This window comes from Eublepharis macularius, chromosome 6, assembly GCF_028583425.1.
Source record: "Eublepharis macularius isolate TG4126 chromosome 6, MPM_Emac_v1.0, whole genome shotgun sequence".
Lineage (NCBI taxonomy): Eukaryota > Metazoa > Chordata > Lepidosauria > Squamata > Eublepharidae > Eublepharis > Eublepharis macularius.
Window position 1 is genome coordinate 36,163,893 of NC_072795.1, and position 239,150 is coordinate 36,403,042.

A 239,150-nucleotide genomic window follows, 5' to 3' on the forward strand; every position below is an offset into this window, starting at 1 on the left:
CATCATAGCAATGTGAAATCCAATATAATAAATAAAACCCTCATTCAGATCACTAGTTATTTAGTAATTAGAACATTCTATTAAAATAAAATTTAACCAGTTTGCTTGCTTTCTGGGAAACTTTAATAGTGGTTTTAATATAACCTGTTATACTTGGGAAACATGTTATTGTATTCTTTTTAGCACCTCCTGTCTCAATTGCTTGGTGTCATGGACCAACCTGGCCCAGCGGAGCAGAGAGACTCAGAGGACTCTTCTGAGGAAGAGGCAGCTGGTGAACCTGACCCAGATCCACAGCCAGTGGCAGAGGCACTGCAGGAGGAGGCAGGCTCTGAAGGCTCAGATACTGATCCACAGCCAGGTCCCAGCACATCGGTTCCTCAGCTTCCCAGCCCTGGGCTGGCAACAGAAAGCCAGGTGCAGGCCAGCTCTCCCCCTTCATCACCAGAGCCTCGGGAGCGCTGCCAGAGGAGGGCTAGAAGAGCCCTCCAAGCCAGAAGGCACAGTGCCAGGCTAGCAGCGCAGCACCGGCCCAGCATCATTAGTGATGATGAGTGCTCGCAGGAGCAGGACTGAGACAGCCGGCAGGTGCGTGCTATAGCACAAGCAGCTGAGCACTGTGAGGCTTAAAAGCAGCCGAAGAGGGAGTGGCTGCGTGGAAGCAACGAATCCGCTCACTACTGACCTTGCTGCTGTTTGGAACTGATTCTCTTGTCCCTGACCTTGGCCTGTTCCTGTGGATGTGTTTTTGGAATCCCCCTTTGGACTTGAAGCCGTGAGTGTGCCCAGTTGGTGCCTGAACCTTGGAACTGGGTGCTGCCCTGCTCGGACAACTTGGGAGTTATCCCTTATCTGCTGCTAGCGTGAGTCTGCATCGGGACACTTGGATTGTTTTCAGTTATTGCATCCTGAGGATGCTGACCGTCTTTTGAGAAGTAAAGGTCTTTGGTCAAAATGGCTTTTTAACATCTAACTGAAAGGCAGTAGATGGTTGAGTCCTGGAAGAATAGAACATCTTATCAAGAGAGACAGGTGGCCTTGAAAGAGGAAGTTGTGCGGTGACTTGTATGGAACATCGCACCTGCATTTGTGGATTACCTACAGTGGAGAACCTTTCCCACTACCTACTTTATTGTCCATTATATAGTGTAGCCAGAGCTAAATTCTTGGCCAGAATTCTGTCAGTCACAAACACATACTCTGAAATCGAGAAGATTGTGTTTTTGTTATCTGACACTGATAATCATGTGTCCTATAGAGTCTCTCAGTTTGCACTCATAGCCAAAAAGATAAGATCTAAGGTGGTACTGAATGAGGCTGTTTCGTGATTCCTGGGATAGTTTGGCATACTGTACTGTTTTAATTAATTTTAAGTAACTTTTACAAACTGTGATAATGGAACTAACTGTTTATTAGTCGATGTTGGGTAAATTGTGGTGGCCTATGGCTATAGACAATAAACTCTTTGGACTTGTAAAAAAACAAAAAAAGCCCTTTCCTGAATCCTGTGTTATGGCATAGTCCTCGAGAAGATAGTGGCAGTGTAACTTCAGATTTTCCTGGCTGATGCTGATTATCTACACCCATTTGAATTGGGCTTCTGGCCCCATTTTGGGACTAAACCTTCTTTGGACTTATTTTGGAACTAAAACTTTTTTGGTCTCAAATTGATTTTGAGTTTTTTTTCTTGTGCATAATGTTTCTTTTGGTTTTGTTTGTCCCACCCATTCCAACTCATTTTTCTATGATTTAATGTTCATCTTCTTTGAACTACTCCACCTTCCTTCTCTCCCCAGTTCTTTCTATCTTTTTTATCATCAATTTATCGCTCTACCAACCTTTCATGGTAATAATAGATGCAGCAAATTCTCTATATTCGCAGCTTTCATTTTTATCAAGGCTGCCCAGCCCCACCATCTCTACCCAGCTGAGGGGAAGAGTCCACACAGTGCCTGGCAGTCTTGTTACAAAACTTACAAAACTGGCAATGAGAGAAAAGCCTCACAGTTGCCCTAGTATGCTGCCACCATTCCCTTTGTCTATCCCCAAGCATAGGAGAAAAGGTACAAATCTCCAAGCTTATCAGGGAACTAAAACAGTAGTCTACCTTGCAAAGTTGGTTTGCAAGCAGGGTTCACAAAACAAAATGTTAATTCAGTAGGTGGTCCAGGAGGTACACAGTGTGGGTTCAACAAGAGATTATAACTTTGAAGTCTCAGAGTCAACAATCACAACTGAAGTAAAAATATAATTATTTATTGACTCCGGAATGGCATGGTGCTGTCTTGGCAGCTGAGTTACGAGCTCAGTGCCGTGATCTTCCTGACTCCTTGGGACTCGAGGATTCGAGCTCCCAAGACCCCCCCCCCCACGGAGAGTGGGGGCAGGCCAGAGCAAGGTGGAGGAGCTAAAGGGGACTGACAACCCCCTGTGAAGCCCCCACACTGGCTCAAGGCAAGGACCGAGGAAGAAGCCAATATGGCTCCCAAGCTGCGAAATCCGAAGCTCTGAAACAAGAGAAAATAAAACGAAGATTCCTTGACAAGATAGAAACAAAGACGACTGAAAGACCGAACAAAGTGATCCTATTTGACATCTCTCCAAGTAAGAACATTGTTTATGACTTTACGAGGGCTAACCAGCTTGATAAGGAGGGTTTTATTACCCTCTGGCAAGGCGGCCGCTTTTACGAGCCAGGAGACTGACACAGAATAGTGATTGCAAAGAGGAGTCTCCTGGGAGAGAGCTGGAAAGCAATTAAACTCAAGAACAACAAACAGTAAGAGCGGAAAGCTTTTTACCACTTTGATGAGATCTTTGATAGAACATTTATAAGTAATTGAATAAAATGGCACTTTAGGAAAAGATACTTTCAAAGCTGCAAGAAATTGCTAAACTGATGAGTGAAATACTAAGAAAAGCAGATGAGACATTTGGATTGGAAACAGATAAAGATACTGTGCAAGAAGCCAAGTCAGCAGAAAACTTTGATGGGAAAGACTTATTTGAAAGAAAACCAGAGCGGAATGATGAAAAGTTCTGTCAACAAAATGGAGGAATATACCAGTTCCTTTCTGTGAAAGTACAAGAAGCAGAGAAGAAAGGGGAGGAGCGTGAAGGGAAAGCTGTGAGGAAGAGACTTAGCGTATTGCCTCTGAATGAAGAAAAAAGCATTCAATGCACTACAAAAAAGAAAGATAAACAGAGACGTCACAACATAGTCACCATCAGCTTGCAGAAATGGTTAGAAGACAAAAAGAGTCACTTTTGGCTGATCACTGGAAAGAAAGAGTTGCAATACCATTTCAGAGGGAGAAATAAGATGAAATTCAGATTATGATCCAACAGCACAGGCTTAATGCAATGTTGTATGTTCCTTTTTTTTCTTACCTCTAATTTGTCAGGTACTGTTTATGTGTTGTAAATGGATTGGAGAGAGGGGGTAAATGGGTCTTTAGAATCTTCTGTTCTCACTCTTACCCCTTAAGAGAGAGAGAGAAGAAATAAAATGAAACTCAGATTATGATCCAGGGGCTTGGTGAATAAAAGATATATGAGATATATTGTGATATCTTTGTAAATATTTAGGTTTTGAAAATAAAAAGTCAAAGAATAGGGAAAGAAACTGGGGGGCACAAATAAAGCGAGTGCTTTCGCTTTTTCAGCGACAGCACTCGTAAAAACCCGCAATTTCCCGTCCCGGCTTACCTGCGGTCCACAGCGCTCGGTTGCGCTCTATAAGCGGATGGTGTGAACGTGGTATTGCGGGTTTGCACACTTCTGGACGCTTCGTCGCCGCGGAGAGGCCCTCCCCTTTCCCTTCTTCATTGGCCGGCCGGCCGGCAACAATATTCCCTTAATTTTTTTTTTAAAACCGGGCGCCATTTGCACAGTCGCACGTTTGCGCACATCAAACTGCACAAATGCGCACAAATGCACAAATGCACAAAAGCACACAAACATTGACGCTGCGTATTCGCATACCTGCGCATTTGCGCATTTGCGCAAAACACGTAAAAAAATTTTTTAAAAAACCAAATGCGAACCAATGAAGGCCCCCAGCGTCAACTGTGACGGGGAGGAAACAACCAATCCCGAGTACCTCAGTTGGCCGTGCGAACATCCGGAAGCGGGACGGCACGGCACGCTGCAAGACAAAGCGGATGGAGACGAAAGTGAACGCGTGGCCGGTAAGCGATTATTTCCGCAGAAAAACCGCAATTTCTGGCCATCTGGAATCGGCCTAGGTCTCATATGCCTCTTTATGCTTAATGAAGCTCAACACAGACTTAATGCAATTTTAGATTTTTTTTTAATGTTCTATAACATGTTAGACACTGTGCATGTACTGTTAATGGGCTAGAGAGAATGTGGTAAATGGGTCTTTAGAATCTTCTACTCTCATTCCTACCTTTTAGTCTCTTTCTTTTTTAGATCTCTTGTCTTCTCCTTAATTAAAAGGTAAGATAACTTTGAGTTAAACAGGAGAAATTCCAGAGAGATAGAGGGAGCCTTATAAATCTCTTAATGTATTAATTAGTCCTTAAGCTAAATCTACTTATATACTTATTTCTTTTCTCCTGCCCCATTACAACAAAAATACAAATAAAAATTTTTAGATGGCCTGGATCTAGACAGATGAAAGATTGAGGGTAGGCTGGTACAAAAATTTCTTTTCATATTTCTCTTCCTTAAGAAAATATTTAGTTCATGATATACAGCAATGTCTATCTATATTTCTGCTCCTTTGCTTTGTCCATTTTCTTTGTTCTGTCCCTGGAATAATTAAAGGATTAATACCCTTGGCTTAAAACTCAAAGGATTGGAAATTTGTCTTAAGAGGATGTATATCTAAAATATAAATAATTGTAAGAAATAAGGTAAGAAACGGAATATGTGGGTAAAAAAAATGCAAGGAAATTAAAAATTGCCTGGAGAGATTTAAATAGACAGCTGAAGGTATAAAGGGAAAAAAGAAAAAGAAAAGGGGGGGGGGTATTCAGTTATTCAGTCACTTTCTTATGGATGGATGGCTATATTGTAAAACTCGAAATAATGACTACACAATGACTATCTTGTACATGAAGCTGATACGGAAAAGTGTTTCTCTTTTCTTTTTATAAAAATCTAATAAAAAGAATTATATATATATATATATTTAAGGTGCAAAGTTATTTAAAATAGACAAAACAAGACTGAGGATAAAACAACCAAACCTAGAGCATATAAGCACTATCTAATACATGCCATGGTTTTCCAGAAGGCACATTTAATTTTATTGAAGATGCAGAAGTCAATCTCTTTCCTAGAGGCACACAGGCGTCACAGCAAAACAGAGGGATGGTTGCTTGAGCGTCTATCTGCAGAATCTGAGCCAGAATTGAAGCCATAGGTTACAGCCAGAGGCTGTATGTGGGGGGGGGGGGCAGGGGGCGGCCGCCCTGGGCACAAAATTTTGAGGCGGCACCATGTCCATGCCCTCCCTCAGGAGCGCCCCTTCAGCGCTGCTGCCTGCCTTGGTGCCCAGCGAGATGAGCACCCTGGTGGCGTGGCAGACAGCCTGCCACCCCGCCCCTTTGCTGGTGCTGACACCTGCCTCGGTACCCAGTGAGATGGGCACTCAAGTAGTGCAGCAGGCAGGGATCCTCCCCACTCGCCTCCCCACCCCTTCACCACTGCCACCTGCCTTAGTGCCCAGTGAGCCTCTCAGCTCACCTTCCTACCCCTTACCTCTTTGCTGCAGCCACCCACACTGCTGTTGTCAGCTCGGTACCCAGTGGCGGCGCGGGCAGCTGCAGCAAAGCGGTAAGGGACAGGGAGCATCCTGAACCGTGGGAGTGCTCCCAGGTGATGGGGGGCACTCCTGTGCAATGATGTCACAAAGTGACATCATCACATAGGGCCGGAGCGCACGCGCATGAGGCGAGGGTCGCCACCACCTGCTCAGACACCCATGGACCACGCTACCCCGCCGGTTACAGCTAAGCTGCTGAATACCAACTAACAGCCTAAGAACTACATGATGGTAAACTATTTTCATGCCATTTGGGAACCTAGGTGGCTCAGGCCTGTTAGCCAGTCAAATATACAAATGCTGATGTCACCAAAGGTAGGTGCATATGTGAGGAAAGGAGGAACGAGACCAAATCTGCAGTTTTTGGTACCACCCACCAAATCCTCGCAGGTACAAATTGTTTAATTGGCTCAGAGGAAACTGTACCATGGACGCTCTCCACCAAGCAGAGCATGTTATCTAATCTCCAAGGTCATGATGATGAGCTGAGAACTTCTGAAGCCCAGTTACTTTCTCAAGGGGGTTTCTCAGCAAAGGGGGGGGGGTTGCAACAAAGAGGAATTTTCCTAGCAAGAGGTTTTTAGCACAAGGCCTCTTGACCAAAGTTTCAAAACACATGGCTCCTGATTGAGTTAGAAAAGGAGCATTTTCTTCACAAAGTCTCTAGCCCCTTCCATTGTGAACATAGGCCTTTTTCTTTGTATCTCCACAAGGGAAGGGGTAGGGCGTTACTTCTTTTTTTAACGAAAGCTGTGTGTTCAGAGAACCTGCTGCACCTATTATTACAATGGTAAGTTGGTATAGATATAGTAATATGGAATTGATGATTTTTCTTTTTTTAAAAAAACCTGAATATGCCCTAGTGGCTCAGGGTTGGGAAGGTGGCCACTTCTGGCACCAGAAAAAGCAGTGCAGTCTGAAAAGTACATATCCACTGCTGATTTGGGCTCTATCTAAGCAGTGGTTGGTTTCCCCTGCTGGCCTCTACCTCCGGCTCTGAATCAGACAGAGTGAGGCTCTCCAGTATGGACCATAGGAGCGGGACTTAGCTATGGGTGGTGGAATTGCTCCTCTTTTGGGCTTCCCCATGCAAACACTGGCAGGGTGTTCATTTTCAATCTTTTAATAAAAAATTTAGCCTCTGTATCAAAACAGCAATATAAGCATGCACATTTTTTTAAAAAAAGGATTCTTCTCATATCACTGACGTCACCAATGACAACACGCCCTGGCTTGAAAATCTTTATTATTTAAGGCAAGTGAGAAAGAAAATAAACTGGCTGTACAACTGCAAATTGCAAACAGAGGGCAGACATGCAGAAGAACTGTACCCAAACTGATTTCAATGCTTTGGATCAACTACTAAGAACATCAGGAAGCACGTGGGAAAGCCCTGTTGTCAGGGGCAGGCTACAGAGATCACATCACCCCAGATCTAAAAGATCTACACTGCCTGCCTGTTTTTTTCCAGGCACAGTTCACCATGCCTATTCTAACCCTGAAAACCCTAAATGGCTTGGGGCCAGGATTCTTGAAGGACTGCCTTCTGGCATGTTGTCCGACCTGCACCTCCACTTCAGAGAAGAGACAGGTGGCAAGTTCAACCAGAGACAAGGCTTCTTTAGCTGGGGCACCTTGTTTATGGAATGTCCTTCCGCTTGAGGACTGTCTAGTGCCTACATTGTTCTCGTCTGGGTACCAAGCTTTTAATTAGGGAGTTGATATTTTAACACTATTTTAGCCTGTCGTTGGTCCTTTTTTGTCTCTGTTTTTATGCTGAATTGGGTTTTTAATGCTGGATTTAACATCTTTTAATGTTTTGTTTTTATTATTTTAATTCTGTAATCTACCTCAGGAAAGTTCCTGGAGAGTCAGCAGAAACTTTTTTCTACATAGATAAATAAATAACCTCTAAAGAAACCCCTTCTGCCATCACAGGCCTTTCCCTGGGTGCTCCTGCCTCTTTGAAGGTCAGGCAGGCAGTTAGTGGTTTTATATGATTTTACTTCAAGTAAGGAATGCCTTCCTTAGATGTGTTTCCTGGTACCACCTTGGTTGTTTTTTTGGTGCCAGTTGAAGTCTTGTTCTCCTGATCGTTTGGTTGTTAGCTTGTTTGTTGTGTTACCATTTCTGCCTGTTTTGAACTGTTTTATTTTTAAATAGCTTTTTACAGATTCATATTTGTAATAAATAATTAGAGGTTAACTGTGATTTGCTGCTTCTTTATTTATTTTGTTAATTGTAATTCAGTTGCCTTATCATTTTTTTCTAAGTTATTATTTTAATAACTCATCCCAAATATCCTCTGGTAGAAAAGCAGAGTACACATTTTTAATCAATACAAAAAATAAATATCTGCTATGACCCGTTACTTCCTCGCTTTGTTACTGAGATGATGAGTAGGACAGAGACTGTATATCTCTTAATGCATATGCATAAATCTGTCCTCCTAAATGCAAAGGCTTGGATCTGAGCCAAGTGTTTCCACAGACCGGAGGTATTCCACCTGAGCAGCAGCATGATTTTCTCACCTGTCCCCTCCTACAAACCAAAATGTGCCCTGAAATGTTGTTCCCAGAGGAAACGATCAGCTGGAGCTAAGCTAGCAGTGCAGTATTTACTTATTTTTCATTTATTTATGTCATTTATAGTCTGCCTTTCTCACTGAGACTCAAGGCGGATTATATAGAATGAGATTAATACAATCAGTATCGAGGACATTTCCATAACAATGTCATAGGATTTTACAAAGACGCAGCATTAGCAAAGATCCAATACAGAGTTGAAGAATTGCTGGAACAGAACATAATCAATTCTAGGACTGGCATTAGATAACATGAAGCACAGGTAGTATAGGAGAACATATTCGAGCAACAGCTAATATACAAGGCAATGTAGTGGTGAAATCTATGGTCCCAAACTCATTAGCGAAGCATTTGAGACCCCTTTCCTACAATACTTCCCTCCTATCTGAGTAAAAAGCCTTTTTGAATAATTCAGTTTTACATCGTTTGCGGAAAGCCAGGAGAGTGGGGGCTCTCCTGACCTCCTCAGGCAGACCATTCTATAGGGTAGGGGCCACCACAGAGAAAGCCCATGTATGGGCTGCTGTTGATTTCGCCCATGTACAGGCTGGCACCTGCAAGCGACTCTGTTCAGATGAGCAAAGCTGCCATGAAGGGACATAAGGAGTGAGGCGCTCTCGTAGGTATGCTGGGCCAAGGCTGTGAAGAGCTTTATATGTAATAACCAATACCTTGAATTGAGCACGGTAACTGATAGGTAGACATGGGCATGGACCGGGAAAAAACCCGAACATGGTGTTCGTTGTTCATTGCCATCCAGAAACAACGAACATTGATAAACATGACCTGTTCACGAACATGTTCATTGTTCATGGGGGCCAACAGGCTCTCCTCCAGCCATCGAGATCCCCACCACACCACTCCCAGAAACCCTACCTGAGCAGGCAGCAGGAAATGTACCAATAATAAATAATAGCTTGGCCCCAGAGCCTGGCAGCAGCCCTGGAACCTGAAGAGGTAGATCCCTATCCCACCACCACAAAGAAAATTCAAGCTCCAATGCACTCTCCCTGTCTCTCTCTCAAAACGCCAACAGCAACTGTCTCTCCCTCACTGTCTGCAAAACCAGAGCTGGGAGCCCCCCTCCCCCCTGCTCTTTGGTTCCTTGTAACAAATTTGGAGCTCCACACTTGAAAGGAAGACCTGCCTATCAAGCTAAATTGGGGTTTCCAGGGCAACAGCAGGATTTCAGACAGAGTTCAGGCAGTCCCTGCCTCCGGTTGCCAAGGGAATTGATTGCAGGTGCCAGATTGTCTGGCTTGTCGAACAGCAACAAACAGCAATGAACGAGACTTGCAACGAACAGTCGTTTAGAATGGGGCCTCACTAACAGCTTGTTTGTGAACAGCTGATTGGGCTGTTTGTGGCTTTTTAAAGTTCATATTGCTGTTCGTGCCCATCTCTACTGATAAGTAGCCAATGGAGTGACTGTAGGATGGGAGTGATGTTCATGCTCCTGCTCGCTCCTGCTAACAGTCAAGCCGCAGCATTTTGTACCAATTGGAGCCACCTAGTTAACTTAGATGGGAAACTATGTATAGTGCATTACAATAGTCAAGTTTTGATGTTACCATAGCATAGATCCCAGTGGCCAGGTCGGAGTTGTCGAGGTAAGCCATCTTTCAGGCTAGAGTGAGATTTTATTAAGCATTTTTTGCAGCCACCTTAACTTGTTTTTCTAGTAGTAGCACTGGATCCAGTATAACCCCTAGGCTCTTAACCTAGTCTGCAAGGGTCAGACGAACTCCATCGAAAGTGGGGAGTACAATGGCTTTCAAGATCTCTGACTTCCCAACAACCATCACTTCAGTCTTGTCTGGGTTCAATTTCAATTTATTTTTCAGCCATTTCACCATGGCTATCAGGCAACGATCTAAGATTTCTACTGCATCCTGTGGGGACCTGGATAGCGAGATATAGAGTTGCGAGTCATCTGTATATTAATGACATCCTACTCCATAGCTGCGAATAAGTTCTCCTAAAGGTTTTACATAGAGGTTGAATAACATGGGAGATAAGACTGCGCCCTGCGGAACCCCACAAGTTAGTTCCCATTCTGGAAATAGCTGATCTCTGACGGCAACCCTTTGAGTCTGTTCCATGAGAAACGATTTAAACCAGTCCAGGGCACATCCTTTGACACCCACATCTGTTTCTAAACACCTCAACAGGATGGCATGGTCTAAACATATTGGGCTGCATATGCAATATAAGAAGTGTCAGGCACAAATGTAGTGTTCATCTCGTTTTACTTCTCTGTAACTGTACTTTCGTTCTGTTTTGCATGTTTATTTCCCCCCTTTATTTATTTACTTTATGCCTTTCCTTCAGTGGGGACCCAAAGCAGCATACATTGTTCTCCTCCATATTATCCTCCCAACAACCCTCTGGGGTGGGTTAGGCTGAGAGTGTGTGACTGGCCCAAGGTCACCCAGCAAGTTTCCATAGCAGAGCAGGGATTCAAACCTGGGCCTCTCAGATCCTAGTCCAGCACTCTAACCACTACACCACACTGGTTACCTTTTACATCCTGTCACAGGAACAATAGGATGGATGAATAGACATATCGAAATGGCAAAAAAAATTAATGAATTTTTTTATGAAAATGGCAACAAATGTAAATCAGGGATTTAGCATACTGCTGAAAAAACTACAACAGTTCATTCACTCTACAAGGACATTCATTTTCCAGGCTCCAGCTAGCTTCCTGTTTCAGTAGTGGTGGATAGCAAGCATATTTTAAGACACAACTCAACTCTCTATACCTTAACCGAGAGAAAGTGTATGTTAAATGTCATGGTGATATTAAATGGCTGTGGGAACCCATTATATCCACTTCTCATTATCTTGCTTATTCAAGTTACTGGCCTTCTGTTTTTTGTCCAAAAAAAAAAAGAACAGTTGGCTGCTAATCTAAAGTGACAGGGCCACTGTTAACAGGCTTATACAGTTGTTATGGTAACATGAGCACAGAGACTAGATTTATTCAGAGAAAGTTTGAAGAATGCCATAAGCAATAAAATAAACAATGGCTCTCATTTATGCAGTGATGCTCGATGGTTTGCTAAGTGCTAGTTGAGCAAATAAAACTGGTATGGTTAGCTGGAAACATGTATGTACATGTTGAAAGCTTGTTCCTGCTTGCCTTGATCAATACGTGGTTTACTAGTTTAATTACGCTTGTGGTTTGGGAGAGGGGACATTTCCCTATTCATCTCAACTTGGCGAAGTCAGCTCACTGCTTCTCAGACTCTCTGCTGCTTTGGAAAGTTGGGCCTTTCCTAGCTGTGTTTTGCTTTGAAGAAAAATGAACACATTTATCGTGGATATTTACATCCTCCTAAGAACTGGTTTTCAGTCACAGCCATTGTGGATATAGGATTGGTGTAGCTTGTGGTTTGAGTAGAAAGAGCATCAAGGAGTTTTTAAACAGCATTTTGCAAAATGAGGATTTTTGTAGCTTTTGAGGGACTTTGTGAATCTTTTGACATTTCTTCGGAGGATACAGTAAAAGATGTAAAGCTGATGATAAAGGTAAGAATTTAGACAGCAGCCAAAGTGCTTTTTTCTCTCTATAATGTTGATATGGTTGTCTTAGCATTTGACTGCATGTGAAAATCTGAATTGGATCATATCTTCTGTCCAATGATGAATTGCTACAGAAAAGCTTCACATTTGTTGTAAAATAAGGAGCTCTGTTGTACCTAAGTCTTTGTCACTGTACTTCACTGTAAACATTTTGTTAAAATTCTAACCAGTTCTAACCAAACAAGAGTTGTCAGCAGGATTGTTTTTATCAAGTGTCGTTTCCCCTATCTAGATTATTTTAACAAAATGCCTGAACTGGTGTTTCAAATCTGCATATATTTCAATGTGAGAAGGGCTAGTTGCTGTCTGCATGTGGCAAAATAACTGGAACTTTCACTGTGTTTGAGGTTCAGCTGAACTCTGATTCCAGCATAAAAAAGAGGAATTGGTACAAACTTTGTTCTTTTTTAAACATTGCTACCGAACTCATAACCAGAAACTTTGTGGCATCATAAGCCAATGTTTAAATAGTGAATGCCTAAGCATAAACAGATCAGTATGTTTGAAGTTATTTAAGTTGTTAAATGGCTTGGGGCCAGGATATTTGAAAGACCTTCTTCTTCTACAATGTTCAGCTCGCCCGTTAAGAACTGCCTCTCAAGCCCTGCTTTCTGGACACCCCAGCCTTCAGAGGTGAGACAAGCAGTGACTAGAAGAAGAAGAATATGCCATCAAATCAGCCCATTCATGGCAACCGCAGTCATGGCAACCGCAGTCATGGGGTGTTTGAGGCAAGAGATGAGCAGAGGTGGTTTGCCATTGCCTTCTTCTGCTTAGCAGCTCCAGTCTACCCTGGTGGTCTCCCATCCAAATACTATCAAAGCTCAAACTAAGCTGGGGTATTCAGACTGCTGTGATGACTAGAGACAGGGCGTTTTCTGTGAAGGCATCTCACCTTAGGAACAATCTGCCCCTTCAGTTTGGTGTAGTGGTTAAGAGCGCAGGACTCTAATCTGGAGAACCCGGTATGATTCCCCACTCCTCCACTTGTAGCCAGCTGGGTGACGTTGGGTCAGTCACAGCTTCTAGGAGCTCTCTTAGCTCCACCCACCTCACGGGGTATTTTGTTGTGGGGATAATAATAACATACTTTGTAAACCGCTCTGAGTGGGTGTTAAGTCATCCTGAAGGGCGGTATATAAATCGAATGTTGTTGTTGTTGCTGTACTGTTTTTTAGGCATCAGGCAGAAACTCCTTTTTACCCAGGCATTAAATTAAGGGTTTCATCTTCCCAGAGTTTTAATGGTCTGCTTTTGGTCTGAGGTCTGTTTTATAGATAATCTTATGCTGTTTATGTCCTTGGGCTTGTTTTAATTACTTTTTGTTTTTATACTAATAATTTATTTTAAATGTAAGCTGCCTCAAGCAGGACTCTGAGGAGGCAGTAAAGAAATATCCAAAATATCCAAAAACAAAATATTAGTAAAATTGAAAGGGAAGTGCACAATCGCCAGTCATTCCCCCTCAGTAACCAGAATCCTGACAATCAGAGGCAGGTTTACTTTTTAATGAAGCAATTTCAAAACTCCAATCACCACCCCCGACAGAAAAGAGGCATAATGAAAACATTAGTGGATCGTGCAAGACGGATATGTGAGCCACACTTTCTCAATGAGGAAATTAATCATCTAAACCACGCACTTCAGGCAAATGGCTACTCCAGAAATGAAATCTGAAGAGCGATCAAACCCAGGATGAATCAAACAACCAAGGAAAAACAGTCTTCTGCAGGAAAAGTGTTTTTGCCATATATCAAAGGAATTACTGATCAGATGGGAAAGCTTATGAAAAAGCATAACCTTCAAGCAGTATTCAGACCCACCCGAAAAATACGACAGATGCTACGATCAGCAAAAGACAGTAGAGACCCCCTCACCTCTGCAGGAGTATACCGTATACCCTGCAGCTGTGGACAAGTTTACACCGGGACCACAAAGCGTAGCATCCAGACAAGAATAAAAGAACATGAAAGACACTGCAGACTTGGACAACCTGAAAAATCAGCAGTGGCTGAACATAGCCTAACTCAAACAGGGCACAGTATCTTATTCCAGGACACCAAAATACTGGACAACACTTCCAACTACTTTGTCAGACTGCACAGGGGAGCCATTGAAATTCACAAGCATAAGCAAAACTTCAACAGGAAAAAAGAAATCTTAAGAATGAACAGAGCATGGTTTCCAGTTCTGAAAAACACCAGGCTAACAAAGCACTCTACACCCGACAATAACCCTGCAGAGAAGATTAGCACATCAAGTACCAATCCATATGCAAAAGAACCTCCTCAGGATACAGTGAAGACTCCCGCCATTAGCATTCCACACCCTGGGAAACTCTGACAGGATGACTCAGCTCAACCCCACCCCTCCTGAGTAGATACAAATGACCTGCCAACATCTTTTCCACACTGTGACACTGAGAGATCTCTGTCTTTTGGTGCTACACCTCTGAAGATGCCAGCCACAGCTGCTGGCGAAACGTCAGGAACTACAATGCCAAGACCACGGCAATACAGCGCAGAAAACCCACAACAACCATCAATTTCATAACATCCAAAGTTTCCCCTTATACTGCTGAAATTCAGATTTTTTTCACACAGGGCTATTCTTCTGGTTTTAGTGCCGACCTGCAGCAATTTTTCTCTCTCCTTTTTCAAATCCTCATTTTCCATTTGTTGTCCTTCCATGGTTTCTTTGCTGTTTCTCTGTGCTTTCCCAAATTGCCTTGTGATCTGATTTGGTAAACAACAACGGGCGGCCCCGGTACCAATATGAAACAAAAACAACCAAACCGGGACTCAACAATCTTTGGAGCCGAAATATATTCAAATTTTTGTGTTATAAAGTGCGAACAGTGCAATAAATACAAACATAAATACAAAATACGTTATACAAAATTTTGAAGTGCCAAGATACAAAGTCCAAGCATATATACATATATCACAATGTTTCTGTTGTCCGGAATCGTCAGAAAAATTTTTTGGAAAAATTTTTTATAAAGTGCTAGTTGCCAGTTGCCAGTACATCAAAAGGAGCCGGTAGGTAGGGAGTTGTGCACCGTACTTATATATTCACAGTCCATAGATATAAATGTAATTAGACGAACGCCGACGGGGGTTTGCTTGCAAATATCATTAACCCGTTTCGTGAGTACTGAGACTCACTTCCTCTTGGGCTTAAGGCGATTCGGACTGGTCATACTGTAAGAAAAAATTAATTATAAATGTCTAGCAACAATTACAATAAAATGAAAAATAAAAAGGCAATATCACTTACAGTATGTTACAAGCACAAGGCATACTCTCCTACCACTCCATACATTCCACGGACATGTGATAGATGAAATGCACCATGAGTTAAAATAATCAAAAAGAGGAGGGGCCAATCGTAACAAGAGGAAGGTTTTTACAGAATTCTCAAAAACTTACAGTAACTTACCTATCCGTGAATGGGGAAACTATAGAAAGCAGGAAAAGTTAATTTCTGAGTTCAGACCATGAGGTGACAGGGTGTTTAGTCGGAAGATCCATTTAGATTCTAATTGGAGCAGCAATTTAACCATGTCTGTAGCAAAGGGGCGATCAAGTTGCTCTATTACAGAAACCTTAAAATCATTATGTGAGTGTTTCTCTACATGAAAGTGGTTAACAAGGGGAGCCTCCCAGACCTGATTTCTGATCCTAGATTGATGTTCTTGGATCCTTATCCTTAAAGGGCGAGTTGTGCTCCCTATATATAATAGGGGGCACGGGCACTGAATACCATATATCACATTTATGGACTTGCAGTTAGAAAATCCATGTGAAAAATGATTAGGTAGTATTTGCTGTATTTTAACCATAAGGTTGCACACACTACACGAGCCGCATGTAAAATGGCCATTTGGCAAAGTGCCACCTGGTGGATTGTTAGAAAACTCTGATCTCATGACTATGTCCCCAATGGACCGTGTGCGTCTGTAGCCTACCGCTAGCCCTGCTTCACAGCCACGGACACCACTAATAATGTGCCAGTGTTGCTTAATAATTGATATTATATTTGGGGCTAAAGTAGTGTATTCAAGACCCCATTTTATTTTATCATCCATCCTTGGTGGCTTAGACACTAATAAATCTGCCCTATTAGTAGTGTCAGCACGTTGTATAGCTCGTTCAATCGTGTGCTGGGGATATCCCCTCGCTCTAAAATTTTATTTCAGTTTACGGCCACTAGATTCATAAAAACAAGGGTTGGTAGAATTCCGCTTCAGCCGTAAAAATTGACCCAGGGGGATATTGTCCCTTAAACCCCTTGGATGGAAAGACTGATAATGCAAATAGGAGCACCGGTCCGTCTGCTTCCTGAAGGGGCGCACTGCCAGTTTGTTATCTCTTTCCCGATAAATAGTAACATCTAAATAGTGTAGGCTACTGGTGCTACGAGTCCATGTGAATTCAATATCAGGGTGGAGGGAGTTAAACCACCTCCCTAAATCTTCAGCAACGTCCCTTTTCAGTAGGACTATGATGTCATCTATGTATCGCCTGTACAATATAATTAGATCTTTAAAGGGGTTCTTCTTATCATCAAACACCCATTTACTCTCTAAGGCGGACATAAAGATATTCACGATGCTAGGCGCAGCCGCGCATCCCATAGCCACCCCCTTTAGCTGGAAATAATACTGCTCATTGAATTTAAAGTAATTCTTCTCCAGAATAATATCTAAGATGTTCAGAAGAAAGGGGGTGGAGGGCTGTTGTGTCTCGCGTAGTAGAAGAGCATCCTGGCATGGCGGATTTAGCGGAGTGCTTTGCATTTTCTATTGAGGAGAGGGAGGCAATTCTGTCTAATAATCCATCCCTTTTGGGGAATGATTCCTGTATTCCTTTAGAAGATTGGTCGGCGCTAGAACAGCTACAACTAAAGAGATGCCGCCTCCAACTTAATGCGGCTTCTTTAACTGACTATTCACTTCATAAGTTCATACCGCGTGGTCTGCGTATCCACAAACCACCCGGGATGTTTAAGGAGGATGAAGAGTTTAAAACTAAATGGGCAGCCATATTAAATAAATGTGCTTTTGACCTGATGCTTCTCTTGATTAAAACCTCGAATGCTCAGGCTGAAGTTTTGACCATGGATATCGATAGGGCTGAAACGGAACTAAAATCCAAAGTTTCTCAGGCGGAATTTGACCTGCGTAGTCAGGACATTGAACGCCGTATTAATGAAAGCAAAGAGAAACTAAAAGAACTTAAGGTCAGGAAATTTGAACGTGACAGGAGAGACTATACTTCTGGTAGAATTTACCAGTGGAAGGAGGATGGGTACCAGAAGCCACGCAAAAGAGTTTCTTGGGCTACAAATATTGCTTCGAACCCTGAGCTGGAGACCACAGAGCCCTCAGAAACAGATACGTCTGGAGACGAGGGCTCCAGCACACGTAGTCTTAGATCGCGTAACATCCCTCCCAAGACTTTTTTAGGCAGGGGCTCTTTTCGGCAGAGACGCCCGTACAAGAAAACATAGTATTTAATCTTTCATCACGGACCTTAACTGGCGTTGAATTATCTGCTTTGAATAAAGGTATGGGCTTTGTTCCAACCCCTAGCTATAATGCTTTTCAAACCAGGATTGATCTTTTCAAGTTGGTCCGCTTGATTAAGCTCAGGAACCTTTTCGGACCGGGAAATCCTCCTCCCGCTTCTGGTATTATTTATAAGTCATCCTTCTGTCCTGTAGTGTCTGATCCCATGATTGAGAGTTTTGAAAAAGTTGTATTACGTGATGTGACCAACTTGGAGGCTGCATGCCACCACAAAAGGTATAACCTTTCGAAACAGGAATGGAAGGCTTTGCAGGATCTCAAAAACGATAGAGAGATTGTTATCAAAAGGGCCGATAAAGGTGGGGGCATAGTTGTCCAGGATACTTTAGACTATTTACAGGAATGCAATAGACAGCTGGAGAATGAGATGGAATACAAACGAATATCTTATAATCCAACAGTGCATATCCAACGCATTATTAAAGTTGTTTTGGACGAGGGATTGGGGGATAATGAGATAGATAAGAAGACTAGGGACGCGTTAATTAACCCCTGTCCAAGAATACCTGTCTTCTACACACTCCCGAAAATTCATAAATCGGGACATCCTCCCCCCGGCCGGCCAATTATCTCCGGCTCTAATTCTATTTTGGAACCCCTTTCGCGTTTCCTGGATTTTTTTCTGCAGCCCCTAGTAGCCAACACGCCAGCTTATTTAAAGGACACTACTACCTTAATCTCACTTGTAGAGTCCATAGATATTCCGCCCTCTATATATCTCATGTCTTTAGATGTGAGATCACTGTATACCTCCATTCCTCACGATGAGGCGAGAGTGGTAGTGCAGGATGCTCTTCTACTACGCGAGACACAACAGCCCTCCACCCCCTTTCTTCTGAACATCTTAGATATTATTCTGGAGAAGAATTACTTTAAATTCAATGAGCAGTATTATTTCCAGCTAAAGGGGGTGGCTATGGGATGCGCGGCTGCACCTAGCATCGCGAATATCTTTATGTCCGCCTTAGAGAGTAAATGGGTGTTTGATGATAAGAAGAACCCCTTTAAAGATCTAATTATATTGTACAGGCGATACATAGATGACATCATAGTCCTACTGAAAAGGGACGTTGCTGAAGATTAGGGAGGTGGTTTAACTCCCTCCACCCTGATATTGAATTCACATGGACTCGTAGCACCAGTAGCCTACACTATTTAGATGTTACTATTTATCGGGAAAGAGATAACAAACTGGCAGTGCGCCCCTTCAGGAAGCAGACGGACCGGTGCTCCTATTTGCATTATCAGTCTTTCCATCCAAGGGGTTTAAGGGACAATATCCCCCTGGGTCAATTTTTACGGCTGAAGCGGAATTCTACCAACCCTTGTTTTTATGAATCTAGTGGCCATAAACTGAAATAAAATTTTAGAGCGAGGGGATATCCCCAGCACACGATTGAACGAGCTATACAACGTGCTGACACTACTAATAGGGCAGATTTATTAGTGTCTAAGCCACCAAGGATGGATGATAAAATAAAATGGGGTCTTGAATACACTACTTTAGCCCCAAATATAATATCAATTATTAAGCAACACTGGCACATTATTAGTGGTGTCCGTGGCTGTGAAGCAGGGCTAGCGGTAGGCTACAGACGCACACGGTCCATTGGGGACATAGTCATGAGATCAGAGTTTTCTAACAATCCACCAGGTGGCACTTTGCCAAATGGCCATTTTACATGCGGCTCGTGTAGTGTGTGCAACCTTATGGTTAAAATACAGCAAATACTACCTAATCATTTTTCACATGGATTTTCTAACTGCAAGTCCATAAATGTGATATATGGTATTCAGTGCCCGTGCCCCCTATTATATATAGGGAGCACAACTCGCCCTTTAAGGATAAGGATCCAAGAACATCAATCTAGGATCAGAAATCAGGTCTGGGAGGCTCCCCTTGTTAACCACTTTCATGTAGAGAAACACTCACATAATGATTTTAAGGTTTCTGTAATAGAGCAACTTGATCGCCCCTTTGCTACAGACATGGTTAAATTGCTGCTCCAATTAGAATCTAAATGGATCTTCCGACTAAACACCCTGTCACCTCATGGTCTGAACTCAGAAATTAACTTTTCCTGCTTTCTATAGTTTCCCCATTCACGGATAGGTAAGTTACTGTAAGTTTTTGAGAATTCTGTAAAAACCTTCCTCTTGTTACGATTGGCCCCTCCTCTTTTTGATTATTTTAACTCATGGTGCATTTCATCTATCACATGTCCGTGGAATGTATGGAGTGGTAGGAGAGTATGCCTTGTGCTTGTAACATACTGTAAGTGATATTGCCTTTTTATTTTTCATTTTATTGTAATTGTTGCTAGACATTTATAATTAATTTTTTCTTACAGTATGACCAGTCCGAATCGCCTTAAGCCCAAGAGGAAGTGAGTCTCAGTACTCACGAAACGGGTTAATGATATTTGCAAGCAAACCCCCGTCGGCGTTCGTCTAATTACATTTATATCTATGGACTGTGAATATATAAGTACGGTGCACAACTCCCTACCTACCGGCTCCTTTTGATGTACTGGCAACTGGCAACTAGCACTTTATAAAAAATTTTTCCAAAAAATTTTTCTGACGATTCCGGACAACAGAAACATTGTGATATATGTATATATGCTTGGACTTTGTATCTTGGCACTTCAAAATTTTGTATAACGTATTTTGTATTTATGTTTGTATTTATTGCACTGTTCGCACTTTATAACACAAAAATTTGAATATATTTCGGCTCCAAAGATTGTTGAGTCCCGGTTTGGTTGTTTTTGTTGTGATCTGATTTGACAAACCATGGGGAAGTGACAAAGAAACTGCAAAAGAACAACAAATCAAGAATGAGTACATGAGAGGCTCAGAGAGAAACCTAAACTTCCTGAATTCATTTGGGGTAGTGAAAATCAGAACCATTTTACATAATACAAAAAGAGGCTGAACCACAACCTAACCATCCATGCAGCCGACTTTGCTTGAAATATTTATGGAAAGAGATGGGCTTTAACCACTCTAGGAAAGTGCTACAGTCCCTCACATCTAAATAAATCAAGCCCAATTCTGTGCCGTCTTTTGATCATGCTTTTTAGTGAGGTAATGGTTATGGACTTGAATTCTAATTGGTTATTTCCCCTGAATGCTAGCTTATTATTTCAGAAGAACCATCTATTACATTTTGTTTTCTTAAGGATTACTTTCATGTCCCTCTCTCCGAAGACAAACAAGGCAGGAGATATTTGCAGCTGATGTACGCAGGAGCAGTACTGAAGGACAGCTGGATTCTTGCTGACGTAGGGATATCAGTTTCTTCCACAATTAAATGTGTTATTAAGGTATTGTACAGTTTTTTTAAAATGAAAAAACCTCCATGCTGCCTAATTAGCAGAGAAATTTTCTGTACATGCTGTTTTCTGTCTCTAAATTATAGCCTTTGTGGGAGCAATACTCAGCAGTAATCAAAGGCACCTGACCTTAGTATCAGACAGGGTAACCTTCAGATAATGACTGCAGGAAGGTGTGAAGACAGTATTAATGAATTCTTAATCTCACCTTTGTCAGAAACTTCTAAAGTTTTTTTTTTAAAAAAAATGTCATTTAAAGGATAACATAGTAATTCTCTATCGAAATTCCAGAAGGAAAGATTTCTATAAAAGTGAGACACATCCCATTAGCAAGCTTATTTAAAGGCAAGTCGTGGCCTTTGGGTTGTATCTACGATTGAAGCCAGTTCCTTTCTCACTCTCCTTTGCTGCCTGCCGTGGCCATTGAGCTGTTAATTTGGGGGAGGAGCTGTGACTCGGTGGTCGAGCATCTGATCTGCATCAGATGCTGGATTTAAATCTAGTTGACCTTTAAGGGGACCTGAATCTTGATTTGCCTGTAGAAAGTCCCAGGTACAATTCTTGGCATCCCCAGGTAAAAAGATCAGGATGCAGGTAAAGTAAAAGAACTTTACCTGGGGCCATAGAAAGCCTTTGCCACTCTGAGTAGACATTATAGGGTTGCCAGCCACTGGCAACTGGTAGGAGAGGGAAGGGGGTACCGATGAGGCAAATGATTTCATGCCAAAGCCCTGATGTCACAGTTAAGTTCCCCCAAAGGACCTCCTGGCTAATCCAAGAGTTCTGCTTGCAGTTCCGAGCTGAGGTTGATCAGACCCCAGCCTGGGAGTGGAGGTGGTATTCTGTTCTATGGCAAGACCCAGGGATCACCACACCCATACTCTTGCCAAGGTAAATGAAAGGTTTATTGAACCGCTAAGACAGAGTTCGATAACCTGGATTTTACTCAGGTATCCACACATACATACAAATTACCTAGGGCTAGCCCAAATGCTTTGGAGTCAGGAGAGAAGCTATGAAGTGCCTCAAGCTGGGTGTCTGGGGAAGGGCGACCTTGAACAAAGGGTATACTTACTATTATGCCCCCTTTCCTGTGCTTCTGGCCCTTCTTCCCTTCAATCAGCCTGCCTCACCTGGGGGCTAGGATCTGTCTCTGTTTCTACAGAAGATTCTTGCTAAATGCAGTGCATAGTGATAATTTTGACACTTACTGAAAAGAAAATCAAGGATCCCTTGTTCTTCCCTTTATCTCCAGATGTCTGGAAGACTCGCTGGGGCCTGGGAAGCTATAAACTGCGTTAAGGTCCCTGAGCTATAATTCTGGCACAGTTGTGTCCCAGGTGTAATAGATAAACATCCAATTGATAAACACTTTGTAAGTCCACATTCTAATCCTTCCCTCTTCTAGAGGTGTCTCTTGCTAACACCAGAGAAGCATCTGAGAGGGCCAAGCTAGAAGTGACGAGTTACACTTGAATGGCAAGTGAACAGACTCACATGTATTCCTCCCTGTTCACTTGCGCTCCACTCGATCACTATGCGACTTCTGGCTTGGCCCAGAGAGTGGAAGTGGGTGCTGTTTGTTTCTAGCCTATGGGGCTGAATTCAGGGTGTGAGAGTTCCCTCTAACATCAAGTGCAAACCCAGAAGTGATGTCACAAATTCTATGGTTTCACCATTGGCATGAGGACTCCTTCCCTACTGGCGCCATTGACAGGCCTAGTCTTTGCCTCTCATTCTTCCCTCACCTTGTTGAACGGTAGCATGGACAGTGGGTGGACAGTGGGTGGTAAGCCTAGTACACAATTCTGATCTTGACTAATGCTCTGACTCAGGTTTGGGGTTTCCAACTCTGGGTTGAGAAATTCCTGGATATTTGGAGGTAAAGCCTGGAAGGGGCAGGGTTTGAGAAGAGGAGGGACATCAGCAGGGTGCTTCCCCCACTCTCCCCCTTTCCTACTGGGCTTACATAAAAGCGCAGATGAGAAGGCAATCATGTCAGGCTCATAGCAAGGGTTGTCAGCTTCAGGTTAGGACATTTCTGGGGATTTGGGGCAGGGAATCTCGTGAGGGCAGGATTTATGGGGAGGAGTGACTTTAGAGGATGACTCTATGGCAGTATACCCCACTGAAGCAGTAGGGTTGCCAGGCCCCCTCGATCTCCCAGCGGGAGATTGGGGCCTGGCTCTTACCTGGGGTGTGTGTGGGTGTGTGCGCGTGCACTCCTGCAAGCGGGCACCACGCAGCCCGTTTGGGCACAGATCGGGCCCGTTGTGGGCCCCTGCAGAGCGCAGGCCCAATCCGCGCCCAAACAGGCCCAATCCGTGCCCATTTTGGCACGGATCGGGTCCGTTTTGGTGCGGATTTGGCCCGTTTAAGGCCCCTGTGGAGCATGGGAGCGTTCTTGTGCTCCGCAGGGGCCCACAATGGGCCCAATCCGCGCCCAAACAGGTCCAATCCGCACCCATTTTGGCACGGATCGGGTCCGTTTTGGTGCGGATTGGGCCCGTATAAGGCCCCTGTGGAGCATGGGAGCGTTCTTCTGCTCCGCAGGGGCCCACAATGGGCCCAATCCACGCCAAAATGGGACCAATCCGTTCCCGTTTTGGCGTGGATCGGGCCCGTTTTGACGTGGATCGGGTCTGTTGTGGGCCCCTGCAGAGCGCAGGAACGCTCCCGTCCGCCACAGGGCCCCCCAATCCAGGCCAAAACAGGGCTGATCCTGGCGGCTGCTGTGCGCGGGGGCGCGCAGCTCCGCAGGGTGGCGCGCATTGTACGTACGCACCCCCCCCCCCGCTGGCCAGGTAGGTGGGGGCGGGGGTGGGAGGGTGGGGGCGGGGGATCCCCTGCCCCTACCGGGGGTCTGGCAGCCCTATGAAGCAGCCATTTTCTCCAGGGGAACTGATCTCTGTCAGCTGGAGATGAGTTGTAATTCTGGAAGATCTCCAGGCCCTACTTGGAAGTTGGCAATCATACTGATAGCCCAGACCATACCCTTTCTCCTCAGTTTCTCCTTCCTTGCTGAGAGGGGCTGAAAGTAGGAATTACCACTGATCTCCTGACTACAAAGATCAGATCCCCTGGAGAAAATGGCTGCTCTGGAGGGTGGCCTCTATGGTGTCAGCTCTACTGAGGTCCCTCCCCTCCCCTCCCCAAAAGCTGACCTTCCTAGGCTCCACCTCCAAATTTCCAGGCATTTCCCAATCTGGAGTTGGCAAGCCTAAAACTGAGTCAGGCCATTAGATCAGTATTGTATACTAGGCTTACCTCCCACCTCCCACTGTCTCTGCTGCCACTCAGCATGCCGGCAAGGGTTGCCTGGAGTTGGCAATCCTAGTTGTAACGCAACAGTAAAGTTTAGAGGCTCCTCTGGCATTTACTACCTAAGTTGAGTAGCGCAGTGCTGTTATTTTAGTTGGGAACTAGTCTGACCAACTTTGCTGGGCAGTCTGATCCTCTGCTACCATAAGCAAAGACATGCTCCAAATATCCCAAAATAGCATCCCATGCCTGACACCTGGGACTAAATTTTATTAGCTCCTTCTCACTTACCTTTAAAACATGCTTTTTCTGCTCCATTTGCAGATTGTAAACAAACAGAAAATTTCCCCATTAATTTTGAAACTTTCACCCCGATATATGGGACCCGAGTAACTTTCATTTAAGAACAAAACTGGTGATCTCTATCCCTAGGTTGCAATCTGTATTATTGGACCACGTTTCACAGAAAGGCAATAGATGTCCAAACGCACAGCAGTATTCTGCATAGCTTACAGGAACAATTTTACAAGGTGATATATTTGACTACTGTTATCCATATGCTAATTTCATTCAAGTTAGATTACTGCAATGCAGTGTTCATGGGGCTGTCCTTGAAGACTGCTTTTAGTTGGGTATAGACTCCACCCCCGATTACCCTGTTGTTGTTATTCTTTCTTGATCCTGGTTTTTAATGTTAGATGTTAAAGATTGTTCTGCTCTATCTTATTGGGATAATGCTGTGTTCTTCTTATATGCTGCTGTTTAAAGTGCTTCAAGGTTTTATTTGTTTATAGGCTTTTTAAAAAGGTATTTTTAAAGATTTGTTGTGAGCTGTCTTGTACTTTTTCAGTATGGTGGGAGTGAGATAGTATTTTTTAAAATTAATAAGAAGCATATTATTGCTTGGGTTTCCCTCCAGGAAGAAGACAAGCCGGCTTTCTATGTGTATAATACTGTCACCCACGAAAAAGTGCCAATTATGGGAAAGATTTGTCTTCTTTCAGCAAAGGTTTCCCAGCTGAAAACCCTGGTGACCCTGAAGTGCGGCTTCCCAAACAGTATTTATTGTCTCAGGACTCCAGAGGGCAGGGAAATGTATGACTGCAATACCTTGAGTGATTATCAGTTAGATATAGGTATGACTATTTATGTATTTTGTATATCTGTTCCCAAGATATGCCTGATGTGCTATTTGTTCCCAGAACCATCTGAAATTAAGAAATTGTTACAGGGTTGGATCCAAAGCGCTGTTTCACCAATGTAATGACAGTTCCATTGGCTGAGGAGGGGAGGGCAGACCAACATTTCACCACCCATACTGTTCTTGAAGGTCCATTAACCACCAAAAGTAGAATTGGGGTGGGGGTAGTGAGCCACAGCAGGAAGGGGGCGAAGAGGAGGTCCTACTGGCAGTGCTTGAACTCTAACCCATAATTTTTACTTAGGGAAAATTCCAGCATGGATTTTGGAACCAAAAATCCCAACTTTATGCATATGCTAATGGGGTCTGAACTTGCTGAGATGGACAGTCTGCTGGGGGAGATGGGGGGTCATAGTAGATAGCGCAATGAAAATGTCAACCCAGTGCGCCACAACAATGAAAAAGGCAAACCCTATGCGGGGGCTTATTAGGAAAGGTGTTTAAAATAAAACAGCCATTATTATCATGGCCCTGTATATGGCGCAGCCTCATTTGGAATACTGTGTGCAGTTCTGGCTACCGTATTTCAAAAATGACATTGCAGAGCTGGAAAAAGTACAGAAGAGGGCAATGATTAAGAGATGTAAGCATTTCTCCTAAGAGGAAAGACTGAAGAGTCTGAGACTTTTCAGTTTAGAAAAGAGATAACTAAGGAGGGCCATGACAGAGATTTATAAAATTACAAGCAGGGACTTGAAAAGACTTGAGGGGGCATCTCATTTCCCCCTCTCCCATTATTTCCTCTTTCCCTTCCCTGAAAGCCTCCGTAGCCTAGGGTTTCTATTCCCCCGGTGGGGAGAGGGAATCCCCTGCTCCCCCCTTGCCACCACTCACCTGGCCCTCAGGGAAGAAAGGCAGGGCACACTCCCAAGACAGCATGATGATCTTACTCCTGGGAGTGACGCCCTCATGCTGCACCAGGATCACTCCTGCGCTTTGCATGGGGCCGATTTGGGCCCCAAACGGGCTGATCAGGCTAATTTGAGGCCCAAATAGGCCCAGTGCGAAGTGCACACAAGCTCCCTGGGCCTGCGCAATGATCTCATTTCCTGGAAGTGATATCATTGCACAGGCTTGGGAGTGCGTGTGCACAAAGAGGGACAGAAAGGTAAGTGCTAGGTCCCCCCCTCCCACCAGGGGGCAACCCTACCATAGCCTCTCCTCTTTTCCTGCTTCTTTCTCTCCTTCCCACCCATCAGTCAATCTACCTTTATGCCCCCCACCCCCGTCTTCTGTTTTCCCTTCTTCTCTCCCCCAGCAGCCTCTGTCTGGGAAAACTATGGCTGAGTTATGCAGTGCTGGCCACCCAGCCAGTTGTGCAGTGGCAAACCTGCAAGGGCTTGCAGGGGGTACCTCATGTTCCTGTGTCAGATCTGAACAAGTGAGCTGTGACTCACGAAAGCTCTTATTCTACCACAAATTTTGTTAGTCTTATAGGTCCTACTGGACTCTTGCTCTTTTCTACTGATGGGCCACTGTGCGAGATAGGATGCCCAACTAATGGACTACTGTCTGATCCATCAGGGCTCTTCTTATGTAACATACAAAAAGGTTTTCATCTTGGATAGATGGCACTATATCTTGCTATATCATTGGACTGAGTTGTTCACAATTGTACAGATGTTAGACCTAACAAAGTTAGAAACTGAGCCAAATGACTGTAACTCTGTTGGCAGGTACTTTACTTCATCTGGATGTTTGGGATGGATGGAAAGAATTCCTCACTGGATGTCTCTTAGGAAACAAACACAAGGTCCAGCGCTATCTATCAAAGGAAAAGCCAGTACTCAAGTATGGTGACTCATAGTCTGACACTTGAAAATGTATTTTTCCCCTTTTAGACTCAGCGCTTCTGTTCCAAAATGCCTTATGAAAGCCTGTTCCTGCTTGGCCTATGTATACAAATGGCTTTGACCCCTTGTGTAAAGTGTTGCTCAAGCAAATGAAAATGTCCCCTACAGAGGATTACTAAACCCCCAAACTAAAACCAACCTTATGTACTGAAGAGCACAGTGGTTAAGTGGTTTGGCCGCAAATCAGCATTCTCCTGGTTCGAATCCCACTACTGCCATGAGCTCAGTAGGTGGCCTTGGGTAAGCCACTCCTCTCAGCCCCAGCTGTATTGTGAGGATAATTATAACACTAACTTGTTCACAGCTCTAGGAGAGCTGCTAATCTGTCTAGAAGAGCAGTATATAAGTGCAGTTATTATTATTATTATTATTATTAGTAGTAGTAGTAGTAGTAGTAGTAGTAACAGTGACTGTTAAGTTGTACAGCCAGAAGTAAACTATTGAGTGCTTTCTTACACCATCAAATATCTATCTAATAGTGAAGGGCTGACCTCAGTATGTATAGGTAAATCTCCAGTGGGGTTAGTCCTGGCTGTAATATTGAATTCTGTAATCTTGGGGAACGCCCAGTTTTACAGAAATATCTTAGTTGAAAAAACCCCTAATATGGGGATTATTCCCCCCAATTTAATAGCATGTACACCACCACCCCAATAACCCAAAGTTCAAGCAGCAAATACAGCCAGGAACAGATGAGGAAGGAAAGCTATAGCCTGCTCAGACTTGATCTCCACGGGGAGGGGGGCAGGCAGGGAACATGAGGAAGTGGGCAAATGAGCAGGGATAGAGAAGCCCACAGAAGTAGCAGTGAACCAGAATGGTGAGGAGGCAGGGTAGACAAGCCAGGGCAGGGGAACACATGGTGAGAGGAAAGCAGGAGTCTTTTATGGGGCTGGAGGAGACAGTGAGGAGGGGGAAATGGGATTTCTTCTGCAGTCTGCGCAGGTTTCCCTCTGTGTCCACTAGCTATTAATTATGAAAAACCTCTTTCCTATGCTTGGTTGAAGCGTATGTCCAGCTGTTCTGTGAGATGCTACATTTACAATCATGAATCAACGTAGTGCTTGTACATAGCATTGCCACCACTTTGCCCGATAGTGTCTGGCTCGAAAAATGCACGCAGGCTCTCCCATGTTTCCAGGAGACAGCCATCAATGTGTCCGCAAACCCATTTTTTCACTACTTCCCATTTCCATTACCATGTGCATCTTTTGTGGTGGCAAGTCATCACCACAATGTTATCCACTTCGTTTTTATTTAATGCAGGAAGAGATGCAGCTTTGAGTATTGTTGCACTTTTCATTTTCCTGACTGAATAGATCACTGCCAGTGGAGGGGATTTACCTGGTATATGACTCATGATGACACCTGGCTTCAGTTCTCCACAGAATGTCTTAACAAGTCTTTGGATCTCATCAGCTGTCCAAACCAGTCTCCATCTCCCATGTATCTATGTTGCCTTTGCAAAGAGAGCTTTCCCTGATGTGAACTTCATATTATCCAAATGCCTCAGGGCAGGGCTTTTTTTCTGGGAAAAGAGGTGGTGGAACTCAGTGGGTTGCCCTCGGCTGAGCGGCGCGGAGGGCAATCTAAACTCCCCTCTGTCTGGAGATCGGGGGCGGGGCCACCAGCCTTGTGATCATTTTCAAGAGGTTCTGGAAATCTGTTCCCCCACGTTCCCCCTGAAAAAAAGCCCTGCCTCAGGGGCCATTTGGAAAAGCAGGGACAACACTGTACTTTTTTTTTTTAAAGCTGACTTATTTTTCATGTATCTTCTCTCTTTCAGTTATCAAAAGAAAGTAGCCCTTTATATGTCAGCCTTTTTTGGACACCTTCAGCTTTCAGCATGGCTCCTGAAACAGGGTGCAAGACCTACAGAAGCAGTTGGTGTGCATCCTTACCGTGAATGGTGTCAAGGCAACAACCATCCAGATGTAGCTAAGTGTCCAGTCCATGCAGCTGCAGAAGCCGGCCAGCTCATGATGCTAAAAGCTTTTGTTAATTATAGCATCTTATGTCTTGAGTGCCAAAACTCGGCAGGGCAGACTCCACTGCAATTATGTATCCAGTATAAACATAAGGATTGTGTATTATACTTAGTCACCAAGATGTGGTCAGTGGTTTCTTACCCCAGTTTTTCCCTGCCTATGAAAATCTACATTAAGTTAAAACAGTGGCTTCTTAAGACTCAAAATAACATCCGTAGGATAAAGCGACGCAACCAGACAGCCATCTTCAGGACACGAGTTGGGGATGTTGTCCTTGTGGATGGTTTTACAAAGCCAAAAATGACTTCAAAAGGCTTTTATCAAGCCACACTGAAGGATGCAAGCAGCAAACAGCTAAATTTGAACAATCCATTCCAACAGAGGGGTACCAACAAGTTTTCAGAAGGGTACCAACAAGGGATGAATCTCAAATTACCTCCACTGGGAGATGCAAACAAGAGCACAGAGAGACCTCATCCAAAAAAAAGGAGCAGAAAGAATGTGCTTATTTGCAATGAGGAAAATATGGACCAGAATATGTGCTTAGCAAGAGTTCCTCTGCCCCCCATTTCTATCCTCAAGCCTCCTCCGTATTATTCCATCCCTGATGTAAAGTTTCTGCTAAACCCATCTTTGGAGTCATTTTCAGAACACAGTGGAAGAACTCCCAGGGAGAATGCAATCTACTACTTAGCTCTTGCCAGGTATTTCCTTATCTTTACCAAGGGTTGGTAATTTGTTTTGAAGTACAGCCTGAATTAGAAAGCAGCAACCAATACAGTGGTGCAGCTCATAATGAGCCACATTCTCACTTACCATCAGCCTAAACAAGTCACATTTACTTCCATCACTGGCATGCGGCCTATACCTCAGGGAGGCTCGCGGCTTCCCTGTTCCTCTGGCATGTCAATATAAAATGCAGGTAAGGTATTTACAGAGTAAGAAATAGCTCTGAGAGAAATGTATTGGTAAGAGACAGGGACTGTAAGCTATTCTACTGAGTACTGTCTGCTGATGCAGATATGCTTCTACTGGGTAGTTTTCGTGTTGTTAATTATGTCATATTTAATTACTTATGCTCTGTTTCACAAATGTTTCATCTCTATATTTGGATGTATGCTTGTTTTCTGATTTCTGCAACCCATAGCCTATTGAATTTGTTCACTGAATATCCTAGCTGTTGATCATGTTGTATTTTTGTTCATGAATGTTCTAGATGTTCATTATACTGACTTGCACTGTGTAAAATCCGCCTTGGGTCTCAGTGAGCAAGGGAAATTATAAATAAACAAATACATTTCTCACTGAGACGCAAGGTGGATTACACAATGTAAGGCAATGCAATAAATAGGACGAAACATCTGATAGGCAATTTAATAGGACTAGGATTACAGCAATCGGAAACAAAGCATAGAGTATTAGAGTTGATATGTTAAACAATGCAGGAAATGGTAAAACATAAACATAAAAATAAAGCCGTGAAAGTACAATAATACATACAGCGAACGGATAATACATAGTATACACAGAGGTACAGTTCACATTCCTGTTCCTTTCATAAAAGTGCCTTCCTGAACCATTTTTAAAGAAGAATACAGCCCTATTACCATTATAAAAATGCTCTCCTCCTAGCTTCTAGCCTAGGATCTTTTTGTTCTCCACCCAGGAGGGCTAGAAGCTTTTCTTAACAAAATAAAAACAGGATTTTTTAAGATTCCAACAAGCCTGCACATGAAAGGATGCATATGTCTCATGAGCTGTATAATTTATGCCAGACTTTCTGTCTTTTTAGTGATGCTGCTATTTTATTGAGCCGGGGGGGATGACAACCTGTCTCCCTGTTTATTTCAAATTTTTAAAAAATTGTCTGTGAGCGAGAGAAGTACAAACACAATAACTGAATCTTCTTCAGTAATTATAGGTTTACGAATTCCAATTCACATTTGGAGACAGTCCTATAAATAAGTGGTGGGAATATGAAGACTGTCACTGATGAGGTGATACTGCCACCACATGGTAGTGATGGTTTAAGATTTAAAACAAAAGCTTAATCCAACCCATGGTGTTTCTTCAACTGTAGTTGAAGAAAATGATTGAATAAAGGTACTATGGCGTCCAGCCACCATTTTCACACCCTGCCACTCACCCTAAACCTCCCTTCACAGGTTTAGAGATTTCCCAGTCAGTGAGAGGCAGTCATCATAGGCCACCTGTCTAAACATACAATTATAAAAATTAGATATACCCTTCTAAAGAAAGAAGTCTTAATTGATTAATCCTATGAGTGTTTCAGCCCTCAGATGCATGTATAACTGCGAAGGAGGTCCCAACAGATTCAAGGGGCCGTCCTACCCAGTAAGCATGATAGCACTGCGACCTATAAGACTAACAAAATTTGTGGTAGGGCATGAGCTTTCATGAGTCACACAGCTCACTTCTTCTTTATAAGCTGTTCCACCCATCTGTGCTGTGGCCACTCCTCCAACAGAACAGCTTTTCTGCAGAGAAGGGGAGAGAGATTTTTGTCGACTCCCCTCTCTTTTTGTAGACTCTCAATTTGCATGTCCCCACAATACTGACCTGCAGGAAAGAGGGTGACAGAAATTTTATTTTCCGCTCTAGACTCCGTTCATGCTGCTTTGGATCCAAGCCCAAGAACCTGAGTATTTTTAACCAATACCTGCAGGCTTTTCAACTTTAAACATTTTGCAGCTTGAATTTCTTATTTCGATTCTTCTCACATTTCCAGTGCCTCCATTTTAAGAAGAGAGGTGGCTGGGTCGAAGCCTGCTTAAAAGTCCCAATGCTGGAGTGCCTTCAAATGCTGTGCTTTTTAAAAAAATCCTAAACAAAGCTAAAAAGTAGACCTCCTACATAGATGGTCCTTTGTAAAAAGTAATCTGTATTCTCATGCTTAAGACTTTGTTAGAATCTTGAAATAAAAATAATTTTCAAAAAAAAAAAGACTTTGTCAGAATCTAAGGCATGGGCAGAGCCTGTGCGTCTTGACCACTGTGCTTCCCGAGTTTTCAGGAGGGTAGGCATGTGAGGCTGAGAAGACTGCCATTAAAATGTGGGAAGACTTTTAAAAAAAATACTAAAATACCCCTATTTATTCTATGCCAGAATTCTGTGTTGACTAGGCAATAAATCCCACTGGTTCCAATGGGATGTCCTTTCAAATCACTGTGCCAGCATTAAAGTGTTAGATATTCAGCATTTTTTCAATAGTAAGGGATGCTGGTGAAGGTTATTCAAAAGCTAGCTCTGGTAGATAGATTTCTTTTATACAAGTTGTATACTGTGGTCTTAATCTGTCTGCTGTTGATCAGTACTGGCTTTCCTAAAATCTACTCCCAGCAGTGATGGATTTCCCCCCTAGCAACAAACAGATCCCCAATAATAGGCATAGGGCTGGAATGCATGGTATGGTTTAGATGGGAATGTTATCCAAAACAGCTTTCCCTGCAGTCTGCAATCTCCCCATTCAGCCCAATCAAGGCTAACAGTTCATCACCTGGTAAAACTTTCTGGACCAACGCATTTCAAATAGCAGGTGAAGGGTTATATGTTTAAATGCTTTGCCAGGAAAAAGAAATTCTACATGTAGCTTGACAGGCTAAAGCTGTTTTTCTGGACATCTAGTTTGTTGTTGTTGTTCAGAATGGTCCTTTTATATGAAAGAACATCCAAGAGGCCCAACATGGTGTAGTGGTTAAACTGTTGTATTAGAATCTGGGAGATCCGGGTTCGAATCCTCACTCTGACATGGAAGCTTGCTGGGTGACTTTGGCCAGTCACACACTCTCAGTCTAACCTACCTCACAGGGGGGTTTGGGGAATAAAAAGGAGGAGAGGAGAAATATATAAACCACGCTGGGTCCCCAATGGGGAGAAAGGTAGGGTATAAATAAATGTAAATACATTATATATATATATATATATATATATATATAAAAAAAAACTTGGACCTTCTCCCTGCAGCCTGGCATGGCACTGTTCAGGAACAATGTGATGAACTGTGTTTGCAAGTATATTCCACATTGCGCTTGAAAACTCCATGCCTAGTATACTTAGAATGAGGAATTTTTAATTACTTTTTTAACTTCATTTTATGCTCCACCATACTCCCGAGTGGGGAACCAAAGCAGCTTACGTTGTTCTCCTCACCTCCATATTATCCTTACAACAACCCTGTGAGGTAGAGGTTATGCTGAGAGTGTGTGACTGGCCCAAGGTAACACAACTCTTCCATGGCAGAGGGGATTTGAACCTGGGTCTCCCGGATCCTAGTCCAACGTGCTAACCACTACACCCAACTGGCTCTCCTGTGGGGTATAAACAATGTGGGCGTAAGCAAGCCGCATGGTCTGCGCTGTCTGTCGAAATAAAAGCATTTACAAATGCATTCTAAAAATACTACCATTCCAAGTATATTGTGAATAACAGTTCCCATGCAATCATTCTCAAGGTTTATAAAACCATTTGGAAGAATCATTGGACAACTGCCATACACTTTGATATGCTGTCAAAACTGCAAGTGTTGTTAATTACCCTAACAACAGCTGGAGCTTTGAAGCTGGATCATTCTTCTTTTGGCAGCAGAACTAAAAACTTTTGTAGCCACGTGAGGCAACAGCCAGTGCGTGCTGAGGAACTCATAAAGACTTCGGCAAAAAGAAGTTGCGGGCATTCTTCCCACCCCACCCCCCCTGCTGTTGCACTGCAAGATCATAAGCAAAGCAAGTAGGAATTTGAGGACTTGGGCTTTAAGGACTGCTATTTCTGTCATCTGGGGATTTAGGGTAGTTTAAAATTTGCATCACTGCAATGGATTTCCTTATTGTCACAAACTGACAAAAAGTGTGCACAACCAAACACAGCACTTACACAGAAAAATCAGCTTGCAGGTGACCTTGGGCCAGTCACATTCTTCCAGCCTAACCTACCTCACAGGGATGTTGTGTGGATAAAATAGAGGGGAGGAGAACAATATAAGTCGCTTTGGGTCCTCACTGGCAAGAAAGGCAGGCTATAAACAAAGTAAACAGATAAATGTTAATACGTTTTTCAAAAGAAAAAAATGGTGATTTGGGCCCTGACTGTAACTAAAATAGTTTTGCATTTGTGACTTTGCTTTCTACATAAGCTAAGAATTAGCTACTTATAAACATTATTGCATGATGCTTTCTCAAGAGAAGCTGGTTCAGTAAGAGCCAGTAAAGCAACAACTGTCTACACCTCAGTTTAGTTCCTCACAAGTCAATGACAGCATGATTGCAGTGAATTATCCACTCACTTATTACATCATTCACAGGCCAATCCATTCCTTTCTCAGTTTCAGTTTTTCATTCGTGTTTTTCTTGGTTGCTGCAGAATTGAAATGTCTCTCTGCCCATGTTGATGCAATTGTACTGTTATTATTCCATCATTTCTGTGAGAAAAACAACACAGAAAAAAACACCACACGGAGCCAGATCTACGTGCCATCCATGATTGTTTCCCTTCCAGTTTAGTTCTGTTTCCTTGCCAGTTGGCTTTTGATTCTCCACAGTATGGTTTGTCTCTGAGCTCCCCATTTGTATTTAATATTTTAAAACTTTTATCCTGCCTTTCTCCCAGTAGAGATTCAAAGCATGTGATCTTGGTTTGGGTTCTCCCGAAACCCAACAGTTGTGCAACAACAATGCCTTTGCTGCCTGGTATTTTATGACCTATCTTTACATTTCATTTCTGCTCTTTGGTTCTGTTTAAATTTATGGCCCACAACAACAACTGGACAGGCAACAAAAATGAATGTGGTGTGTCATGGAGACACCAGACTTCCACAAGTGGGCAGAGTCAAGAAACTTTCGACCCAAAATAGGGCCCCCAAGGTGGCAAGATCCATCATCTGGTCTTGTTTAAAAACAGTTATGGGTAGGATGCCAACTGTGGCTTGGGAAATACCTGAAGATTTGGGGGCTGTTCCTGGGGACAGCAGAGTTTGGGGAAGGGAGCGAGTTCAGTGAGGATACGATGCCACAGAATCTGTCCTATGAAGTTCCCATTTCCTCCCGAAAAGCTTATCTCTGTAGTCTGGAGAGCAGCTGTAATTCTGGGATAATTCTGGTCCCCACCTGGAGGTTGGTAACTGCAGCTATGGGTGTAGGGGGAAAACTGTATTGGGAATGTGGAGCTGGGTGAAGAGGGTTAACCATCCTCCTCCTGTGCTGTTTTCCCAGTGTGAATTGCTGCTGCTTTTTATCCTAATAGGGAACATATATCGATTACTTAGATTCTCCTCCTAATTCTACCTGCCTAAAGGCTTCTTACTCTTCCAAGAGCTTTGACCATCTTATGTCTGGATTCTGGAATACTTTCTTACTACATCTACATGATACCACCTCTCTGTTCCTTCATGTTCCCACTCAAAACAACGCCCAGCTCTGCCATGAAAGCTTTGATTTAACCTCTTAGCTTTTCTCCCCAGCTAAAATGAAGCCCAAATGCATGTCATTACCTTGGTTCGTGTTCATGCATTGTCACCTTTGCCTTCCTCCCTCCCCTCTCATTCTCCCCCTTCCCTTAAATTCCAGTTGGAAGATCCCAGGGGCAAGGACCTGACCTTTCTTTGTGTTATTCTGCACTGTTCTATATATGCTGGTGGCACTTTAGAAATACGTTATTGTATTGAAACTGCTGGCGGCTTCTCTGTCTGCCTGTCATTTGCACACATTGCTGCCTATATATTAGTTTTTAAATTGATTGCATCTCAGCCACGGGAAATGTAGTACAATGGGATTCAAACATTTTAATCATAAATAAATAATACTAATTACCATGTTATTTACCGAGAAGGCATCATCTTGCTAAAGCATTATTACATGCTTACATTGCCAGTAGTTTTAAAACTATATTTTATAGGCATAAGGGACCGACAGTGCTGTCCTAACCACGTTACACCCTAAGCCCATTGATTTCAGTGGAATTATACCCTTCTGTAACTCTGCTTAGGAGGATAGCGCTGATAATCTCTGCTCAATGACTGGGAAAAGTAACAAATATTGTATTGTATCTGTGTCTTGTCTTGTAGTGCATTTAAGGAGAAACCTTGGCTTCAGCAACTGAGCATCGCAAGAACCCTAGCTAAAAAAAGCATCTGCAAACCAGTGTGCTGAATAAAACCAGGTTTAAACGAGCACATCCACCAGATGATCTCTCTATAACGAAAATGCGGAGCTGCAATCCTAAGAATACTTTCCTGCGAGTAAACCCCATTGCATAAAATTTGGAGATAATTCTGAGTAGACCTGCTTAAGTGTCTCCCCCCCCTACCCCATCCCCAGGAATCTATTTTCTTTTCCTCCCTGAAACAGTGTTCAGAGAGGGTTAACAAACGTTATTAATAAAGTCACGTTTTCAGCAGCTAATATATAATGCATAGTTGTATATCTGGGGCTTTATTATTCAGATGTTTGTGACCATTATGGCTCTGAAGCAAGCTGATATTAGTTTACAATGCTACTGAAAATAAATTTTGAATACCAGAATTTTATCTGAACACAGGAGAGCTGTTTTTATTACATTAGTACAGAAAGAAAATTGGTTGCACAGCATGAAGAGACTAGTTGTCCTGAAAAACTAGGCTTGAGCAAAGCCTGGAGATAAAAACAAGCCTCTACTGTATTTGTAACCCAAAGGACAGGATAGGAGTAGTTTAGCTAAGCAGGGGAGGAGTCGGCAAACAGAAGTTAGCAGAGTGTATTTTGCTGGAGAACTGGATGAACTTTTCTGAGCTTGTTTAAAGTAATTGGAAAATTAGGTGTCTAAAAAGTTACTTAGTAAAGGGGAGGAATTAAATTTTATATAACTGGTATTACTATTGTAATTATATTATTACTTAAGGACGATCACTGCAATCCTATGCAGAGTTAGCCCAGTCTAATCCCATTGAGATCAATTGCCTTTAGACTGGAGTAACTTTACATAGGATTGCATTGGTACATGTCTTTCAAGCTGCAGACTGCAGCCTGGTTTCTGTGTTGCCCAATTTGTTGGGAACTGAAATTCCTTTTGAAAGAGGAGAGCATCGGAAGGATCCAGCACTTTTGCTGGACTGGAAAAGTTAGACTTGTCTCACCACAATTTTTTTGCAAGCAAGAACCAGTTAATTGAACTTGGAAAGCCCATCCGCTGCAAATTTCTGCTCACTGTTGTATCTAAGTGCTTAACTATATGACTCTTTGTTGTATTGCTCTGTGTAGTGGAGGGTTATGGGTTAAGGAAATTGTTTAATTTGTCTTGCAAGTGCTGTTCTTGATTTATTGCTCCAGAACACATGCAGACATAAGTTATATATGCAAATAAATATTAAATTCCAACATTTTCTAATGCTAATAAAGTATCATTCCCTTTATTGGAACAGCTTTTCTCATGCCTTTTTTGCCTTGCAGATTTTTGTGGTCTTTTACCAGTGTCTTTTTAAACAGTGTTTTGCATTGAATATATTGCTTATTATACATCTAGACCAGACCGGCACAACTTGTTATCCCCTAAGCTTGAACACACGACTCTCTGGCCCTGTAGGTGGCACATCAGGGGATTGATAACATTCCTGTTGCTGGAGCTTACTTGAAACTCCTAAAATTGGGGGAGCTGTCTGTGGGTTCATTGTCCCAGCAAAGGCGCTAATTTGCTGTACCTAAAAATATTTTGAAAAATATGTTTTTTTTTTACATTTCATGACATTACTGCTTCCAGCTTGTAATATTCAGTGATCCACTTCAGGTTTTATATTAATTCCAAGGCACTGGAATCTGGACTAGCTCCAGCTTAGATGTTCCTCATGTCTCTGGGCAAGCTGGCTAGAGAAACTGCTATGCAGGTTTCTGTTAGGCTTGTGTTCCTTTTTTCATTTTTCCTAAATAAAGTTACTCTATGTTTATTTAAAAAGACCCTCAGCATCTTCCTGGATGATCACAGCATCTTGCTTTCGAGAACCACAGCTCTTTTTGTCAGCTGACAAAGAGAACCGTGGTTCTCAAAAGCTTATGCTACAATAAAGTTGGTTAGTCTTAAAGGTACTACTGGACTCTTTACTATTTTGCACAGTTAAAGAATTAGAACTTGGTTTTAGCACAGCAACTTTTAAAATCCCTTTTGAAGTCCTACAGGCAACGTGAGATGCTTTCAAAGTGGCAAGGAAAACAATTTCATTCACTTCAAACTTTCTTGGACAATCATATTTCCCTCCTAGGAGAAATCAGTATTCTTTTGAGAGCTTTAAGGCATCTGTTTTCATCCCACTAGTAAGATAAGGTTTGCTTCAGAATTTGCTTGGAAATCTTATACCCTTTTGGCCTCTGCTAACTAAATAATAAAGGATATGATAAAGCTTCTGCACTTAAAAATAGCAGTTCTTATTCAGTGTTTCTGACAATTCAAATACACACAGACTCTTTGGTCACGACAAAGTAATTTTAAAAGTTCTTGTTGACTAAGAAAGAAATAATTGATTTCCTGCTTATTTCCTTGAAGCACCATATGAAATGGTAATCTCATCTTGCAAGGAATGTTAACTGCAGTCTTGGGGACTGATTTGGCACGGCGTACAAGAAAGATCTAGCATAGTTTTTGATTCCACACAGCACCCATCCACATACTCAATAGTTCTGACTGGCTCTCTTTTCAGTCCCTTCACACAGACTTCCATGAAGGAATCTGAGAGACACTCAAAAGTAAATCAGTGCACACTGTTCATATGAAAAAATGCTGATATTAAGCATGGCTTGGACCCTACTTAGAATTTCTCCAAGACTGTTTGCGGGGGAGGATTTTTGTCAGTTTCCCTATGGCAGCTCCAAATGTTGTCCACAATTCAGCCTCTCCCAGGAAGAGTAGGAGGAGGAATCAGAGAGGGGGAAATTGGCAAAGCTCCCTTCCTTGGACCTGAGGAAATTCTAGGCAGGATCCAAGCCCATATCCAAAGAATTTCCTGTGAGAATATTGCTGAGTCTCAGTAAAGCATGCAGTCACCTGTGAAAGCCATATCAGCACGCAGCATCAAGATATAACTAGATTTTTGTTTTAATTTTTTCATGTTACAAAGACCTCGGCCTAACATCCATTTTAGGAACACAGCAAAAGCATCATGCTCGTTCTCTTTTGCTAAAGAAATGAATGTGCCTCTTAGCCACTAAATACAAGATATAATCAACTTAACTGTCGTGGTTCCTTCCAAGGATTTTAATGAACATCAGTGGGAGTTGTGGGGAGGAGAGCAAAGGAAGCAGTTGTTTAATTCCTGCTTTATGTGGCTATTGAACAGGATTGTAGTCTACTTATATGTGAAATGGTGCAACTCACTGTGTTCACAAGTTACAGTGAATGCATGTACAAACTTTTTCTTTTTACATGTGTTGAGTAATTCTCATGTTACATTCAATGCATGTGCAGTTGAGTGTGTGATTCAAACTCGGTATTTATCAAGATACTGTTCTTCATTAGCTCTTTCTTACAAATAGATGTACACAAGTACCAGTAGAATGTACATGCATTCACTGTAATGCGTGAACAGAGCTTCTCTTTGTTCCCTTTTTGTACATGGTAACTTTCAAGTTATATTCAGTTCTTATACCAGGCCCAAGCTGGATTCAGCTCCTGCATCTACCCCTGGTCCTCTTCTGGGCTCCGCCTCTTGATCCGGGGAGCGCCATCATAATTTTTGAAGAACTGGGGACCCGGCTGTTCACACGGATCCATTTGTCAGTTGAAAGCTCTCTCCCCCTCCCTGTTGTGGGCTGGGCTAGCCCAAACAGAGTAGTCAAAAGTCCAGTCGAGGGTCAGGGCATGAATCCAAAATCCAAAGTCCGAGAGCCAAATCCGGGGGTTCGCAGGTCAGTACCAGTAAAATCAGGTGCAGATGCGGGCAGAGACAGGGCACGGTCCAAAGGCTACAGGAGCAAGGCAAGGATCAAGGGAGTGGCCGCAGCAGTAGCAGGAATTCAACTCACTGCTTCCACACCTGGCAGTTCCTCTAGACTGGCTTTTATAGCCAGGTGTGGTTTGCAGCTAGCTCCTTGGGCTCTATCCTGATGCTACTCATTGTCACTATCCACAAGCAGCTGCCGTTGTCCCAGGAGGCGAGCACTGCGCCTTCTCTCCTGCAGCTCCACTCTCTGCCTTTGTCTGCGGCATTCTTTGGGTGTGGGCGAACCTGGGGGGGGGGGGAGCCTCTGGCTGGGCTTCCCCTGTGGTGCTAGACATCCCTGGCTGGGCTTCACCTGGGGTGTAGGAGCTGGAGGGTGCTGGTGGCTCTACCTCAGCTGCTGGCTGTGGACTGTGATTAGCCAGCAGCTGTTCTTCCTGATCACCGGTGGTAGCTGAGTCAGGGCTGGTTATACGAAGTTTCTCTTCTCCTGAGGAGCCAGGGTTGGCTCCACGAGGCTCCACTCCTCCTGAGGAGTCCTCACTTTCACTGAGCCCAGACTGGAACCATGACACTCCCTCTCTCTCACACACACAAAACAGTGTACATGTTAATCCAATTTGAAGGGCCAACAACTGCTTTTGTCTGAAAATTAACTATATTTTTAGGTCAAATCACAGACAGTGCAATCCAGGCAGAAGGAAAAATCACACCATAATGTTGATCGGCCCTTAACCTGTTCTCAAATGCTGAAAGGATTATAAGGCAAATCAGTATGTCTTATGAGCCTTATGTGAATAGGGGTGTTGGGTTAGGATAGGAATGCTAAGACCTTGGTTTGAATCGCTACTTAGACATGAAGCTCATTAAGTCAGTCATTCGCAGTCTAACCACCTCACAGGGGTGTTGCGAAGGTACAATGATGGAAAAGCAAACCATATATGTTGCCCAGGGAAATGAAGGATAAAAATGTGATAATTAATGAAACTGACTATACTAATCTCATACTGTGTAATCCACTTTGAGTCTCAGTGAGAAAGGTGGACTATAAATGACATAAATAAAAAATAATATGCCTGTATAAATATTAGTAATAGTGTTACAAAACAACTTCCATGTGTTGCAGAGACAGTCCCAACCAGCACAGTATTTCAGGCTGGATACTGAGATGAAGCTACAGTTATAAGAAGAGTGTTTCTTTATAAATCTTTGGAAAACAGAATGTGGGTGGAGCTTCCATGAACAATAAATGGCAGCGCAATCCCATTGACTTCAACGGATTTTTAGAAGGGTGTTAACTATACTTACGATGGCACTATCAGTTTCCTTCAGGCTGTTCTTTTAGACACCCACTGGACTGCTTTCAACATGAAACCAACCCAGCCAGACTGAACGTAGTTTCCCAGCACTCAAAGTAAGAATACGTTAAATCTAACAAACATATATATTTTAAAATAAGAAGCAATCAAACTACAGCTTTGTCGCTTTCTAAGAAGTAATTAGAAGCAAAATATTCATATTTATGTTGCTGACCTCTAATCTTCCCACCTAGACCTTTGTCTCAACACGATCTTCTTTAAAGAACCATATATTCGCCTGGGATTCCTGGCAGACAAGAGAAAGGAATGACAAAGCGTTATTTATTTAGATTATTTCTTGCCATTTCTCCAGAGAATTGCTTAAAGAAACAGACATTCACAGCCAGGTGCAAAAGAGAAGCATATAAGTGGAACATTCTGGCAATAATCAAGGCTTTCTGACATGCAAAAAGTCCAGTTATGGCACTGGTATCCTTACTGCCACAAGGGTGTCAGGCTTCAAAACTAATGTTTTGCCTACATGGGAACAGGAAAAATCCACTCCCATAGAATGCATAAATTACATGCAAATTAGACAAGAGATGCAGAGGTTAAAGTGTCAGATTAGGATCTGAGAGACTCAGGCTTGAATCTCCACTCTATCATAGAAACTTGCTAAGCGACCTTGGGCCACTCACACACAGCCTAGCCTACCTCACAGGGTTGCTGTAAATGGAAGAGGGGAGAACAATAAAAATTTTTCAAAAAAAAAAGGAAGAGGGGAGAACAATGATGCAAGCCTTTTGAGTTTCCATAGAGGAGAAAAGTGAGGTATAAATAATTGCATAAATAATAAGTATTTCAAAGTTGCAGTCTTTGGAGTGAGAAGAGTTTAATTTAAGTGCCTACTATAAGAAATAGTTTTTTAAAAAATTATCAGCTTCAAACTTTTGTTGTCTGTCCTATACATTTGTGGGTATGCAGCAAATATGATGAGTACCACATCCTCTTTTTAAAAAAGCAATAACCCTAAAACCGTTGCCTAGGCTTGCCAACTCCGTTTTGGGAAATTCCTGGAGATTTGGGGGGGAAGGAGCCTGGAAAGAGCGGGGTTAGGGGAGGAGAGGGACCTTAGTGCAGTATAATGCTATAGAGTCCACCTTCTAAAGCAGCCATTTTTTCCAGGGAACTGATCTCTGTAGACTGGAAATCAATTGTAATTCTGGGAGATCTCCAGGCCCCACCTGGAGGTTGGCAACCTTACCACAGACTTCATTTATTTCGTTTAGGATTGCACTGCTAGGCAACAATTCTCCAACCCATCCCCTGTAGCTGTTACGAAAGAACAAACCCACCACGACACTTGACCGTTGTGTCACCAACTCGCAAGCCAGCTAGATCCAAGAGTGGGAGTTTGGGTGTCGTCTCGAAGACTGAACCACAGCCGGATCCTTCGGTGCAAGCATTGCTTCTCCACCGGAACGGCCATCGCTGTGACTCCAATTGGTTCAGGGGGAATTTTATTTATGCTGCACACCACAATCAGGAAGCCGCGAGTTTGGACGGCGAGAGGTGCTTAGTCGGGAAGATGTTGCTGGTGCTTTCGGAGGAGCACAAGGAGCACCTGGGCTTCCTTACCCAGGTGGAGAGCTCAGGTACTTTTCACCGCCCTTTTCGCCTCGCGGCTCGGAGTCCTCTTGCGCCAGAGAACTGCGCCTGTGCACAGTCCAAAGGCACAGTTGTATCCTGTGATACGCTCGAGCCCCCTGAGAACAGATATGAAATGATTCGGCTGAACATTTCCTAGTTTGCAGGGAAACTGTGCTGATATAACCTTCCTCCAAAATTGGGAAAGGCTCCTTTTGAACTTCTGCCTGATACGTAGGTGTTTAAAACAGGAGAATGGCAAGCTTAGCTCTGGTTCACACGTGCAGCAGGATAAAGTGACAGAATAACAGTGACGTGGTAGAATGCACTTCAGACTGAGGTGGCCGATTCCATCTTGAGTTTTTCCTTCACAAAAGGCGGCGTGGGGGGGGGGGAAACCTATGCAACTGGAGAAATACCACAGCTGCCTGAGAAGTTCTACTTCCTCTTCTTGCTTGCTGTGGTTTTCTGTTTGCAGGATGCTGTTAATATAAAAGAGCAGGCAGGTGTGCCTTAGTACAGAACGAAATAAGCCTCTTTTGAAAAAAGAAAATGAAATCTGTAAGTTAAACTACCTTGGAGATCTTGGTTGTATGGTAGAATGTGAAGGGAATAGGTTTTTTGAGGCTAAAGTGCTGCCTTACAGAAAAGGAAATGACACAGGTGAAGTTGCCAGTAATCCAAGTATTTTATGCTACTGCACTAAAACAACTGCGCAGGGTGCTCCTGCATACAGTTATTGCTTACTGTGAAACCTTATGTGTGTCACTTCCTAATAAAGGAGGATTCACAAAAACCAATGTTTGGGCTTTGGAAACATTATGGATTATTATTATTTTAAATCTGTATTTAAATGCTTGTTCTGAGCCTCGATGTGGGGAGGGCGGGATATAAATCTAATAATAAACATAAACATAATCAGCATGACAACTATCAGTAATATTAAGTTGTGTGTTAGTGGTAGTGAACACTTGAGTGTGTTGTGGCTTTCTGGTAGTCATTTGCTGCAGTGGAATATATGCATTGCTGAAATGCCCATACAATTATCCTGGAATTCTAAGCTTCGTGCTAAATGTTTGGGTGCTCCATGTGAGATGTCTAAGCAAGGCTGCGACCAAACCATAATTTAGCTGCTGAGATCTGCCAATGATTTCCCCTCCTTGTTTTATTTTGTTTTTCAGTTGTCAGTGAATTTGGGCGGATTGCAATGGAGTTCTTAAGGAAAGGCACAAACCCGAAAATCTATGAAGGAGCAGCAAGTAAGAATAAGGGGAATGGTGCCAAAATGACTTGTGGCACTTAAAAGCAATTATGACATTAGTTGACTCAGTACCTTGGTACAGACATGCTCTGTATTTTATGGAACAGGAAAATTATTTAAATTTTTTTGGAGCAATCAATAGAGATGGGACATCCAATATAATAAGATTAGGATGGGCCATCCAGTCCATGGCGTAGAGTGGTAAGCTGCAGTACTGCAGCCCAAGCTCTGCTCACAACCTGAGTTCGATCCTGGCGGAAGGCAGGTTCAGGTAGCCGGCTCAAGGTTGACTCAGCCTTCCATCCTTCCGATGTCGGTAAAATGAGTACCCAGTTTCCTGGGGGTAAAGTATAGACGACTGGGGAAGGCAATGGCAAACCACCCCGTAAAAAGTCTGCCAAGAAAACGTCGTGATGCGATGTCCCCTCATGGGTCAGTAATGACTCGGTGCTTGCATAGGGGACTACCTTTACCTTTATCCAGTATAATAAGATAAGGATGCAGAAATCAAAAGCAAATAAAAGCTCTGGAAACAAAGCGGAAACAAAGCATAAATTTTAGCATGGCATATTAAACAATGCAGGAATTACGTAACAGAATAATACATACATATACTGTGGTATTCTGTGGTATGTGCCACAGTCTGTTTCCCTTTCTTAAAGCATTTTTCCTGAATCATCTTTTAAAATAAAGCCCTATTGCCTTTGCAGAAATGCCTTCCTGAATAGTTCAGTTTTTCATAGTTTGCAAAATGCCAGGAAAGTGGAGATTTCCTGACTTCATCTGGAAGGCCGCTCCATAAGTTGGGGGCCGCAACAGAGAATGTACATGTATGGGCAGTTGTTGCAGGGTAGCACCTGCAAAAGGCTCTGCTCATATCAACAAAGCTCTTGGGATGTTACAGTGCAGTCCTACACAGAGTTACACCCCTCTAAGTCATTGAAATATATGGTCTTTGAACTGCACTGGTAGTCTCTTATATTGTAGCAACAAGCAACTTTCTTCCCAGGGCTTAAGCTACCGCACTAGTGCAAATTACACTGACATGAATGGAGCTTTCACTGATGTTGATGCATCCCATTTAAAGATTATCATCTAGTCTAAACGTTCAAAAAAAGTGCATGATACATATCTCCTAGCACAGCACAAGATCAAAATGCAGATGATAGACTGTCTGTTTGATTCCTAAATTAAAAATATGCAAAAGCTGTGCACTTTTAAATGGCAAAGTGCTAGTAGGACCACACCCCTTGCTTCTCTAAACATAAAAATGGGTCCTTGAGCCATTCTGACAATTATTTGTCAAGATGGTGCCTGTTAAAATTTTATTTTTCTGGGTCCAAAGATTTGGCAAGTTATCAAATGGATCTTTGCAGAGTTGTGTTTAAGAAATAAAACACTGTTTATTATGGCTCCATCCTCCAGTTGTCTCTGCACCAAACTCTGAATTATGTGGGGGACCTGTGTAAGGCTGTAATGCTCCCCCAGCCTTGATATAGCCTGTGGACCATACTGAATTTTGAGAACAGGTAGGGAGTGTTGCTGCAGAATGGATGCTGGGGCAGGGGGCACAGCCATCCGCAAAATAGCTCCCATTGAGGTAGGGGCCAATCACAAATGTAGGAGGTTCCAAGCCAAGTATCTCATATGAGAAGGCAGCTGTCCCTAAATGGGTGCTCCCTACAGACACAGCGGTGATGCTTTGTGGGCTCTTCTGAAGTACTTCCTGTTCCAATGAGGTAGGGAAAAGGTCAGGATGTTTTTGCTTTGGGGAAGAAGTATGGGCCACGGGGACACATCAGGGTGCCTGTGGATGATCACTGCTACGAGCAGCAGTGCTGATCAGAACATCAGTGTTCAACACTTTCTCCTATGAAGCCATTTTCACCTTCAAAATTTCCCATCTCCCAGTTGCTCTTTCTTCCTTAGAGAGAGAATTTTTCTAAAAGAGCAATCCAAAGGCTAGGGATGAGAAGCAGTTCTGATCAGGAAAACTGTGTAGGGGGTAAGTCTTAAAGGTCCCTTCCTCCACCTCCACACCACCACCTTCTTCCTTCTACATAAAATGGTTTGGCTCTTTGTGTGCAGTTAAGTATAATATGGTCATATGGAAGTCTGAATCATCTCTGTGTCTAGGCCTCATTCTGCCTCTGTTTTCCGTTATGTATACCCATCTACACTTGCTTAAGTATATGCTAACAGTACAATCCTGTGCTGAGTTCAATGGGATTTGCTCTTAGTAAGTGTGTCCAGGTTTGCAGCGGAAGCAGTTTTTATTAGTTATTTCTCCTTCTGTATATCATAATGGCTCAGTCCTTTCTGCAGCTTATTCAAGTGTTGTATCTTTTCTGGGTTTTTTTCCAGGAAAACTTAATGTTAGTAGTGACACAATTCAGCATGGAGTAGAGGGATTAACATATCTTCTCACTGAGAGCTCGAAACTCATGGTAAGAGTCATTCACATTGTATGGTTTAGCAAAATGATCAAGGTTTTGCTTCATAGAATCATAGAGTTGGAAGGGGCCATACAGACCATCTAGTCCACCCCCCTGCCCAGTGCAGGATCAGCCTAAAGCATCTCTGACAAGTATTCATCCAGCCTCTTCTTGAAAACTGCCAGTGAGGGGGAGCTCACCACCTCCCGAGGCAGCTGATTCCACTTTTGAACTACTCTGACTGTGAAAAAGTTTTTCCTAATATTTGTGCATGTAATTTAAGCCCATTGCTTCGGGTCCTATCCTTTGCTGCCAGCTGGAACAGCTCCTTGCCCTCCTCCAAATGACAGCCTTTCAAATATTTAAAGATACTTAAACTGTCATGGTGGAACAAGGAGAGGTGATCATGTGGATATGAGGGTCCAAGGCCATGGAGGAATTTGTATGGGATAGATAGTACCTTGAATTGAACTTGGTGGCTGATGAGCAGCCAATGGAGTGATTACAGAATGCATGTAACTTCTACTAATTGAAAAAAAAAAGTTAGATTACAAATTTCCATATTTTGCTGCAACCCCCATGTAGTTGCTCACTTTTTCCTAGCCTGTATTCTGTGCCTTTAACAGCCTTTTAATTAAAATAATGTTGTGAAAAGTGTCACTGGTGACTTGTGCAGATTAAACTTGTTCAGTGATCTTGGACTAGTCTCACACACATCCAGCCTGACCTATCTCACAGAGTTGTTGTGGACATAAAATGGGGGAGCAGAGAATGATGTAAACTACTTTGGCTCCGAACTGGTGAGAAGGATGGGCTATAAATGAAATAAATAAGCTGTTCTTAAAAGGCACAGAAGCATTTATTTATTTTATATAATTTAGCAGCTTTACGGGGATTACTATTACTCTCTTGGTCTTCAGTGCTGTAGTCTAGGCATATGGTTAAATAGCTGAGAGAGTGCCTTTGATTATGTATTTATTTACTATATTTATAGTCTGCCTTTCTCACTGAGACTCAAAACTCGTTTACGCAATATAAGTCAATACAATCAACATGAAGGGACCTTTGATAAGCATGTACTAGGATCACGGAAATCTGAGTGAGCATAGTATATTTGACATGATACAGAGCGCAGCTATAATGAAGAATTGCCTCAATAGAAACTGTGCAGTGACTACATAATATGGTTTGCAAACTGATAATATATCCTTTACACAATAGTATAGTCTGCAGTTCTTTTCCCTTTATAAAGCACCTTCCTGAACTATTTTGTTAAGAGTATAGCCCTATTAACTTTATGGAAAAGCCCTCCTGAACAACTCCATTTTACATAGTTTGTGGAGTGACCGAAGTGTGGGTGTCTTCCACATCTCCGGCAGGCCATGCCACAAGGTGGGGAACACAACAGAGAAAGCATGTGTAGGGATGGTTGCTGATCTTGCCTGTTTGTAGGGTGGCATGTGCAGAAAGCCCTGAACAGATAAGCAAAACTGTCATGGCGGAACAAGGAGAGGCGATCATTTGGATATGAGGGTCCAAGGCCATGGAGGGCTTTGTATGGGATAGATAGTACCTTGAATTGAACTTGGTGGCTGATGAGCAGCCAATGGAGTGATTACAGAATGTATGTAACGTGCATACTTTATCTAACTCCTGATAATAACTGAGCTGAGGCTTTCCATACAAACTGGAGTCTCCAAGTTAACTTCAAAAGCAGGCCCATGTAGAGTGTATTACAACAGTCTTGTCTTGATGTTACTGTGCCATGGGTTCAGGTGGCCAGATTGGTTGAGTTAAGGTATGAGGCCATCTTTCTAGGCTTGGTGGAAGAAAGCATTTTTTTGCAGCTGCATTTACTTGACCCTCTGGCAGTAACGCTGGAGTGGGAAGGAGACCTCTAAGCTCTTAACCAAGTCAGCATGGGTCATCTGAACTCCATTAAAGATGTACAATGACCTTCAAAGCCTCAACCTTGCTAGCTAGCATTATTTCCATCTTGTCCGGGATCAGTTTGTTCACTCTTGGCCATTTAAGCACAGTAATCAGGCAGTAGTTCAAGCTCCTGTATCGCCAGGAGATTTGGGTAGAGGAGGTTGTCATCAGCATATTGATGACACCCAATCCCAAAGTTATGAATAATTTCTCCTTTACACAGATGTTGAATAGTAAGCGAGATTGTGCCCTATGGAACCCACAAGATGAGGCCCACACTGGTGACAACTGGTTTCCATTAGCAAATCTTTGAAACTGGTCTATAAGTAACGGTTTCAACCAGTTCAGAGCACATCCCATGATACCTTCTTCAGCCTCTAAATGTCTCAACAAGATGGTATGATCCACTGTGCTCAAAGGCTGCAGATAAATGTAGTAGAAGCGACAAGGGAGCAACAAAGAGGCCTTTGTTTATTCAGAGAGAGATTATCAGCTACCACAAGATTGTGACTAAACCTAAAAAGACCATCTCTTGGACTGCAATCCTGAAACTGCTTTACCATTTTAAACTTTGTTAGTTTCAGTGAGCATACACTAGTGTGAAACTAGTGGGAACTACATATTCAGGGGCCAAACCATACAATATTTATAGTGAAAAGAAACTGGGGGTTGGATCCTACCACCTTCTGCTTGATCTTGTCCAATTCTGTTCCTCACTGCAATTCCTGTCTGACATGACTTTGGTCCATGCTGCTCCCATAACCCATGTCATAGCTTTTTTGAAGGAGAAGAAGGGTGCCACCTCCATCTCTCACCAGTGGAAATGCTGGTAGGATCTAACATGTGTCTTGAATTGTACTCAGAACAATATGAAAAGCCACTCTTTGTGGGCAGGTGATTGAACACACATTGAGCGCCACTCTGATAGGAAACTTATTTGATAACCTTCAATCCATCACTCTTTCAGTGTAGCCTACTTGAGAGGGTTTCTGTAAGGGTAGTATGGGAAAGGAAGAACAATGTACACCTCTCTGAGCTCCTTGGAGGAAGAGTAGAATAAAAAATGTGCTAGACAGACAGATAACTGTAGATGTAGGGCTGCGCCTCCCTTACCTGTAGTTAGGAGATGGGGAATGGGTTGCAGGATTATGTACTCTGTCCCCCACTTTCACACTTGAACCCCTATCTTAGAAGTGGACTTGGGTTAGCATCAACATGACTGATTTTGGGGGGGTGGAGTAACATGGTTAAACTCTTAAATGGAAAAAAGGGAAGGGGAAAGAAGATGAAGCATACAGTTCCATGGCCTGCTCTTTATCACTTTACCATACTTAAGACAGAGGCAGGGTTCCCTTTGCATTAACTTTAAGTGCTAAGGGCTGGGAAGCTGACATGGAACTCAAACTAAAAAAGAAAAAGAAATAAAAAGTTGTCCTGAGTCTGTATCATGACAGCTCAAACATGTTGCCCATTTATTAGTTTAATTTCTCAGTAAAATTATTGCAGAATAAGTGCAGTATATTTGTCATGGGAAGCCAGTAAGGGGCTTTAGCTATTTTTTTTCACCTCCCTTTTGGCTTCATATATAAAAGGAAACCAAAATGTTCATTAAATAGCATCACTGTTAAAGCGATTTCATACAACCGCAGGCACATTAAAAGGTTTAAATCTGAACGATTCAGCACTTTGTATATTTATTTTATATGGCAACCTGGGACTTCTTTTGCCATGTAGTGTTTGCCATTTAGTGTTAGTATCGTGCAGCTATTGGGCTGGATCCAGTCAACTTTTTGGCTGGTGGAGAAGGAAGCCCCTTCTGACTACTAAAAAAAAGGCTATGGTGGGGATCCTGGGAACTGCATGGACAAAGACATTTGGGGATGTGGGCTGTAGGAGGGATGGGGAATTGGGTGAACTTGAGCAAAAAAGCTGGCTGGGTCGAACCCCGTAACTGAATGTTTCCTGTCCTTCAAGCATTTTTTTATAGTAAGTCAGGGCAAGTAATGCAAAGACTCTAAGTAAAATAGAATTCATGCAACTGAGAACTCTTTCTTAAATAATTCTGCTTGTCATTACTTTCTAGATTTCTGAGATAGATTTCCAAGACACTGTACTTATACTGGGATTCTCCGAGGGACTGAACGCCTTACTACTTCAGCTGTACCTTGACAACAGAAAAGAGATTAGAAGTATTCTGAGTGAGCTGGAACCAAAGCTCCCTAGTTATCACAGTCTTGAATGGCGCCTAGATGTACAGGTAACAGTCCACCTCTTTACTAAATTCACAGGCTTCTTTTAGGTAAATCTATCACAGTAGAACATATGTTAAATGTTGCAGCTTCAAGGTGATTGAGGCAGCTGTACTGTTGTTCACAAAATGTTAAATATGATTAACAATAAAAGAGCACTTACAAACAGAAACATTAAGCTGGAAACTACCCCCAAAGGTCATCTTTTAGAATTCTCTCAGCCCCACCCACCACACAAGCTGATTGTTGTGAGGATAATAATACACACTTTGTAAACCGCTCTGAGTGGGTGTTAAGTTGTCTGGAAGGGCGGTACATTGTTGTTGTTATTTAATTTTAACCTGTTGGTTCCAGCCTGACCCTCTGGGACAACAGCAAACAACTCCGCTCCATCCTCTGACAGCCCTTCACATACTTGAAGGAGGGCTATTGTATCACCTCTCAGTCACCTCCTTTCCAGACAAAGCATACCCAGCTCTTTCAACATTTCCTCATAGGACTTGGTCTCCAGACCCCTCATCATCTTTGTAGCCCTCCTTTGTATACATTTCATCTTGTCAACATCCTTCTTAAATTGCGGTACCCAAAACTAAATGCAGTACTCCAAGTGAGGTCTAAGCAGAGCAGAGTACAGTGATACCATCACTTTACCTGATCTGGATACTATATTTCTGTTAATACAGCTCAAAATCACATTTGCCTTTTTAGCTACCACATCACACTGCTAACTCCTGTTAAGTGTCATGGTCTACTCAAACCGTTAAATCCTTTTCACACTACTGCCAAGACAAGTCTCCTCTCTCATATAATTCTGCCTTTGATTTTTTTTCCCTATCTAGATGCAGAACTTTATATTTATCTCTGTTGAAATTCATTTTGTTAGTTTAGCCCAGTTTTCCAATCTGTCAAGATCATCTTGGATCTTGATTCTGTCTTCTATTGTATTTGTTGCAAATATAATGAACATCCCTTCTATTCCTTCATCCATGCTAAACAGCACAGGACCCAGGATAGATCCCTGAGGCACTCCATTTGTCACTCCTTTCCAAGAGGATGAGGAATCATTTACAAGCGCTCTGTGGGTGTAATCTGTCAGCTAGTTACAAACCCATTTAACACTTTCAGAAAGAATTTAATAGCATCTGATAATCTACTGCTGAAAACAGTACTTAATGAATAATAAATGTTCAAGAACCAAATTAAGAAATTAGATTGATTGTAACAAGATCAAACAAAATGGCTAGCTTATAATTCAACCAGGAAAAAGAAGGGACTGATGACTGATTAGTATGCTATTCAGAGCCAAGCGTATATGTATACCTCACCCATAAACGTACATGCTTGTGTGCTGGGAGAAAACCCTCTCCCAAGAGCTACGGCCTCCTGTGCTACAAGTAGTTCTATGCCAGCGTGAGTTTTTTTTTCTAAATAAGGGTGATTTCCTTCCAGTCTTCTTCCCATTCTGTTTCCTCTAATAGGTATCATACTAGCATGAAGCTATGGTGTCACTAATGGAGAAACAGTGAGCTATGGGTGACAAGAGCAAGTCCCTTTTTAATCAATAGGTCATCTTATAGTCTTCCTTAGGGTGGAGTCATAAATAGAGAGGCCAACAAACTGTGTATGCCTGTGGCTTAGAGTTCAAGCTTCAGCAGTTCAGCATGTCCATCTTCAAAATGAGATGAGCCACTAAATTCCTCTCTGGCCTGAATGGTAAATCTCAACCAGAGAAGAATTCCCTCTTCCCCTCCTTTCTTTTTCTGCCCCACCCATGTATATGCCCTGCTGATGGGTAGTGACTGAAGATGGCAGAAGGCAGTCAATGGGAGGAAAAAATTGGTACCCCTCTGTTTTCTTTTGTGCTTCTTGTTTCCAATTCATCCCAGGTATCTAGTACCTGTTACCATCTGGAAATTAATGTTCCAATATCAGGAATTCTGGCATGTCTGGTGTTATGGGAACATAAATTTCCAGAGATCACTAACTACTGTTTACTTTATTCAACCCAACTAGAAGAGGGAGAGAAAAGGAAGAGAGAAGAAAATTGCAGTGATACTTAAGGATTTTCATTCTCCTTGACTGCTTCTGTTGCCGCAGCTCCTTGTCAGGAGGCAGAGTGGAAAAGGAGATAGGGAATTCTGGAAAAGAGACACCTATAACCCATTAAGTGCCCCATAGTGTTCTGAGCTTGGATTTTAGATAGAATAAAACAAGGTTTTTGATGATTTATCCTCAAAGTTCAGTTTTACTGAGCTGGAATCCAAGGTGATGAGCAAAAAGCTTATCCATTTCTAGTTGTAAGCCACCACCAAACAATAGCATAGAAGGTTTTGTACTGTTTTTCCATCTTATTATGCTCCTCCTCTACCAGAAGAGGCCTACAAAAGAACATTTCAAGTGCCTGGTTAGTTAAGCCTCAAGAGCAAAAGAAGACACCTGGAAATATGTATTTATATAAGGGAAATTACAGCGATGAAAAGGATGATGAGATTTGGTTTTTATTTAGAGTGTTTTTAGTCAACTTTTCACCCACAATGAACTCATGGCAGATTACAATATGTTAAAACACATACATAAATTTATATACTACCATAAACTATCAACAATAGCTAAAATGCGAATCCACAGCCTCTTAAAATCTGGTTCCTTAATCTGTTTGAATTATGGATTCAGTGTTTAGTGGATGGTGCCTTAATTGTTATCTGTGGTTTTAAATTCTGTGTTTAATTTTGGAACAATAATATAAAATGGTTTAAATGAATGGTGTATACTGTAAATTAATTAAAATGGAGAAACAGGTGGCTATTAGGCTATAAATACTGTTGAATTGTGTATTCTTTGAATTGTATATATGATCGTTAGGCATTCCTTTTACGTATTTTCTCTTAATTCCACAACGCTTTTTTCTATCTTCAAACAGCTTGCCAGCAGAAGTCTGAGACAACAGATTAAGCCAGCTGTGACTTTAAAACTACACCTTAACCAGAATGGAAGCCAAACAACCAGAATATTACAAACTGACCCTGCTACATTGCTCCACCTGATTCAGCAACTGGAACAAGCTTTGGGGGAAATGAAAACAAATCATTGTAGGCGAATAGTTCGTAACATCAAATAGTGTTTGTCACCTCAGTAAACGTAATGGAATTATGGACAACAGTGTTCGCAAAACAGGAAAGCAGCTTGATCAGTCAGAACTCTTTCCTGTGCCAGGATCCTGAGGCAATGTTTACAGGCTCAACTCGCTTGGGTGTTCTCCCTATAATGCCGTCTAATGCCAGTTAGTGTAATTGTCATATACTTTAGCCAGATGTAAATTAATTAGCTGAACGCGTGAGTTTTTCTAATTACACAGAGCTGCCTTTTGCATAACACTTATTTATTGGCACAGTGACCAAATTTTTCCCTTCCTTTTTTTCTGATCCACCAGAATCAAGAAACACTTAAGCAGTAATATGATTTCCTGCCATTTCTATTTAATCCTTGTGCAATCTGTTACTCCATTATACTGACGAAACATTCCTTGTGCCATAATTGCTGGTTGGTGCTGACGTTTATAAGTAAATAACAGCAGCCTCTGGTGAAAATTGCTATGTTATAATAAGGGACATGATTTTCTGGTTCACACAACCTGTCTCCTGCACTCGAACTGTCTTCAGTGGATGTCCTAGGATAACATGACATTCAAACAGGTAACCTGAAAAAAATGCCTCTGTGATGGTAGGACTTATTGCTAGCTTTCTATCTGAATGTACAGTATATATGCTACATTGCTCATGCAAGTGCATGGCTAAGGCCATGGGACTGCTCATGTTGAAGAAAATACGTTGCATGGTTCAGTTTTTGTAGTAGGTAATAAAAAAATTCTTAATAATTATGTGTAATCTGTCTACATTGAATTGGTGTAAATGAGGTAAGTGAATGAACTCTATTATGGATTTGTATGTAATCCTCTACCTTGTATAGTACTGTATGCTGCAGATGAATCTATTCCAGTCCCTTACATAGAGAATCACATCTGAAATATTAATGTTGGAATTCACACCATTATTTGGCTGGTCAAAGCCATGTATACCTTGTATTCTCCTCCTGCCCCCTTAAAAAAACCATCCAGCCTGATGAAGAATTCTGGACAACTTGTAAGTTTGCACACAATTTTGTACTATTTGGAGTTAGATTTGATAGTTTGGGGGGTTTGCTTTGGACCAGCATGGCTACCTGTGACCTCTATAAATTAGATGATTTTTGCAAAAACCATCATGGGGTCTGTCGGTGGTATATCCAGTTAAAATTAATCTTAGATAGCAGAATGGTCAAAAGAGACTGTCTCCTAAAACTTTGGGACGCTGCTGTTGGTCAGAGTAAATATAATGTTGTTTCCCGCAGATGCTTCTTTGGCCCTCCTCACCTAAAGATCCCAATGTGTCTAATAGTTGATGTCAAATACAAGCTCTGGTGGATGAGGTTAAATGTATTTTGTGGAGTAGAGATTGTTTTCTAAGTAAAGTACTTGCACAAAGTCTAAGACTAAATGAGTAATTTTATTAAATTAGTATTTACCGAAGTGAAATATGTTCTTAGGACTTCAATGGATTTGCAGGGTTTTTTCCATATGCTGCAATAGCTGAGGTTCATTACACTTCTTTTTTTCTGCACCCTATGAGCCCTGACCTGGATGGTCCTGGCTATTCTGGTCTCATCAGATCTGGGAAGCTAAGCAGCATTACCCCTGGTTAATACTTAGATGGGAGACCAACAAGGGAGTCCAGGGTTACAAGGCAGGCACTGACAAACCACTTACATTGGTCTCTTGGTGCAACTTAATAGCACTTTCCACCACCGTGAGAGAAACCTGGAACCTCTGATCATTCTCATTATGTGTAACAACCTAATTTGTTCCAGTACCTTACATGGAGAATCATACCTTAAGACTGCATTCACACCAAGTCTGTCTCCATTTCTTTGCTTCCATCCCCACCTGTAATTTTCCTTACAGAAGTTCAGAAAATTACATCTTCAAGGTGTCTGAAGAAGAGAGCTCTGACTCACAAAAACTTATGCTGGAATACATATTACTTTTTAAGATGCCACTGGACTTCTGTTTTATTTTGCATTGCAGTGCACATTGTTAAGGAAAGGAGGGGGAAAGAGCTCGATAATGTCTAGCTGGAATCCCTCTTACACCATTAGAGAGGATGGATTGTGTAAATAATGCCAGGAAGGGCCTGCTACTTCTTCTCGAGTACAACCTTGAGGTAGTTTTGCTCTTTTCTATTTGATTGGATGCTGAGTGTTCACCAGAGGTGCAGAATCAACTGGGAAGGATTTGTCCTGTGGACTGTCACACTGTTCTCTCACCCATGATTTTTAATAATACAGCTGTGGATGTCATCAATAGGCAGATGAAACCCAGCTCTGTATTTCATTGTCCAAGCCTCCAGATGCATCTATCCGAGTTCTGAATGGGTGTTTTGAGACAGTAGTCAGGTGCCTGGGGCAGAACAAGCTGAAGATAAATCTAGACAAGACAGAGGTAATGCAGGCCAGAAGGGCTAATTTTCCAGAGGGGTTGGAGCCACTTGTGTTAGATGGATTTGGCTTTTGGAGAACAAATTAAGAGCTCGATGGGTACTCGTAGATCCATCTTTCTTTGAAAAGCTGGTTATCACAGTGGCCTGTCAACTATGCTCAGTTCACCAGCTCTCTCTGTTTAGACTAAGCCAATCTGGCCACACTGATCCATAATTCTGTAACCTCACAGTTGTGTTACTGTAACATGCTTTGTATGAAGCTTCCCTTGAAGACAACCTGGAAACTGAAGCTGGGCCAGAGTGCGGCAGCCTGATTGTTGTCAGGATCTAGGCAATGGGAGCATATGCTGCCTGTTTTGAAACAACTACACAGGCTGCCAGTTTGTTTCCAAGGTGTTTTAAAGCCCTTCATGGCATTGGACTCACATAGCTGAATGACAGAGTTCCTGCAAACCAACTATGGTCTTCAGGCTGCCATCTGATGGCTGTTCCCCCACTTAAGAGTGGTCTGCCTGGCATCAGCCAGAGCCCAGGCCGTTTCCACCTTGGCTCCCGCTCTGTGGAATAGTCTCCCTAGAGAAGTGATGGGGGAGCACCCTCATTGGAGATCTTTAGGCAACTTGGCTGCTGGGTGGGGGAGGTATTTGTGGTTTTATTTTGGCTTTGTGTTGTTTACACATCACAGTAAGCCAAGTGAGGTGCAGTATGAATATTTTAACAGATTCATACAGAATCTTATAAAGATACCCACCACCACACATCTGGATTGTGTACCAAATGCCTTATCCTCACCAAAAGAAAAATAGCTTATGTATTTGCTCACCAAGGAGTCGTGTAACTTTAAGCAGCAACTAGCAAATTTGAGATTAGTGGAAATATTTTTGGGGCAAAGTGTAATAGACAGGAAAGGGTCTGTGTACAAAATTTAGGGTGCAAACTGGTTTCACCTCCTAGACCTTCCTTTCCCAGTCTCACCATCTCATGCCTGCAAGTCAGAACTTCCAAGCCAGATTTTGTGAAATGCAAGACTGCGCATTCCCCTGGGAGCCCATTTCTTCTCACTACTGAGTCATGTCTAAAAGAGTAACAGTTTATTTGCCATGATGTGTGTGGGTGGCTGGGGAATTGAACCTAGAAGTGTCCTCATTCTCTTTATAAATCATGTGTATCTATCAACACTGATTTTGGAGAAGGGTTTTCTAAATGGGTACAGGGTGTGTGATGGTGACGATGCAGCTTTAAAATGGATGCCTTAAAGTTGTGCCAAAATGCCACTTCTGGGGGTACAAGACAGATGCTATTCCAGGGTTGGCTCCAACATTGATTTATTGCTGAGATTATTTAAATATAAGACAAACGCTAAGAAACAGAAATTAAAAGCAAGGAGATAAAAATCGGTTTGAATCTGAAACAGCTCCCTCCATTCCCTGGAACGCCACTCACTTTTAGCATAGGTGGGTAGCCGTGTTGCTCTGCACTACAACAGGATTTGAGTCCAGTGGCACCTTAGAGACCAACTAGATTTCTAGAGTGGAAGCTTTCAAGAGCCAGGGCTCCCTTCTTCAGACACTTTTAGCAGTCTTTCATGGTGACTTGCAGCCATACAAATTGTCGACAGAATGTACCAGTACTCTAGCAATGGGAGTGGGGGCACCATACCTAACCAAAGCAGAGCTACCATTCCACACAGGGTCTCTTCTAAGCTCTTGTAGAGGGTTGCATGATGTTGATTGACAGATGAGAATATTCCTTTTAGGAAGGAGACAAAGTTTCCTATATGTACACAATAATGACGGAGCCCTCTGACTGCCCCACAACCTGCAGTGGAGCCAGTCCGGATATCAGTGGGAGGGATATCAGTGGGTAATAATGCCACAGAGTCCGCCCTCCAAAGTCGCCATTTTTTCCAGGGGAACTGATGCCTGGAGATCGGTAATTCTGGGAGATCGCTAGGCCTCAGCTGAAGGCTGGCAACCCGATGCTCAAACTACCTTTTGCATTCGAAAGTCCCATTAAAACGCCTTTTTTTTTATAACTAAGAAATGTTTTGGCTTTAGGGAGTTTGGTAGCTGCAGCGAATCTGAAAATTCCCTTAATTGGAACTGAAGTCGAGCGATAGGTACCCAGCTAGTATTCCTTGTAGCAGCAGGCCCGAGGGAGCCGTGGAGGAATGCCGGAGCGCTCGCCCGGCCCGAGCCGATTTCCTCCTGAGATTCCCGAGAAAGACAAACAAACTCCCTTCACCCACCCCCAGGAGGCTCCGGCGGCCCAGTTGACGATCCAGGAGGTCTGGCTCTCTCCACTGAGCCGTGGGAGGACTATGAGTGGGCGTAGCGCGTAACTGGGCTGGTCCCAGACACGGAGCTCATGAATAATGCAGCTGCCAAACTTTTCCGCGCCGCCCCAACTCTGAGAGTTTTGGGTAACTTTGTTTGGGATAGTCGGCGAGCAGTCGGTGCTGGCGCAGCCTCCGTGGAAAGTAGTTAGCGCTGCAAGAGCCCGAAGATGGGTATGTAAAAAGGGGAAGACCATATAACCACCCCCTCCCGCAGTCTCTTATTCCCCACCTTTTAAGAAAGGCTGACAGATTCACCACTTTCGAGCGTGATCGCTCTCTGCGCAACCCCAGCGGGAGGAACAGGAGGTCAGGCCTGGAATTGAACGCTGCAGTCGCCGAGGAAGCCGGAACGTTCTAAATCAGAACGCTCGCCGACCCTCCCGCGTTCTAAATCAGAACGTTCGGCCGCCCGGATCCTCGCTCGCGCCCCCGGCCCCTTTGGAATTCCGGCAGCGAGTGAGCCCTCCCTCCCGTGACAGCAGCGGCTGGAGAACTTTTCCTACGTCCTTTAAAGGAACTGCCTTCTTAGGGTTTAATTGGAATAAGTCTCAAGAGTTGCGGGAGGGGGGGGATTGCATAACTTTCCGTCGGGGCCTGACTTGGACGGGTTTCCTCTGCTTTCAGAGACCCCTTAAAATAAAGATCAAGATCCGGGCCCAACAGCACCTTAAAGACCAACTAGATAAAGATAACTTGGGGGTGAGGAAGAGGCGGACGTCGTGGGTTTGCTGGTGGGGGCCTTTGGAAAAGTGGCCTGAAGAGTTGTTGGTTGTTGCTGACTGCCTTGTCTCTCGATTGGGGGCTGCCTGGTATCTTTTGGCCCTCCTGTCGAGTTGCGGGAGGACGAGCGGGAGAGAGGTTAGCACTTGGCAAGGCGTTTGAAGGTGAGATCCTGACCCTCCTGCTTTGATTCTCTGCCGGACTTCTTGCAAGGAAGTCCTGCCAGCGCGAGGTGGGAAAATGAACCCTGCTCCCGTCCCTCCCCCGCCGGGACAGCAGGTGATCCATGTTACCCAAGACCTGGACACAGACCTTGAGGCTCTCTTTAACTCGGTGATGAACCCGAAGCCTAGCTCGTGGAGGAAGAAGATCCTGCCCGAATCCTTTTTTAAGGAGCCGGACTCGGGCTCTCACTCCAGGCAGTCCAGCACCGACTCGGGCAGCCACCCGCCCCGGCTGAGCAGCGCCGCGGTCGGCGTCCACCACGTCCGCTCGCACTCCTCGCCCGCCTCTCTGCAGTTAGGCGCTGGGGCTGGAGCCACCCCCAACTCGGCTCAGCAGCACGCTCACCTCCGCCAGCAGTCCTACGACGTGACCGATGAGTTGCCTCTGCCTCCTGGCTGGGAGATGGCGCTCACGCACACGGGCCAGAGATACTTCCTCAAGTAAGTATAGAGGGGGCAGGATAGCTGCGGGATTGGGAGTGGGGACAACTCTGGGCTGAGAGGTTGTCTGTATGTGGCAGATACTGGAACACTGCAGCGCTCAGCTTCTGAAATTAGGGCTCCCTGCTTGCAGGGCATGCCCTGGGCACTTGAAACTGTGAGTGTAGTTGTTACTCAGTGCTGCTTCACACCAGATGAATTCTCTACATGGAAATGGCCTTTGTCAGGGAGACCAGTTGCTGAATGCATGTGTGTATCTCGCTACAGGGCAAAAACAGGGCCACGTGCCACATGAGCAAATCCTCTGCTCCAGAGAACATTCTCACTTCCTACCTGAAAGTAATTATTGTGGAATGGATTTTCACTTGTATGAAGCGGCTCTTATTATAGGGAGGAGAGGCAAGTCTGTACATGCTCAGAGGTGTTTCTTTAGTGCTTCAGTTTTTTGCAACCCAGGGACTAACATCAGCCTTGGCACAAGAAGTAGGCTCTGGGAATAAGCCCTGACTCAACTGATCACTGTTTTCCCTTTTAGTACTGCATACGCACTCTTTCGTAAAATGAGAGGTTCTAGAGCAGGTATGATCTGCCTGTAAACCGTACCTTCTCATTTGGAAGCCCCTTTTCCTAAGATTCCCAGATATGTGAATAGTACTAGTTGAGGTTATGTGGTGCTCTGTGTATGCTCAGAGGCACTCTTGCTTGCAATAACTTCTTGTGAGGGCAAGGCCTGAGGATTAGCTAGGGACATATTAACTGTTGCTTCTACAGAATACTCTTCAAAGTTATATTAGAACTTAACCTCTTTGGAAGAAGTTCGTAGTGGTATGACAATAGTGAGTGTACTTGAATATATTTTATTCATTTATTTGATTTGTTTATATCCCTTTAGTTATTAACATTAAATGTGTCCTCTGATCTCTAAATTTGATAAAATTTAGGATTATTTTCTTATATATTCCTGTTTTGTTTTACATATAATCAGGTAAATGAAAACACTAAGAGTTGTATATTTTTATGTATGGAGTATCTTATACTGAATACATTATAAGATACAGTATTATTCTGAACATGTGTGCAGTGGTTATCATGAATGAATGAACACACACACGAAGAACCCTCATTCATTCCAGATGAATTTAAGTAGAATAAAGGTGGGTTCTTAAATGAGCATGCCCAGAGATACTGGAGAAAAGAAGTGAGTTAACTCGGTGGACTGCTGTATGGTGGATATAAGGGATTTTCAGAAATTAATGAGGACGGAGAAATGAAAATTGAAAAGAAGACAAAATCTGCACTGCCAGAGATCTGTATAGACAAAGAAGTAATTAGGTGTATGAACAAGTTAATGGAAGCTCGGAGCCTGCAGCAAATTGTGGGAGGGAGAAACAAGTAGGAAACCCCACCCCAGTACCCAAAAACTCCTCTTCCTGGATTCTGTGAACTTTCAAGGACTCAAGCAGATTGATTTCTACTCTCCTATTTTCCCCTTTAACTGATGCTCAGCTGCCTTCAATATTCTGTTCCTTCTGGAGTATATTTCACCCTCAGGCTAATCTTAAGTTTTTTAAACTTATGATTAATTTACAGTCTCATGTTTTTTCTCTGTAAATACCCAAGGAGTCAGTCACCTGGATAGGTAGAGAGATCTGTGGGTGGCCTGGATTTGCTGATTTCATTGTCCAGCTAGAGGCCAATCAGTTTACTATTGGATATAGCAATGGGATATATACAGAACATCATTTTGCTAAGTTGAGGGATAGGTGCCTAGAGAGGATTTGGGCAAGACAGGAAAGACATTAGAGTCACTTAAGTGTGAATGGCACCCCAGTCCTAACACATTGCTTAGAAGTAAGTCCAGTGATTTCAGATGAATTTACTCCCACTTTAGTGCCTGGGGGCATTATTACCTAAAGAATGTTGAAGGGTCATCGCAAACAGATTAGTCGAGTGATGGATGTGTGCAACTGTTATCCCATATGTTTTGCACTGCTATATGCCAGCCATGATCAGGAATGAGGTAAATCTTTGCTGTATGCGGAGCAAGAGAGCTTGCAAATGCAAGGTACTTCTAATCAATTTAGCCAGTGTAGATAATAGAGATTTTCACTCTTGGATCCCTTGACTTTTTGAAAAAAATGGAAGAGAGAACTATGGTGCAAGTGACTTAACGGGCGGAATAGGAGGAACTGTGGTGATCCTGAACAGTTGAAAGAGGATTTGGGTTGCTGTAACCATGTTTTTAATGGGTTAAGTCAGGGAGCCAGAAGGATTCTGCTTGCCTGGGATGGAGATGTTTGCCAAACTGCTGTCACAAATGAGCATTGAAAGCTGGATGATATTTTATTAAAAACCGCAAAGAGAATTGAAGTTTAGGACCCCGGTTGAACCCCAGAGACTTCAGAAGACGTGGACAAACCAAGCACTACTCCTTAACTCGACTGCTCTGCCTACACCATTCCATTCCCCTGCCTGGCAACCTAGAGAAACTCTGCCTGAGGGCATGGATTACATGGGGCTAGATGGGCCAATGAGGCAACTTCTGTCTACATGCATGTTATTTGCTTATTTGTTTGTTGCATTTTTATCCTGCCCTTCTTTCAAGAAGTTCAGGGCAGCTTACGTGGTTCTCCCTTTCTCCATTTTTATCCTCCCGACAACCTAATGTGGTAGGCTAGGCTGAAAGAGAATGACTGGCCCAAGGTCAACTGGTATAAACATGCATTGTCCTCCTCCCCTTTTGGGGGCACATGAGGTTGGTGTTCTTAGAAATTGCAGACAATCATTATTTCTCATCATAAATGAGATGGTCCAAAACTTCAGAGTGGAAGGTTGTCAGTATGTTGGTGCAGAATGCTGCAGCCCATCTGTTATCAGGGGCTAGCCATTGAAATGGTGTTACTCCCAAGTTGAAGTCCTTTCACTGGCTGCCTATTCATTTCTGGGTCCATTTCAAGGTACTTGTGCTCACCTTTAAAGCTCTTCATGACCTTTGGATAAAGTTGCCAGCTCTAGTTTGAGAGGTTCCTGGACATTTGGGAGTAGAGTTTGGGGAGAGGGGGGTTTGGGGAGGGGAAGAACCTCAACGAGGTATAACACCATAGAGTCCACCCTCCAAAGCAGTCGTTTTCTCCAGGGGAACTTCTCTCTGTAGCCTGAAGATCAGTAGTAATTCTAGGAGATCTCCAGTACCCACCTGGAGGTAGGCAACTGTACCTGTGACCTACCTGCATGAAGGGTCACATCTTCCTGTATATTCCTATGCAGCATTGTAGCTGGTAATCTTATTGCTATGTTGTGTTTTCATGAACTGAGAATTATTCTCAAGAATTTATCTTCAAGGACTTTTGCAGTTTGAGACACCCCCCCCCCCCACACACCTTTGCATTCCCGGTTCGTAGGTGCTTCAGAGACACAGCAGACCCTGTTTGTGCACCTGGGAAGTGCTCTTCCACTGCCACCAGTCTCATGGCTTGGCAGTGCTTTTGCAAAGGTTCTGATGCTCGCAAACAGCGCATCCATGTCATTGGTGATGTTAGGGCCACTGATTGTCTGAAACTGCCAGAATCTTGACTGTTGCCAACAGATACTGCCTTTCTGTTTCCTACTCAGTTTCACTGCTTTCTCTTGAATTCTTATGGCACAGTTCTTCACAGAAGAACTTGGAATGACTTTGGACAGGCATGTGTGTGTGCTGTATCAATAGTGAATGTGTTTCCTTAACTGTGTCTGCTCCAGTTGCATCTAAAGTGGGCTGGGATTGGAATTTAAGTTAAAAACAAAGGGAATGTGTGGATGGGGATTGCTGTTAGATAGAAAGAACCTCCGTCCCTTTCCCCAAGCACTCTTCTGTCAATAATAATAATAACAACATTAATAACATTTGATGTATATACCGCTCTTCAGGACAACTTAATGTGCACTCAGAGTGATTTACAAAGTGTGTTATTATTATCCCCACAACATATTATTATCCCTGTGAGGTGGGCGGGACTGAGAGAGCTCTGGAAGAGCTGTGACTGACCCAGGGTCACCCAGCTGGCTTCAAGCAGAGGAGTGAGGAATCAAACCCAGTTCTCCAGATTAGAATCTTGCCATTCTTAACCAGGGCTTTTTTTCTGGGAAAAGAGGTGGTGGAACTCAAGACGGCACAATGATGTCACTTTGGGTCGGCTGGAACAAAGGGGGAGTTTTTAAAAGTTTAAATTGCCCTCTTCAAAAATGGTCACATGGCTGGTGGCCCCGCCTCCTGATCTCCAGACCGAGGGGAGTTTAGATTGCCCTCCATACCGCTCCCCTCTGTCTGGAGATCAGGGGGTGGGGCCACCGGCCATGTGACCATTTTTAAGAGGTGCCGGAACTCTGTTCCACCACATTCCTGCTGAAAAAAAGCCGTGCTCTTAACCATTACATCAAACTGATCTCACTTCAGTTATTTGTGCCTGGTGGAGTCAAAAGTGATGTTGGAGGATATACTTTATACTTTGTGAGGAGAATTCATTGTACTTTGCCTGCACACTTCTTTGGCTCTTTAGATTGGATTGTCCACTTTATGTGGGATGGGAGTGAGATCTACATTGAAATCAGACGTCAGAACCTGTAAGCAATTGCAAGTGTGCAAGCACAGAAAGGGCAGTGCCACCTTTGCACTGGGTTTGGTTCTAGTTTTAAAAGGAAACCACTTTAAACTAGAGTACAGCCCTGACCTTGAACCTCAGAGACTAAACCACATCTGGCCCAGTTCCCATAGAAGTGGATAAATTTAGGAGTAGTCTCTGTCAGTCACACCTTCCTTAATCTCTGTTGGCCTACATTGGGGAGAATGGAGGGTGTTCCAAACAGAATATCGAAAGCCTGTGACCGAGCGCTGACTGCTGCTTCACTGGACAGAGGAAACTTTAATTATTCAACACTACGTGGATTCTGAAAAGAACTGTGACTCAGCTACAGGAGGGAGTGGCTGATGGCACATATTTAATCCTAAATGACGAAACGTGCTGTGACACCTGAGATACCAGCTGCTTTATTGTGGTGTGAGCTTTCACCAGCATGGACCCTGAGAGCGCTGTCTGTGCAGCGATAGGCCATGCCCATGCTGTGGTGCACACTGATCAGTGGGCGTGCGACTGCCCGAAGTTTGCTCCTGTTAATTTTGAGAGCTCTAGTCATTTGTTCAGTGCTGCCTGTGCCGTCCTAATCCTGTGCTGGGAACTGCAATTCTGTAGTTCCAAGCGAGATTCAATATTCGACAAAATGTTTCTGTGCATGCAGTTCCTTAGACGTCAAACCATGTCCATAGGGAAAGCCCACTTCCAGCTGTACGTTGGTCTTGCTAGATGGATGCATTTGTATTAACCTAGTCATATTTATCTGCATTCTGCTAACTGATTTAAAATCATATTTGCTAAATCCCAGATGGAAGTCGCATTTGTAGCATGATGTCTCATGCAATAGCAACTCTTCCTCTTGGGCTTTGTCCCCTTTGCATGAAAGAGAGTTTGGTGCAACTGCTACTGTTCTAAGAGAAATAGTTGGCTAAAACGGCAAACCTTTGCCTCTCTTGGGAGTAAGCCCCCTTGAACAAACTGGGATTCTTTTCTCAGTAAACCATAATAGGATCCATGTATAAGTGTCTATTGAAAGACAACATTTTTCAGATTTAATGCAAAGGAGTGTAGCTGCTCCTTTACTCAATTTGTGGGGTTTATAAGCACAACGGGGGACCTTTCCCCATGAAGCAGCTGTAGGAACAATCCTGAACCCTGTGGCTTGATTGCTGTCTTTAATGAGGGAGTAGCCTAACATTGTTGTAAAAGGTAGGCGCAAATGCAGTGGCCTTCTTGCTACTTTTCTTTGAGAGACTTAACAACATTGGACCACTGGCTACTCTCAAACAGCATGCATTTCCATCTGCCAACAAATGAAAGTGGGCCTGGAAATCTGAATTAACCATTCGTTTTACTCAGGTTTGTTTACCAAGAATCAACTGCGATTTATAGACATCACCATTTGGCATGTCTGTTCCTGTGTGGAATTTTCATAATGACTTTAAGAAACTCAGGCAGCCCCAGGATCACCCCACACTGTAATGAAATACCATGTCACAAAAGTGTAGAATGGGAAACGGACTAATAATGTAACCAGGCCTGTTTATCTGCAATACTTCTCTGTTGGTTGCGCTTTTCTCCCAACATTTATGTATTTTAAAATAGTCTGGTCACTGGAAATTTAAAGCAATATTTGGGTGTTAAACGTTTGTAGGAAAACAAGGATTCTTGTAACCTTTGGTTACATCTTGCATACCTCCAAAATGTGCACATTTATTTCATTTGGAGGGCTGGTAGGTTGATATCACAACTGGCTTCATTTGATCAGCTGAAGATAAATTCAGAAAGGGGAAGAGCAAAAGCTGGAGTAAAAAAAAACACTAAAGAAGCAAGAACTGTGATGAATTCTTCCCTCATATAGGATGAACTATTCAAAACAAGAACTGGAGGGAGATTTCCTTTTGCAAGGCCAGATAATTTTGCATAAAGACCGTTCATTAAGGAAGAACCATTGACAGAGCTAGGTGTATTTTGTGCATTAACCCCCCCCCCCATAAAATTCTGTACCCATATGACCTCTAAATATTGTGGCCTGCATAAATTATGCACATTGAAAAATGCCTATATTTTTTCTTCTTTTTAAAAACAATGTGATGTGTTTTTATTTTGGTTTTGCTAGCTATGGAAAGGAGAAGGGAAGGGAGTTCTGGAGACTAATGAAGTGTTGCCTCCAACCACTGGAAATGTTGATGAGGTATTTCTGTGGCTTCTGAGATTTCAGTGGGCATTGCTTGCATGCTGTTAAGCAGTTCTTCACAGGCATATGATCTAGAGACTTGCTTCCTATTTAAATGTAGGAGCTGAAGTCTGTTTCCAGTAGTGCATTCTGCTGTGAGCCAGCAATGTGGATTTTAGCCACAGCAACTTCCATGGCTATGGAAATGTCGGCAGCTGAGATCTGTGACTTAGCAACTTGCATGTTATGTTACTCCAATGAATGTAGACTCTGGTGTGGCTCCCAGACCTGCAAAAGTGTGTGCCAGTGTAAAGTCTGGAGTTGAGTTTCCTAAATTATAACCAAACACCAATCTAAGAAGGATTAGGAAAGCCAGCAGAACATGAAATTCTCTACCTCTCAATCAGGCTACACTATATCTATTGATTTCTGAGCAAGAGCTGCATGTTTAAGTTCTATGAGGTGGGGAGGAACAGTGGCTAGGGAGACCAGGACTTCTTTGCTTCCTGCCACCACATGGTGAGGTGCTAGGGAAAGATTCCTGGAAAAACAGCATTGTGTCAACAGCATAATGTCACTTCCAGTAAATACCCAGAAGTGACATCACATTGCTTACATGATGCCAACTTGATGCTCTGGGATTAGAACAAAACTCTGTGGCTTTACTATAGAGTTTTGGTGAATTCCAGAGTGTTGTGTCATTAATATGATGTCACATCTTGGTATTTGCCAGAAATGCCATTGGTGCAACAACATTGTCTTTCTCCCATTCCAGTCCCCTTCCTCTCCCACCTATTGCCAACCAGTAGGAGGCAAGTTGGCAACTCTAGTCATGGCTCAGTAGTAGAGCTTCTGCTTTGCATTCAGTCTTTAGTTAAAAAGATCACTGATACGAAAAACCTCTATCTGAGGTCCTGGAATGCGGCTGCCAGTCAAGAGTAGACAATACTGGCCTCAGTAGATCTGTGCTTTGACTTAACATAAGGCAGTTTTGTGTATGTTCCTATAGAAATAATGCCCACAATTGGGACTAAGTATACCCTGTAATTTTAATATAGGTCTGGCTTCTATATATCATGCATGGTGTGCTGAATTTTCAGTCCCAAACTTTATGTAAATTAAGCAAATAGGTGCTTTTTAACATAAATGTATTTTGCTTTTACCAGTCATGGCAATGAAGCTAAGCAAGTTGAAGCTGACTCTCTGACTTACAGAAATCTTTTGGACATTTATCTGGCATCTGTTATATGCATTCAAAGCTGTTTTCAGTTTTAAACGCTAGACATTTGTGGGGTTTTGTTTTGTTTAAGGAATCTGAGATGCTGAACGTTGTACTCGGAAGCCTGTCGTACAAGCCTAGAGAAGTTATTAGCCCAGGAAGAACTTTTACTAGTCCTCTTGCCAATGTTCAGTTGATTGTAGCACGTCTCCTGAAGAGGAGAAAAAGAGCCTTCTGTTTTCCTTATGGAAATGTTTTCGTGCTTGGTTGCGTGAAAGCGCTCCTTACTCACTCCAGGTGACTAAGCAAATTAGACATTTACAGACTTGGTACCAGCGTTTATATTTTCATTATGTGATTCGGTGTGTGTGTTTGTGTGTATATAGCTCTTCCTGTACCATTGGCGTACAGTGGAATACACTTTATCTAAAACACATATATTCATGTTGTATTATAATATATAGACAGCGGTGTGGCTTATAAGAACTTCATTTAATAGGTTTTCTGGTCCCCTGTTACCTCTTTCCTACCCCATTTAAAAAGGTGTGAGGTAATGTATTGGAGGGAACAAAATTTTACTGAAATAGAATTGGAGCATTGTTTTCAGCTGATGGACATTACTAGGGCTGAAGTTTTAACTGGTTAGAGCAATTGATTAAAAATATTGAGTTGGATCCTGCCAGTGGCTCTTCCACTTTGGAGGAAAGCACTGAGTTAGCAGAAAGAGTCTGAGGAATCGGGTCCCAGCAAAATTATTTTAAATCGCAAGTCTTTGCAAGTGGCAGGCATCATCTTGGAAATAAGCATTCTCTCTCTCCATGAGGATCAGATCCAGTTTGGGCTTTGATATTTCTGTACTTGAAGGAGTCAGACTGATGTCTGGTTCCCACCCCCCTGCACATCCTGTTCTTGATCTGGGGTCTCTGGGAGATTTCGATGATGTCAGTGTTTTCATCAATGTAGGAATCTCCTTTTTTCTTTTTTTGCGCATGTGTTTGGACGTTAGAGACAGTTATGCTGTTCCAATCAAGATATTTCCAATTTTGATCACCCAGAGATTCAATTTCATGGTTGGACATCCAAATCATGTATTCCTAGTGAGGAACGATTGAGTGACAATACCAGAGAATCACACATGACCTGTAAAAACCATTTTTAGAATCATGAGAAACAAAAGCTAAGGAACGGACAGAGCATATGTGCAGTACAAACCACTGATCTTCCTTGAAGTTAATTTTAATTTGGATAATTATTTTTTGAAGAAAATGGACAAAAATGGGAAAGAATTATTGCAATGTAACAACATTATTGTTATAGAATTAGATAAAAGGGCATTAGAAAAAATGTTCAATAAGAAAAGCTGAAGGGGAAGAATGGAGGGAGAAAGTGAGTGGTTTGACGTTGGTGTTTAGCCAATCAGCACACAGAGAAATAAAGGGGATGACGAAAGGATGGGCCAGAGTTTGCACCAACGAAAACATCTTCACGTCAAAAAAGCATCTTATCATCACTTAAAAAAAAACTAGGGTATGTGCGCAGGAAAATTTTTTCAAGAAACCTGGGGGTGGGAGGACTGATTATGCGCAGACGCAACCTTTCACCTTGGTAGAGTAAGGGAAGCAATTGAACACAACCAGTGTAATTCGACTATGGGGAATACCAATCCCTCTTTCCCTTGTTCTCTGATAGCAGAGAGAGAGAGAGAACACCTCTCCTTGAAGGCACGTTTTATTTCTATTTTAGAGATTTATATCCTATCTTGCCACTTTTAAGCATCTTTCCAAGGTGGCAAGGTGGCTTACATTGGATAAACCCATGAAGTACGCAAAGAGCACAAAAACTTCCTTAAAATAATTTAAAATCAACAGATAATAATAACAACAACAACTGTGTGCTTATATATCGCCCTTCTGGAAAGATTAATGCCCGCTCAGAGCAGTCAACAAAGTTAGAATCAAGGAACACTACAATAGACAATTAACAAAATGGAAGTGTAAGAATGTGGTATCTAGAGGAAAATGAAGTTATTCTCCAATCGACATCTTGGTTTATTCACTACCTCCGTTGGGGTGCCAACACAGGAAAAAGTCTCACTCCAGCAATGTGCAAAGCAATGACGATACTACCTATAAACAGTTAATACTTTTAAAGTCCATTAGTATTAGTATTAGTATAGGTCCAAGTACATGCAGATGGTATAGATTCCAACCTGCATGTACTTGGACCTATACTTGAAGTTTGATCCTATGAACTTTTTGAGTGATCTTAAGGAATACTAATGGACTTTAAAAGTATCAACTGTTTATAGGTAGTATCATCATTGCTTTGCACTAGCACTTTAAGTATAGGTCTGTTTATGAAGACTGTGTGTACCGTTGTATATTGAATGGCAAACTGAACTATGCAATGACAATAAGAATATTTTTGCAGTTGTTACAAGTGTTTATTTCGTTAGGTTGTCACGATTATTGTTCTCTATTGCTATCTCTTCTCGTGATTCTCTGCAATTGGTTCCATGAAAAATTCAGCATAAGTAAAACCGGATCAAAATGCTTTTCTTTGTATTGCTTTTATTCTGAGACAATTATTGGAGCCACAATCAGTACTAAATGTTATGTACTATTTAGAGTCTTTTTGGAATACCTCTAAGTTCCTTGAAATCTTTGAACTTCTACACTAAAGAAAAGTTGACTTTCTGGCCATTCTGAGTACTTTTCCCATCTTGCATTAGTATTTAAAGGTCATCTTGATAGATCTTGCAAAGCAGAAGGAATACATTGCCTTGGTTGCATTCAGGGCTTGTGTAAACACGCAGCTTCAGCAGGAGTGGTCAAGAATAATAGAAAAGAGCAGGCACTAATTCAACTTAGTTTAGCTTCCTGAAGGCATGCTGTCCTGTTTCTTTTCACTTAAGCTGGTGGTTAAAATGCGGAAGGTGTATCAATACTGTACATTGTACATGGCAGGGCTAATTCAAAACTTGCTGTCAACTCTAATAGGTTCATTTTATTTCCTTGCTTCATTTGCAAGTCCAGGAGATTAACTACTATTAAAAAAGTTACCTTGAAGAGGCTAAATGGGAAATAGATTCTTGGCAAATCTGTGTGTGTTTTTTAAATTATAGAAATGTATGAAGTTAGCCGAACCACTGTGCGCACTAGAGAACTAGCATGGAATTTATGGTGGAGAAGATATTAAACATGACGCTAGTAATACTGGATAATCCAGTAGGGCCTGCAGGTTCATGAGAACTTGGCTTGTGATCCCCCCTCCCCCCCGTTCTTGTAGCATCAGAAAAATGACATAGTTGGTATCATTACTTGATTAGGGGGGTATAGGGTTTGCTTCCAGTCTGTCACTTATGGAAAATGTCAAAACTTCTCTTTTGAATCATATTAATATGCAATTCAGTCCTATGTATATTTACTCAGAAGTCCTATTGTGTTTAATAGAGATTACTTGTAAGTCAATGAACACAGAATTGCTGTCTGAACATGACATTTTTTTTGTTTTTTTTAAAGTACTTCTGTGTAACCGGTATTGGCCATAATTTCACTGGATTTACGCAAAAGCTATTCTGTTTCTATGTGTTAACCAAGATCTGAAATGTGGAGGAAATAATGTTGTTGTATCTTGGCAAGGTGTTGGAAACATTATGGAGAAAGTACGTATGAAGCACTTGGAACCCTTGAAGTTCTAAGTAACATACTGTGCAATCCTAAACAGTTATACCTTTCAAGTCCATTCAGATCATCGGGCTTAAAAGGGTGTAACTCTGTTTAGGATGACACTCATTGGCAGAGGTGCTCACTGCAACAAATGCTTCTCATTTTCCGTGGTGTTCTTACTAAATCCACATCCTGATACTTAAAATACATTGCAGTAAACTCCTCCCAAGCATGTGAACCTTGGAAAAGCTGGACTTGCGGAAGCAGGTTCAGGCAAATATTATCAGTACTTAATACAGCAAAATAATTGTGCATTGTATTTATTTTTCACTTATACTTGAGTAATCATTGATTATGGGTGATTATTAACTTGGATTGTGCTTAACAAAAGATTATAGAGTTCATAGGAGTGGATAGGAATTTGATAGATGCTCTGACTCTCTGCTCCAAGTTTATAATTTTTTAAAAGAAATAAGATTTACACTTTCACAAGCTCTTTGAAAGATGACAGATGTGTCTGTTTTACTTTAGCAGCATATGTTAAAATTATGATGTGGCAGGCATTAGTGATTACTAATGATGCCTTAGAAAGCGTTGGAGTAGAATAGTACATGGAACTTCTAGTGGCATCTGATCCCCCATCCCTCTCCAGCCAGCTGATTGATGTCTGATATACAGGGCATTTTCCTACGTCACGTGATTGCATGGTATTATTGGAGAGGTTTAGATGAAGAGTTGTCCTGTCTGTGACATCACAGGGGATGAGGCATATTGGTTGAATATTGCTTCTTCATTGGTACCTGCCAAAATTATGTGCCCACTTGAGATGCTTGAGCAACCCGTTAGTACTGTGTAGGGGATGCCCATATTGTTTCTTATCCCATTCTGACTTATTGAAGTCTACGTAAGGTTGGCCCTGGTTTGCACACCTTTACGTCTTTGGATGCCCGAGACGTGTTGTGTGTGCAGCCTCTCTTAATCTGTGTAGCAGATTAATGCCTCTTCAGCAGTGAGTGGAGTTTAAAAACTACAAAATTGGCACAAGGTGTTATATTCTACCTTTCAGTGTTTTTATCTTTAAAAAAAGATGTCGCTACTCATAAAGTTGCCCTGATTGCTACCAAATTCCCCCTTTGGCCTTGGGTGAGCCCCTGCTAGCTCCCTCGCTTCAGCTTGTGCTTTGGAGTGGAGAGCTTTCAATGCAAATATAAGCCAAACTTCCTTTTATACAGGATGTACTGTAGAAGTGTCTCCTTATTCTGGAGAAATTCATGGAGTATGATATGGCATGTGTTTAAAGAAAAGTACCATGGGCTGTGTTGCTTCCTGCATCGAGGAAAGCCTCCTTGCACCAAAGGAAAGTGTTGCTGCTTGCCGAACAGATCCATAAGATTCAGTCCTGTATGCTTTTGATACCCCACTGGGGTCATTTATGAACCCAGATATGTAGGAGGATTTTAATTATGGCGGCTATTCTGTTCCGGCAAAGGCGGAGTAGAAATTAAGAAACAATTTCTGGCGTTCTAAGAAGGCCCATTTGAGGCCTGTTTGACATCTTGTTGACTGATAGGCATCTATTTCTGGTGTTGGCTTGACAGCAGCTGAAAAGAGCAGAGTAGGCAGTTCTAAGTTGGTGTGTTGTAAACTGATTCCCTTGAGCTGCTGCAGCTGAAAATGATAGATCGCATTTACTGACGCTAATTTCCAATGGGCTGTTTTAACAATGTCTGTTTTGTACACGAAGGAAGTGGTCTGCCAAGTGTGAGGCTTAAAACATAATTACAATTTTAGAGTAAAATGAAAAGCAAAAAAAAAGTGAAACAATGCTTAATTCCATTAAAATATAAGGTTTCCTCAGCAGAGACTTATCGGAAAGCTCAGAGCAGATAATTTTAGAATCAGTAGTATTCACTTGAGAAAACAGCAAGTATGTGGGCTGACTAGATAAATGAGTTTCTCTCACTCACACAAACACATTTTTTTAAAAAAAGCTTTTAAAATCCTGCTTGTTAGGCTTTAGATACCTGTATTTAATACTGAGGTGTTGAAGTGAGACTTGAAAACGAAGGCATAAAAGAAAAGTCATTCACTGAATGAAGGTACATACAGACTTTGAGCTTGCCTCATCTCTGGGCCAGGCTGCAGTTGCAAATGTGAAATCCTTGTGGGGCCTGTGGGCAAAGATTAACTTGGTACTACTTGGGGTAGGTGTGAATAAGGAAAACGAGACAGGAAAAAGCATACCGTGACTTGCAATACATAATGGCAGGTTTTCCTACAAAGTATTTCTATCGATAGCAGCAGCTTCCAGGCTTAACCATGGTTAAGAGAACAGGAACAAGCTGTGAGGTTGCGCCTTTCCTTTGATCAAATTTCCCCTCCCTTACAGCCACATTTGCCAACATCAGCTTGGGAAGTCTCTGATGATTTGGGAGTACCTGCTTGGGGTTGATGGAGTTCAGAGAGCAGAGGGAACTCAGCAGGGATATGATGTTACAACCTATGATGTCGCATGCAGATGCAGGCTAAAGTTTAGCTCCTCCAGCTCTCTGAGTTCCTACTTCCTCCCTCCAAAATTCAATTTTTAAATTTATATTTTTTGCCTTATAGCACTTCCTTCCCTTTTCTCTTTTACTGTGCATCAGTTGGAGACCTCTGTGTGCATGAGTTCTGTATGTCATATTAGCCTGTTGTTCCTAAATATTTGTGTTGGTATAAATGGAATGCTGTTCAGTTATATTCCAATCAACTTTTAAAAAAACCGTCTCCAAAGCCTCTTCATATTTTTCTCAGGGCCAAGCTACACATGACGAATGACACTTGAAGGGCAAGTGTATTTCTCCCTGTTCACTTGCCCTCCACTCAATCCACTTGCCGTTCAAGTGTCATTCGTCATGTGTAGCTTGGCCCTCAGTGTTAAGGAGAAAAATCTTCTGTGAAGACCCATAGGAGGATGCTAGCCAGTGGTATTCCAGTTACTCTCTTGATCCCCAATCAATCTCTGGCCTTTAATATCTTTACAGGTCACATCAGTTTCGTCTTTTTCCTGTCATATCTCCGACCAACAACTGGCCTTTAATATCTTTACAGGTCACATCAGTTTCATCTTCTGTCGTATACCATCGAGTCTCAATGGTATACCATAATAGATGCAGAAGTCCTAGAGAATCTACCCTTTGTAGCCATTTTAGGACTTCCAGTTCTCATAGACTCTATGAAAGCTAGACTCTATAAAGCTGCCAACTCCTGGAGAACTGGTCTCTATTTTTTGAAGATCAACTTTAATTCTGGGAGAACTTCCAGACTCAATGTGAGGTTAGTAACTCTAACCAACATATGCACACAACATGTGTTGTGAATATGTAATATATGTTACCTTGGGTACCTGAAAGGGCCTCAACGCAGGGTAAAACTGTTTTAAATAAATATTGGCACCAGTGTGAATCACAGTGAAGATTCCATTTATGCTGGAACTTTAACTACCTTCAACTCCAGATTAGCCCTAGCAGGCTGTTAATGACAGTGGCAACATATCTTTTAATCATGGTTAGGTGCGAGGGAACAGTTGTCAAAAAGAAGTACACAGTCCCGTACCTTCCTGCTGATCTTTTATCCTTGATTAAGAAATTAGGCCCATGACACCGACTCTAACTGCCAGAGAGCTTTAGTGAAGACAAGTATAGGTTCCTGGCACAGTTGCTTTTCTCATCATGCATAGTCTATTCTAGCTGGCATTAGTAATAGAGAAGTAATTCCAGAACTGGCACCAGGGAGCCTTTGGGAAAAGTTGCTTCCTAATCCTATATGCGCAAAGATATAGTAACAGTAATCATTTATCCTTATGTCGAATAGTCATGAGCTGTGCACTGTGGAGATCAAAAAATCTGCAAGATAAAGCCAGCCTTGGCCTACAGTTTAGGGTTCTGTAAACCTGAGGGGATGGGAATTTGCTGAATAATTGTTTTTGTCTTTTATTGAAATAAAAACATTCCAGTAATAAGAGGTATACCTACAGACATTTCAGAAACCAGAAACACAAAGTTTGGATGGTAGCAACCTAAAATGGCATAGAGGATGAAGAGGAGGGGCAGGAGGAGGTTGAAGCAGAGGATAGGAGCTGGAAGTGGGGGAAGGAACTGAACCAGACCATGGGGGGGTGGGATAAGCAAAACAAGGCTGTGGGTCAGGGAAGGGAAAGGAGCCAACATGAGGGAGGGCAGGGAAACAGTCAGGGGGGAGTAGAGACAGGGATGGGGGGCACAGAGATAGAAGGGGGAGGAGCAGGAGCCACTGATGGGGATGGGATTTCCCCCCCCCCGTAAGTCCCCAAGGGTCCCCCGTTTGTAAGTTTCTAGGCATTGTGCTTATTTCAGAAGGAGTATTTGGAACCCTGAGATTTCCCCTGGCAGCAGCTGATGCATTGTATGTCAGTTGGTGGCGGTGCATTCAGATGTGACCGCTCTCCCTTCCTGCAGATAGCTCTAGTCAGCTGGGAAATTTCAATCCGAATGGCTCAGTAATCCTGCCTGTGCCTTCACTCTACCTTTCCCATTCCTTGAGTCAAGGGGTGCCCTTTGTTCATGAGTCATCCCTTCTGTTGTCATTTCTTCACATGCTGATGAGGAGTGGTAGCTGCAGTATTTCATGCTTCCTAAATTGCATGGGTCCTTCCTTCAAATGTGCCTGAACTGATATAGGCTGTATTCCTGGAGCAATGTGCTTCGGGGCATCTGTGCATGTGGATTTAAGGAGCATTCTTACAGTGCCTGGGAGTAAGTAGCCAAAGCTCAGTGTCTGAGCAAATGCTTAGTGGCAAACAGTCCCAGGCTAAGCTAGGCTAGATAGATGAGTGGTATAAGGAAATTCCACAGGAAGTCACCCATCACAACACCTCAAACACTTAACTGGGGAAGGATATGAAAAACATAATGAGAAACCAATAAAATTATCCCAGATACTGGAGTTTAACCTCCCAAAGGGTGACCCATCTGACCTGGTTAGTCCAGGCTAGCCTGATCTCATCAGAGCTTGGAAGTTATGCAGGTTAATACTTGGATGGGGGACCACCAAGGAAGTCCAGGGTTGCTACACAGAGGCAGGCAATGGCAAACTGCCTCTGTTCACCTCTTGCCTTGAAAACCACGTGGGGCTGCCATTTAACAGCACCTTAGATATACACAGTGGTGACCCATTTCACTCAACTGAGCATTTGGGATCAGTCCAGAGGATGTATGCTATACTAAAGAAAGAAAGAAAAAGAAATCTGTGTAAAAAGGAAGAACCTACCAGTTTGTTTTCATAGGTCTTTATTATGCTGAACTTGTTTTCAGTTTCTATAGTCATTAAAAAGATTTCCATCTGAAGGAAACTCAGGTCCCTCTCTAAGCATCTTCAAACTCTCCTGCTTTAGCTGTTGAGAAGTGTGTCTCATTCCAGCTGTGTCTGAACATGTAGGGACTATATACGGTCTAGTTTTCTTCTAATCTCTCCCTCGGCCCTGATGGAAGAACCCACAGTTAGACTGGACTTGCCTCCTGTTTGAAGTGTGCTTTGGGTACAGTCGAAAACCTGTTTATTTCACTCTTGTTGCTCTGCCTTTCCTATAATTCCTTCACTTTGATTATTGAGGTTATTATAGGACAAGAGCTCCTTTGTAGCCAAGCATATTGAGCACTCTGGGGCCTAGCGTGACTAGCAGATATAAATTGTATGGAAGCAATTAAAGTAGGAGGAAATGTCATCAAGGCGGAATTTAAATGTACAGACTTGTGGCATTGATTAATTTCTCTTTTTCCTTTCAGTTTTTAAAGAAAGAGAGAGTAACTTCTTTAAACTTTAATCCAAGCTCTGATCAAATGTTATGCCAATGCAGGAGCCCTCAGCCTTGTTGGACCTGTTGACACTTCCGGAATTTTGAAAATAGGCAGTGGGGGCTGGGGCCGATCACAAAACGTTGGGATGTTCCAAGCTGAGCATCCACCTGTGATACCAGCTGTTTCCAAATGGATGCTTTTAACAGACACAAATGCTTCCTGGGCTCTTCCGAAGCATTTCTTGCTCCAGTCAGGGAAAGGAAAGATAGAGTTGTCTCTTAACTTTAACGAAGAGCTACTCTGGGGAAGAAAGAAGTGGATGCCAGGAAGATGCAGGTGAGCATCCTATAGGGACCCCAGGAGCCCATCAGTGGTGGGCAACCTCCTGGCGGTTTGCCTGCTTGCATGCCGGCAACCAGTGGGAGGTTCCTTGCTAAATGGTGATTGCCCACCACTGATAGCCACCCCAGGTACAAGTGTGGTGTATTCACTCCTGGCAGATGCAACGTCACTTCCAGAAGTGACGCCATTTCTCCGGCTACAGGAGTGTTCCACGCTTTTCTTGGAGCCGATTCTCAAAGAATCACACACCCACACCCACAAACACACAAAGCACTGGAGCATTCCCACAGGCGACATGATGATGTCACTTCCAGAAGTAATGTCATTGAGTTGTCACTGGGAGCTTACGTGCACTTTGTGCACGCGCAAGGAACAGCATCTCAGTGAGTCCTGAGTCCTCCTGCTGGGACGGTATAGGGACCGGGCAAGCCTAGCGTCATAGCACCCATGGACACTGTTTGAGTTTCCTGTTCTAATGCCTCTGCTGGGGGCTGCTTGAGAAGACAAACCCTGTTGGGGGTGATACTTATCCTGTATCAGGGCTTGGAATGATTAAAGACAGACAATAATAGGAAAGTCAACTGGAAGTGGGTGAGTGTGATGTAGTGTTGGGGTACATCTCAGGAGACCTGGATTTAAATCCTGACTTTGCCATAAAGTTCATTGGGTGACCCTGGGCGGTCACTCCCTCTCATCCTAACTTATTTATTATAAGGATAAGATGGAGGGGAGTGGAACCATATACCCCTCCCTGAGCTACTCAGAGGAAGGGCAGAATAAAAAATGTGATAGATTGGATGGCAGTTTGGGCTTTAAGAGGGCCAAAAGGTTTTCTGGACTGGCTAGTGGGGATTCTCCCAGAATCTGTATGGTAATCTTAGAACCAGGGGCACCTTTTGCTTTTATCCTTTGTTTTAAAATTATCATTGTGCAACCTTGAGGCCTAGAAACATGCTCTCCAAAGAGAGAAAGAGAGAAAGAAAGGTAGAGTTCCTTTTTTTGGAAGTCAGTTTCAATGATTGTGGGCTTTCCATAAACTAGCAGCCCAGCTCTTAAATAACCTCCCCATTTAAATCTCAAAGGTAGCTTTGTAGTTCTGTCTGTTCGTTCGTTCATTCATAGATCTTCAAATAGCTGTCCCTTTGATTAGTGGTTGTTTTGATGCCCTAATCTTGATATTCCAGAGCTCATCTAGGACGTGAATGGTGGGAATAGAAATAGGCCAAAAACTGTAGTCTGAAATTCAAACAGGCATTAGCAAACGTATCCCACATTGAACTCAAGGCTGGAGCCTTGGAATGTTGTTTGTGTGAAGTTGCAAACAGTGGTGTTTCCCCCATTGGGGAGAAAAGTAAGGTATAAATATACCGATTAAGAGGAATAAAGGCTTCAGATTGTGATCTTTACGGCTCTATCCCAAAGTTGAAACTGGTCTTTTCTGCAAAAGTTTAAAATATGCAGAATTCAGACAAAAATCTCCCTAAAGTTAAGCACTTGCTGTGTGTGCTTCCTTGGAAGTAATGTCTATGGAACTGAATGGTGCTTACTCCCAAGTAACGCCGCAGCAGTGTAAGAAAAAGGTCAGAAACAATTAAGATTAGAAATAATAAGATCTTTTGTACCAAACTCCCACACTAGAGTTCCATTGGCTTGAAAATGTTGACCTTTTAATACATTCACAGAGAAGGCTTTACTGTTTAGTCCCTGTAGCACTGACTATACAGTGCTATAGACTCATTTACTACTGGTGAGATTAGTATGGTCCCTGTTCTCCATCAGGAATTTTGTGTGTGTGTGAGTGAGAGAGAGAAAGAGAGAGAGTTTGGAAACAAAGCCACCATTTGCACTACTTAGATGACCAAGCTGAAAGCCGGCAGCCATATAGGTGAAGAATTGTGATTTTTTTTTTTAATGACATGCATGCATGTATGTTAAATATTGTTACCATCATACGTTCTGCAATGCAGTGCTTCTTTTTTTCTGACTGGAGAGGGTTTCTCCATATGCATTTGTGTTGTACCCTAGTGCCTTGATTGTTACATGGAGAACTGCCATTAAAAGTTTTGACTGCCTCTTTGTTCAGTGATCCAGAGGAGTTAGCCGTGTTAGTCTGTAGTAGCAAAATAGAAAAGAGTCCAGTAGCATCTTTAAGACTTACCAACTTTACTGTAGCATAAGCTTAAAGTCTTAAAGGTGCTACTGGACTCTTTTATTTGTTCAGTGACTTCAGTTCATAATAAACATGCTTGAATGATCAAGCGGTTTGCCTAGCTTGCTTGGGGTTTGTGGAATTTTTGAAAGTGAAAATTAAGAAAGAGTTCTGATCTGATTTTATGCAACAGGTCTGCAACAGGCACCCCATTCACACACACTGGAAACAATAACCACTACTACTGATGACCAACAATGTACCACTCAGTAGAAATACGAAGACAGAGACCAGCCCTTAGTCTCCACTCTGTCAATTCAAATACCTTTAATGGCATACAAAGATCTAAGACAGCAAGTCATTATAAAATTACTTAAAATATCAGATGTTAATATATTTATACAAAACTTGTATGAATCTTAAGCACACCCACTAAAAACTCTGCAACCACTTTAGAAATCGCTGTATCAATCTGTCATCTTATCCACCTATGCGACACTATCACAAGACCCAATAATATTAGCAATAGCATTATTTACTAGCACATCCTCTAATGTAATATAAGCTGTCATGTGCCAGCAATGTTGTTCCCCCATTTACATTTGTCAAACTGGGCAGTCTGTGTGCAAGAGAATGAGCAGACACAAAATGGGAACACCAGGAAATCAGCATATTTCCGTCTTCCTGGACAGTCAGCACTAGGGACCTGTTCAGGCAAGAATGGCTGAAGTCGGGCCTCCTATTTTCTTCTTTGAGCCCCGCTCAAGAGACAGTACCAGCAAGACATCTAAAGTTTCTTTTGCTCTGGCAACTTATAGTAAACTTTAACGTTGCAGTACAGTAGAAAACTTTCAAAAGTGCTGAGCTGGGATTCATGTGCAGGTTTGATACTATCCCATCTGGGCTCAGGAGGGACTTGGAATGGGTAGTTTATTGCAAAAAGTAATCGTTTTCTTCTTACAGGTTTATGTACTGATCAGTACAGTACATAAACCGATCAGTACAGTGCATGATTCATCAACAATTGGGAATTGTCTACACCAAATCTGAATAGGCTGTTTACTCTTTTGACCGGATCTTATCGCCAGAGTCTGTAACACATCTGTATCTTATCGCCTGAGTCTGTAACACATCTTCTCCTGGGAATTTGGGCATTCAGCATCTTCTCTTTGTAATAGCTTTCCTCTTTCCATGACCTCACCCTTCTGCTTTTTGTAATTCTGAGTATACTCTTCACCTATTGAACTTGATGCCATGTGTATCTGACGAAGTGGGCTCCAGCTGATGGAATTTTATGCCATAATCACCATTCTAGTCTTCAAGATGTCACAAGACCCTTTTGTTATTTAGGCTTTTTTATAGTTTTAGGTGGGTTGACATGTTGGTCTGCAGTAGAACAGCAAGATTCAAGTCCAGTGGCACCTTAAAGACTGGCAAGGTTCTCAAGGTATAAGTTATCAATAATCAAAGCTCCCTTCATCAGATACCTTCATCATGGTGTCTGGCAAAGTGGGGGGGGGGGGTTGACTCTCAAAAACTTGAAAATCTTTAAGGTGCCAGTGGAATTGACTCTAATTTTTTATGTCATTTTAAGCCCAAGGATCCTGTAATCTTGTTCTGCTATCAGGGCTGCTTTCGCTCCAATGCAAAGAGCCTTGTGCTGACACCTTAACAACCACACCCTTTGGTGAAACAAATCTACAGGATCCAGTCCGATATTTAATTGAATTTGATTGAGAACCAGTGTGGTGTAGGAACTTTTAGGGTTTGGTCTAGGATCTGGAAGATCTACATTCAAATTCCTTCTCTGCAAGGATGCTTGATGGGTAACTTTGGGCTAGTCACATACAGTCAGCCTGTACTACATGACAGGATTGTTGTGAGAATAAAATGGAGAAGAGAATGATGTAAGCCACTTTGAGTCCCCACTGGGGAGAAAGTTGCAGTACAAATGAAGTTAATTAATTAAATCTGTTTTATGGCTTTAGTTTTTTTCCCCCTTTTATGTCTCTTTGCATGTTCCTCTGTTTTTGAACTAGCAACCTCAGACCTCTTCAGAATGCATAGTTAAGTAAGAATCCTGTTCTAAAAGTTATCCTGATCTTTTACATTACAGCCTTCTTGGGGAACTGTAAACTCAAGGAACATTGATGTAATCATTGAGTCAGTTGCATCTGAATTGGTGGGAACTTTGTGTAGAATAAGAACTGCTGCTCTATACCCTGAGGAGTAATGAGCTATTTGTTCCCAACCTTACGTTTATATCTGGCGTCAGTATATGCATGAAGTTTAAGACATAAGGGGATAGTGAGTTTTGGTAACTGTTCCCCACCCCATTAACTTACTTATTCCTCAACAAGAGATTATACTATTTAAAGCTAGTCAAACTTGCAAATATATACGCTCATTTCTAAGATCAACTCTGCTAGGTAAATAAATAATTGCTTGTAGGCAAGTATTGGCTGCTTTACTAGTGCGGTATCACAAATAATTTCATTAGCACCACAGGGATAATATGGTAATAATGCAGAAAAATATTCTACCCATAATATTTAGGATTAAGCAGTTAAAAAAATTGCACCTGGAGTCCATTGTGAATTTTTTTTCTTTTGCAGATGAATTGAGAAGGCACCAGAAAAATAATGAGAGTGTAATAACCTGTGCTACCTACTATATTACTTAAGCAAGTTTTAGATTTTAATTTTTTTGTGCATACGTTCTTATGAAAGTGCTATTTAAAACTCTGCTGGAAAAAATCCTCATACAAAGGAGGATTAATATTAATTGCAAGAGGATTGTGTAACTTAGAAAACCAGGAAAAAATTGGTCTTCTGCTAATGACGTTTCCTTTTGTTACTCTATTTTTTACACATGCATGCACTCTGCATCTTACCCTGTTTCTCTTTGGTTGTCCTGCCTTCTCCTCTCAAGCAAGGCAGCTTTCTGATTTACAGAATTACAGTTTGAAGGAATATGACTGAGGACTGCTTCTCATTTTTCATTTGGAAGACATGAATGTATTCTTGAGAGGAATATTCCTAAAAGAAAATCTGTGTTAGAATTATAGATCCACTCATTATATTTTATTTCAGAGAGGAGTGGGGTGTACGGCTGGGCTAGGATCTGGGAGACCCCGCTTTGAGCTCGCACTCTACCATGGAAATTCTCTGGGTGACCTTGGACCAGCCATACCCTGTGTCTCAGCTTATTTTACCTCAAACAGTTGTTGCTGTTAAGATAAAATGGAAGGGAGAACGATGTTGTAAGCTGCTTTGAGCCTCCATTGGAGAGAAACGTGGGGGATAAATAAGAGAGGGCCTTCTTAAATTTGCATATGTTACACAACTGAGAGCAGGTGTGGTGTAGTAGTTAGAGTGTTAGACTAGGACCTGGGATGATAGGGTTTGGATTAGGGTTACCAGTCCTCTGGTGGATATCATTCCTGGCACAACAAGGAACAGCGCGCATGTATGTAGTTCCCGTTCACGTACCCCCCCTTCTCCCGCAACCACCCTGTCACCTGGTTTGGGCTCCAGGGGACCTGGCAACTCTAGCGTGAGTTTGTTTTGTCACAGAAGCTTGCCAGGTAGCCCTAGGCCTGTCATAGGGTTAGCAGCCCCTCGCTGGGGTGGAGGATACCTCCACTCCCAGCATCCACCCCCCTGCCCCCTCTCACCTGGGCCGATTCCAGATGACTAACCTTAAGGCGCTTCATGCCGTCCTCTTCCGGATCGCGACGGGGAAAATGCGAAACATCGCGTTTCCTCGCGCGAGTTTTGCGCGACGACGTGCAAAACTCGCGTGAGGAAACGCGATGTTTCGCATTTTCCCCGTTGCGATCCGGAAGAGGACGGCATGAAGCGCCTTAAGGTTAGTCATCTGGAATCGGCCCTGGTCAGCAAGGGAAAAGGCATGGGAATGGGCCAAAAACCCTCTGAAGTGAGTCCCGCGCACTCTGGAACACTTACATGTTATGCTGGAAATGATGTCATTCCTGGCACAATGCAGAAGCATGGAGTCATGCCAGGAGCTGATGTGATAAAAATTCACCCCAAATGCTAAATTGGTAGCTGATTTTTATCAAATTGGCCCCTGGCGTGACCCTGTGCTTCCACATCTCATTGGGAATGACATCGTCCCAGCGCAATGCAGAAGTGTTCTAGAGCATGCGTGCGTGTGAGGCAGGTGCTCCCATTGCACCCCCATCCTCCACTTTGAGTTTTGGGGGACCTGACAAACTGTAGCTTGTCATAATCTCTGAGCCCAACCTACCATACAAGGTTATTGTTGTGAGGATGTGGTGGGGGAGAATGATATGCAAAGGTCCTCATCAGGGAGAGAATCAGAATATAACGAAAAATAAAATAATAACAAATTTAAATATTGTGTGCGGCTTTTTTTTTAGGAGGAGTGTCCTACATTCAGTGTTGTCATCCTGGGTATTTGGAGTCCTTTTTGTCTCATTGAAGGAAAGTACCATTAAAAATGCCTCAGTGTTCTAGGAAACAATTGGTTTCATTTCTCGGATGTAGGTTGTTGAGCAGTTGCTCCTGTAACTCAAGCAAGAAGCTGCAGAAAAGGAGACCTGAAGGGCAAGCATTCTATTTAAGGTACCAGAACTGAATCACTTTAAAAGCTTGCCTTCCCAAATTATGTGCAACTTACCCTCCCACCCCTCCCAGCGACTTTCGTCTTTCAGAATTCACAAAATTGTGGCTTTGCCTTGGTTCTGCTGTAACTAAAAATGTCTGAGGAAGAAAGTGTTTTCCATGTCTAAATAACACTTTAATCCTTTTAATACTAATAAATATTTATTAGCAAATACATTGTAAACAGCTTAGAGTCTGGGGGGCAGTATAGAGTAGTTTATTTTTAGGTGCTCTGTAAATAGTTACATTTATGAGTACTATATGGTATACAATGGGACATCTCTTGTCATCAAGGAAAGAAGTGCTGCCTTCCCAAATGGATTGCTAGGTGATTTCTACTTGGAGACAGAGGTAACTTCAGGCACCTATTATATTTTTATCTCTACCCCCACCCCGGAGCTCAGGTAGAGTTTTTGGTTGTCCTGTCCTCCATTTTTATCCCCACAACAACCTTGAGAAGAAGGTTAAGTGCAGTGGGTGTGACTTGCCTAAAGTGTCTCTGTGAACTTCACATTTGAATGAGGATATGAACCTGAGTTTCCCACATTCTAGTCAGACACTCTGACCACTGCCACGCCATACTAACTCCCTCTGCAATTGTATTGAGATAGAAGGTAGATGAAGTACTTCTAGACCCTGGGTATTAGGAATGTGGTAACAGTGCAGCGCAACCAGCCTCCACAGTCAAGAGAAGAGGATACTTTTTAAGCATGTGTTGGTTCCAGCTGGTTCCAATAACTGATAGGGAGTGGTTTAAGTCTGGTGTGATTGCATTGCTGGCTTCCCACATGTACTGCAGGGGGTGCCCCAAGAAAAGAGGCGTCTGTAGTTTTCTGGGATTCATCCAGCATGCCTGACTGCAAGCTAAGACAGACTAGATAGCAACAGATTTGTTTGTTAGAATTGTATCACCAACGGAGGTGGAGAGATTTAAAGTGTAACGTAGAAGTCAGAACCCTACTTAAGGATTAATGAAAGACTAGTGTTCCCTTGAGGAGAGTAACAGTGGAGATGTTCAGACCAGGGAGTTCTTGTAGTCACCTTCTGAAGTCACCATCAGTTGCCTGAGAGAACCCAGCTGAGATGGTTCTTCTTTTACCTTCTCAATTTGTGTGCTTTGAGGAGGGCAGAGACTGAGACTGGGGAGAGACTCCAGCTGAGATGTAATGTGGTAGAGTTCACCATCCAAAGCTGCCATTTTCTCCTGGACACCTGATCACTGTAGTCTGAAGATCAGTTATAATTCCAAGAGAATGCCATCTCCCACCTGGAGGATGGCAACCTTATCTGAGACAATTTCCATTGTTTATTGTTTTGTTTTAACATACTGCAAATTGACAATTGCTTTGGGTATCTTGGCAAAAAGGCAGTATATAAACATAAATGCTTTCAATAAATGAATAAACCTGTGGTCCTCTTCTCCCCCACAAAACTTTCCTTGTGGAGCTCTGTGCCCAAAAATAATAGCAAAGGTGAATTATTTTGGAGATAAGGGCTAAAGCGTTCAGCTGCTACTTCCCATTCCTCTATAACACGTTTTAAGGTCCTTTTACCCCACCCAACCTTTATGGGGACTGTACACTCTCTGTGTTGTTTCATGCTGCCATTGTGTCTAGTTATAGCCTGCGCTGATATGCACCAACCCTGTAAACCAGGAAGCCACAAATACTTAGAAATTTTTGAAGAATTTGTTCAGGTTGCTAAGAACTGGAAAATGAATGGTTAAAAACTGCAAGTAAATGAGACACAGCATTATGTATAAAGTTTCTGTTTGCCAGGTTCCCTGTAATCATCATAGCATTGTGGAGGAATGGTGGAGAGCCATTTTGGATATGCGCCAACTGCATGTTGAAACAGAAGTCCAGGAATGTGGAGAGTTTAATGGCAGGCCACTAGCTCTTAGCGCATTATTATGCTGCGAGTGACCCTTCAAGTTCAGATGCTGTGTGTATGTTGGGGGCGGAAGTGGGCTGGGGGGAGGAGACCTTGAAAATTCCTACAATTAACATTTAACTCCAGTAGCACAAAGACCAGATTGCTGTAGTGGGAGCAAATGCATCGGAGTGGCAGATTCTGCAGGGCCCGAGATAAATCTCTTATGAGAATTTGGACACTTTAAATATTTTTGAGCTGAAACTTGATAGAAAAGCTCCCTCCCACCTGCTCTGTCTGTAATTATAACCCAAAGTTTGATAAACTTTGTACCAGTAATGTACAATAAAAATGAGTGGGAACTTTTAAATCTTAAATGCAGGTTAGATGTACAAAAGATTAAGGGTTAAGGGCCTGCATAAAGTATTTCTACAAGTGGAAGAAAGATGGATGATTTTTGCTAATTCCTCTCCCCCACCCTGCTGACCCGTACTCTGTATTCTGTCTGTGAGGGATTCTACCTACCAGGAGCAGCATTTCAGGGAGCTCAGTGGGCGGGAGGAAGTGGGCAAGTTCTTTTCTGTTAGTGGAGCTCCAATAATTGTACTTTGGATCCCACAGGCTGCTTCCACACAGAGAGTCTACTCCACTTTGACATCTAAATTGGAGTGCTTTTATTTTAAAGCATCAACATGAAGTCATGCTCTAATCAACCCTTCTTCATTCTCAGTACGACTTTTCCCAAACCTGTTTTTGGGGAAGAGCTCAGTCACATGTGCTATTGTTGGAGGACCAGGTTTCCTAAAACTGGCCCTGTACTTTGCTGCTGCTATGCAGGCTGGCAGGGGAAATATTGGTTGGAAGGGTGGGGGGCTTGCTGGTTTCATCACAGAGTTACTTCCATTGCAAAACCAGAAGTGACATCATCACGTTCTGATGCTCTAGGATTTGCCCCAAACTCTACGGGTTAATCCTAGAGCATTGGCACAATGTGATGATTTCATTTCCTGTTTGCATCTGAAGTGATGAGGCATTTTGTGCTGACACCAGCACTATTGTTTCTGCTCCCAGAATCTCCTGGTGGGCCCTGAAGGATCTCCAGGCAGGTTGCAATAGACAGCTGGCATCACTAGTTATCATACCATCTGGAAGTGAAGGTACACATTTTCAAAGGTATCCTACCCACATTAGAACTAGCTTCCTGTCATCCTCACCTTACAACCATCAGTTTCCTCCCTGTCTCCTCATTGGCAAAGCTGTTCCACAAAAGGAAAACAGAATTTTTTCCTGGTAGTTTTGCTGTATTGTGTGAAGCTGAGCTATGTCTATGTGAGAAGCTATGTTTCAGAGTGTAAAGAAAGGAAATCCAGCAATATCTAAGGAGCCATTCTTAAATTAATTGAAGGCTGATGTGTGGAAATAGCCATGCATTTATAATGTAGTTATCTGTATACTTATAATATTATATACTCTATATTATTATTGTATGGGGATGAGCTGTCTGCACCCCCCAGACTTGCCACAGCCACGGCACCCGGCGCCTGCAAAAGGCATACCACTGCTACAGCAGACAGAGCGGGGGGATGCCGGGGCCTGGGGGAGCCACAGACGGGCAAGCAGGCAGCCCGCGGACACCAGGAGACCCGGGAGAGCCCCAGACCTCTCCCCAGGCACAAGGCACCAAAGGGCAAAACACATGCCCAAGCAACCAAGTAGACAGGCAGGAAATCCTCTAGCCCAGGCACACATTGGGTGGAGCCAGCAAGCAGGGCGTCAGGCACACAGAAATGCCACCTGCCCAGGGGACCTGTCTAGCCACACAGATGCCCCTGGAGAGGAGTCTACCAGGCCGCTTTGCCTGGAAAGACCCTGCAAGCCCCATCCTCCAAGTAGGGAATAAGGGAAAAGGGGGGCCAGAGCTGGGGAGAGACACCTGGGAGCCTCCCCAGCTGGCCCATATCAGAAGCAATCAGCCCAGGAGAGAAAGGGAAGAGAGCAGAGCAGGAAGCCCTATATAAGCAGGCTCAGTAGGGAGCGGGGGGGGAGAGTTGAGAAGTGGATAGAGAGAAAAGCAAGCGTGAGGTGTTGAGAGTAAGCAGGACAAGGAGAGACAAGGAGGAGGAGGAGGAGGAGGAGGAGAAGAATAGGGCTGCATATGGAAGGGAGTGAGAAAGGAGGCAGCAGGCAGTCAAGGCAATGGAGTGGACGAGAGGGTGCCTGGGTGATGTAACCCCCCCGCTCCGGCCATGAACCCAGCGCTGGCAACAAGCCTCAAGGCAGCCTCCCCGAAGCACCCGCCAGGCATGAGAATGCCCCGTGTGGCAGCACCCCAGCCGAGGCAGGGCAAGGCCGCTTACCTAAAGCCACAGCAAGACGCCACGGGGCCAAGTGCAGCTGCACCTCAGCCAAGGCGGAGCGGGTCTGCTTACCTGAAGCCCCTGACAGGCAGCAGGGTGCCAGGTATAGCCGTGCCATGCCTGGACGGGGGCCTGACAATTATATTATTATATAATATATACCTCTATAATATAATAGCAGACACTTTTTTAACCAAAGGGATTTGTGCAAGAGTAGTATTTATAATAACCACAAAGCAGCAAAATAGAGCTGCTGTAGCATAGTGGTTCAGTGGTTGGGTTGCAAAACAGCACTCTGCTGGTTCAAATCCTACTACTGCCATGAGCTCAGCAGGTGGCCTTAGGTAAAGCACTCTTCTCAGTGCCAGCTCCCCAACTGTATTGTGGGGATAATAACAACACTTGACTTTTTTCAGTACTCTTGAATGGGACACTAATCTGTCTGGGAGAGAGGTATATAAGCACAGTTATTTAAAACAAAAATATATGTGTTGTTAATGATACAGGTACTTTTGAGGCATAATTGAATGTGGTCTGCATCTGCAGTGTAATTCAGAAGCAAATCACATATGCCCATACTTTGCTTGGTATCTCGTTATGAAGGCTGAATGTGCAAAGTGCCTCTTTTGTAAATCACTGATATGCAGTTGGACGTAACTACAGCAGCCTGCCTGTATGATGGTCTCTTCTTTTTTGTCAGTTGTTTTAAATAGGTTACATACGGAGGGCAGTTTTTGCAAAACAGCCAATTTGAAGTGGTGGTCCCATGCCAAGGATGTTGTCTCATATATATTTCCTCTTCGTATTAGGATAGTCGCTACTATAACAATATCGTTATCAGACCTCTCTCTTTTTATCTCTGTGAAACACAGATGTCTGATTCATTTTCCTAGGAAAAACAGGATGCAGTAAAGCACCCCAAGTGACAAGGACCATTCGTTACAATAATATTTCTAACGGTACCAAACAATGAGAAAATAATAGTAACCCACTCATCTATGCAGTATCCTCTGTTTCCTCCATATGATTTCTTAATCATTTCACAAAAACAAATATTTACCCTTAATGAAGTCCTCCAATAAACAAGGTTATTGCACAAAGATAAAGAACTAGTGAGTTGGTGATTGTGATTGTGAGTCTCTGGTCTCGTTCAATTACTGAAACTTGGCAAGTCTCAGCCTTTCAGATCTTCTGAAACTATTTGCTCAGCATGGTACACTGGTTAGAGCGTCAGAAGAGGATTTGGGAGACCCAGGTTCAAATCCCAACTCTGCTATGGAAGTGGCCCTGGGCCGGTCACACTTTTTCTGCTTTATCCACCTCTCAGGTTAAGGAAGAAATTGTGAGGAAGGGAGAACAATGTTGAATCTCCAATGGAGAGAAATGCAGATCATAAATGAATAGCTGGAGACCGACCATCACCAGTGTGGGACTTGCCTTGCAGAATTCCACAAGGTTCCATGTTGTTCAACCTCTATGTAGAACCTTTAGGAGAAACAATTTGTAGTTTTGGAGTAGACTGTCATCAGTATGCTGATGACACCCAGCTCTATATCTTTTTATCCAAATCATCTGGTAACCCTATAGAGATCTTGAACTAATGCCTTTACTCCTGCGGCTCATTGAAACTGGATATTGATAAGATAGCGGTAATGCTGTTTGGGAAGACTGAGGTCTTGAAGAACACTGTATTCCCCACTTGCAGTAAGATCCAGCTGATCCTCTCTGATTTAGTTAAGAACCTAGGGGTTATAGTGGACTCAGCATACTGCTGGAGAAACAAGCAAGTACAGCTATAAAAAAAGCATTCTGTCAGCTTCACCAAGCCTAGTAGTTGGCACCTGCCTTGATTCGGCCAGTCTGGTCATGGGAACCATGCCCTAGCTACCTTACAGCTAGACTACTGTGATGCACTCCACATGGCTCTTCCCTTGAAGTCAACTCAGAAACTCTCATTGGTACAGAACGCATCAGCCCAATTACTAGACAAGAACATGCATGTCACCCATCCTGCAGTCTCTCCATTGGTTACCAATCAGTTACTGTGTTTAATTCAAGGTACTTGTTATCACCTACAAGTCCCTCCAAGGGTAGGGCCCACATACCTGTAGGACCACTTCTCCTACCATGCTGTACTGCAGCAGTTTCAGTTGTTTAAGCAGATTAGCTCATGTGCATTCTCTGTGGTCCCTCCCACCTTGTGGAACAGCCTGCCTGAGGAGGTCAGGAAGGTTTCTACAGTACTATCATTCCTCAAAATGTGCAAAGCAGAAATATTAAGGAGGGCATTTTTGTAATGGAATTGAAGAGCACGTTCATGTGGGAGTGGGGAGTGGATACTGCATTGCCTTTAGGGTTGCCAGGTCCGTATACCCTCCCAGCAGGAGGGGGAACCCAGTACTCACCAGGATGTTGATCCTTGCGTGGGCGTGCTCCCAGCGCCGATGTGACCATGTCACTTCCGGCAGTTACATCATCACACCAACTGCTGGAATGCCCCAAGGGAAGCACTCCTGCAGCCAGCGCAATGACATCACTTCTGGAAGTGACATCATTGCATCTGCCGGGCACACACATGCTGCTCTTGTGGCCGGGGTGCCCGCAAGTAGCGGGCGATTGCTGGGAAGCTTGGAACCTCCCACCAGTCACTGGTGACCAGCAGGCAAGTGGGCAAACTGCCAAGAGGTTGCCCGCCACTGGTGGGCACCTGGAATCTTTAATTGCCCTGTACCTTTGTAATTGCATAGTCTGTGTTGCTTGCTCTATGCCAGGTAGTTTGCTTTTCACGTCATCTTTTAATTTTGTAGTAATAGTCCTAGGGCATTTGTATTGGTATTCAGTATTGTATTCCTAGTTCTACTGCATACTTCACATGCGTTATTCATTGCATATCTTATATTGTGTGTTCACATTGTTGCTTGTATTATTGTTCAAATTATTGTTATTGTTGCTTGTATTATTGTTTAAAGTTTTACTCCTAGTACTCTTTCTGTACTCTGTAATCTTCCTTGAGTCTTAGTGAGAAAGGTAGGTTATAAATAAGCTTAATTAATCAATAATTTCATTACTCTGTCACTGGCTATGATAATATAGCATGTTCATGAACTTTTTAAGGGTACAATTTCGCTGATGGTTCTTTGACAGAAATGAAAGGTCTGTTTAGCTGGTGGAGCTGCTCATATAGGGCCTGGGAAAGGAATGTCCATAAGCTACTGGCAGAAATTAGAGACCAAAACAGGAATATCAGGGAGGAAGTGAATCTGAGGAGTAGAAAGCGTGCACAGGAAATAGGGAACGGAAGCACAAAGTATGGAAGAAAAAAAATTAAGTGTTAAAAGGGCAAAGGAAGCAAGTAACTGAGGAAAATGAAGGTCAGTGGGAAAATATGCTGAGGGAAAACACCTCACGAAGGTAAGAAGAGGGAGTTCAGCTTGTACTCTAGATATCCTTGGCAACAGATATCTGGAGTAGAGGTAGGCTACTTATTTGGCCCAAGGGCCAAAAAAAATTGCAACATCTGCCTGTGAAGATGTTGGTATGCTGACAAACGAAATTGTGTATGTGTGGGTGGGAGCAGAGACAAATGTTGTCCTTGGCTAGACACTGTGGGAGAAAGCTGAACTTCAGTGGCACTGTTAGCACCTCAGGGATTCCCCTGAGACCCAGCTGGTGATTATGGACATAACCCACAGCCACGCCCCTCTTCTGTACCACTGGCCCCTGTGGTACTGCCAGTACATCAGGGGATCATCTTGATTCCTTGAGCCCTGCATACTGAGCAGATTTATCTGGTATGCTGTTCTTTGTCATATGTACCTAGGATTGCCTCTCTCTGATCTAGAGTATTAGACTATTGAGTCAGAATAGCAGATGAAGCCTCTGTAGGGTCTGCTACTGTACCCCTGTAAATGGGGGGTGGGGTTCATCCCTGCACTCGGACCTGCTTTTATTTTTTGTATGGTGTGAGAACACTTTGACTTTAAGTGGGTGGTGCTTAACAGGTTCTACACATCCCCGACGGCTTTGCAAGAATAATAACATAAAAACATCCGATTTATAGACCGCCCTTCTGGACAACTTAATGCCCACGCAGAATGGTTTACAAAGTATGTTATTATTATCCTCATGACCATCACCCTGTGAGGTGGGTGGGACTGAGAGAGCTCCAAGAAGCTGTGACTGACCCAGTGTCACCCAGCTGGCTTCAAGCGGAGGAGTGGGAAATCAAACCCAGTTTTCCTGATTAGAGTCCTGCCGCTCCTAACCACTACACCAAACTGGCTCTCGGAGTGGAGAGATCTGTCTAGGGGAGCAAGTTACATGTTCTCTCTATGTAAATAGTTAGTAAAAGGTCATCTTATGTTGTACCGCATCCTGGATCCAGAAAGTTGTTTGTGAAGAATGTTATATGGTACCAGAAGTGGCTGGTTGCATATTGCAGCACAGAATCTGAAAACAAGGAAAGCCGGAAGAAATGATAAGTAACAGGCAAACAGTCACGTTTCTCTTTGTTAGTCCACAAGAAGAGCTCCGCTGGATCCGGCCAGTACAGCATCCTGCTTCACACAATGTCCAGCCAGTTACCCTGGAGGGCAACAAAGAGGGCTTTGAAGCCAAAGACTTCCCTTCCTAGCCCTGATGCTAGGTTTGCTGTCTCTGGAACTAGAGCCTCTCTTTAGTCACCATGGCCAGTAGCCATCGATGGACCGCTCATCTATGAATCTGTCTGATTTCCTTTTAAAGCCCTCTGTGCTCACATGAAAGGGAATTTCACAATTTAATTATTTGTTGAGAAAGGAAGTATTTCCTTTTGTCCTGTGCCTGTTTCCTGTCAACTTCATTGGGTGCCCCCATAAGTTAAAGTATTATGGGAAAGGGAGAAAAGTGGAGTCTTTGCTTCCTCCTATCTGCTTTAAGAGTGAAACTTCAGGGACGGTGGGATTATTCAGTATATGTTCACATCCAAACTAGCTGTGGACAGTCTTGGAAATAAGAGTATAAACACGGCGGCACATGTGTTCTATCTCTTGTACTTGAGAAAAATCCCCCTTCCCAGACTCTAATCCTATTGCATTTACTAGTGAGTAAGTCCCATGGCATTTAGTGAAAGCACTTCTGAGTAAATGCTTATAGAATCAGGCTGCACATGGAAAAGATTCTTCTTTAAAATATGTTTGAAGTTGCCCTCTTCACACACATTGTTGTTTCAGATCCAAGAAACCCTCTTATCAGTGTAACATTTGAGAGTTTACACATCCCGAGCTAACATTTGTAGGAGGGCAGTTTCACAGGCTTCAGTAAACATACCACCAGTGAAAAGCAATGTGGGGTAGTGTAACTTGAGGAGCAGGGTTTGCAGCAGCTGCCAGTGACGTAAATGAATACAATTGCTTTGAATGTAATACTTGGGCAGGATGAAGGCAGCACAGTCTGAGACTTTTTCATTTGAAAAGTTTTAAGGCTGGAATATAGAGAGAGAATTGATGTCATGCTGATTCTAGAGAATAAGAATACTAAATTCAAAGGATAAATGATAGGTCAGAGTTCTTGGATCATTATAAGAGTATGTAACCCCCTGCTGATCACTGGGTCTTTTGTGTTTTACAATGTTCAATAGGTTATGGATTGGCCAAGCATTATTTATTTGTTTTGGATTCTGATTGTGTCAAGAAGTTAGAAAGACCTTCTGCTGCACCATGCATTGGAACGCAGCACCGTGCACTGTAATTGTTGCAGTTACCCACCACAATTACACTATTTTTTGTTGTAGCTTGCATGGAAAGTGCAGCTGTAAAACATACTCACATGCATCTTTAAAAACTTGTTCCTACGTGCGTAGATGTGCATTCTCATAAACATGTACATAGATGTTTAAAAATACATGTACAAGTATTGGGGGATGGGGTGGATAGGGTGTGGCTCACTGGAAGAGCATCTGCTTTTCAGGCAGAAGGTCCCAGGTTCAATCCTCCGACATCACCAATTAAAAAGATCAGATAATAGGTGAGATAAAAGACTTCTGCCTGAGACTCTAGAGAGCCATTGCTGCTAGTCCAATTCGACTGTAGTATAAGCTTTCGAGAACCACAGTTCTCTATATATCTAACCAGTTTCTCCATACCCTCCATGCATCTGATGAAGAGAACTGTGGTTCTCAAAAGCTTATGCTACAGTAAAGTTGGTTAGTCTTAAAAGTGCTACTGAACTCTTTTCTATTTTGCTACTACAGACTAACACAGTTAACTCCTCTGGATCTTGGACAGGACTGACCTTGATAGACCAATAGCCTTTGACTTAGTACAAGGCAGCTTCATGTGTTTCTACGTCAAAACTTTGCTGTTTTCCCAGCAAAGCATTTGGGTAGCTGGTTTATTGTGCTGTGAACTCCCTGTAGTTCTCAACCTGGACTAAAGTTCCAAGATAGTAGCTTAAAAACTAAAAATAATAGTTGTGCTGACTTAACCATCCGTGCCTACTGAGGCTCTTAAAAATATAATTAAATTCAGGGCTTTTTTTCAGTGGGATCTCCCAGGATCTGAGATCTGGCACCTTTGAAAAAAGATCATGTGACTGGTGGCCCCGCCCCCAGCGCCCAAAGACCCATGGGCTGTCTCCCCGGATGGAGCGTCAACCGAGCTGCCTGCTTCCCCAGCCTTTCACTTCCTCCCTCCCTCTTTCTTTCTTTGCTTCCTTCTTTCTTCCCGTGTTAGTCTGTAGTTGCAAAATAGTAAAGAGTCCAGTAACACCTTTAAAACTAACCAACTGTATTGAGGCATAAGCTTTTGAGAACCACATGCATAAGTAGGTGTCATCAAAATATTGATGGTACCCAATACCAATGCCTCAGACAATCTAATTAAAAAGTCTTTTAATCAAATGGATTCTGGTTGTAATTTGCTGCTCACTTGCAATTTGCTGCTCACAAAGTAGATTTCTGGCTCACAACACTGCACCGCTTAGAGGGAACATTGCATGCCAATTAAGGGGCAGGGAGGCGAGCAGGCTCGAATTGAGGGAGCGCTCTGGAGGGTGGCTGCGCCCTGCGCGATGACCTCACTTCCGGGAAGTGAGGTCACTCCTGGGAAGCAAGGTCACTTCCTGGAGGTGATGTCATTGTGTGTTTCCGGCGGCACACACACACTTTGCACGCACACATGTGATAATAGAGAGATCCACCACTTCTTTTCCCAGAAAAAAAGCCCTCATTAAATCAGTTAATTCAGATTCTGCAGCCTTTGAAATTAGTTCCATTTTTGCATGATGATGGTCAAACATGGTCTTCCCCCTCCCTTGTTTCTTTGTTTTTAAGCTTTAATTCTTCTGCCCATTCATTATTTCAGGCAGGAGTTCATTTACCTTGGTGTATGCCGGCTATCAACAGGCATTCCCGGAAGGTAAGGTTGTGTACGCATCCTAAAATGAAATACATCTCCTCCCCCCATTACTATTGTGCTGTGAGGATAGCTCAAACAAAATACAAATGTTATGCTTAACCAGGAGCTATGTATTTCAAAACTCTGTCTAGTAGATCAAGGACAAAGAAGGAACAAAGTGCTTATCTATGTTTGGCTTTGTCTTTGGGCCTTGCTCAGTCCTGCATCTCTGAGAAGAACCAGCAAAGGACACATAGGCATTAACCCTCCAACTCCCCTTTTTATCAGTTAAAATGAGTATCTCTTCTTTGTTGTTAGTACTACAGTGTCGTACGTACTGTCTGTTGCTGTATATATTATGCTGTTAGATATTTTCTGCATCATTTAAGATGCAATGTTTTGTTTCAACTTGGTTCCGATTTTTACTTGGTTTTAATTTCCTCATCCTAGTCCTATTACATTACTTTTTGGATGTCGCATTCTATTCACTGCATTGACTTATATGGTGTAATCCACCTTGAATCTCAGTGAGAAAGGCGGACTATAAATAATATAAATGAATAATTTTTTTTAAAGGACACGTCTCCCCTCCCCCCTTTAAAATGATAATGGCATGGAGGGAGAGTCAGTTTTGGTTATCGAAAGTAGACCGTTCTCCCTTTCCTGTATGGGCCAAGGCAAATTGAGGCTGTATGCTGTTGTACATTTACATTTTATAGACAGATGGAGATCCGTTTGAGCAGTATTTTTTCAGCAGCACACTTTGGTTGCGCAATCACAGTGCTGTGAATCTGCTGTAAAGACTACTGCTGCTTTAACAATTGCTTTAATCAGCTTTGGTGCACAGGCTAAAAGCACACCAAGGCTTAATGCTGTGGTGTTGCACTTAATGCTGTGGTGTTGTGTTATGGCAGGTTTCTGCATGTGGTGACCATTCATCCATTCCCCCCCCCCTTACAGGACAGAATATTTCTCTTTGTGAGACACCTATCCCATGCCCTGTTCTAAAATGCTGCCAAACATAATATATCCAGCTTTTCTAACCAGAGGACCACAAGCCTGAAGAGTTAGGGAAGCTGGTACACCCTTTGGATATCACCTAAAAATGGAGATGGCTTTCACTGCTATTCCATGCCGCAAAGCCTCTCTTGACTGTCCAGAAGGGCAACGGTTGCAGCCTTGCAAAGGCGGAGAGGCTGGCATCCACAGACATGGTTGTCCTGTTTACATCACAAACCACCTTTGTTGCACACGTGCAAGCAAACCAATAGACCATCTAGTCCAGCATCCTGTCTTACACGGTGGCCAGCCAGTTGCTATGAAGGGCCAACAACAGGACATAGAGGCTGAGGCCTTCTCTTGAAGTTGCCTCCTGGCACTGGTATTCAGAAGTTCACTGCCTCTGAATGTGGAGGTTCCCTTTAGTCTCCCTGGCTAATAGATCTATCCTCTATAAGTCTAAAGCCCTTTTAATAAGAACTTAATTGCCTCCACTTCCCTGTGGGCAGTGGCATCTCTGCCTGTGTAAGGCTACAACAGTCACCCTCTGGTAATCCAGAAGGCGGTGGGTGACAGATGTTCCTTTTCTTCCTTCCTTTCCCCTGTCAGAAAGCTAAGAGTGAGGGAAGGAAGGTCAGTTTTTTTAAAAAGAAAGAAGTATCTTTTTAATGGGGAAGAGAGCAAGAAAACTTGGTTGCCTTCAACAGTGGTAGGGTTCATCCTCTCCCCACCCCCTGGGAATGAAAGCAGTGTGAAAAGCAGCTACGACAGTTGTTGTGAGGCTGAAGGCTTACTTGGATATCATTTCTACTGTATTCAATGAGGCTTACGTCCATGTATGTGGGCATAGAGCAGAACTAAGTCTGAAGGATGTGGGTAGCAATATCCAGGGAAGAGTTAAAGAAAAGGACAAACTCTGAAGCAAAATAGCCAAGCTACCTTCTGTTTCATCTGTTTTGCCTCAGCGCCCCCCCCCCCTGTTTTATTTATCACAGTCTTCTTAACTATGGCTCTGTGTGGCCTGTGAATGCCAGCATCCTGAATTGTTCTCTGGTGCCTCCCTCACTGCAGTGCAGGCTGGGATACTAGCCAGGTCTCAGTGGGGGAAAGAACAAACGCAGTAAAGCCAGCACTTGTCAAGGCAAACAAGGAACTGAACGGTTGCGTACGGGCCAAGTCACAAACTTAACTATAGTAAAAATAAATCATGGTTTTGTGTTATGTCTGAACCAGCCCCGTTGAATCATTTCAAACTGGACAACTAGAGGCTGCTACAAGGAAGCTGTAGCTGCAAATTATATTTTGTGTGTAGAAGAAATTGCACCAGCTAGTGAAGCACCCTTGTTACCATTCTGTATTTTTACCAGTGAACATTAGCTACTTGATCTCACAGGTACATGCCCACATGAGACAGAAGGCTTTCTGTCGTAATGTTATTTTATTTATTATTATGTATGCAAATGATGCCTTGCCTGTGTTATTGGGTGATACAAGAGCCTGAAAAACTGACCTTTGACCACCTAAGTCTACTCACATTGCTATTCATCTCTGAAGGCCTGTGGAATGATGGAGTTGGTGCTTTGCACACAGTGGTCATCACCTGGTCCCAGAGCCTGGAGGGCATAATATGAAAAGAGAGCCAGTATTGCTACACAATAGTCACTGTATAGCCCTGCTTCAGGACATGTAGGATTCGCCAACCCTTTCAGCAGGATTCCTTTGATGTGAGATTGGTCCCATCTATGTGTTGCCAAAGCAGACCAAACGAGATGTGTTTGAACCCCCTGTTCAAGTTAGGTTCCCTCCCAAAGCAATCTCCCAGTTCCACCCTTGGAACCTTAGAAAGGAGAGATTGATAATGGAGGATTTTTTTAAATTCAGCACTGCTATTCTCTCAGTGAAATTCTGAGCAGAGGTACTGCAGTCTAAGCCCATTGAAATCAGTAGGCCTAGACTGGAGTAACTCTGCTTAGGATTTCACTGTCTGTAACTTTTAAAATTATTCTGAGTGAACAAACAGGTAGTTTACTTGCCATAAAATCTCAGAGATTTAAAGAACAAGATACGAGTGGTATTTAGCCATACCCAGCTGTGCATATAATATCTTATTGTTGCATTGTTTTGGCTGAAACCCTTTTTCACAACATGAACAGGACTTTTTGTTTCAGAAAATGGCTTAACTTTGCCCAAATATGCAGCAGATTTTTTAAAAAAATATATTGGTGTATTTTATCACTTAAGATGCTTATCTCTGAATTGAAGCATTATTGGAATCAAATGTCACATACTGTTCCATAATCCATACAACTAAATAGACAAACAAAAAATGGCATAAAATAATACTGTCTGTGTGGAATATATTTAACAAACGGGGGGCCCATAAGACCCCACAGATTCCCTTGCTGTTTTCTGGGGTCCCGACTGGGATGACCAGTCACTTGTGATGGAAAGCAGCATCAAGAGCAGAAGGTGTATCTGGCCTGCTTTCTACTCCAAGCCACCTCCAGCCAAGTTGCCACTGAGATCTCGTGACGTCGTATTGCACGATATCCTTCAAAGTTTATTGTTTGTACTGTGATGTCTGTGCTTGAACAGCTATTGCTTTTGCATTGAAGCAATAGTTCTACTGCCCCCCCTTTTTTGTGGGGGCGGGCTTTTATCAGCAGAGTTAGAGGCTCTCCCAGGTTTGTAGAAAAGTTTCTGTTCTTGATCTCATTGCAGGGATTTTTTTTGGTTTGTGCACTGAGACCAAGTTCAGAATTAAATGTATAATGTAAGTACACTTGTGATTTCATCCTTACTGTAGGTGACCGCCTTTAGGACACAGAAAATATGTGTCTTCTAGGTCACAGTTATTTAACATGTACTTTTATTCTTGATTAGAAAAGGCAAATGGTTTTTTGAAAAAGAATGTAATGGCTGTTAGAATATCTTTCTTATGCAGAATGTTAGAATTAATAATAGTAATGATGTTGCCTAGCATTTGGAGTGGTCACATGTCATATTATCTCAGTAATCTTGACAAGAACCCTGTGAGGTAGATCAAAATGATCTTCCTTGTCTACTTTTCCCCTTCATTACTGTTCCCTTGTGTGCCTTGTCTTTTTAGTTTGTAATCCTGAGGGGTGGAACCTGTGTCTCTTGGTTAGTTTGAGCTATCAAATTGCTATAACCTGTGGCAAAATGATCCCTTAGGCCCTTTTTACCAGGAAGAATGAAATTTTCATTGCTAGCAGTCTTAAGCTGCTAGACTTTTAACAGGAAGTTCGCCTCTCTCCCTCCTTTCCACTGACATGAGGAAGGAGCCAAAACTAGAACTCTCACTTGACTATGCAGGCTCTCTTTTTTCTTGGTAAGCATGCCATGAACCCAAAGTTTTGTTCATGCTTGCAGAGACTAAATAAGTCAAAAAAATTTGATGGGGGACACATGAGTTTATCTATAAGTATATAAACATTATGCAGATATAAACATCTTACGTGCAGTTGTCCAGAAAAATAGTACAACATCTGAGCATAGCAAAAATCAAGTAAGTTTAATCCTGCAATCCTTTTTCTGTAAAACTAAACTTATCTCTGGGTGAGAAAAGGCAAAGGCTGATCCACTGTCCGTGTGACCAGGCCAGAGCCCCTTCTCTCATTGGCTTCTTACTAAATTGCTTTATTGCCCCTTCCTCACTTTGGAATTCAGAAAGGGAGGGAGAGAGCCTAACTCTCTTTTGGCCAGGCTCAGCTTAACCCCTGAGCCTTCACAGACCATAAACTCAACATTCATAAAGCAAATAGAAAATTTCTTCACAGGTATTTGGGTGAAGTGTCATCACATAACCAATGTTGTTTTATCCTGCTTTTCCTCCAAGGAGACTCAGAGGCATACATTGTCCTCCATGTTATTCTTACAACAACTCTGTGAGGTGAATTAGGCTGAAGGAGTGATGGCTGAAAGACAGAGCCAAGTGAGAAACTGAACCCAGATCTCCCAGGCCAAGTTCTACACTGTAACCATCACACCACTCTGGCTCAGTATAAAGCAACTGAATGGCTGTAACAATTTGGGTCCAAAGGTCATTTTTATGGACTTCTGCCAGCAGAATGGCACAGTATAAGGGGAGAATTAAGATGTTGCAATGAATGTTTTGTTGTTGCAAAAATCACCCCCTTCTTTCATTGGCAGAAAACAGCCTTTGGGTCCAACACAATTGAGTGTATGAGAATGTGATAACATAGTATAAAGAAAAATACAAAGTAAGTGCTTTTTGTACATGGATTACCCACAAGTCTGTCCCCCCAAACTGAGGAATGCTTCTTTCCAAGGCAGGTGGGAAGGATCCCATGCAGGCTTGAAAGCTATGATTTATAAAATTCGGCACTACGCCTGTGACAGAATTCTTTGGGAGGGGAAACAGGGTTTTTTGCACATGTCCGAACCTTTTCAAGTTTCCAGCTGTCTAGTGGTTTTCTAGTGCCCACCACTAAATCTTATGCCAACTTCTGATTGTATCTGCTTGCTTTTTGCTAGGAGTGGCTTCTTTGTTTTCTTAATTGCTGCTGGAGAGAGAGGCTCAGTGGTACAGCACACGCTGTGCATGCAGAAATCAGTGTACAAATCCCCAGCTGCCTGGTCTCAAGTAACTGAACTAGGAAATGCTGTAGATAGCCCTTGGCTAGACTGACAAATGGTACATTTGAATATAGGGCAACAATTTGTATTAAGCCTCCTCTCTCATCGTCTGTCTCCCCTTTTGTGTAAGAACAAAATACAGCTTTACTGTAGAAGGAGGTAATCTAGGGCCAGGTCAAAACTGGCAATACTTCCTTGTACCTTTTTTGGTGCGAGGCTGCTTAAATTCCCGCCCACCCCACCCCCTTCACATACTTGTAGTAGGGTACGGCTGAGCACTGGCACAGATCTTCACCCTTCTTTAGCTGAGGTCAGCTAGCAGCCAGCAGACATTCCCTTTATTTTGGAAAGGTTTCATTTGGGCAAAGACGGGTCTCTTTTAACCAGATCCTGCCTTTCATCTGTTTTTGATGGCAAAATACCATATTTCCCAGTCGTTTGCAAACACTGACTGTCTGGCAGGATTTCCTGGATACACAGTAGTTCTGAGATTGTGAAAGGCTAACATTCTGAACTTCACAGATTAGTCTGGTTGTTTGTACTGCCTCCCCCCACCCCCCACTCCCATGGGAATTAATCAGCTTATCACTGGGGAAGGCAGACGTGTAGCCCCAGAATAAGTCATTTGGCTATTTTGTACCCTTAATTGGCATCTCAGCCCTTCAACTGGGCACCTAGCCCCATTTCTCAATAGAATTAGCTTCACAAGACAGTATGCTTAAGATCCTATACTTGGAAGTAAAACCTATGGAGTTCAACATGACTTATAAGGATGCCCCCTCCTTGGTACTGGATCCTCGTCTGTGTCAGCCAGAACGTTCCTCCTAAATGCATTCAGATATTAGAAATAAAAGACAAAAGTAGAGGGTGATTTCCCGCCCTAGAAAGTGTTTGGGAGCTCCTAGTCTGCGGTTCCTTCTGGTATATCTAGGTTGGAGACAGGGATTAGTTTTTCCAAAGAGCTGAAAGAGGTAAGACAGAGACAATTGTAGTCTCTGGTATACACCGTCATTCCACTCCTTTATTTATAGATGTTTGAGGCTTTTGTAGTCTTTCAAAAACCTGCACAAGTTGTTTTGACCAAAACCAAAAAAGTATATATACAAACCATAGAAATGATGCTTCTACTGTTTTACCTTAAATTTTCTTGCAACCCATTTTCTCTTCAGCACTAAGTATTCTTGATATATCTAGTTAATGACTATTTATTGGTTTGGCAGTACATAGTATATGTTGGACTTCCTTGATCATTCAGACTCTGTATTGTGGAAGGTTTAACCACAACAAAAGATCTGAAATGGGTGGTGGGGATGGCAATTCTTCTCGTTAGCAATGGTGTTGCTTTAACATGGAGTCAAATTGGTTATGGTGGCTAGAGTGTGGGGCATAGAAGAGGGGAAGTGACTGTTGCTTTTTTCCCCATTCAGAGGGCTTCAGAGAACAGTTTTAAAAAATTAATCATCCAGAAAACTTGGGATGTAGAGAGGATTTGGCTTCCAAACAAGAGATGTAGCGGTACCAAGACCTGTTTTGCATGATCTGTTCTATGAATGTTCTAAGTAAAACTTTTTATTGGAGAAAGGAATTCCTAAAGCCCATTGTGTTGACATTTGGAAACTCTGACTAGAATTGGGAGGGGGAAAGCATATTGTCATAGGAAAATCTGAGCAGTGTTATGCACATTTGCAGAAATGGCATAACAGAATCCTCCTGGAGTTCATTTTGTTGTCCTTTTTCTGATGGACTTGCATGGATCCACCAACTGTCACATACTCTGTGATGAGCCACGTTGTTGGTGAGTCCCCCCACCCTTGCAGTCTGGGGCAGGCAGCAAACAAAGAGGCTCATCCAAGCCCCTGGCAGACCGCAGTGTACAGCTGGCAGGGCTGCATTTAGTTTGATGGCTCACAAGTTGTGTGTGAACCTGCTCCAAGACGTTCTTTGCTGGAGTGACAAAGAATGTGTCTGGTGTGCGGGCGGCTCTGTAATGAAACGCACAGCAGAGTCCTGTCTTCTGTACCTCCCTAATTCCAGTTTGGCAACAGTGATCAAAACACTATAGTATCGGTTATAGTCTTTGAGACAGAGCTCAAACTCGGGAGAGAAGAGAGCGCACTAATGAAAACCACAAGCCCCATCCTCTGGCTCCCCTCTATTTTAATTTGTTCTTATAGTCAACATACCCCAGCTCTGTTCCCATAGGTTGCTGTATAAATTATTCATATAGAATATGTTTCATTACGGGGAAAGTACGGAGGCATTTCCTTGCAACTGTAATTCTTTGCCCACTGTTTATTCTCACTATGCTGTGGGAGGTGGGTCATCCCCCCACCCCCCGCTCCCAGACAGGGCTCACCCAACAGAGATTCTGCCAGGGAAGAAGTATCGAATGAGATATACAGTGGATGGCACAGGGTATCAGTGTGATACCCAGTGCATTTTCCCTTTCACTAAGGTTTGCTTGGCCAGTGGAATCTCCGCAGTAGTCTGTCGCCTCCCCATGCAGTGGCAAAATAATATTTGCAGGGGCCTGTCCTTGTTACCACTTCATGCCAAAATAGAATGTTCAGGAGTTTGTTCATTGCCCCATACTGAATCTCAGCAGAGCAAGGCGATCAGATACCTAAGCATTTCTTCTTTGCAAAAATGTCTATAGCTCCATTCTCATGCAGATCTTCCAGCTCTGATCACGGAAATCTGATCCTCTTGTGTGGTTCCTGATCCCCCCCCAACCCTCTCCTGTTCATTCACCTGCTGGAGGTCCAGAATGTGCATGGTTTAAAGCAGTTAGTGAGCTACTTTCCACTTGGCTAGGAGGTACCCTCAGTGAGTGTATGCAGTAGACGCTCAATTAGTAGAGACTGTTGGGTGGTGGTACTAATTGACAGGCAAGAATATATGACCAAACTAAAGGGTGAGCTGGCAGCACACCAGATGGCCTAAGAGAGATTCTGCCTGGGTTATAACTTGGGTGGATCTGGAAAACATCAACAAAATAATGCAGAGCTGGAGACCAGATTGACCAGTCACATAGCCTCAGTGGAACATCACTGGAGAGATCTTGGCTTGAATCCTTGGGGGCCCTTGAAAAGAGGTAGGAAGACCAAATTGTGCTGCTTGGAGCCTTCTGAAACAGTCGGTAAGGGATCTATTACAGTAGCTAAGGAATCTATCTCCTTCAGGGGATAGGCACCCCTGAAGGAGTGGTTCTGTGAGCTGCTATACTGAGATTATAGAATAAAGTAGTAGAGTAAGGACCCCCTGTGTTAGCACTAGGGCTTAACTCAGCACTGGTGCAGTAGCAATTAATATTGCTGGCATGTCACCAAGCTTTTAGAGAGACCAGCAGCAAAGCCCTAGGTTTTTGTGTGGCTTTGACCGGTGAAGTGGGATATGAGATAGGGCCAGCCATTTTTTTAAATATGGTGGCACCCCGAGTTCCTTGGAGTGTGACTAAATGCATATTTGAGTAGGAAAATTACGATTATAAAGGATGCTTTTGAAATAAATTGAAAATGTAACAATAACAGTGCTTTCTTTGGTATGTATTGTGCAAAACCAGTCTGGCAAAGAAATTCTGTAATGCTGTTCGGTTGGGTTGTACCGTTTTCTTCCATCTGCCCCCACATGTTCTGCTACCACGTGCCTCCTGCTAATGCAGCATGCTTGTCTTGTGTCAGTGGAAAGTGCCTTGTATTGAGGTAACATGTAGGCACTGTCAGAACAAAATGGTTGCGTCCAACACATGATACAGTATGTGCACTTACTTTTTCCTCTTTACCATAATGCTATATATAATGATGTCATTCAATTCCCTTTTCCCCCCTCTTGCTCTTTCTCTCAGAAATTGGGATTTGATCCAAAATCTAAAGGTTAAGTTATCAATAGAACTCAAAGAATGTTTTGTTTCCCGTTGTGCAAGTCCACAGCATATACTAACAATGAAATCAGTCAATTACTTGGGAGATCTTAGTGGAGCATTCTTAAAGAGTTCCCTCCAGACATTGTTGAAACTGATTCAGGAAAAAGAGCAATTCTTTTCAGAAATGAAATAATTTTAATTAGTAATTCATGTAGGATAAGTGATGTTAAAGCAGTTCAGTAATGTGCCAGCTTTGGGATAAAGCAGTTGTAATGACTATTTGGTGAGAAGATTGGGTTTGTGACACAATCCATTAATTAAGCACGATGACTTTGCTTTGTCTCTTGTTTCAAAGGCCCTAAAAAGTCATAGTATCTGCAGAAACCATATGGATTGTATAAGGCATTATCGCAGGCTGAGATGCTGTAATGTGAACTGTGTGGCAGAGGATCTCTCCTTTGGTAGAAGAAGCTGGATAAAGACTGTGGACTACTCTGTGTTACGAAAAAAACCAAATGATGGCAGTTTTATGCTGAGTGGAAAGTGCTTGTTTTAGTTCTGGTTTCATGAAGTAAAAAAAAATTAGACTTTTAGCCAGAGTGCTAATGGGTTATACGTCTAGTCTTACTCGTGCTGTGTATATTTAAATACTTAAATAAATTGGGCAGGCAAAAGTCAACCCAGCATAATTTTTTAAAAATGTTAGCTGCCAATTCTCCTTAGTACTGTATATTTTTCCAGTTTGTAAGTAACTGTCACTGCAGTCATTAGAGCCTGTTCCTAGGAGTAAGTCCTGAGTAGGCCTGCTTAGTAGGCCTGCTTCCTCAGCAGAAATTGCAATCCACTTCAAACATTTTCAGATGTATGTGCTAAGGTGTCTTGCATGTAAACCCACTAGTGAATTTAAACCACTATAAGGTTTTATAACCTTTCAAGCTGGTTTGAATTAAACAGATTGTCTGGATTCATTTCAGTCCTGTTTCAGGGCTGTTTTTTGGACCAGAATATTTTGGTAATACTGATTGATGATCTACTCCAAGAGAGTGGCTGGGGAAGTGCATCCTTATTGATTCTTCTTAACTCATCATGGGATCCTTCTTCTTAGGCTTCCTGAACTGGAGGGCACCATTCTCTGGTGATTTGCTACTAGACATGGGCACGAACCACAAAAAAAACTGAACCACGTGGTTCATGGATTTCAACGAACCAGGAACCACGAATTCCCATGAACTGGGGCAAGTTCCTGAACCTGTTCGTGGTTCGTGGGGTTTAAATGCCCCTTTCTGGCTGCTTAGCAGCAGGGAAAGGGGCATTTGATCGTTTAAAGGGCCCTTTCCTGCCCCTTGCAAGCGGTGGGGTGGGGGTGGGGGGCTGCGGTTGGGATTTGTGAGGTTTGGGCGTTTAAAGGGCCCTGCTGCTTGCAAGCAGCAGGTCCCTTTAAACTATCAGCTGGCAGGCGTGGAGGGGGGAATCCCCCCCTGTTGCCTGCCAGCTGTTAGTTTAAAGGGCCATTTAAAGTTTAAATGGCCGTTTTCTCAGGGCTGGTTTGTGGGTTTTTTTGGTTCGTATTCAGGTTCGTGCCCATCTCTATTTGCTACTACTTGGCTGAATGAAGAAGGAACATCAATTGGTGCAAAAGAAAGAATTCTTTAATTATAAAGTAATCCCTACGCATTTTACATCAACTTTATTAAGGGTCTTCAGAATTCTTTTTAATGTCTATCCCGTATGTGCACTTATTGCAAAGCAGCTGGATGTTTCCAGAAGGTGGGACTAGTGTTGAACCCTATGGCATTTTTGCTATAGGATCCTCTGGGCTGCTTAACCTTTGCATGAAGCCTCTGAGAGCAATTGTTCAGAGATTTGATGTATGGTGCCAGCAGTATGTCGGCGATGACAAGCTCTGTTTGTCCTTGCTAACTGATTGGGTGTGTGTAAATCCTAAACAGATACTTGGAGAAGGTAATGGATGAAGGCCATAAACTGAGGCTCAGGCCAGACAAAACTGTTAGTCAGTGGTACAGCCAGTCATGAACTAAGGAGTCAGCCTGTTCTAGAGGTGGTAGTTCCCTTCATGAAACACTCGGTATGTACTGTGGCATCTAGGCTTGATAGAGTTGTTGGGTCAAGTTTCCTCTCTATTAAATGGTACCCTTTTGTGAACTTTGGGTGGTTCGGTAGCTGCAATAGTTCCTTAAGAATCAGAATTTGGCCACTGTCATTTATGGAGGTGGAAAGTGCTGCAAGTTGTAGCCAACTTATGGTAACCCCTGCTGGGGTTTTCAAGACCAGAGGTGGTTTGCCATTACTTGTCTCTGTATAGCAATGTTGATCTTCCTTAAAGGTTTCCCATCCAATTACTAACCAGGGCCAACCCTCTTAGCTTCTGAGATCTGATCAGATCAGGCTTGCCTGGGCTATCCAGATCAGGTCATTGTCACCCATACTCTGATCACATTCAGATTCGATTGCTGCGATATGCTTTATGTTTGCACACTATTAGAAGTCTTATTTGCTGGGTGGAAGAAGGCTGATGTCTTACTATACACATGTCTGAAACTTCTCATGTTTTAATAATAGCCAATTGTTTATGTACTTGGGAATTATATTTGGGTGGAAAGGCAGCATACACATGTTTTTAAAATAATAAATATTTTTTAATTTTACATTCTCAAAATATTAATTTATATCAAAGCAGCGATACTGCTTTGAGTACTAAAAGTTGAACTTCCAAGACCAGTGTTCAAATCTATGCTCAGCCATACATTTCTCCGAGATTCCTTGGGCTAGTCACAGTCTCCGTCTAATTTAAGGTCAGAGCGTTAGTTGGAATAAAGAGAAAATTATATAACCTTTGTATATACTGCCCTGAGCTCTTTGGAGGAAAGTCATGATATAAATGCGTCAAATATACGAAGACAATAAAGTAGTTACCCTTTCATGGTTCATATTCACAGCTGCAATAAGGCACTGTGGGTGGCTTGTGTCAATATCTTGCAACAACTGATGGGGACCAAGTCTCAGACAGTGAGAAAAGCAGCTGCTAAACCTTATTATTTGCTAACTTTAGCCTGCTATTTATTTCCTGGTACTGACAGTTAGGGTTGCAAGCAAAAACTTCTCAAAATAAGACATGCCGTGGCATTTTGGCATCTTTCATATTGAGTGCCATGAAACTGTCATGTTCAGCAGTGGGTTGCGTATTCTTTGGAATCAGTGTGTGTTCAAAGTGGGGAACAAGTTTTTTAAAATAAGGAGTATCTGTTGAAACCACACCATGATTCATACCCGAAAGAATACACCCACCCTCTGAAACGTGCTCCCAGGATAACAAAGGAAAATATTACTTCAAATCAAAGTAAGATCACTGGATTGGTAATGGTCTATAAAATCTAAGACTCAATTCAGAGAGTTGCCTTCAGGCAGCCTGTTGAACTTCAGATCCTGCTAGTGGAGTCACTTTCCTTCAGTGGAGGACCCTTTCGCGTCCGAGGAAGGTTCCTCTTGCCAGAAGAAAGCACCTCCATTGGTGGGATAGATCAGGCAATAGGCTTAGGACGGTGCAACTAGATTTAGGATGGTACTGTTAATGTGCTCATCTGATAACTATCGTCATAAGAGCTAGTTTACAAAATATATTTTAAAAGAATATAATACACTGTTGACTCTGGCAGGATTAAGATGATGACGACCATAAAGGATATGCAGACCAGAGTCTGTGGATTTAAACAGACAGGTGGAGGATATAAAATGTCCTGTAAATGCTGGGGAAGCAGGGACAGTTCTGAAGATTAATTTGATCTGGTTGTGGGGAGTGTTCAGAGCTAACATGGAGAGCGCGCGCGCGCACACACACACATGCTGTCCCACTAGTTTCCGCAGCTGTCAAAAGAATATAATTGGGAAATTAGCTCGGAACAGCCTCTCTGACCAGATCAAATGAAATGCAGGATCTTCCTTGATTTGTTTCTGTTCCCAGCTATTTTTTTAACACCAATAGCGTTCTTTTCCATAACAAGTCACCCTAACCCTTTGCCTTTGTAGTAAAAACCAGTTCAGCCATGTCAGTCTGCAGTAGAACAGCAGGATTTGAGTCCAGTGGCACCTTAGAGACCAACTAGATTTTCAGGGTATGAGCTACCTGAAGAAGTGGTATCTGAAGACAGAACCTTTGCCTCTTGAAATCTTATATCTTGAAAATCTTGTTGGTCTCTAAGGTGCCACTTGACTCAAATCCTACTATAGTACTATAGTAAAAAAACAGTAACCCCATTTTCTCTCTGTTATAGTGCTCCTATGTCCAGGAGTTTGACATTTTAAAATATGGCAATAAATAACTTTATCACATGATAAAAACCCTTTCAACAGCTTATTTCTGCGGGTGTTTTACAACTGCTTTTAAAAACTATATTTAGAACTCTGTCACTTGTAAAGTTGCGTGGAACTGGTTTCTCTTACTCTCAAAAGCCTTGTGGTAGGTTGGGTGAAGGAGGCCCAGCTCCCAGGTGATCACCGATAGAACAGGAGAGTCTGCAGTTTGCTGTGGCTGAAGATTATTTGCAGGGGGTGTGGGGCTAGAGATACTTACACAAGTCTTTGCAGTTTAATTTCACAATCAAATTCAATCTGCCTGTTCACTGGAATAATACTTCAGTAAAGATTTAACTGTGTGGCCAATTCCCTCAGTGTTCTCAATGTTTCCGTTGCTACAAAAAGCTGACTTGCAGTATCACTGAATTTGATGCAGATTGTTTTATTGACACACAGATGACTCTAAGATTACTTTTAGACACTACACAATAACCGTAGGAAAAGTGTATTTTTCCTGTACAGGATCTAATGGGGGAGGCTGTGTTGCACAGCTTAGTGTTTTTTCCCTTGATCCAAATTGCTGCATGCTCTTGGATGCTTTTTTAAAGTTGCCATTTCACATCGTGAATGTCCATAGTCATTTCCCAGCTTCATGTGTGGGTTACCCTTAGCGTAGGCATTTTTGAGCAGGTAGGCTGTTTAGTATTTTTGTGGTTACTAATTTTTCTGGACTGCTTCTTTGGAAAACTCTTCTACATTCATATTTGATATAATCTTTCCTGGTTTTTTTTTCTCCTTGATATAGTGAATTGAAAAGAAAATGTTCATTCAGCATCAGGCTGACATCAGAGCCTTCTTTTTGTAATCCTGAAAGACAGAAGGCTCTAATTAAAAAATCACTGTTAAAAGCATTAACTGCAGCCACAGCAAGCACTTGTTGACACTGCTGTAAATGAGTCAAGTGAGTAAGCCGCTTTTCTGAGTCTCTGTGGCGCTGCGTGTCATTTTTAAAAGGCAGGACTTTATTTTGTCAGGATTGTCCCAATTATCCATTTGGTAGATGAGAACTGATCTTATCCATTGGCGATTGAGATTTGGGCCCAGAAAATTGAGGCTCAAATCCCACCTTGCCCATAGACATACTGTGTGGGTGGCCTTGGGCAACTTTCCATCTCTTAGGCCGTATCTGCACGACAGGTTTAAACTGGTTTTAACAGGTCTCTCTTCTCCCCAGAGAATTTTGAGAACTGTTCTGTGAGGAAGGGGAGTGAAGACTGTCTTTCAGAGAATTCTCTTGCCAAGCTACGAATCTCAAGAAATTCTGAGGAAAGCCTTGATGTTTAAACCGGAATCAAATTGGTGCAAGTTTCAATATCCGTAATTTCAGTTCCTCCATGTAAAATGCAAATAGAAACCATCAGCTTCTCTGGGATGCTGTAATACTGAAATGTATGGTGGGGGGGATGGGAATAGACAAAGTGCACACTAAAAATGCCTAAGGACTATTACCAGTTACAGCAAAGCTGTAAATGCAAAATAGTTTGTCTTTTGCTGAGATACTGGAGGGGGCAGTTCATACATTTACCTTGCTAGGGAGACACATATGCATGCAGATGCACTGTCAGAGATTAGCTGGTGAGGTAAGTGAGTTTGAATGCCTTTCAGTCAAGGGAGTGGTCACACAGGCTGGAGGGCATGCTATCCAGTGCAGGCTGGTGCTTGCTTAGCAAAACTGACATCAGCAGCAAGCAAGGCAAGACCAGTCCCCTCCTTATGGACTCTGCCTTGCATCACAATCGTAGATAAGGAAGTCTTCTGTGAGCTCCCTCAAAGGGGTCAGACTCCTCATAAAAATCCAAGATGCAGCATCTAACTGTGTTTGACAAACTATACGCCATGAAGATTTGGAGAGGCTGAGTGACAATGAGATGTGTATAGTTCTTTGCATCCACGTGAACTCTTGGAGGTCATGAAATAAGCATTTTCATATACAGATATGCATCTAACCCTGCAGTTCCTCCAACAGAACGGCAACAAGAGAGAGGGTGGCAATTTCTACCAGTTGCTGCCTCTCACTGTAGACCCACCCCCCTTTGCCCCCTGAGATATTCCTGAGATGCAGGAGAAAGTCCTGCTCTGTGAAGTCTGTGGATGGTTGGATAGATGCCGCTGTTAAGTTCCAGGTGAGGCCACTCCACAAAATCTTGCCTCTCCTCTCCTTGCTCATTTTCCACATTCACTGCTAGACTGTGAACCCCTTGCACACAAGGGTCTGATCAGGGCTTTTTTTCAGCTGGAACACAGTGGAACGAAGTTCCGGAACCTCTTGAAAATGGTCACATGGCTGGTGGCCCTGCCCCCTGATCTCCAGGCAGAGGGGAGTTTAGATTGCCCTCCGCGCCACTCGGCAGTGCAGAGGGCAATCTAAACTCCCCTCTGTCTGGAGATCAGGGGGTAGGGCCACCAGCCATGTGACCATTTTCTCCAAGGGCAACCCACTGAGTTCCACCACCTCTTTTCCCAGGAAAAAAAGCCCTGGGTCTGATACAGTGAGGCCATCAAATTGCTTTCTTGGGGCCTTGAGGATTGTTCCTAAGGGTTTGCTTTTAATCAGGGTGGTGGAACTCAGTGGGTTGCCCTCGACAAAGGGGAGTTTAGATTGCCCACTGCACCACTTGGCGGCACCGAGGGCAATCTAAACTCCCCTCTGTCTGGAGATCAGGGGGCGGGGCCACCAGCCATGTGACCATTTTCAAGAGGTTCTGGAACTCGGTTCCCCCGCATTCCAGCTAAAATAAAGCCCTGCTTTTAATTATACTCTGCCTCTCGTAGTAAGGAAGAAAGAGCAACTTTGGGCAGACGCTGTTTCTGAGGGGGAGGACAGGGGAAAACAAGCAAGCTAGCGTTCTATCTGTTGTGGAGAACAAAAAGTTGGGCAATGATTTGGCTGTGCTTACAGGGATGTAAACAGATTTCCCAATGTTTAATAATGGCTCTGTATAGTTGGAAGGGGATGACTGGGTATTCTGTAGGACAATGTAAGCTGTCACCCTGTGAAGAGCAGTAAATGAGTGAGAACATGTGAGTTGTTTTTGATGACTCATCAACTTCCCACTTGCTCTAAAGCAAGCTTACTTTTGATGTGGCTCAGGCACAAAATCCGGCCCCAGGACACAAAGCCCTGGTAAAGGAACTCATGTGAGAAGTTGCTCTGGTAGCTAACTCGTACATTTATAATATCCGGTTAAGCAAAATAACAGGACTGTAAATCTCTCTGTTTCAGGTGACTTAGCAAGTTTTGCTTCTGGTTTAATGAGGTGTAGTAAATTTAAAGTCAGGAAATAGAAATTGGTATGATTAGGTGTATCGTTACAGGTAGCAATAGCTGGAGGAGGAAGAAGACAAGACTTTGCATGCATTGCCTGCTAATAATAATTTTTTAAAAAGATTCTTTCTCTTTCCCGCTCTTGGCTAGGGTGCTGTGGAAGTGAGGGATTAGAACCTAGTCACTCTTTATAAATATGATATGTGTCATGACTTCAAAATGCCAAAAGACATATGACCTTTTCAAGTGGGAAGCAAATATTCCAAAAGCAAACTTAGCCCAGCAGGGGAATTTAGAAATGGGTCTCCGACATTCAGGATCGCCTGGATCCTGATTCTGATTTTAGTCTTGCAAAGCAGTCCAGCCACAAATTCCTTCTTTGTTGCTTGCCTTGTGCTGTCCCAGTACCTGCCTTTTCCTTCCATACCAAGGATAATAGCAGATTGGATAGGTGACTCTGTTGGGAAAATGCTGTGATCTGAACCCCTTCCCTGAGGCCCACTCACCTAAAATACAATTAAAGACTTTGTGAAAGCTAATCACATCTTGTTGGGTTGCACTTCAATTATTAAACCCCCACCACCACCGCACGCATATGTTTACTATAGTCCTTTTCACATGTTACAATGAATGCAAATACATCCTACACGTACATCTGTTTCTAATAAAGAGCCAACACATGCTCAGTTTGCAATTGAAACCAGGGACCAGTACCTGGATAAATGTGACACTTGTATCCCATGTTGATCTGTACATGTGTTGCGTGTAACATAAGTAGAGTTACCAGCCCCCCCCCTCCCCGGCACGGGTAGGAGATCCCCCATTCCCAGCCTCTGCCCCCTGCCATGTCTCACCTGGCTGCCAGGGAAGAGAAAGGAGTGGAAAGAGGCCTAGGACCCCTGTAGTGTGCTCCAAAGCTCTTCCATGTCACGAATGACATCATTCCTGGAGTGACATGAAAGCAACAGGTTGCACACAGGGTTGATTTGGTAAAAATCAGCCCCAAACACAAGATTGGGGGCTGATTTTGACCAAATCAGCCCCATATGTGCCCTGTCGCTTCTGCAAGGTGAATCCCCTGTCTCTCCTCCCCGCCCCGATTTCCTTGTCACCTGATTTCGAGCCTGGAGGACCTGGTAACCCTGAACATAAGAATTGCCGAAGACATGTATTTTTAAAAAATCAAGCATACACTGTATGTGGATTGGATATGCAGTCACTGAAACTTGTGAACAGGGATTGGGTTGTTTGCTTTTGAAGACTGACCTCTGATGATCCAAGTCTCTGACCACTGTGCTTTCTTAAATGATGGAGACATGACCTGATCTCAGCTGAAGTTAAGCCTTCATTTATTTATGCACTTCATTTTATACCCTATTTTGCTCCCCAGTCCTGAAGTGCAAGTGACTTAAATGATTTTCCTCGCCCCCATTTTACTATCACAATAATTCTATCAGATTACTTAGGCTGAGAGGGTGTGACTGGCCCAAGGTCACCCTGCGAGGTTCCATGGCACAGCAGAGATTAGAACCTGGGTCTCCCTGATCATAGCTTGACACGTATTGCTATACCACAATTTAATTTAACATATTGGACTTTTTGCCTGTTCTCCCTGCAAGTTGGCTCAGGGCAGGTCACAACATAATAATAAGGCGTTAAGTTAAAAAGATAACAATACACAATAATAGAGTAAAATAGCATAATCACAGTACAAAAGTTAAAACCTGCAGTATCAAAGACTGTCTTTAGGATGTTTCCAATACTCTTTCCAGTATTTATGAGCTGGATGATAAGGTGCTGGAGTAAATGCTGTACATTTACAAACTGAAGGCAGTTTTGGCCAATATATGGATTTAAGTTTAAAGCTAACTATCTAAAACGCTTGCCGAATGTTATAAAAAGACGACAACATTGATCCTGACTATGTGAAAAATGTATAGATGGGCAATAAAAACAGTTGCTTTGTATCAAAGTATAAAAATGATTCACCTTGCATTTTCATACTTGCCACAGTTGTGTTAGCCTATAAAAAGTGTAGATCTTTTTTTTCCAATGAGAGCTGGAATGCATGGACTAATTATAAACCGGTCCTAGGATTTAAAAATAAGTAGGTTTCCACACCTTATGAAGTTGAGCACTGTGAGCTAACTGCTGCTTTTCCTTGAATTCCTTCAACTTGAGAACATCAATATGAATGCCAGTGTGCAGCCCTCCTGCCAAGCAGACTCTGCCTCCATGCTCCTTAGTGAAGTGCCGATGCTTTCCTCTTTCACCAGGATGCTACTAGAAGGGCAATCCAGGGCTCTCAAAGCTTAAGGCAGTTTGAACATTGAATGTTTACACAGAACATTCTTGTGTCTCGTCTTTTTTAAATGCAGCTGTAGAGTTTCAGATCTGTTCTCTCCTCATCATTTAATCAGTTTTTCAAGCATTGCATAGTTCTTATTGCCCTACTTCTTGGTTCTGTTTGTTTTTAGTCTTTCATAAAATCAGATAACTTCTTCAATATTGCTCATACTGGTTACACTGACAGGGTTTCTGGCTGCTGGAAGCAAAGGAGGTGTCTACATACAATTATAGTAACCAGGGCTTTTTTTCAGCTGGAACGCAGTGGAACAGAGTTCCGGCACCTCTTGAAAATGGTCATATGGCTGGTGGCCTCACCCCTTGATCTCCAGACAGAGGGGAGTTTAGATTGCCCTCCGTGCCACTGGCAATCTGTACTCCCCTCTGTCTGGAGATCAGGGGCGGGGCCACTGGCCATGTGACCATTTTTGCCGAGAGCGATTTAAACTTTAAAAAACTCCCCCCTTGTTCCAGCTGACCCAAAGTGACACCATTGTGCGGTTCTGGGAGCATGCACGCACTTTGCACGCGCACATGTGGCACCAGAGGCACCACCTCCCACCGGGAGTTGCCCCCTGTGCTGGCAACCCACTGAGTTCCACCACCTCTTTTCCCAGAGAAAAAGCCCTGATAGTAACCAAATAATGACACTAGCCCTTTTCAGGTGTTATGTGTAGTGTCAATTCAACTGCATGTAACCAGAGTCACGATCCTTCCAATACATGTGGTTGCTATTTTGTCTGTAATGGGCATATTTCTGCTTCAGTGCATGCTACACATGGTGCACATCAGGAAGATGGCAGGCAGCATGTGCTCCTGATATGTGCTGTAGCATCTAAGAAGGGGTTTTAATCTCAGGAGAAGCATGTGAGAAGTCTTCCACCCAGATCAATCAATGCAGGTCGAGGTTTCAGTTCACCTGAAGCACAGTTCTTTTGGGTGAAAGCCCATTGAGGTGTTTCGCTGTGAGTCATAATGAAATGATGAGAGATCAAGGGACATGCATGTGAGATTTCAAGCAATGCTGCTTGTGTGGGTGAATATGAATAATTTGGTTTTAACATTCACTTCTAATGTGAATGGAATATATAAATGCAAGTAAAATATTTCGGGGAAGAGAGCCAAACATTATATGAATATCTGGAAATGCGCCCCAGAGTTTGATTTCCCCCCTCCCTTCCTCCTGTACCATCCTTTTATATATGGAGTCAGCCAGAGACTTTCTCCTGGTTGCTTCTTCGTGTTTGTGGATGGCTTGGTACAGCAGGGCTCACTTTTTAAATCCCGTCAGGGCAGGATTTCTCCGGTGGGTATGTTCTATGTTACATGAAAGGGATGTAGAGAATTGGCTGGCAAAACAAAGGGCAGGAGGTGAAGTGGGCTTTGCAGGACTGCAGCTCCTTTCATTCTAATTTGGTGAGCAAGAAAGCAAATGCTAGAGCAGGGCGTGTTTGTGACAAATGTGTTTCCCAAAAGGGTAGATGTCATTTGGCACGATGGCATTTCTAGGATGCCAATGCCAGGAGTGAAAGGAAGGCATTGCTGATAACAATGGTAGCTTTTAAGTGGCAGCGGTTTTAAAATAAACAATGGCATTTGTCCCATATGTCGTCTCTTATAGTATCTATGACTTTGTCTTGAGACAAGAGTTAAGATCCACTAAAAAGTTTTGGTTTCATTTGGGATCCCAAATTCACTTGGGATGGGGGTAGGGTGGGAAACTGAATTAAAAACGCATAGGAAGACATAGCGTTGGATCCATCCAACTTCTCTGCTGGTGAAAAAGGAAGGAAAGGTTCTCTTTGATCACAAAAAGGCTATGCTGGGACTTGTGTGTACAAAAGCCATAGGGAATGGGAGCTGTAGTAATGTGCAGAAGTGGGTGAGCGGGAGAGGAAAAGGTGGATGGATCCAACCATTGCATTAGAAATCACTTTTCTGATGTAATTTCAATGACTCGCAAATTGTAATGAAGGGCATGCACGTGTTTTGTCTCACTAACGTTCTTAAAATGCAGTTTATTCTGAAGCTATAGAGAAGTTATCTCAAAAGTTGCAGATGTGGCTAAGCATTAATCTGTCTAAAGGACGACTTTGTACTGACAAATATGGCAATGAAACACGGCCAGCCATAGAGAAGGGGTTGGTTTCTGCACATCATGGGGGTACTCGTGTTATACAGAAAAAAATCCCTCCCTTAAAACAAAAAGAGATGTGGAGAACCCCTGATGGGAGAACTGTATGCTCATTGTGGCCAAGGAACCCTAGTAGCATTGAGGCTGAAGGAAAGCAAGTTTCTCTTATCTGTAATCTAATGATTTAGGGAGAGGTAAATTAGGATTGGATCATGCCTTCCCACTATTCTTTTCTAGAATAATTGGAGCAGTAGATTTTGCACTTTGGATGCTCTTTGAGGGATGATTTACTTTGTTTGTTTGTTTGACAGCATTATATCCTGCCTTTCTGCTCTCACAAGGGCCACCAAAGCAGCTAGCAATTTTAAAATATACATAAATATTTTTAAACAATTAAAATAAACAAAACAATAACAGCAACATATCATTAAAGTTAAATTTGGACTGAAATTGAAAGTGCTTTCCTTCTAATTCCTCCCTTTTCCCAAAAAAGGCAGACCTCTGAAAGTTTAAAGGACCCATGGGATAAAGCAAGTGGGTTTATATATTTATCCCTCAATCCCCCCTCTCATGATTATTTGTGAGTCCCCAGATGTGTTAATCTAATTATCACATATCCTTTACGTAGTATTGCAAGTCCTCAAGTGATGTCTGGAAATCTTTTTTTCCCCCAAGAATTTTTTATTTTATTAATAGAATTAAAAGCCCAGTAAAAAGGGCAAGAAAATAAAGGAAAGAAGTAGTGAAAAGAGAGTACAAAAAATAAAAGAGACAAATTGGAAATAACAAATAATCCATAATACATGTTTCATTTTCCATTTTTCTCTACAACATCTATCATATTTTAACGAACATTATACATTTAATATCTCCAAAATTTTCCTTTTCCAATACTGCCCCCCTTCTATTTATTTTTCCCAAATTTATCTTCTTAAAAATCAAAACCACAAACCATCGGTTCATTTTTCCTTGTCTCACGCAGAAAGTCAATAAGGGGTTTCCAGTTAACCAAAAAAATAGACCATGTTTGATCAGAGCTATAAGCTTAGCCATCTCCACTAACTCCATCATTTTCATAAACCAGTCCTTGATTGAAGGCAATTCTGTACTTTTTCATTTTTGCGCATATAAAAGCCTAGCTGCCATGGGGTCATATATAGAAATAAAATACCATGTCAATTTTCCAACTGTTTGTCCATTAATTCCAGTAAAAAGACTTCTGGTTTAAATAGTATAGTAATCTTAAATATTTTTTGCATTGTCATGTGAATTCGTGACCACATTTTTTTAGCTTTACAGCAAGTCCACCAAAGATGATAAAATGTTCCCTCATGTTGCTCACATTTCCAACATTTATTTGACATATCTTTACTCATTTTTGCTAATTTGTCAGGAGACATATACCACCAAAGTAAATTTGAGCCCCTTTACCCACATATTCTCCCACTGGTCTATCAGTACATTATACCCCAAAATTTTAGCCCATTTTACCATTCAGTCTTTCACAGATTCTTCTTCCATTTCAAATTTCAGTAACAGTTTATACATTTTGGAAATAACATGTTCATCATTTGTACAAAGCTCTTTTTCAGACTCAGTCTTTTCATTATCAAAGCCCCATAGTTTTTTATCTGATTTGAACCTCTCATGATTATTTGTGGGTCCCCAGATATGTTAATTTAATTATCACGTACCCTTTATGTAGTATTGACAATCCCCAAGTGATGTCTGGAGATCTCATGGAATTAGAATTGATCTCCAGATGACAGAGATCAGCTCCCCTGGAGAAAATGGCTGCTTAGAAGGGTGAACTTTATGGCATTATACTCGTGCTGAGGTCCGTCCCCTCCTCAAAACCTGACCTTCCTAGGCTTCTATTAAGTATTGTGATTAACAGCTCATAACAGCAACTTTATTGAAGACTGGAAACACACAGACAGGAGCCAGGCACAACAGGAGCCAATTTATACATAAGAAAACCACACCCCTTTTTAGCAACAACCAATACAAAACTAGTTAGAATCCTTTGTTTGCATAAACCATATACACAGTAACTTATTTCCAGTATGGTGATTGGTCTTTATTATACAGATCTGATTGGCCGCTGCCAGCACGAAACAACCATAGTAACGAAGGCTTCAGGAGCCTTAGCTCAGCCTGAAGCTATGCCAATACATAACAGTTCCACCCCCAGATTTTCAGGAATTTCCAATCCTGGAAGTTGGCAACTACCTTTATGCCAGACGTTTATTATTTTTTTAAAGCATAGGATAATTTTGTGATGCTGTTACACATGAAAGAACTGAAAGGTGGTGGGTTGTTTACGTGCTTGGTATTCAAGGGATAAAAGAACCCAAATGGAAACTCATCTCATGGCTAACTGTGCTTCAGCATCTTTCGCTGGGGTGAATCCAATGGTGTGTCTCCATGGACTTCTAACCACAGAATGTGTCTTTTGTGGCTCCACCCTCTCCTTGTGCCTGCAGAAATGCTCTGGTGAATCCACCCCTTTATCTCTTGGAACCTCCACTTAGTTTCCGTTATGTCAGCCATTAGCCATAATGATAAAAGTAATTATGGGAAAAGGCACCAACAAGGAAGCTAAAGCCGAAAGCTGTCCATTGAACAGAAGCCAAAGGAAGCCATCTAAAAATGTATCAGGTATCCAAGAGCAACGATGTGGGTGTCAAAATATTTTTATTGTTATTACTCAGCAGCCAGAGAAGTTGGGGGTAAATCTCTTGTTTATCATTTCCAAGCCAGTAAATTCCTGTTGAAGCAGAACTGACCAGTGAAACTTCCCGTTTTCCTAATAATAGAGGAACCTACTTCTTACGTTTTCATGGCTGGAATCTCAAAAAAAATATAGTTTCTTTCTTTCTTCCTTCTCACAAATACTGTGATTTGGATCCAAGCTCCTACGAACAGGGTGTTTCACATAATTTTTAGGATCTCCCTATAGCTACCTCCTCTCCTGCCCATACAGCCAAGTATGGCCAAGCCTACAGGGACTTTTCCTGGCGGTCATAATGGCCAGTTTGCCTCTGGATCCCTATTTTCCAGTGCTATTGCTTTCTACGGGGTAGTTACCAGTTTTAAGATAATCTGTCAGTGGCATCATATGATGGGGTCTATCTTGTCCCTGTACTTTCGATACTACTTAAAATCTTGCAACTCGTGTACAAAAAACAACACTGTCCTGAGTTAGAAGAATCTCTCTTTTTTCTGATTCGGAATGTTGCCAGATAGATAGCTTCTCCAGCTGCTTTTTTGGCTGTATAATTCAGGACTGGGTGAGGCAGGAGCTGGAAAGAGAATGACCACAGCACTGTGTGTAAAAAGCCAGGTTTTTAGCGATTTAAGAATCAGAGGTTAACTTATTATTACTTTACTTGTCTTAAAGTGAAGACCCTTGTTTATATGAAATATTAGAGAATTTCTTCTGCTAGCTGTTATGGACAGCTTTTGGATTGTTAGCTCCTCGTTGTGTGTGTCTGTTGAATTGTGTGTGCACCACTGGGAAACAGCAATCTTGTCTACTTTAGATTTTCTTGTATCCTGTCTGCATTGTATGATATTATAAACAAGAAAGTGGCTTGTGAAGAATTTGGGGGGAGGGAAAATCCGATCTCTTGCTTCCTCCCCTCTTGACCACCCTCCACCCTTTTGCATACCCCACCCCACCTTCCCATCTCTGCTTGTTCTCTTCCTCCCACCCGTACTGCTTTCTTCCCTTGGCTGCTCCTTTGCTAGGCCACTTCATAAAGCTAATCTCACAAAATCTCAATTTTAAAAAATTGCTAAACTTGGGGGGTCCATCAGGTTTCAAGAAATAGCCCCCCTTTCTCTACCAGGCTCCTATGTCTGAAAAATTAAATATACAATTAATTGTAAGCAATTTGTTATCCATAGTTTACTAATACGTTTCAACTATTTTTAGTAACTTTCAGTGTAATAAATAATCCACATGTGGATAATGTGATTTACTTTATAGATTTGGGTGCAATCCTTCACACAGGCAGGCTATTTTAAACCACTCTTAAATTAATACGATTTTAAGCATTCCAGCTGCATGCAAGATTGCATACTAGATGTATAATCCTGATACGTAGTCCTTGGGTTTTGATTTTGTTGTGATAGAGAAAGAAGGTTTTAAACCTTTATTTCTCCCATGCTGTGCCTGTTTAAAAATTCGGCTGTACAGTTACATACTGCAAAGGGGCAAAAACACCCTTCAGTGTTAAATGACTGGCCAACATCTGGAGTCACAAGCAATATGTAAAACATGCTTTTTCTAGGAATGTGTCCATAAATGTTTAGTCTGATACTGGCAGAAAGTAAAAGGGGAAGATGATGCAGGTGAAAGAAAGTAAAGATTTTTCCAGAGAGCAATGGCTAGTAGGGTACTTTGAATGAGGAAGGAAGGGGCCCAGGAAAGGCAAACACTGAGTTGTCTAATGGAAATGGGAAAGACTTGGAATTAAGAGAAACCTTGTAGAAAGGAAGTGACTCAGATGCTGGAAAGCAGGGCGAGTGAGACATGCAAGTGAAAGTATGACCTTGAGCTGCAGAGCTGGAAGATTTAGGGTAAAGGTAAAACCAAGCTTCCAACAGCAAGTGGCATCAGTTCTGTTTCTTCTGCTGTGCTGCTTCTAATGCTAATAATAGTAATATTTATAAAGCATTTTCAGAAGTGAAGTGGGTTACAGTAAGCCAACAAATGATAGTTCCTATCCACAAACTCAGTCGTGAAAAGTGGGGAGTGGGTTAAAGAAGACCCAAAAGAGAGACAGTGGTAGAATGATTAGTGCGCAAAGATGCCATGGGAAGAAAGATGTCTCAGTGCCTTGTTTAAACGCCCAAAAACGAGGGAAACGTACCCACAAGTAGAGCATTCTTAAAGGAAAGTGAAAAAAGACAATTATGTGGAATGGCAGAAGAAATGTCTTAGTTAATACTGGCCTGTGTCCTGCCATTCCACAGAGCAAAGTTGGAAGTCATCCTCCAGCCCACAGAGGCCAATTGATGAGCGGGTTAGGTGGGAGGAAGGATCCTTAGGTTCAGAGGAAGTTCCTATAGCCTCAGATAGAATATATGGCATTGTTATTATTAATATCATTATTAATCATTATTAATTGTTTTTAATAGAATTGTTTATTGTTTGGTAAGTATAATCAAACTTCTGTACACTGTCATGTCATGACTGGTCTAACCTTCTTCCAAAATGTTGCCAGCAAGAAATCTGATAAGGTAGAGGTAGCTAGATACTGAACTGGATGCAGCTGAGAAACATCAGTAGCTGTACTGAGTCTCTCTGGCAGCCTTAGTGCTGGCCATGGGTATCATAGTTGCTGTCATTTAGTAAGTGGTCAGTATTTCTAACATGGTACACATAAAGGCTACCTTGACTAGGGCTGCACATGCTCATTTTAGCTGGAGATGTGCTCTGTAGATGTTTCTGTAGATAATTAATACTGGCATTTGAATCCTTGCATGTGTGCACAAATATTTTTTCAGCCCAGTGATGGTACAAGATGAGAGAAAAGAGACAAAATACTGGAGAGCACCACAATTTGAGGAGAGCCATATTGTGGGAGAAAGTACTGGGCAAGGCTTCTGGCCATAATCTCCTTCCAGACCTGCTTTGCTCCTGGGCTTGCCATTTGCCCACTTGCAGTGTGTAAACCCCCATCCTTGACCCCAACTCCTGCCCTTGAGAAATTGCAAAGCAGCAGAAAAAATGGCTGGAAAATGGCCGCCATAGTGATGCTCTAGGAATTTCCCACATCTCTATGGACTTTGCCATAGAGGTTAGGGGAAATTCCTAGAGTGTCATCCGGAAGTAACATCACACCCTCCCTAGACTGGGCTCTCCTACTTCCCATGATCTGAGCACCAGCACTGCTTCCTGAGAGGAAAGAGAAATCAAGCAATGCAGGCAGAGCAGCTGTGATTCCGCTTCCTCCTGACTGCCAGCAAAGTGGGAGGAGGTAATGGGCCTAGGCTATGCCTGTCAGGTCCTCAACCCATGCTGCCTGGGAGGAGAGTGAGCCTCAGCAGACTGGCAGCACCACTTGAGCTCACTACCTTTTCAGCTGCCAGCAGTGCTAATGGAGGTGATGAATGTAGGGCATAGGTCACTGCCTCCCTGACGAGCATCACTTTGTGCCAGCAAAATACTTGGAGCTGACTTTGGAGTGCAGCCATTTTGGAGCCTTATAAATATTGCTTTTGTTGTGATGCAAAGGTAGAGGAATGGACCATATAATAATAATAATAATAATAATAATAATAATAATAATAATAATAATAATAATAATAATAATAATATTCGATTTATATACTGCCCTTCAGGACAACTTAATGCCCACTCAGAGCGGTTTACAAAGTGTTATTATTACCCCACAACAATCACCCTGTGAGGTGGGTGGGGCTAAGAGAGCTCAAGAGAACTGTGACTCGCCCAAGGTCACCCAGCTGGCTTTGTGGAGGAGTGGGGAATCAAACCCGGCTCTCCAGATTAGAGTCCCGTGCTCTTAACCACTACACCAAACTGCACAAATGAGAAATCTGAATTCTTTCTGAAGTACATGGATGAGAGATGTTTAGTTTCTTTGCCCCTGAAACCCCTGTTTTCTGTTTTGCAGCCATATAGAAAAAATTACAACATGGCAAGATCCTCGAAAGACTATGACCCAGCCATTGAATCACATGAGCCATCACCCTCCAACCACTTCCGCCCCAGTATCCCAGCGATCAATGGCACTGTCACAACCCAACCTTGGTGAGTAACAAGAAATTGGGACTGTATTGGACTCAAAAGTATTCTTATTTATATCGCAGGGGCTGGTTGGAGGGGAATTTATATCTTGTAATTCATAAACTGGAGGACTCTCCCTTCTGGCCTGACAGCTATAACGGGGAAAGGGGTAATGGAAGAGCCCCCTTGGATGGCTCTCCGTGCTTCCCTAGGGAAAGTAGTCCTCAGTTTTACCATAGTAGTTACCGTAGTAAGCTCCAGTTGTTTGACTCAAGCCACTGCACATTGTGGCATAAGTCAAAAAACAACAGTCATGCAATACCTTTTTATGGGGAGCTACCAAAATATCATAAAATAGCGAGCTTTCAAGTTCCCCAGGACTTTGATCCTGGGTGGATCAAAATCAAAACAAAGGAAGTGGGGGAGAGATTTCAGGGCATGATGGAAAGTCTGAGGGATATATTAATATAGAAACCATATTAATTTATAAATGACTAGTTTTTGTGCACTTCATTTAGAGCTCTAGCAGTGGATGACCTCTCAAGACTGCAACAGTTACATTTTGAAGGTCTTTATCAGTCTTATTTGAGTCCATGTTTGACCTACGCACATATCTTTCTGTTAAATGAAACAAATGCCAGCTGCTCCCCTGTGACTTGGTTTCTCCTGACAACTGTCGCCAAATGCAATGGCTATTTGGAGCATAAAAAAGTGAGGGGGTTTATTTTGTGAGTCACTGGACAGTAGCAGATGTATCACAAGAGTAGAGTTTACTAGGATCTCTTCTTTATACATCAAAGGCTAGGGAACAATTTAGTGAGTCACACTAAATCGTAATAATGAGCTAATTTCCTGCAATATCCTAAGGATTTGGTGAGTAATATATGAAATTAACTCTCCTTCTCACTTGTTTGATTGCAGTCATGACATAGCAGTTTATTTAGAACCTTTTTTTAGTGAGCTAAAACAAATAAGTTTAACTAGCCTTGCAAAAGCATATGGAGAAATCAAGAAGCCCCTAGTAGAAGGCTGTTCCATAGTTACCCACCAAACACCTTCCTGACGTTTAGAGTTGATGTGGTTATATGATACCTTTGTATACAACTTTTCTTCCTTATTCAAAAACATGATCTATTAGGAATGGCAGCTCAAAGCAGCAAGGCAGCATAGCCTAGTACAGATGCAACACAGGCTGTGTGCATGAAAGTATTCCTGGGGGTGCATGTGCCTTTTCCCTTCCTCTCCTCTCTAGCATGGTTTCTCTTTTTTTCTTCCTTTATCGGCCTTAACTATGGTTTAGCATTACATATGATCTAATGCTCACCTTTGTTAAGCATCATTAAGGCTTCCCATCTTAGCCAAGATAAGCAAACCTAGTAAAGAGGAAACCTGTATAACATTTACCATGGCTAGCATCAATGCAGATGCAACTCTAAACCATGTTTAAGGTTAATAAGAAAAGAGAGAGATGACTTTAGGCTGGAGAACAGAGAGAAGAGGAGCATGCATCCTTAGGGCTAATGCTCGGCTTGTAAACCATGGTTTCAGGGAGCCATAACTTGTAGCTCCATATCATGACCTTATTTCTAAGGATCTTAGTCAGAGGGAAAGGACACATCCCATGTTTTTTTTCTGTCCTAGAGCAAGTGTTATAAAATCTACCTTGCTGGGTTCCTGTCAGATACTTAAGCAAGCAGATTTTTGAAATGGCGTTTGAGCCCCCAAGCCAGAGCTACCGTGCCAACATTCTACCAGACATCACAAGCGAAATAGAAGCTGGATAGGAAGTCAAACCACTTTTCTGGCAACAGCTGGTTTGAAACCTTTCACAAAAGCTGGATACACCTCTGTCTATTGCCCTAGAATTTTTCAGCGCTGTAGGAATCAACAATGTCTTTTGAAGATGTGCCACGGATAAGGTGGGGGCTTGATTTTCCAGGTCTGTGTCCTGGCCTGCACTTCCCAGTATTAACACTAATGTTTTTGTTTTTTTAATCTTGCCGTGCCTGTGATGATGAGTTGGAAAATTTGGCCCTTCCTGTATGGCTTGTTGCATTTAGTTTATAGGGTCCATTCCACCGATATTTTGAAGCACTCATAACTGGTTTATCATCAACAGTGAGATAACAGTGGTACTACATCGCTGATATACCTTTAACAAAAATTCATTGACATTCACATTTGTTCTGAAAGAGCCACGTTCTGCTTCTCCCAGCTTGCTTTTGAGGCTGATATTTATGACACACTTTTATGAATTAAACATCTGTGAGTCTGGTAATTTTTCTAGTTTAGCATTTTTTTAATTAAAAAAATCTGCCTTTAAGTGTTTAATGCTGTTACTTCTTCACGGTGTATATATGGTTTTAATGGGATTTTGTTCGTCCCAGGCTTATGCTTACGGCAACGTTCACTTTCCAAGTGGACTCATGCAATTACAATTAGTATTGATGTTGGAATGGTCTTATACTGGGTCTGAATAGCTTTCCCCTTCCAAAATGGTTATATAGAAAGAACAGACTCCTAGACTAGAGAGGGTTTTGATAGAAGGTGTAGGGCAGAGAGAGATTCCTCCATAAAGTGTAGGTTTTTCACTTACTGCTGGTGGAAAATAATTGATTTCCCCAACTCAAGTTACATTCAGAAAGAGTTTCTGATGCTATCAGCACTCAGCCTCAGTGAACATCTTAGATTTTAAATCCTGAATTTTAAACGTTTAGTTTTTAGTTAATCATTCTGAGCAGCTAGTAAATCATTTTGGCCTTAAATACCATTCCCAACAGAAAAGTATCCAAAACCTCTCTGGAGTACCCTTCTGCACTCTGTCTCAAAACTCTTCTTAATGCATAATCAGTTCTAAATATGGCTGTTTCCTTCTATATTGTGTTTCATCCTCTTGTGCTCTGTGATCTACCCTAGCTGCAGGTTCTTCACTGACTAGGTACTTCTAAATTGCAATATTATAGCCCAGATTTCTAAACCTTGCAGGGAAAAAAGCCCCTACCCCCAACTTGAAAAAGTGCTCTTGGCTTCATGAGTGCTACAAGGACTTACCTAATCAGCATTCTGTATTGCTAGACAGGGAGGTGGGCTGACCTTACAATTGTCTCAGGAATCAATAATTCAGCACCTGGAAATGTAAAAAAACACTTGTTCCTATGCTAGATTTAGTGTAGAAACTTGTGCAGCTGTCCAGTGTGGGGTGTATATGTAGTGGTCACAGGTTGTATAGGCCTGATCTCACCCTAAATGGCTGTAATTCGGAAAGTTCTGTGTCTGCCTCATTCATGGGGGGTTTTGTCTCCTGATTCTCTCTGTGCATGCTGGCTAATGAAACTGAAACCTCATAAGCTTATTCACTACAGTGGCAGTCCCCTGAATAAGGCCATCTACATAGTTAGTTGTGCTGAGATACTGACTGACCCCTGAAGTCAGTTTTAGCACCTGATTTGCTAGCATACATACGGTATATATAAGAGGATGGCCCTGACCTGAATAGCGCAGGCAACCCCAGTCTCATCAGATCTCAGAAGCTAAGCAGTTGGCCTTGGATAGTGATTGGATGGAAGACTGCGAATGAAGACTAAGGTTGTAGAGGCAGGCAATGGCAAACCACTTCTGATAATCTCTTGCCATGAAAACACTCCCAGGGGTTGCCATAAGTTAGCTATGTCTTGATGGAACTCTCCACCACCACCATAAGAGGATGAAGTATACAGAAAGGGAGTTTATACCCCCTTGGCAAAGTTGGTGGGAGTGGTTCACTTTAGTCTTTCTTTTGGCCCAAGCTATGTAATCATCTAAACCAGAGTAGGGGTTATCTCTGATGACTGGGGTTTACAGGATCAGATTTGGTTGGTGCATTTAGAGTAGATAAGCAGAGCGGAACTGAATGACTCGCTAGCAAGGGAAAGTGGTTTAAACACAATAGGGTATTTGGTCATAGAGATATGTTTGTATAACAAGTGGAGTCCAGGCTACGAGACGAGTCCCATAGCATGTAGAGGAGAGAATTTCATCCTGTTCTGCTTTACCTCATGACAGTTGCATCAAACTGGCAGTGCCATGAGAAAGTGGCACTTGGTAGAATTTCCCCTTCCAGTTGCTACTATTAATAGTCCAGGCTTGGAGATCCTAATACCAACCCCTGAATTCGGAGTAAGCGACCAGAAGCAAAGGAGAGCAGAGCTCCTGTACACTTTGTTCCATTTGGTTTCTTTCTGGCTGGCACCCACATGTTCTAGATAATGCTACGTTGCCTTTCTTCCTAATTGGCAGTGCAGCAAGAATGTACAGAGCAAAAAGCCCTTTTTCTAGCCAAAAAGGAATTCCTGACTGACCTCCCCACTTGGCAGTCGGAGCATCTGGCTTGCCAGGCAGGCTGTAGGTCTCGGCAGTCAATGCAGTGCTGTGATTAATGGCAGGCAGTTGGACGAGTTCAAGCTGGTTGCCAGGCTAGAAGGGTCGAAGGTCAGGGGAATCTGCCACTGCTGAGTGGAGAGAGCTTTCCCTGGGACTCCAAGGCCCACTGCATCTGTTCTGAAGCACTTGTGTAGGTTTCCTCATGTTTTCTCCTTTGGCTTCATCCACAATGCTAAACTGTTTGCAACCTTTCTTGGGTAACATTCTTAATACACAAAAAGAGGGATCTTAGGCCTGAATCCTGCATACAGATAGTGGTATAGGAATTACTTAAGATGCTGCTGCACGAAAAGTAGATCTGATTGACAAAGTTAGTACATTAGTTGGACAAGCCACACACACACACACACACACACACACACACACACACAAGTATTTTATGGTTTATTGACTTCATTTATAGTCTGCCTTTCTCATTGTTAGGTTACAGAATTCAGAACCAATACAATAAAAGCAACATAATAAATAATACCGCAAGCAATGCATCAGAATTGGATTAGAGAATTCAAAAACAGTGTGAGAAAAATGTATAATACATACTGTTAAAATTTGTTAACATTAAAAATAGTACAAATCATACTGTTTAATATATATGTACAAGTTTTAAAAAGATTTGCATGGGTATTAATGCCCAAATCAGTGACTGTCTAACACAGAGTACGTAGTTTTACTAGAAACCCTGTGAGCGAGGAAGCCTGTACAACTTGACCCCGCCCCCCAACCAACAGGAGGTTTGGGGGCGGGGGACATGCAAATAGGCATTGTGCCAACACTGCAATGTCACTTCTGGTTCAAGAACATGTTGGCACCCTCCTACCCAAAATTCTACGGTCACCTTGGCCTCCCTGGTTACCTGTCAGCCATATAGGGGCACAGTTATACTTTTGGGTTTTGCTGTCTGTAGGGGACCTAACATGACACAATAGACAGCTGCTGGGCTGTGTTCAGTTGGCAGATTACAGCTTGTCCAGGTGCTGGACTTTTACGTGGAGAAACCAAGTCTGAATCTCCATTCTACTCTGAAGCATATTCGATAGGAATGTCAGAGCAGTCCTACTGGATCAGACCAATGGCCCATATTCCCCAACATCCTGTTTTACACAGGGGACAACCTAGAAGGCCTACAAAAGGGCATGGAGACCAAAGACACCTCTTGTTCTTGCCTCCAGCACTGGTATCAAAAGGGTCTGAACATGAAGATTCCAGCTTAGTCATCATGGCCGTCTTTGCTTGTTTGTTGTTTGCTCTATCTTTGGTGCAACCTTCTGCTGTATTTTGCCAAGGTCACCCAACAGGTATTCATGTCAGAATGGAGATTTGAACCCAGGTCTCTCAGATCCTAGTCTGAATCTCTAACCAGTATACTACATTGACTCTTTAATACTCTTTCAACCAAGTACTTCCTTGGATGGTGTGATGGACTGCCCTTTTTAAAAGCCTGGAAGTGCTGTACAAATAGCTGAAGGACTGTTAAGGGTTAATCCCTCAGAGAGACAGAGAGCTTAGAGTGACAGGCTGCTCCAAGGAATCTGCTTGGATAGCAGGAGATGCAAATAGGAGGGTCTCTTTTAAGCCATAGCTGAGAGGAATCGAGTGTGAAGAGTTGGGAGACAGAGTCCTATGGAGAGAGTTTAACACTGACAGGAGAACTGGGGGAAAGTTGGCAAGGAAGTTTGGGTAGTAAGTGCAGTCTCCCGTTTGGGCCAAAGAAATGGGATAAATCTTCTATCTTCTTTCGGAGACTTTCAGATTCAGTTAAAAACTGAAGGAAAGCACTGGTGTTTGAAGTGAAAGGGTTTGGGGTACTAGAAAGTGGGTACCAGCCTTCTTAAACCCGAAAGAGACAGAGAATACTAAAAGAAAGTGTACCAGAGTGTTTGGGGAAAACACAGGTACAAAAGCCTCTAAACGTACGGATTTAAGTATCTGTGAAGAGCATGAGAACTAAAGTCTGCATGTACTGATTTTTATCTCAGAGATTTCTATACTGAATTATCTCAGAAATGTTCAACCCCTGATTTCACCAGACCTTTCCTCTCTAAAATAAATAAAACAGTTAGTTGTTTTTTAATTTTAAAAATGCCTCTAGTGCCATTTCTGCTGTATAAGGACAAAGAAGAGGGAAAAGAGGAGGAGGGAACATCAGATGGCTTTAGGGAAGCCTTTTGGGGCAGGTAGTTAAACTAGAAGTCGTTGGATCCCTTCCTAATGCCGTGGCTTTAGCTGTAAAAATATATTAGACTTTAACAGGTTGAAGACTGCATAGGCTACACGGGCAACTGCATGTATTTCATGATCATTTGCACTAAGCATTTGTGGGCTGACATATAGGCAAAATAATTGTCATTCAGAAGTTATGTTTGTTGGTTTGCGATTATGAAAAAAACTATCAGGAAATCCTATGAATAAAGCTGTGAAAATCTGTTTAACGGTACAACAGGGGTGGACCATACTTTCCATATCCTGAAATGATATAGGGGATATGACCTTTGGGGGTACGGATAGTTTCAGGGTTGGGAGTATTAATCACGTGGAACTCTCAGAGATAAAAAGAACTCAATTATGTTAAAGCTGGCTTTACTAGAACCTATTTAATTGCAACTTGGAGAGGGAACTTGTAATTTCCCCCTCCCAGCCCCCCTCCCTCACATCTTGACTTGACTATATCTGTGCTCCACCTGCACTGTGAAAAGCTCTTCCTGTTTCAAGCTGTTTGATTACTGGATATCCTGAAATGATCTGACAGGTGCCAGATAGGATTAGTCTGACTAATAAATTTAGAAGCTGGCAAAGAAAGTATCATTTATAGGAGAACTGACACTTCTTCAGCCTACTTTATGCAAATGTGCTTCTTTCTCCAATTTTCCAGTTTTGACAGTATTGAAGAGGGGAAAGGAGAAATACTTTACAAAAAAACTGGCTTCAAAAGATTTTTTTTCACACTCAGAGCCAAGCTACAAGTGACGCCTGACACAGGTTGGACACTTGTCAGCTTACCTCAAGTTTTGATGGGAAATGTAGGTGTCCTGGTTTTACAGCTTGGCTCTCCATTACAGCTGCAAGAGCAGGATGCCTACATTTCCCATCAAAACTTGAGGGAAGCTGACAAGTGTCCAACCTGTGTAAGGCGTCACTTGTAGCTTGGCTCTCAGAGAGTGTTGTTCCTGCCTCCTTGTATGCAGTGCTGAAAAGCTTTACTTTTGGGTGGTTCTTCGCACCCTAGCAAGCACTAATGTGAGATAGTGGATGGAGACTCGGGTTTGAATCCCTGCTCATCTGTGATGATGGTCTGCCTCAAAAGGTTGTGTTGAGGATACAGAGGAGCAGCCCATTTTGGTCTTGAGCTTGATACAATAATATGTAAATACTCCTTACCAGTCTCCATGGGATGGGTTATTTGCACCAGCACTATCGGCAAGGACATTCTGGCAGTACCATGCAGATGGGAATATATCACTAGGCCAATACTTAGAATAAGGAGTAATTAAACGTTACTATTTCTGGGTTGAGAAGGAGCAGCTTTGAGGGATCAATAAAGGCAGCCCTAAATGATTGTCAAAGTTTGGAAAGGGAACTTTCCTCAGGGTCTCTGGGGATTAGAGTTACCAGTCCCCTGGTGGTAGCGGGGGATTCCCTGCTTCCACCCCCACCAGGCACCTGGCCCAAAGGGGGAAAAGCATGGGAACGGGCCTTTCGGGTGAGCTTCCAGGATGGCATAATGACATCACTTCCTGGGAATGGCATCATTGCACCGCCCCAAGAGCATTCCCGCTCTTCACAGCGGGCTGATTTGGGCCCCAAACAAATTGGATTCATTTGAGGCCCAAATCTGCCCCCTGCAAAGAGCGTGCACACTCCTGTGCCTGTGCAATGATGTCGCCCAGAAGTGACGTCATTGCACAGGTGCAGGAACGCGCGTGGGACACAGAGAAGGTGAGTACTGGGTACCCACCCTCTGCCGGGAGGGTAAGGAGACCTGGCAACCCTACTGGAGATTGCAGCTTTTCCCTTGTGGCTTGGCTCCTGTGCTTGATCCTTCTGGAGTGTATGCTCTTCAGGCATCTTCAACCATGCCTGTTCTTTAGCATGGAATTTGGGCCAGCTTGGTGCATACTGTAGACATTTTTAAGGGCAGACCAAACGCAGTCTAGATTTAAGCATGGATGGAGTCTTAGCTCTTGCCCCCAAGTTAGAACCCTCTGCACAAACCCACCTTTGCAATTCAGTCTTTTAATTTGTCATAAGCAGACAGCAGGTGAATTGCAGAAGGGTAGAGGAAGGAGGCATGCTTTCAAATTATTGGCATTGCACCTGTGAGGTTTTGACTTTAACCAGTCCCCCCAATCTAAAGAAACAAAGATAAGAAAACATTGCTAAACCTTTGTAACCCGCTCCCCCCTTCCCAGGTATCAGCTCCCAATGGTTGAGTATTTTCTGCATGGTTATTCTCAACCCAGAACTCCTGAATAGGAGGCTCTGTGTGCACTTGGGCCTGTGCAACGTTTTTGTTTAATACTTTGCACATTTTTGGACCACAGTGCACTCTGAACTGAAAAGCAGTATTTTTGCTGACCTTGTTGGAAGGCTAATGCTGTTTCTGGGAAGTAAGTGAAACAAGCAGTTCTTTGTTGGCAGGAGCAGAGCGAGAAGAGGGAGACGGGCCTCCCCCCGCTCTGCAGTATCGTGACTAAGTCAAAAGTGTAATGTGGCTGGATTTTTCTTCTTCCACAGACATATGTTTTTCATCAGACTACTCTGCATGACACTTGAGGCTGGCCAGTTCCTAATGAATTAGGCAGGAGACGGACCTTAAATGGGGGTAAACCTGAAGCTGGACCTAGGCTGTGATTTAAAAAAACAACAACACTTGCTTTAGTGTACACGTCGGAAATAATTTACACCTTGGGCAAGTTGGCTTCTTCCACACCAGAATCCTTTCCCTGCAAAATGCCCTGTGCTTCGTGCAAAGAAGCCATCTCAAACTTCAGTCTTTGGCCTCCAAGAGTTAGTTTACGCAGTTGCTTTTGCTCACCCTACTTTAATTCATATATACTACTAGTATATATGAATTAAATATTTGGCACATAACTGCAGCAGACTGTGCACAAAGCCATTGCCCCTACTTCCAGTAGATAAAGATGGCACAGATTAGACTGCTATAATGGGGAAAACATGCAACCACAAATCTCATCTTAATCCTGGGACACAGTTCTCATGGTCATTGTGAGGAGGTGACTGCAGGCTTATGGCCTTCTTTGTCCGTCTTGGTGTCTCACATTTGTCTAAGCAGTCTGTCTGTCTCTATCTGCTTCTGTTGCCCTTCCTCCAAGTTGCTCAGAGCTGCAGGTGTTTCTCCTGTCCTCTATTTTAGGCATGCAAGTGAGCTTGCTTGCCAGGTGATGCCTAATGAGATCACTTTATTATTTCTTTGCTTGGTTCATCACACACACACACCCCACCACCACCATGTTATTCAACCTCTTTGTTAAGCCTTTAGGAGAAATCATTTGTAGCTGTGGAATTGGACGCCATCAATATATGCATGATACATATTGTATCCCTCTATCCAAATCACTTAGTGTGGATGTCTTTAGTGTCTACTTGACAGCTGTGGTCAAGTAGCTGAAAGCAAACAAATTGAAACTGAACTCAGACAAGATGAAAGCAATGCTAGCTGGGAAGATCGAGATATTGAAGGACATTGTGCTCCACACTTTCAGTAAGTTCAATTGACCCTTGCTGGGGTTATACTGGATCCTGGATCACTGCTAGAGAAGCAAATTAATGCAGCTGCAAAAAAATTCCTTCTTCCAACTCAGTCTAACCAATAAGATGACCCCCTACTTCGGCATAGCCAGTTTGGCCACCTGGATCCACACCATAATACCATCAAGACGAGACTACTGTAATGCACCCTATATAGATCTTGCCTCAAAGTCAACTTGGAGACTCCAGTTGCTGCAGAACACCTCCACACAGTTACTATCAGAAGCTAGGCGGAGCATGTACATTATTCCTGTTTGGCAGTCATTACTCCCACTGGCTACTCATCGGCTACTAGGCATAATTCAAGGTTTGAACCCCTCTCCCTATGTTCCATGATGACAGCTTTACTCATCTGAACAGGACCTTCTGTAGGTTCCACACTGCAAACGGGCAAAATCAACAGCTGCCCAAACAAACACATTCTCTCTGGTGGTCCCCACCATATGGAATTAGCTGCCTGAAGAGGTCAGGAAAGCTCCCACTCTCCTGGCTTAGGCAAAACAGAATTATTCAGGAGGGCTTTCTTATATGAGTAATAGGGCTGTGTGGTAAGGAAATGGTTCACTTAGATGCTTCGATAAAGGGAATGGGGACTGTAGACTATACCACTGTGTACTGTCTGTTACTGCAAGTATGCTCCCATCCCTTGGGTACTTTCCTTGTTGTTTAATATGTCATGTTGAATTGCTTATGTTTTGTTTCAGCTCTGTATCAGATTTCTGCAATGCATCCCTATAGGGAGCCTGTGGTGCAGAATGATAAGCTGCAGTACTGCAGCCCAAGCTCTGCTCACCACCCGAATTTGATCCTAGCAGAAGCCGGGTTCAGGTAGCCAGCTCAAGGTTGACTCAGCCTTCCATCCTTCCGAGATCGGTAAAATGAGTACCCAGTTTCCTGGGGGGAAAGTGTAGATGACTGGGGAAGGCAATGGCAAACCACCCTGTAACAAAAAGTCTGCCGAGAAAACGTTGTGATATGACGTCCCCCCCATAGGTCAGTAATGGTGCTTGCTTGCACCTTTACCCTTTTTTTATCCCTATTGTATTGTTTACTCAATGTCCCAGCCGTTGATCATATTGGCTTACCATGTGTAATCTGCCTTGCGTCTCAGAGCCAAAACACACGTTAAGAAATACCTAGGTTCAGCACGTGTTCTCTTACCTCAAGGTTTGCCGGGATCTGTAGGCGTCCTGGAAGCTTAAAGTAGGCGTCCTGGAAGCTTAAAGATCTGTAGGGGTCCTGGAAGCTTAAAGTCCTGGAAGCTTAAAGGATCTGTAAGCGTCCTGGAAGCTTAAAGGCGTCCTGGAAGCTTAAAGCTTAAAATACAGGCTCCTGTATTTCCCTTCCCCTTTTTGCTGCTCTGTAAATGCTAAACTTTAAGCTTCCAGGACGCCTACAGATCCCGGCAAACCTTGAGGTAAGAGAACACGTGCTGAACCTAGGTATTTCTTAACGTGTGTTTTGGCTCTCAGTGGGAAAGGCAGACTATAAATAACGTAAATAAAGAAGTCAGGGCTCAAAGAAGCCTCTGCAAATCATGGAACTCTTGTGTTTCTGGAAATATGACATTTGGTATTGGAGGCTTTCCCAGCCACATCCCAATAGACTCAGTGGCCAGGTTGCTGCAAGGAAAAGTGGTCAAGAAGTGAGTGGAGTGAGCAGAAGAGCAGAGCACAGCAACTTCAGGGCAAGTGAGTGGCAACTGTGGATCTTGCCTTGGCTTGCCTATGCCTTGTTATCACATCAGCTGAAGGAAAGAAGACTTCATTTCTATTTATCGTCTGCAGAAAGAGGAGGAGAGTTAGGTGTAAGAACACAGGGAGGAACAGACAACAAGAGACATATGAACAAGGCAAATTCAAGGTACACAAGGATGTAACTTGTCATGCAGACATCAGTTGGATACCTCCCCCAGAAAAAACATTTAGCCCAATCCTTAACTTTTTTTTTTTTTGCTCTAAGTGCAAGTCCCAAAATTTAGGACTGCATATTTTCTAGCACTTAGGGTTTCATATTTTAATTACCAAATTTTCTAACTATTGCTACCAAAAAACCTAATCCTAACCTCTTCATAGTTTCTCATAATTTCATTAAATCTATTACCAAAGCGTGACAGTATATAAATAAGTATAGAGGTAAACCTGGATGTGTCCACCAGGACAAAAAGCTAACCTCTAACCCCAACCTAACTTCTTGCCAAATTCTCATAATTTCATTGTTGCTGTAAAAAAAAGCAATATTTAACTGAATATTGGAGCCAGTATAGAAAACTGGCTAGGAAATGAATCCATCCACTGTACAGGTAGTCACCTCAAGCCTCCTAATTCTGGGCACTGAACATTGCCACTCCAGCAATCAGGCAGGTGGGACACACTTCCTTTGGTTTGTGAGACTGGAAGCTCTACCTTGGCTTTCCAGCCTCTGGGTTCGTTCTGGGGGTTATCCATGAATTCCAGACTCAGCTTGATTAAAAGTATAGTCTATTAGCTTAAGGAGTGTTGCAAAAGCATAAGACATTCATACATAGGCAATAGACATAAAAACAAGAACACCTCACAGTTGCTGTCTAAAATTCTGCCTGTCTAAAATGTAAGAGCTTACTACCTACCATCTCTGGTTGGCAATGGCATCCATGCATTATTCATCTTACCCATCTGGTAGAATGCATGCCCTCTCCGTGCCTAGTTGGACCAGCATAGGGACATGCCGAGGTGGAAAGAATAGAGAAGGGAACTGGATGAGCTGCAACACCGTCGTATCTAGAACTCAGTGCATCATCCGGCAACTCAAGAGCCAATCAGGGCCAACCTTTTAATTAGCATTTCTGCTGTGAGAACATCTAGGGAGGGCAGATAGAGCCTCTCTGAGAACATTCTCTCAAGGTCAAATCACTGGGGAGCTCAGCGACTGCTCTGCAGTGTTGCCGATCAGCTTAGCCAGCACATTTTAGGCCGGAGCCTGAAAACACTTAACAATTCTGAACAAAGTCCAGCCATCCTTACTGGACTGTTTCAACACCTTTAAATCTTTTTTTTGTGCAAAATTGCATGTATACATCCGTTATGTAGGGTTGCCAGCCTCCAGGTGGTGGCTGGGGATCTCTCAGAATGACAACTGATCTCCAGGAGACTGAGGGCCAAACTACAAGTGACGAATGACACTTGAACAGCAAGTGTATTCCTCCCTGTTCACTTGCCCTCCACTTGCTCTCCACTCAATCCACTTGCTGTTCAAGTGTCATTCGTCACTTGTAGCTTGGCCCAGAGATCAGTTCCCCTGGAGAAAATGGCTGCTTTGGAGGGTGGACTCTATGGCATTATACCCAACTGAGGCCCTCCCATCCCCAAACCCTGCCCCTTCCAGGCTCCACCCCCCCCCCCAATATCCAGGAATTACTCTGGATCACTTCCACATCATGCCAGGGGCCGATTGGGTAAAAATCTGCCTCCAACGCTAGATTGGAGGCTGATATTTACCAAATTGGCCCTGGTGCAACCTGTCACTTCCGCGTCATGCTGGAAACAACGTCATTCCTGGTGCAATGTGGAAGTGATCTGGAGCTTGATCGCGTGTGAGGTAGGTTCTCCCAGCATGCCCCCCATCCCCCTGTTTGAGCCCCAGAGGACTTGGAAACCATACTTGGCCTATAGTTGCTTAGCTTCAGCATATGATTCTCAGACTATTCTCTTGGCTCCCTGTTCTTACACTTAGGTACCATAATGTATTCTGTGTGCTGTATGCTATATAATTCCTTTTATTGCTGCTCATGAAATAAGCTTAATTTTTAATTTTCAGTAGAGGCACAGAGACGAGTCTTTGCCAGGTGTAAGTAACAAGGTTGGTGGCTGCAGAAATTTTGAAGTATAAACTTTTGAGAAGAAAGGAGATAGGATTTTTTTAAAAAAAATAGACTGCTGACATAGCTGGAAAGTAATTGGGATAATATACTAGCAGTTTGTAAAATACACCATTCTGCTATTCATGTAATTCACATACTGTACTCACAGATGGCCAGATTTCCATTGACTGCAGTTTCAAGCCAAACATGCAGAGGCCATTTGGAAAAAAGGCACTCTTTGTTCAAATGGTATAGACAGATTGTTCAGGGGGGAAAGCTGGCAGGAGCCAACTTGTGTAGATTTTCATTTCTCTCCTTTTTAATTCATGAAAGCACTGCAGATTCAGATTAACTTTCTTGATGTGAATTTATTATTGTTTCACCTGCTTTGATATGTGAACTGTAAGGTTTAAACAAAAGGTCTTAAGTTTTCTCCAGAATAATAGCTATCAATGGATGTGTCAGTACAAATTCTGTCTTGCCCTTAGACCTCTTTATTCTTACAGGTATTTTCTCTCTCTCTCTCTCTCTCTCTCTCTCTCTCTCTCTCTCTCTGTGCTCTTGCTGACATTGGCTGTGATGGGAGCAGTGGCCCTTTGGCCTGCCACTGGCTTGCTTCACTCCTCTGATGTTACAGTGTGGCCTTGGGCAGTCAAGTACAAGAAACTGAGCAGTTTACACTCATATATTCAACTTCTGCTAAATTAAACTAGGGTATCAGTAGGGTTGCCAGATGTAGTCTGGAATAATACCGGACCTTGGCGGGGGGCACTAGCCTCTTTTATTTTACACACGCATGCCGCATGCTCACACTTCTGTCCGGTGCAATGATGTCACTAATGGCAATGACATCATCACATGACCCTCACTTCTGGGTCCCTGGGCTGGTTGACTACTCCTGCCCCAGGAGGCCAGCTGGGTGCCCAAGCTGGCTGGCCACTTCTCTGGGCCAACGGTGGCACCACACCACTTTTGGGGACAGGGAGGCCAGACGATGGAGCAGTGGGGAGGGGAGGGGCCAGGTGTCCAGTATTTGCGGAACGTTTTCCCCCAGACAGTCCCCCAAAATACTGGACTATCCAGGTACTGGACACCTGACAACCCTAGTTATCAGTACCTTTACATCATGGGTATTAGATATGTCAGTTTAGATTTGGTGATCCTGTTTCTCAGTTAAAAGAGAGAGTTGATTATGTATAATTATTTTAATGCCATGTTGACTTTCAGTAAATTTTAATATGGTTTCTTTGAACAGCTCATTCATGAATCTCTGTGGATGGCCTTGGGCAAACCATTAGGTGGGCACCAATCTAACGATACACACAGAAAAAGTCACTGGGGCAACAAGACCTACTGTCATTCCCAAAACTGAAACTTGTCCCTCTCTATACCTTCCTTGATTGGATCTAATTTTATGTTAGTCTTGCTCTGTTTATCTTCAATAACTAGGATTTAGCCTCATCCATACTGAATGGATTAATTTCTCTTTAATTGGATATTTTTCAAACTAGCCTGATAATAACATCTTCCCACTCCCACTGTTCTGCTGCTTGTAACTTTAAGCAGAAACAAGTGTTGTGGCTATGCTATTCTTGCATCTGTTGAAGTGAGCTGTGATTCACCAAAGTGGTAGAAGAAATTCTGTTAGTCTGATGTGTCTCTGGACTTCTAGCTCCCTTTCTTTCTGCCCACAATACAAATGGCTTCTTAAAACAATATGCAGAAAACAAGCCAGTCAGAAAACAAGCTCATTAAGAGAGTTGTGAGCTGTAATGAGGGTCCCTTTGTATAAGTGAATGATGGCAAAATGAAAAAATGGGAAAAGTTCATAACTATGGTTTACAGCCATTTGGAAACTTTGGACATTAACAGGATGTGTTTGAACCAAACCTTTGTTGTTGAATGAAAATAAATGCATATAGTAAATCTCTCAGTCAGCTCATGCTCTAATAAAGGGACCATATTTGCCTTCCCACATTTGGACCTTGAATACACACATAAAAGTAAGTCAAATAACAAAAAAAGTTATGCAAATGAATGCAGATGAAACCTGCATCTGCTTACTTAACTATCCCTGGTTCTGCTTCCAAACTTACGTTTTCCTGAGAGTTTTAGATGGTTGGCCAAGGTTAACAGTATGTCACCAGGATGACAAAACTGAAGTCCTGTTGCTGTCTGAAAGAGTGTTCATTGTGGTATCCTACTAATTTCTAAACTGTTTTTGTTTCATAGTAATGAATCACCAGCACCCACCGCAAATGACGCCAACTACAACCATGTCTCAACAGAGCCACCCTGCCCCAAACCCCCAGGCTGGCTTGTTGAACATGCCGAATGCACTGACTTCTCAGCAACAGCAGCAACAGAAATTGAGGCTTCAGCGGATCCAGATGGAAAGGGAGAGGATTCGCATGCGCCAGGAAGAACTAATGCGACAGGTATTATTGCATTTTTAAGTATGATTTATTGATTCTGCAGTTTGGTTAAGATGAGACCTGGGAAGTCCCCTGGTTATTAGAACTCTCCTAACCCCAAAAGGTTAATGTTGTGATCTTGTGCAGGATTGCTCCATTCTTACTTCAGCGAGCTTAGTCTGCAGGTAACTCTGCATAGGGTTGCTTGGTAAAACCTTATTTAAAGAGCAATGAATCCGGCAGAGACAGGAAGAATCCTGCATGCAGGTAATCACAGGGACTCTCAGTTCAGAGGTCCTTCTTTTCCTGAGATGAGGGAGCACATAAATGCAAGGTCTGATCTTGATTTCTTCCCAGGGAGAATCCCAGATCTGAAAATAAAATATGACTAAAGTCTCAGGAAACCAGAAAATATGTGACAATACTCTCCCCATACGCAGTATTCTCATTGGTAGTTAATATCCATTTGTGGCGTCTGGACCATTGTGTAGAAAGGCTCCGAGTTATGCAAGAGGCATGTATTTGCAAGGGTTTGCTTATACATTTGCCTCAGTTCTTTGAGTATGGTTCTGCAGTTGACACCATTTTGAACTTTGGCATGTCATGGACTTCATCATTAACAATTTTACAGTGGCTGAAGACTTTTCTCACAGTGCTGGTGTTGCACCATCTTGGATTTTTAATTGGTTTGGTTTTTATAATGGCTCTCATTGTTCCAAAGGATTTGATGCTTCCTTTACGTGGCTTTAAGAAAACGAAGCATTTTGAACAATTGCAAAAGGATACATTTCAAACACTGGGGAGTATTCCCTCCTGATGACGTTGTGTTTTTTCCCTGCTGTATTAATCAGCTTCCTCAGAGAACACAATTAGCCGGTTGCTCTCAGGAGCCATGTGGGAGCTCAGTATGCTGCACTTTATGGAGGCTCTTCCCCTCCCTAGCAACATAAACAATTAAACAGGGTTCCAACTCTCCTCCCTGTCCCCGTCCCCCACACACAGTGCAGTTCCTCCCCATTTTAAAAAAAAACATAGACGCTTAGACTGCAGTCCTATGATCACCGGGGAGTAAGTCCCATTGAACTCGAGAGGCATTTGTTTCTTAAGTAAAGTATGTGCCTGAAACTAGGGTACAAATCTACATTGGGGGGCGGTGCTCCTCTTGTCTACAAAGTCCTTTTGGCCTTTGGGATTTGTGCCTAAACTCTCTTGGCTATTCCAGGATAACATTTGTTTATACTGTATTTAGTAATACAGTATCACATTTCTTGGCAACAAACAGAAGTATGCTTTCTATTTGTGCAATGACACCAGTTGGCATATATATATTTTGTCTGGTGTTTTATTTAACGCTTAAGGCAGATTCGGCAGGATGAGGTTCACCCTAGCAGAGCAGATCCTGACTTATGTTTTGCAATCTTTTTGCCATCTGTTTCTTTATGAAGTTGTAGAAAGAAACTGAATATCAAATCTCCTCATTTCAAATCCTTCCCTGCATCCCAAAGGCCAATTGTACAAATGATTTAAAAAAGAACATATTTCTTCCTTAGACTGCAGGGTGTGTGGGGCTAACATCTCAGTTCTGCGGTGACTATAGCAGGCTCTTGATACATCTCCTCAAATACTGTCTTTACCCCTTCAGATATAACTTGTGGCCCCTCGTCTATTTCTTTACTGCTTAACAGTTCATCACTTGACCTCTCTGTTCTCTTCCAGCTCATTTATTTATACTGTTCTCTGCCAGATCCATTCTCCCAAGTGTAGTCTGCAAGTGCAAGTTATAAAAAATTATAATGTTTTAAAGTGCGTTTGTTAAACTGATATAATTGTTCACATGAACATGGCTGTAGAAGATAAATTGAAAAACAATTTGGTAGAATAAATGGTATCTAAGGGCAAGTAGTCAAACTCACTGGGTTTTCATTGCAAAACTAAGTGACAAAAAGATAGATTTCATGTGTAGGTTTTTTGTTTCTTGCATTTTTTCAGTATTTGCTTGTATTTTTGCTGCTTTTTAATCACTTTCAAAATACTGTTCCCCATGCAGATAGTCAGATTTGTACAACAGGGCCAGCTAGGGCTATTACTGAGGGCTGTATAAACACGGGGAAACTCAGGTTTGTAGAAAACTTGTACTGTCAAAAAGAATCACAATTTTGATAAAATTTCCCTCCAAAATGAATGGCAGTGTCTGACTGTCACAAAAGGAAAACTGGAGCTTGATGTCAGAATGCTGCACAAAAACTGCTCTGGTGCCGAGTTGAAAGCAAAGCCAGCAGAGACAAGTGAGATGTTGGGGGAGCTGAATCCAACAGATGGACACGGAAAGAGGAAAACGGATTTCCTCATCTCTACCTCTCCTGTGTAATAATATATTTCTTGTCAAAATTTAATGAAGGATGTCTTTTTGATGGACTGTCTTCCCTCTCCGATATATGGATGAGGCAGGGATTCCAGTCCACTGTAATAGTTGTGAATATGCAGCTACAAAAAGGTAAAGATTCTTGATTTAATTAATATGAAATGCAAACATGTTATATTGGGTACCTTGGATAAGTGTTTAATGTATCCTTAATGGGATGGGTCCACAGAAACATGAACAGAAGGCGGGGGGACTGTGAGCATTGTTCACTAAACACATGAACTTGCATGCGCTTACAACATGCCCTGATGGGCATCTAGCTCTCTTGCTTCTGCTTGCTTGAGACATTGTGTTACAGCTATTGCACATATAGGAGAATATTTTAGGATTTCATTTCCCTTTTTTGTTCATAGACGGGGCTTCTCTGAGCAGAAGGCACTTGTAGAAGAGCATCTTTTTATCCAACTAAATACCAGAGAAGGAATATACTGTAACAGATAGGCCATTAAATGTGACATATTAGAGATGCTATTTTTAAAATATTTAGTCTCTCAAGCCTTATGCATACAACAAAGCCCTGATATGACCAGGGACAATAGGGCATGAATGTGGGTAGAGACTGGGTGTGCCAAAGGATGCTCTAATTCTCTTCATGTAAACAAGGAGGCACTCTTGGCACTAGGCAAGATTAAATTATTGCCTGTGCAAGACTGCTCCCCGTAATTCAGATTCAGGTCTCCTGCCCTCCTTCCTGCCCCATGCTTCCAGGTTTTACTCTAAGCGCATGATACTTCCGTTGCATACTAAATTAATGTTCCTGTTTTGCACCTGGAAAGACTCCATACATCCAGAGAGGAAAAGAGGGTCTTGAAAGATGGCCCTGCTCGCACTCCTGAGTTGTGGTTGCCCATGCTAATTTTAGCAAAGAGCAGATTTTTGTCCTCCATGTTGTGGAGCAACCTGTGGCATGTAGCCTTAATCAGTAGGAACTTTATGAACTTCCTCTCAGCAGGCAAGAGTGATCCAGAGCCCCAGCCATCTGATGGGAGAACTTCTTCAAGTTCCCCGAAGGCTGTTATTGTTAAAACATTTTTCTTAGTTTTTCCTACTGTTGCTTTTTTGTTTTTAGCAGCCTGCATTCACAAGGTAGGGGGAGAAGTGCTGAGTAAGAGGGTCTGCTGGTTTCTAAGCAACCAAAAGGAGGTGAAGACGGTTTGGGCGAAAGGGAGTGGAATTCTTCTGGCAAGAACACTCTTGGGCCTGACAGCAGCTGCTGGCTGACTCGCGGAGGGGAAGCTCCCTCTCCAGAAATTTCTGACTCTGCAGCTGCTCCGGCCTAGAGTGACACACCCAGCAGCGATAGAACACCCAGCTCTCTGGAGTTGTCTGGGGAGCTGGTGGGCTCTCCCCAGCCTTCACGCCCTTTTTTGAGACCACGTAAAAGCCGTTTTTCTGGTTGCTTCATTAAAGAGTCTATCCGACTAAGGAAGTTGCTTTAATGTCACAAGTGAAATGGTGATTTGTGTTTCATATGTAAAATATTTGTCCTTTAATTTTATTCTCTTTGCCGTTTTGGTCCTGATTTGAAAATGAAAATGGCATTGCTTTCAAATAAAAACGGCAGCTAGGCTTTTAACAACTTCCTGAATTATGTTCTGCTGGAAATTCTCTGAGAGCGTCTCTCTTTTTTCTGGCCCCTCATTCACTGAGCTTGAGGTGGCTTACATTACTCTGACCTCCTCCATTTTTACCTTCACAACAACCTTATTAAGTAGATTAAGCTGAGATAGGGTTGTCAGGACCCCAGCAGGATGGGGGGCGGGGGGGACCTGGCACTCACCAGGGGTGACTTTCTTGCTTGCGCAGAGCACACCTGCGCTTCCACTGAGCATGATGACCTCATTTCTGGAAGTGATGTCATCGCACCCAGTGGTGGGCATGCTCTCACGCTTCACAGGCACCCAAATTGACCCCCCCCCCCCACACACACACTGGGAGACCTGGTAGCCCTAAGCCGAGAGACAATTACTTGAGCAAGGCTACACAGTGAGTTTCATGAAAGGATGAGGATTTTAATATAGGCTTTCTCAGTCCCAACTTCTGTACTGCTTACACATCTTTTAAGAACATCTTATATACTAGGGTTGCCAGGTCCCTTTACCCTTCCGGCTGGAGGTGAGGAGGACCTGGTACTCACTGTTCAGAAGATCTTTGTGTGAACATGTTCTCTCACTGTATAACATCACTTCTGGGAGTGATGTCATTGCGCTGGCACGGGAATACTCACAAATTGGCTCCAGGCAATGTGCAGGAGCATTCCCATGGCTAGAGCGATGATGTCACTCCTGGAAGTGATGTCATCATGCCTCGCTGGGAACATGCCCGCTGCAAGTTGCCTGGGAGGTATTTTGCTTCTTGGGCCCATTCCCTTCACCTTTTCCCACCACTGACCAGGTGAGTCGTGATGGGAGGTGGTGGCTGGAAGTGGCCTCGCTAGGGGACTGGCAGCCTTAATATATGCTAAAAGCGAAGTGGCCCTGATCTGTGGATACTTAAATCTGGAGATGGGAGCCATGAACAGACGAGACAGATCTTCCTGCAAACTTGAAAAACTCTCCAGATTTGCAGAAAAATCTGATTTTTTAGATAAATACATTGGCAGAAAGAAAACAAAAATAAATTATTAAAGGAGCTCCTGTAGTTTTAATCAGATGCCCTCAGTGGTTACTATTCTAGGCTTGGTTTCTGTCAGGAAAAGGCAGGGGAAAGGGCAGGGCCCTTTCCAGGGCTGTTTTGGCCTTTGAGGGAGGACTCATTGGGATCAGGCCCCAAAGCAACCACCAGGCAATGTGATACCACCTAACTTGCATGACTCACCCAGGCCCAGCTGCAAGTTGCTACTGCTCAACAGCAGTTCCCCTTAAAGCCAGTGCAGTGTAGTGGTTAGAGTTTCAGAGTAGGCTGAGGAAGACCCGGGTTAGAATCAGCACGCTGCTGTGGAAGCACACTGAGGTTGATCCAGCCACATACTCTCAGACTAATCTGTCTCTCAGGGTTGTTGTGAAGATAAGATGGAGGCAAGAAGCATGACGACAGCTGCTTTGGGTCCCCACGGTAGAGAAAGGCAGTATATAAATGAAGTAGATTAGTAACTGTAGATGAAGATGGGGGACAGATAAAAGGTAAGTTGTTTAGTGAGTCTGAAGGAGAGAAGGACATAGGAAAAGGTGAGCATATGGGGGCTGCCAGGAGGAGGGGAAAATGAAGTACCCACTGCAGGTTCCCACCATGCAACTAGGCCTCGCTCCACTGGCACCATGCAAGTAGGCCTAGGGGAGAGGCTGCCTATGGTAGAAGAGGAAAAGTAAAAACAGGGAAACCATCAAAGGCGAGTGAGAAGGAGAAAAGGAAGCAGGAAAGGGAGAGAGGCTATGGGGAGCAGGGAAGGGAAAGAGGACATGGTACAGGAGGGGAACATGAGACGCCACCCCGCAAGTCCTTGTGGGTCCCCTACTTGTAAGTATATAATATCCCCCACCGTGTGCCTCGTGCTAGTGCAGTCAGGTGGAAATATCCCAGGTTTCTCCTTGGTTCCACTTCCTGTTCTGTATACAGCCATAGTCTATGCAGGACAGAGACACTCTGGGATGGGGAGTACTTAAAATGCAGGGATTAGGGTAATGTTCCCGTTGAAAGGGGAATCTATACTCATGGCTCCTCAAGACCATTAAAGTATGTTTGCTAAACTGAAGTACTTGCTTTGGTAATGTGGTCTGGGTAATTCTAGTTATTCCAAGATTGTACAATGTGGCATACTGAGCAAAACACCCACTAGCCACATGCAGTGTCCTACCAGGGTTGTCTGTTGTGCAGTTCTGTGTTATTCCAGCATCATTTCTTTTAGAGATAATTGTAAAATTGCTTTTTGCGAAGAACTGGTGAGTTCTAGGCCTCAATTTCAGCTGTTCAGGTTTCTCTGATTCCTCACTGGCCCATGTCTGTGTTCCCAGGAGCACTGTAGCATGTGAACAGGTAATTCACAGAATCTAGTTTAATTCCTATCCAAAAGTAGGATCTGTTCTCTCAACTTTTTTTATTATTGTATTTACAGAGTGCTGTTTACAATATACTTTGCAGAATAACGAAAGCTGAAAAAAGCCCTTTCCCAAGGAATGTACTCTTATATTTCAACAAAGGAGAGAGAAACTGAGAGGGAAGTCTCTGGGAAGTCCACAAGAGGGCAGGCAGCATGAGGACAAGAGCCTGTCCTCTACTGGTGCCAAGGAACGGGTGTCCAGAGATGCAGTGCCTCATGTAGCCATCGTGGCCAATAGTGGTTGATAGATCTACCCCAGTCCTCTTTTAAAGCCATCTAAACCAGTAGCCATCGTTACATCTCATGGCAGTTAATTTTAGTTTTGTATTGTCTGAAAAAAGACTTTGTCCTGTATGTATCGCTCATTAACTTTGGTTCTGTTATGAGAGACGGAGAAAAATGTTCCCTCCTTTTTCTTCACACCATGCCTAATTTTATAAATCTCTGCCATGTCTCTCTTAATTGTCTTTTTTTCCTAAAGTCCCATTCTTTTAAATCATTTTTCATAGGTTGCTATTCTCTATAGTATAGTATAGGGGTGGCCAAATGGCGGCTCGCGAGCCGCATGCGGCTCTTCAAGTCTTATTTGGCGGCTCCCGGAGGCTTGCAAGTTCACTCCTCCCCCAGGCTCCTTTAAGGGGCAGAGCCGACCAGCCGCTCACCCGATCTATGCACCCAGCGTGCTTCCCCTTTCCCAACCCTGGAGCAACGAAGGGGCGGGCCAGGGCTGAGGACAGCCCACCCGTCCTCGCTTTGCTGGGCACTCCTCTGCAAGCACTGAGTTTTGCCGGCCCCGCGCTCTCAGCGAGCGCCCGGGAAGGGCAGTTGGGGGGAAGGGGAAAGAGAGGAGTGAAGACGCGACGAGGAAGCGCCAAGGCAGAGGTGGCCCAGGACTTCCTGCTTTCCGGCTTACTCCCGAGAAGGCAAGTGCGCAGCTGCCGAGAGCCGCTCATGGCATGAAGCACAGCCTGCGCCGGGGGGCTTTTGCATGGGTGGAAGCCTCGTTAGTTGCACGGAGGACTGGCGCACCCATAAGTGTGTGCAGGACAGCTGAGATGGAGGAGCAGGGAATGTGTTTGCTTCAGAGGACATGTGCTTGCTTTAAGATTGTGTGGCTCTGCTTTTGTGATCCTTCCTTCCTTGATTTTTCTTTCTTCCCTCCTTCCTTCCTTCCTTTCTCTTTCCTTCTTTCCATTTCTTCTTTCCATCTTTCTTTTTCTTTCTTTCCTTCCTTTCTCTTCTTTCCTTCTTTCCTTCCTTCCTTCCTTCCTTCCTTCCTTCCATATATTTCCATACCTTTCCATATCTTCCTTCCTTCCTTCCCTTTCCATATCTTCCTTCCTTCCCTTCCTTTCCTTCCTTCCTTCCTTCCTCTTCTTTCCATATCTTTTCATACCTTTCAAAATCTTTCCCTTCCTTTCTCTTTACTTCTTTTAATATCTTTCCATATCTTTCCATGTCTTCCTTCCTTCCTTTCGTGTATTTCTTTCCTTCTTTCCCTTCCCTTCTTCCTTCCTCTTTACTTCTTTCCATATCTTTCTATGCCTTCCTTTCCTTCCTTCTTTCCATGCCTTCTTTCCTTATCTTTCTTTCTTTCTTTCCTTTTTTATCCTTCCTTCTTTCCATATCTTTTTTTTTTGTCTTTTCCTTCCTTCTTTCCATGTCTGTCTTTTTCTTCCTTTCCATCTTTCCATGTCTTTCCCTCCCTCCCTTTCCTTTTTTCCTTCCTTCTTTCTTTCAATGTATTTCCTATTTTCAATAAAACATTAGGGTTGACAATTCCAACTAAAAAAAAACCTGGAGTCTTTAGCCAGAATACTCTAGAGGTGGTGCCTTGCAAGGATGACATCACTTTTTGTGATGTCACTTCCAGGTCAAAGGTTGGGTGGTAGTCCTTCCCAAGCTCCACCCCTTCTGATGATGTCACTCCCAGCATACTGTGCCAAAACCCCACCCCTTCCTGTGATGTCATTTCACGGCACTCCCCCCAAACCCGCCTCTTCCTCTGAAGTCACTTCAATGCATCATGTCTTGTGGCTCTCAAACATCTCAGGTTTATTCTGTGTGGCTCTTGCATTAAGCAAGTGTGGCCACCCCTGCTCTATACCATCTCTAGCTCAGGTTCCTTTTCTAAAGGCAGGCTGACTAGAAAATGTACACATACTTAGTTTGTTTCAGTTTGAAGTGGGATCATTGGGTTAAACCAGAGATTTAATGGAACAGTATATGTGTGCCCCCCCCCCCCCACCAGCTCTTTCCACAGAAACCAGATTACTGCAGGAAGTCCTTATTCCAAATGACTTGGACGAGATAGGCAAGGCAACTTCCATATCATTAACTTGTTGATCTCAGCCATATCAGCTTCCTCAGACCCCATCAAAGGCCGTTTCCACATGTCTTACCGGCTGCACAAAATTGCGCAAAACTCCTGGAACGACGGTGTCTTCCTGGTGCGATTTCCTGTCATGACTCCAGTTTGAGGCAGGAAGACGCCATTGTTCTGGTAGTTTTGCATGATTTTGCGCAGCCGGTAAGACGTATGAAAACAGCTAGAATCCTCCTGGCTTCCCTTTGCATTCACAAGAACAGTGTAACAGGTCAGCATAATTGTTTTGCCTCGAGTGCCTACGCAGTGCAATTCAATATTTGGAATGATGTGCAATGAGAAGAAGGGAATGGTCTTCAAGGGGACAGAAAGGAAGGAAGGAAGGAAGGAAGGAAGGAAGGGAAGGGATACCACCACCATCACCCTCCAAATAAGATGCAGACAAATGACCAGGTCAGCAAGGAGGAGAAATTCATGCTAGAAGAATGCTAGGACAAAAACATATCCATGCCTTTATGGAACTTGAGGAAGGAACTAAGGAGGAAGGTGTTTGCATGGTACTCTGACAAATCTTATTTTGGGTACTGGACAGAAGGAGAAAGGTGTAGGCAAGCACATGCTTACTACCAACTGTAGGACTGCACAGTACATACTCTTTCATACATGTGTCCATGTGAAAGTAGCTCCCTATTCAATTTGGCTTGAATTCACACTCAAGTACCATAGTGCAAGAAAACTGTTTTCCTCCTGCTGTCTCTCGTTCCTTAGATTTTATACCCAGCCACATGCACATATCCATTCTGGGCAGACAGTAAAAGTGAATGCCGATAAAATGCGAATGCCACAGAAAGTACTGAGACCCTGAGCATAATAATAAAATCAGAGACAGCTTTACTGAGGGGAACAATTAGCATACTCAAGCAGTCAGTAGTAATACCAAGCATACAGTAATAATGCTCAGCACTAGAATGCCCACATTAAGATGCAGCTATTCCCAGTACTCCCACACACTGAGCAATGTGTATCATTCTAGAAAGGGGAGGAAAGAAGCTAAAAAAGAACAAGAGGGTGAAGCAGGGACATATATGTACCTGTCTGGTGGGTTCCAGGTAGAGGTCAAATCCCAAAGCAGAGCTCCAGACATTCAGCCAGCAGGTAATCCAAATGATGAATCCATGGGGAAGATCAGTGAAGAGCTGAAGAAATGTACCGTGTGCTAGAAATGGGGCTTCCTTGCTTTCAAAGCAGTGGTAACTTTGAGCAGGCAAAAACTCCATGTGGAAGTAATAATACAGCAGGACTGGACTTGATTGAGCATAACACCTCACACAAAGGCAGGGCACAAGCACTACCGAATATACTTTGGGGGAGGATTCTGGATCCAATGGAAGGGCCAGCCGATTGAGTTCTAGAGCAAAGGATTCTTTTCTCTTTCAAGGCGTGGAGAATAGAGACAGGGCCAGGTGAACAATGGCATTGGCTTGGCCAGAGGGAGTGACTGTCAATCCTGGAAAATCTCTGGGTGGGCAAGAGGTGTGTTTGGAGGCAGTATTGGTTCTCTCATTTAGCAGAAATTCTCATGGGAGATCCTATCAATCCAAATTAGATCACTGGTATGAGAACCTCTTCATAGGGAATGCTAATGTGGGCTTAGTTCTTCATAAGGCTTGAGCACAAAGGAATCCTTTGTACTAAACTTGCTCTGACAAATTGCTAAGAGGCCTTGCTTAATGAAATGAGGTTTAGGTGCAGAACAGGTTTTGATTTCTCGATGAACGGTCTGTTGTCCGCATGGAGCATAATGAGATTAAGAGATGGTCCCAATCCTCTTGCTAGCAGTTGGCCTTTTTGAGTGTCAAAGACCAGAAGCCTCTATTTCTTGGACCCTCATAACTAGCAGACAGATGCTGGTACCATCTTTTCAGGGGTGGGGGGCAATCAAGTGGAGGCTTGATGACAATGGCATCCAGAGAACTTTGTCATCGCATGGTTATCTAGCAAAATGTCAAGATATGTGGACAAACCCTTTATCTTCAGAAATCTCCTTCAAGGTATTGCTTGAATCACCTCCAAGTTTATGTTTGGTCTAGTATAAAATTCCCTGTGGCATGATATAGACAGCTAGGTGAGTCTAATTTTGAATATGCTTAGTTGGAAGTAAGCAACAATCTCGATAGGATTTAATTCCAAATTTGTGTTTGGAATACTGATTAATTTCACTGACCATGTGTAAGTCTAAAAATGCTGAACCACTTTCTCCCTTTTTCTTTGCTGCTGCTGCCTTCCCTCAAGCTGCCGTCATAGTAGAGTTGTCTAGGGCTAGAGTTTGCCGTCTTGACTGCTAGGCAGAGATTTCATGAGATCTCAGTTGTCATTCTCTGGGTGAGGGGTGTTGAACCCCCAAGTGTTTTTATTAAGTTTTAGAATTTTTCTGCAAGCCTAGAGTTTCTCTAGGTTTACAGAATTATTTCCCCTATCTGTATATGATCCTGTTGTGCAAAACTTTTTATTCACATTCTTGGAACTTGTTCAGAATTAAATATTGATGCCTCTCATGGCAATTGCCTGTGTCTTCCTAGAACAACCTACGTATTTTTGGAATAACTAGTAGGCAATATAATTAGCACCACAGGCCAAAATTAGAAATATATCCAGTCGCAGTCTGTGGGTAACTTTCCCTATTATCCTGCAGTTATATCTTCTCTGTTGCATTAATTCTTCTCAAAATAGGCAGGCACCTGCTAAAACAAGTGCACGTCTTGCATTTAGCATGTTGCTAATTATTCTGAATGTTTCATTCTGAAAATCTGAAATTTAGTCAATCTGTGGACTTTTTATCATTTAGAATCAGAATGAATTCAGGTTTCTTTGTACTTTTTTTGCTTCGGTACTATTAGCTCTGTTACCTCTTCTGGACCCATGAGGACTAGAGACTTTTTGGATTGTTAGTTTAGAATGATAGGTAAGTGTCTCAAGATTCCAGGAAGCCATAGCAGCAGTTAGAACAATTTGATGAATACCAAAGCAACGTCTGATGTTCAGGTGTTGCCCTGAATCAAAGGACTGATGTAATGGATGTAGAGAGAGAAGCAACATGAAACGGGCCCTTTTTGGATTCTATGGGGATACACTAGCAGCTGTGCATGCACAGCAATTTCTACCCGTGAGGGTTCCAGGAAAGATGGTGGGAGACTTCTAGAATCATTTGGCATGTAGTTAAAAAGAGAACGGCATCAAGAGTCTGTGTGTGTACAGAGACATGATGAATAATTCAACATGCTGCAGAGCTTTGAAACCTTGACCAATTTTAGCAGCTTTGACAGAAACCACTAGAGGAGGGAGGCTTTTTAGTGGCAGTATAATGCCGGGCATTTTGATGCTGTTGCAGTGTCAGAGTTGCCTTGATCTTCCCTTTTGTTTCCACTGGCTCCTCTCCCATTCATTTTATGAAAAACAGTTTGTTCATGGCAGCACCAAAGCAAACAGTTCATAAGGAGTGCCAACTTTTTTAAAAAAAATGAGTGTCACTGAACAAGTCATGACTGGCCGGCAGGAGGCACTTGTTTTGCCAAATGACCTGCCACACTCTGATGTCACATCTTGTGCTGTGTGCTCCCAAAAGTTTGGCATTGTAAGACCATTCCTTTCTTTTCCAGTTTCTTTCGATTGCCACAATGCCCAAGGGATATGGCTGATACAGCTGAATATCTGCTTGTCCTGTGGTGGCAAACGAGATGGGGCTGATCCTAGTTTCTAGCTTCTGCATTCAGCTGTGATGGGAGTCTGACACCTCTAACATAAAAGGTTCCAGAACAAAGAGGGGAAAGCCCCAGATGAATTGGATTTCATGTTACATGGACAAATAAATATGGAAGCTAGGTTGGGTTTAACATTCTGAATAGACTGGACCCTGCTGTATGAAAGGAGCCCAAAATCAATAATGCTAAGCACACTTTAAGGGCCATGGCTGTTATTTACAGAATGGATCCTGGTGTGCTATTCCTCTGCCACACCAAGATAAGGTTTTACTTTACAATTGTCTGTGGATGGGCCCCATCCCAACTTGCTTCCAGCCCACTCCCAGCTCCTGGAACTCCACCCAGCAGAAAAGTGGTCACGAGCCCAGCAGCCCCAAATTCACTGCAGCTAGCAGGGGCCCTAGAGGACTGGCCCGGCAGCCGAGGAAATGGCGGCAGGTGCGGAAGCACTGCATTACCAGAAGAAGCAGGTGGCCAGCAGGAAAGGGGGAGAACCAGCAGCATGGGCAGTCGCTGGGAACAGACGCGCCCATGAGAGCCGGGCATGGGCCAGCCACAGGGAATTTCCAATCCAGTAGCCTCTTGTGTCGAAACACATCCACAGTCTTATGATCAGGATTTATTTTATTTTCTTAAATGCCACCTGATGGGTAGTGGCCTAGGTGGCAGTAATTACTCCCAACAGCATTGGCCATCTATAAAAAGCCTGCACAGTGGAGGAAACAGGGCTTTAGGAGGAGCAGTGGGGCTGGCAGAGAAGGCAACCAAAGCTCTCCTAGGAGGAAGCCTCAATGTGGAAAGTAACTCAGAGAGGCTTCCTGAGGTGCTCAGGCACAGGAGCTTGACGGGAGGCAGTCAGCTGGCGATTGCCTCCTCCTCATCTAGTTAGTGCCTCGTACATCACTCATATATAAGAAGTGGCAATACTGTGAACATCAACCTCATTAGGTCTGGTATTATCAATACCTATTACAGAGCTGTATCACTTAACACTGTGTTTTCAGGAACATCACCACAGTGTTAGTTACTGAACATGTTTTCTTAAGAAGATATGCTCAAACTGGTTGGGCAGTTTGGGCTGTACTTGGAGGGTTGGAGGGGCAGGGACATGGGCATGTGACATTACTGACATCAAAACCTGGGAACAACCCAGAAGTGACATTGGGTAGTTCTAGGAATTGCCAGAACTTCTATGGTTGTACTGGGTGCAACCCAGAAGTGATGTATTGGTACAGATGCTGGCAGTGTTTTTGTTTGTATTTTTCTCCTGCTGCTGCTCCAAGTGGCATCGGGCAACAGCAACAACCAGTGGGAGGCCTTTTGCCATCTGTAACTGTTAAGGAAATGTCATGAATAGTAGAACCCAGACTTAGGGTTTTAAATAATGACCATAATCTACTGGCAGGAAGTTCTGTTATCCAGTGCTTTTTTTCTAAAAAAATGTTTAGGGGTACTCTCAGTTTGACTCAAGAAAATCACCATTTTATAGTTCAAATTGGAAAAAATAAATGCAGTCAATGGACAAAATTACCAAGAACATGCTCACTCTTCACATGGTCAACAGAAGACGGGGCCGTGTGCCCACTCTCCACGTGGTCTACAGCAGACGCTGTATTACACAACACCGTTGTCGCATCTTTTGTTTTTATAGAGTCATCATTCACTTTACACATCTTTGCTGGCTGTGATGATGTAAAATAGTTAGTAGTTTTCCTACTCGTATTGAAATACTGCCACTCAATGAGGTTATAGGCCAAACTTTCATCAGTAAAACACCACACTGCTTCACAGATTAAACACTCGCTTCCATCTGAGACTCAGGAAACACGGTGAAAGGAAATGATGTCAGAAGACTGTCGGTGATGAGAATTATGGGTATTGCCAACCAAGCCACTCTATAGTGACATGTACACACAACCAAAGAGTTTCGGTATAGACAAACTCTTTGTGCAAAACTATTTGTGCAAATACACAAATTGGTTGCCGCTATCGGGGGTAGCAACAAGACTGACCAATCACCATGCTAGATTCCAACTACCAGAGCTCCAGGTAGCTTAGAGTGGAACTACAAGTGACAAAAGGCACAGGTTGGACACTTGTCAGCTTCCCTCAAGTTTTGATGGGAAATGTAGGCATCCTGGTCTTGCAGCTTGGCTCTCTGACTGCTGTCCAATGGACGTTTCAACTGTCACTTGTCCAACATTCCACCAAGCTGCCTACATTTCCCATCAAAACTTGAGAGAAGCTGACAAGTGTCCAACCTGTGCCTTTTGTCACTTGTAGTTCCGCTCTTAGAGAAGACTTGTTTGTATTTGTCTGCACCCGAACGATCACTGATTATGCCAGCGATCTTGGTGGCGTGTTCGATACTCAAAGACGTTCCATTTTTTGTAAGACAAACAGCACTCCTAGTGAGTTTAAATATAACTAAACATCTTCGTTACCAACATACGCTACATAAAACTTAACAAATCACATAAATATCCATAATAAGTTTGGAGTTGATTTAGCAGGAATTCCAACATTTTAAAATTTTTACTTTCTCCCATTAGATTCACAAAAAGTTTAGGGGTATGCGTACTCCTGCATCCCCCCCAGAAAAAAGCACTGCTGTTATCTACCCTTTTTTTATTCTGCCCTTCTCCATGGAATTTAGGCTGATGTATGTGGCTCCTCCGCCATATAATAGGCAAAGCTGAACAAGTATGTGATTGACTGATCAGCCTGTGAGCTTCATGGCTGAGCTGGGTAACTGAACTCTGGTCTCCTGAGCTCTAGTATAACACTCTAATAACCACTCCCCCATGCTGCCCAAGACCTAAAAGAGAGAGCAGCAGGACCATATGAGTGCCAAGGAGAGGGATTTTGACAGCTTATTCCCTTATCAGCCCTTCCTCAGCACCATCAAGCAGGAGCTGTTGAGGCTATTTTAAGAACTGTGGTCTGATGTGACTGGGAGCTCTGCAAAAGCAAACTATGGAGAAATTCCCAGTTTACTCCCCAAGTGAGGAAGCTGGAGTGGCTGCATATTTTGAATTGCAGTGTGTTATGAATGGTTAATATTTTGCTATGGCCTGTGGCTTGATCAAAACACAATCAGCCATGGCTAGATGACTGACAGAGCTCTTTATGCTTACTATTAAGAAAGTCCCTTGGGAATACACCCTTTGTACTACTCCTGTACTCCACAAGGTGTCACTGTTCATCTACAAAAACCTGGGTCCTGTTGCTTCCACTCTCCCCCCCCACCCCCCACAGAGAAGTTTTGCCTTCTTACTTTATCAGTAGTTATTGGTTAAAGTTGCATTCTGTGTAGATTAAAGGGCTGGATCAAATTGTGTGTACTGTATCCAGTTTCCCATTGGCACCGTTGGATTCTGCTTTCACTTGGACAAATGCAGATTAGAGTAGCTCCAGGAGGTAAGAGATGATGTTGGCTTTTTAAAATAAAAATCCCTACACACAGTCTATGTAATATCTTTTATTAGGATCAACCAAATTGGCACAAAATGTTGTGCAAATGGAGTTTTTGCAGTGTTTTGTGTCAATTTGCTTGGTTCTCATAAAAAGTATGTTCTTTTTGGAGTATGCATGTCCCAATACGGATGTGTTTACAACTTTATCTACACACAGCTGCCTCCCGAAAGCAATCCTGCAGCAGGGACAGGTTCCAAGATATTAGGAGAGTTGGAATATGTGTGGAGCTTGTACTTAGAGCTGCCAGGTCCCCTGGTAGGGCGGGGGATCCCTCACTCCTAGCTCCTGTCCCCTGCTGTCACTCATTTGGCCAATGGGAGGAAAAGGCCCCAGGGAACGGACCCAGGAGGCAAGAAACCACCTGGACCAGCGAGCAATAGGCACGCACTCTAAGGGTGCAATGACATCATTCCTGAAAGTGATGTCATCACGTATGCTGGGAGCGTGCACCTGTGAGAATCGGCAAGGCAAGGGTGAGGCCCCTTCTCCTCTGCTGGGAAGTTAAGGGGACCTGGCAACCCTACTTGTGCCTCCAGTACCCTCCATGACTCAACCAGCACTGACAGCACGTGTCACTTTTTTGTTTCAACTTTAGGAAGCTGATTTGTACAGACAACTTCCCATGGAGTCTGAGAACATGGCCCCTGTTCAGACTGCTGTGAGCCCGCCTAACATGACCCAAGATATGAGATCTATTACAAATAATGGATCGGATCCTTTCCTGAACAGGCAAGTACACGATTTGCTCACCTTCTTTTTAAATACTCTCTCGTAGAGGCAGTATTGCCATTCTCTTCTCTTACCTGAAAGAGTGTTGGTGATTTTTAAGCAGAAGGCTTTTGATTTTGTATACTGTTGGTGATGGTGATGGAAAACAGCAGAGTTGTCCATAAGAAAGCATTCAGTCTTTCTCCAGCCAATTCTTGCTCTTACTTTATGTGCATCTTTTAGATATGTGGAGAGAACTGCCCAAAGATCTTTGTAAAGTGACAACTAGATGCCACTTGTAGGGTCACTACAAGTGGCATCTAGTTGTCACTTGAACACTTATAAACTATTCTGTGACTCTTGGTTGGTCATAGTTACTCTGCCTGTGAATTTTGTTCTAATGGATCAAAATGGCTATATGACTTACAAATAGTTTAGCATTTCTAGAAGTGTGATACTACTGCATGGAAATTATTGCTATGCTCTCCTAGTTATGGCAGTGATGTACACATGCTCAGTACCAGAGATAAAGGAGGCACATTTGCTCAAATCATGCAAATTAGACCGCCCATGCCTGCTTACTCTAAGCCTTCTTTCAAAAATCAGGCTTTGGAAGCATTTAGAATTCTTGGCAAAGAGTGGAGCGGCACAGTAGGGAGGGAGGGGCATGAATGTTGCAGCTATAAGTGGGTAGGGTCAGGGGACAAGGAATAGGAGCCATGAGATGCCAGGAAGCTGTGCAGGGCACTGAAACCTCACCCCTGACCACTGGAAAAGTCATGCCTAGTCCCATCTGGTCTTTGAGCCTTAACTGGACACCTACCCTCACCTAGAGGTAACTATGAAATCTAAAACATCCAGGTTGCAAATTCTGTGCTAGATTTCCAGCTGGCACAGAGGGAACCTATGAACATGTCGGGTATACTCATCCCTAACTGGGTCTCACCCCTTGGCCTCCTGTCTTTCTCTCAGTAGTAACCGTTCTGGGGGCACATGTTTCAGAAGTATGATCTTGACTGAGGTTTCTTCGTGTCTCAATTCATAGTGGGCCATACCATTCCAGGGAGCAGAGCACAGACAGTGGCCTAGGCTTAGGATGCTACAGCATACCAACTACACCTGAAGACTTCCTCAGCAATGTAGATGAGATGGATACAGGTAGGATACAAGAAACACATATTTTAAAAAAATAAAAATAAAAAAACCTTTACAGTGATCCAGTGGACAGCCAATGTGATGTGATGCCTGCATGAATCAAATTCTGTCGCCCATGTTTCCATGGTGTCAGGGCCTCAAACTTTCCGAGAAGCCCTTATCTTCAAACCAACTTAGGTGGGCACTGGCATGGTGACTCAGTGGTGAGGAACAGGTTCTTTTACATGTGACCAGAGAAGCACTTTCCTCGAGCTGGTCAGTATGTGAGAAAACCACATTCCATGCTCATCAACAGCTTCGGAAATGAGTTTCAGGGCCACCGTCTGCCTCATTTGTTGAGTGTGTGCAGCACTGCTCAGGTTGGGCATTGTGAGGCATGTTACATTCCTCCAGAAATAAAAAAAGAAAGCAAGTATGGTAAAATCTTCAGGTTTCATTCCTGAACACTTACTTGTTTAACAATGCCATACTCTGTCTTTGGTTTTCATGTGGGAGGTCTTCTGCTTCTTGCCCATTGCTGACAGCTTTGCAATGAAAGACAGGTGGGTAGTTTGGCTGGATTGCAAGAGTGGGATTCAGGTTGGACAATTCCAAGATTTGTCTATTTCTTAAAAATATATATCTTGCACCGGTGGTTACTTGCAGAACTTCTGTGGCCCTGGTAGAATATCCCTGCCTGCCAAGATCTCCCCATTCACTTCTGTGGAGGAAGTGGCTGCTTCCACACAGATTGGATAATCCACTTTCAGTACTCTTTAGTGAACTTTTGAAACTGATTTTTCATGTGTGGAACAAAAAATCCACTTCAAAAGGATTGCGAAAGTGCATTGAAAGTGCATTATTCAACGTGTGTGGAAATGGCCAGTGATGTATGCAGAGTTGTCCATGTCACTGAAGAGGGCATTACCACTTACGGTCTTTCCGTATTCACCAATACTGATTTGGATAGCTCCTGTCTCATTTTCACAGCCTGTTTTTAGGATTACACCATCAGTCAAGTAGTGTTATATTTGAGATTAAAGTTAGAATTATTTCCCGTTAGCAAGGCTATTTAATATTTAGGGTTAGCAGTAGAGTTACAGTTATTCTTTGTTACAAATGGGGCCATTTTGGGTTATTTTATATTTTATATGTGGGGCTAAATTGAGGGTTATTTTAGGGTTATGCCATGGCATCTTGCGCTCTCAGACCATTGGGCCCAATTTAATTTTAAAGTTTAATACCCTCCAGTCTTCCTTGTTCCTACGAGACTGAAGTGAGTTTTTGCATTGAAGCTAGTGCCTCAGTGATTCTCTCTTTTTTCTTTTTGCAGGCGATAATGTAGCACAGACCCCCATGAATATCAACCCACAGCAGACCCGTTTCCCTGATTTCCTTGACTGTCTTCCAGGAACAAATGTTGATCTCGGGACGTTGGAATCTGAAGATCTGATCCCTATCCTCAATGACGTGGAATCAGTCCTCAACAAAAACGAGCCCTTTCTCACTTGGCTGTAATTGATACTTAGTGCTCCATTCAATTGTTGAAATCCAAGATGTCTTTTTCCCCTCTAGAAATAAATGCAGAGCAGCCTCAAGTTCCCATCTAGCCAACGGTGCCTTACTGACTTCCGACAGACCCTTTCATGTCAGTGAATCTTTGTTTAGGTTTCATTGGCAATAACTTAAGTATGAAATATATGCAAATATATATCTATTTTTAAGGAGTAGGACTATGTATATGCATCTATATCCTATCCTTTTTAGTAAACTAGAAATGTTCTGGAGACATGGGAAGGTTTTTTTGCCTGTGTCAGAACTCACAGTCGTTAGTTACACAGCCGGATTTTAATGAACCAAAAACAGAGTTGACTTCAAGAAGCTTTAGGCTGCAGAAGGCAGCTTGGTTCCAAAAACCTTATATGTAATAAAGTCATATGCAGTTCAACAGCTGTGTTTATGACAATTGTACCAAATGTTTTTTTAATCTATGTAACTTGAGCTTTAAAAATCACTGTATTTTTTCAGTATACTTGTGCTGTATGGAATACAGATTTTTTAAAAATTTCAGATCAGCCACTGTATTCTACATGCCAAGGTACAAACAATACTATTTTGCATTTGTTTAATATCTCTCTCTATGGCATTTAAGTAGTAAATATTCCCAATCTGGTGAAATCTTTTAGTTATACTTTTTATACTACTACCCTATTGTAAAAGAGACCAGATTGAATACTAACAGTTGCCATTTTTTAAATATATATATAAAACTTCAAATGTGATTACAAACAGGTGTTTTTTAAAAAGTATGCTTTAGATGTATCTTTAATATACACTACAATGGAACATATCAACACTATTTTTAAAACTTTGTTGCAACTTTTAGCTGTGTCAAATAAAAATGAGGCTAGACAGCAAAATTATATGTTACGAATTCATCACACAGCTTGACATTACTGATTGCAGTAAAGTTTCATTTTGCAAAGCCTTATTTAACCTTTAAAAAAATTGTGTATTTTGTTGCTGGAACCTAAAACACTAGAAAGAAAGTTTTATTTTACCATGTAGGTAATAAGACAGCCTACTGGTGATGCCAGTCAACCTGGCAGAGATGCTAAAGGATATTAACCAGTTGCTTGTTACCTTTGACATATGGGCACAAGGCACTATATTTGTTGTAGTTCTATCTTATACCTATTATATTCATCTAATGCATTTTTTAAACAGCTGATTTTTGGGACTGAGAATGCATCAAAAACATCAAATCCCCAGTATCCCTCGAATGCAAATGACGTCCTGAGATTCTTAAGTATTTATAGTTGAATGAATTTAAACTTTTTTATATTAAAAATACATCTCTTTATGGAAGGCATTGCAGTTAACACAGGCCTTCAGTATATGTTTTGCAAGACAAGCAAGAGACATAGTACTTGGCTGTGCATTGGGTTAAATAGTAAGGCATGATGATTACTATACCAGAATTACTGAACAGTGGAGGCTGTTTTTCCCACTTCTTTGTTGATGAAAAAGGCAGGTGAATTGGATGGGAGGTTGAAGTGGCTGAAATGTATCCTTGAGAGGAAAATGGTTGTGGCAAAAATACTGAGAGTAATGCTGGAGTGCCTGAGAAAGACAGATCAGGGGAGACAGATCAACACAGAGATGAACCACCACTGATCAATGATATACCTGTGAATACTACCTTAGGGGGAGACTTGTGGCTCGAAGGTAGTTGTACTGAGCTGACAGCACCAGATTTCTTTTTAGCTTTTTAAAATGCAGGCGATCAAAGATCAAAAGCTATGAAGTTCAATATTGATTCCGATTTTTAAATACTGGGGTGCGGGGAGGGAGCTGAGTTGAAAGGTATGTAGTTATGGATTCAGAAGTATTGTTTTCTTTTTGTTCTGAGCAGATTATTGCATCTGCATTGAACATTTTCAGTCGATGGGCATTTTTCCTTTTTTTCCAAAGGTCTTCCCCCCCCCCCCTCCTTTGCATATAGAGTTAATTATTGAGACAGCAGAAAACGTGACTTCCTGCAGAAACAAGAGGCTTTGAGAACCCAAACAATCTTACTGCATTTTCATTATTTACACTTATTAGCCTTAAAATTTTTAAAAAATCAGGAAGTCCAAAGATATATATTCTTTTAGTTATGCAAAAAGTTGAGGTTTTATTATTGAGGGGGAAGGTTGCTTTAAATGTTCAGAAAGCAAGAAGTTTTTAAGGGCCAGATCCAAACTTCATGTTTAGTCAAGGGTTTTGTGGCCCCATACATTGTGTAGAAACTGCCCCGTGATTCTCCGATTCTGCCAACAACAATGCTTGGAATTTTAGATATAGGGGTTGATGAGTAAGTTAGTGGCATTTGAAAAGGAGCAGGCTTAGCTTATGAATGGAATAAACCAATAGCAGGCTTTAAGGTAAGATGTCAAGGGAAGATCAAAACCAATATTTGAAAAGCCAGTTCTAATATTTTTGGAGCAATCCCAGGCATGTCTGCTTGGAGGTATTCAGTGGAGCTTATTCCCACCAAAGCATCCTTAGGATTGTAGACTTTATTGCCCATAGGAGGAGGGGGAAGGGTTTCAGATGTAAATTGTTTCAGGTGAGTAGCCCTGTTGGTCTGCAGTAGCAGACAAGATTCAAGTCCAGTTGCGCCTTAGAGACCAATTAGATTTCTAGTGTATGAGCTTTCGAGAGTTAAAGCTCCCTACATCAGATACACCTGAAGTTGACAGGCCTTGACAAAAGGACACACCTGTGAGAGATGCTGTGGAACTGAGCCCAGGCATCATCCTAACATTCAGTATAAATCAGACATTCTTCTATGTAACAGGAAAGTTAGCTTAGAGAAGGCAGTGGGGGTAAAGAGCCATGCCAGACAACTAGGGCGAAACTACACTGTATATGGGCAACAGAGTCTTGCCTTGAACCACAGAGCCCTCCTACAGAGTACCTGTTTCTAGAGTATGACCATTCATATTCATTTCAGTGCTAGGGACATCGTCACTATGCAAGCATCCTTTTGTTCTATCTCCTCCATAAAAGTCAATGGAGGAATTCACTGTTGAACCTTTCTAGAGTTTTGAACCAGGGGTCTATGTGGGCAACAGATGAACGTGAAAAACTGGAAGAACAAGATGAGGGGATTGGTTTGCTAGCAGTACCATTCCTTCCCCTCTCTCCTCCCCTCCTTAACCTGGAGGAGAGCGAAACCCACAAAAGTTAAGGTTGGACCTGGCCTTAAGTGAATCAAATAGCATTTTGGTTAAGAAGGCAAGCTTGCTTCAACAGGGAGGATCTCCGTAGGGAGTGGGCAGAGTATGGTAATCATGGGGAATGGTTATGGGTGTGTGGTAGGGTACCTGCTTTGCGCTGAGTGGGTCTCGAGTTCAGTTCCTGACTTCTCTGGTTAGAGGATCTCTATAGCAGCTGTGGGTAGTATAAGGCCCTTCTTTGCCCGAGTATGTGGAGAGCTGCTGTCAGAGTAGACAATCCTAAGCTAGATGGGTCCATGGTCTGCCTCAGTATAAGATACTTTCTTGTGTCCATTGCTGAGATTAAAAGGATGGCTTTGCCGGTTTCCTATGACTATAATGAAAAATGAAATGTGGCAGAGTTAGGAAGGGAGAGCACATATATGACAGGCCACCTGTTGTAAAGCAGCTGCTAAATCCCTCTTTAATGAACCAAACCATTCACAAAGATAAGGTATTATTTTGTCATTGTTTTGTTCTGATATTCACAGAAATTGGGGGAGGATTTTTGTTCTGTTAGTGAAGTTCTCTCTTCAAGTTTTTTTTTAAACTTTTGAATAGATATGCAATGGAAACACAAATATTAGATTCTCGCAGAATCTAATACTAATTTTTGACAAAATTTCTATTATTTTGGGGTTGTGAAACTGATTTTATTTTGTTTTTTACACTACACAAGGGAAATAACGTTAGTGGGTGCAGTAGAACAGATATGCTGAATGGGCAGCATACAAAGAAATGCTGATTTATGTGCAAGTTGTGGGTATTAAAAACTGCTTGTAATCTGGGGGTGCTATTAGAACGGTTACTTTCAAACTGGATCCAGGGGGATTTGGGGGTTCCTCAGAAGTTTAGCAAAGGTTGATCAGTAATGGTGGCTTGCCCACCACTGTGCCCCCTCCCCTCCTCTACAGAAGAGTGTTTTGGGTGTTTCAAAGGGTGCACATACCAAGCAGGGGGGCAGTGAGGTCCAACAGTCCTGACCAGTGGCCTTCCTTAACTGGGTGTGCTCCTTAGAATATACCCTAGAATCCTTTACAACACATGGGGGTTTTGTGGCAGATGACTATCTGGAATCTTTCCCCTGAAGGATAAAAAGTTTGAAACTACTGTATTAGAAAGTAACAATTAGAAAAAATGACTTCATAAAAAGAAATGCTGTGGATTTTTTTAAGAGTTGGAGGAATGAAATATATCTATTTCATGACAGAAATGTGAGATGAAACAAAAGGATTTTTTGTTTTCCTAATATACTGCATCCATGTTATGTGCTAATACTTTAATACTTTTTTATTTACATCAGTTTGTTATGCTATATGCTACCTTGTGTGAGCATTTGTTTTTAATGTAGAAAAAAGGCATACGTACAGTGTGCTTCAAATTCAATCAGATCAAACTGTTGTACTCAGAGTTTGGTTCTGTGTTTTTTTTATTCCTTTAATATTGTACCAGGAAAAAAATAAATAGAAATGGATTTATGCTCCCTGTGTTCTTGTTATGAAATGTTCTTTCTGTGGGGAAAAAATAATCTCATTGTGGAAAAAATAATCTCATTGGCACCACAGAAAGTTATGGATTTATGAATTTTTAAAAAAGGTTTCATCTATTGGCTATTTAAACTTTCCCCAAGGAGGATCCTGATTATCTGATACGGCGTAACAATGAAATAGTTAAAACCATGGGTCTTTGGTTCCAACTTTTAGCACTTCATTGGAATTGCCATTGTTAGACACACACCCACACCCACACATGCACACACTGGGTTCTATGACTCCATTCTGCTATCTGTGGAGCCTTGTACTGGCACAAGGAGAATTGTTGTGATAAAAGCCTGGAGGAAGGCTCCGTCATTGGCAGAACAGATTCATAGGGTCCAACCAAATGTGTCAACAGCGGCCAAAGAATATTTGCAGACAAAGTTTTCCCTACATTCTGGAGCCAGTGTGATGAGTGGATAAAATGCCAGCCTGGGATTAGAAAGAACCCAGATTCAAACCCTGACTTGTCCATGGTACTCAGTGGGTGGTCTTGAGTCAGTCAGCATCCCTCAACCTAACTTACTTCATAGAACTGTTACAAAGGTAAACAAGGTGAAAAGGTCAGGGTACAAAGGTAACAATAATTTTCTGGCAGGGAAATAGGTGGAGAAAAAAACATCTGCATAATGTCTATATATATTGGGATGCCATCAAATGATCAAGAGAAAGGTGGCGCTCTTACATGGAGAATTTATCATATTTACTCAGGTTCACGGTTGAAATATATTATTGACTGCCTTCAGTGGAAAATCAGGAATGAGCTGTTTTGTTTAGCCTCACAGTTGCCTTGTAAAACAAAAAAGAGCAAGGGTAGGTTAAATGGTTAATATACCTAGCTAGGAACCATGAATGCCACGTTTGGAGGAAGGGTGGGATAAAATGTAATCGTATAATGAACAATGGATGTTCCAGCCCAAAAATGCTCTAGTGTTTCCCTTCTCTCCAGCACGTAAATGAGAGCACGCACATGTTTCCCAGAACGAGGGAAGGGAGAGCTCTGTGTACATCAGGTACTCAGTGTCTTCAGGTTATGGACAAAAATATTTATTGGTTACAAAATGCACATTTTTTCTGGCATAGGATTAATGTCTTTGTCCTCAGAAATGAAGCACATCTTTTAATATTTTGTAGTGAAACTTTACTTTAGGGTAAAAATACTGAAGGGTGAAAATTCCTCTGATGAGGTTGTGCCCCTGTCAGATCTGTTGTGCTGAAACTGGATATCTACTGGGGGATCAAATTCTATTTTTGCCTGAAGAACAGTTCCCTGAAAGATTGTGTGCATTCGCAACTTCCCACTGGTGAGAATCCTCTCAAGGAACAATAAAGACAGGGAAAGATATTGCCAGAGTCAAATTTTTATTTCTGGAGTCAAGTCACAAGAGGGCAGTAAATTTCTTTCCAGTTATAGGTTTGAAATCTGTTAACATATCTGAGACCAGTATTGCTCAAACTGTATTTTGATAGCATTAAAATGCCACATCATGTAATTTCCTTACTTGCTAGTTGGCTCTGTATTTCAAAGCCTTATAATGGATCCAGAAATTACACACTGATTAATCATCTGTACATACAAAAGCCAAGACAACTTGTTTTCAAGGGAAATATGCCTGATACAGTTTAAATTCCTTTCTTCTTTCCTTCAAAGATTTTTACCCCTTAATTCTACCTTCATAAAGCCAACGAAGTGGCTAACAAAGCATACCATTAAAACCAGCACACAAGTATATCATTAAAACAATTTTAAAAACACAGCTTAAAATGCATACAGTTAAACCATTGGGGAAAGACAAGGGATCATTGAGGGAGTGCCAAGAGAAACGAAAGTCTTCACCCATTGGTGAAAAACAGCACAAGGAGACACGTGAATCTCCCTGGTGTGAGAGTTCCAGAGTTTTAGCGCCGCTACTGAGTAGGCCCTCTCTCCTGGGTTGCCATCTATCTAGCCTCAGGAGGCAGGCATTCCTGAAGTGGGTCCTCCAAAGATGACTGCAGTGGTTGGGTGTGTTCATAAATAGTCCTTCGGATAGCTTGGGATAGCTCTTCATCACCCTCCATGCCAGAATGACTAGGAAGTGTGTTTTATCTTCACAAGAAGTGATACGTTCACCTTCCATTTCTTTGCCCAGCAACTATAGGAGGTCTTTACTATGAAAGCCTCCAGGCCATAGAAGGTCAGACCAGAACCAACGGGTTGAAATCAAAAGAGTTTTCAGCTAAACAGGACGGACTTCCTGACAGAGCAGTCCCTCAGTGGAACAGGCTTCCTCGAGAGGTGGTGGGCTCTCCTTCTTTGGAAGTTTTTAAGCAGAGGCTAGATGGCCAACTGACAGCAATGCTGATTCTGTGAACCTAGGCAGATCATGAGGGGGACGGCAGAATGGGTTACATCAGTGCTTAGTTCTTGTGGCCTCTTCTTACATACCCAGGGTAATGCCAATCACCACCTTGGGGTCAGGTAGCAATTTTCCCAGGCCAGTATGGCTAGAGATCCTGATGGTGTTTTGACATCTTCTGGCCGTGGTCACTGGGTGTGTGAGGGGGGAGAGGTAGTTGTGAATTTCCTGCATTGTGCAGGCATTGGACTAGATGACCCTGGAAGTCCCTTCCAACCCTATGATTCTAAATATGGTCTCAGAGCCAAGGTCTTTGTGATCTACTCAGACGTTCTGAGTTTCCACCGGGACAGGCTATAATTGTATTCATTCAGGACATCCACCACCCTGATGTACCTCATGAAACTAAGGAAACCTGTAGAACAGCAGCGGTGGGAGACAGGAGCCATCATGTTAATTTTCCTGGAAAACCAAAGAGTAGACCATGACAACCTCAGAGTCACGGCATTTTGATCTCTGAGTATTGGTTTTACACACACTGATTTCTTTGAAATGGTTATTTTATAAAATATCTGTTGCTTTGCTGGACCAAACCAAAATCCCTGTTTCCACCAATAGCTAACTTGATGCCTTGGGAGATCACAAGCCAGGCATGGAAGTTTCTCTGTCACACATACACCCTCTCTGGTATTGAGAAGCAGACTTTTTATCCAAGTAAAACACCAATGGAGAAAAGTCATGCCCCCACTTGTGTTTCACCACCTCAAGCTAACATCCTGACTGACTGATCATTTGTCTTTGCTCATTTCTAGTGAGGTAGGAAATTGTGTTTCACTAGGCTAGGAAATTGCAATCCTAAGCAACATCCCTCCAGTTGAATACAACTGATTTTGCTGGGTTTAGACTGGATCAACTCTGAGTAGGATTGCGCTGTAAGTCAATCATTTACATGGGAGTACATTTTTCAATGTTTTATCAAGATTCTAGTCCTAGAAGTCCTTGAGGTGGTTGCAAGAAACTGACTCAGGTGTTTCTCTCAGAATAGCCATGGTTTATATAAGTTACAGTAAAATATTTAGCAATGCAATATATTTATTTACTGCATTTTATCCTGATCTTCCTCTGAGCTAAGGGGGCATATGCAGTTCTCCCTGTCTCCATTTTAGCCTCATAACAGCTGTATGACATCGGTTAGGCTGAAAGAGAGTGACTGACCCAAGGTCAGTAAATTTCTGGGCAAATAGGAACCTGAACTAAGGTCGAGGCAGTACTAGTCAACTGCTACACCACACTGGCATGCTTAACTAATAATTCATCAACTAAATATGAAACATGTTCTGTTTTGTACAAACCAATGTTGCACATGCTCTCCTGGATTGGGTTTTTTATCTAGAGGAAACACATACACAAGCCCAATTTGTGTAATAATTTTCTCCTGTATGTTAGCGGCATCTGCTTGGACTTTCTGTCCCTTCCTGCTTGAACAATTATCCCTCTGTCTCTACCTTGAAATGTCTTCCTGTAGTCCAGTTTTTTAAATACATGTGCACCACTTTCAGCATCAGAGGATGAATTCCTATATTAAAGATGACAAAATCGGCCTCATTGAAGGAAAATGTATATAAAATGTTTTATAGGTGGCACCTAACCCCAATTAGGTTAGCTAAATCCCGCTTAAATATGTCAAATACTTGCTGGAAGTGTGAGAAGATACTGGGATCTTACTACCATATGTGGTGGACATGCAAAAAAGCAGTGGAGTTCTGGAAGATGGTACATACAATGTTACAACAGATACTCATGACTCCACTACCTTTGAAACCAGAACTTATTTTATTAAACCACATATCAGTCCCAGTCAATAAAGAGTAAAAGCATTTGATGTTGAATATAATTACAACAGCTAGGATTGCATATGAGAGATCTGAGAGATCTCTGTCTTTTGGTGCTACACCTCTGAAGATGCCAGCCACAGCTGCTGGCGAAACGTCAGGAACTACAATGCCAAGACCACGGCAAGACAGCCCGGAAAAACCCCAACAACCATCGTTCTCCGGCCGTGAAAGCCTTCAACAATTTATTGAAAGAATTGGACATTACAACCTATAATGACATTTGGGAGCCTTTTTACAAATGGATACAAGATAAGTTTGGAGAAATTGAATTTTCAACTAAGGTGTGGTCTTTTATGGACATTATAGAAGATAAATGGAAAAATTTGCAAATAGAGAGCTGATTAGCAGAATACCATGACATGTATTAGAGTGAATGGAGCAATGTAATAGATATGCAATTTCTTTTTCCCCCCTCTTTTTATCCCCCCCTTTACTTTTTATTCTCTATTTTCTATTTAGAAAATGAAAATTTTATATATAAAAAAGGATGAATTCCTATTGACATTTTCCTATAAAAAAAAATTGTCTCCAAATATTTATGTCCCTTAAGCACTTAGACCTTAATAAATAACTCAATCTCACCATGCATGTAAAGTCCTTCAGTTTATTTAACCGTTCTTGTTTCCCAGGGCTTGAAGCCCTTTTCAGTGGTGGGCAAAAATGTGAATAAAATGGCACTCCTGTGTTCAGGATAGTTAGCTCTCCCTTTCAAGGTATCTCTTTCTCTCTCTCTAACCCCTACCTGGAGGAGAAGCTCTATCATCCAACCAACACCAAGCTCCTTTTGACTAGGATTTATTATCCACCGGAAAGCAAGCCTTTCCCCATCCTCCCATCAAGCTCTTCTTTATGCTTTTGGTGTTAGGGTTGCCAGGTGCTGGTTGGAAAATTCCTGGAGATTTGGGGGGTGGAGCCTGGAGAGGGCGGGGTTTGGGGAGGGGAAGGGCCTCAGAATGGTATAATACCATAGAGTCCATGCTCCAAAGCAGCCATTTTCTCCAGGGAAACTGATCTCTGTCACCTGGAGATCAGTTGTAATTCCGGGAGATCTCCAGCCACCATCTGGAGGCTGGCAACCCTATTTAGTGTTTCTTTCTATTTTAAATGCTTCCTTATACTCTCTTCTACAAGTAGAAAACCCACTTTCAAGCTCTAAAATATTTTACCTTTGAACACCATAACGGCCTATCTGAAGGTCTGGGCCTGACACCCACGCTCTGATGCCACTGAACTTCTGGTTATCCCAGTGTTTTGGGATGGCGGCCAGCCTGCTCAGATAAATGTATTTGCATTGTAGCTTGTTCTTAATCAGGCAATATTCAACAGTGAAGCCAGCTGAGGTGCACAAAAGGGATGAATTTTGGAAGAGCATGTTCAGAATCAGAACTGCTTACTTTGCTTGACAAGTTATGGGGACTGGAGTGATGGAAATCAAGGGATGCAGAAGCTGTTTATGACCTGGTTTTTAGTGTCCATGTAGGAAGGTGAGTCTGTATGAGTGTACTTAAACATCTGCCCAGTTACTGATTTACAGGGTAAGGTAGGGTACAGCATATGCAACCTACCAACATACATGGTGTGTCCCACAGCATACACAGAAGGCATCTCTGAGCGCCATGCCCCTGAACAGCTCTCAGCAAGGGCCAGCTCAGCAGTGTCAGGGAAACTGGGCACCAATGAAGTAGTATCTCAAGAGATGCCAGGAACTTGCAGGCAAGCCGCTGAGTTCCTCTGTCAACTGTGATTCTTGTCCAGGCAACCTCTCTGGTTCCTGAGCTCTAGCTCTAATTGGATGCTTCAAGGAAGTACATACAGCTTGCTATGCTAGAGAGGCAGCACACAGGAGTAGAGAAGAGGAAGGTGGCAGCAGCGGTGGTGGTGACATAAGACAGGAGGAAAGGGCCCCCACATGCTTCTGTGACAACAGGGGAAAACAAAATGGCGCCCAATGAAATGGTGTCACTCACGACTCACAACCTCCCCCATCCTTTCAATCCTTCTGTTCCCTTTCTTGGCTTGCACCAGGCATCTGCTGTACACTCTCCCACTCCACACGTACCTTCAGCTGTCCCTCATAACTTCTGCTTCAGTGAGGAAGGAGGGGAAGTGGGGATACTGTTTCCTGACTGGTAGGTGTGGCAGCTGGTTGTTCGTAGGAGACTTAGGGACCTCTTGGTCTCTGTTTCTCCTGCTTCTGGCTGCACTTGCACCCAACCTTTCTTTCTTGCACTGTGATGATTTTGTCAGGCTCCCACTTTGGGACTCAAGGTACAAGGCCTAGTGATGTCATATGCTTTTTCAGTGCAACCATTAACCCATTTAAGGTCAGTCCTAGTCCATGCAACTGTCTTGTGCTGTGTACCACTGGTTAAAGGGGACATAAGTTGACAAAGAGAATGTAACAGCATGAGAAGCAGTTTGCTGATCCGGGAACTTATTTCCCCACAGTAGCCATGCAGGTGCCCCAGAAGAACCAGAAAGAGGGGCCAAGCAGTCAAAGTTTCACTCTGCTCTGTCCCCAACTAATTTAGAAGTATACTGCCCTGGAACATGCAGATCTTATTTTGCAATCATGTGTGAAACATGAGGAGGCTCAAGGAGCTGTTCCTATACACAGTTGGATGGAAATAAGTCCTACTGAACTCCGTAAAGCTTACAGTTTGGTGTAGCAGTTAAGAGCAGTAGGTTTGATTCCCCACTCCACTTGAAGCCAGCGGGGGGACCTTGGGTCAGTCACAGCTCTCTCTCGGAGCCCTCTCAGCCGCACCTACCTCACAGGGTGTCTGTTTGTGGGGATAATAATAACACTGACTTTGATGACTGCACTGAGTGTGGCACTAATCTATCCAGAAGAGTGGTATATAAGTACAGGGTTATCATCATCATCATCATCATCATTACTATTACTACAGCTACTTCCAATCAGATATGCACAGTTTGGGTTCCATAGGTTTCCACAAGGAACAGAACCATAACGTAGTAGTCAAAGAAAAACTTTGGACAGAACATTTATAACACAGAGCACAATTCTACAAAAAGCAAATATTTTAATGATTTGCAGATTCCTGCCCCCCCCCCCCCGGCACAAAGTTCTTACACAATAATCTTTTGGTAAAATGGCAGGAAACTGGAATGTAGTTCCAAGAGTTGCATTAGCAGATGCCCACAAATAAGAGTCCAGTTGCCACCTGGGGTTGCCTCCCCCCCCCCGACCCCCGAAGCTGTGTCTTAAAAGGCAGCCCAAGAAAACGAAGCAGCTCAATGGTCATTAGGGCAGGCACAGGAGCAAGGCCAGACTTAAGCTTGCAACCCTTTGAGTACAAGATAGTTCAAAGGGGACTCCACATCTGTCATAGCTCTCCGCCAGGGAATAGCCAGCAGCCATATCTTTCACTCCACTGACAGGAAAAGCTGCCCACACTGAAGTTCTCCATGATGTGTAACAATCAAAAGTACAAACATCTCTTTGACTTAGGAGTACACAGTGCTCTTTTTGTGGAGATGAGTTGAATCAGGCTAGTCTAGCCAGATTGACTAAGTCCAGTGAGAATGCCTGCCTTCATGCTAACAATTCTGGAAGCACTTGCCATTTGGCATCTAAAACAGGTCATATTTGTAAAGGGTAGCCAGCCAGAGGATGGTGTCCAGAGGGAGACTGTGGAGCTGGGGACATCGGGGGCACTGTCATGTCAACTGCATGATGCTGTTTGATATACCAGAAACCCTGGTTTACCACAGAATTTCCAGTGAATTCTTGTGTGTCTCATGGATGGCACGATATCACTTCTGGGTTCACCTCAGAAATGGCATTCTGCAATTTCTGCAATGGTGATTTTCTGCTTATGTTTTCCCCACCACCTTACAGAGTAGAGGTATGGGGCGAGGGCTGCAGCTGGGGCATCTTCCACCATAGCAGGAGACCTGGCAGCACTGTACGGATGGGGAGCAGCATGCATATCATATAAGACAGTCTAAACCTGGCTTTTTTCACCAAGAGTTGTAGGTGAGCAGCCCTAATGTGGAGGAAGGGAGATTGCCAGGAAGAGAGATGGCTGAGAGCTGCGCCTTGAAAGAAAGGAAGCAAAAGAATATGTAGGTCAGGCAGATTTCAGATTCAACCTCTTACTGGGCTCAGGCTCAGCAGTCAGGATAATATTGAGCCATCAAAATAGCTGATTTGGTGAGGAAAGGCAGTACAGGTAATTCTGAACAGTATCTCCCGGAAAGCAACTCATTACAAAAATAAATATGCTACAGACAAAACCGTGGCTAGGTTCATTGAGAATTTTTCAGTAAGAGGAGAAAGGCAGTCAGGGCAATGGAGGAAATGCCCCTCATTCTACATCGGCTTGTTATGTATAAGGCTCTGGCAACTGAAAGAATATTGTCTGCATCATAAGAGGCAATTGCTTCAATTTCTGTGTGCTTTAAACGGCTCCATCTCCCTAAAATAAAAGAGGGGAAAAATCAGTCATATGCATGTTACGTTGAAAGGATTTTTTGACTGTTGCTATTTTATTATAGTTTTATTATTTCTAAGGAAAAGCTTTCAGGTAAGCTCTAATGTTGGGGCACTCTTTAGCATCTAAAATTAGCACTTCTCAGCTAGCCTCTCTGTTCTACACTGTTTAGTCTTTCAATGTTAAGAGGAAGCAGCAAGATTTTTCACATCCGGCTGTGAGGAAGTCTCAGGCAGAAGTCCTTCATATCATTTGCTACCTGATCTTTTCAACTGGTGGTGATGGGGACTGAGCCTGGGACCTTGCTCTGACGCTGCGCCATGGCCCCACCTTCTTATCTTATCTTGAATAAAGTGCAGTAAGAGCTATGGAAATTAAGGACAATGCACAAGTTATAAAGTCCGTATGTCCATCATGTGGACTTTCTACAGCTGTGTTCTGGGAGTTCCCAACTGGGAACTTGGCAGGTCCAATCAGAGTGGGGGGTGGCATTTGACCTGGGCCTAGGGTTTCCCGCCAGAGGGAATTTTAAGGGGTGGAGACATTCAAATTGATGTCACAGCCTCACTGCGACATCACTTCCAGAGCAAACCAGGAGGTAGGATTGCCAGATGGGGTCTGGAATAATACCAGACCCTGAGGGGTGGGGTGGCACTTACATTTTTTATTTGCACGTGATCCTGTCCCTGGAATGATGACATCACTACAGAATGTGATGTCATCACACTGACCCCACTTCCAGGATCCGGGGCTGCTGGCCACTCCAGGGTGGCACTGTGCAGCTGCAGGAAACTGGGTAGGCAGGCAGAAGGCCTGGCAAGCATGCAGGCTGGCCACTTCCACTAGCACTGCACAGGAGGCCAGGCACGCAGGTTGGCTGGCCTCTCCCAGGTAGTGCCATGCAGCCACAGGAGGCCAGGCAGGCAGGAAGCTGGGTGCATGTGCAGGATGGCCATTCCCACTGGTGCCATGCGGAAGTCCAGGAGCCTGCGCTGGCTGGCCACTTCTCCAGACTGGTGGCGGAGCTCAGGAGGCTGGGCAGCCAGGTTGGGCAGGCAAACTGCCTGAAACAGGGGAAAGGGATGGGACAGTGCCAGGTGTCTCGTATTTGGAGAACGTTTCCTCTAGATAGTCCACAAAAATACCAGACTTTCCAGGTGAATACCAGACACCTGGCAACCCTACCAGAAAGTAACATTGGTATGCTGGTCTAGGATTCCACTAAACTCTATGGAACATCAATTTCCCCACCATTTTTCTCCTGCTGCTGCACTGGGGACCTCAAATTTAGACACATTTGAAGAAACCACGTCCTCCAGTTTGCAGGATCTGAGCAAGTCATTCAGAACTTGGGCATAATGCAGGTATAAAATCCTATCCCTTTTAGTGTCTGACAATTGTACTACCAGGGAGAATCTCCCTGTCCCTTTAGGTTTTGATAACACACAGCCCTTGAATGGGCAATATGCAGATAAGCTAGTTTCCCTGGCCACTAGGCATTAGATAAATCTCTCTGATTTTGCTAAGATTATCTAGAAATTTAATATAAAGCTCATAGTCTACAAGATGTGACCAAATAGTAAAGAGTCCAGTAGCACCTTCAAAACTAACCAACTTTCTTGTAGCATAAGCTTTTGAGAACCACAGCTCTCTTCATGAGATGCATGCAACTACAGACTAACATGGCTAACTCCTCTGGATCTCTGAAGATGTGACCAAAAATTCTGGTTGTGCTTTGGGGGGCAGCATAGTGTGTAGCTCTGTCCACACCCTACCAACATATCATAAGCAAAGGGACTTCACATTTTACTGTCCGTTTGGAGATTGGTTTGAATGGCTTGTATGTTCTATTCTTTTTTGGTATTCCTAGACCATTTAAATAGACAATAAGAAGATGTTAAGCCAGTTGTCACAATCAGAGGGCTGCAGGAATACTTCTGTGCATTGTGATCACACAAGCAGCCTTACCCCACAGCACCCACAACATTTACAGTCCCCGCACAGTGTTCCGAAGAGCCCGTTGACTGCCTGAATGGCACACAGCACCATCTGAGCTCCACTCATTATCAGCAGCAAAGAGAATAGTGTCAAATTCCAGGGCACGATAGACTCAGGGTACTCGCAATCACTCCAATAAGAATGGTTCCCCAGATAATTCCTGTACCCCAAAGAAAAATAAAAAGGTTAATGAACCATTTCTCTTTCTCTCTCTCTCTCGTACATATACACACACCACTATCACCATGAAACCCCAGGCAGGGTTAGGTTAATATGGTGGGCATTATTCTCAATGGTTATTATTATTATTCTTAATAGTTATTCTCAATAACATTATTCTCAACGCAGTGAAAAAGAGGAAAAGTCCAGTAGCACCTATAAGACATAAAATTTGTGGTAGGGTATGAACTTTTGTGAGTCACAGCTGTGATATCTCATACCCTACCACAAATTTTGTTAGTCTTATAGGTGCTACTGGACTCTTGCTCTTTTCCACTGCTGCAGACAGACTAACATGGCTAACCTTCTTGATTATTCTCAATGGTTACTATGGCATTCTGTGAGAGAGATCCTGGACACTGATGTGAAGGGGCAAACTTGTTCTCTCAGCAGATACAGAGATTGCCAGGGGAGGGGGCAGAATGAGTCAAGCTGAGGAAAGGGTAGGAATTCTCCATCCCTCCCCTCCTATGCCCATCAATGGCCTTTAGGTGGTCATATAATAGGCATAATTATCAAAACAGGAAGAAGATAAGGGCTTTGTGACTCCAGGGTAGTCCAACAAGCGACTTTATCTACAGTCAAGGCCACATGCCAGGGTTTCAGCTTTGCCCCATATCCTGATTAACAATGCTGATGCCACATTATCTTTAGGGAGGAGGCCAGTTTGGATCTTTAGCACTGAGGGAAAAGGTTTAACCGCTTTCTTCCTGCACTGTGCTCTCTCCAACTGCTATTTGTCACATAAGGAAAAATAAACAGGGGAAATGTCTCTTCCACTTCTCAATATGGTACCAGTTAAGTCCTAAAGAATGAAGTAAGTTGTCACATTTTTTCCTGCCCTTGCTCCTGTGCCCTTAACAGCAGCAAAAACATAACTAGGTGAAGCTTTTTCTATCATGGAGAGAGAAAAAAATGGGAAAAACTTTATCTAATTAATTTCTTAGTCTCAGACTGCTGTTCAAGGCACAGTATCATGGCCAGCAGGTAGTCCTAGAAGCAATCTTGTCCCAAAATGTAAATGGGCCATTTAAATGGCTGGCTGTATCAGACAGCTATTGAGAGCTAAACTATACGAGACGAATTACACGAGGACGCACATGTGAAGGGAGTCGCAATGATAGTACAAAGGCTCTGTCAGTTTCACCTCCCCTTCTAGGAAGCGAAGAGGAAATAAACAAACCCGCTGAGGAGAGATCTTTGCTGGCTCTGTAGAGAGGGGAAATTGACTGAGCCTTCCACTTGCTTTTAAAACTCAGCTTCCTGGCTAACATTGTGACTCCCTTCACATTTGCGTCCTCGTGTAATTCGTCTCTTGTAGTTTAGCTCTCAATAGCTGTCTCAGATACAGCCAGCAATTTAAATGGTCCATTTACATTTTGGGACAGGACTACCTGCTGGCCATGATACTGTGCCTTGAACAGCAGTCTGAGACTAAGAAATGAATCGGGTGAAGTTTTTCCTATTTTTTTCTTTCCATGATAGAAAAAGCTTCACCTAGTTACGTTCTTGCTGCTGTCTCTGGAGGAGAGGTAACATTACATGAACTGAAATAAAATACAGAAGTATTAATAGATCATTACTGTAGGCATATTCTTTTATTTACAATTTATTGACACTATGCTAGAAACATAGAGCTGGAAGGGACCCTAAGGGTCATCTACTCCAACCCATGCACAATGCAGGAAATTCACAGCTGCCTCCCCCCTCATTCCCCCAGTGACTGCTGTTCTGTGCCCAGAGGCAGATGAGAAAGGAGTAAATGGCCCATGGTCCATGGATAATCCATCCAGAACTTGCATTCAGGTGGAATGAACCTTGGGAAATGCACTAATGTTCAAATTAACAGGATAACACATACTTGTGACAGTGGACTATTCACTGCAATTGGCTTTGTTCTCAGAGTCTGTTTCTGCATATCCTTAAAGAGATGGTCCATTCACTGAACGGGGGTAGCTTTTCCACTCCAGACTGTGGGAATGTGTGGTTCCAGAAAAGGCATAGAAAAAAAGAGAAGCCAAACAGCTTGCAATCATTTTGAAAACATAGACGTCTAGAGTGAAGAGGAAAAGATGCCTGTGTTCGGTGAGTGGGCCATCCCTTTAAGGGCATGAGGAAATGGCCAGAGACTGCCAGATACAGTGATGGATTTGTTGCAAATGCCAGACAGAACTGTAGGTGCTTATCACTAGATGGAGCACCTTATTACTAGATGCCTTTGATACATTCTGATGAGCCGAAGTGATTCAGTGGTCCCTCATGTTTGGTAAGCATCAAGCTTCAGAAGTACTGCAACATTACCCTTCCTTATAGCAAAGTCACATTCCCTTCTTTTCCTATATTGTGATGTAGTTCAGTGAAAGAGGATAATCTACTTACCCATTTTCAAATGGATAGGTCCATTCGTTATTGCGCGTAAGACATTTAGGGCCTTTGTTCATAGCAACAGCTGACAAAACAAAGCTGTACCCAGATCCCAAAACTCCCACTGCGGCGAATATTATAGAAGTAAACATCTGCCAGAAAGAGGAGAAATGGAAAAGTTGAGTCAAAGTCTACTCCGAAGCAAACCATGCAGTGGCAATTTGCAGCTGATCTGTTTCAATGGCTCATAAACTAGATCTGACAGAGTTATGATATGGTCATGATGAACTCTATAACCAGATTCAATGAACTTTTTTAAACGTGAGGATTCTATGCTGGTAGAAGGCAAGAGTGAGGCTTTCAGGCCTACAGGGATTCAGGTCAGAGGCCTATAGAGTTGGCTGTCTCATTGAAGTTGGCCAGTTCAACTTTGTTCTACAAAACTGATTCACTAAAAGAGGGATGAGACAAGTGATTCATCTAGTCAGCATTCTGCTTTCTAACAACAACAAAAAGGCAACAGGAAGGACTGGCACACGTACTAAATACAAAGGTCCCTCTTCTCCAAACATGAACAACAGTCAACAATTCAGCAAGTAAATATATTAGGTTGTCAATCAATTTCATGCAAAATACGAAGTGCTAACATTCTAGGTGGCATGAAATATGTTTTCTCAAATTACATACAACTAATACAAAGCATTAATATATACACATACTCCCATCAGCTGTTAGAGTCAAGAATTGCACATAACCAGTATCATCTAATCATAACACGCCCGGAAGGATAAGGCTGTGTGAGTCTCTGCAGAATGCAAGTCCCTTTCCAAGGTCTGTGGTGTTCACAGTAAGATAAGTAATATGTTTTCCAAGTCTCAAAGAATGTCCGAAACCTAGATGTGTGAACTGGATTGTAAGTATACCCTATGCATTTGGTAATGAAGGAGGGTGGAGTTTAATAGAACAACTGATAGAGTACTACGTATATTGTTTATTCATACAGAATTACAGCCCCTGAGAAAGCTAGGAATAAGCGAAACAATTCCTGCCGGCATTTTGTTGGACTATTTAAACGTCTTGGATATGATATAAAGTAGCCAACCTTACACAACTTCGTTGAATTGAGGATTTCATTCTTTGAGACTTGGAGCTAGCCGCCATCATATGAAACAAGGTTTTCCAAGAAGATCAATTACTATATTTTTCATCTGTTTTGATCTGTTCAGCCGGCTCCTCGCACAATCCCGTGGCAGCAGTGGCACGGCGCCGTCGGAGCAGAAGGATTCTGGTCGGGCCGAGCTTGTATAGGAGCACTCCAGGCTTGAGTGGAGTGTTCCCGGGCTGGGTATTGGCGGCAGCATTGCTGATGGGGCAGCGGAGAGGAGTGCTTCTGGCTGGTTTCTTTAGAGCGGTGCTGTTCAGCAGCAGTGCCTGTTGCCCAGGGGTGGTTGTTTGGGTGTGAGGAGGGGTGGTATGCTCTCCTCTCAACCCTCCCTTTCCATGTAGTATGGCTCAGGGTGCCATTCGTGGTGAGGCAGCATTAAGTGGATGTGTGGGGGGGGGAAGGCCTGTGCACATATTAAGGCAGGCCTGAGTATAAGGTGGGAGCTGTCAGGCCTGGCTTAGTGGTGGTTTCTGGAGGGTGGCAGCTAGTGGGTTAGTTAGGGATTTAACTTTCTTGGAGTTTTTTCCCATTCTAGTAGGTGTCTGTATTTGGGGGCAGGAGCTGGCTAACCATGCAATGCACTTCTAGTGCAACATCATGGTGGTTGTGCAGGTAGTTAACTCCTTCTCTTCCAAATCTTCCAGGGTAATGAGGTTCGTAAGGGCATTCGCATGGAAATGCCTCCAGTTGAATATACTGTTTAGGGCTAGACACGCTCCAGTTGTTGATAATGGAGTGGCAGATGCTTTGTCTTGCCAACAGATGGACCATTTCTGGCAACTAGTCCCCAGGGCCGACAGCCAGCCCACCAGAATGCCCTTAGAGCTGTGGAAGCTTCGAAAGCAGAAGGGAGCAGAGCAATTCAGCTGGCCATTGCACCCAGCGCTCGAAGGGCATATGAGCGTATGGTAGGACAGTTTTGTGGGTTTAGGGGGGAGGCTGGGCTACAGCAGCGGTGCCTATCCCTCCAACATTTGTTACAGTTCTGTGTGGCTCAGTGAACACGTGGTTTGGCAGTTAAGTCCATTAGGGGCAGCTGGCAGCTTTAGCATTTGCCAGTAAGACACGTGGTTTGATGGAGTTTACTGGAGATTTTCAGGTTAGGAAAATGCTTGAAGACTGGGCCCATGAATCTGTGGCCTCCAGGGATGAGACGCAGCCAATTTCCTCAGCCATCTTTAGGGGCTTGGGATCAGTCTGGGGAACGGTTTGTAGTTCCAGTTTCAAAGGAAAACTCTTCCATGCTGCTGCACTGATGGCATTTTTTAGGGCCTTGAGTGTCAGTGAGCTTGTGGTTCATTCCCAGAAGGACGCATCGGGCTGAGCTTTGCTGGCCCAGGATATCAAGTTTGTTGATGGGAAGGTTTTGATTAGGATCAAGCAATCCAAGATGGACCAGAGGCAAGTGGGGACGAGGTTGATCTTGGGTCTCTGTGAGGAGAAAGGGTTGTGTCCAGTGTGAGCCCGCCGACGTTACGTCGCAGTCAGGGGAGATGACCAAGGGATGTTGTTTCAGCATAGTGATCGCTCTCCCCTGACATGGTATCAGTTTTGGGCAGTGACAGATAGGGCACTGTGTCAGTTGGGTTTGTCGGGTGTCAAATTCAGCACCCATTCCTTTCAAATTGGGATGGCCTGCACAGCAGCAGCGATGGGGTATACAGGCAAAGCCATTCAGCGGGTGGGCAGATGGCGATCGTCTGCCTACCAGTCTTACATTCGTCCTTTGCCTTCCTTTGAATCTCACACTGATTGAATTTTTTCCTAGGTGCAGCGGGTCGCCTTGGGAGGAAGTGGATCCTCATTGTTGGACACAGTATGGTGTTCTGGGTGGCCATCCAAGCCAGGAAGTCGCCGGTCGGATCTCAGCTCAGGGTGGGTGGAAATGCCACAGTTGAATGGTGGGGCCTTCAGTGGTCAGGGTTACTGCCTCTCCTGTTTGGGGGTAGGACGGGCCATCCCCTGTATATTATGGTCATCCACTTGGGTGGTAATGATCTGGGATTAATGAAAGGCAGGGCTCTGTCTTTACAGGCGATCACTGACTTTAGGGTGTCAAAGACCGATGGCCCAGCATATGCATTTTTTGGGTCTGAAATTCTCCCTTGCCATGTTTAGAGGGAGACACGAGTATGGCTTGGGCTAGATGTAGGGCCAATAGAGCCATACAGAAGGCATTAGAGGAGGGTCTAGGAATATACCTGCCTCATCCTAGGGTCAAGGCTGCAGTTGCTGGCAACGACATCTTCTTAAAAGACCTGCGGCATGGGCTCAGGTTGGCACTAGGCCACCTGTGGGGCGCGAGGGCATAAGCAGAGGCGTGGCCTTTCGCATTGGCGGGAGAAAGTTGAGGAATAGGGAGCAAGCCGGTGAGCACCCCCTTTGGCAATTCCCCATAGGTGGGGGAATGGGGTCTGGCAATAGGGATGGTATGCTTCATGGCGACCACCACCTGTGCAGACCGCTTCCAGGGAACCCTGGGTGCAAGTCCTTCCCTCATGTTACATGGCTGAGGCTTTAGGAGCTTGATGGGGGGTGGACCCTTTGCCTGGCCGACCGGGTCAAAGCCATTCTAAGAATGGCTCACGCCCGGGGCAGTGGGGCTCGCCCAGACAGGTTGTGGCGGAGGTCCCGGAGTGATCCTGTGGCTTGATCTGTACTGCCAGTTTGCCTTTGTTGCAGTTTAGAGTTGATGTTGTATTTAATAAAGCGGCCCTATGTTCCAAATACCTTGTGTCTGTCTCATTCTTCTGACTGGAGGTGCAATTAGAGAATTCCCTAATACAGACCATAAAGCAGCATGACAAGACTGGAGAGCAATGCAGTGAGACCCTTGATTACAGTAACAGAGCTGGGTTAAAACTGGACCACAAAATTAGAGGACAACAAGCAGGGGACTTGTGGGGGCGCCTCATTTCCCCTTCCAAACTATATTTCTTTCCTGAAAGCCCCCATAACCTCTCCTCTTTTCCTGCTTCCATCTCTCCTGTCTACTCACCAACCAATCCGCTTCCTCCCCCTTCTCTGTCTTCAGCTTTCCCTCCTTACTTCCCACTGGCAGTCTCTCCTTGGGAAAACTCTGTTCAATGGTGCTGGCCACCAGTCTGGGCTGAGCCCAGTTGCACAGCTGGGAACCTGCAAGTATTTGTGGGGGCACCTCACTTTCCCCTGTATCCCCCTCTCCTCATTATCCCCCATTTCTCTCCTCCTGGAAGCCCCATATATTCGTATTTCCTTGCTTCCTTCTCTACTTTCTATTCACAATCCAACCTACCTTTTATCTGTCCCTCATCATATGCTATATTTATTATTTATTTACTTCATTTATACCCCACTTTTCTCCACAGTGGGGACCCAAAGTAGTTTACATCATTCTCCCATCCTCCATTTTATCCTCACAATTATCCTAGGAGTTAGATTAGGCTGAGTGTGTGTGACTGATCCATGGTCACCCAGTAAGCTTCTACAGCAGAGAGGAAATTCAAACCTGGGTCTCCCAGATCTAACCGTTTCATCACACTGGCTTTTGTGGCAAGAATGCTGCTTATTTATTTTATTTACATTGTTTATAGTTTGCCTTTCTCAGTGTGACTCAAGGCAAGCAGCCAGACCTAGGTGAGTCATGCAAGCCCAGCGGGATCATGTTGCCCATGGTTCCTGGTTGGCCTGGCCCTGATAAGTTAACCCAGAAAGGACAAAACAGCCCTCAGAAGGGCCCTGCCCCTCCATCAATATTTTACTGACAGAAACCAAGGCTTGAATGCTGGCACCACTGTTTTGGTTACCTAGCAAAAGTCACAGCTATCATTTGTTCCTTAAAACTACAGGCACTGCTTTTATTATTGGGGGGGGGTGCTTACTCCCAATGTATTTTTTTAAATTTCAGAATTGTCTACAAACTTCAAGAGTCTCTCAGGTTTATAGAAAGCTCTGTCTTGTCTGTTCATGGCTTCAGTGTCTGGATTTAAGTAACCATAGATTTGGCCATGATCAGAATTAGATTATATTGATGGTAAAAAATATACACAGCAACAATATACCCAATAAAAACTACCATAAACTCCATAGACATTAACTGCATTAACTACAATTCACTTTATACTAATCAACAGAATCAAACAATAAAGCTTTTTCTAGACTCAGAACTTCCATTTCTGCTTGAGAAGTGAATTGGTGGTAACTTATTAGAGGAACCGTAGTTTCTATTTCTGATATCTAGTGCACCTTGAATGTACATTTTTTAGTATCGTTATTAAGCCAATCTGTTCTATTGTGAACTTTTTCAAGAAGCTTTCAATGAGTCTTTCTACACGAGATGCCTGGGCACTTGTTTGTCAAGTGCTGGGAGATGCAATGTTAGCCAGGAAGCATAGTTGCTCCGGGGGGAGGGGGGAATAGAGTTTCTCACAGCCCTCTGCCGCCTCTGGCATGCTGGACCATCTCCTTTTCTGGAGCCTTTGCCCTGCTACCCGCACTGCTTAAAACTTTGAATTAACCAAGCCTCAGCAGTGCAAAGGCTCTGGATGGGGACACACTAGAGGCGGCAGAGGACTGTGAGAGAATCCATCCCCTCTGGAGCAATTCCCACTGGCTCTGTCATTTAAAACTATGCTTCCTGGCTAACATTGTGTCTCCCAGCACATAAAGGTCATGTGATAGTAGTCTTGTGTAGAGAGTAGAGATGGGCACAGAAAAAAAACCCCAAACATCACGTTCGTTGTTCGTTGCCATCCATGAACAGGGACTCACGAACAACCAGGGACATGACCCTGTTCATGAACATGTTTGTGGTTGACTGTTCATAGGGGCCAGAAGGTTCTCCTCCAGCCATCATCCAAGTTTGGTCAAGATACCTACCGCACCACTCCCAGAAACCCTACCTGAACAGACAGCAGGAAAGGTACCAATAATAAATAATAGCTTGGCCCCAGAGCCTGGCAGCAGCCCTGAAACCTGAAGGGGCAGATCCATATCCCATCACACACAAAGAAAATTCAAGCTCCAATGCACTCTCCCTATCTCTCTATCAAAATGCCAACAGCAGCTATCTCTCCCTCTCCACTGTCTGCAAAGACTAGCCAGAGCTGGGAGCCCACCCACCCCATGGTTTTTGCTCTCTTGTAACAAATTTGGAGCTCCACACTTGGAAGGAAGACCTAGCTATCAAGCTAAATTGGGCTTAGATTGGGGTTTCCAAGGCAACTGCAGGAGTTCAGACAGAGTTCAGACAATCCCTGCCTACGTTGCCAAGGGAATTAATTGCAGGTGCCAGACTGTCTGGCTTGACGAACAGCAACGAACGAGGCTTGCAACGACCACCTGTTCGTTTAGAATGGGGCCTCACGAACAGCTTGTTCTCAAACAGCAGATTGGGCTATTCGTGGCTTTTTTTTGTTCGTATTGCTGTTCATGCCCATCTCTAGTAGAGAGACTCTATGTCATAATGTCCAATAAGATGGTTAACTCTGATTAGTAGCTATTGTTATATTACTTTACAATTCTGCAATGGTAACCAGTTTGATACTTCCTTTACACAAAGCCTGCATCAAGTAGAAACCAGAATTTGCTCAGTATAATCATGTGCTCAATTTATTTTTTGGCAACTATGCTTCGTCCTTCCTCCTCTTGCATCCAGAACCACAAATGAAGGCTTCCTAGTTTAGGAATTCTTCAATTGAACTCTAATTTGTTGTAATCTGTTTTGAAAACATTTTGAAAAATGCAGAATATAATTGAAGCAAGTAGACAAATAAACATGAATGCAGATCACAACTTGATGACCTTCTGCTTCAAGCCATACTCTGAGAATCTCAGTTTCTCCTTCTGCCATGAAAACATGGAACATTACATTACCACAACAGTAACAATGTTTTGAAACAACACAATAGTCTTAGAAGGGTGTACTTCTGCTTAGGATTGCTGATAACACATTAATCTTTGTACCTGGAACATATAGGAATATACTGATTAAGCACTTGATAAAACTGTCCTTACTGTAGGGCTATAAGCCATAGAGTATTTCTGTATGTCCTGTAGCCATGGACACCTGACATTAAATGGACTTTACTCCAAATAATTTCAGTTCTGTCCCCAGTTCCTTCTTCTATGTATCTTCCACCTGTTTCGAAGGTACAGTGCCTATTTTTAACTATGCACAACAAATCGGTAACTGATATTACAGTAACAACTTTTTAACTAAAGATCTGCAACTACATGATCTCTCTCTCTCTATATATATATATATATAAACAGGCAATGGCAAACCACCTCCGTTAGTCTCATATATATATATATGAGACTAACGGAGGTGGTTTGCCATTGCCTGTTTTTGCAACCCGGGTCTTCTTTGGAGGTCTCCCATCTAATTACTAACTAAAGAAGATCTTGCTTAGCTTCCAAGAAACAGATTATTTACCATGCCTCTGCTATGCAGATGCAGGACCTGAGCAAAAGGAGAAAAGGGGCATGACTGAATTGGTGCCCTGTAACTGACATTCAAAAGAAAACACAAACAATTTATGATTCTGCTAATAAAAGAAAAAGAAAAAGCAACTAGAAAGCTAACAAGGTTTATCTATGCTATATCAGAAATAACATACAGAAATGTTGTGCGTTAATAAGTACTTGTTCATATGTATTTATCAGATGCAGTGTAAGTAAAAAAATTATCTTGGGCATTGTGAAAAACAGGGTGGTGATGACATCCAGGCACATGTCCAGGGGAAATGGTTCCTGGAGGCAATACTCACCGCAAACCTCTTCCCACAGCTTTCATTCCCGCAGCATCCACAGCAATCATTGTTTTTAAGCCCCATAAAGACCAAGATGGGAAACACCATCTAAGGACAACAGAATATTCTGATAAGACTTGATTATTCCCCATGCAGCTGCATTTAATCTGCTTTGAATTAGTGGGTCTGCTCTGAAGTAAGCAAGTGGATCAGCAAGGAGGCAATCTTAAGCATATTTATTCACAAGTTAGTATGGTAGGATATTTCTAAATTTAAAAAGGTAACATCTTCCTATAAATGGCCTAGTATATGAAAGAGGCTAGGGTGACCAGTTGCTATCTCTTACTGGAACAACATTATGTTTGCACCAAAGTTCTAGTGAGCTTCCAGAGACAACTGCTTGACAGCCTCAGGAAACAGAATACTGGACTAAAAGGTCCAGAGGAGTTAGCCATGTTAGTCTGTAGTAGCAAAATCAAAAAGAGTCCAGTAGCTCCTTTAAGACTAATCTACTTTACTGTGGCATAAGCTTTCGAGAATCACAGTTCTCTTTGTCAGATGTGCATCTGATTAAGAGAACTGTGATTCTCGAAAGCTTATGCTACAGTAAAGTTGGTTAGTCTTAAAGGTGCTACTGGACTCTTTTCGATTTTGGACTAAAAGGGTACTGGTCTGATTTGTCAAGGCAGTTTTTTTTTATCCATCAAAGACCATCTAATAGTGGCTGAAGTCCTAAATACATTCACTATGGTGTAAGCCCCATTGAAAATAATGGAACCTGCTTCTGAATAAACATGCAGAGAATAACACTGTAATATATATATTTTATATATATATAAAAAAGACTTACAAAATTAGTGGTAGGGTATGAGCTTTCATGAGCCACAGCTCACTTCCTCAAATGGTATTTTTTCAGATGGTATCTGAAGAAGTGAGCTGTGGCTCACAAAAGCTCATACCCTATCATTAATATTGTTAGTCTTATAGGTGGTACTGGACTATTGCTCTTTTCCACTACAGACAGACTAACAAGGCTACCCATTTTGATCTAACTGCAATATATATTTTTGAATATATTTTGCCAGGGGCCTTTTTGCTTAACAAAAGATGAGAAAATCAGCTTTCCAGATAAGTTATTGTTGAATTTTCAGTTTACTTATTGAACAAATAGGCAATCTACATTTCTGACATAAACTGTACCACAGATTTCTATAAACTTTCAACCTTTTGCGCAAAATAAAAATGACAATGTTATATGGACATACTCACCAGTACACCCGAACCCAAGATCCCTCCAAAGTACCAGACTTCATCAGAAATATGGTCACTGGTTTCATATTTTCCTCCAGGAAAAAACAGCAAAATATTGGCAAGGGCACACAGCACAGCCAGAGGAATGAGAGTAACTCCCAGGCACTTTGCACACCCTCCACAACACATTTTCTCAAAACAATATTGCAATCTCCACTAAGAAAAATGGAAAACTTTCTCCCGAATCCTTTTAGTGTCCTAATCAAGCGCTTCTTGTTATATTTTACCCCAGTCCACTTGTGTTTGGGTTCAATCTTAGGGTGGTTCCTTGCACAGAGTTTGCTGTCTGTTAGCAGCCCAGTGGTCTGATTATATATAAGCTTCCATTGCCATGATCTCATTTTTCTGCATCTTTCCCCCCTCCCCACGGAAATTACGTTCAGAGAAACCTCTAATTTTACCATGACAACCAGTGATCCCTGTTAATGTTCCACTAGTATGGATAAAACAGTCAGAGGTTTACAACTGGCTTATTGGGAAACACCCTTCCCAGTGCTGAATTATTTCTTTTCATGATGAAGAAGCTATCTCACTGCATTTAAACTGACCCCCCCCCCCATTCTTAAGCACCACTAAATCAGTAAATCATTAGGCAGCCTGTGACTGATTTATCCAGTACTGGTCATTTACACAAGGAGTTCCCCAATAAGCATTCATGGATGAATACAGTAATACTCATTTCTTAATCTATACTGTCTTGAAAGTAATAACAAGATTGCTATAAATTAAATATTTTTTTAAAGGTGACCAATGTTGTGTGTGTTATGTGCTGTTAAGACACCTCTAACTTATGATGAACCTATGAATTAATGACCTCTAAAGAGTATTATGATTAACAGCCCTTGCTCAGGTCTTGCAAACTGGAGGATGTGGCTTCCTTTATTGAGTCAACCCATCTCATGTTGGGTCTTCCTCTTTTCCTACTGCCTTCTATCTTTCCTAGCATTATTGTCTTTTCCAGTGAATCTTGAATTCTCATGCTGTGACCAAAGTAAGAGCCTCAGTTTAGTCATTTTAGCTTCTAGGGAGAATTCAGGCTCGATTTGATCTAGAAACCACTAACTTGTCTTTTTGGTGGTTTGTGGTATCCATAAAACTCTCCAATGACATTTTAAAAAAATCAGTTTTCTTCCTGTCAGCTTTCTTCATGTTCTACTTTCACTGCCGTACATAGTAATTGGGAATAACATGATAATTATTAAGATAATTAATAAATTATCTTGATCTTGGGCTCCAGCGACACTTCCTTACATTTAAGGATCTTTCCTAGTTCCTTCATGGTGGCCCTTCCAAGTGTCAATCTCCTTCTGTTTTCTTGGTTGCAGTCTCCATTTTGGCTGATTATTCAGCCAAGGAAAAGAAAGTCTTGAACAATCTCAGTTTTATTTTATTTATGTCATTTATAGTCTGCCTTTCTCACTGAGACTCCAGGTGGATTACATAGTGTGAGATCAGTACAATCAGTAGCAAGAACAAGGGTAGGCATTTCCATACAATGTCAAGGGCATTTTCATAAACAATGTTATAGGGTAGACGAATACAAGTTTACAGAGACATAGCATTAGCAAGGATCCAATACAGGGTTGAAGGACTGCTGAAGCAGAACATAATCAATTCTAGGATTGACATTAGACAACATGAAGCACAAGCAGTATATACGAGTACACATTTTAAGCAACAGATAATATGTAAAACAACATAATGTGGAGCCCATGGTTCCCAACTCATTGGAGAAACATCCAAGACCGCCTCCCCACAATACTGCCCTCCTATTAGCAAAACATCTAAGACCCCCCTCCCTACAACAACACCCTCCTATCTGAGTAAAAAAGCCTTTTTGAATAATTCAATTTTGCATTGTTTGCGGAAAGCCAAGAGCATGGGAGCTCTCCTGACCTCCTCAGGCAGGCTATTCCATAGGGTAGGGGCCACTACAGAGAAGGCCCGTGTATGGGCTGCAGTAGATTTTGCCCATGTGCAGGCTGGCACCTGCAAGAGACCCTGTTTGGATGAGTGAAGCTGCCGTGGAGGGACAGCTCCACAGTCCCATAGGTGTGTCAGGCCAAGGCCATGAAGAGCTTTGTATGTAATAACCAGTACCTTGAATTGAGCATGGTAGCTGATAGGTAGCCAATGGAGTGACTGCAGGATGGGAGTGATGTTCATGTTCCCACTTGCTCCTGCTAACAGTCGAGCTACAGCATTTTTCACCAATTGGAGCCTCCTAGTTAACTTCGATGGAATAGCAATATATAGTGCATTAGAATAGTCAAGTTTTGATGTTACCATAGCATAAATCCAGGCGGCCAGGTCAGCTGTGTCAAGATAAGAAACCATCTTCCAGGCTAGAGTGAGATTGTAGAAAGCATTTTTTGCAGCTGCCTTAACTTGTTTTTCTAGTAGTAGCACTGGATCCAGTAAAACTCCTAGGTTCTTAACCGACTCTACAAGGGTTAGACAAACTCCATCAAAAGTGGGGAGTACAATGTCTTTCAGGCTATCTGACTTCCCAACAAGCATCACTTCAGTCTTGTCTGGGTATAATTTCAATTTGCTATATTTCAGTCATTTCACCATGGCTATCAGGCCTTAAAGTTGTGTAATTGCTTTTGTCTTGATTTTTAGCTGTAACCCTGCTGTACTCTTTACTACTTTCTACCAGTAATGTGGTATCCTCTACATATATTAAATTGTTATATTCTTTCCGTATGATATGTTCTGTGTATAGGTTGAACAGACAGGGAGATAAATCTTTGTCTGACACCTTTGCCAATTAGAAACCATCCTGTTTATCTTCAGTTCTAACAGAAGCCTCTTGTCCAGAGTACAAGTTGCACATCCGCACAACCGGATGTTGTGGAATACCCATTGATTTTAAAACCACCCATAGCTTTTCATTATCCACACAGTCAAAAGCTTTGTTGTAATCAATAAAACACATTTTCTTTGTAAATTCTCTGGTGTGTTCCAGTAACCAACATCAGTTTGCAATATGATCACTTCTGAATCAAGCTTGGACATTTCTCATTCATTATATGGTAGAGTCCTTGTGGTAAAATTTTGAGCATTACTTTTAAAAAGGTAAAGGTAAAGACCCTGTGTGAGCACCGAGTCATTATTGACCCATCAGGGGATGTCGTATCACAACGTTTTCTTGGCAGACTTTTTATGGGGTGGTTTGCCATTGCTTTCCCCAGTCATCTACACTTTACCCCCAGGAAACTGGGTACTCATTTTACCGACCTCGGAAAGATGGAAGGCTGAGTCAACCTTGAGCCGGCTACTTGAACCCAGCTTCCACCAGGATCGAACTCAGGTCATGGGCAGAGCTTGGGCTGCAGTTACTGCAGCTTACCACTCTGCATGGTAAATTAATGCAATGGTCTTCTAGTTGCTGCAATCTTTGGCATCTTCTTTTTTGGAATGAGTGTAGATTGAGTATTGGGCCATAGTTTTGTTTTCTATATTTGCTAATATTTTCTTGCTAAGATTTTGATGGAACCAGTTTCTGTAGCTTGAAATAGCTCTATTGGTATACCATCTACTGCTGTTTTCGGTTGGTAGCCGTGTTGGTCTGCGGTCGAAAAGCAAGATCTAGGTCCCACATCTACTTCTGATAATGTTTCTCCCTATTTTTTTAGTGCAACTTTCACTTCACTTTCTAAGATTGCAGGTCCTTCATCAAAAGATTCTTCTTTGAAGGAATCTGTCACCCTTCCACCTCTTCTATACAGTTCTTCAGTGCATTGTTTCCATCTTTTATTTTATCCTGATCAGATAATTAATTTTATTATTGTTCTTGTTGATGTTGTTGTTATTTATATTGTTCCTTTCTCACTGAGCAGGCAGATTATGTTGTATAAATTAAGATGATAAATGGCTGGGAAATGACATGATCAGTACACTAATCTGTCAGGGTGACCAAGGACACTTCTGTTCCAAACCCAGGGCCGAATATAGATTGAAATGGGATTTTGAATATCCCTCATCAGCCCTAACGTAACCGAGAGAATAATTTTTACAGGGAGCCCTACAACAATCAGCACAGACAATTCCTTTTGTAATTGCAACCTGTTTCTTTCCTTCTTTTCCTTTTAGTTCTGAGAGCAGGACTTTTTCAAAGGTTAATGCTTTTAGCTCAAAGCCTCAGGAGAATTTACCTGACTCTTTGGAAAACAATTTAGCCAGTATGTTTGTAGAGGCAACACTATTGATTTATAAACAGCTAAAAACATTTGCAGATTAGCATATCCTCTGCCCCCACCCCCCAAGCCACAGTCCAGATATTTGATCTGCTGCTACATTCTACTTCTACTATACATTTGGAACCCAAGTTTGGCTATTATTTCAAAACAATACATAATATTATTCTTCAACGTCTCTGACTTTCACCCTATCTATACCTGCCCAGGTGTGTGATTGCTCCCACTCCTGGTGATGTCTGCAAGTTCTGACCAGAGGGTTAGCCAACTAACCTTGCTAGTGACACTCAGGAACTGCCAACTTGGTATAAAGCTATGCCCCATCTAGGAGGGCTGGAGTGACAGACTAGCTGCATGCTTTGTTTGTGGCAATGAAACATAGAAACACAGAGCTGGAAGATCACAGAATCACAGAGTTGGAAGGGGCCATACAGACCTTCTAGTCCAACCCCCTGCCCAATCCAGGATGAGCCTAAAGCATCTCTGACAAGTATTCATCCAGCCTCTTCTTGAAAACTGCCAGTGAAGGGGAGCTCACCACCTCCCTAGGCAGCTGATTCCACCTTTGAACTACTCTGACCATGAAAAAGTTTTTCCTAATATCCAGCCGGTACCTTTCTGCATGTAATTTAAGCCTGTTGCTTCGGGTCCTATCCTCTGCTGCCAACTGGAACAGCTCCTTACCCTTCTCCAAATGACAGCCTTTCAAATATTTAAAGAGAGCAATCATGTTGCCCCTCAATCTCCTCCTTTCCAAACTAAACATTCCCAAGGCCCTCAGCCTTTCCTCGTAGGGCTCAGTTTCCAGGCCCCTGATCATCCTCGTTGCTCTCTTCTGCACCCTGTTGATTTTTTGTCCGCATCCTTTTTGAAGTGAGGCCTCCAGACCTGCACACAGTACTCCAGATGTGGCCTGACCAAGGCAGTATAGAGAGGGACTATGAACCTCCTGCGATTTCGATGCAATGGCCCTTTTGATACAACCCAAGACTGAGTTTGCCTGTTTTGCCACCGCATCACACTGACTGCTTATATTTAGATTACAGTCAACTCTTACCCCAAGATCTCTTTCCCATACACTACTACCCAGAAGTGTATACCCCATCCTGTATTTGTGCTTCACATTTTTGTGGCCCAGATGTAATATGGTGCACTTATCTATGTTGAATTGCATCCTGTTCACAACTAGAGATGGGCACAAACAGCAATACAAACTAAAAAAAGCCACGAACAGCCCAATCAGCTGTTTGCGAACAAGCTGTTTGTGAGGCCCCATTCTAAACGAACTCTAAACGAACAGGTGGTTGTTGCAAGACTCATTCGTTGCTGTTCGTCAAGCCAGACAGTCTGGCACCTGCAATTAATTCCCTTGGCAATCAGAGGCAGGGACTGCCTGAACTCCTGCTGTTGCCACGGAAACCCCAATCTAAGCCCAATTTAGCTTGATAGGCAGGTCTTCCTTTCAAGTGTGGAGCTCCAAATTTGTTACAAGGAAGCAAAGAGCAGGGGGTGGGGGGCTCCCAGCTCTGGTTTTGCAGACAGTGGAGAGGGAGAGACATTTGTTGTTGGCATTTTGAGAGAGAGACAGGGAGAGTAAATTGGAGCTTGAATTTTCTTTGTGTGTGGTGGGATAGGGATCTACCCCTTCAGGTTCCAGGGCTGCTGCCAGGCTCTGGGTCAAGCTATTATTTACTATTGGTACCTTTCCTGCTGCCTGCTCAGGTAAGGTTTCTGGGAGTGGTGCGGTACGGATCTACCCCTTCAGGTTCCAGGGCTGCTGCCAGGCTGTGGGGCCAAGCTATTATTTATTATTAGTACCTTTCCTGCTGTCTGCTCAGGTAGGGTTTCTGGGAGTGGTGTGGTAGGGATCTTGATGGCTGGAGGAGAGCCTGCTGGCCCCTACGAACAACGAACATGTTCATAAACAGGTCATGTTCGTCAATGTTCGTTGTTCATGGATGGCAATGAACAACGAACACCATGTTCGGTTTTTTCCTGTTCATGCCCATCTCTATTCACAATCGCCCACTTCTCCAGAGTACTCAGGTCTTGTGGAATTTTAACTCTATCTTCTTGGGTGTTTGCCACTCCTCCCAATTTGGTATCATCAGCAAATTTAACGAGTAGCCTGTTTACCCCTTCATCCAGGTCATTGAAAAAAATATTGAAAAGTACCGGGCCCAAAACCGAGCCCTGTGGCTCCTGAACACCTCCCTCCAATCTGATGAAATGCCATTGGTCACCATTCTTTGAGTGCAGTCCTCTAACCAGTTCCCTATCCACCAAACTGTCCTATAGTCCAGTCCACAGTCTTCCAGTTTACCCATTAGAATGTCATGGGGAACCTTATCAAAAGCTTTGCTGAAATCCAGGTAAATCACGTCGATAGAGTTCCCACGGTCCAGTAAGCTCATCACTCGATTAAAGAAGGAAACCAGGTTGGTTTGACAAGATCTGTTGGGGGCAAAACCATGTTGACTTCCTGGATCACTAAGTCGTCCTTCAGATGCCAACAGATCAATCCCTTTAAAATCTGCTCTAATATCTTCCCAGTAACAGAAGTCAGACTGACCGGCCTGTAGTTTCCCAGGTCATCCTTCTTCCCTTTCTTAAAGATTGGGATAACATTCGTTCTTCTCCAATCTTGTGGCACATCCTCAGTCCTCCAGGAAGTCTTGAAGATGACTGAGGCTCTGCAAGTTCTCTAGAAAGTTGAGCCCTCTTGGGTGCACACCATCTGGCCCAGGGGATTTGTATTCGTCCAGTGCAGCCAGGTGCCTCTCTGCAACCTCTCTGTCAATGTCAACAAGCCACCTAGGTGCCCTGTCCTGTCTTCTACCATCTCTAGATGGACTCAAGTTTTTCAGGGAGAAAACAGAGGCAAAAAAAGTCATTAAAGATACCCCCAAGAGTAATCTAGTCCAGCCCCCTGTACAATGCAGGAAATTCACAGCTATCTCCATCACTCACCTCCCCCAGAGACCCCTGCTCTATTTCCAGAGGTAGGCAAAAAACCTCCAGGATCCCTAATCAGTCTGGCCTGAAGGAAAATTCCTTCTTGACCCCAAAGTGCCGATTGGCATTATCCTGTGCACGAAAGCCTAGCATTGGCTAGTCCCTTCATGCACTCCCTCCCCGATCTGCATACATTCTTATTAAGTCAGAGGATCATCAGAACTGTCTGGTGATCATCTAGCTTCTTCTTAAATACCTCCATGGAGGAGAGGTATTGGTCAGTTCCAGATTAAGGTGCTCTATAAGACTGCCTGCCTACCAGTCTAAGTACATAAGGTATGATTTTACTATGGTTCAGTCCATGAGTTTTCTATTCCTGAACCTGGTAAGCAAAGTTTTTGTCTGTGGTTTCTTTTGACAGAATTCAGAATGCTGTTGAATCTGAAATATAATGCAGCTCTGCATTATGGAGACATTTGGCTTGAGCTAAAACTTGCAGCAAAGAAAGCCTCTCATCTTGAGTGTATTTAGTTCTATTACAATCAGTGCAACTGTCGGGCGACACCAGCCTTTTGTCCACACACCCCACCAGCCCTGCAATAGCAGACGACACCCCCTTTAGGCCCTGCAGCACAGCCTCTTGCAGTACCTCAGTTGCAGGAGCCCCTCTAGGCCTCCAAGCCTCTCTCACCCTTAGGCCAGTTGCAGCTGACACCCAGGCACAACTCTGGGGAACAGCCTACAGCCACTCTGCAGACTCACCTGTCTCCTGCAGTTGCCCAGATGGCTCCACTTCATCCAGGCACAGGAGATTGCCATCAGCGTAAGTCAGGTAGGCACAGGCCCCAAAATGCCAAGGGAGCTACTGGGGAGGGTTCAGAAGCAGCAGGGGCGAGCCAGGCAGGAAAGTAGACCAAATGCCCCACCCTAGGCGGGGATGGAGTGGGTTGGGCCAAAAGACTGCAGAGTCTACCCTGCCCTCTTATCAGATAGGCTGGGAGCAGGGACAGTCAGAGACTGGGTGGAGACTGGGGGCAGAGCCAGGGAGGTGGGGCAAGGGGAGGCCTTTAAATTCAGGTTCCTGTGAAGGCCGAGGAGGATTTGGCAGGGAGAGATCACTGGAGCGTGCTGCTACTCCCAGGGCAGGAGAAGGAACAAAGTGGTGCGACCCCCTTCCCTGCCCATCTGAGGCTGGAGGACACCTGCCTGGAGAGCTGGTAGGATGACAGGCCGTCAGGAGAGGGTGCCAGTGAGGGAGGAGCCTCACAGCAACAAAGCACATCCTATTATTTCTGTTGATTTGTGGATCATGCTATTAAATAATCTGATTTTTGTTATAATTCCTAGCAACATTTCCTGACTTATTTGCCAGAAATACATTTGCAAGGAAGTAAGCCCCATTGACTTTCATGGAAAGTACTTTTCAAGCCAACAAATACAATCTATTTAAGTTTAGTTAAACTGATACAATGGAACTAAATCACGATTAACTACTGTGTCATTGATTTCCAACAGTAGTTTGCTTGGCTAATGTGGAATGCATTGCATCCAATGTGTTTAAGGAGACTTCCATAAGGGCCTTACCTCCCAAACTGGTGCATTCTCCCCATAACCTCGTCATGCAATCATCCATCTTCCGTATTTTCCACTGCTTCACTGCAACCTGTCCCTAACCTGCCTCAGTACAATCTGTCCAGAAAGACTGTGCTCATAGCAAGTTTGGCCACTATGTAGTTGTTTTATTGGTATAACACTGCAGCAATATAGCTAGTCCCCATTTTTAAGCCATCAAAAAGCTTTCCTGTAGCATAGGAAGGAGAGGTAGAGGAAAAGAGGGAACACTGAGGAAAGCATGGAGAATACTACTGTGTGGATACTCTGTTGGCACTGCTAAGGCCTTCATACTTGTATCAGCAATGAGTACACAACAGGGAATTGCAAAACTAGGGACCAAATTATTATCTCTCGGAGATTCCAAGATTGATTTTGCTTAGGTGGAAAGCCAACTTGCAAAAATTAATATCCAACTTCTTACATCTCCTTGAATAACCAAGGCCCTCCAGTCTGCTGACTATGATGTGTTCTTCTGTTCTATTTGAGATTTTGACTATGCAAAGATAAGGGATGCTCTTTTGCCCAGCATCTAATGCCAGTTCACAAAAATAAAACAAGGCAATGTCTGTTTTTCATATTAAAAGTTTTGCATGTAGTACTGATAGTTTGCAACCTCAGTATGTTTGGTTCTTAGTAAATGTTCCTCATTGCAGCTATATTTATATTAGCAACTTCAATGGGACAGCCTTTACTCTTTAAGCATATAGTTATTACAATTTTCAGCAAACAGTTCTACTGAAATTATTCCCATGTATTAATCTTTGCAGGCCATAAAACTCGTAAGAGTGATGCAGTTTTCCAAACAATAACTCCTCTCTGCATGCACATAAATGGAGGCAACTTCGACAGTCCCTTCTTAATCCTTCAATGTTTGCCATAGTTTATAGATAAGTCATTACAGTATCATGGTGGTGGAGGACTGATCTACATATGTGGTGCATTCAGTACCATGTTTGGTGCCTCCCAGAGTCATTTTATTTCACAATCCTGCTTCCCATTTAACAGTTTAAGGCTATTTAAAATTTTGACATTTTACCCCCAGCAAGGGTCACCATAAGTCAGCCATGACTTGTCAGCACTTTCCACTACCACCAGATTTTGCTTAAAGCTTATTGGTTAGCTATTCTTAAATGGCACCTTTGGCAGTCCAATACGTTACCACATTTTACAGGTAAAACGGGACATTTTGTAACATTAGCCTTTCCACGAACAATTCTGAAGGCTTTTTATTCATTGACCGTGCAACAACTTGACGTCCACTGTTTTAAAAGATGTTATTCTTCTTTGGCTTAAAGATCTGCTAGGAAAAATCATATCCTACAAGAGATTGCTATTAGATACATGTGAAATGGAAGGCTGTGTCCCTCCTCCTCTTTTGTATAGCCTCCGGCAGATCAGTGGCCTGGCAGGAAGGGCCAGTGGAGCTATCACCCCACTACCAACAGCTCTGAAGTCTTCCTGTCTCAGCTCAAGTTCCTGATAGGCAGTCTTGCTACCTTTTTAAAAGAATTGTATTAAGTTTTAGTCCAAAAACCACTCTCTGTGGAACGACCAGTCCCAGAGTTTCTTGTGCACGCACAGGAGGGAAAGACAGCTGGTGGCTGAGGTACAATTTGCCCAGTTTCTGCAGTTGCCGAAGCACTCCTGGTCTCTGCCAGCACTCAGTGGCCCAGAGAGAGAAACTGGGAAGGAGGAGGCATCTGGAGACCAGGACATAATTTCCAGCTACAGAACTAGAAATGTCAGTGTGTCGCCAGATGCTCTAGAATTTCCCCAAATTTTATCAGAAATGCTAACATATCCGGTGACACTGTTCACATGCATGTCCCAGGGATTGCCAGGCAAGGACTAGCAACAGAGAGAGAGGGAGAGGGGGAGAGGGGGAGGGAGAGGGAGGGAGGGAGGGAGGGGGGGTCTTCCTGCAGTCCGGCCCAGCCAATATATCAACTAAGGAAGAAGAACAGTTAGAAATTATTTCAGTACAGAAAGAATGAGCTGGATTCCATGGAGGATTTCCATATGCACAAACAGCAGCATGATCCTTGCAGTTTGATTGCACTAAGCGATTTTAATTCCCACTTTTTTGTGGGCACAAGGCATAGCACATGGTATTTCTTCTGGCACAGTTCTAAAGCAAAATTAAATCAAATAATATGAACCATTCTGTTGTATGTTCCATTGCTACATATTCACATTATTTCATTAAAAACATGTTAAAGTGTTATGTATTGCTGCAGCTATTGTACTACTGCTTGCACAACCAGGACTGCACTGAATACATTTTTCTTTCCTCCCACACATTGCTGGATCCAACCCTGAGTGTGTAGCAATGAAGAAAAACTGCCAGATGCATCATGCAATTCTAAATTGATGCTTTCTAAAGATAATCAGATAACATCACCACCACATTCAGTAGAAAGGTTGAGGGAAAAAAGCAGGAAAGATAATTGGATGTTATCTTATATTTTGCTTCAAGAGCTCTGGCATTCCAAGGAAATAATAATACACACTGGCACCTTTCTTGGAACTCTTTCTTGGAACTCTCGAGATAATAGCTCATTACGACAGTGTCACTCCTTGACCATTTGGATAAAGTCAGAGACAAACATAGAGCAAAAGATGTAAGGACAGGCTCAAAATTAGTTTACTGAACCATATGCTAACAAGCCACAGAAGGCCATCCTTGCAGAAAGAAAAAAAGGCTATGTGAAACTATTTCTGATGTCTGTTACCGTGAACATGTTAATATTGCAAAGATAATGGTACATTCAAAATTAAAGAAAAGGGTTTTTTTAAAGTTTATCCACTATTTTAATTACAAGAGGACAACTGAAGTGTTAATTGGCAGCTTGAAGAATTGCAACGTTCCTCTGTAGAGGTCAAGGACTAAACATGGTTATATTGTGTCAGAGAACATTCAAGGTGTTTTAGGCCTGCATCATGGCCAAAAATGAACCTGTTGTGTATTCTCCTTGTGGCTTCCCTTCACAATATCTAATAGGAATTAATGCTGCAGCAGCCTATATGGAAACGTAATGAAAAATGGTTGATAAATGTTTCTCATGATCGTACTGTGGATTTTAAATTATCTGCCAATGCAAATTATGATGCTGATGTGTCTTGAATAATTTGTTAACACAAGCCTTTTTAAGATTCATGTTCAAGTCTGTGCATCTAGGGCTCTATGTGACCAGAAGAATGAAAACAGAGGGTTCCTGGTTGCATGGAGAAAACTGCATGTGTGTAGGTTCTAGTCATATATTCCAATAAACACCCAGGAACCACACACCATTTTAAAGTCTAGTACAATAATAATATAATAACATTCAATTTATATACTGCCATTCAGTACTTAACACCTACTCAGAGAGGTTTACAAAGTTATTATCCCCACCACAAACACCCCATGAGATGGGTGGAGCTGAGAGAGCTCCTAGAAGCTGTGACTGACCCAAGGTCACCCAGCTGGCTTCAAGTGGAGGAGTGGGGAATCAAATCCAGTTCTCCAGATTAGAGTTCTGTGCTCTTAACCACTACACCAAACTGGCTTTCCAAACCAAACATGGTTCCACTCCTACATTCATGTTATAAGCCCATTTAATACACATATGTATATAAGCTCACGAATCATGAAAGCAAGCTTGTCATTTTAATTCTGAAATTATATTTTCTATATTCCTGAAATTATACCTGGCCCGCATTGGGTCTTTTCTACCATACCTCCAAAATATTGTTCCATTTTTGCTGATTTCACTTCATTTTTATTTATGTTCTTTATAGTCGTTTCTCACCGAGACTCAAGGGAGATTACACTGTAAGTCAATACAATATCCACTTTGAACAAGATGTTTAAAAACTTGGTGAATATTTTGTAATGGTTTGGTTGGTCCTGTAGGGAAAGATGAGTCTTCCTTCCTGTAGCAGAAGGCAAGAAATGATGTTTGAGCCTTGTTTAATAGGTAATCCATTACAAAGCAGCCCAGTGTGGCTATAAAGCAATGCACCTGTAAGGGGGAGTAGAACTGTTTGTGCTGGCTCCATCCCACCTGCTGCCAAGCACATATCCATGCACCCCAATATGAACATGGTGCCAGCACTTCTGCCCTTGGCTCTATGTAGGAAGAAACCTCTAGCCAAGAGTTTGCATGCACTTACATGCTGTGTCCACTGAGGCTTGATTCACACATCACAAAGTCTACATAATGGAGAAGCAGACTGTTGACTAGGTATGTGCTGGGATTTAATTTCCAGGCAAGTGTTGGCCTGATTCTGATCAGGACCACAGTATGCAAGGAAAGGGAGCATAAGCCTCCCCTCCAGTCCATTTCCTCACACTGAAATGGTTCCAGGGAACTGCTATCTGCGCCACTGCAGAAACATACATGTCGCTTTCAGCACACACAAGTTTCTCCAGAGGGGCAAATAGCAGCTCTCATAGGGCCATTTCAAGTCAGGAAAACGGGGCAGGGAAGGGGGGAGCCTCTCTGTAAATGCCACAGCCCTATCTAAACCAGACTTGCATACGCCTGGATATAAAGGTCCAAGCATGGAGCTCCCATGCAGAGTTTTGAGGGTAGCACCCCGATCCCCAATGTTATATGAAACTATGACAACTAGCGCAGGCGGGAGGTGGAAGGGCCACAGTCAGCCCAAACCTGCTGCCCTGCTACGCAGACGTATTTGGTACACGTTATGAGTCAGTCGTGTTCCCTCTTCTCGGTTATTGCCATTTCCAAAGATTGGAACCGTATCTTTCGATGTGCCAAGTTCACGTGCACTTCTGCAAGCAGCAATTAAAAGGCGGGCAGATCAGTGACGACGATCATTCTCAAGCTCCATAGTGGGAATCACATAAGAACCGCCGAACTCTGCTCCCTGGCCGCCTCCTCCTCCTCTCCCCGAGCCGCTGCTCGAGGCAGGCTGCCGCCGTTGCAAAGGAGCCTTCGTGGCGCGAAAGGTAGGGCGAGCGCAGTCGCCTCAGGGAAGGCGGGCGTTCTTTGCCGGGGCGCGCGCCCGCCTGTCTAGTCTTTTTTTCATCCCCCCCCTCCCCCCTTCATCGTTAACATCCCCTTAAGAAACATCTAAGCCTAGTGGGGCGGCTACCGCCCCCGCTGTAGGCAGAAGATAAGAGCAGTGAACGACGTGCCAACGCAAGCATACGCTGAGAGTTCTGCGTTCCCAGAAACGGGCACGGAACTCCCAGCGCACGTCGAGTAGATTGGTCCTTTGGGTCAGCCTGCGCCGGGTGCCCCCTGCCTTTCTCCTCGCGAACGCGACTGGAGCCGTTTTTGCCAGCAGCCCTGCGGGTGAACCTAACATGACCCATCTCCGCCTGCCTTGCTCCCACGCGCAGGCGCAGTGAAATGTTTCTGCTTCAGCTCCCGCTGGGAAACTGGGGGAGGTTTGGGAGTGGAGCGTGGGGAGGAACCACGCTCCAAAGTAGCCATTTTCTCTAGGGGAACTGATTTCTGTCGTCTGGATATCAGTTGTAACTGGGGGAGATCTTTAGGCCTACCTAACTGAGATTTAATTTTTTTTTCTGGGTGGCTTTTACCTTTTTTTTGTTCTCCCCCCCCCGTCCTCCTTTTTTGCTTGCGGGGAAAGCAGCTCTGAAAAGGATGGCAGCTGTGAGACAGAAGGGCCCAGCGATTCCGTGAAAAGGAAATGCTGGCGCTGAAACCTGAGAACTATAATGCTTCATCTTGCAAGAACAGCAATACAATTTATTGTAAGAGTCACAGGGAACGCAGCTATTCTCCGCACGAATTTCTTCTTGTGCCAAAGATGAACTGGTTCTCATGTTAGGTTTTGTAGGCATAGTTCCAATCCCCCCTCGTTGTTTCGTTAAAAATCATGTGATAGACAGAAATAAAGTTGTGATGTTTTCCCCACATCTTTGTACTTTAGAGAAGCTGCACCTGTTTTTATTTTGGCTTGTGTAGGTGTTGAAGAGTTAGGAAAATCTCCAAGTCTAGTCCAGCCGTTGCCTCTGGTGCAGAAGAGTTTATAGTGGATTTTTTTTCTGGTTTGAATGGTGCCACACATGCCACATTTATTTTTGGCTGTAATAAAGGATCTAGAGAAGTCCTGCCAGTAAAGCGGAGGCAGTCCTAGAAATATCTGTGTGGATAATCTGTGGTTTTTTCCTAGAGGCCTGTGTGTCCCTTCTTGATATTACAGCCTGTGGGTCACAGCTCTGGATCCTAAGTGTGCTAATTCACTGCAGTCCCAGTCAATTAGAAGCTAAACACACAGGGCAACCTTAAGCAGGTGTACTTGGAATTAAATTTCACTGTACTGAGTGGGACTTAGTCCTTAGCATGTTTAGGATTGCAGCTTTAATTGTGCCCTGTATTTCTTTTTTATGATTCCAGTCTAGAAGTAATCTCAGGTGAACACTGAAGCACCTCCCTGTAGCTTTCTCAATGGACAAAGTAAACCTGCACATGCTGGAGTTGCTAACTGACAAACAAAATGTGTCTGGCCTGTTTGTGGCATTTAACAGTAGTTTGATGTGCAGGTACTACCAATTAGTGAATCAAACAGGTTCGTTTTCTCTAAGGATGACCCTCTGGAGTCCCATTCCTCCTTCTTCCCCTTGCTCGTATTTCATAAATGGAAGACTTCCTGACATACCCCAACTTACTGTGGTCTCTGAATGGAATGAAATGGCAAATGGTTTGGAATCCTAGTGGAAAAAAACCCCATCACACCTAAATGCAATTGAGTAGAGTAAAACAGAATTATTCAGGCACTTCTATAAAGATAAAAGGCTTTAGTATACTGGAATGGAGGGAACTTTTATAAAGGGAACAGGATTATAGTAGGTTTCTCTGTTTATTGTAAGTATTATCTTACTCTTAAAGGTAAAGGTAGCCCCCTGTGCAAGCACCGAGTCATTACTGACCCATGGGGGGACATCGCATCATGACGTTTTCTTGGCAGACTTTTTGTTCCGGGGTGGTTTTCCATTGCCTTCCCCAGTCATCTACACTTTACCCCCAGGAAACTGAGTACTCATTTTACCGACCTCAGAAGGATGGAAGGCTGAGTCAACTTTGAGCTGGCTACTTGAACCAGGCTTCCACCAGGATCGAACTCAGGTCATGAACAGAGCTTGGGCTACAGTACTTCAGCTTACCACTCTGTGCCACTGGGCTCCTCTTTCCTGGACTGTTTTATACTTGCTCTTACTGGACTGTTTTCTACTTTAATTTTTTGCTCTGTTAATTACATGTTGTGTTTGATATTTTTAAAAGCATTGTTTCTAATTTTTGTGATCCTAGTCCAGAGATGCTCATTCAGTGACTCAGGAGCCACCAGTGGCTCTTTGACATGCCACTGGTGACTCTTCTGAGCACTGATCCCCAACTGGGAACCTGCCTCATGCTCCATGAAAGAGAGCAATGCTATTGCCCTGTATGGCTTATGGTTGGCAGTTCACAGCTTGAAACAGCTGCCATTGCAGGGATTGGAGGAGGGCAAGTAAATTGTGAGTTTCAGGCCTCATTCCGGTGATTAATTTTATCCTCACAACACATAGACACACCATGGTAGCAACTGCACTCTCACTGCAGCACTCAGGCTATTGTAGAGAGTAGAGAAAGCTGGCCGCAAAGACGCGAGAGTAAAACTGCCACCATGACAGCTGCCCAGGAAAGAGCAAGCTGGGTGCTGCTGGTTTTACTCCCCCTTCCTCCCCGGCCAGCTTGCTCTCTTCTGTGTATCTTGGCAATCTATTCTGCCTTTGAATTTTGAAGAAGAGAATTAGATTTAGGGTCATAGGTTGCGAGAATGATTGGAATGGGAGGTTTCCTTTTAATTTGTCAAAAGTAGCCATGGCTTTACATAAAGTATGAAGACATTAAGTATGTAACATCAGTATATTGAAGCTGAGGTGATATTCATTAGCTCATGTTGGATGTAGCTCAAAGGTCAGTAAAAGTAAAATAAAATAAATATTGAAGCGTAAAAACCTGCCTCTTGTGTTTTTAAAGACCTTGTGACGTTTTATAAAGTGCCATTTACGTTTTGCAACTGTTGTATCCAAATTGTTTATATACAGTACTTGGAAGTTTATTTTATTTATTTACATTATAGTCCCCCTTTCTCACTGGGATTCAAAGCATGGGACATCCAATAAAACAATGCAATAAGATATGTATAATAGAAATCTGGAATCAACCTGAAATCTGAAAATAGATCTGAAGTGAAACATCAATATTAACATGCCATGTTATCCCCACCTTTCTTCCCAACGAGCACCCAAAGTGACTTACATTGTTCTCCTTCCCTCCATTTTATCCTCACAACAGCCTTGTGAGGTAGGCTAGGACAAGGGCATGTGACTGGTCCAAGGTCACCCAGCAAGTTGCCATGGAAGAATGGGGCCTGCTTTTAACGTGTTTTTCTTTACAGACTTCATATTGTTACTGAAGTGATGTCTCAACTGAAGTTCTGTTCTCGAAGATCTCCCGTGGTTTGCACTAGTGGTTGTGTTGCATCAAGCCAGCCCCTTGCAACAAATGTTGGCCTTGGTAATTTGGATTTAATTGTTCCCTTGAGTGGGATCTGGGGTTTCTTTTGAGAGGGGGAGGTTGTCTTTACCTGTGTATTCATCTGTCTTCTCACAACAGTTGATGCAACTTTATATATGAGTACTGGCACCTTTGTGTAATGTTGGTGAATATTAAGAACTCTGAAAGTCAACATTATTGGCATTATTGCCACTATGAATATAGGAACAGTCTTAGAATTAAATTGAGTGTGTGTGTGTATGGTGGGAGGGGGAGGAGGTCTTTCTTCCTATAAAAAATTAAACCCATTTTTAGCATTGGCATCTAAGGAGTGGGAGAAAAAGGCCTTATCTTTAAAAAAGTAATTTTTCCATAATTTGTGCATATAGTTATCAATCTTGAGCCCTCTGTGAATAGCATGAGGTTATGCTGTGATTTTGCCCAGGCTAATCTAATCTCATTAGATTTTGGAAACTAAGTGGAGTTGGCCTTGGTTAGTAAGTGGATTGGAGACCTTCAAGGAAGACCAGGGTTGCTATGCAGAGACAGGCAATGGCAAACTACTTCTGTTAGTCTTTTGCCTTGAAAACACCAGCAGGGGTCTCCATAAATCAGCTATGACTTGACTGCACTTTCCACCACCGTATCTAACTGTAGATGAGATGATAGAGCTTTGAAACAGAGTAAAAGAACTGTAGTGCCAGTTTCAAATGTCTTTGTGCTTGGGTTTTTTTGACTGCAGATTGGCATCTTCACGTGACTACTTATTTAAGTACTTTTAGGCTGCTAAGAGGAACAAATAAAAGGGCGTTAATTCTATTTTCTGTACCAGGTGGTTAATGAAATTTATAAATGGATTTGTAGGTGGGGGAGATACAGCCAGTATTTCCTGTCTGGGTGTCACTCATCAATCCTGCACAAGATCATTCTCAACATTACATTTGGCATATAGAGGATGTGCAGTTTATACTTTCTCTCTTCCCTTATCTGAATAACTTGAAAAAGCACTTTCTGATTGCTTGATTAAAGTTTGAAAATCAGCATCTCCTAACCTCTACTTCCAAAGATTCCGTGATTCCAAGACTTACTATCTGGCACTTGCTATTCTATTTGACAATGATTTTAGACTCCAGCAGATAATATTACCAAAAATTTAATGATTTCCCCTATTGCAGATATTTTAAAGAGTGGCGGAAATGCCATAGATGCTGCTGTAGCTGTAGCAGCCGCTTTAAATGTTACTGAACCATGCAGTACTGGTGTCGGGGGAGACTGCTTCTGCCTGTATTATGATGCAAACACCAAACAGGTATATGGGCTCAATGGAAGGTAAGCTTCAATGACGGGATATTTCTTATGCACTGAGGAAGAGAAGTATTTCTTTGATGCAATAAAGCCATAGTAGGATTGCAGGATCACCAGTAAGTTGTACCATCGTCTACCTGCCTTATCTATGTAAAGAACTTATGATCTACTTTTTCGCAAGCTGTTGGGTTCAAAATACAATGGGTCATTTATTTATTTAAGATACTTATACTCAGGGCTTTTTTTCTTGGAAAAGAGGTGGTGGAACTCAGTGGTGGAACTCAGGACCGCACAATGATGTCACTTTGGGTCAGCTGGAACAAGGGGAGAGTTTTTAAAAGTTTAAATCGCCCTCGGCAAAAATGGAGCGGCACGGAGGGCAATCTAAACTTGCCTCTGTCTGGAGATCAGGGGGCGGGGCCACCAGCCATGTGACCATTTTCAAGAGGTGCCAGAACTCTGTTCCACCATGTTCCCGCTGAAAAAAGGCCCTGCTTATACTCTACTTTTCTTCCCCATGGTGAACCAAAGCAGCTCATATGTTCACCTATGGTCAAATGGTATTTGTTCAGTTCCTATGTGCGTGCCTTTAGGCTTGTGTGCATAATGTCACTTTATTTTATTTTTACAATTCAAAGATTTGAATGAACATCCTGATGTCTAAAATTCTTGCTTCATTTGGAAGAGTTTTATTTTAACCAAGAGGTCATTGCCCACGTACCTCATTTCCTTTCTGATTTTCTGACATTTTGAACTCTATTGAGTTTTTTCGTTATTGCAAAGTCCTTCCATAAAAGGTCAATACTGAATGCTAAGAGGAAGGTACTATAAAAAGATAGCATCAGTTCCAGGTGCTTTTAAGTGCCTGTTGCTGTATGAGAGGCCAAGAGCAGAACATACTTGAAGTCATAAGTCTGATTTTTTCCCCTGTACCTCTTACAAAGAAACAGGAAATCACTTTAAACATAATTTTTAAAAAGTATTTTTCCAGGGGTTATAGAGTGTGCACTGTGCCAAGCACCTTGATGAAAATCTAATGAAAGCGTCTTTTCCTTAGGAAACTATTTTCCATTATTCAGTGCATTAATTTGTTATAAAAGCATACTAGAACTATTAAGAGCAAAATGAGCCACATTAATCAGAAAGCAGTGGAGAGTTTGATGGAAAAACACAGGGTAGGGCTTGAAGTGAGAGTGCTGCAACTTTTTCTAAAAAGCAACTTGGTGACTGTCAGTGAAGCTAAATAGGGTGACGGCTTACATCTGTAGTCCTCTAGGTAGCTTTGGTAGTGTAGTCTGTGTAACACAATAGAGTTGCCACCTTAGTCTGACAAGGCTTGTGTGTTTTGAACATCCAAAGGGTCCGGCAGATATTGAGTAGGGGAGGTTTTCCTCTCTCTGTTACTGCATTTGTGCAGCAGGAAAAACTTAAGTCAAATCTGTGCATGTAATGGAGCTGTTAAAGGCAAAGGAGCAGCCGGTAAAAGAAGCAGATACCTGAAGACTATATTGATCCTAAATATTTGTGTTGCTGTTCTTTCCTGTGATATGAAAATAATGCTGTCTATTGTAATGGTTCTGTTGCAGCAAGACAGTAAGTGACATATAAGCACTGAGCAGTCAATGCAATCTGCCTTGGAACCAGAGCAAACTTTTAACTCAATTCTGTTCATTTTTAGAGTGAAAAATGTGGTATTCTATGGAATGGAAAGGTTGCACTCCTTAGTCTGCCCCACCTCTTTTGAAGTTTGTGGCTGATTTGAGAAATTAGGCCAATAATTCTTATCCTACCCACACATTTTGTCCATACATGGGAGACTTGCTGAGGCAGCAAAACTGTGGGGTGGCTGCCTACCCCATCACTTCAGTGGGAGAATCGGGGAAGGGGGGGTGCAGAGAGCCACAGTGGGCTCCCTGTCCCCCTCACCAGCACCATCGATGCTGTCAGAGGCTTGGAGCTCCCTGTGGGATTCCAGAACTTAAGCAATGTGAGTGGGCACCCCACTGCTTTGTTGGGCCATTGACTCTCCTGGGCAGCTGCCTGGCTGCATCGCTTTAGCATAAGAAGCATGGAGAGGGTGGCTTACAGCCTCTGCTGCCAGGCTCAGCATGGCTCCTGGGTTCACTGCTGCCTGCCCATCTCCAGTTTCTTCCCCTCAGCGATGGCAGTGGAGGTGAATCCTTGCCTGCTTGGCCCCAGCTTCAGCCCGTTGGTGGCAATGACAACGACGAACTGCCTGCTAGGTCCCCTTCAGCCCATGTGCAGAAAATGCTTTTGGCTTTTCGGCGGTTGACCCACGCCCAGTGTAATTTTCCTAGGATTTCAGATTTTTCTGCAAACCTGGGGGTTCTTCCAAATTTGTAGAAACATCTGTTTTGTAGTCAAGTGGCTTGGATTGGCAGATTTAAGTATTCGCATGCTAGGGCCACTAGGCTATTCATTTATTTATTATTTACTTTATTTAAAGCCTGTCTTTCTAACTGGGACTCAAAGTGGATTACATTGTGTTAGACAATGCAATCAAATAGTTTGAGGTATCCAACCAAAAATGCGATAGGAGTAGGATCACAAAAAATCAGGAACAATGCCAATTTTTTTTCAAAAGTAAGAAAACAATGCAATAAAACATGTTAATACATTCAATGAACAGTGGAATAGACTAAAAACTTGTTCCCTTTATACATGGACCCTCCATTCCATTATATTACAACCTTATTCCCTTTACAGAAATGTCATTGTAATGGCATTTCCTTTTTGTACCCTTTTTCCTTTTTTAAAAATAAAAAACTAATAAAAAAGAAATGCCACTATAACATTATTCTACTATAGTGCAATAGCAACTACTAATATTTTTTTATAAAGACTTCAAAAAGCCCTCCAGTGGTACAGTGGAGAAAAGATACTATTGCACAAGATCTGTGACAATGTGCTCCTTTGCATACAGAGAGCTTGCTAATGTGCTTGGATTGCATTATTTCCAGAAAGATCATACCAAACCAGCTTTGAGAAAAAATATATGAAGGTCAGGAAAAGTTTAGGGAGTAGGGAATGTCATGTGTGTGCTCCAAAAAACCTACTGCAGTTTGGAAGCCAAAGAAGGAGAAAAACTTGTGTGGATCTAGCCAAAGTCAAAGTCTGCAACTTGATAAGAAAAGTTTCAAATTATGTTGTTTCTGCCTCTGGTAAAAACATTATAAACAATGGCCACTCAATCATAACCAGCCCCAAACTGTATTCAGAACAATCTAAAGTAATATATAACAATAAAGTAATATATAACAATTTTGGTTCAAGTGATGCATGCTGGCAATTCTAATGGTGTATGTCCAACTCATTGAATGGAGTGTGCTTTCAGGCCTTCTCATTTAACAGTTTGTGTAAGCTTTTGTTGTTTGCCTTTATTCTTTACTCCTGTAGAGTGTTCACTTTTTGGCTTTGCATTTTCATGCATTGCTGCATTGCAGTTTAACAAATACATTTCACATGTTTTGATCCTGTTAAGTGTGCATTTTAGCTGGCATGTGGCTATCCCATAGAGCTTTGAAGGAAGTGGGTGAAGGAATCCTGAAGCCTATTCTTCCCCTTTGCAGTGTTTGGAACCTCGTGGGGTGACAAAGATGTTTTTAAAGATGTGTCCCCCTGCTCTAACGTTTGCCTGAAAGTTGGGTTGGACACCTATATTCTAACAAGTGTCAAACATAATGTGTGTTCTGGCCCTAAAACACAGTAGTTCTAATGCAGGGCCTTTGGAGGACACCCCCCCTTATTTCCCTCCTTTGTGAGAACTGTCCTTTTACTCAAACCCTTGGCGGAAGCTCCCTGTTACCAATCCCTACATTTGTTGTCCTTTTACATATGTATGTACATCTGGCTTTCTTTGCAGTGGGCGATCTCCACAGTCTTTGACTCTTGCACTGCTAAAAGAACATGGTTTTGATGAAGCAAATCCTCCACCTCCCCTACATGCATATTATGTCACGGTACCCGGTGCAGCAGCTGGATGGTGTAATGCAATTGAGTTATTTGGGAGCAAAAATGTGAGTCCCTGAAAAGTGTGTTAGTTTAAAAGTACAGTGAGTTTGGGACTACATTTTTTCTGCAGTTAAAAAAAAGTTCACCTACACTCTACATCAAAAAAGCTAAAGTTATTTTTCATAATTATTTGGTTTTGAGCTTCAGGAGTAGACGTCATGTGTGAGGGCTTTTCTAAAGCCTGGATCTTGATATTTCTTTCCACCTTTTCCTCTTGCCCCCCTTCTATTGCTTTGAGCTCTGTAGGTTTGAGAATAAGTAGGAAGGGAAATGTTGGTGCCTTTGCGGAGGAACAAGTTTCCCACAACCCCAAACTTCAGAAGGAAGTAGTAGTTAGAAACTCTTCCTACGTATTAGATGGGGCTTAGTGTGGCAAGCAGGAAATACTTCCCAAGCCTCTTTTCCCTTAGGAAACTTCTTGTAGGAAAGGCAAAAACTAAGTCAACTTTTAATATTAGCAAAATTGAAAATGTTAACGCAGCTGAACTTTTTGGAGAGGTTGGGAATGATTTGAATTAGATTTATATGAATTAAGCCTGTTGTTGGAATAAACCTTTATCGCTAATACAATGGGACATAGGTAGTTTTTTAAAGATGCAACTACACTGAAAATAATATTGCAAGCCTTCCTTATTCATTCATTCATTGGTTCATTCATTCATTCAGCTTTCCATGGAGCAGATACTGCAGCCGGCTATAGAACTAGCTGAAAAGGGCTTTCCGGTATCAGAGATTACTTCTTACTACTGGAAGCGTGATGCTCATGTTCTTCAGGCCGCTGGAAACCCACATGGGAAAGACCTGCTGATTGATGGCCAGGCACCTGAGCATGGTCAAGTTTTTCACAATCCGTTTTTGGCAAACACTTTTAAGGTAAGGCGATCTGCCATAACTATCTCCAAGGATCCTGTCCACGTCCTCATTCTGAATGAACAGTGGGACTTCAAGAGTTTTATTCCAGAAAAAGCTTTTGTGGACTAGAGCCTGCTTTTTCAGCCGCTGTGAGTGAATCCTCACTTTGTATTCATTTTATGTATTCAAAAACAAAATAAAGCAAGGTCAATTGACTGTAAAACGTACAAGATGAAATGTAACTATGTGAAATTTAAATCTAATGAGGAAAATTACTGAATCCATTCACTAATTAAGCTGTAGTGGATGGGGAGTAGAGATGGGCACAAACTGGTTCATCGCATTTCATGAACCACGAACTTTCACAAACCTGCCCTAGTTTGCGAACCGGTTCATTTGATTCATGAAAATGTCACATCCAGGACAGAAAACCACTACTTCTGAGCTAGCAGAAGGCCACAGGAAGTCCATCCTCTGCTGCCTAGGAAACTGATTGATCGGTGCCAGGCTGTCTGCTGTGATGAACCAAAAAACGAACCAAACAAACCAGCCTAAAGTTTGTGGCGGTTCATCAGAAATGGGTCTGATGAACCAGTTCGTGCCGAATATCGGTTCATATTTCAGTTCGTGCCCATCTCTAATAGGGAGTCACACACTTTTAAAAAGGGGTCATAGTTGTAATCAAATGAAAATCTTGAGGTCTGGTTTAACCCTGGGAAGTAGTGTGTGAAACCTTTGAATAAATATAGATTTGTTCAATGTGGAATGCAGAAGGGAAGGGCATTGTTGACACATGATAGCATATATCACATTGAAGGGTGAGCAAGTGGATGAGCCAAGATCGTATATCCAATGTTATTAGGTCCCGTAATGGTTTTGCCTGAACATATATGAGACAATTAGGTCAATTAGGAAGTAGCCTTCTGCTGATTTGTTGAACAGGGAATCAGTTGTGACAGTACGGGATATGAAATTAGTCCCTCTGCTCCTTTTAACTGGGCCCATCTGGACCTCTTGGTAGGAAGTGACACTGGTAGTTTGAGAAGATGGTGGAGGCTAGTATTTATCCAAAGAGAAATGTTTTAACCTCTAGAGGTATGGAAATAATGTACATAAAATTTCATTTCAGTTCAATTAAATTTGTTTCCTGGCTAAGCTTTAGCAGATGTAGAAATATTTGCACTAATCATAAAGCTCAATATCCTGACTCATAACCTTATTATGAAACTAATGTAATACTGAAAGGCAGTTCTGATGCCACAGAACAGGGAAGACTGAATAGATGGAGAGATTGTATTTTGTTGTTATTGCTTGTCGTCGTCCCCTTCTACTGTCCAACTTATATTCATGTATAAGCATCAACTAGTGCTTTAAAACCTGTTTGTTTTCTTCCCTCACCCTTTCATTTACTTAGAACCTGCCTTTGGGCTCACGGTGGTGGATCACGTTTATCATGTATTAAACAATGCAAATATTATTTTACATATGATGAATCTGGTCACAGCCCATGGGCTACAAGCACTGTTTCCACATACTTGCCGTCTCCTTTTTGACCACTGTACCCGCCCTCCTTCTCTTGATGCTATTTGTTGATCTGCTGCAATGTCACCGTGTGTTTGTATCGGCAAAAGTGACATGATCTCCTCGGGTTGCTGTCGGCTTAGGTGCTCTTATGGTTCAAGAACTGAGCAACTGTAGGCTAGATTCTGTAAAAGGGAATGTTAAGGGGTAGTGAACAGATCTTGGTAAGATGAGTTTAAATTGCACAGATATTGGCTATAGGTCATGATATTTTGAGTGACACTTTTTTTGGTGCAAAGAAGTTGAATAATTACAGAGCTGTGTAGGGAGCAGGGTCATCATCCAGAGACACAAAATGCATGTTGCTTCGTATAATTAACAAAAACAATGCTACAGATGTATACCCTTTTAGGGTACAGGGTCTATTGACCAGTATTCAAAGGTTTCCTAGGAGCACAAGTGTTTTGGTATGTCCTGTGAGATTTCTTTTTACAGGTTCCCTACTTGATATCACAAACATCTTCCTCTTGATTTCGAAAGGACTTTGTGATGTGGCATAGTGGGTTGGAGTTCCAGGGAGTTCAATGGCCTCTTTGTCACACAGAATTATTTGTGCAATTCCTTGGATCCTGGCCATAGTGTTCTTGAAGTTTGTTGAAAGTACATATAGATTAGTATTCTCGGCCTTGAGAATGACTGTTCAGCTGTGAATGCTGAACAACTCAAGAAACTGGAATGAAATACTGTTTGCATTTAATGAACTGGGCTGTTGTTTATGAAGTTCATGCCTGAGGTAGTAGACTGTGACTATTTTGCTGATAGATTTTGTACACTATGGAGAAGTATACAGAAACAATGAGATTTTGTTTTTTCATGTTCTAGAGCTTTTGGTTGTGTGTGTGTGCACGCGCATGCGCGCGCACATGCACACATGTGCGCGCACCATCAAGTAACTTCTGCTGGGGTTTTCAAGGCAAGAGATATTTAGAGGTGGTTCTCAATTACCCCCCAGAGAGTGAGGGTAATAAGACTGCATTCAGTCTAAAGACGCAGTTTACCTCAGAGGGATCCCCACTCAATTCTTCCTTCTTATCTTTTCTCCGTCACAAAGGCCATTTCCACACGGCTTACCTTCCCTTGGAACGACCCGGAACATCGCACAAAAAACGCGGAAGATCACGTTTTCTTGCATGAGATTTGCGTGACGTCACACAAATCTCGCACGAGAAAATGCGCTCTTCCGCGTTTTATGCGCGATGTTCCGGGTCGTTCCAAGGGAAGATAAGCCGTGTGGAAACAGCCAATATCAGTAGTAGGCAATGCTGGCAGTCACAATATATTTTTAAAGGGGGTGATGGCCAGGCGCTAACCATCATAGTGGATCCAACAGTCCTCCAACTTAAGAGACGTAATGAGTCTCTTAAGTTGGAGGAAGCCTCCTTAAACTGGAAGAAAGCTTTAATCTTTGCTCAGTGGAGTGGTAGGATAAGGTAGGGTCCACACCAATGTGTGCACTGTAATGCATCAGCAAGTATGCATGTGACAAAATAACTCAATGAAACAGTCCCTAGAGGAATTTCTTTCCAACCAGCACTTCAGATGTTTCTTTTTCATCTGGGGACACTAGAAGAAACCACAAGGATGGTGTATGTACGAGAACAGCAACTTCACAGGAACCCATTTCCTGCCTGTAGTAATAATAGGTTACATCTTCATCTTACGTGATACTGCTCTGTTGTTATACTACAGCAATAGTTCGTAACTGGATTTTCCTGTGTGGACAAGCCAATTCAGTTGGGAATGATTTCTGTAAGACAACAATACTGCAATATCCAGCGCTATATGGATGCAGCCATAGAAAGGGTTTTTCAGAAGTGAAAGAGACTGAGTACACTTTTTGGGTTTTGATATTAGTAATTGTGTACTTTTTCCATATTTCTCAGAAGTCATGATTTACTTTAAAACAACTGGCAAGTACTGAATCATTTCATTTTTAGAGCAAGTGCCCAAACATTGTCTTCATCAAATGTTTCATGAGCTTCAGTGTTTTAGGTGAGGGAGATCTCTTGGATGGTTTACATATTGCATAAATGACGAGCCTTCCTTGACTGACTAAGCGCATCTTGTTAATATTTAACAGTTTGGTGCCAGGTGGTAACCTGGTACGTAGAGGACAGTAAATGAATTGATGACTTGTGGGGAATGATGGCATATGTTCTTCCTTTTATTTATTGCCTTGGTGGTACCAGGTACCAACAGTTTGCCTTCTTTTTTTGAAGTGTTGGTATTGACAGATGTCTTCCTTGGAATCAGGTCAAGAGCTGCAGGCAATTTCCTTTTGTGTATATAAGCACCGAGTTCTGTCCTTTGAATTCTGTAGCTATCCATTTACCGTGCACACTGTAATTTTAAAGCTCAGGCTTGCTTTCTAAATGGCTTTCTGTCATAAATCTAGAAATAATTGCTTGGAGCCAAGGGCACTTGCTTGCATCCATCCAAGGATTTCTGCTGATTATCCCACATCTGTTGTGGCCCCCTGTTCATAATTTCTCATGGGTTCTTTACTGTTCAATAGTTGCTTTTCAGTGTGTCTTTGTGCCGTAGCAAGGGAAGAGGCAAAGCCCTGTTCTTTGAGTGGAGCTTGTTGTGTTTCATTGGAACCAAGCCATATAAACTTGCCCTATTTTATTATGACATAAGAGGTAATTCTGTAATTGTGTGCGCAATCATAATTTTGATGTTGCTAGGCTTGGGTTCATAATCAGGAACACACTTCACTGATTCAGGTTCTGAATTGTGATCCTAAATTGACAACCTTGGCAAGGAATGCCAGGACATTTTAGCAACCTCGCCTTTTACATGATTGCCAGTCGCTCTTAGGCTATTGGGTGTGTCCAGAGAATTAGAATACTATTGTATAATTCATAAGAAATAATAGAGATGCAACCAAGAGATTATTAGACATGCTTAAGAGCCAAACTGGAGAAGAAGCTGTGAGGTCCATGAATTGATCAATGAATGGACCTTCCATGCAGTTTTTATTGAACCTCCTTCCCCAAAGTTGGATTGAGCCTGCAGTATGAGGGAGTATTTCTCCTCTACTTTTTTTCCTGACCTGAAATGCCTCCCTTGGAGCTACATGTTGGAGAAGACATACATGCATCCTCCAAGTAGGGTTGCCAGGTTCCTATACCTTCCCGGGGGTGGTGGTGGTAGGGAGGGACGTGGCACTTACTGTAAGGCTAAATCCCACACATGTGCAAAGTGCGTGCAGGCTCCCAGCACAAACACAATGATGCTACTTTCAGGAAGGGACATCATCATGCTGGCAGTGGGCTTGCTCCTGCACTTTCCATCGGGGCCAATTCAGCCCATTGGTGGCCAGAATTGGCCCCTGCGAAGCCCACTGCCCATTGCCAGGCACAATGACGTCACTTGAGGAAGTGATGTCATTGTGCTCTCTGGGGAGCATGCCCACTGAGTGCTTACCTGGGATGTTCCTTGCCTCCCAGGCCTATTCCCCATGTCTTTTCCCCCTGCCAGCCAGGTAAGTGGTGGCAGGAGGCAAAGGCTGGGAGCAGGGATCTCCCACCTCCAATGGTGGACTGGCAGCCCTACCGCCAAGGTCAGGTCAGGAATATGACATGGGGAAAGGTTTAATTTTCCTACCCATGTACAGCATGACCTTGAATCAGGGAGCTGTGGCAATTTCTGTTTACTCATTAAAACAAAACTGCTCAGACAATAGTCATTGATCTCCCAGAATCTCGCACAAATCTAATGAACTGTGTTTTCAAGGATCAGTTCATACATTTACAACAGTAAAATGTAAAAGCCACGTTTTCATGGGGTATTTCTTTCATGCCATGGCAGTAATATCTATAAGTGGTTCACCATGTGGCTTGGTCCAACTGCTATTGACAAGCTCCATAGCGAAATGGCATATTCCTAGCAATGACTAATCAAGGTTGTTGGTTTTGCATTTCTTTTTCAAAAAATTGAGTTCATTATGTATACTTTTTTTTTTAGTGCTTGTAACTATTTCTGTGGCTACATGCAAACACACACATACACACACACAGAGTGCAAGGTTGGGAAGGAGAATTTATCTTCCTTCTCTTCCTCTCATTTTAGAGGGTAACTAGTACCTGTCTGGCAGCATTCATTCTCAGTTATTCATCCCAAGCTTTTAATAGAAATAATTACTTCATGTGGACACTCTTAGAACAATGACAACACAAGTACCATCAATAATTTCTTGATGGCTTTCTTCAGAAGACTACAAAGTAGCTCACAAACATTCTTCAGGCCTTGACTCATTCCCATGGGCAAGGCACTTCTCTTATTATTAGGGTTGCCAGGCATCAGAGCGTACTGGTGGGAGATCATCCACCCCAATCAAGAACCTAGCAACTCTATGCATTTGGGCCCTAAACCGCATGCTACATTTTCCTCGTGTCTTCCCCAGGAACAGGCAACCAGGCATACATTGAGAGTTCTGTGCTCATAATTCAGTTCTTAGGTGTGCAGAGGGAAATTTGGATTGGGTCTGTGACTTATGCGGTAGTGGTTAAGCCTTCCTCCATGCCATTTTCCCAACTTGAAATGGCCTTGGGGGTGCTTTTGCCATCTTGAGGAAATGTACATGTAGCCCATCAGAACATGTGGTTTCCCTAGAGGGGCAAATAGTGGCCCTGGAGCTGTACTGGGGAAAATGATGCAGGAGGGAAGGCTTAAACCTCTGCATGTTGTGGTTTTGGTGTGGTCCATTCCCCATGCAACTGAGAACTGAGTTCTGAGCATGGAACTTACAGCACATGTCTGATTACAATTTGCTGGAGAGTAGATGAGGAAAACGTAATGTGTAATTAGGTCCTCGCACAGAGTACTGTACGGCACTTTACGTGGTAGACTAGAAGGTTCAGTTACTGCAACATGTAGCAGCCAGATTATTGATTAGCATTAATTAGAGAGACCATATTATGCCAGACCTACCACTGCACTTCCAATACCAATTCAAAGTTCTTATTTTTATATATTAAGCACTAAACAGCTTGGATCTAGGACACCTAGTGTACTGTCTATGCATACTTGCCTTTTGGTTAAAATCTTATCTAGGGTTGTCAGGATGAGCCTGGCAACTGGTGAGGGGGCATGGGCCGGCACAAGGGAGTGTGCATCTGACATCATCAGTGTTGCTACTTCACTTCCAGTTACAACCCGGAAGTGACAAATGGTAGCTCTAGGAATCATCAAAAATTCTTTTACCATAGACAGCCCAGAATTGACATCACTGTTTTTTATTTTATTTTTTCACACTGACACTTGGAGTGATGGCAAGCAACAAGACTTGCTAATGGGAGGTTTAGAAAGCCTAATCTTACCAGAGCTGAGATGAGGAATAATAAGACAAAGGAATTTTTCAGTTGTGGCACCCTAATTATGGAATGTCCTCATCTCATCTAGACCACTGGTGCTTTAACTTTTGGTGCCAGCTAAATACATATTTATTTTTATAGGCATCTTGCTGAGTTTGTCCTCTTTTTGATGATGATGATTTGAAAGTGGTATTAATTCATTTGTAATAATTTTTTTAAAACAATGTATTGCTAATTATCAATTAATCCAAAATATATGTGTTAAAAACATACAAGTTTTACAAAAGTTACATATAACATTTTTAAAATGATGTGTGATATCTTGTAGTTTGGAAGCTGTTTTGAGACAGCTTGTATTGGTTTTTTAAAGATAAATTTAATATGTGGATGAATGGAAGAAAGGCTCATTAAAGCCAGATCTATCCGTTCAAAATTTTCTACGTCGGGCTTGTATTTAAGCATACAATGAAATGCTTCAATTTATAGAGAAGTTGAAAACTCTGAGGTTAAGGCATATATTTAATTGTAAATCAACATAGTTCAGTCATACCAAAAAAATTAACATTTACTGTTTTCAGAAAGAATCAATGTACAAGTAAAATATTTGGTTCAAATTTTATGATCTAAATCAAGGCTTTCTATTTGGTTATTTCAATAATGGGCCACTCACTACTTGTTGGAATAATTTTGACTGACGTAAGTGAAGCCTGCTGAATCCATGCACACAAGACAAAAGTGCTTCCATTCAGAAATGTCTTCGGGTAGGTCTGCAATATAGTTATTCAGAATACTAGACACCTGCAAACCAAATAATTACTGAGATAATCCCTACTGTAGATTCCACATGACTAGAAAGTTAGTAGTAGACATAGTTCTCTGTGCTGTATTCCTACCACCTGGATCAGCTCTGATATATTTAAATGAACAATGTGAAAAGATTTCATACCAGTACTGTTGTTGTTTTTTAAAAAGCTTTCCGTCTTGCCTATTAATTTTCCTGTTTCCAGGAGCTGGCTAAATCTGGAAAACAAGGCTTCTATGAAGGCCATGTGGCTGAAGCTATCATTGAAATCATTCACAGTAATGGGGGAGTAATGAATTTAGACGATCTGAAAAATCATGTCACTGAACAAGTTAAACCTATTGTCACAAATTACAAGGTATGCCAAGGGTACCAATTATGTTCTATTGTTAGATTAGGTAATGACTTATTTAGCCATTCTCTGCCCTAAATGTTTACTATATTTGTCAGCTGTTGGTGTACATCCCAATAAAGTCACCGTTGAAAAAAAATCATAACATAAATATTAAAATGTATTGTTTCTAGTACAGAAATAAAATGTAACACAAACTCTACTGGGCTGAATAGTACTTCAAATTCTAAAGCAATACCCACTCAATTGGCAGAAAGGGTCTCTCTAGATGTGCAGGTTTTTAAAAGAGTTTCCGCAGCCATACAGCAGTTAAAAAGTAAATGGCTGAGTCCAATTGGCCTCAGAATGCCTCTGAAGGGGAGCAGGAGCTCTTCCTTCCCACCAAGCCCTTTCCCCATGTTACAATAGCACAGGGGAAGCACCCCCCCATTTTTACTGCTCCATGTACACAGAATATTCCATATGAAGCAGAAAAAACAGGGGAAAACCCCTCCCTATCCTGCTATTTTGACATGGGGAAACCAACTTCAGTGGGGGGGGGAGCCTCTCCTCCCACCACAGAGGCATTCTGAGGCCATTTGGGCTCTCCTTTCTTTTTTAACAGCTTTTCCCCAATGTGTCACTTCAGGGAACTTGAGTTGGGTCTGGGTTCCCCAGCTCTTTAAAAACCTGCACATTTAGCTTGGCCCAAAGAAGAGAGGCTAAAAGCTGCCATTTAGTGCCACCGAGCCATGTTTGCTCAATTGCCTGAAGCAGTTGTCTGTGGGCATTACAAATCTCGAGCCCACAGCAAGCTAATCAAGCATACACTTAATGAATATGTACAAAACTAGGAAATTTCCAGGCACACTGTTAAACTGGGATTCAAGACAAGAAAAGAAAGAATTAAGAGAATATTCTGAATCCATGCCCAACTTTTGTGTTCTCTTTCCCCCACCCACATTCCACAAAAGAGAGTGTTCCACTATTACTCAGTGTGTTTCTCCTGAAACTTCAAAGCAAGATTTTCCAATCACATCGCCAAGAGTGGAAAGAAACTGGGGTTTGCTTGCCAGGTTATCCTTGGGATTCCCACCCCACTTTGTTCCATAGGGTCTGTCCTGTTTTTTTCTCATTTTCTGTCTTCTGTACAGCAATAAAATTGTCTGCCATGCCATACTTTCTTCCCAGGCCCACCCACTGGACAAATACAGGCAGAACAAACTAAACTCAGGTTTGGCTATTTGTTAGTTAGCTTTTGAGGGAATGATATATATGACAGCTGTCTTTAAGAACAATGCTAAGAACAAGTTTTCTTTGAGATTTTCAAAGCTTCTAAGTGTTCCTAAAAGCAACAAGCGAAATATGTAGCAAAGGGGTCTGCTGTCATGGGGAAAAAATGGAAGGAAAGTCAGTCTTCTCCTATGATGTTTAGAAACCCTTAAACATGCCTACATTCTCTGAAGTTGCAAAGGTTTTTTGTTTTCACACCGAATACTCATTTGTTTGATTAAGACTTCTGTGAAACTCCAAGCTGGTGAACATTTCCAGCCAATGCATAATCTTGATTCAAAACAGAAAAGAGATGACTGATCAGTTGAAAAACCAGCTGAATTAAATAAAACATAGGCATGCATCAGTTCTACCTTTGAATTCTAGAATCATTGGAGTTTCATTCTGCCCAGATATTTAAAAAAATGGAATTGGGAGATGATAGGTTGTATTCACCAACTTGTTTAAAGAGTCTTCTTCTACCACAGTAAGGTTTTTCACTTAATGAAAGACGTGTTGCTCTTAATTTATATAGCCCGTGTCCTCAGTTCTTCACTTTGTAGCAGTAAAGTTATGACACCTTCTCGAAATTTGGTTTGTTTTTGAATCTGGTTAGTTTATCCTTGCTCACAAGGACCAAGTAAACCAAGAGCAATTCTGAAAATGACAAACGCATGGGTCACCCAATGTGGTATTTGTGTTGCTGAAGCTCTCACATAACCAAAAGAGACTCTTAACACCCAATTATTAGCCAAGGTGTGCCAGATTGCAATCGTACCATTCAATACTGCCAAGAATAGTCTGTTTCTAAACCCAGACCTAGAGCCAAGCTACAAGTGACAAATGACACTTGCCTGGCAAGTGAACAGACTCACGTGTATTCCTCCCTGTTCACTTGCCATTCACTTGCTCTCCACTTGATCAAGTGAACAGGGAGAATACACGTGAGTCTGTTCACTTGCCAGGCAAGTGTCATTTGTCACTTGTAGCTTGGCTCCTAGTAATAAACCAGTCATGTTGGAAGCACACACATCCCTGGTGATGAGCCATGTGTTTAAACAAAAAAGCAAAAGCGTATGGTGCTCAGTTGAACATACATGTGTTATTTAGAAATTGCTATCTGCATTCTTGACCCAAACCCTTAGTCCTGCTAAAGAGACTTAAATTCTACATTATTACTTCCATTCTAGTAAGATACATCTAAAATGTATCTTTCCAGCATTGTTATCCACTGGCAAATAATGAGATTTCCTATTGGGCAGAGCGAGAGTTCAGGACTTCAGGGTTTTTTTAGATTTAGGAGCTAGATCTAAATGAAGTTGGCATTTGCATGAAAGAAAATAATTGCATTCAGGTACAGTAATTATAATACATACTACACTGAATTAGTCTATATTTAAGCATTGTTCCTTGAATGTTAATACTATTATTAATAATAAATATAATTAAGCGGGTTTTGATCTAGTGATACAAGAAACACATTTCTATAGAGAATTGCTAGTTTGTTGGGGAAAGTGCTCCTCTTCTTCATTGTATCATTGGAGATGTTCAATGTAAAATGCCAGAATTTTACTTTTGCAGGGTGTGAATGTTTGGGAAATCCCTCCCAATGGACAAGGAATTATAGCACTCTTAGCCCTGAACATTTTAGAAAATTTCAATGTGAAAGGTATGTTTCACTTGAGCATCTCATGTGGCTGCTGCTTCTCGTAAAGATTAGAACCAGACAGGGAAGTAAAGCACCAAATGTATCAATTTGGGGAAGGAGAAATCTGTAATCAATTCCAATTTCACTTAAAAAGTTGTAGTCATCACACTAGTTCAGACAACTTTGCTGATTAGCTGACTGTTTCTTAAATAACACAGTAAATTTGGGAGCAGCTTCAGACATGGTAATATGGAAGAGCCAGAAGTGTGAGCTACTTGTGTTTCCTGCTTATTTTGCAACACCATCGTATGGAGTGAATTGACAAACATGAAAGTGATAACTTCATTTTAATCTTGTGGAAGGCTGATATAAAAATTTAACAAATGTCTACCAAATTAACCTTTTCAAAGCTTTTTACACTTTGGAAATACAAGATTTTAAATTACTGATCAGAAGTAAAACAATATAGTGTTCCACCCGAATTTCAATGGTCCTTGACATTACGTTAGTTTTCACAGGTATCTCACAGAAGATTTATCTTTACAGAGATATCATCAATATCTTTTTGAAGCCCATGATCATTCTGATTATTTCATTTTGAATATGAGTCATGATTCTTCAGTGGTTTGGTAATGCTGCAAGATATACTGGGAATGTTTATATTGCAATAAGTGTTATGGGCAGCTACTGGAAACTGCCAGTGACATCACTGACTACAAGATACAGACATGGTTCAGAGGTAACAGCTAGCTATGGTTTGCAAATAGAGATGGGCACGAATCAGAAAAAACCGAACCACGTGGTTTGTGGTTCATCAAATTTCACGAACCATGAATTTTCACGAACCTGCCCCTGGTTCGCGAACCGGTTTGTTTGGTTCGTGAAAATGTCACATCCAGGTCAGAAAATCATCACTTCTGGGTCAACAGACGTTCACTTCCGGGTCAGCAGAAGGTCTGCAGGAAGTCCATCCCCTGTTGCCTAGGAAACTGATTGAATGGCACCAGGCTGTCTGCAGTGACGAACCAAAAAATGAACCAAACGAACCAGCCTAAAGTTCGTGGCAGTTCATCAGAAATGGGATCTAACGAACCACTGGTTCACGAGCCACGAACCGGCCTGGTTCATGCTTAATTTTGGTTCATATTTCGGTTCATGCCCATCTCTATTTGCAAACCACAGACTGGACAAACAATAACTTGAAATTTCATCTAAATGATCTCGAACTGTTTTTCTTAACCATTTGTTATACAATTCTGGAACTTTTCAAACTAAAAAAATTAAATGAAATAACAGTTGAAGCAAAGAACAAAATGAAGAAAACAATGCAGGTTCACCACTTCCCTACTAGTAATGACCTACCATTTCAATAACATTTTCTTATTTTTCATTTCTTTTTTTTTCCTTTGAAGCATGTTGATTCCCATTTTCGAGGCTCAGGCTCACATCTTTCACCTTCCCCAAACCAGGTTTTCCCCCATTTAACAGTTGTCTGAGCAATCCTCCCCACCTTATATGTTAATTATTCTGCATTTGCAAGATTCAGACTTCAGGGATAGTACTGTCATAATAAGATTTGATGGGACAGTTACTTCAGTCGCAAAAGACAATGTTAATACAATGCAAATACAAATGGGCTACCATATTTCATTCCACACATTTTCACACACCTGCTTCTGTTGTGAATGAATGATAGCTGTAGTAGGTATGGGAGCCCAGTGCATGTTAGAAGAGGAGGAAGCTGTCCCTTTCCTCAGGTTTCAGAGGGGGACAAACCAGATAGTTATAAAGACAGAGGTCAGGGTATCTGTTTACTGTTCACTGCTGACTATCCTTTGATGTGTAGATTGCTAATCTCAGGACTTCCTCCTCATGACTGCCTTCCTCGTTTTGTCATACTTCTCTCCCTTCTCTCCATCTTGCATCATGGATGCAGGACTTGACCTGCCATCCATGTCCATCCTTAGGTAGATAGGAATCTCTCTCCTTCTTTCCTATTAAAGTGTGGAATTCCTATAATAAAGAACTCTTTATTTCCTTTCTAAACATAAGTGTAAATTTGTTATTTTCTTTCTCACACTCTCACCAGACAGCACACAAGCTCCAATCACCCATCATGTTTTCTCTGCAATCAATATTACTCTGCTAAGGCCCAACTATGGATTTCTTTCATTAGGTTTCTGGGGGCTAGTTTATGCTCATCAAATAGTGCATATATCAAGAATATTGCATATGTTGTTCAAGGGCATGCTTAGCTGCTGGGGAAGTCCTAATAGTTAGTAGTTGTAGAGTTAGCAGAGCTCTAGAACAGTCTTTCTAGGAGACCTGCATAGGGCCATTTCTAGACACCCCTTGTTCCCCTAGCTGCAGGAGGAAGCAAACCATACAAGCATGGGGGTCTGAAAAGGTGGATATGGAAGAAGAAAAGAAGGAAAGGATGTGGAAGGGATACAAAACGTGGTAGAGAGAGGAGGAGGAAGACTTTCTTCTTTTAGCCTCCCTCTCATCCATACACTTTGATTTCTTACAGATCTCTCCTAATAGAACATAAAATGTGAATTAATTTGGTGAAGTTCATGCTATTTGAGCAAGTTGTACTCATATGGACGAAATACGTTCAGAAGTCTTTTGAATTTGATGTCATTCTTCTTTTTCTGTTTCTAGAAATGGGTCATAATACCGCTACTTATTTACATGTTCTAATTGAAGCTTTAAAAACCAGTTTTTCTGATGCACTCTGGTTCTGTGCAGATCCAGAAAAAGTTTACGTTCCAACAGCAGAACTCCTTTCAAAATCTTATGCCAGGAATCGTTCACAGCTAATTGATTTACAGAGGTGAGGTCTCTTCATCTGTTTGCTTTATTTAATCACCGGTGTTAGTATAGTTCTGAACGTGATCTGTGAAACAATGCCTGTTTTGTCTAACACTATTTGCCAAAGTTTTCTTTGAAAAAGATTGCTGTAGTCATTGTTTACACAAATTATAGCCCCAGTTTATGTGATATGGCCAGGATCCAGAGAGCTACTTTAGGTGCACCTGAGGGCTTAGGCATGCCCTGTAGAATTCTTCTTTTCATTTGAACAGCTGGCCTGTAGGCAATATCGCACATTCTTCTGTAAGTAGGTGGCATAAACTCAGATCCAAACTCTCCTTAAGCGTCTGGAACTAGGAACTCATTTTACATTGTGATGCTTTAATATGAAGTATACAGTCCATTTGTTTTCCTTTTGAGATTTATGATTATTCATGTCCTAAAATAAACCTATTGTAGAAAATCTTGAGGAAAGTTTCAGTGGTAGACAAAGCGGAAGGAGGGGGAGGGAAGGGGAGGAAAAAGGATGCTGCTCCTTGGTTGCCATGTGACCATTGCTGGAACCTGCTCAGCTCCTTCCTGTAATTTTGCTATCATAGCAATCCCTAAGGCAGCCTAGTAAATATAGCAGCAGCTCTGACTTCAGGGATACTGCTTCTGCTCAGATAGTGACTAGGGAGTGATTGTAGACTGGCTGGGAAAGTCCAGGAACAGTTAAACCATGTGATGCTGATGTGTTGCTTATGCTAACAGGACCAAGTCTTCAGAGGAAGGGAGTCTCAGAAATGTGGAGCAACTTCTGCAGACATTTTTAAAGATGCCCTTGATGTTCACTCACTGATGTAGTATGGGAGGTTGGGGGAGATGGTACATACTGATTTTTGTTTTGAGCTGATGGCCTCTTTCTAACCATCAGTGATATAAGTGTTTAATCCCAATGGATCTGTTGCCGTTGCATATTGTCAAATTGCAGTTGATTTCCCAGACTTGATGGAACAGTTATGAACATACTAGAGAAGGCCATTCTATAGGGGAGCAAAAGAAAGGGCGGAGCCCTTTTTTGTTGCAAAGTTTGCTTCGGTGTTACTGGTCTTAGCATTAGGCAGATGATGAAAAAAGAATTGCTAATTGAAAAAGTCAGTGTGACCTTCTGGGAAAGATCTTTGAGCCTAAACCACTGCAAGCACATGTCTGGCATGCAGAAGGTCCCAGGTTTGATCCCTTTAAATAATCATGGACAATCAGGTTGGGAAAGACTCTCTGCCATGTCTGCAACCTTGCAGAGCTTCTGCAGAGCAGACGGCACTGGGATAAGCGGACCAATGGTCTGACTCAGCATAAGGTCATTCCGTATGTTCATTCCATACGTTCATAATGTAGCATTCTCCTCATAAATCTCTGTTCCAGGGTCACGTTTTTGTTTGTAAAAGTGAATGAATCCATCTCGCCCACAAGAATAAAGGAATTTTAGTTAATTGCCATAACCAGTTGGCCATTATGACTAAAGGATGCTGGAACATTTTCCCTTCAGTCATATGCTTAAATATTACAAAATATGAAAATTGAAAAGAATAGTGCCTACAGTAGAGTATGCTTCTGTGTGTGTGTGTGTGCGCACGCACGCATGCGTATGCACATGGGTGTGTGTAAGCCTGCCATTGTTTACTTGAGATAAAATTATTTGGTTAAATTGGTTGACTGACAGTATTCTGTTTGGGTTTAGTTTCACAAGATATACCTGAAAACCACTTATTTGACTTGCTCATTACCTGTTCATAAAAGGATTGCAGGCGTTGTATCTTTCCTGTGTCATTCTGCTTTATCTTTCATGATACTGTCTCTGCCTATTTTTAAAAATGTTCTGGTTTGACATAGGAAAAGCAATAAATACTGTAGGAGCTTGTCCTCAGATCACTTTTGGGAGTACTGATTGTCTCTGTTCTGCTAACATAGAAAAATGCTACAGGAGTAATGTGTGTAACTCCATTGAGTTTACTCAGATGGACACTTTTTACTGGAGACCAGAAGAAAACGTATTTACCTTCGATGACAACAACAATAGTTTCATTGGCACATATTCAAAATCATGAGCTGGATTTGAAAATTAATGGCTTGGATCAAAAGAACCGGTTGTCTTGACATTTCTGCTCATGCACAGGGTTGGGCTTGTTTGATTTTTTGCCAGTTCCCCACTGTTCTGCATCCCATACTCTTCTAAAGGCTCACCAACACTCAGGTGCAGCTTTTCACAGTGTGCCAAAGATTGCAGCAGGAAGGGCCTGGGAGCAGCTCTGGAACACAGCTGGTCCTGGCCTGGCCCTGTTGGTGGCTCTGACGTGCAACTGGACCCAGCTTGGTGGTGGAGGTGACAAGCATGTTCAACTGGGCCTGACTTTTCCCAGGGAGAGGCTACCAAGGGGATTGGAGGAGACTGGGTGGGGGGAGATAAGGCAGGTTATCTGAAGGCTGAGAGAGGAGAGAAGGAAGTAGGAAAAGGGGAGAGGCTGCGGGGGAAGGCGAAGAAGAAATCATGCTCCCCTGCTCTGCTTGTCGGCTTCTGGAATCACCTGGCTGGTTTTTGCGGTGCTGCAGTGATCTGGATTGCGGTCCTTCAAACATGGTGTAATCGTGAAGAGTTCTATATACTTTTGAGATGACTCCATGTATACTGAACAACCTTTGCTTGGATTAAGAAATCGGAATTTTTTGTTGTAAATTTTTTGTTTGTATTTGTTTGTTCCTCTCCAGAGCAACTTGCAACCTTCATCCTGGAAACCCTTTTTCAGTAGGAAGCGACACGGTTTATTTTACTGTGGTGGATGCTCAAGGCAACGCATGCTCCTTCATTAACAGCAACTATATGGGATTTGGCACAGGGCTAGTACCTGACGGCTGTGGATTTACATTGCAAGTAAGAAAATATTTTCAACCTTTGTATGTGGGGAGTGTGTGGCCTATATGAGCAATTCAGCATCCTGAAACATGGTTGTTTTAAAACTTCTATTCGTGTTAAACTAGATCACATTGAAAAAGGTTCTAAGCATGTGGGTATGGGAACAGATCCTGCTTGCACACACAGTCAGCTGTAGGATCTCGTTTTGTGTCTGTACTGGGAGATGAGGAGGAATTGGCTACAGGATGGTATGCCAATGCACTTGCTTAGCTGGTTGGGCTTCCTGGCTGTCCCCTCCTCTGGTCGTTGCCATGTATGTTATTGACAGGCGGACAGGAGAAGGTCTTGTTCCCTGTGGCTCACCCACAGCATGTACCATAGGAACGAGGGCTTCCTTTGGCCTCCTCCTCCCCTTTCCACCCCTCTCAAAGGGCTGCTTGAAATACTGCAAGGAGAAAAATCCAGGGGGAGAGAGTGATATCCTCACACAGAATATTTTGGCACTTGAAAAGGCATAGGTGGGGGGACAAGAGTGCTTGGTTCCACCGCACTGTACTCCTCCTGATCAAGATGAAACCTTGACAGCAATTTTAAATCACCCCTCTGTTAGGCTGTAAAATGGTTGGACCCAGAGATGCCATCTCCTCTAATGTGCCCTGAGTCACATCATCCAGCCACATTTTGGACACACAAACTGGACCAATTTAACATATAGTAATTAAGGCTACCTGACCCCAATATATTCCAACAGGATAGATACTAATAAACTCTGGCGGTTTCAGCTCGTAGTTTTCTTGACCTCTTCCAAAACTAAAATCTTCACCCACTCCAATTTTCATGTAAATGAAATTGAAACTATTTAAGAAATACATATTGTGGAGGGAACTGGAATAAAATGGTGGTCCCCAGACCGAGGGACATCCGTCTGGCCTCAACCAGGGCCAGGGCTTTTTCTGCCCTGGCCCCAGCCTAGTGGAACGCTCTCCCGCTGGAGATCCGGGCCCTGCAGGACCTGTTACAGTTTCACAGGGCCTGTAAAATGGAGATGTTCCGCCGGGCCTTTGGCTGAGTGCCAGCGGGTGTCCTCCTCCTTCCATCTAAGACCACCACTTCTTCCACCTCGGGTCTGCCTTGGGCCCACCACTGCCATTTCAGAGCAATTTTAAAATGCTACAAGGGCCCCATTCTGATTGGGCACTTTGCTTGTTGGGCCCAACAAACCTCCGCCATCTGCTATGCCTGCCTGTATACGGACTCCCAATATTTGTTTAAATAGCCTGCTCCTGGACTATTTTAATGACTTCTTAAAAATTATTGCTTTTATGTTTTTGTAACTTTTAATATATTTTTTGAATGTTGTTAGCCACCCTGAGCCCATCTGTGGGGAGGCCGGGGTATAAATAAAATAAAATAAAATAAATAAAATCCAACGCCTGTACTTGGGGAATCAGAAATAATGAAGCGCCCTCACAGCAGTCAGTGGTGTCCACTGCTCTTTCCCTTAGTTCCCATAGGCTCGATTTTTTGGCTTGCAAGGGGGCTCTGACTCTCGAAAACTCATACCCTGGAATTCTAGTTGGTCTTTAAGGTGCTACTGGACCCGAATCTTGCTTTTCTACTACAGACTAACATGGCTGCCCACCTGAAACTTTTTTTTAATGTGTTTGCTTACTTATTTTCAGAACAGAGGCTTCAATTTTTCACTACACCCTGAACACCCAAACTGCCTGGCACCTAACAAGCGACCATATCACACGATTATACCTGCTCTGGCAACAGCTGCAGACTCAGGGGAACTTCTGTGCAGTTTTGGAGTAATGGGTGGGTTCATGCAGCCGCAAGGACATGTGCAGGTGGGCCTCTGAAGATCTTTAGCCTAAGGATTCATGAGAAATAGGACACTTTCAAGTCCTCCAGAAAATTCCCTGTGGTCCAAATGTGCTTGTATGTATTTTGGATTCATTTGTGAAACTGGGAAGTGACATAACCGTTGTGGCATATTGCTTCAGTACAGCAATATGCACCCCTCTACCCTCCTTACTTCCTCCAAAATAATGAAGCTAAGATAGTACTCATTTTCAGCTGTTCTTGATACGTGTTTCTTTTACTGGGAATGACCATTGTGCAGCTTTCCAGGACGTTCTTAGCTTTATGGCATATCTGGAGGGAAGCAATAAGAGAGGGGCCTCGGCTCAATGGTAGAATATGTTCTTTGGATGCAGAAGGTCCTAGTTAAAGAAGATCTTTCTCTGCTAAGGATCCTTGGGAACCACTTTTGAGGACACTGTGACTTTAAGTGGGTGGTGCTTAATAAGTTCTACACATCCCATTGAGTTTTGCACAAAAGAGCGGAGAGATCTGACTGGGGTAGCAAGTTACTTCTTCTCTCTCTAAGACTGGTTTCTAAGTTATGTAAATAGTTAATAAAAGTTCATTTTATGTTGTACTGCATCCTGGATCCAGAGAATTATTCTTAAAGAATATTACACTGTTCTCAGTAAGAGGTGCTGTGAATTTTCTGGTAAAAATGTTTGGCAGGTGAACTTGTCATTTTTGAAAGCTGTGATCACTTGTAAATCAAGTCTTGCATCTCCTTGTCTTGCCACTGTCTGACCCAATCAGCTGTAGAAAAAAAGGGGGGGGGGTAATTCACTTCCTCCAAAAAACCAACACGAATTAAGCCAAAAAGGAAGTGTGCTTATTCATAAATAAAGAATTATATTCATATATGTCCAATATACTCGAATATAGTCAATTATCTGCAGACATAAACAACAAACACCAAGTGGTAGAACTCAAAAACAAAACAAAGCACTGTTTATTACCACTGTCTGCCTGATTGTTTATGCCAAGCAGCATGCAGCAGTACCAGGTGGGGAGGGGGCTAAGATTGCAGTCAGGCTCTATGAAAACATGCAGGGCTTTTTTTCATCTGGAACGTGGTGGAACGGAGTTCTGGAACCTCTTGAAAATGGTCACATGCCTGGTGGCTCCGCCCCCTGATCTCCAGACAGAGGGGAGTTTAGATTGCCCTCCATGCCGTGGCGCGGAGAGCAATCTAAACTCCCCTCTGTCTGGAGATCAGGGGGCGGGGCCACCAGCCATGTGACCATTTTTTCCAAGGGTAACCCACTGAGTTCTACCACCTCTTTTCCCAGAAAAAAAGCCCTGAGAACATGTGTGCATGAACTGTGGCTGAGTACCCTGTACTGTACTGTTCATGAGCAACCAAAAAGCAATGAGCTGGACAGTGGGGGGCATAGCAGGGCCAGGTTGGTTTGGCTGTCAGGGGCCTCCCAGCTGCAACAAGATACGTTGCAGCTGCCCCAGCTGCACCTTAGCTAAGACTGACCCTGTTGATATGCTGAGGTTATGAAAGAGGCTTGTCTCTTCTTGTTCTCTTTACCCCATTCTTTTAGGTACTTCTGAACATGTTGGAATTTGGGATGAATCCACAGCAGGCCTTGGATGCTGCTCGTGTTTTTGTGGAATACAATAAAAAAGGTAAAGTTGTTTTACAAATTAGAGCAATGAGCATACAGTGCCATTTCGTTTACCTGAATGTGCTGGGGAAATATCTAAAATGTATAGATAAAGATAGGTAGCCGTGTTAGTCTGTCTGTAGCAGTGGAAAAGAGCAAGAGTCCAGTAGCACCTATAAGACTAACAAAATTAGGGGTAGAGTGTGAGCTTTCGTGAGCCACAGCTCACTTCTTCAGACTGAAGAAGTGAACTGTGGCTCATGAATGCTCATACCATGGATGCTGTGAAACTTTTGTTAAGTGGGAAGCCAGATTTGGATAATAGAGGTTCTACTGAAAATTGTTTAAAAGATGGATTCCAGTTTGTTTCCTGTTCCTCAGTACTAGTAATGTTCTTGATCATGCATACATGTTATAGACCTTTGAACTCTATTAAACAATTGAAATCAATGCAGTGTTCTTTTCTGAGAGTCATGCTACATGTTACATGGGAGGTTCGTAATGGGATCTCTGGAGGTTTTTTTTTTTAAGGTTAAAAAGAAAGTCACGAGGGAGGGGGATTTGGATCATGTCTTTAGTACTGAGATAGGAGGGTTAACCCTTTCCTTCATACCACTTCCCCTATAGTAATGCTTCCCCTATACCATGCTATTAGCCATGGTAAGACTACAGAATGTTCCTATCCTTGTACATGAGAGGAACCTTCGTATGTATTTATCCAAGGATCTACCCAACTTGCATAAAGTGGAGTGCAAAGGCAGGGATATATATTTTAAGATGGTGAGTCAGGGGAACTACAGCCTCTTCCTTACCCTCCTTACCTGACTGAGCATTGTTGTCTGAAGCATTTTTGTCCCAGCTGGGTTTACATCTGGCATCCAGGCTGCACTGGGAATTAAATGCGTCAAGCAGTGGAATGACATGTCGAGGTATAAAGGAGATACCACCTGAATTAGCTCCCTTTGCCTTGTGCTTCATTTTGTATAAAAATACATTTCCCTACTCCTGCTTTATGTATGAACAGGCAGATAAGAACAAATACATGCCTGGGACTGCACTTCTAATCTGGGGTTGCGCAGATTTTCTTGTGATGTGCTTCCATAAATAAGTCACTCCGTACACACACAAAATCTTTAAGTTGCCACATGACTTTGCTGGTTTTATGACAAACTATTGTGCAGATAATGAGCAGCAGTAGCTCATATCACACCTTAAAAGTTTCATCTCGGCAGCTGAATTAGAACATACGAAATTGAGAATTCCACTTCAAACTGATGTACCTAAAGCACTCCTGGCAAATGCCCAGCCAACCTGTGCTTGAAAGACCCCCTGTGCAGATAATCCCATCATTGATTTGTGGATTGCAAGTTCTTTTGTTTTTTAAATTCCTTCCACCTAATTCAAAACAATTACTATCTCTATTTTACCTGAGATCTCTTCTAAAATATTTGAAAAATATAGATACATGAAAGACAGCTGTAACTACATAGACAGTCAGTTGTTTTTATCTTCCAACTACACACCAGACAGCAGCTTCTTCTTGCAGTTTTATGGTAACTTTAAAGAGACTACTACGTGGCTTCCAGTTATCCATCTCCTCGCCCCACCATCCTGTTGATGCTGAGGGAACTGTCCTTCTCTTTTTAGTAGGCTCATGATTTGGTTCTAAAAATGAATACTTTTTCATTTTCATTCATTTTGGGTCCAGTAATGATGATTATAAAATAGTCTGAATTATAGTCAGTGTTTAATAGCATAGTGCATATTCACAGTTTGAACACTGTTCTTTTATACAGAGGATGCATGGTATATATTCTTGGAAGATGGCGTCCCACAGAATGTCGCAGAAGAATTGAGAGCCAAGGGTCATACTGTCATGATGCCCGTAACTGGGAATAGCAGGAGTATGTTTGGACGAGGTCAAATCATCACCAAAGGAAGCTGGTGGAGACATGGGGGGAAACTGTCTTTTTCTAGTAATGTATTATGGGCTGGTTCTGATCCTCGAGCTGATGGTTGTGCACTGGGGTACTAGCATCAAAGAAAAAAAATGGCTATGTGTAAAAATCCATTTGTGATGCCATTGAAAGTGACCAAGTGTTCGGAGAGATGGGTAAACATCTTCACTGCTGTCATTGGTTAGAATGTATACTCTGGTTTGTCATAGACACCTTGGTTTGAAGCTGTGAAGAATAACTCTCAGGGGGAGACAGGCTGGATATAAACCAATGGTTATATTCCATATAATGGAATCTAATGATCATGATTCATGATTTTGGACAGAAAAAGAATCCAAGAAAAAAATACTGTTTTTATAAAAATCCATATCTGTCTTAATGAAAAATATATCAGCTCCCCTTTAAAAATGATAATCCATTTACAATTATTATTGTTGTTTATTTATAATCCGCTTTTCTCGCTGAGATCCAAGGCAGATTACATACTGCAAGTGAATACAATAACATCAATAGCTAGAACATTCACAGAGCAAAAATACAATATGATCAGTTGGGACATTCAATAAATACAGATGGTGGAATAAATTTTAAGTCATATTTTGCTATGATGCTTAATTATTGTTGAATAAAAAGTTAACTTTTAGTAATGGTGTTATGTGTATCTTATGATTACTGCAGTCAGTGAACAAACTAACTGGTCTGAAGTGTACCTAACAGCAACAAATCTCAAATTCCGCATTCTGCTGAGAATTTAGAGAACCACACAACTGGTTTTGGGCTGCCACAGGCGCGTGGTTTTGTATTTCTGAAAAAATGCCCACCTACTACATGGGAAACTATTTTTGAAATTAAGGGGAGTTTCGAAAGTACTTTTTGATATAGCAGGAAGGGTCTGCTATTATTGTAGGGTCAGGGGAAGTAAAAGTTCCTTTTAGGTGCATGAAAATCTTTAGCTCTTTTGATCTCAGCCTCTGCATTTGATCTATTATTATGTAGGAGAGATGGACCTACAAGGACTTGTGAAGAAAGAGAAAATGCATTTCCTCATCTGCTGGTCTCTCCACTTCTCAGGCACCAGCTCTGCCTTTCTTCCCATGGCTCCTCTGCCAGGCTCCAGCTCTGCTTCCCTTTTACCTCGCTATCCTTTCCTATCCAGTACCAGTTGGGATTGCTATGACAATCCAGTGTGCTGCCTGAACTCTGATTTGTGCGTGCATGTATGCATGCAGATACTGCTCTTAACATTTAGGGGAAGGGTTGCCCCAAATTAGATTTTTTTATAAATCAGATTTTTCCGCAAATCTGGAAGTCTACCAAATTGTAGCTGACTAGTCCTGACAATGCTGCGGCTGCTGTTTCTTTTTTCTTTCTTTTTTAAATTAGAAACTAGCTTGGGAGGCTAGAGGCTTGAGCAGACCCCACCAGCCCTCTTCTGGCTCAGAATCAATCTTCCAAAATGCTACTTCCCCCATCTCCCCGTCACTGCAGTTATGCGTTTATCCGAATAAAATCATGTGTATGTGGGCTGCAGTCTAGGGGAACAATTTTGAGCAGGAAATGTATGGCAGGGAAAGATTAGACATCTCTTTCCTACTCCTGCAATGAAAACCATAACATCACAAGTTGAGGCTTTTGATCCAGAACACCATGCAAAGGTTTAAATCAATTTTTAAAATTCGTAAATGGCTCTAATTAAAGCCGTGCTAAGGAAACACCTTGCTATCTCGAAATAACCCTGTTAACAATTTAGGCAATATACAAAGGCCCTACTTAGAAGTAAGGACTGGGATATAACTGTTAGGTTCATGATTACTAACATTTTAAAGAGCAGTGGGTTGTGTTAGATTCATAGCCTACCATATCCTAGAGATGGCAAATTGAATTCCCGTCCCCACAAGACAGGAGAAAGAGAAGCATGAGCAAAAGAGAGGCCAGTTTCACTACTGTCAAAGTAGGATGAGGAATAGGTCTTTTGTGGGGAAGAATCCCTGTTTCTGGCCATTTCAGGCCACATGGTAGTTTAACAATCACTTGTAATAAAACTAAACAATAAATAGCAAAATCATGCATTTAATAGCACTAAAGTAATTCTCTGCATCTCCTTTGCGAAGAGCATGGCATGTGAAGGGGAGTGACTAATTGCCTAGAATGGGGTGGATTAACAAATTCTCACCACCAGATCCCCCCTCCAAAAAACTCTGTTCCCTTTAAAGTTTAATTGAATATCCCTGCTTTAAACCATGTATGTTCAAGCAACAAAGAGAAGCTAATTCTATGCTGTATTCTCGTGAAGGCATTAAAAATCATCAACAATACATTGTTACCAGCATAACTTACATGTGAAGCGAGGAACCATTTGGCCCTTGAATATTTCTTTTGGTTCAGGTTGAGAATCATATTGACCTGTAAAAGTACTCTATTTAGACCCAATGAACAATGTAATAGGACTAGGATTATAGAATTTGAGTGCAATGCTACCTAGTCTTATTACACTTTCAAATCCCAGTTTAAACAAACTACTTAAGGCAAGGTATATAGAGTTGCCTGGTATTCAGTTTTCCCCCAGACAGTCCATTTTTTAATTGGACTGCCCAGAGGAAGTGTGGCTTAAAATATTGGACAGATAAATGTCTAGTATTATTGTGCATGGGGGAGGAGCAGCTGGCCACTGGCCTGCAGGAATTGGTGGCAGCACCCTCAGGCCTTCCTGTGCTGCCTCTGCCTCTGCTCCCCTACTTTCAGTCCTCTCATCTGGCCACCTGCATGCCAGGGAAGTGGCGGGCAAGCACCAGCAATGACATCACCTGAAGAAGTGATGTCATCACACTGGTGTTGGGAGCGTGCACACATGTGAAGGAGAAAAGTAGGGCGAGTGCCAAGGCCCATGGCTGGATCCTTTTGGGAGGTCACCTGGCAACCCTAAAGGTATATTATAAACAATACCGAAAGTGGATTTCAAGGTAAAGACAATTCCCATGGAAAAACAAAGATATGTGCAAATCCACACTGTAAATTGGCAAGAGAATTGGTAGTTAGGCAGTCACCTTATAATTTTTAGCCTCCTCCTCTTATCTATGACACAATGGCCAAAACTGTGTAACAGCCCAAAAATGGAATCATTGCTGAGATTTAAATTGAAGTTAAATCCATTGTTCTCACACTCTCTGTGGTGGCTGCATTTGGTATAAAGATTCATGGTTCCTAGCAATTACAAATATGATTTTTGTGCTGTGGCAAAGTATAGAAGGATATTCCAAAAGAGGCATCTATGTGGCAGAAATTGTTTTTCTTTAACGTAGACCACAAATATAGTGGTGATTTGTCACTAATAATTATATAGAGAGATATTTCCTGATGCCATTCTAATTGAATTTATATTCCTCAGGCACCACAAAGAGGAGACAGACGCTGGCTATAGGTTTTTGGCAGAGTGTATCCTTCTCTGTAATTTAGAGACCAGAAATAGAAAAGGTAACAAAAATTTGTGTGTAAGGCAAGCACCTCCTCTCTGGCCTGCTTTTGACATCCCATTGTCATTTATGAAGATGACTGTATACAAGTCTGGGATGTGTAAACAATGGACCAACCCCTCAGAAGTTTTCATTTTATTTATTTATTCATTTAAGCAGTTATGCCCCACCTTTCCACATATTTCAAGGTGGCTTACAAAATGATTTTAAAATTTCCAAATTAAAAGCAAGGTAAAATCTGTCCCTCCTACCCGCAAAGATGCCTGCCCTTCACACCTCCTCAAAAGCCCTAGCAAATAAACAATCCTTGCAGCACCTCTTGAATATCTCCAAGGAAGGGGGCTCCACTCACCTCCTCGAGGAGCCCATTCCACAGAGCAGGGCCTGCAATGGAAAGGGCCTGGGCACTGGTCAATGATGAGCTACTCTGAGTGGTAGGGCAGCCAACAAATAGCTGCCTGTTGGCACACTGGGGCATATGGAAGGAGATGATCCTTCCAGTATGAGGGTCCCCAGGTTGTGAAAGGCTTTAAAGGTCATAATCAACAAGTTGCAAGATAAGAATCCACACTCAATTTCTCTGCTGCTCCATGTGCACTTCAGATTGTTGGCAAATATGTCAAAAGCGGCTTGAAAATTATTTTCCAGAATTTTTTTTGGCCTAAAAGGCAATGTGCAATACAGAATTTTCCGGAATAAAGAAAAGACTACAAGAGCTGATCTACACTGTCACAAAAGAATGAACAACAATAGTGCACTTATATACTTCCCTTCTAGATAGATTAGTGCCCCACTCAGAGCAGTAAACCAAGTCAGTGTTGTTATTATTGCCACAATACAGTTGGGGAGCTGGGTCTGAGAGGAGTGGCTTACCTAGGGTTGCCAGCGGATTGGAACTTACCTGTGGTGTTGGGGGTGGGGGGCTCGGATTGGGGCTCCCACGCTCTGCAGCGGCTCAAAATGTGCCCGATCCATGCCAAAACAGGCCCGAAACTAGCCCAATTTGGGCTGAAACGGGAGCGTTTTGGGCTGCTGTGGAGGACAGGAGCACTCCTGCGCTCCGCAGTGGCCCCATTCCGGGCCCAAACGGGCCCGATCCAGGCAGCTGCTGCGCATGGGGGCATGCAGCGCCGCAGAGGAGCATGCACGGAAGGTGCGCCCCCCGCTAGCCAGGTAAGTGGGGGGCGGGGTGGGGCGGGGATCCCCCACCCCTACCAGGGGTCTGGCATCCCTAGGCTTGCCCAAGGCTACCAGTTGAGCTTATGGCAGTAGTGGGAGTTGAACCAGCAGAGTGCTGGTTCATAGTCCAGCCACTTAACCATTATGTTACCTGGTTGGAAGAATGCAGGGGTCATTTCGTAGAAAAAGAGCTGTAGGAACTCATTAGCATAACTCATTAGCACAACTCATTAACATATGCCACACCCCTTGACATCACCTATCCTGGCTGTTTTGGACCCAATCCTGGCCATTCAGGGCCGAAATTGGGCCCAAAATGGCAAAAGGGGGCTGAAAATGGCTGAAAAGGGGCCCAAAATGGTGAGAATTGGGCCGCTGCTGAGCGGGAGAGTGATCCACCACCCGTCAGAGGTCCAATCCTGGCCATTTTGGGACCAATCCTGGCTGTTTTAGGCCTGATCCTGGACATTTTGGGCCAAATCCAGGCTGAAAAGAGCACAACATGGCCAAAAATCAGGTGGGCTGGGCCACCTGACATATGACCTCTTTAGAGAACTACCAGAACTGCGTTCCTGCACGTTCCCCCTCAAAATGAGCCCTGGAAGAATGTATTGTTGCTAAATTTCCAAGTGGAACTATTGTTTTAAAAGTTGCTGCTCACGAGAACGGCATGAATACACTTGCCATGTCTGAATAACATGAGTGGTACATAATGTGAATGTAGCACATTACACAGAAGTCTAGATAGTTTTTGTTTGCATTAAAACTCTTTACTACTTTTTGCCAAAGGCCATTTCAAGTAACCAGATGAGGGAAAATTAGAGACAATAAAACACAAACTTTAAAAGAACAGACCCCCCAAGACATAAAGTTATCCATACTAAACTAGTAGAACCTGAATTTCCTAAACTTAAGAACATATGATAATTTAAAAAAAGTCTTTAAAAGTGATGTTAAATGAGCAGGAAAGGCATGGATTGTGAAAAACATTACTTAAAAATGGAAAGCCAAAATTACAAAAGGGACAGGCAGGGGTCATTTTGTAGAAAACGAGCTGGATGAACTCATTAGCATAACTCA

General features: G+C 42.8%; 5 protein-coding genes across 8 annotated transcripts; 4 read left to right on the top strand and 1 right to left on the bottom strand.

Moving 5' to 3' along the window:
- Positions 1–11,616: 11,616 nt before the first annotated feature.
- Positions 11,617–37,605, top strand: ANKUB1 (ankyrin repeat and ubiquitin domain containing 1). Of its 3 annotated transcripts, none has more exons than XM_054983619.1 (6): positions 11,617–11,913; positions 20,746–20,889; positions 25,079–25,295; positions 27,037–27,151; positions 29,000–29,905; positions 36,277–37,605. In XM_054983619.1, the coding sequence occupies exons 1-6, from the start codon at positions 11,824–11,826 to the stop codon at positions 36,359–36,361; spliced, it is 1,557 nt and encodes a 518-aa protein (XP_054839594.1). In that variant the 5' UTR covers positions 11,617–11,823; the 3' UTR covers positions 36,362–37,605. The 3 variants fall into 3 exon arrangements, with proteins under 3 accessions (XP_054839594.1, XP_054839595.1, XP_054839596.1); XM_054983620.1 differs by having other exon boundaries at positions 11,828–11,913; positions 20,774–20,889; XM_054983621.1 differs by lacking the exons at positions 11,617–11,913; positions 20,746–20,889 and adding an exon at positions 24,612–24,689.
- A 5,351-nt stretch (positions 37,606–42,956) lies between these two features.
- On the top strand, positions 42,957–55,452 carry COMMD2 (COMM domain containing 2). Its single transcript, XM_054983245.1, has 5 exons — positions 42,957–43,063; positions 44,237–44,314; positions 46,681–46,763; positions 50,767–50,940; positions 53,853–55,452. The coding sequence occupies exons 1-5, from the start codon at positions 42,997–42,999 to the stop codon at positions 54,048–54,050; spliced, it is 600 nt and encodes a 199-aa protein (XP_054839220.1). The 5' UTR covers positions 42,957–42,996; the 3' UTR covers positions 54,051–55,452.
- Positions 55,453–58,903: 3,451 nt separating this feature from the next.
- WWTR1 (WW domain containing transcription regulator 1) lies at positions 58,904–165,308 on the top strand. Its single transcript, XM_054982589.1, has 6 exons — positions 58,904–60,186; positions 124,656–124,792; positions 141,024–141,229; positions 157,820–157,953; positions 158,978–159,090; positions 160,400–165,308. Exons 1-6 carry the CDS (start codon positions 59,762–59,764, stop codon positions 160,582–160,584), a joined length of 1,200 nt encoding a protein of 399 aa, XP_054838564.1. The 5' UTR covers positions 58,904–59,761; the 3' UTR covers positions 160,585–165,308.
- Positions 165,309–172,625: 7,317 nt separating this feature from the next.
- Positions 172,626–188,147, bottom strand: TM4SF4 (transmembrane 4 L six family member 4). The gene is made up of 5 exons (XM_054982443.1): positions 187,805–188,147; positions 186,554–186,643; positions 178,655–178,791; positions 176,027–176,216; positions 172,626–174,043 (listed from the first exon to the last, which is right to left on the bottom strand). The coding sequence occupies exons 1-5, from the start codon at positions 187,973–187,975 to the stop codon at positions 174,026–174,028; spliced, it is 606 nt and encodes a 201-aa protein (XP_054838418.1). The 5' UTR covers positions 187,976–188,147; the 3' UTR covers positions 172,626–174,025.
- Positions 188,148–201,465: 13,318 nt separating this feature from the next.
- On the top strand, positions 201,466–234,027 carry LOC129331757 (glutathione hydrolase-like YwrD proenzyme). 2 transcript variants are annotated; one of them, XM_054982257.1, is made up of 12 exons: positions 201,466–201,574; positions 205,036–205,154; positions 206,309–206,462; positions 210,322–210,475; positions 211,137–211,343; positions 219,229–219,381; positions 222,208–222,295; positions 224,939–225,110; positions 227,837–227,999; positions 229,664–229,834; positions 231,401–231,485; positions 233,260–234,027. In XM_054982257.1, the coding sequence occupies exons 2-12, from the start codon at positions 205,058–205,060 to the stop codon at positions 233,496–233,498; spliced, it is 1,683 nt and encodes a 560-aa protein (XP_054838232.1). In that variant the 5' UTR covers positions 201,466–201,574; positions 205,036–205,057; the 3' UTR covers positions 233,499–234,027. The 2 variants fall into 2 exon arrangements, with proteins under 2 accessions (XP_054838232.1, XP_054838233.1); XM_054982258.1 differs by lacking the exons at positions 201,466–201,574; positions 205,036–205,154 and having other exon boundaries at positions 206,390–206,442.
- The last annotated feature ends 5,123 nt before the right edge of the window (positions 234,028–239,150 follow it).

Bases quoted from the DNA above. Each gene is read 5' to 3' on its own strand.
- ANKUB1 (XM_054983619.1), top strand. From the start codon at position 11,824: ATGAGGATTTTTGTAGCTTTTGAGGGACTTTGTGAATCTTTTGACATT. The intron at 11,914-20,745 runs GTAAGAATTTAG...TGTTTTCTTAAG, and splicing joins ATGTAAAGCTGATGATAAAG to GATTACTTTCATGTCCCTCT. The intron at 25,296-27,036 runs GTATGACTATTT...CTCTGTTGGCAG, and splicing joins TGATTATCAGTTAGATATAG to GTACTTTACTTCATCTGGAT.
- COMMD2 (XM_054983245.1), top strand. From the start codon at position 42,997: ATGTTGCTGGTGCTTTCGGAGGAGCACAAGGAGCACCTGGGCTTCCTT. The intron at 44,315-46,680 runs GTAAGAATAAGG...GTTTTTTTCCAG, and splicing joins AATCTATGAAGGAGCAGCAA to GAAAACTTAATGTTAGTAGT. The intron at 46,764-50,766 runs GTAAGAGTCATT...ATTACTTTCTAG, and splicing joins CTGAGAGCTCGAAACTCATG to ATTTCTGAGATAGATTTCCA.
- WWTR1 (XM_054982589.1), top strand. From the start codon at position 59,762: ATGAACCCTGCTCCCGTCCCTCCCCCGCCGGGACAGCAGGTGATCCAT. The intron at 60,187-124,655 runs GTAAGTATAGAG...TCTGTTTTGCAG, and splicing joins GGCCAGAGATACTTCCTCAA to CCATATAGAAAAAATTACAA. The intron at 159,091-160,399 runs GTAGGATACAAG...TTCTTTTTGCAG, and splicing joins TGTAGATGAGATGGATACAG to GCGATAATGTAGCACAGACC.
- TM4SF4 (XM_054982443.1), bottom strand. From the start codon at position 187,975: ATGTGTTGTGGAGGGTGTGCAAAGTGCCTGGGAGTTACTCTCATTCCT. The intron at 186,644-187,804 runs GTGAGTATGTCC...TGTTGTCCTTAG, and splicing joins TCTTGGGTTCGGGTGTACTG to ATGGTGTTTCCCATCTTGGT. The intron at 176,217-178,654 runs GTAAGTAGATTA...TTTGGGGTACAG, and splicing joins ACCTATCCATTTGAAAATGG to GAATTATCTGGGGAACCATT.
- LOC129331757 (XM_054982257.1), top strand. From the start codon at position 205,058: ATGTCTCAACTGAAGTTCTGTTCTCGAAGATCTCCCGTGGTTTGCACT. The intron at 219,382-222,207 runs GTATGCCAAGGG...TTACTTTTGCAG, and splicing joins CTATTGTCACAAATTACAAG to GGTGTGAATGTTTGGGAAAT. The intron at 222,296-224,938 runs GTATGTTTCACT...TTCTGTTTCTAG, and splicing joins AGAAAATTTCAATGTGAAAG to AAATGGGTCATAATACCGCT.